Source organism: Ornithorhynchus anatinus, chromosome 9 (assembly GCF_004115215.2).
Source record: "Ornithorhynchus anatinus isolate Pmale09 chromosome 9, mOrnAna1.pri.v4, whole genome shotgun sequence".
Classification (NCBI taxonomy): domain Eukaryota; kingdom Metazoa; phylum Chordata; class Mammalia; order Monotremata; family Ornithorhynchidae; genus Ornithorhynchus; species Ornithorhynchus anatinus.
The window spans coordinates 42,403,628-42,654,330 of record NC_041736.1 but is presented as its reverse complement, the minus strand read 5'-3'; the positions used below and the strand labels follow the sequence as shown (position 1 = coordinate 42,654,330).

The window sequence follows — 250,703 nt, the reverse complement described above, 5'->3', positions numbered from 1 at the left end:
ATTCAAGATGAAAGAAAGACTTTTGTCTAGTCCACTTGGACTAGGTGAGTGCTGCTTGGCCCGCCTCCTACTTCCTAGCCATAGTATTGGAGTCTTCCTGCCACTTCCCTTAACATTCTCTTCAGACCACGGTATTTCACCGCTCAAAGGGTTTGAGATTCTTTCCAAGGAGGCCCGTTATTGATAAGGTAGGCAGTGGAAGGAGGCATTAGTGACAAGAGAAGGCTGCCAAACCTAGTCCCTAGCTTAGTCCTTGGCTCCACTGCCTTTCTCCCCGTTCCTGCCCAAATATAAAACGAGCATGGGAGGCAGTGTGGCTTACTGGAAAGAGCATGGGTTTGGGAGTCAGAGGTTGTGGGTTCTAATCCTGACTCCACCACTTGTCAGCTGTGTGGCTTCAGGCAAGTCAACTTAATTCCTCTGTGTCTCAGTTACCTCATCTGTAAAATGAGGATTAAGACAGTGAGTCCCACGTGGGACAACCTGATTACCTTGTTTCTACTCCAATGTTTAGAACAGTGCTTGGCACACAGTAAGAGCTGAACAAATACCATCAGTATTATTAGAGGGGCTGTCCAGGACATAGAGGGTCCAGGAAGCAGGCAAACTGGGAAGCAGACTCAATCAAGCTAGAGAGCCAACATTTTGAAATAAAGTATGTGACTTGTAAAGGTAACCGGCACTCATCCCAGGTACGGAGCATAGCAACCTTGGTTTAAGCCTCTAAGAGAAGCTGCCCTCTCCCTATCCCTCCTCCTTGAACCCCCTTGCTGCTCTGCGTCTGGTCCCTGGCACCACTACCTTCCAGGTCCTCCCTCCAGGCTGGCCTCCCTGCATCCCCCCCAGTGGACTTACCTGCCTCCTGCTGGACCAGGACAGTCTTGCTTCTTTTATCTTCTTTTGAGAAGCAACATGACATAGAAGATAGAGCACGAGCCTGGGAGTCAGAAGGTCATAGGTTCTAATCCTGGCTCAGCCACTTGTCTGCTCTGTGACCTGGGGCAAGTCTCTTCTCTGTGCCTCCATTACCTCATCTGGATAATGGGGGTCGAGACTGGGACAGGGATTGTGTCCAACCCAATTTGCTTATATCCACCCCAGCAGTTTGTACAGTGCCAGGCACATAGTAAGCATTTAATATAATAATAATAATAATAATTTACCTTTATAAGAAAGCAGCAACACAGAGCCAAGTTGAAAGTCTGTCCCAAAGCATCATTGGTGAAGAATCTGATGTGGAGCCTGGGATCTTGAAAATGTGCTTGGCCTGCATTAGGGCATTAGTCTTGAGCCTACTAACAAACTGTGAATTCTTCAAAGAGAAAATGCATTTCAATGTGCCGGAAAAGAATTATGGACCGGTGGGGGTTGAACTGGTAGCTGCTTAAAATGAAAACTGATTCAGCTTAGCAAGGGAACATGTGTATTCTTAAGATTATTTACTTAAATGAAAGCTAGTGTTGATGACTAGCACCAAAGTACAAATTTATCTTGCCAATATATCATTCTTTACTTCTGATATACATTTAATAATTTAGCCAAACTGCCATCCACTACCCCTCTTCCACAATGCAGGTACTACATCAATATTTTAAAAAGCAATGAATATGCAGTTCACATTTGGGTAGGCCTAGTAATTAAAGCACCATTTCATTTCTAAATTTTTAAGTGAAAATATTAGTGTGATATATACACCACCAAAATGAACTTCAGAGTCAAAAAAAAATATGGGGCTATTACTTTGGCACTGATGAATGCCTCACTTGCAATGAAGTGATTCTGTTTTGGTCAATACCGAATATGCATCAATCTTACAGGCTAGCAATGTTCTTGGCTTCAATCAAGGCAAAGGTTTTCCATCATTCTGTCCTAAGCTTTTGAATTATAAATATTTTGCAGCAGAGCAATTGAGCAGGATACTCATTCCTCTTCAAGGAAGAAAATGAAAGGTTCTTGAAATTATACCCCCAAATGAATTCACAATAAGATTTGAAAGTAATCTTTAAAAGCAAGGAGAAGGGTAATTCTATTAAACATTCTTTTTGTTGTACATAATTATGAAACAATGGTAGTTAACAGATGATCGTGTCAATTGCCTCTGACAAAAATGAGAATTTTTTGACCACAGTAATAATCTATTAAGGCACATTCACTCCTGCTTGTTAGCCATACTGGTTCTTCTAGATAAGAAGCTTCAAAGAAAAAACAAAAAACCCCAACTGATAGTGAAGATTTGATTAAGGACTGGACTATAGAAACAGATTCTTAAATTCACGATGAAGAGAGCATTATTAAGAGTCAGGAGAAATGGTTCTGAGTAATTATCTTTTAATATGCAATACTATGTTTTCTTTATGTTAGTGGCAGGTAGGAATTTGTACAAAGGCTGAACCAAGATCAATTAGAATAAAAGCATGCTTTAGTATAGATGGTCTTGCTTTAAACTGAACAGATAACTATTTTATGCCTCTTTTAAAACATTCGCCTTCTCCATCCTAAGTCAACTTAAGAATCAAGCGAGCCTTGAAATGTTATTAAATTGGGATTTTAAAAAAACCCAACCTCAGCAAACTTGCAGATGGTGTACTTGCTTAATAAGTATGTGATCAATACTGAGGAGCTAGCGCTATCACTTCTTTTTGAAGGAAACATACACCAAAACTGTGGCTATATCCTTGAAGGTCCAACACTTTTACTGCAGTAAAATGAGCTAAATGCTTAAATTAATATCTGCTGTTAACTAGGAATTGGACAATTAATGGCATTTTAAGTATTAATTTTGTGAAGTGTAAATGTGGCCATTTGGTTTTAACAATACTTACTTTTCACCTGTCCTAATCCTGAAGCATCTACAGGTAGGAGGCTAGTGTCAAATGACCAAGCTAAGAGTATATTTTAACACTGGGGCAGAAATGTTTATCAGGTTTCCACTGAATCAACTACAGCTTATTCAAACAATACAATATCAAAACTTCACCACTTGCTCCCAAACCCAAAGGTGCTAGAGATCGGGAAGACTTTCTTACTGCAAGCCTGGGTCAGGTGAAGAACTTGCAGCCCCCTTCTTCTCAATCGTGGTCTCCACAATTAGCGCGGTTTCTTCGTAAGTCTGGATTTGGTCCGCTGAAAATGTTTCAATGGACTCAACCACTTCCACTTTTTCATAAGTCACAGAGCCGGGCAAGTTCTTTTCCAACTGGCTGCTTCTTTTGTCTGTGTGCTTCTTATCTCGTTCCTTGCTGGCTCCTGCCTTTAGATGTGGAACTGGGGCCTGTCCAGAAGGCCCTGGTGGGGGAATTTGATTAGTCATCCCCATACCTTTAGAAGGGTCCCCGGTTTTTTCTTCTGTCTTTTTTCCATCTTTGATTTCTCTTCCACTCTCTTTATCTTCTAAAACTTGCCTGTCTTTAGCAGCAGCCTCTTTGCCAGCCGGTTCTCCTTTCCCATTTGAGCACGTGGGTTCTGGCACTCCAGGCTGGGCCTCCACTCCCTTGCCGTTGGATATCTGGTCACCATCGATGGAAACCACAATCCCACCTTTAGCAGGGATGGATGAGCCACAAAAGCTGGGGTCTATATAATTGGCATCCCCCGTAACAAGGACATAACTTCCTTTGTTGTAGAGATCTGCTTGGGGTTCAGATATTTCAGGGCTTTTCACCCTTTCTCTCACCATGTTACACAGTTTATCGCAAGCTTTGCTTATTTGAGCACCATCAGGAATGTCCTGGCGATTTGCTTCTTGTTCCGGAATTCCTAATTCTTCAAGTTCCAGGTCTGGCTTGGAAGTGCTCTCTTTTTGAATTCCTGGTTGCTCCCCATCCAAGCCTTCCAGGATGTGGGGGAATACTTTGTCCCCTGAAGTTTTATCCATTTTGTCTTTAGCTGTGATCTCCTTTATTCTTGAAACTTTCTTTTGTCTTGGTTTTGCTGTGGCGATGTCCTGGATAGCCCGAGTGATATCTAAAACAAAAGCCAAAAAATTGAATGTAGGTGACTGGAAAAGAAAGTGAAGCAACTCACTTTTAAATGCATACTGAACTAATCCCCCAGGTCCAGGACAACTATGTAGATTTCTTCTGTGGGGAATTTATTTGTTCAGTACTTCTGTTGGAATTAGCAAAGGGCTGCCTTTAGGTAACAACTAACAACAACATCCCAGAGTGACCATTTCCTCTACTGAAGTTCTGAGGGTAGACGCATACTGCGTCTTCCTTACCCAGATGGAATGAAAGGCCATGTAACAATTCTGTAAAAATCAAAGCTCAAATCATTGACAATCAATTCTCTAATGTTCAGTCTTCAACAGTCCTATCATCAATACCGATCCCTTACTCCAGCCATAACGAGGAGCCCAATTTCTAATTGTTGCAATTGCCAACATGCTGACTCTGACTTCTAGGACATCAATGATTGAAATGTGTTTCACGACCGGACTTCAAGTGTTTGGTGGTAGCAAAATATGGTGCCGATGCCCATGGGCAACAGCAGTGCTTCTTCAGGATCAAAAAATATTGAGAAAGGGGATCTGAGGGGACATTACCTTTCCCGCTAGGGGGTGGACTGGATGAGGCTCTATAACTCTGCATGAAGAGTGTGACAGGTGTCCCAACTATAGCCGAATTCAACCTAGAGGAGAAAGTGAGAAAGGGTCCCATTTCCATCCCCATTTCTTAATTGAAAAGAATAACTCAGTTTTCCCAGGCAGCTAAGAGGGAGGCCACTTGGCTGTAGCAACTCAGGGTGGTGTCAGAAGTGGAGGGAGCTACAGGGACAGCAGGTGGCAAGTCCCCTCTGTCCGGCCCTTCCTTGGCCACCAGTGTTCTCTAGCTCAGGCCTGGATCATGGGACCTGGCTTTCTTCTTTCACTCACAGAGAAGATGAGTCTCGCCACCCTGGCCCCTTTGCCACACTGGTTAAAGTTTATTCTATGAGCTAAAGTTTTCTATAATAGGCATATATGTGTTTCCAAGGGCAGCAAAATATAGAGATTTTAATAATAGTATTAATATTTGATCAGCACTTTCCCTATGCCAAGTAATAATACTAATGTTGGTATTTGTTACTGTTATAGCATTGGGCTAGATAAAAAGTAATCAGGTTGGACACAGTCCATATCTCACATAGGGCTCTCAGTCTTGCTGGGAGAGAGAACAGGTATTGAATCCCCCATTTAACAGAAGAGGAAACTGAGGCACAGAAAAGTGAAGTGACTTGTCCACGGTCACACAGCAGATATGTTGTCTCGTGCTCTCCCAAGCACTTAATACAGTGAGTGATTGACTGAAGTAAAAGAACTGCAGTTAGAAACCAGGTCTCCTAACTTCCAGGCCTGTGATCTTGCCACTAGAGCCCACCTGGTTTTTGACCTTCTTGCTGTAGTTCAAGTTTGGGGTTTATTTAAATTCTTGCCTTTAATCTATCTAATACTAGAAAGGAGTCACGTATTCTGTTGCCACAGAAATGTAGTGATTGGGAGATGCATAGCTCTTTCTTCAGGGCTACACTTCTAGCAAGGAATATTTTAGGCTCCACGGTTTGGTCTTTTCCACTGCAGACTTGCTAGTTTCTTTTGAGCGCAAACTGTGGAGCCTAAAATATTCCTTGCTAGAAGTGTAGCCCTGAAGAAAGAGCTGTACATCCACAGTAGGACTACACCCAGAGGATCATCAACCCTCTCTAAAGAGGGTCGCCGTCACAACGTTTACATAATCCTGTAAAACACTGTCAATCGGTGAAGTTTACCCAAGATTACATTCTGTCTACAGACCGGAATCAGCCACTGGTGGAGCTGCAGATTCTAAAATAACAAGCGCCCATTCCCCTCCAACAATTACAAGCACTTTCTCTCCACTGGCCATACCTGTGATCTTCATTCTCAATGATGTGCCTGTAGCGTTCCAGTTCGTTTTCTAGAGACTGCTGGTACGATGCCAGTTGGCGGCAGTCACTGGAACACTTTTCCAAGGTTCTTTCGGCATCTTCGATCCCTTTCCTCAGAGTTTCGATCTGCTCGTTGTAAAGCTGGATCTCATCATCATAGTTCTCATGGGTGTTTCTAATAGCTTGTTCCAGCACTGTAGTCTGTTGGATAAAGACACATTCCAGAGAAAAGCCATCACATGAGTGAACCACAGAGCTCATTCCACCTCCTAGAAAATCTGTTCATGGTTACTGCATTCTTTTCTCCCATGGCACCATTTGGAATCTCTCAGCCACGGATAAAGATTAAAATAAGAAGCAGTCTGCAGCACACTACATTAGATAGCTAAAGAAAATAGACAAATGAGAAACACATACAAAAAAGTCTAAATACCACTAACCCACTTAAATGGAGAAAGGAGAAAAGCACTTTCCATCTTTTCCTCAAGGATACTTACCAGAAAATGATTTTTTTGGTTTTCAATCATCTCTCAGTTTCTGAGTGCTAAAGTGACACGTTTATGTGTGTATGTGTGTGTAGGGATACAAATGGGTGTGTACACACGGACCCAAACTTTAGCATGATCCACTAGCTGATTTACAAGTAACTAGGAATAATAGTTAAGCCAAGCAAATAGTGCAAGTGAAGTCAAAATGGTTTTCTATCACTGTTACCTCCCTGGGAGAGGGCAAACTGATCAAAAATAAAATCTTCATTGACTTGTAAATTTTGCCTATTTACAATTTAAAATGATACACACTTTTTCCATGCTCTATGGAGTCCTCACTAAATGCTATAACAACAGGATTCATCCCCCTACCCCTGTCAAGAAGAGCTCCCTGGGTAGTCTAAAAGGAGAGACACCCTGAGGATGAGGCCAGCAGTGGCCTGTGAGTCACGTTTGAGTGGAGGTTAAAGAGAACAAACATTTGGCATCTCTCAAGTGCCCACTCAGCTCCGTCAGGAGAAGAAATCCCCACCCACCCTCTGTGGCTTAAAAGGCAAGGAATTTGCTTCTCCATTTACATAGGTTTGCTGCACAGCCCTGGAGCATCTTGAGAGATGGAAGCAACAGCCTCCACCAATGACAAGAGGCAGCATGTCAGAACCTGGAAAGACAAGATCTGTGTTTAGTGAGGGAGAAGAAAAGGGATAAAGAAAAAGCCCAACTGGGGAAGAGAGAAAGAGAGAGGGAGAGAGAGAACAGATGCTACGTTTTTTTTTTTATGATTTTGGTCTGTGGAAAAAGAGGAAAAATCAAGGGCATCTGTAAGCAGTGGAAGGCAGAATAAGAACGAAGCTGGAAAGATGAAAAAATACCTCATTTGATGCCATGGAACATAAAGTTACCACATGGCTACATACCTCGGCCTGTAGCTTGGATTTCTGTGTTTGTAACTGAGCCAGAATACTTTTATACTCCTCTAGGTGACTCTGCAGGATAGGAATTCTCCTTTCAGCAATCAGCTTCTCCTGAAGCAAAAGAAGAACACATTAACTTGATATTCAAAACTTGTCTACAGAATTGAAAAAGTGAGATTCAGTGGTTTCAAAAATGGAAAAGAAAAAAACCTACCGAAATCAGGTTTATTCTATTAAGTCTTTATTCCCTAATGAACGAAATAAATGAAAATCTGAACTGTGGGATAGTGCCTGGGTGAGAGAAGAGATGCCTCTCTGCTATTGTCGACCTGTCCTTTGAAACTGGAAGAAAAGCTTCTCCCTGATGAGATTTAAAAATAAATTCTGGGTAGGACCTGAACTGGTACAGTCCTAAAGTAAGAAATGTGTCAGATTTCTTCCAAAACACTTCAAGGGAGAGAACCAGAGGACAGGAAAGGAAACCAAGGCTCATTAGGAGCTGGGGTTTGGCGTGATGGTTACTGGATGGCAACACTCTGAAAGGTGAAGAAAGCGACTCATTTCACAGCTGCCACAACCTGATTTCAAAACATTCTCATATTGGCACTTTGTTAGCAAAACTAGGTGCTGGCATTGGAAGGTTTGGCTCAAATGATTAGAAAATCATGGAAGGTAAAAACTGACGGTTTGAGCTTTGAGCTCACATAAAACCCTAAAACCTACATGGTATTTCCTGGACCATTCCTTGGAGGGAGGAGGGACAAAGTGACAGAACAAACAGAGTTTGGAAAGAGGAGCACTGCCTCGAGCACGGAGGTCTCATCTTGGCACTGAGTGGTGCCATGCAGCCTGGAACCATTGCCCTCTGAGAACTGAAGCAACCTGGGGGGGGGTGGCTATTTCCCCAACTGTGCTTCCCTGGGGATCCCTGCTCAAAATTGGACTAGATTTCTTACCTCACTGATCCCAAAGGAGAGAGTGGAAACACAAGGGGTGGTCTGAATGATCTGCTGTAAGACACTGACATAGGTCTGAATTTCCAAGAGATTCTGTAGGGGAATAAAGCCATTTTCATTAATTATTATTATGGTACTTAAGTGCTTACTATGTGCCAAGCACTGTGCAAAGCCTTGGGGTAGATACAAGATAATCCGGTTGGATGCAGTCCCTATCCCACATGGTCCTCAGAGGACAGGTAGTCCCTATTTTACAGATGAAGAAACTGAGGCACAGAGAAGTGAAGTGACTTGCCCAAGGTCACACAGCAAATGGCAGAGCCAGAATCAGAACTCGGGTCCTCTGGTTTTTGCTAAATGCTTATTATTTGCCAACCACTGTACTGAGCGCTGGGGTAAATACAAGATAATCAGGCCCTCATGGACTCAGGTCTATATAGGAGGGAGGATAGGTATTGAATCCACATTTTGCATATGAAGGAATTAAGGCATAGAGAAGTTAAGTGACTTGCCCAAGGTCACATAGCAGTAAATAGCAGAACTGGGATGAGAGTCTAGGTCTTCTGATTCCCAGGCCCAGGCTCTTTCCACTAGGCCAGCTGGAGTGCTTTCAGTCAGACAATATATACCCCAAACAAAGTAAAAGAGTAGGCCCTCAGACATTGGTTTACCAATTTGCTTCCTGTGATTTTAAGGCTAGTCAGGGTCAGCCCAAAGCTCTGGGGTTCGAGCTGGAACCAAACCGTTGGATCCTCTGAACTGGAAGCTCGATGTGAGCAGTAGATGGGTCTACTGTGTTATACTGTATTCTCCATAACGCTTAGTACAGTGCTCTTTACACAGTAAGCATTCAATAAATACTACTCATTGATCCTCAGTGGGACCTATATTCATCATGAACAGCAGAGCTCATGGGTTTGGTTGGGGCCCAGAAAATCTATCAATCAGGGGTCCTTACCGAGCTCCTACCGAGTGCAAAAAGGCACTGCCCTAAAGCATTCCCCATCCTTAAGAAGATAACAATTTAAGAGAAACCCCCAAACAAACCAATTTGGGGCCCAGATTCTGCCAGGGCATCCTCGACCACATCATGATTTGAAACTCCCACCGGTAGGGCCCAGAACCAACCCAGACTCTCTAAGGATCATATGTTCTGGCATAGCCCAGACTAACAAGGTTCATCGACCATGAGCCCGCACCCCCAGAAGTAGGATGGCTACTGATGGCCTTCATGGCTATTGGACAGATGGGTAAGGACCCTATCAAAATGACATCATAGGCATCATTTCTCTGATGCATCCCAATCTTTCCCCACCAGAAACAGATCCAACTCTGACCTCAGCCCCTTGACTATCCTTCCCCCCAAACACACACGCAGCATGGGAAATAGCAGTTCAATGGCAATCCATGGCTTATTTCGAGTTCCTGTTTGGTATCAAACTAAGGGACGGAGTCCGACCCAATTTGCTTGTATCCACCCCAGCGCTTAGTACAGTGCCTGGCACATAGCAAGCGCTTAACAAATCCAATAATTATGATTAATCATCCCCTGCCCTGGCAGGAGCCCACAGGCCCATAGCCTCCATTAGCCACCACACACCCACCACACTATCCCAATTGAACAAGGACCCTGAAGCACTGATTGACTCAACAGCGCAAAGGGATTTCTCTCTCTTAACCTATGTGATTTGTAACAATTCTAAATAGGACTGAACAAAAAGGAATGTGATCAGTCATCCCCAAATTAGAGGAGACCATCACACAATGCCTTCTCTAGTCCTCCAAACTGAACAGAGTCCTGTTTTCGGTCCTGGCCACCACTGGTGAGGTGGAGGAAGCATCTCAGCAGTAAGTGAGACGAGAAGCAGCCTCTAACGGTGGCTGCACCCAATGGTTGCTTCTCTTCTTACCTTCCCCTTCCCCTATTGTTCTCCACAACAATGACAGAGAGAGAGAGATCACGTGTGTGTGTGTGTTTGCGCGTGCGCACACGGGCGCACACTGTAGGTAGGCTCATGCCTGTGTGACCAAGCATGTTTGTGTCTAGGGGAGGAGTAGTTTTTTTTCCTTTCTTCACTTCCCTCTTCTCTCTTTGCTTCTCTCTCCCCCTTCCGCCTTTTCTCTCCTCTGCCAATCCATATATAATAATGTTGGTATTTGTTAAATGCTTATTATGTGCCGAGCACTGTTCTAAGCACTGGGGTAGACACAAGGGAATCGGGTTGTCCCACGTGGGGCTCACAGTCTTAATCCCCATTTTACAGATGAGGTAACTGAGGCACCGAGAAGTTAAGTGACTTGCCCACAGTCACACAGCTGACAAGTGGTGGATCCAGGATTCGAACTCATGACCTCTGACTCCAAAGCCCGTGCTCTTTCCACTGAGCCACGCTGCTTATATTTGGATTATTCATCCCACCCCACCTGGATGTCCACCCTCTTCCTGATCCCACTTTGAATATAATGAATTGGTTACCTTCCTGTACCTGTCCTTGGTTGCATTAATATCATCCTGCAGAAACTGAGATTCGATCTGAAGCTCCAGGTTTTGTAGCAAGGCCCCATCTGCTTCCTGAAATGCAAAGAAAGAGAAATCATTTTGCACTGATTCTAGAGCTCTGGAGATGGAGGGACCCTTCAAGATAACCAAGGTTCCAACCTGGCAAAAATCAATCTGATGTTAGAAATCTAGGATTCTAATGCAATATGCTGTTTATTTTCCCATTTCAAGAAATGAATATATGTAATGTGGAAGACAGCAAAGAATGAGTATCACTGTGTAGCTGTTTTAACATGTCCATTTCTGTAGATATGGGGTAAAACTGCAAGGTAAAGGAAAATGTTGGTTACCATTCTATTTTTGATCATCACTCAAAACCTTAGGAGTTTGTTAATTTCCTGGGAAAGAGACTACAGAATCACAAAAAGTTAGGGTTGCTAAGTACTTTGAGAAGTGATATAGTCCATCCCCGTTTCCTACTCCCTTCCTGATATCTGGGAACATATCTTATTTGTAAAGGACTCCACAGAAGGTGATTCCCGAAACAGTTCAGTGTTTAATCACTTTCATTCTCGGAAGTTCTCCATGTCCATTTTAAATTTCCCAAACTGCAGCTGAAGCTAATTTTTCAATAAATATGGTGGCTTTTTCCAACCACCTTACCAAAGCCTGAGATCGGTTCCCTTCATTTTGTCATTGCCTTTTGTATTTTTCTTTGGTCTTCCTTATGTGTCTGTCACCAACCACTCCCGTCTCTCCTCATTCTTAGATTGGGAGCGAGAGCCCGTGTCCGCCTCATTCATATATTTCTTTCCCAGAGTTTAGTATAATGCCTTATAGTAAATGCTTGGTAAATACAATTACTAGTACTACTTATTCTATCACGTCTTATAGACCTGGCCATTGCACTGCTTCCAGATTCCACCTCCATCCAAGTCCCTTACCACATTCCCTTGTTCACTCCTTCCTCTGTTTGAAAAAGACCCTGAGGCAAAAGTGGAATTATAACTAAGCTTACTAGGCCCAGGCCTAGACTGGCCTATAGTGCTTAGGTAGTCTGAGAGACTGTCAACAGCCCCAGTCTGAACTGAGCTCTGCAAACTCTCTACTACAATCCTTTCCTATTCTTACACATGGGGAGAATAGGACACATTTTGGGGTACCACTCTGCCACCAGTAAAGCCTCTGGAAGAATTTATTCAAGTCCCATTTTTTGCTAGGTGATGCTAGGTGATGCTGGGGGAGAGCCTTGTCCTCCACTCCTCTTCTTCCTCAGAGGCTGGAATGGGTACTTTCTGGTCATTTCTACAGGTTTCTGGTAGAGCCATCATGATACATTAAAACCACACTAGAAGCCTCCAGAAAATATGTGGAGTGATGCCAATGGGCCTTTTTGTGGCATGGCCTGAATGGCAACGATGAGACCAGTTGTTGCCAACACATCAGGAGGCAACAGGGGAGGGTCCTGCCGGCAAAGCCCAGGGGTCACGGACACAGCCTGGGGGGAATGTTGGCAGGGAGACAGGCTCACACTGGAACGGCCTGGGCCGGGGGAGAAAAGAAATCTGGATGACAGTTGGGTTTAGTTACATCTGAATGTGTCTGTTGTCTCGATTCCCATCCCTCTTCTCCCCACACTCCCTCATCTTCCTCAGTCTATCTCCTTTTCCCTCCTCTCTCCCCTGCTCCTTTCCTCTGACCCCACATGGCTATTTGTGTTTTTCTCACTCTGTATCTGTTCAGTTCTGGTGAACATCCCCCAAAGCACCACCCCCAAAAAGCCCTCCACCAAGAACAGACAACCATCTAGTCACCTAACTTGGGGTGATATGTTGGGCCAGGGAAGCGCTCCAGTTTTTAAATTTCATTTTTCTCACTAGCTTAGAGACTGCTATTTTTTTTATCCCATTCCTGGGCAGCACAACAAAGCCTGAAGCAACAGTAAAGAACAGTAAAGTCCTTCCAGGATAGAGCTTCATCTTGAGCTCAAGATTTGAATGTTGTTCGATTCGGGATTGACACTGGAATCGGGCCATGTGGAGTAACTAAGTGTCAAGCGTTCACTTTAGCTCCTTGTGCCATTTGGAAATGTTGGAAAAAGTAAAACTAAGAGAAACACTTGTTCTCTGTTGTATGAGACCTATAAAAATAAACCTGAAATCTTCATAATGGACAAATTAATGAATTTTACAAAAGGACCTGGATAAATACTCCCCAAATTTCATTTCTAAACCCCCCCAACTCCTACCTCTTCATAACCGACAACCACCTTTGGTAGTGGCCTTGTAATTTAGCCAAGGTCTGAATTATTTTAGACGAAGACTCCAGGCTGTGCCTCTTCATTTTTATGCAAGTTGGCTGCACTCCCTCTGCCAGGAAAACCAGAGTGATGGGAGCAGTTGTGAACAATGACTGCATTCCCTACAGAGGGATATGAAGCAGCAGCAGCAGGAGGCAAGGAAGCCCTGCGGCTCCTCTGCAACTTGGCTGGCTAGTCTTTATGCTGCTTTATGCCGCCTGGGGTTTTGCGGGGCACTGTAAACTCCTTGATGGTAGGGATCATATCTACCATCTCTTTGTTTGTCATTCTTCCAGGTGCTTAGTACAGTGCTCTGAGCAGAATAAGCACTCAGTAAAGACTGTAGATGGGTTGACTGATTGAGGTGGGACTAAGGCCTCCCCACCCATAGTCACCTCTTCCTTCACTGGGAGCAGGAAATCAACTTTGGATGGCCATGTGAGGACAAGATTGACTCCAGCCAATAGGGGACATAAAGAATTGGTTTTATAAATCCCAATCTAATTTATGTGCTTGTCCTAACAAAGATATGGAGGGGGAAGAGAGATAGAAACACAGAAATTAGGATGAGGGACAGAGGTTAAAGGAGGAAGACAAACAATAATCTGTATCTCAAAGTGGCACCTTATCCACTGTAAAGAAATCAGACAATTCAGCCTTTTAGTCCAGTGCTACTCTCCAATAGGTATCAGTGGGTGTGGGTGCAATAAACATACCTTATTAAGGCGTTCAAGGGTTTCTTTTAATAAGAGCTGATAGTCACATTCATTTTGATACCTGCAAAAATGATTTAAAAAAAACAGTTATGGTTTTAAATCACTGAGCAATGCTCATACACTGTGTATTCAGAAGTCTCAATCTTATGGGAATCAAATCTCTCAAAATTTCAATAACAAAGCTTTCTTAATGTCTGCATTCTCCACTAGTTTTTTCCAAATAAAACCAAAAAATGCCTGACAACACTGTCCTCTTCCAGAAGAATCAAAGGCTTGGACCCATTATTTCATCGGGTCACATGAAGCTCCTACTTTCATTTCTGTTCTCCCTGACTCTTTTCTCTATACCTCTTTCCTCTACTCTTTCACCTCTCTCTCCTGGCCCCCTCTCCACCCCTCTCTTTCCTCTGGTCCTTCCTGAGGGAGGGGTGCTGCTTTCTTCACAGACCACTCTCCTCCGTACTGAGCCCAGACATTCCTTTCACAAGTGAGGAAATAGGGGGACTCAATTTCTCATTTTCCTTAAGAAAGGAGGCCTCTTAGGTCATTTTCCTTTTGGTCAGGGCCGCCCCATCAAAGAGCACAGGGAAGGATGGCTCAGGGCATATGTTCCCTTTGGGGCAGTCCATGCCGGTACATGGGCAGAGCCAAGCTGCAGTCAGGACAGTGTGACTATACCACCACACACATTCACAGATAGCAAATCCTTGCAGTGAAATTCCAAAGGTTTACAACATCTTCATTACCATGATCTATGACACGGTCCAGATAGCTGAAGGAATCCTTAAGTGGATTCCCACTTCTTTTTACATACCACAGCTCTGCCTTGTAAGAAGATAGGAAAGATGTGTAGGTGTTTCTCTAGCCTTTGTGACAGCATGCGCATCTCACTTTCAAGTTGGGAACCTCCTCATTTTTAACTAGCCTCTGACTTCGACTAACCAGAAACTTCCCAGGTCCGCACTGGGGCTCAAGACAGAAATCCCGCTTGCTGTGGGTGGCCTTCCTAACCTGTCGGGAGCAGTGCTTTTCTTCACTGTGCCTTTCCAAAGTGGAACTCAGTTCTTTAACCTGCCCTGGCTCTGGCCTTTTCAAACTGAGACCTCGTGGCACACCCGACCCATGTTTGGTGGAACTGCCAAAGGGGCCTCACCATCCTCCCCTCAGCTCCCACTGGGACAACCGGCACAAGTTTATAGCCCCCGGTTCCCCTTCAACTATCTGCTCCCTCTGCCATGGTTCCCCACGGGGATTCTCTCCTGACAAACATATGGTAACAACCGGACATCTCTGGGAGCCGCAGGCTTAACAGCGGAGCCCCCCACCCCCACGGGCCAACCGCCATGCTTACTTGTTGCGGAACTCATCCAGTGAGCACTGGGCATCCTTGCCCTCGCGTTCCAGCTTGGTGCGGTCATGGGCCAGCTCCTTCACCCGCTGGTGATTCAACTCTATCTGCTCAGCAAAGGCCTCTTCCAGCCCCGCCAGGTCATCCAGGCGCCGGAAGGTCTCCAGCTGCTTGCGGAAGATGGCGTTGCGCTGCTCCAGCCCCCGGGCCCAGTTTATGTAGTTGGCAAACTGTTCATTGAGTTCCTGCAGGTTCTCCAGGCCCTGAGCCTGGGTCAGGCCACTCAGCTCAGCCGGGGGCTGTGGCTCATCAAAGATGTCCGAGCGCTCATACTTCTCCTTTCGGGTCTCATGCAGGTAGCTGCTCCTGTACATGGTGCGGACTGCCGGCCGGTGAGGCTTCCGACGGCCTCCTCCCCGAGCTTCCTCCCTGGCCCCTCCGAGAGGGGTTGGTCTCCTTCGGTCAAATTTTGGCTGGAAGTTCGGCTCCCCTCTCCCCAGTCACTCGCTGATGACGTTGGGGCTCTTGCTGATCTGTTCTAGGGCATCGAGAGCCGGCCTGGGGCAGCCCACTAAATAAAATCCACAAGCCCCCACGTCACTCTTCTCTGCCTTTCCAGAGCTGGCTCAGCAGTTTGGAGATCTGGCTCGGTTCCTCCCTCTACCATTGTCTCCCATGGGAATGATAAAAGACAGAGAGGGGCCTGGATCTTGCCTGGCTGGACAGAAAGGGCTCAGTTCAAAGCTTTGATCAATAGGTTTTCATTTTGTGTTTGTTTAGGGTGCAAACTCTTTTGTTGCGAGACAAGCCATGTGGGAAACAAGACAGCCATGCTTTCCTTTTGAATGGTTTAATTGTTCTAGAATTGGGACTGAATACAGTGGCAGTGTGGAAAGCATGAGGTCTCTCAGTAACTCCTACCAGGGAAGAACCTCACTCTTCTTCATTCTTTTCTGCCCCTACATAAGGGGCAAATTTCTCAGGGCCTCTCCTCAATGTTTGGAGTCGGAAGGCCAAGGAATCAATCCACACTACAATGGATGGCACTGTGGCCACCTCCAAGGGAAAGACTCTCTTCTTGCACTGCCTTGCAAAGTCCTTGTATAACCGATCTTTTTAAAAATCATTTTTATGTTTAGTCCTGGGAGAACTTTTTTTTTATCATTCTCTAACACTGACGATGACAAAGGAAACTGATCTAACCATGATGTGCACCCAACTAACATCCTTTACCCAAAATCAGACAACATGTTATGTGGGAGAATTGAGGTTTCAGAAGGGGGGTTCAACCGTATACATCTCTGTACTTCCAACAGTTTTCCAGAGACTGAGAATATGCTGGAAGTCAGGAAATTCTCAAATCTCCTACTCCAATCCAGCCCACACATTTCGGTCCTCTAACACCAGCCTACTCACTGTATCAATCTCATCTTTTTAACTGCTGAGCCCTGCTCTCGTCCTACCTCTGGCCTGGAACTCTCTCCACCTTAATATACCGACAAATCACCATTTGCCCCACCTTCAAAGCCTTATTAAAATCATACCTCCTTCAAGAGGCCTTCCATGACTAAACCCTGACTTTCCCTGTTTGCCCTTTCTTTGGTCTCATCTAAGCACTTGGGTCTGTAACCTTTAAGCACTGATTTTCAACCCACACCACTTATGTACATATTCACCTGCAGTGTATTTTAACGTCTGTATCCCCCTGTAAACCATAATCTCCAGGAGGGCAGGAATCCTATCTACCAACTCCATTGTATTTTACTCTCTCAAGTGCTCAGTTCAGTGCTCTTCACAGTGCTCAATAAATACCATTGACTGATTGAGACCTTGCCATTGACCTCCTATGCGACTTTGTTCAAATCACCTCTTTGCTTCATATGTAAGACAGAATTAAAAATACTTACGTTCTGCTAGCTTTATGGAGATAGTTGACTCATCTTAAACGAATACTCCTAGATACTGTTCTTAAATCTACTGATAGAGAATAGTGAAGATGGTCTCTCAATAATATGTCTCCCCTTCCCAACTCTCTCAGATTTAGAAATTAATTTCTTCATATGTGTGGTAATAAAACATTGCATTTCCCATGTATATTGTGAACCCCATCTTTAGCCACAATAACCCATGTTGAAAGATCCATCTTTTTCGCATGAGATCATTTAATACAGCTTTCTCTTTCAAGTGGCAGGATAGTGAGTTGGATAAAAGGGGAAAAGTCTATCGTAGTTCATAGTCTTTTCAAAATGTTATCGCTAATTGTTGTTTTTATTTTTTAAAAAAGTACTTGGGTCTAGATGCCAAATACATAATGTTTTCAGAATGGCAATATCAGAGTTTTGAAAAAAAATTAAAAAAACTGATCATGAATGATGTCCACATCCCCCACTAGATTGCAAGCTCCTGTTGGCAGGGATCATTATAGACTTTCGAGCTCAATAAACACTATCAATTGACCGGTTGAAAACCAAATCAGATTTAGAAGAGACATTACTTTTCTTTAAAAGCCCTGCTTCGGTCTTGTCCAAACTCCGTGGGTTAGTCTAAATCTTCACTATTTCCCTATTTTAGCCCATTTAAATATTTGTTCCCCGAAATCAACAGCACTTTGGCTTAAAAATCAGCTTAAAATTAGCGAATTAAAGTCAGCTCATTAATTTTTTTTCCTGTTTCAGAAAGTCTATTCTTCGGTTCAACTAAGAAGCATCCTCTTTATTTTAGGTAACATAAAATCCATCAAAATCTAGTTTTCCGTAAACATGTGTAATGGCCAGACTATTGGGAATTATCCTTTTGGGATTTCATTCTCGCAATAGACAGCGTGCGGTGCCTTCAACAATGCCCAGCGCTGCCACCCGAGGGCAGTGGAGCTTTTAGAATAAACATGCAGCCAAAAGGCGCTTGGAAACCGGAGAATAAAGGTTGGCGACCAACGAAATCCTGAAATCCAACTGAAATGTCTGCCCTTCAGAGGGAACTAACAGCTGATGGGCCAGCCACCCAGAGAAGCACCATGGCTCACTGGAAAGAGCCCAGGCTTGGGAGTCAGAGGTTACCGGTTCGAATCCCAGCTCTGCCACTTGTCAGCTGGGTGACTGTGGGCAAGTCACTGCACTTCTCTAGGCCTCAGTTCCCTCCTCTGGAAAATGGGGCTGAAGACTGGGAAACTCACGTGGGACAGCCTGATTACCTGTATCTCCCCCAGTGCTTAGAACAGTGCTCTGCACATAGTAAGCGCTCAACGAATACCAACATTATTATTATTACTCTGCATCCAGTAAACACTCAACGGTTTGATCGCCATCCATAGAGTGCAAGGACAGTAAAGGTAAAGGAGGAGGGAAAGTTCACCTTTCCCCTATTCTTCTATTCTACGCTTTCTCTTGCGACTCTGGTCACAAGCTCTGCCTCCCTGAGCAAAATAGGGCTGTGTCAGAAGAGTAGAACAGTAGTAGCACTGCTCAAACAGTAGTACGCTGACCCACGTCCCATTCCAAAATGGAGGATGCCCACTGCCATGCATGGGGTGGGCCCGGTCTCCCCTGGGCAAGAGACACAGACCATTAGCCCACTTCCTTGTTAGCTGCCACAAAGGATATCTCTGCAGGCTTCCGACAGGGCACTCTCCTCCCACACTGAGGGAAGGAATTGGCTCGATATATTTTACATGCTGTTTAACTGGCCAACTATTATTTCTAGGTCACACAAAGTGAGCCCTTCCCCAGACAACTGGGATTGGATTGGCCGGTGTGCTGGTGCTGTTCCATCATTTTCCCCAAACGTTAATGAACTCACTGTATCCAGAGTAGCACCAGAGAAGCACCCATCATTTACTGGCCTAGCAAACCCCGCCATAAAGGCTGCATTTGAGATGTCTCCTCCAAAGCTATAATTTCTCAAAAATTGAGAGCTTGGATTCAGGCTAGTCATTTATGCTCTGTACTTATATATTGAAGACATCGTCTTTAGGAAAACTAAGTTCTGTCAGTCTGACATGAGATCAGAATTGCTCTCTCTGCTGAAATGCATTTATTTGCAGTCACAAGTTGTTGGGCTTCTCATCAGACCACAACTGGCCTGTTGTCATGCCCACTTTCTGGAAATGGCAACAGGGGATTCGAAAATAGGTCTCCTGGGGGCCGCCCAAGGTGAAGGGACATTGTGCGTGAATGTGTGGATAACTGTTCTATCATTCTGAAGAGAATGTATATAAAAGGTTTGTTGTTGTTTTGTTATTTTTTAATGGTATTTGTTAAGTGCTTACTGTGTGTCAGGCTGGGTAGATACAAGCTAATCAGGCTGGACACAGTCCATATCCCACATAGGGTTCAGTCTTAATCCCCACTTGACAGATGAGGTCATCGTGGCACAAAGAGGTTAAGCGACTTTCCTAAATTTACACTGCAGACAAGAGGCTGAGCCGGGATTAGAACCCAGTTCCCCTGACTCGCAGGCCTATGCTCTTTCCACTAAACCATGCTACTTCCAAGTGTCTAAACATGGCCAAAACAACAATCTCCTCTTCACTGAACACATGCAAAAAGAGTAGTAGGACACCCATCTTCTCTAGCTCTTTACGTACTCCAGGCAGCACTGGATCCTTCATCCATAATAGGCAGCTGGACAAAACCCTGGGACTTGATAATCCTTTTATCCTCCCATCCCCAGGACAGATCCCGGAACAACCCAAATCCCCAGGGCTTTCCCAGGCTGAACCTCAACCATTACCCCAAATGTTTTCTGGTCAAGAGCCAAAACAAGAGCAGATGGAACTTCCTAACTGCCCCCACGCTGATCTAACCGTAGGGTTCAGTGCCCAGATATGCCAACTGGCCCCTCTGCCTAGCTCCATTTTTCCAGTACCCACACCACGCTATGTGATGCTCAGATGGGCACCCGATGGGGTTTCAACGCTTCCACTCTTTCCCCTTTCTGTAATTCATTTTATGTTTTAGTTATTATTTTAATCTCCATCTCACCTGTGGACTGAGAGCTCCTTGTGGGCAGGGATCATGTCTACCAACTGTACTGTATATGTACTTCTCCAAGCACTTAGAACAGTGCTCTGCACAGAGTAAGCATTCAAATACCACTGACTGACTGATTGGGGGAGCAAATCTAAGAGAAGGGAAAGTGGAGCCATGACTTACTGGCTCGCAACCATCAGCCAAAGCAGGTAGAGCTGGGCCTGGGCAATTTCAGTATAGCAGAATCACCCCACCATAACTGGCTGACCAATCTTTTACTCTCAGGCAGGGAGAAGGTGCCTTCAACACGAGGAAACGCCCCCTTTAACAAACAGGGTAGACTGATCGAGATTTAGATATATATATATATGCTTCCTTTTTGAAGAAGATCACTTATGGAAAGAACGTATAATAATAATAAAGGTATTTATTAAGCACTTACTATATGTCAAGCACTGTTCTAAGCACTGGGGTAATCAGGTTGTGCCACGTGGGGCTCACAGTCTTAATCCCCATTTTACAGATGAGGTAACTGAGGCACAGAGAGGTTAAGTGACTTGCCCAAAGTGATACAGCTCATAAGTGGCAGAGCCTGTTTGTGTGTTTGTGTGCGTGGCTGAAAAGACCACTGTGTGAGCCACACACCCTACCACATTATTTTCACTCAAAAGCAGCAGTGTGGATAGAGCATGGGCCTGGGAGTCAGAAGGACCTGGATTCTAATCCCAGTTCTACCACTTGGCTGCTGTGTGACCTTGGGCTTTACTTCTGTGCCTAAGTTATCTCATCTGTCAAATGGGAACAATGAACCCCAAGTGGGACATGGACTGTGTCCAAACTAATTAGCTTGTATCTAGGGAAACAGTGTGGTTCAGTGGAAAGAGCCCGGGTTTGGGAGTCAGAGGTCATGGGTTCGAATCCCGGCCCTGCCACTTGTCAGCTGTGTGACTGTGGGCAAGTCATTTTAACTTCTCTGTACCTCGGTTACCTCAAGTGTAAAATTGGGATGAAGACTGTGAGCCTCAGGTGGGACAACCTGATTACTCTGTATCTACCCCAGCTCTTAGAACAGTGCTTGGCACATAGTAAGCGCTTAACAAATACCACATTATTATTATTATTACCTCAACACTTAGGATGATGCCTGGGCACAGAGTAGGTGCTTAGTATTCCAATTATCATTGCTGGTGGAAAGGACACAGGCCTGGTAGTCAAGAGACCTGGATTTGAGCCGCAGCTCTGCCACTGGCCTACCTTGTGACCTTCGGCATGCCGTAACCTCTCTGGGCATCATTTTCCTCAAGTGTAAAATGGGGACTATGTTCAATCTCATCACCATCATCATTATTGGTTTTTATTGAGCACTTACTGTGTGCAAAGCACTGTACTAAGCGCTTGGGAGAGTACAACAGAGTTGGTATATACGTTCCCAGCCAGCAATGCGCTTACAGTCTAGAGATCTCATAACACTGCATCTACCCCCACGCTTAATAAATGCCATTAATCATTTTAAAGAAGAATGAGCATGCTGAAGAATTCCTTCCCTTCCATTAAGGAATTCAAATCTCTCAGTCAAGTGTGCCTTGGGATTTTCAAAAGGGCCATATCAAGAGGTAGGAAAGAGCTAGGCCACAAGAATATTTGAAATAAATTTCCACAGAACTCATTTTCAATATTCACATATCAACTTACAAGGTGTAGTCTTTCCAAGATCATTTTCCAATTTTCCTCTTCTCTACTCGTCATTCACCCATTCGCATCGACACTAAACTGAGCCAGAGGCAGAACGTGTTGGTGGGGAGCGATAAAGGCAACCAGAAATTTCTGCTACCCTATCAATGGCCCTGGGCCATCGTTCAGAAACCACCAGCCTGATGCTATCCTGTCAGCAGCTCCTCTCTGAGGTCCCTCTCACTGCACAGGGCAGTAAAGATGATAAAAGGAGATAATCCAATTAAAAACAAAAGCAATGCCATTACTCAATTCAACCACATTGTCTTTTGGATCTAAAGACACATATGCTCACTCATATGTGAGCTCTGCCACTTGTCTGCTGCGCGACCTCAGGCAAGTCACTTTGCTTCTCTGTTCCTCAGTTACCTCATTTGTAAAAAAAAAAAATGGGGGGGATTAAGAATGTGAGCCCCATGTGGGACATGGACTGTGTCCAACTTTACATCTCCCCTATATGTGCCTAGCACATAGTAAGCACTTAAATACCATAAAAATAATGTAGCCAAATAAAAATATGACTAGAGTTCTTACACAGAGCACCTCCGTCATTTGCCCACTGCGGATGCCTGTAGCTGCTGGTGACAGGGCCTGGTACAGGCCACGGAGAGTAGCACGAACACACTACCATGTTTCTGTTGCATCTGAAACCTTCTCATACATTAAGGCGAGATCTGCGGGTGTTACGCTTGTCCAGATGGTCACATGGCAGGCTTGGGCATGTCCCATACATCTCCCCTGTGGATCTGAAAGGCACGTTTGGGAGGGGTTCAGCCGCAGCAGCAGCACCACAAATTGCAGCTAATGGGAGTGATTCACTGCCGGCAGAGAATAAGGGAGGGGAAGAGAGAGAATCTGCTCTCTTCTCTGCAGGCCACATGGTGTTTGGTGCCCTCAGAAGCTCCGGTGCAAAAACTGACTTTAAAAAAACACCAATTCCAAGGAAAGGAAATTGCGAATGCACCCTTGATTGTAATGGTTCTGGCCAAGTCCTCTCCTAAAGTCAAAAGGTTCACAGCTGCTCTGTTCTATCTTGCAAAACAAGTCTTTAAGTGTATCCTTTAGGGGCTGCACCGCCAACACTGGTTTTCAGTTTTAAGGACTTTTTTTTCTCCTTCAACAAAACACAGCACTTCAACCCGCACAGAAGGTTAGTCAGAACGTGAGACTAGTCTGTAAGTCAGGAATCGACATCTTTCACCTAGCCATTACAAGCAGTCAATGTTCCTTGTTTGGAGCAGTGGTTCTAAAAGCAGAGAGGGTCTGTTTTTATCATGCAGTTAGCTATTATCTGCAGAAGGTCTGCTGATTCAGCCAAGAACAGCAAGAACAGTAGTCTGCTGTGTGAAATGGATGAAAGTGTCTGAGGAGCCAGAAAAGAAGAAAACACAGCTGAGATTCTTGACACCAAAGGGACAAAGACAGGCCAGAAGCCCCCTCACACTAGCAAGGAAGGACACACTAAAAAGGAGTCCTCCACCAACTCCTCTTCCTTCCCTCAATATTTCCCACATAAACCCTAAGGTTTTAACTGATTTTAATCCAGGTTCTTCCTGCAACACTGTAGGAATTTTTTTGAAATGAAAAACAAAAATAACTCAGAACAAATAATTTATTAAAAAGAAAGACTTCTCATACCAAAAGAGTATGTTTAAGTCTTTCAGTTTATCTCTTTGGTCCTCATAGTTGAAATGAAACTATATTTTTAAGAAAACAAGGCTGTCTGAAGTTAGAGAAGAGATGAGATTGCATTACCCTCTTGATTTTCCTAAATTCTCATATTCTGTGGAATAGCCGCACTCCTCTTTAGAACAGCACATCCCCTTAGGGTGGCCACTGGAGGACACCAGACACCTCTATGCCAACCCCAAAGCAACAGATGTACATAGTTACATACACGGCATGAGTTATATAAATAATGGTATTTATTGAGCGCTTATTGTGAGCAGAGCAGTGGACTAGCAAGCAAATTGAACTGGATACAGCCCCTGTCCTACATGAAGCTTACAGTCTCAATCTCCATTTTACAAACGAAGTAACGGAGGCATAGAGAAGTGAAGTGACTTGCCCCAATTACATAGTACAGCGCTCTGCATACAGTAAACGCTCAAATAAATAGGATCGATCGATACAGCACAACAGAGTCAGTAGACATGTTCCCTGCCCACAGTAAACATTATGGCTCTATAACAACACAGGAAAAAGTTTTCTGTGGAAATTTGCCTAGTCTAGAGAATGTCCAACCAGTGGGAATGGGGGAGAATCCCCTGGGCCCCAACTCTGCTCCAAAATCACCGTGCTCCCTCTCAGCTCCCTGTAAAGACGGCCGCCCCTTCTGAGCTCCAGAAAATAAAAATACTAACAGCATCCTAGACCATAGCCCTAAGGGACACGGGATGTACAGTCTGAAAGCCGGACTAGTAGCCACCCTTGATTTTGCCGGCCCCTAATTCCTTTTCAGCCACCACGTAGGAACTCCACTTGGAGACATGATATGAGAGGTGTGTTTAGACAATTAAGCCTAGGGAGAAAAATGCATTTTGTTTTCATGGTCTAACTTAATATTATGAGGAAAAGCTTCAAAACAGAAATCTGTCAATCTTGAGGAGTCAGTCTTCAGCCTCAACGATTGGTTATGGTTGCGGGCTTAAAAAAAACACAAAATCTGTTCACTTTAATTGGCATAAGAGACTCAGATCAAATAAAAGCCCCAAACCAAACTGATAAAAGATCTCTACCCAAAGGAATTTTTTGCTTTATTATTAGTATTAATAATGATAATAATAGTTGTGGTATTTAAGCACTTATGTGCCAGGCACTGTATTAAGCTCTGGGGTAGATACAAGCAAATTGGGTTGGACAAAGTCCCTGCCCCACATGAAGCTCACAGTCTCAATCCCCACTTTACATATGAGGTAACTGAGGCATAGAGAAGTGAAGTGACTTGCCCCAGGCCTCACAGCAAATGGTGGAGCCAGGGTTAGAACCGATGACCCTCTGACTCCCAGGCCCGTGTGCTCTATCCACTACACCATGTTGCTCCGCTATGGAAGAATGTCGCTCACTGTGTCCTGGAGGTTAGCTACCTAGAGAGCTCAAGAAGAAAAAAGATCCTCAAATATATGAAAGAGATTTTTCCTTCCCTCTTGATCTTAAAATCAACATGGCCTTCAGAAGACTGCTCCACTTGACTGTGTGTTGCAAGAGAAGGACACAAAGTTCCACACCCAGCTAGGGTAGCCAGCCTTCCGAGCCGTTTCAATCAACGGTATTTGTTGAATGCTTACTGTGTGCAGAGCACTCTACTAAGCGCTTGGGAGAGTACAACACGATGGAGTTGGTCGACACATTCCCTGCCTGCAAGGAGCTAATCAGCATCACCTTTGTATGAAGTGCAGCGTGGCTCAGTGGAAAGAGCCCAGGCTTGGGAGTCAGAGGTCGTGGGTTCTAATCCCAGCTCCTCCACTTGTCAGCTGTGTGACTTTGGGCAAGTGACTTTGACTTCTCTATGCCTCAGTTACCTCATCTGTAAAATGGGGCTGAAGACTGTGAGCCCCACGTGGGACAACCTGATTACCTTGTATCCCCCTCAGGCGCTTAGAACAGTGCTAGGTACATAGTAAGCGCTTAACAAAGTAAAAGAAAAATGCACTCAACAACCAATGGCAGCCAAGATATCCCCCAGCACAGTCTCAGGACAGTCGGTTCACCAGCATCCAAGCCAAGTTCAAGACAGTGCCACTCTCCTGGGTGGGGCATGGGAGAAGCCTGGAGGTCAGCAGGACAACCAAACAACTGCGGCACAGGACACACACAATCCACAAATGCAAAATTTTCTGTTTTCCAAACACATCAAAGCACGATCCCAAACAGTGCAACATAGCACGCTGCATCAATCATCATTCTGATTTTCTTATGCTTTTTTTAATGGTATTTGTTAAACACCATGCGTCAAACACTGTTCTGAGTACTGGGGTAGATGCAAGTGAATGAGGTTGGACACAGTCCCTGTTCTGTATCTTTATATAGTCAATCTTTCCTCTTGTAACAGTCACCCACCTCCCACCATCCTTACAGGAACAAAGTCTTGTTCACCCTTTATTGTATTCTTTCCCAGTGCTTAGTACAGTGCCCTGCATTCATTCATTCAATTGTATTTGAGCATTACTGTGTGCAGAGCACTGTACTAAGCGCTTGGAATGTACAATTCGTCAACAGATAGAGACAATCCCTGCCCAATAACAGACTGTACTCAGTAGCTACTCATTTAACACAACTGAATGAAACCAGTGACTTTTTTAATAGTATTTGTTAAGTGTTTACTATGGGCTAGGTACTGTACTAAGCACCAGGGTAGATTCATTCAATCGTATTTATTGAGCATTTACTGTGTGCAGAGCACTGTACTAAGCGCTTGCAAAGTACAATTCGGCAACAGAGACAATCCCTACCCATCAACAGGCTCACAGTCTAGAACAGAGGTTAATCAGGTTGAACACAGTCCCTGTCCCACATAGGGCTCACCATTTTAATCCTTATTTTATAGATGAGGTAATTGAGGCACGGAGAAGTTAGTTGACTTGCCTAAGGTCACCCAGCAGACAAGTGCAGAGCCAGGATTAGAACCGAGGTCTGTGTACTTTCCACTACGCCATGCTGCTTCCCTGACTACCAGCCTGCCGGCTAGAAATCAGAAGACACGATGTTCTCCCAGGGTAAAGACTTGGTCAAAACAGGGATGTAAGGAGGCAGAGTCAAAAACAGAAACAGGCCTGGCATAGGGCAAGACTGCTAGTGAAATCAGGATCTGCCCTTCCTTGTAAACAAGGATGGAAAAAGTGTTGATTCTGCATGGGTCTTTCTTTTCATGGGGGGAGGACTTCACATTCTGTAAGGTCATCTTCAAATATAAAGGCCAGCTAAATATAAAATAATTAAAATGGAGACAAAATGTAATCCATTATTAGAGCTTAGTCTCCTAGTCCTTGAACAATACCGTGTGCTTCACTGAGAGACTCTTGTAGAATGGAGAGTCCTGAAACAATGTGCGTCACTTCAGAAGCCTCCATGAGTCACAAAATAGCCCTGCAAATTTGCTAACTGTACCTTTTAATAACATTTTTCCCCAGAGTTTACACGATAAAGAGGGGAACGGTGAAACCAGCTTCTTAGAGAACCTCTTAGAAGTTCACAGAAACACACTTTGAACCTTTGAGAAAATGTTTCTGCCAGCTCCAAAGTATATATTCAAAGTATTTCTTGCAACACAGCATAGCTGCATGTGGCACCATCCAAGAGTATCTCAAAGATCTTTATGGTGAGTCAGCTTTGAGTTGGAGGAAAAGAAGGCTTTTAAAGCTTGATTTTAAAGAAGGAAGTGACTCACTAGTTCAGAGGGTGGGAGAGAGAGTTTTCCACATGAAAAGGCTAATATAAATGAACAGTGACTCCTTCTACCTCCAGCTATGGAAACTCACGGGGAGAGGATCAAATGCCATTTGTAATGTCCTGAGTTTGCTAGCAAAAACAGGAACAATAAGGATTACTGCCAGTTACCCAGCCTTTGTGCACTTTTGAATTACCTGGCTCCTATCAACCTGATTAGAAGAGTTTTACAGCACTCCCACTAAATGATTAAAATTCAGGTGTTTTACATTTTAACCTCACTTAGTCTGTTGCTGCTCCAAATCACACCTGAAACCTTCCTATATATTCCTCTTCTGTGATTAACAGTTACAAAGGCCAATTTTGCTAGCTAAAATCTCAACTGGGGCTCTGGGGTGGTAGCTCCTTTTTAGGTGTAGTGTAAGTAATCCAAGCAATCCATGCTTTCGCCTGCAGAAATATGGATACTCATTTTCTTGTAGCCAAGGGTGTGGCTTGCTACCTCAGCCTGCTTAAAATCTCCCCATTAATCTGTTCTTAGCACTGTACTAAGCACTTGGGAGAGTACGATATACCAGAAATGGTGGACACATTCCCAGCCCACAGTGAGCTCACGCTCTCAGAAAACATTCAGAACCCCCCCTTCGGTATCCGCACACTACCGGAGTCCCACCTGTTGGCAGGTTTTCAGGTATCATCCAGAACCCCTCCTCTTATTCTTGGGTTGGGAGATAGGTGCCTCTCCAGATCAAAGGTGAACCTCAACCAAAACAAACTGGCAAACCAACAGCTGACTGACAATCTACTGTCAGGAGCGGCCGGCTCAAGATGTTCCATAACCCAGCACGTTCACTTTCCTTCTCTAATGTCAATCTACTCACTAGACTTTGATCTCGTCTATCTGGCCACTGATGCTCTGCCATGTCCTCCCTCCCCTTTCATATCCAGCAGACCATCATTCCCTCCACCTTAAAAAGCTTATTAAAAATCACATCTCCAAAAGATCTTCCCCAACTAAGTCCTCATTTCCTCTACTCCCTTCTCCTTGTCCTTGGGTTTGTACCCTTTATTCACCCCACTCTCAGCCCCACTGCACTTACTGTACATATTCATAATTTATTATATCTCCTTTCTAGTTCTATTTCTCCTAATTGACCAGTTATCTCCCCCACTGGATTGAAAGCTCCTGGAAGGAAGGGATCTTGTCTTCCAATTCTACTGGACTCTCCCAAGCCCTTAGTAAAGTAGGGACCCAACAAATACTAATCATTGGAAAGAAGTGGAAAGCCTGAGAACTCGAGTGGGAAAGAGGAGCTCATTTAAACTGGCAGAAAAATCGACAAACTACCAATGTAGAACACATACCATTTCATCAGGAAGTGATTTCTTTTGCAGTCAGAAGCCTTCCCCGCCCCAGCGTACGCTATGATGCAAATGCTAATGAGCAGCAAAATGATCCAGAGAAAAGCAGGGGGAGGAAAGAGGGACAAAGGGACTCAGTAACCACCACCGATTAGATTAGAACTGGCCCCTGTGTTGGCTATAGTTAGGAGAGAAAAACCACATGGGGGGCTACCTGAAGTTAGACTCCTTAGCACAGAGCCTACCCCCTGGGCTTATGTCACAGCCGTTTTCTTTCTGGGGAGAAGAGCCAAGCAACATTTTCTCCCTAGCGACAGAAAAAGCAGGCAGAAAGCACACCTATGGAAAAAGCCGCTCACGCTTTTGGCGTGGTTTTAAAAACACAAACAACATTTTCTATTAGAGGAAAAATCAGAGGAAAAATACCAGAAGAGTCATGTGAGCCTGTGAGTTGGCTTTTCTGTCTCTCACGTTTCCCTCCAATAGAGGAGTCTTAGATGAGATGGAGGGGAGAGGGAGGGGAAGTGGGGGGGGGGGGGGGGAGAGGAAAAATAGAGAAAGGAAAGAAGACAAAGGGGGAATGATGGAAGGGAAAGGGGAAAGAGGGGTGAAATAGTAGAACAGAAGAGGAGGTTATAAAGGGATAAGGGAGAAGCTGCTCCCTTCACACCTCCTCCCCCTCCACACCGGGCACTTGGGCCCTGGCCCGAGGGTCAGGAGGCTGCTGTCACTTGCTAATGCCCCTGCCACCAGCCAAGTGAGAAGACTATAGGCTGCAGAAGGTGTCCACGGTGAACAGCGAGAGGGTAACCAACAAGTCAGGGGACGAGTGACCGCAGCTACTTGGCTATTCAACTTGGCCCTGCAGGCTGGGGGCTGGTTTTTAGGGCAAGGTCAGCAGAAACATCCATCTGTGGGGGAGACGCCCACTCCTTGAGGAGAGAGACTAATTCAGCTATGGGGGTATTTAGAAACGTCTATACACCTTCACCTGCACTCAAGTATAGATGTAAATACAGTGGCATTTATTAAGCACTTACTATGTGCCGACCACTGTACTAAGCGCCGGGGTAGACAGAGTATAAGCAGACTGGACACAGTTCCACTCCCATGTGGGGACTGTATGTACAGCATCTGGAGCACGAGAACAAAGTTGGCTTTGTCAAACACAATCACCTCTTGTCAGATGTTCTTTGCTACTGCTTGCATTAGCTGTGTTTGTCTTAATCTATTTGCTCGATGTGATCTTAATATCCTTCCACCCCCTACCAAGTTCTCTGTCTTAATTTTTCACCGTATTGAGTCAGGGGTGGATGTCTATGTACAAAGTTGAAGGAAACCCATTACTCCAATGTGAATTTAGACCAGTCATTTTCTGGCTGTCTCATTTGATCACATACCAATTTATTAGGCTTTGGGGGAGTAGGTGGGAGGGAGACTCTGTTGAAGATCACTGCAGGGTGGTAGTGGACCCCCTTGCAAAGCTCCAAGGAAGCTCAAAGTTCAACTAAAGGAAGCAGCTCTACTAGTAAGGATGCCTAAGCCAGATGGAAACAGTGTGGTCTAGTGGATAGAGCACAGTCCTGGAAATCACAAGGACCTGGGCTCTAATTCTGGCTCTGCCACTTGTCAGCTGTGTGACTGTGGGCAAGTCACTTCACCTCTCTGTGCCTCAGTTACCTCATCTGTAAGAGGGGGATTGTTAGCCTTAAGTGAGACAGGGACTGTATCCAACCCGATTAACCTGTATCTACCCTAGCACTTAGTAGAGTGCTGGTACATAATAGGCACTTAAAAAATACCATAAAAAAAGATGATCCATGATCAGAGGGGACAGCCAATGTCTAGAGTAGCCTTCATCTCTCAGCCACCACAGGTGACCAGTACAGCCCCTTGCAGGAGGAATTTCAGACTTATCGAGCTGGGGTCTCATTGTTGGGTAGGGATTGTCTCTATCTGTTGCTGAATTGTACCTTCCAAGTGCTCCTTGACTCTATTTATTGCCATTGTTCTTGTCTGTCCATCTCCCCCGATTAGATTGTAAGCCCGTCAAACGGCAGGGACTGTATCTGTTGCCAACTTGTTCATCCCAAGTGCTTAGTACAGTGCTCTGCACATAGTAAGCGCTCAATAAATACTATTGAATGAATGAAAAGTGCTTAGTACAGTGCTCTGCACACAATAAGTGCTCAATAAATATGATTGAAGAGATGAAGAGATGTTCTAGTCACAGGAGGAACACATAAAATATACATATGTGAGGACTGGGTGTGACTGACTGCCACTCTGGTCATTGTCTTTCAGTACTCTGGCTTGGAGTCTGTCCCAGGTGGCAAATGGAGGAAAGGGTCTCCTGCCACTACTTCAATTTCCTTCCATTCCCTTCTGAATCTCCTTCTGTCCTTATCTTTTTACTGCCTTTCTCAAATTCTCTCTGACATCTTAGAAGGAATCCACTTAACGGGTGAGCCAAACACCTATACCCACCTTGGGGGGAAAAAATAGGGGTGCTACGACAGTGTTGTATTTTGTAAAATCTACTAAAAAAAAAAAAGCCCTTTGCAAGGTTACAAAAGAAAGTACAATTTCTACTCCTCAGGAATTTATATTCTACTGGGGGAGATAGGACAAGAGCACACTCAAATAAGAACACATTAACGAATGATACGAATAAGTACTGCGTACTCATTCATTTTTGCAAAAGATACATTTCTGCCCAAACCCTCTCCAGGGGTTGGATACATGGGCGATGTTCCACTTACACTCCACAGACTTTTTGATCCACTCTGTCTCGTCTCTGCTCATGGGTGTGTACTCCATAAGCACTCTGATACCCATTCCAGCCCCTTGGCACTTATTTACACATCCTTTTACTCTACTGTTTTCCTTATCTATAATGTACATCCCATCTCCCTCTAGACTGAAAGCTCCTTGTGGGCAGGATCATGTCTATCAACTCAATTGTATTGTACTTCCTCAAGGGCTTAGTACACAGTAAGTGCTCAAATAGCACTGATTGATTACAATTATGTTTCCACCCACTTCACTCCAATCAGACGCACATTCTCCACGGGCCCCAATGAGAGGATCTCCTTGTAGTCAGTAGAGCCCAGGTAACCTCTGTCATCTTTCTAGAATTCGGGCCCGTTGTTGGGTAGGGATTGTCTCTGTTGCCGAATTGTACTTTCCAAGTGCTTAGTACAGTGCTCTGCACACAGTAAGTGCTCAATACGATTGAATCTTCCATGACCTCTCACTGCCTTAGAGATCAGCACTTAGAACAGTGCTTTGCACATAGAAAGTGCTTAAATACCATTATTATATCACTGACTCTTTTCATTCATTCAATAGTATTTATTGAGCACTTACTATGTGCAGAGCACCGTACTAAGCGCTTGGAATGTACAAATCGGTAACAAGAGACAGTCCCTGCCCTTTGACAGGCTTACAGTCTCTTTTCTAGACTGTAAACTCCTCGTGGGCAGGGAACACATCTACCAACCCTGTTGTACTCTCCCAAGTGCTTAGTACAGTGCTCTGCACACAGTAACTGCTCAATAAATCCCACTGATTGGCACTTCAAACTCGATATATTTCAAACAGAACTTCTCATCTTCCCACCTGTCAAAATCACCACAATCCTCCCTAACCCTGAAGTCCACAATTCTAGTGATATACCCAACTTTTTCCTCACTTTTAGTGCTCCTATGCAATCAAACATTTAATCCTGCTGATTCTTTTTTACCTGATAAATTCCCCAACACCCCATCAGGCCAACAGCTTTGCAATTACATATTCACAGGTGCATCCCATGTAACAGGCACTCCACAGTATACACCCTGGTACATTTATGTACTAATTGCTAACATACTCCAATAACTAAGTCCTGCCCCAAGTTATATCCAATCATTTCTGGTAAATCATTTTTCTCTCTGCCTCCACCTCCCCCCACCTACTCTCACCACTCCGTTCCCACTCTCTCCTGGTCTGAACAATTTTCCTTAACCCTTCCAAATGGGAACTTGGCTCTCCCCCATTGCTGCTTTTTCCCATTGCAGTATTTTATTTCTTTTAAGCGAATGACTGAAGGAGGCCCCTGTTCAAGCTATGCACTGCCTGAGGGAGGAGAGCAGGAAAATGTTACCAGGGTCTAGGCTGAGACCCTCCCAGTGGATGGACATCTGGCTCCCAGCTCCTCCTCTTTGTCCTAGGTGACAGGGAGCCAGATTGGTCTGACCCAGTTCCCTCTCTCTCTCACTGTTCTCGGTCCAGCTCCAGCCTTCTACCCCCTAGTTGAGGGCACCTGGGTTCCTCAGAGATCTTCGTATCCCCTCTCCCCCAACTCCCCAAAAGCTCCAGTCTCTGGCATGGCAAGGCCAAAGTCCCTAAGCCTCCCGCCCCCTCCCAACTGCTCCCTCCTTATGGAGCCTCTCCACAGGCTGCTGTGAGTGGTTCTTGGCTTGTGGATTTCACAGATGGACACACTAGTGGGTATCCCTAGCAAAGGGATCAGCTGTTTGAATCCCTGGCAGAGCCCATCTCTGCCCTCAGCCAAAGAGGTGGTGGTGGGGTGAATGCCTAAACTTGGAGAAGAGAGGTGGAGTCAGAGTTCAGGCGAGGAGACATCGGAACGGCCCCAGCCATACTCCAATAACATTTTCTTACTCCCTTTTTGCTGCAGTGTATTTGGCTTGAGCAGGATGCTGCATGGGTCATAAGTTGGAAAAAAAATAATGACATTGGAAGGGAAAGCAAGAAAACTGGGAAGTCTGGATAGGCAGGGGCCATATCTGATGTACAAGGTTAGAGGGGAAGAAAGCCTCTAAGAACCGTGGAGGAGAAGAGGTTGCATTGCAACTTTTACTTACCACTAGTGAAAGCCATCATGTTGGGGTTCTGAACTGTTAGTCTACAGGAAAAATGTACCTCATGATATAGCAGTCCACTGAAGCAGCATGGCTCAGTGGAAAGAGCACAGGCTTGGGAGTCAGAGGTCGTGGGTTCTAATCCCAGCTCTGCCACATCAGCTGTGTGACTTTGGGCAAGTCACTTAACTTCTCTGTGCCTCAATTATCTCATCTGTTAAAATGGGGATTAAGACTGTGAGCCCCAAGTGGGACAACTTAATTACCTTGCATCTACCCAGCGCTTAGAACAATGCTTGGCACATAGTAAGGGCTTAAATACCAAAATAAGACTGTAGAGGGACATTTTCAGGGAACATAAACAGGTTGTATCACCAAGTATGCTTTTATGCCCTTCCTCTGTACATAAATGGGCTGTGAATATATTCACATATATTCATGTGTGTATATATGTATATATATCCATATATTCAATTATTTCATACTGATACATTCAGCTTAATACCCATTTTGTCCTTGTTCTTCTTCTTGTTCCTAATACTTATAAGGAATTTCAGTCTTCCTGTCTCCCCCATTACACTATAAAATTCTTGGAGGGCTGAGAATGTGTTTTTTGGCTTCTGTTATGCTCCACCAAGGGTATTTTCTGTGCTCTGCTCTCAGTGAATACAATTGATCAAAAACATACAAAAGAGCTAAAAAATATTAGGTACAGTAATGATTCCTGGTCCTTCCCAACTGTATGAAACAGTGACTATGATTAAACCCGTGGTATGAATCAGAGTGAAACTCAAATAAGCTGGGCCTCAGAGCTCCCTTGGGAGATGGGATGGTGGATTTTTTTGCAGTCTGGCTACTTTCCTATGTGGTTAAAGAACGACCTGTGCAAGGAGAGTTCTTTACTAACCAATTTTTTTTTCTACTGGGCCTTCACCCTCCTATAGTAGCAGATTGAAAACTAAAAAGCAGCAAGGCAGTGGAGAAGGAGCGAAAGGAACGTAATGTCCTCCCCTCGCCAAAACAGGATTTATAGGCATGGTGAGCTTCTTTTGGATCATCTGCCATAAAACGAAATACTGTTTGACTCTTATATGTTGCCATAGATGATACGCCAAAGAAGCGCAATGTTTTTAATAACTGGGCCAGGTTCTGCACATTTATAGTCTAACTTAACTCTAATTCTAATAAAGTCAAACCTCAATTGCAAATATCAAATTCATCTCTTTCCTTCACCCTCCACAAATACACTCCAGAAAAGTCCACAAGCTCTTCGTCAACTCTGGGACAGGGTATTTCTGATGCAACCCCGAGAAGCGGAGCACTCGTAATCCACAGAAAACTTTGACTCAAACCATTTCCCAGGCACACCCCTCTGAATGGACATTACTCCTTCTCCTGACTCGTTCAAAGATAAATCACTTCTTGTTTTGAAAACCTGAAATCAGTGTGACTCACATTCCGGCGTGCCCTGCCGCTCGCCGCTTCTGGAAACGGGGTGGGGGGAGGAAAAAAAAGCGCAGAGCTTTGCTCAACACGAGATGCAAATAGGGTGAACTGGACCAATCAGGAACGGATGGCAGTAGTCGCACCAAAGTAGGTAAAAATGAGGGTTTCTCTCTCTCCTCCCCCATTCCTCCTTCACCCCTCCTCCAGCTGCTCCTCGTCTCCCTGCCTTGGGCGTGCTCCGTCCATTCGCGCTGCTCCTTCCCCGTTATTCCTCCTTCTTTCCCATCTCCTCTCTTCCATCCCCGTCTCCCTCTTTGTTCCCTGTCCTGGCTCCCCCGTGGCCTGGCTGACAGGGCCCACCTGGGCCAGGTAACTATTTCCATATAAGGAAAACAGCCACGGGCTTTGGGGTCACGTATCCACACCTCCCGCCTCGTGTCTCCTCCTCCCCGGCCCCCTCCTGATTGACAGGCAGGTGGCTGAGCCCCCCCCAGACCCCCTCCTGATTGACAGGCAGGTGGCTGACCCGTCCCTCCCCCCCAGTCCCCCTCCTGATTGACAGGCAGGTGGCTGATCCTCCCCCCCCCCCCCACCGGCCACCCCTGATTGAAATAATAATAATGGTGGTATTTGTTAAGTGCTTAGTATGTGCAAAGCACTGTTCTAAGCGCTGGGTGGATACTAGGTCATCAGGTTGTCCCACATGGGGCTCACAGTTTTACTCTCCATTTTACAGATGAGGTAACTGAGGCACAGAGAAGTTAAGTGACTACTGTTTTGACTTTTAAAATCCACAGGAAACCTTTATAATCCACAGATTATAAAAGCCCCTGATTGGCAGGCAGGTGGCCGAGCCCTCCCCGCCAACACACCGGCTGCCCCTGATTGACAGGCAGGTGACCTAGCCCCCCCCACCACACACACTGGTTGCCCCGATTGACAGGCAGGTGACCTAACCCCCCCCCCACTGGCGGCCCCTGATTGACAGGCAAATGGTCAAGCCCACAGACACACACACACTGGCCGCTCCTGATTGACAGCAGGTGGCCTTGGCCGAGCCCCCCACACACACACACCCCGGCCACCTCTGATTGACAGCAGGTGGCCAAACCCCCCCCCCACACCTGCCCCCTCTGATTGACAGCAGGTGGCCGAGCCCCCTCCGCTCCACCACACACACACACCCCAGCCGCCTCTGATTGACAGCAGGGGGCTGAGCCCACCCTCCCACACACACACACACACACACACACACACACACCAGCCCCCTCTGATTGACAGCAGGTGGCCGAGCCCCCTCTCCCCCACCCCACACACCTGTCACCTCTGATTGACAGCAGGGGGCTGAGCCCACCCTCCCCCCCCAACACACACACCAGCCCCCTCTGATTGACAGCAGGTGGCCAAGCCCCCTCTCCCCCACCCCACACACACCTGTCGCCTCTGATTGACAGCAGGTGAGGAGCCCCCCCCCCCCACCGGTCCCCCTGATTGACAGGCAGGTGACCTAGCCTCCCCCCACCTTCTGCCCCTGATTGACAGGCGGATGGCCGAGCCCCCATCACACACTGCGACCGCCCCTGATGGAGAGGCAGGTGGCTGAGCCCCCCCAGACACACACACCCCGGCCGCCCCCGATTGACGGGCAGGTGAGCGAGCCCCCCGCCCCCTCCTCGTTCTCCTCCCCTTCCTCTCCCCAAGCAGGTGAGGGGAGCGAGGGGCCCGGCCCGCTAAGGCGGGGCGTTGCTAAGACGGGGTCCTCCCATAGCAACGGCGCCCCCGTCCCCCGTCCCTCCCCCCCCCCCGCGCGCCCGGGGCGCGTGACGTGCGCAGCGCTTCCGCTGGGCTCGCGCCGCCGCCTCGCTCCCCGCGCGCGCGCCCGCTCGCTCCCCCCCCGCGCGCCTGCCCGCCTGCCCGCGCGCCCGCTCGCTCCCCGCTCGCTCCGCTGACGAGAGGCCGCAGAGCCGCAGTCGCCGCAAAATGGTGAGTGGCCCCGGCCCCGCGGGGAAGGGCTCGCTCCCCTCCTCCTCCTCCTCATCCTCCCCGTCCTCCCCATCCCCCCGATCCCCCCGCCGACCGTGAGGAAGGCTGGAGACGAGGCCCCCCTCTCCCCCGCGTCCGGCCTCACCAGGCAAAGCTTCCATCTCTCCCCGCCTGCGGGGACCTGCCCCATCCCCAGAGGGACCTACCCCATCCTCAGAGGAGCCTGCCCCATCCCCAGGGGGACCTGCCCCATCCCCATAAGGGCCTACCCCATCCCCAGGGGAAACTGCCTCATCCGCAGGGGGGCCTGCCCCATCCCCAGGGGAATCTGCCCCATCTCCAGGGGGAACTGCCCCATCCCCAGGGGGGTCTGCCCCATCCCCAGGGGAAACTGCCCCATCCGCAGGGGGGCCTGCCCCATCCGCAGGGGGACCTGCCCCATCCCCAGGGGAATCTGCCCCATCCCCAGGGGGAACTGCCCCATCCCCAGGGGGAACTGCCCCATCCCCAGGGGAGCCTGCCCCATCCCCAGGGGGAACTGCCCCATCCCCCGAGGAACCTGCCCCATCCCCCGCGGGACCTTTTCCCATCCCCAGAAGAACCTGCCCCATCCGCAGGGGGACCTGCCCCAGCCCCAGAGGAATCTGCCCCTTCCCCCCAGCCCCGCTGTCTTCCTTCAGGACCGTCTTCCCTCCCCTAAACCCCTTTTTTGGGACGGAGGAAAATCTCCCTCCACCCTGGCATCGGGTCCATTGCCTGAAGGTGCGGCTCCTCGGCCTTCCCCATCATCCTCCTCTCGTCCCTCGCTGCCACTGGGGGGAAAAAAAATCGATTTATCGTCCAAAAAAAAAAAATCCTGGAGGGGAGGGGGGTTAGGAGGCAGCCGTTTCCAAGGGGCCTGGGACGAGGAAACCATCGCCTGCGGGCCTTTTGTTGTTGATTTTTTTTTTAATCCTTTCCTCAATTAATTTTGGGTCATCATCCACCCCAAGAGCTCCATATCTGGGAGGAGAAGGGGGTGATCCCGAACGAATATGACCCCTGGTTGCTTCAAAACAGGGCAGCTTTGCGGGCTTTGTTCGTCCTCTCTGCAAATCGGCTTCCCGCAGCAGCCCTCGGGCGAATATTGGCAGCCTCTAGCCTGACCCCTCCCTGCTGCATCTCTCTATTTAGGGTCGGAAATTTTTGTCTGCCGGTGGGTATTTAATGCCGAGCTGGAAGTCGGTAGGGCAGGTGATGCCAACCCTCCTAAATCCAGCCGCTTTTTAAAAATACTGCAAGTCATCCGCGCCACAAAAGCCCTGTAGGTTCTTACCGATGTAGACTGCAAAGACTACAGTTTTTAACCCCCATTATCGAGGCTTAGGGGGTAATAATAATAATAATTTGGTATTTGTTAAGCGCTTACTATGTGCCAAGCGCTGTTCTAAGCGCTGGGTAGATACAAGGTAATTAGGTTGTCCCACGTGGGGCTCGCAGTCTTAATTCCCCATTTTACAGATGAGGAAACTGAGGCACAGAGAAGTGAAGTGACTGGCCCGAGGTCATTCAGCTAAGTGGCAGAGCTGGAATTAGAACCCACGACCTCTGACTTCCAAACCCGTGCTCTTTCCACTGAACCAATAATAATAGTACTTGTTAAGCACTTACTATGTGCTGAGCACTGTTCTAAGCGCTGGGGTAGATATAGGGTCATCAGATTATCCCACGTGGAGCTTACACTTTTTAATCCCCGTTTTTACAGATGAAGTCACTGAGGCCCAGAGAAGTGAAGTGACTTGCCCAAGGTCACGCAGCAGACAAGTGGCAGAGCTGGGATTAGAACCCACAACCTCTGACTCCCAAGCCCGGGCTCTTTCCACTGAGCTGCTTCTCTGTCCTGAAGGTCAGGTAGAAGAAATGTCTCCATTTCACCAAAGGCCACCCAACCTTAAGAACCATGACCATTTTTGGTCAATGATTTGCAAGCAAAGGCTTACCAGGCTTTGAGAGAGGACTGGCCTGTGTAACTGCGTTTTTAGAATGATTTTCGTACGTCTCCATGCTAGAGTCTCAACCGTTAGACAAAGAGCCTAAGAATTTTTTAAAAATTCAGTTTTGGGGGTCAAGTTATTTAAAGTCAGCCCTTCTCAAGTGACAGTTCTATGCTCATGTTGAAAGAGTTTTAGCTAGCCGCCTTCCTTGTGAAGGAATGTATATATACGTAAAATATTTGAAACCGAGCTTTGCCTTCGATTTTGTGGCTTCGTCCTGGTTTGTGATACTGAAGAGCTTCTAAAGATTTGAGGATTATAGAGCCCTGTTGTTGGACTCTCGACAGGCTCAGAATTTCAGACAAAATGAAAGGTGCCTTGAATGCTGGACATCTAAGCTATTGTCTGAACTGTTTGTTAACTGTGTCATTTGGTGGTGCTAAAATAGGATCATGCAGTTTGACTCTCTTATTGGCAGTACTCCTGGATTATGATTTGTAATCCTATGCTTATCCATTTTTGATTGGAAAAGTGATCTGTTAAGTTAACTTAAGCATTTCGCATCTGAAGAAATGAAATATAATGAGGTAGTTTCTCCCATTGCCTATTCAAGAAATTGCCGTTTCAGGGAACTAAATTGAATCCTTGTGGCCTAAAAGTCAAATCAGCTTCCACTCCAGGGAGGACTAAAGACAGTGGGAGACTAGATCATTTTATTGCTTTGAATAACAGCACTTTTTGGGCAAAATTGAAATTTCTAAACCTTGAGTTGAATCAAATACTCTTTCTTGTAATGGACTATCAAACCTTGAGCTTAGAGTTATTTTTCTAGATGTTTTATTTCATAGTGCTACACTCCAGAAAATAACACATTTCCCTGAACCAGGATCCTTGAGACCCATTTCTTGAACTACTTCTTGCTCTTTGCTACTATTCTGGAAAGTTCAGGTCCTGATATAGGAGCTAGAAGTTAAACTCAGTTCTGACTATATGCATATTTTTCATATATGTTTGGGATAGATTATGACAGCAGAATTGGAAAACGTTGGCCTCAGACTCCCAGAGTCAGATGTAGGATGAATGCTACACTTCAAGTTTTCCTTAAACATGAGGATCTACAAGAACACAACTACCATATTATAGATCTGGGTGGACAGCCTTATTTGGACCTAACATTCTTTCCGTAATGGTGCAAAAATCAAATCTTGTGTTTTCAGCAGTAAACTGTGTTATCCCTGGGCATTTAAGGGAGTGCTCTTTGGTTTTGGATTTTAACTACACTCTTGCTGCTAAACTTTTTCAGTTCTTACGCCTCTTCCAGGCAGTAGAATGCATGGCTTCATCAATTGCTACCTTTAGCATATATGGGAAAGACTAAACATTTGCACAGTAGTTATTGGTTCTGTTTCACTGCACAAGGAAGCTAACTTCAATTTTCACTTCTTATACAAGTTTGTGCTCCCCTCTGTGAATGGCAACCAGCTTGTAAATGTTAGAGATTCCTTTTGAAATGGTAGCTAGACAAAATAGCTTCCCCCTCTAGATTGTAAACTGGTTGTGGGCAGGGACTGTGTTTATTGTTAAATTATACTCTCCAAAAGCACTTAGTACAGAACTTTGCACCCAGTAAATGAAAAGCAGCATGGAGTCGTGGATAGAGTGCAGGCCTGGGAGTCAGGTGGTCATGGGTTCCAGTACCAGCTCCACACCTTGTCTGCTGTGTGACCTTGGGCAAGTCACTGTACTTCTCTGTGCCTCAGTTACCTCATCTGTCAAATAGGGATTAAGACTTTGAGCCTCACATGGGACAGGAACTGTGTCCAACTTGATTTGTTGTATCCACCCCAGCACTTAGTACAGTGTCTGGCACCTACTAAGCACTTAACATACACCACCATCATCAATAAATACAGTTGAATTAATGAAAATGAAATAAAACATATCAGTGCCCTAATTGCACAAAAATTCTATTTTCAAATAGCATCAAATCCAAAGTGAAGCTAATATGCCCTGGAAGTAGAGCGTAAGCCCAGTATTAAGTTTGTGAAGTGACTATGGTGTATACAGTGCTTGTTCTATGCTTGACTCTAAGGCACAAAGTTGGACTAAGAGGCCCAGGTTTAAGATATCAGCACTCATCTGAGGAGTAGCTGTAGAAATACTCTAGCAGATTAAAGGAGCATTGTCTATTATCAAGCCTAAGGCAAGGTTATAACAAGTATTGCACTCTAATCCACCATTGACAGTTTAAATGGAAGTATTATAATGTTTGGTGCCCTACAGGGGTGACGTGAAGATTAATAAGTGAAATACTTGGATAATTTGACAAGGCAAGAAGCTACTTAGAATAAACATATATAATGGCAAGTTTAACTTTAAAAATCTTGTATCGTAAAATCTTTCTTCCCTCCCCGTGTTACATTTCTCATATGTCATATGAACTGTTACTGCAAAATGGACTGTAGACTGCACTTCTTACGCGCAAGAATCTCGTCTACCAATTCTTGTATTTGCTGCACACTGCGAATGTTCAAATACCATTGATTGAATGGTGGGTGCTAAATTGAGCTTGATCAGCTTATATAATATAGTTTTTCCTTGGGAAAGAAGTATCTGTGCATATGGAAACAAGGTTTTTGTACATAAAAATGCATGGTGTTTATTTTTTCCAGTTAGTTGGGATTGGGGGTAGGGATGGTGAAAATTAACTTTCGGGCATAATTTTTTTCAAATGACTTAGTTTAAGGAACACTTAAACCTCTGTTCCTTACTAAGAATGAACACAATTAAATTGTATTTCAATTCATTCCTGACTTTAAAGTTTGGGGGTAGCTGAGCTTAATTGTTACTGACTTTTAGAAATTAATAGGTTCTTTCATGCCTGCGGAACTAAGGGAAGAAAGGCCGTACTCCAATAAAACTCTTTGGTGAAAGTTGGCTCACGTAGTGCGTGATGATTAGGAGGTTATGTAAATATAGAGTAATGAGTACAAATGACATGATACATCACCGAAACAACCTGATTCTCACTATAAATATGTGTGACCAGCTTTGTTCCCTCGCAGCGAGATGTCTCAAGTACATGTCATGTTGTCCCATCCATCCTCATGCTTTGTGGAGACTTCTAAAAGTTTCCACTTTGATATTGAATTTGTGAGATTTACCGAATCATTTGCAATGCATGAAAAAATAAAATTTCACCTGAAATGTCATAATTTTTTGCAGGGAAAAAGGTCTTGTCTTTAGAGAATACTTATGTGGAAAAAATTTTTAAAAAAATCAATTTTAGAAATGTAATTTCAACTCTTGCCATATTTTCAGGGCCCTGGATAAATTAAAGTAGAAAAATAAGTTTAATAGGCAGTGTATTGGATGATTTAGCAGAAGAGCTCTTTAACTACGCTCCAACTGATTGAAGTCTTCTTAGATGGAAAGTTTATATATCAACTTGATTACAAATCTTAGTGAAAAAATTTATGACTAAATTGGATAGCCCCAAAGCAGGTTGGGGATGATTTATATTTTACACTGACCTTTTTTTTTTAAAGGGAGCAGGAGCCCTCTGTTGCCCTTCCGAGTAAAGTGATAGAACAATCACAGATAAGAAAAATTCTTTCATTACCAATTGAGAGCTCACCTCCTCCTGGAGGCCTTCCCAGACTGAGCCCCCCTTTCTCTCTGCTCCTCCTCCCCTTTCCTTCCCCCCACCCCCCCACCCTCTGCTCTTTCCCCTTCCCCTCTCCTCAGCACTGTGCATATTTGTATATATTATTCATTACCCTATTTATTTTGTTAATGAGGTGTATATCTCCATGATTCTGTTTATCTTGATGTTTTGTTTTGTTCTGTTTTGCATTGCTTTGCTGTCTGTCTTCCCCATTTAGACTGGGAGCCCATTATTGGGCAGGGATTGTCTCTCTCTGTTGCCGAATTGTACTTTCCAAGTGCTTAGTACAGTGCTCTGCACATAGTAAGCGCTCAATAAATACTGTTGAATGAATGAATTATATTTTCTCTCCTAGGAAATGGTAATGCTGCATTTAAAGTAATTCCTTTTTTTTTTTTCCATTTTGACCAGGGTCATTTTCTCCATCCCAGATTTTAAAACTTTCCTGCTGAAATGGTTTAGAAAGATTTATACCAAAAGTCATAAAGATCTTAGTGTTTTCTTGCCAAATTTGTCCTGACGCATCCAACATATCTTTAGAATGAAGCATTACACTCAGAAACTGGGTGCTGTGAAGATTCCTCAAATTTTATCTGTTTGTTTTTTTTAAAGATTATTGTGATTGGTTAGAGCATATGCCACTTTCCCATTTAGGGAAAGTGGAAAGTCATGCTATAAAAGTGAGAAAGATTTGGCTGTGTTCAGTTCAGAGTCTAATAATGTGTATTTTAGAGTGCTTAAAAAACTGGTAGACCTTATCACAAAGGCACTAATCATTGTTTTCCATGAGGCTTCAAATATAGGGTAATGTCCTGTAGATTGACAAGGGGGTGAGCATTTGGAACCAGTTTACTTAAATCAGTAAACTGGTCAGTCAGTTAAGTCAGTTACCTTCACTTTAATACCTGGGAAAAAATGCTAGACTAATCAGTTTGCAACCACTAAAAGAGTGTGTGATACTTAGGAAGCCACCAAAGAGGCTTTCTAAAGAGCCAGTAGTGCCAAACCAATTAAATTTCCTTTAATGATATTGGCAGACCTTTTTGTTAGGAGGGAAGCGATACCTTGACTTCATTCAGTAAGACTGTCTTGAGTGACATTTCCCGTGATGATCTGGGAAAATAAGGTCTGGACTCTTTTTTTTTTTTTTCCTCTCTCATTTTGAACGCATATGCACCCTTCACCCTCTTTTGCCACGAGCTTGTAGGAACAACAGGTGATGCTTACAGACTGCCTTTCAGACTGCTCCTCATGTCTTTAGTGTGCTTTCCAGTCCAGTTTCAGGTGAGCCCTTCACATAGGTAACTTGGATATTTCCTGAAATCCTTAGGCCCTCTTCCTACTTATCCACTCTTCTCCCACTACATTCCCACTCTCATGCTTTGTTTTTCCCAAGCCCTGCTATTCAATGTGCCTCCCTCTTATCTCTCCACTGCTGATCTCTTGCCCACACCCTTCCCCTGCCCCAAATACCCTCCCGCTTTAAAGCCCCCCTGAAAAATCACATCTCCAGGAGAGCTTTCTTGATTAATTTCAACTCTCCTCCGTTTGGTCCACCTCCCCCGACAACTTCCACTTCAGCACTGCTCTGCCACATGAGCACTTGTGAGCGCACAATCTTATGTACATAATTTGCATACCATATTAGAAACTAAAGTACATGCAGGTGTATCCCTTTTTTTCTCTCAGTTAATTTAGTTTCTGTCTCCCGTTAGGATTCTCGAGGTGTTTATATTCTATTTTGTGACTCTATGGTACACTCCCAAGCACTTAGTAGAGTGCTCTGCACACAGACATTCAATAAATCCTATTGATTGATAGGATTTTCTAGAGGGAAAGCCATTTTTAGGTAAGGTGGTAATCATTAATCTGATGTCATTTGCTGGAGCAGAACCAATCTCAAGGAGGACCTGGGCTATGTACTTCGGAGCCTTGGAGGAGGAAGAGGAGAAGGGATGATAACTGCTCTAGGAAGGAAAAGGAGTCCTGGGTGTTAACCATACCAGCTGAATTTCAACGGCGGGGGAGGGGTAGGGGGTCCTGTGAACACCATGACCACAAGGGATCTATCTGCTAAAGACCTCATGGGTTTATTAGGTTAAGAACGAGTACCAGATAGGGATAGTGTGCTAATTCCTGGATGGGAGTTAAGATACTGTAGCTGCTGAAACCTGGATTCCAAGCAATTCATAGCCAAAGATGGTACGTTTGTGGTGACCCTGCCAGTTTGAAGAGATTCACTCTCACAGGAAGGATCTGGGCATTTGGGATTCTCTCTCAATTGTGGATACAGGATTGGTTAGCTGAACCCCATGTGTTTCCCTTGCTTTCGAGGGGGTCTGTCGTGAAGAACTGTGGGATGGGTGTGGCAATTTGCTCTTGTAGCTTAAATTTCTAAAGCAATACACTGAAAATGTTTAGATGTTTTGTAACTGAACCCAAGCACATAAAAGTTTGGTCCTAGCCTTACTGTTAGATTTGATTAGATTTATACATGCAAGTATCTGCAACCCAGTGAGAATACCCTAAAAACTTTTAAGTTAAAAGGAGTAGATATCAGGCACAATTCATGAAGAACTGTGAGATGGGTGCAGCAATTTGCTGAAGCATTATTGGTCACCCTAGTTGGTGGCTGTGTCTCTACCATAGCCATTATAATAATAATAATGTTGGTATTTGTTAAGCACTTACTATGTGCAGAGCACTGTTCTAAGTGCTGGGGGAGATACAGGGTAATCAGGTTGTCCCACTTGAGGCTCACAGTTAATCCCCATTTTACAGATGAGATAACTGAGGCACAGAGAAGTTAAGTGACTTGCCCATAGTCACACAGCTGATGAGTGGCAGAGCCAGGATTCGAACCCATGACCTCTGGCTTCCAAGCTCAGGCTCTTTCCACTGAGCCACGCTGCTTCCCTAACCAGCCATAGGTACTAGGACACTGGCATGGCAGTCTGGGCAGCCTCTGGCACCTCAGCCCCCAAATGAAAAAGGACAAGATTTTTTGCATGTGTGTGCTTGGAAGGAGGCCCAAACCTGGCAGTATTCAGTATTACTTGGACATACCAGGGATTTCCACCAGTGCACCATTTGGGAGTAGCCTAAATTCTTCGGTTAAAAGGGTTCCCAGGGAAGAAGCCTTGCCTAGTGGAAGGACCAAGGGTCTGGGAGTCAGAGGACCTGAGTTCTAATCCCAGATCTGCCACTTGTCTGCTTTGTGACATTGGTCAAGTCACTACATCTCTGTGCCTGTTTCCTCAACTGTAAAATGGAGTCTCAATACCTGTTCTCTCCCTGCTACTTTAGACTCTGAAACCTGTGTGGGTTAGGGACTGTGTCTGACCTGATTAATTTGTGTCTACTCAGGCACTTAGAACAGTGCTTGACATATAGGAGTCACTTAATGAATTCCATAATTAGTAATAATATTATGTGCTAGTCACTGTACAAAGGCTTGGGGTAACTACAAGTAAACTGGGTTGGACACTGTCCCCATCCCACATGGGGCTCACGGTCTTAATCTCCATTTTACAGATGAGAAAACTGAGGCACAGAGGAGTGAAGGGACTTGCCCAAAGTCATACAGCAGCTGTCTTGGGGATTGCATTCAAATGGCGGCTAATAGCGACTTGGTGTCCTAGGGTTGTGCAGGATGAGTTCTGGGTTGGGTATTCTTTAATATGCTATTCTTAACCTGTTGGAAAGAATTTAGAGTATGCTGACTGTAGCTGATGTTGAACTGTCAGAGTTGCTAATCTTGTAAAACAAAAAGGAAATTCATGTTTCTAGATAAAGTAGAGAAATGACCCACCCAAAAAGCAGGTTAACTTTATTAGGGACAGGTATGAGACCAAAGAAAAATAAAACAAGAAGTATGGAAAAACTGTTTAGGCCAGATTATAGCAGAACATGATTTAGGGCTATAGTGGATGGATGACAAGATGGAGGTCTATTGTTGAAACCAACAGGACAGAGTTACCTTACTGTGTACTGCCTTGCATCCGGAGTGTTTTACTTGAAGGGACTTCTTGTCCGCTATTTGCAGTTCACAATCTAAGTACCACAAAATAGAAGCAGTGTGGCTTAGTGATTAGAGCTCAGGCCTGAGAGTCAAAGGACCTGTCATTTAGTCGTGGCTCTGCCACTTGTCTGCTATATGACCTTGGGCAAGTCACTTCTCTGTGCCTGTTACCTAATGTGTAAAATGGGGATTAAGAATGTGAGCCCTATGTGGGATATGGACTATGTCCAACCTGATTATCTTGTATCTACCCCAGCAGTTAGTACAGTGCCTGGCCCTAGTAAGTGATTAAAATGCCATTTAAAAAAAAAACAAAAACCTTGAATGGCGAGGAGGGCAGAGATCCCACCCCTGTCAGGGAGCTGGGATTACTTAACTCTTTAAGCATTAGTGTAAAGTAAAAACTAAGTAGTTGATTAGCCCTTTTGCACAAAAATATTCTGGCCCAATTTACATTCTGATTGTAATATCTTTTCATGAATGAATGCCGATCAGAATATTATAAGCTTAATAGGTATAGATTCTTAAAATCTTGAGTTGGTATCTTGGTTTTCTTACAGGGTGTTTCTGCAGTTATTTCAGTGAGACCTTTCCTTCTTGGGGTTTAGTTTTTGTTTTGGGCTTTTTTTTTCCCAAGACTATCTAAATTGGAATCAGAATAAATTCTTAGTTATTAATGCTGCCAGTGTGGTAAATATTTAGTATCTTGTGTTTATCAGTTCTAATTGTTTATATGACTAAAAGAAAATGTCTTGGGTGTTTTGTTTTGGGTTTTTTTTTGGAATGGCAGATATGAAGTTATACCTTATATGGTTTCATATGCAGTGTATTTTATGATAATTCTTTAAATTTTGTGTTTCATTCATTCATTCAATAGTATTTATTGAGCGCTTACTATGTGCAGAGCACTGTACTAAGCACTTGGAATGTACAAATTGGCAACAGATGGAGATGGTCCCTGCCCATTGATGGGCTTACAGTCTAATCGGGGGAGACAGACAAAAACAATAGCAATAAATAGAATCACGGGGATGAACATCTCATTAAAACAATAGCAATAAATAGAATCAAGGTGATGTACATCTCATTAAAATAAATAGGGTAATGAAAATATATACAATTGAGCAAATGAGCACAGTGCTGAGGGGAAGGGAGAGGGGGAGGAGCAGAGGGAAAGGGGGGGAAAAGAGGGCTTAGCAGAGGGTAGGTGAAGGGGGGGCAGAGGGGGAGCAGAGGGAAAAGGGGAAGCTCAGGCTGGGAAGGCCTCTTGGAGGAGGTGAGCTCTAATGTTTGGCTAGTCAAAGGCTATTCTACCAGATTTACTAATAGTTTTGGATTAGGAGCCTCTGGAAATTGCTTCATGTTCAGTTAGCAGAGTGATGATCATACCTTCAAGTTATCTAGCACTTTCTAGGAAAGATAGCCAGACTGCGTGACAATCCATGTGTGGCTCTTTGGCTGTCCTACTGAAACTTGGACTACCCTAAAACTGACTACATCTTCATGCATATTGTGCCCCACCCAGTAACAGGCAAAGGGATTACAAGACTGGGGACTGAGGATGAGGGGACCTGCTTAATGTCCTTGATCCCTCTGTAGTGAGTTTTGGGAAGTTGGCATTGTTCCTTCTGATTTCAGAGGTTAGTGTCGCTTCTAGGGGCTCAAACAGCCCGCAAGAAGTGATTCCTCAAGCCTCTAGACTTAAGAAATTCATATGTAACAATACTTCACACTTAGTAGATAGTAAATACCACAGATTGAAATGCCCATTCAGAGGCTAGGTGTCTTCCTGTTACTCTGTGACCTAACACACTGCAGAGCACTGCTTTTAAACTTGGAAGACTTCAGTCAAGTTAATAGACTGTCCCTGCCTGCAAGTAGCTTACTTTCTAGGAGAATGGCCGGCAAGATAGTTGAAATAGGATCTGGGGTCTAATTAATATGGGCTCTGCTACTTGTCTGCTATGTGACTGTGGGCAAGCCACTTAACTGCTCTGTGCCTCACTTACCTTATCTGTAAAATGGGGATTTTGTAGCTACCCCAGCACTTACTACAGTGCCTAGCACTTAGTAAGCACTCAACAGGTACTATTACAAAAAAAACAACATAAGATTACATTAGGTAAAAAGGTGGCACTGGTACAAACCCAAAGAGCCTAAAATAAAATCCATTTATGAAATACATATTTGAACTTCTAGAATATCTTGGATATGACAGTCGCACACATTCTAAAACTGTCAGTTAAAAAACATAGAGTGTTAACCCCCACCCCAAAGCTTGATCTGCTCACCATAGTTTGCTTCCAAGTGATCGTAGAAAGGAACCCTTAAAACTCAGTTGTGGTTCCCACTTAGTCCCCTTCAATAACTAGTGCCCACCATTAATGTGGAAGAATTGTAACTCTGGGTGGGTGCCCTCTGCCTTTCTCTGGATGGGGAGATTCTCTGCTCAACTTCCAGTAAAGCAAGTTTTCTAAATTGGTGGGATGGCTACCTGGTGGTTAGGTTGGTTAGAAAAACTTAATTTATTTGCTTGCTTATAGAAATATTTCAAAGGTGTGGTTAGTGAGGCAGGTACCATAAATGCATTGCCAGAGGAGGCAACCATCCTATTGCTTCCAGTACTGTAGAAAGCAGAGGGGTGGACCACCTTGAAGTTGGTCCTCTGCTTTGTGGTTGGGATGGTAGAGAGAAATGGAAATGGTTTCTTCGGGGCCCTCGGAGGGGAGGGAGGATGAAGCTTTTCAATCAGTTCTGGAATAAAAAGGAACTGGCCCTTTTGTGTGGGAGAACAGTTGCAAAAGTCATTTGGGATAGCCCAGTCAAACTGGTAGAAAGAGGCAAATGTGATCTCTATTTTACAGACTGGGGAGAGGGAGCCTCTTTGAAGTCAAATACTTTCACAAGTCTGACACAGCTTGGGGCTGGAACCAAGATATCCACTTGTTGCTAGCACTCTGTCTACTAGGTTTTCTTTGCAGTAAGATAAGCATCTCTCAAGCATCCTGCATTTGGGATTTGGGCTTGTATTATTTTGGCCTAGAATCTAATGAAGAATGAACTAAAAACCATGTTGCTTTATTCTCCAGACACTCTTCCATTGGCAGGGTTGAAGAAGGGCAGAGAAGGGAGTTGTGAAGCTTCTGTGTATTATTTCTAATTACCCTATGTACCAAATAGTGCCCAAACTGCAGCTTTTCTTCACTTGCTCTGCAGCCTTCCAGGAAAAGCCAGGTAGCCTATGTTTTATTATTATTTTGCCACCACATTCATTCATTCAATAGTATTGAGCGCTTACTATGTGCAGAGCACTGTACTAAGCGCTTGGAATGTACAAATCGGTAACAGAGACAGTCCCTACCTTTTGACGGGCTTACAGTCTAATCGGGGGAGACGGACAGACAAGAACAATAGCAATAAATAGAATCAAGGGGCTGAAATAAATAGAATCAAGGGGATGAAATAAGTGGCAGTGGGCTACTGGACCACAGTGACATACTGCTCCAGTCCTTGTGGTGATAGTGACCCCTGGGTGGCTCACCCTGCCTTTCCCCGCATCCAGAGGAGAGGAGGAGAATGAAGGAGAGGGAAAGAAATGGAAGCACAAGGTATAAAAGGAGCATGCCCTTTACCACCGCCCCTCTGGTCTTCACAGTTACCCTCATCCCTGCCGTGAAGCCTCACTAGAAGAAACCGGGTGCCAGCTTGCCTGGTGCCCAGGTTCCCACTGGACAGTGAGAACCCTTTGGGATTGCACAAGCTGATGACCTATATTCCCGCCCCTTCACATCAGCAGTGCTCTACTCTTCTGAATTCATTTATTGCCTCTCACTTTGTGTTTCTCACTCCTCCACCCCGAACTGTCAATTCAGTGCTTCTCCACACCTCAGAACCCTCCATTAGCTCCCATGCTCCTTCCATATTTTTATAATGGTATTCATAAAGCGCTTATTATGTGCCAGTCATTGTACTAAACGCTGGGGTTGATGGGAGTTAATCAGATTGGATACAGTCCATGTCCCACATGGGGCTTACAGTCTTAATCCCCATTTCATTCATTCATTCAGCTGTATTTATTGAGTGCTTACTGTGTGCAGAACACTGTACTAAGTGCTTGGAAAGTACTATTCAGCAATAGAGACAATCGCTGCCCACACTGGGCTTACAGTCTAAAAGTGGGGAGACAGACATCAAAACAAGTAAACAGGCATTAATATAAATAAACAGAATTATAGATATGTACATCTATACACAAATCTGTGGGGCAGGGAGAGGGGGGTAAAGCAAAGGGAGCGACTCTGGTGATGTGGAGGGAGGAAATGGGAGACTTAATTTGGGAAGGCCTCTTGGAGGAGGTGAGCTTTCTGTAGGGCCCATTGGGGGGAAGCATGATTGGCGGATTTGAGGAGAGAGGGTGTTCCAGGCCAGAAGTAGGATGTGGGCCAGGGGTCGACAGCGGGACAGGCAAGAACAAGGTACAGAGAGAAGGTTAGCACCAGAGGAACGGAGTATGTGGGCTGGGACATAGAAGGAGAGAAGGGAGATGAGGTAAGATGGGGCAAGTTGATGGAGAACTTTGAAGCCAATAGGAGTTTTTGTGTGATACGGAGGTTGATAGGCAACGGCAGGAGATTTTTGAGGAGGGGGGTGACATGCCCAGCACGCTTCTGTAGAAGATAATCCAGGGAGCAGAGGGAAGTGTGGACTGAAGTGGGGAGAGACAGGAGGCTGGGAAGTCAGAAAGGAGACTGATGAAGTAATCAAGTCGGGATAGGATGAATGATTGTACTAATGTGGTAGCGGTTTGGATGGAGAGGAAAGGCAGATCTTAGCGATGTTGTGAAGGTGAGACTGGCAGGCTTTGATGACGGATTGGATATGTAGAGTGAATGAGAGAGCAGAGTCAAGGATGACGAGGTAACTGAGGCATAGAGAAGCTAAGTGATTTGCCCAAGGTCCTGCAGTGCTTAGAACAGTGGTTGGCACATAGTAAGCGCTTAACAAATACCATCATCATCATACAGCAGACAAATGGTGGTAGAGTGGAATTAGAATCCTGATCCTCTGATTCCAAGGACACACTGCTTCCCATATCAAACAAAAACTCTTCACATTCAGCTTCAAGGCTCTCAGCCAACTTTCCCCATCTACCCTTACCTACTTTTTTCACCTACTACTCCCCAGCTCATTCTCTTCTCTCAAGCTAACTTCTAATTGTACCTCACTCTTCCTTCTTTTGCCTTTTCTTCACACATTCACATGTGAATGCTCTCCTCTCCAACACTACTGTACATTGCACCGGGAGCGCACTCAACTGTTAATACTCTTTCAGCATTTCTCTTATCACCGAAGCACTTGAGTAATCACACATCCCTGTTGTGCTTCTATGTATATCTCACATTCTCTTGCTTTCTCCTATTTGTGATTTACTCTAGTAAGTGTCTCCCTTACTAGTTTATAAGCTTTTAGAGGGCAAGGATCATTTCCACTAATTCTGTTGTACTCTTCCAAGCAGTCAGTATGGTGATCTGCACCCAGTGAGCTCGCAAATACTTGGATTGCCGAGCACTGTGGTTCGTGGGCCGGGACCTGCTGATCACAGCTGTGACTGCTGCTGCCACTAAGACAGCCTGGTTCCTTTGCCTCAGTTCCTTTCTGGCATTGTCAACGCCTGCATAGTCCCACGGGGCATGTACCACCAAGCATCAGCCCCCAGATCAGATGGAGGAAGGTTGCCACTCTCTCCCAACTGTCCTTTGAGCATCTTGGTGTGGGGGTGAGAGGAAACCAACCCCCGTGAGGGCCAGGAATGAGGTTGCAGCCCGTTTGTCATCCTCCTCTTGCTTCTACCTCCGATTGTTTTCCTGCTCTTTGGCTGCCAAATTCTTGGGGTCAGCTTCATGGGGTAGCGATTCTACCCCATGGAGTGGGACTTTATGATTAAGCCCAACCTCAGCACCTAGGTATATTCAGATGTTTATTTAGCTCATCCTAATATTTGTGCTAACAAATGCCATGTCCTTGTTCTTCCTCCTGCTGCATTATTAGTATAGTCTACCTCTCTCCCCCATTTGTTGCAAGCCCCCAGAAGGGAGTACTTTCCGTGTTTAGTAACACAACGGGCACTTATACAGTCGTTGATGAATCGAAGGACCAAAGGGGGAGGAATGTGGCTGGGTTGGGGGGGAAGGAATAAGAAAATTCCTCACTTGTTGCTTTTACAAGTACAAACAGCCTTTCCTTTCTGTGCAGCATTGGCCCAATACTTCTTTTTAAGATGTATCTCAAATTTACTGAACAAAAAAAACCTTGTAGTTAAGTTAGGTGGCACACTATGAAGGTTTGGTTTCGCAGAAACTATTTTTAAATGGAAGTGGAGTTCTAGTACGAGACTATTCTCCAGTGGTCACTGTACAGAACATTGAGAAACCTAAGTTGTGGATAACATATCTTTTTAAGGTAATCAGAAAGCTCTTGCTCTAATAGCAGTCTATTTTTGCTCTCAAGATTTTCCTTACAACCGGCAGCAAACTTTCATAAATTCTTTATTAAGAACCACACATTTCCCTTTAAATTTGTACTTTTAAAAATGTTTTTAAATGGGAAGAAATTTGCTAATAATTTAGTCAGAAACTGGATTAGCCCAGACTTCTTGAATGAAGTCAATTTTATTTAGCTTGGAAAGTTGAAAAAAAATTTTTGCAAGCATGAAGTTAACAATGAGAAAATGACCGTACATGTTTTTGAATTGACTGAACTGTTTCAATGTGAACTTTGACTTTATGGGATATTATGAGTTATCATATGACAGATTTTAAAAGTATTACTAATAAAGTGTGTATGTTTCTATGTGCGGGGAGAAATAGGGAGAAAGCTGTTGGGTTTGAAAATGACACTATGAATGGTGACCTTTTACAATGAATACAGGTGTGAGTTAAAAAAACACTGGCAAACAATCAACAGTCTCATCCACGTTACACAAATATAGATTGTCCTTTGTTGTGCCCATTGCTTTTGTAGCTCTTGGCATAGTTTTTTATTTTTCCACTTTGTACTGCAATCATCTCAAAGCCTCGACTTTAGGAGAGACACCCTCTCCCGAGTGCCAATCTGTCAGTCCCTTTGTCTTTCAGTTGTCCCTGTTGCACCACATGGGTTGCGAAGTAATTCCAAGAGCTTCCTTTGTTTAATTCTGTTTAGGAACCGATAGTATTGTCTTTGTCACTTTATTTATAATGTCCTTAACTTCTAGCAAAGTGTTCCACTCTCTGTGTTCCAGCAATGCAGTAGTACCCTGGTATTCATGGATTTTTGGTTTGCAGTTTTGTTTCTCTGCAGTTGGACCCATATTCACCATTTCCCTGGCCCTAAAAACTCATTTTGCCTCAGGGGTTATCGTCACAGCCCTGACTCTTCAGAAACTGGCTGGCCTCCAGTATTTGATCTCTCCTCCCCGCCTTGCTTGGAAAGTCCAGACAGCCATGAACTGCTGAATAAACTTTCTCCATTTGGGTGGGGATGGCTTTTGTGGTTTCACCTCATTCTTGGGGGTTTCTCTAGCCAATCCCCCAAGGATACTACTGAAGGACTATTGTATATAGATAATAGTGATTTAGGCAGTCTATGGCCTTACAAGGAAATTGATTCCTGGAAATGCCTTATGGTGAGACATGTCAGGATCAATTTCCTTGTAAAGGACAGTATTATAAATGGGGTTATTTTCTTGAAGCAAGGTTGGATACCCTTGTTTTTACCAAAATTACCCAAAGCCATGTACTCCACAGTAGTCTAAACGTTCAGTCACAATACTGAAAACCCAAAGATAGCATGCAATAAATATTGATGAAGTCCAGGATTCATAAGCCCTGCCCAGCATTATGTCCAGTCACTGAAGATAAGTCAGTTTCCTCCCCACCCCTTCTTTACCCTGCAGCTTCTCAATCAGTGGTTGGCAAGCCAGGATCCCTGCTTTGGCCTGGACAAAAGTGGCAGAATTGTTAAGACTGACAAACTCCCCCTTATATCCCACCCTGATTCAGTGTTGCCTTTGACCAAAGCAGAGAAACCCTCAATTAACTGTCCTGTCTTACCCACACGCTCCTCCTCTCCCCCACCCCCATCCCTCGGCTTTCCCTGTCCCTTCATTAAATCTGGCCAGGCCATCCCTTCTGTCTTAAATTTTGTGTGTAGCCTTTAGCCTCCTAGTGTTCTTGCCTCCCCTCTTCTCCACAGCTTCCAGTTAATGACTTGAAAGGGCAGCAGGGATAAAGGGGAATAAATATCCCTTTTCCCCAGTCTGTCTGCTCTTCCTTACCACCTCTTTCCCCCAGTACATGCTCCACGTTCCCACCTTTCAGGCTCTCCTCCACAACTGCAGATACCTCCATGGTGATAAGAGGCAGAGATAACTGCTGGGAAGGCCAGAGAAGCCAGAGGGAATGTAGCAGGTTAATCCGAACTGGCTTCCTGCTCCTTGAGGCAAGGAGACAGAGCCAAGGTAGGCATATGGCCCCCAGAGTCTCAGCCAGGTAAATTTTTCTGTCCCCCCTCCTGTTGATGGCAGCAACAGCACAGGGCTTGAGTGGGGCCTGAGCATGGCCCTAGTTTACAAAACACAACCCTGAATGGGATGAAGGGGGCTAAGGATGCAGGGTTAGGGAATGCCATGTTTTGGGGAGCATGGGGTTCAAGAAATAATGGAAGCGGGGGAGTGTAGGCTTTGCTTATTGTGTCCCAGCTACTTCTAGACAGATCCTAATTAATTGCACGTAAGTCTGTGAGAAAAGTTACGTCACTGTGTAGCTGTTCACTACACACCCATATTTTTGAGGCAGGCTTTAGGGACATATCCTGGAAAATGTCTGATGAGTCAGAGCTTCCACAGTAGGGAATTATTGGAAGTAATTGTCAGTTCTCCCTCCTGAATCCATCTGGCATTCAGGTAACCCCTCTCTCCCTCCCTGTGTCAGTCAAAATTATTTCCCTGGGTCATAAGGAAGCAAGGGTTGTAAAGTTGAAGCCAGTAGTATAAATGTGGAAACTTCGTAAGGGTCTTTCATCTTAACTTAAAACATCAAGATGAGAACTGCCTGTAATGATATGGTTTATCTTATTGGTATCACCCATTTAAATCGTAAAAATCACAAGAATGATGGGAGGCTCTTACCCCTGAAAGGGCATATGGACTGTATCATTTTCCCCTCCCATTGCTCTTCCATGTTCCAGTTTTGTTTTTCCTTTTATGTATTCCCTTTAGCCAGCAGGAGAGATTTCCAGTAGGGCTGTAGAAAATGAGACTGTGGAGCTGAAAGCAGCCACATTAAACAGGTCAGGAACACCAGAGAGCTTCCCTCTTGTCCCTTACCTCGTTCCTCAAATCCTTTTCTTCTTCTAATCACACACTTATTCCTCCTAAACTATTTGCCTATTATAGGACTGCATAATGTTGACAGACTATCTAGAATTAAGAAACACCAAGCAAGTATGATGGGAAAACACCCTTGAGGATGAATGACTTTCTGATATAGTTCCTGGATCAGAGGAAAACCACTGCTCATTTAGTTGTATTTATTGAGCACTTAACTGTGCAAAGCACTGTACTAAGCACTTGGGAGAGTACAATACAACAATAAACAGTCACATTCCCTGCCCACGACAAGCTTCAAGACTTCTTACTAGGTGTGCAGCTACATTGGACTCTGGTGTCCACCACAGTCCTGGGCAAAGATAAATGGTACATAAAAACAAAAGTCAATAGAAGAAAGAAAAACAAAAGGAAACACAGAATCAACATCTAGACAAGTACTGAAGGATTACAGTGATGAAGTAGTTGAGATGATTGGAGTCAGGTGAAATCTTAGAATGTGGAGAAATGGAGTCTTGAAAGAATGTGAAAGGATGGCATACTAGTTGGAAGGAATGGCAGAAGGGGTTCAAGAAGGAAAGTAGTGTGTAGAAAGGCAGGGATGCCTGGCTAGAGTGGAGAGCCAAGGGGTAGGGAACATGTGTTCCAACTTGTATCATGCCCTCCCAACTACTTAGTACAGTGCTCTGCATACAGTAAGCATTCAGTAAGTATCATTGATTGAGAGCCCAGCCCAAGTTAGGCCAAAGTAGCCAATCCAGGCAATTGGAGGAGTTTCTTAGCCCAGAGTCAGGTGGCCTAGTGGAAAGAGCAGGGAGGTAGAAGAGATGGGTTCTCATGCCAGCTCTACCACTCTGTTATATTGTACTCTCCCAACCACTTTGTACAGTGCTCTCTGAACACAGTAAGTGCTCATGGAGTTTTCTCCTTTTTTCTCCTCGTTCAATTAGATATATTGAGTATTTACTGTGGGAAGAGTACAGTACATCAGAGAAGCAGTGTGGCCTAATGGATAGAGAACAGAAGGAACTGGGTTCTAAACCCGACTCTGACACTTGTGTGCTGTGTGATCTCAGGCAGATAACTAAACTTCTCTTTGCCTCAATTCCCTCTGTGGGGATTAAGATTGTGAGCCCCAGGTGGGACATGGACCCTGTCCAAAATGATTAACTTGTATATACCACAGTGCTTAGTATGGTACCTGGCACATAGTAAGTGCTTGACAAATGCCATTTTTTAAAAAAAGTTGGTAGACACATTTCCCTCCCCCACAAGGAGCTTACCATTTAAAATGGGGAAACAAACATTAAAAATAAATTGCCAGTGTGCACCTAAGGACTATGGAACTGAGAGTGGAGTTAGTAACAGGTGTCTAAAGGGTATGCAGAAGGGAGAGGGAGTAGGGGAAATGGCTTAGGCAAGGAAGGCCTCTTGGAGGAAATGTGATTTTAGGTGGGTTGAATGACGGTCTGTCACATATGAAGGGGGAGGGAGTTCTAGGCCAGAGGAAGGACATGGTCAAGGGATCAGTGACAAGATAGATGAGAACAAAGCACAGTAAGTTGCCATTAGAGGAGCAAAGTGAGCTTGCTGGGTTGTAATAGGAATTCAGGGAGGTAAGATAGGAGGGGACCAGGTGATGGAGTGCTTTAAAGGCAATAGAAAGGAGTTTCTGTTTGATGTGGTGCTGAATGGGCAACCATCTAGGTTCTTAAGGAGTGGATTTCGTAGAAAAATGATCCGGCCAGCACAGTGAAGTAAGGTCTGGAATGGGTTGAATCAGGAGGCAAGGACCTTAGTTAGGAGTCTGATGCAGTAGTCAAGGCAGGATATGGTAAGTGCTTGGATCACCAAGGTAGCAGTCTAGATAGAGGAAAGCGTGTTTAAACTTCCGTGTTGGCCCAGAAAGACCTGATGGCTGTTACTTGGACCAGACTGGTCCAAGGGTGGTTTTTCAACTGACTGTTCCTGGTCTTTCAACTGACTTAATGTGACCATGGACATGTCTGGTCCCATCCTTTTCTGTCCCTTACATAACCTTTGAAGAAATTATGGACCTTGATTATACAATGTTTGCAAATTATACAGTGTTGTCTTAGAGCAGCTTGTCTGGGGAAGGCAGTTCTTGAAAACAAGATTTGTTTTCTCATAGTTTTGGTTTTTTTTGGTCTCGGAGCCACTGGCTTGTAAAATTTTAACTTGTGAGTTATGTGGTCTTGGTTATCTTCTGTATCTGGAACACTTCCCCTGCTTCTGGCTCCCACCATTGCTAAAAAGAATGACACAAGCTCATCCTATAGTTAGGATGTGGTGGGCCCTCTACTTTTGGAGAACTACTTATCAAAGTGAAGAGCTTGGTTTGGCTACCATTTAAAGGAATGGGTAAAATTTTTAAACTATGGGCAGGAAAACATGAAACTGTTTGGGAGAGGTGAATTATAATGTGGGGAAAAAAATGAGTGGTTCGATTGATGCCATCCACTTAAGCATAGAAATGGAGTGAGTGTTCCAGGTTTATATTCTGAAGCTCACATTTACTAAATTTCCTCCAAGCACTCTTATTACATAATCAAATTAACAGTTTCTGCTGGCTTTAGGTTATGAATGCTCTTATCACCTAAACTTTCTTGATTTTACTTTTGATGTCTCAGTACAGCTAATTTTCAGCCTGAAATACTTGATGAAATATAATGGTCACATTATTAAGCGGTCACATCAAAGATAAGGAACTTACAGGTCATAAATTCTTCAAAACCACTTCCTCAACCCGGAATAGCAAACAACCTGGCTAAAGGCTTTTCTGGGCAATATGATGCCAAGTCTAACTTTTGAATCTTTGCAATAAGCCAAGAAACTTATTTCTCTCCTGTGATCTTTGTTTCTGTCTTAAAGATGCAGTAATGAAAGTAATTTTTTGATGCGCCATACATTTACAGAAAACATCATCCTGTAAAAGTGAATATTGATTACTCTTCATCTTAAGATGTAAATGAAGTAAGCTTGAATTTTTCATTTGTAGTAAGGCAGTAATATTAGCTCTGTGGACTTTGGGGGCTGGTTTTTTTTCTAAGATCACCTCAATCGAGCAGGAGCCCTTTTTCAAATGGGCAACTGACTTCTCATATTTAATCTTAATTCTCTGGTAGGCTTTGTAATTGGCAGGTGTCATACCCGGTGTTGTCTACACTATTAAAGCTCTGCGGGCACCTCTTGCAAGGTGTCATGTTAGAGCTTTTACTACTTAATAATTTTGGTGCTTCTGTGTTTCAGGTAAAGAGACAGTGTCCCATCATTTAAAGCACTCGTTGGTCTTATCCAGATCTTGTTTCTGATCACTGAGGTACCACTCAGGATATGTTATCATAGCAACTCCAAATGTGTGGAAGTGTACATTTCAAAGGGATGTCTCAGTGCTGGACAGAATGGTAAAAGGTTTCAATAGGGAGGGCCCTGTGGGAGCACTGTAGCATGGAAGCCAAATCCCTAGCCATCCATCCATCGGTTGTATTTACTGAGGACCTACTGTGTTCACAGGATCAAACCGTGGCACTTTGGAGAGAGTAAAAAACATAAGTGCGGCTCTCCACGAGCTTAGATTCTAACTTGGGAGGTATATACAAAATAAGGTAGGAGATGCAGAGACTGGAAACACCTGTGTGGAAAAAGGAGTGCTTAAATAATAGAGTAGGTATGATATGAGTAAAAATTGTCCTGGTGGTTGGGAGTGTATCAGTGCTAAGATGGTGGTCGTTGTGGGTGCAGAATGACCTGGGGAGAAAAAATGTGAATTGGGGCAAGGCTCTTTGAAGAGGTGGAATTTGAGAAGGGCTGTGAATGTGGGCAGAGCTGTGTTCTGGTAGATTTGGAGGGAGTTTCAGGCAGAGAGATGGGAGTGAGCAAGGGGTCAGAGGCAAGAGAGTAGTGATTGGGACAGGAGGGGAAGATGAGCTTGGGAGGAGCAAAGAGTGCAAGCTGTAGTGTTGTGGAGAAGACACACCTGAAAGGAGTACCTTAAATCCAATCAATCAGTCAGAGGTACTCATTGAGTGCCTGCTGTGTTGCAGAGTACTGTACTGAACACTTGAGAAAGTACAAGAGAATAGAGTTGGAGGATATGATTATTGTCCTTAAGCTTACACTCTAGTGAGTTTAAAATCAGTGGTCTAGAGTTTTTGCTTGTTGCAAAGAAAAATGGGTTACCATGGCAGATTTCTGAGGAACAGAGAGATGTGTGCAGAATGACTTTCTGGAGAAATGATCCTGCAGCAATATGAAGTATGAGGAGGGAGAGTCAGGGAGGCCTGCGAAGAGGCTGTTACAGTATACTAGCCTGCATAAAACAAGTGCCTAGACCAGGGTGTGGCCATTTGGATGAAGAGGAATGTAGGGGAGTGCCAGTTGTCTCTAAATAAAACAAGTGCCTAGGCCAGGATGGTGGCCATTTGGATGAAGAGGAATGTAGGGGAGTGCTGGTTGTCTCAGCCTCGGGTCTTCCACTACCACCAAACAGCCACTGTTCTAAGGAATTGCCCTGCCCCTGTACCACTTGCAGTCCTCAAACCAGTCCTAAGTGAGAGCCTGGGTGTGTCCGAGGTATGTCTGAGCTTGCCCAAACCCCATTGGGTCCTGGAGAACCTAGCTTAACGTGGCTTGTGATCTGCAAGCTTTCCCAAGTCTGTATAGGGCCCTAGGAGAGGCCTAGTGTAGAGTGGTATGAATGGAGAAAGCCTACCTATAAAAATCCGGGTTAGCGTGCTGGTCTGAGGGGATTTAAGTTTTGGAGATTCCTCGTAACTTTGCTATCTCTTACCAGTTGTTTGGCTTATCCATAGCCATGTAAACCTCTAAAACTCTATTTGTCTAGGGTCGAGTGACTTCATAATAAACTTCATAAAAGACGCTTTTATTCAAGCTATTAAATATGTAGAGTTATTCCACTGGCAGCAGGGAAATAGATAAGGCAAAGCACATAACAGTGGTCACTGTGGTATTTAAGGGTTTACTGTGTGTCACACACTATAATAAATGCTGGGTAGATACAAGATAATCAGACTGGACACAATCCCTGTCTCAAGTGGGGCTCAATCTAATTAGGAGGGAGAACAGGTATTTCATCCGCATTTCTCAGATGAGGTAACAAGGCACAGAGAAGTTAAATGACTTGCCCAAGACTTAGCAGGCCAGGGCCAGACCTGGGACTAGAACCCAGGTCCCAGGTCGCATAATAATAATTATGATATTTGTTAAGCGCTATGTGCCAAGCACTGTTCTAAACACTGGGTTAGATACAGGGTAATCAGGTTGTCTCATGTGGGGCTCACACTTTTTTTAATCCCCAGTTTACAGATGAGGTAACTGAGGCACAGAGAAGTTAATGACTTGCCCAAGGTCACACATCACACAGCAGACAAGTGGCAGAGCGGGGTTAGAACCCACGTCCTGTGACTCCCAAGCCCCTGCTCTTTCCACTAAGCCATGCTGCTGCTCTCCTTACTCCTCCCAATTCCACATCATCATGGATGGAGATACTATCCATTGATACTATCATCTGCAAAGACTAGTCTATAATATATTGGAAGAGTTACTGGGGAATTTGGCTCTCATACATTTTAATTTCATGTAAACGTTTTGATACTTATGGCTTGCCATGCATAGGAAAAGCTGGGAGAAGAAACAGTTCCATCCATGGTATTTTACAGTAATTATCTTTAAAAGAAAAAAGTTTGAGCAGGAAAAACCCAAAATAGATAAGGTTTTTGTAGGCAAATCACTTTGTTCTATTTAGTGCTTTTATTTCTGGTCAGTTCTACAATATGCCCTGTGGCCTCTTCTCCCAGAGGTGAATTTGGTAGTATGTGTAATTCCAATGACTCTTATAGGCATTAGTACATTTTTCAACATGCCTTAGACTCCAGCAATTAGCCATACTGAAATTGTGACAGCTACAGAATCTTCTGTATGTTAATGATAAATCTTACTCTCCAGCCAGATAAACAAATATGAAATACTTGAAAGCTACTTGAAATGTTTAAAAAAAAATCTGCCTTGGTATTATCTGACCCAGGCTAACTGGAAGGTTCAACTAAGGGATCTGCATTCCAGCCATTCTGGCTTCAGAGGCTGGAGATTAATTGCTCTTTGAAAGGAATTTACAAGCAGAGATGTAACTTAAATAGGGGAGTTGGAATCATTAACTCAACATGTCTCTATGTTCTGGTTAATTATTTCATGTAGCCTTACTTTCCTCCTTGAAATTTGCAATCTCACATGCTGTAATAAAAACCATCTGAATCTTTACCTTAGGTTAGCTTAGAAAAGGTTTATTTTGACAATTTAATTGAGATTTAGGCATGAATACCAATCAGGGATAAGTTATGGTGTGAGGAAGAATTTTTTTTGTCTATCCTAATGAGGTTAGTGGAGCTTCCTGTTTTCCATTTTTCCAGGAAACCCACCATATTTGCCTTCAGAAGCAGAAATGCTTTCTTTTCCAAAAGAATCAAACACTTAATAGTGTTCTGCCCTCAAACACCATCTTAACAGAGTAGGGTTTACTAGTGCTCTGCACATAGTAAGCGCTTAACAAATACCAACATTATTATTAAAAACTACTGTGTTCAGAGCACTGTATTAAGTTCTCGGGTAGCAGATGGGGAGAACCTAAGTAGGATTAGACATGACCCCTTTGCAGGATAGGGACTGTGACCAATCTGTTGCTCCAAATTTCAGCAAAATACTTAATGTAGTAAACAGTTAACAAATAGTATTTTAAAAACAAACGTGTGAATGGTATACGGTGGGGGTAGATTTTTGCTGCTTTCAGTGATAATCAAAAACTTCTCTCCCTCAGCAAGGAGGATTTGGGAATCCTCTATAAAGAGATAGTAGTTGATTCCGTGTAAGCAGAGGAGTTCTCAAAGAGAGTGAGTGTAAAATGAGAAGGGAAGGGGACCCAGAATTGAACCTGAGGGACACCCATAGATAGGGATGGAAGGCAGAGGATTAGTTGGTGAGAGACTGACAAGTGGCCAGAGTGGTAAGAGGAGAACCAGGAGCAAAGTGTGGTGAAACTGAGATTAGATGGTGTGAGCAGGAGGCAATGGTCCAGTGCCAAAAGGCAGCCGAGAGGTCAAGGGCAGAGATAAAGTCCAGTAGGTCAGATCCAGAGCTTGAAATTCCTGAGGTTCTACTCACTCATATGCCCTAGAATGGCTTCTCAAACCCACAGCTTCTGGTAGAACAACCAGGGGCATCCATGATGAAACCGGGATGCGTGCCCTTTCTGTCATTTCACGTTCTGTATCCACTGCCCATCTTAACTGTGCACTGGAATCTTGAATTTGGCCAGCAGTTTTCCTTCTCAGCGGACACATTTTCATGGTATAACGAATGTACTCTGTAGCCATAAGATGGCATTTTAGTGCTCTGCCTTGTTGAACAGCAGAAAGCATTGATACCTACTTCTTTTACAGATGGCCACTTTAAGCCCTTGTTAAGCCAGGCAGTGTTTCTTATTAGTAATAGAATTGCTTAATAGAATTATTATTACTATATACTGTTCTAAGCACTGGGGTAGATACAAGATAATCAGGTCAGGTCCAGGTCCCAGCGGGGGACACAGAGTTTAAGTAATATCACATGAATCAGTGGTACTTGAGTGCTTACTTTTTGCAGAATGCTGTTGCTTTTCCTTCTGAGGGGAGTAGGTGAGTTGTTTTCCTAGACTATGCACTTGAGGTAAAAAGCACTAAAATGGAAATACTTGTTCCTAGAGATAATGCTGCCTTGAATGGAATAATGATGTTTCTTATGTACTTAAGCCCATTTGTTTAAAATAAGAAGAAATGCTTAACGTATTCTTTATTTTAACAGGCTTCAGGAGTGCAAGTTGCTGATGAAGTATGCCGTATTTTCTATGATATGAAGGTTCGGAAGTGCTCCACACCAGAAGAAATCAAGAAACGAAAGAAGGCAGTTATCTTTTGTCTCAGTGCAGACAAAAAATGCATCATTGTGGAAGAAGGCAAAGAGATCCTAGTAGGAGATGTTGGAGTAACCATTACTGATCCTTTCAAGCATTTTGTCGGGATGCTCCCTGAAAAGGATTGTCGTTATGCTTTGTATGATGCAAGCTTTGAAACTAAGGAATCCAGAAAAGAAGAGTTGATGTTTTTCTTGTGGTAAGCATCTCTGTAAATGTCATATTTACTTGTATAATTGCTCCACTTTTGCAACACAAACAGTGGAGAAAGGAATTAAGTGTAGCAATTAGAAGAGCAGGAGAGAGGAGGAGAAGAGAAAGGTAAGAGGGACCTCATTACCACAAATGTACTCAGTGATATACGATAACACCTCTTGAGTGACTTTAGCTCATTTTAATCCTACTCCTCCTATCCCAGAGTGCAAAATACAATCTTGTATTTCCTCCTCTAATTTGGGGGATAGAAGATAGCGCATCTGCATAAAGACTTTTCCAACATCTCTCTGTGGCCATCCAAACTTAAGTGACCCTTTCCTGAGTTTAACCAAGAGCAGTGGAGGAGGAGGTGGTGACACATCCTCATCAGTGCAGTGAAGAGCGACAGGCGCAGAGACTGGCTACTTTAGAGGCTAATCTAACAAATAGTCCCATCCCCAATTGGGGTTGCTCAGGTCTCTGCAGAATTTCTCAGCCCTCCAGAGGATGGCATCCCCTTCTTTCACATTTTGGTCTACCCCCAAGTGTTGCCAAATGAAAGAACTGACACAGCTCCCCTGCTCTATTTGGATTTTTATAGCTCAAATCACCCCCTGGTACCTTTTCCTACTAGCACTGTAGAATATTGAACCCAAAGTGAAGTCAGCAGGATATTTGCCTCATCCAGATGCACTTAGATTCTTTCAGAAGTGGCAGTGTTAGAAGCTTTCATGATCTAGGGTAGCTGCTTGAAACTAATTTGACTGATTCCATTTTATTTAGGGCCCCGGAACTCGCACCTCTCAAAAGTAAAATGATCTATGCAAGCTCCAAGGATGCAATCAAAAAGAAATTTCAAGGTAAAGTATGTGAGGGTTCCAGCTGGGTGATGGAGCTAGAGCCCCAATCTTCATCAGAGGTGGAGGCACCCTTTCTATAAAGAGGGGAGATTGGGAAACTGATGTGGCCTTTCTTGCTCTTCAAGAGGGAGCAGGGGTCCTGGAAAGCCAAGGAGAGTGAAGTAGCTCTACACATGTGGCTTCAGCCAGGTGCAACTGGTGTTAAGCACTTGTTGCAAAAACAGGTTTCAGAGCACATTTAAAGTTTGGTTTTGTGAGGTCCATTTGATTCCACTGGAGCTCTCATATAGAAGGTGGGGGAGTTTTATTTCACCTATGAATTATAAACTCCTTGTACATGTGAGTGGCATGAGTGACTGGCTTTCCAGGTGGATAGATTGTCCACCTTTTTCACTCATTCCCTCATCCTTCTGTTGGCCAGGCCCTAAGGCCACTTTTTGCAGTAAAACGGTGAAGGCACAGCAGCCCTGTGTAATTCACTACCACCTTTCTCAAGCTCTGATAGCACAGATCTTTCCACTCTTGCCCTAACTCTAACCTTGTTAAAAAAAAAATCAGCTTAAAAGCAAGGGATCAATTTATTTTAAACACAGCAGTCATACCCTCAGCTTTGCTGTTAATAACGGTTCTATCATTGTGTTACTGAATCTGATTATTGTGCCTTGAGACTCAAGGTCTGGTCCCCACGACCTCCTTTCCCTGTCGCCCCATCCCCCTCCATCCCTCCAGGCACCAGCAAATGGCACTCTTCCCTTCCTCACCCTTGTTAGCCTGGATCCCTTTCAAAATTCCAAGACTCACTTTGTTCTAGTCCTGAAATTTCTAGTTCTCCCAGGCCAGCTTCCCATCTGAATTCATCTCAAATGATCAGACTCAAGGAAATTTTTTTCTAACATCTTAGACCCTATCTTGCTAAAATATTGTTCAACTCCAGTTGGCACTCAAGGGCCAGAGAACTATAAACTTTGCCACCAACAGGGGAAAAGCAGCAAAATTTGACAAGAACCGACTGGGCCATATCAGTTAAGGTTAAACTACTAATTAAATTCAATCAGCACTCAAAGCCATACTGCACTAACTATATAGAAAAGCTACCGTTAGAACCAGATTCTTATTATCTTTGAGTGAACTGCCTCATTTTGCCCAATTCATTTGATATGTGCTTTTATAAACTGACTGGATCAATTCAACACTGAAGCAACATTCACAACTAAGAGAAGCAGCGTGTGGCTTAGCTGAAAGATCAAGGGCTTGGGAGTTGGCCACTTGTCTGCCGTGTGACCGTGTGACAAGCCATTTCTCTGTGCCTCAGTTACCTCATCTGTAAAATGGAGATTAAGACTGTGAGCCCCAAGTAGGACAACCTGCTTACCTTGTATCTACCCCAGCGCTTGGCACATAGTAAGCTCTTAACAAATACCATAATAACTAATTCCTGTTGTAAATCTATTATGGGGATGAATGAGTCAGCAGACTAAATGCAATTTCCCTTCTGCAATTCTTCTTCCTAGGGATAAAACATGAATGTCAAGCAAATGGGCCAGAAGACCTCAACCGGGCTTGTATTGCTGAGAAGCTAGGTGGTTCCTTAATCGTAGCTTTTGAAGGAAGTCCTGTGTAGACTACCATTCAGTGCCACAAGTTGAAAAGCTTCCATGTTTAATATATCTTCTTGCTAAATATGTAAAGCAAATATATTTAGGCCAGGGTATCACTGAGGGGGAGCTGTCTTGTCATCTTCTAGAATAAACTAGATATTAGTTATATGAACCTGTACAAATGACCCTAAATAAACCTAAAGTCTAAAGTTTTCATGGTGTGAATTAAATTTTTAATGGCCAGCTGACTGTCTGTCTAACAGGCAAGTTAGTATTAAGATTACTCTTGAGCTCAGGGTTTTTAATGCTTTAATAAAGATAAAAAGTGGCCATAAAAGTGGAATGGAAAATGATCATATCCTCAGTAACACCCCGAGTTACTTTGCCTCTGTCACCTGCAAGTTGGTCATGATTTGATCGTAATTTGGATCCTAACATTTTTTTCTTTCTTGAGCTAAAGTGAAACTGGGTTCAACAGTGACCATCTATTAATATTAAAAGCATTTCTCCTCATAAGTTGTAGTACTAATTCTAAACCAACACTAATTCACTAGATACAATAGTAGGTAAGACCGTCTTCACTTTAATCTTAACAGCTACTGTGTGATAGACTACCTTGAAATTGTACACGTGTAGGGACTACTAATCCTTTGAAGCACATAGTCAAGACACAGGAAGCTACTCTTTGGATCAAGGGTAAGTTCTTCCATTCACTGGCTGCAAGACATTGTTCTGATGGAATGCTCTCATGCCAGAAATCACGGTGCATTTAGCAATGATGGTGCATTATCTTTATGCTTCTCAATTCAGTAGGCAAATTATAACTGTCATAAGTCATTAGTAAAAACTTAAAGCCTTTATGAACATGGACAAGCCAAGAGGCCTGTTACCTTTTTAATGGTGCACTCATCAGGACATTGCTGCAACTTGTTCTGTAAGTCATGGAAGACCCAGAGGGGGAGGCTCTTTCCTATAGCAGTATGTTGATTGTCTCTGAAGGGGTAGCAGGTATAGAACATAATATTCACTAACTATTATATAAAAGTTTCAAATGACTGTCGTAACACCATGGACATAACACTTTTGAACTATAGAGATGCACAAGTAATCGAACCTAGAGGTAGCAGTATTGGCTCTATTTAATAAAGGAAGCGTTTTTAACTAGTCTCCGGTGTAATTCTTTGTGTGTCTTTTTCCCTAACCAACTTGGTCCCAGATATGAACAGCACAAAGTGGGTGGGTTAACGCCAATGGGATTTGGGAGTAGGGCTGGTAGCTGTTAGCCAGACCTCTGGCTTGAAGGTATACCTTGATTAAAATAGCCTTCAGTAACCATGTACTCCTAGCAAGAGAATAATAGGTCCAAGATAAAACTGTCAGAATTTAAGAGCTTTTGTACATGTATTAACTCCACTAAGGTGGGCGGAGGGAAGGAGGTGGTGACAACACACCCACAAAGTCTAATCCCTACTTAAACAACCTTATTCATAAATTCCTGGCTTTTCTTCTTCCCATTTCCTTGACTCCTCTCCTTACCCAAAACAGCAAGTTCTTAATTCGTTAGGGAGTTGTGCCAGATCTATAACCAATCCACAGGACCAGAGTGATGCAGTCCCGGCTGCATGACAAGTTTTAACTCGAGGAACAACCTAGGGGGAGAATTTTCCCAGAGAGGTGAAACAGCCAGGCCCCTCTTTCCTGGTTTGGGATACAAGCCCGTAGCCTCTATGCACACTAGAATTGGGTTGTCTCCCTTTCCTGCACACAGAGACACAGCTGAATGCATCATCTCCCAACCCTACAACCAAATACTCTCACTTTTAATGTCATCATTGCAAGTAACTATCAGCAATAGAATTAAGCGATCCAGTCAACTGAAATAGAAAAGTTTACACATTGAGTTTTTCAAAGCTGCCCCTATCCTGTGAATAATATGCTCCACCCATCATGTTGCCTTTGGAGACCTTTTTGAAAGAACTTGCTCATGCAGCCATTTCAGAATTTAGGCACCAAGAGGATAATCTTGGTAGCAGGGTGACCTAGTGGAAAGATTGAGGAATCTACCTGTGTTCTAATCCTGCCTGGCTCTGCCACTTGGGCAAGTCGCTCAACTTCTGTGTGCCTGTTTCCTCAACTGTAAAGTGGGGATTAAATACCTGTTCCTCTCCTAGTAAGACAGAGCCCCAGGAGGGACAGGGTCTGCGTCCAATTTGTTAAGGCCCATGTGCTGAGGTAGAGTATATGCAAAAATATACTCTCTACCTGAGCACATAGGCCTTAACAAATACCAAAATTCGTATTAAAGGACATTAGGAAGATGAAGGTTAGATCGGCCTTCGATACACTGGGTGGAGCCTGACACTGATATCCAGGTTGCAGGCCAGGCCCCAAGTCCTGCTGGCCCACTTCGCTGCACCCCCTCCCTTCCCATCCTCTTCCACCAGTCTCCACCAGCTGGCATCCCAGCCAAAATGGGGTGACCTATTGAGAGCCTATTGTCCAGCCATATGAACTACTGCTTTAACACCACATTGTGGATCAAACTAAAGGAAGGAAAAGTAACCTCGCTACCTCTCCCTGAAGATCTCTGAGTGTTTAGGTGAGCACTGGGATCCTTAAAGGAAGAGATAAAATATGTACCTAAACATAAACAGAAAGTTAATTGTGCTTTCTCTTCGGTAATTCTATGCCTTTGACCTCTCCTCCCCCACCCAACCCACTCTCCAGACTTCTATCTCCCCACCACAAAAAAAGGGGGCGGTGGGAGATCCAGTTATAAAATCCTTCAAGGAAATAAAAAATGTTGAAATGGACCAGATCAGAAATCACAATGGTACTTTCAAATCCAGCATCTATTTTGTTATTGATTGGCTAATCTCTAGAAATAAAGAATTTGATGAGTCAGGCCTGTAAACTGCTTTGTTCAGCCAGCTTGCTGCAAACAAATCACAATGTCCTTTAAAAAGATCATAGTGGTACATTATACTGTTGCTAGGAGGCATTCTGGTCAATTTAAAATCACCTCCATGAGGTGAGTCACACAATTCTTTCAAAAGCATGATCTAGAAATCAGCTTTTGGCCTTGGAGATTTCTGGGTACAGATGAGCAGACTGAACTTGAAATAGCCCCAAATCAGAGGGGTTACCAGCTACAGAAGCACATTATTTAGCTGGGGGCCCCAGTGCCCAAGAGCAAGTAGGCTATGGGCTTATATAAACCTTTTCATCAAAATTGAAAATCATTCCTTAGTTCCTAAGAAACCTGCAGTAAGTCTGCCTCCAAAGGCATTAATGGCTGGAAATCAAGGAGCCATTACTGACCAAAACATCGCCCCAAGGCCATTTTTTGATAGAGTTGGGGGTGGTAGAGTCCCATGGCCAGGGGAATGATAATAATTAACAAATACCATAATTATTTGTTAAGTACTTACTATGCGCCAGGCACAGAACTAAGCGCTGGGGTGGATACAATAAAATCGGGCTACATCTGGTTAGGGTTTGGGTTCAGGATATGGTAACAGGGTCAGTAGATGGGATAGGGTAGGAGTAGGTCAAAAATTAAAAAAATAAATGGTGGTATTTGTTAAATGCTTACTATGTGCAAAGCACTGTTCTAAGCACTGGGGGATACAAGGTGATCAGGTTGTCCCAAATGGGGCTCACAGTTTTAATCCCCATTTTACAGATGAGGTAACAGGCACAGAGAAGTTAAGTGACTTGCCCAAAGTCACACAGCTGGCAAGCGGCAGAGCAGGGATTAGAGCCCACGACCTCTGACTCCCAAGCCCGGGCTCTTTCCGGTGAGCCACGCTGCTTCAAAATGTAGGACTTCAAAAATACAGGACTTGGTTGAGAAATGAAGTTAAAACTATTGGTAGGATTAGGTGCCTGGCATTTTTGGCTTTTGGGACTTTGACAGTTCCAACATCTCCCACTCATCAATCCTTGACCCATGACTCTGATGAGGGAGCCACTGCAAAACCAAAAATAGGCTTCAAGCTGCAACGAAGGAGCTACAGGGGGACCTTTAACTCCCTCTGATGGCAGGAAAATATAACACAGGGATCAAAGCCCCAGGAAAATATAACACAGGGATCAAAGCCCCAAACCCAATTATTCACGCACAACAGCCGCCACGAGTCCCAACACCACTTTGCTCCATAACCTTAGTCGGCACGCCTCTGCTCTCCCCCCACACCAGGATCTGTCCTTTTATTTTGGGACCTGACCACCTTATTCAGAACTCTCTTCCCTGCTGAAGGGCCTGCTTGAACCACTTCTGCACCCGTTTGGTCCCTGGGATTTGGGCTGACACTGGACTTTGACACACTTTGACACTTACAGGAAGGGCTGGTCCACCGGACAGCGTTGGATAAAACTCACAGGGGTCCAGCTTGTCTCTCCTGCCGACTGCCTTGTCGCGGAAGTGGTCGTCACCATGAAGCTTTGGTTTGTTATGTCCTGTGGACGCTGCAGTGGATGGGCAGCTTCCATAAGGAGGATATCCCATTTGGAAAGAACAGAAAACACTCCCTGGAAGTAATCTTCCACCTCACATTGGCTCACTAAAGCTCCAGAGGTTACATAGAGGCAGGCCCAGGGGCCTGTTCAGTTTCTAGGAGCCAGGGAGGGCGAGGGGGAGTGAGGAAAGTAAACGCTAGAAGGCCAGTAAGCTGATACATTTCAAGGAAACCCTTCAAATTTATACCTGTGGATTTTCGCAGAAAAACAACCCCGGGGCTAAAGGTGCTGAGGGCATAAAATTAAGTCCCTGCACCTCGTGAAAAACACACCTAAGCACTTATGGTCAGGGCAAGCTTCCAATGGCCTGTGGATCAAACACAAGGGATACCCACGGCTCATGTTTAAAAGGTCACGGCACAGGGGACCAGGATATCACACTGACATGGGACTTTAATCAACGAGAAGAAAGGGTACTGGGTTTCCTGTGCCCCGAGCCCTCTAACCTGCATTCCCATACTGGATCTCCCATTCTTGGCCAATTTAATCTCTGCTAAGTGAAGTGACACCCGACTCCTTATTTTCCTTTCACATTGTGCCTGTCCCGTCCCTTCCCGCCTCACCCCACCCTTAACATCCAGGCCCCTCCCTTACCTCCAGGATGCAACGACCAATGAGGCCAGCGATAAAGACAGCCATTTCATCAGCTTGAGCCCAGGTGCTCAGGGCTCTGAAGACGGCAGGGCAGTCAAGACGCTGGAAAAAAAACCCCATTGGCAACCACACCCCACTCTCCTGGTTAATAAATGTTTGTGGGAAGCAGGGGGGAGGGGGGAGGGGATGGTAGCGTGGGGCTCTAGAATTAAAGAAACCTCACAAGTGGTTGGGCCCTCACAAGTCTGGTGACTGGGAAGCTGAACGGGGCAGGAGAGTGACAGACCTGGTCGTCGGGCCCTAGGCTGGTGAACTCTAGGGAGGTGAAAAGTGGCTTGTGGATTTGAGGGGTTTGCCGTGCTGGGCAGTTTGGTCACTTCTCAAAACTAACATTGGGTCCAAAGCTTCCAAACTGGGAGCCAAAGTGGATGGGGATTGCGGGGGGTAGGGTGCTGCAGAGGAAGCTCACAGATCCAGGGAGAGGACGATCTCCCGAATGCCTGGGGCCTGCTGGACCCCGGATCTGGCTTCTTCCTGGTGAAAACAGGTCACCCAGCACCAGAAGTTTGAGGAGAAAGTACCTGCTCCCCCATGAGCCACCGCTCCAATCACCCATGTGCAGGAGAAGTTTCAGGAGCACAGTTGTCTCACCCCCAGCCCTAGGGACTCAAAGACCAAGGTAGCAAGATCCAGATCTGGCCCAACTGAGGTGTTTCAACATTCCCAAACCCGAAGCAGAAAGTTGGGAAGGGCCCAGGCGGTCCTGAACCCACCTTTATCCCCAATGTCCCCTGTCCCGGGGGGGTCCTCACGTGGCCAAGAGGGGAAACCCCCCAGCTCGATAAACACCGACTGGCGGGCTGGTACGACAGCCATTGCTGGTACTAGAAGGGCCAGGAGCCCCGTCGGGGTGAGACCCGATCTCCACCCCATCAACCCCCATCGGCCCCTGGCCCTTTCCCAGAGTTCCTTTGCATCCCCACTGTTGCTGCATCCAACCGGGGCCCTGGCAGGGCCTATGGAGACAAGACTCTGACCAACGAGTTGGCTACAATGTGGGATTTTAATAGCATCGACACCCGGAAGTTCACACTGATCTCTTGCCGGCAAACAAAACCCCGCCATCACCAGGCATCGACTGACTCCCCCCCCCGCCCCTTCCCGGTGCATGGTTTACCCTCCATTTGAGAGAAAAAAAAACCCCAAAAACAAACAAAAAAGAAAACAGAAAAAACAATTGCACTGATTGATGTTCAGAGTCTTTTTCCCTTTTCACACATTCACGGACTCAGTTCGGACAGACACGTTAATTAAGGCCGTGGGGTCTGCTCACTGACACAGTCAGTCTTACCCCAGGGAACCGTTTTACAAACATTACAAAGATTCCTTTACAAATTTTGCACCTGCAGTATATATTTTGTAAATCTAAGAGGTTTTGGTTGGCTAATGGCTTCTCTCTCTATAGGAAGTTGAGCGTACTTTTTTTTTAGGAATGTGTAAGGCATTTTGGTCAGTTGAACAGTAACTTCTCATTCCCCCGCCGGGCTCAGACAGAAGTCCCCTCCTTTCCGCTGCCTCCGTCCTTCTACAGAGAAAAAAGATGAACCAGATCAGTTGAGGCACCGGCCCTCAGAAAGCAAGGTGGAGGAAGGGAAAACTGAGTTGGAGCGACCTCTTTTCCAAGAAGCAGTATGGCCTAATGGGTAGAGTACGGGCCTGAGAGTCAGAAGGACCTGGTTTATAATCCCGGCTCTGCCGTGGGTCTGCTGTGTGTGACCTTGGGCAAGCCCCTTCACTTCTCTGGACCTCAGTTACTTCATCTGTAAAATGTGGATTAAGTCTGTGAGCCCGATGTGGGACAAGGACTGTATCCACTCCAATTTGCTAACCCCCAATGCTAAGTACAGGGCCAGACACAAAGTAAGCATGTAAAAATTCCACAAATTATAATTATTATTAATAATAATAATAAAAAAGGGGACTTGCAGGGACTAATGGCTCCTGGATCTGCCCCAGCCACTGTTGAGTCATTGGCAGCATCCACAAGAGTGACAGGGCAGACCCTTGGGAAAGAAAGGAGTCTGCTGAGGGAGGTTAAAGGGGAAGCTGAGGGCGAGCTCTCCAGCGACGTCCCCCGCTGATGTTGATGTGGCAATGCTTGACCTTGGGTCCTCCCAGCTCTAAAGCATCAAAGTCACCACCTGGGAAGGAGGTCACCATCCATCTGTCCACCACCCGCCCCATCCCCAGACCAGAGCTGTCGCAGCAAGGTCTCGGTCGAACCACCCGGCACTGCAGCCGCCAGGATAAAACTCTCGCAGAGAAGAGGCTGCCTGGGCCAGGATGAAAACCTAAACTGTAAGATGCAGGGAAACTCTACGTTGATTCGCTCCTGAAATAAATGTCCTCCCTGGGCCCCACGGACATGGGGCCAGGGAGTTCTGCCGCTCCAGACCCAGCCCCCTAGGGCTTCATCTCCTCGTGGCTCAGGGTGGGAGCCCGGGCCTGGGAAAGAGCTCGCTCCTCCCAGGGCCAGACTAGGCCCCAGACTCTGGAATGAAGGCTGCTGCTGTCCAGCTGCGGCTGGAAGCCAAGACAGCGGACTGGGCCTCCCGCCCACTCCCTCTCCCGGCGGTTCCAATCAAGCTCCACCTTCCTGAGGAGCCACGTCTGCAGTTCCCCAGCCAGGTGGTGATTGTTGCAAGGAGAAAACCAAAAAAAAAACATTCTTGGAAGCAGGAGTGGAACACCAGACCACATACCGTTCCCTCCAGCTGCTCCTGCAACTTTTTTACTGCTTCTTTCTCCTTGGTTAGTTGCTCCTGAGTCGCCTTCAAAAGCTCCTGGAGTTTGGTAGCCGCTCGACCCAAGTCCTTTGTTAACTTCTTTTCCTTTTCAAGTCTTTCCTGCAGGCAGCCAATTATAGGTTTACTCAGAATTGATCCAATAGACCCAACTCTGACCGGGTTTCTGGGGTTATAGAGCCTGGATGAGGTCTGGGCCTCTGCCCTCGGTGGAGCTTTGGCTAGAAGGAAATCCAGAGGTGGCCAGTCCAAGCAGAAATACAACAGCCTGGCCTAGGCCGAGGACAAGCCTGACAGTGGGCTGAGGTCAAAGGTTAAAGTGGAAAGGCAAAGGGATAATTAAGACAAGCATGGACGGTCCAGGATGGCAGCGGGGGTTGGAGTCAGACTCTTCCACAGCTCCCATGGGACTGGGCCGGGGGTCCTTGGGGAGGGTGATCACACCTGTCTATTAGACAGGCCTACCAGCCACATGGGTGACCCACCCCGGACCTGGAGAGATAGAATCGCCTTGGCACAGTGCCAGGGTCTCCTCAGATGGGCCTCCCCAGATTTACCTTCAGCTGCACAGCCTCCTCTGTTTCTGAGGACTCCAAATCACGAGAGGATCGAAGAGTCTCCAATTCTGCTTGTAAACTACTTGCTGAATTTTGTGCCTTATTTCAAGAGATTTCGGGAGACGGGGGAGGGAAGGGAGGTGGAGGAGAGAGATGGGAGAGAGGTTCATGTTAGATAGTCAATGGGAGGAAGCCAGACTTGGAGACACGGGGCCCAAGTAGGAAACTGCTCCTGTCCTGCCTCACCTCAGGAAGGAACAAAAGCTTCCACCTGGCTGGTGGGACCTGAACCTCAGAAACAGGCACTGGCTTGGGGGCCTCAGTCCAGTATCAATGGTAAATACTGAGCGCTTATTGTGTGTAGAGCACTAAACAGTTGGGAGACTGCAACACAATAGAGTTGGTAGACACAAGTCCTTGCCCTCAAGAAGCAGGGGGGCACAATCACCTCTCAAGTCCCCACTGGCTTATGCTTGCTTTCAATCAATGGTATTTATTGAGCTCTTACTCTTACCGTACTAAGCATTTGGGAGAGTATAATACAATAAAGGTGAGAGACAGGTTCCCAGCCCACAGGGGATTGTAAAACTCAACTGCAATAGCCCACTCGACTGAGCGACTGCATCATTCACTAGCTCTGCACCACCAACTACCTGAAGATGGGATGACCCCTCCCTGTCCACCAGCACCCCGTGCATGAGGCGGGAAGCCTGACCACTCCTTGGGGTGTGTAAGAAGCTTCTGGCCCCATGATCACGGATGACGGCCGAGCCTGGAGAAATGAGAAGCCTGCAACTTGTTCCCATCCAGCAGTAATGTATTGCATGATCTCTCTTATTTTTGTACTCTTGGCTGAATTAACCCTGCCACCCTTTTACTCTTTGGGTGTCTGTGCCCATGGCCGCCCAGGACCCCAGATTGGCGTAATAACAAATATCATCAAAACCCCCCCCCCCCCCAAAACGAGGGCAAGGTCAGCAGCAGAGGAGAAACAGCATATAGTGAACAGTCAAATTATTAGCTTTCGTTTTGACAAAGGATAGTTTAGGGCTTTCAAGGGCACAGATTCAGGGGGTTGGGCAAGTTCAGCTCTTGAGGTCTGGCAGGCGTCCCCATTCTTTCCCCGGTCACCTGCAGCACAGACTACCTTGAATTCACTCCAAAGAGCAATGAGGGACCCTGGGTTTAAAAACAATTCAGAGCCCTCATATAGCTAAAATATTATTCTTACAATCAGACTCCATAAATGTTTCCCAGCTTACAAAACTATCCCCCAGCCCTCCCCTAGCCCCTCTGGCTGAAGGACAGTGCAATGACGGAATTTCGATTTTTTTTTTTTTTTTTTTTTTAACTTACTTAAAACAAACTATTCTCTTTCAGGCCTGGAGCCCACAGGCTAACATGGGTCTAGAAGGCTGAACACCGCAGACTTACCTCCTCAAACTCAGCAGTTAGCTTCTGCCGCTGGCTTTGCTCGTTTTCCAACAGAGCTTTGCTCTTTTCCAACTGTGTCTTCAGCTGCACAGAAACCAACACAATCACACATAGTGTTCCAATGGTCAAATTGGAACAGGAAACGTTGACCACTGAGACTTCTGGCCTTTGGCATCTCAGGCAGCCCAGAACTCCAGAGCCACAGGACTTCCTGGACTCTATCCACCACTTGAGGCTCCCTCCCCTCCAAGCCTTCGCCCTGCCCTCATCTGGGCCCTCAGCCTGTGCTTTAGGAGTCTTCTAAAGCCTTCCAATTCTCTGAAATCAGGCTGCAGATTTCCCGGAGGCCCAGAAATGTGTCATTACATTTTACTGTCCTATGTCATCAGTCCCCACACGGAAGAGAGGTGGGAGGGGGAGGGACAAGGCCACCTCCATGGTCTTATTCCCACTTCCCACTGCTGAGAAAGTCATTTTATGGAAGAGCAAAATGCTCATCAGCTATCCACTGAACACAAAACCTGCTAAAGCAGCTTCACAGATAGCCACTCACCCCGAGACGGGTAAAGGTTCTTACTAGGCTATTTCACTTATTGCCTGGATTTTTACTGGGGGGGGGGGGGGCAAGGGCAAATGAAGAGCACCAGGAGGTAAGCTTGTTGGGGGAAATAATTCTGTGGACTGGTCAACCTTGGGTCCTTATGTGCACGGTTATTTCAGAGCTTCTGGTGACACCCCCTCCCCCCATCCAAAGAATGGCCGGCTCAGAATAAAGACAGAGTGTTTATGCAGTTGTGAGCAGTGGAGACAAAACAAACAAATGACAGTGTTAGTGATGGACGACAGACGACTAGACAGAGAGCCTCACCGCCCTAACCTCGAGAGGTTCCTGCTCAGTTGGGTCAGCCTGAGACCCAACCACTTCACCATCCTGTACATGGTTCTTCATTTCACTCAACTGCTGCCTGACCTGAAATAGGGATGAGCAAGTTTCCCTCAATACACACAGCCACCAAGGTACACAAGGCTTTTGGAAAAAAGACCTGAAATGGGGATGAGCAAGTTTCCCTCAATACACACAGCCACCAAGGTAGAAGATTTTTTGAAAATGTTTTTTAAAAATCAGCTACTGGAGAAACAGCGTGACCTCCTGGATAGAGCACGTGCCGGGAATCAGAAGGACCTGGATCTAATCTCAGCTTCGCCACTTATCTGCTGTGTGACCTTGGGCAAGTCATGCAACTTCTCTGGGCCTCAGTGACCTCATCTGTAAAATGGGAATTAGGACAGCGGAACATGGACTAATTAGCTTATATCTATCTCAGCGCTTACTATAATACCTGGCATACAGGTATGCCACTTAAATACCATAAAAAATTGGCTATGGAGAGCTTAATGGGGAAAAAGCTCGACTTGTCTTTGAGGTAAGGCTACTGGGATCTTTAAATGCAAGTCACTTACGGCTGAGAAGGACTGAATTCTAAGACTGGCCGTGGCTCCCACAGGCCCCTTGGGGAGTATGACTACTTGGCAGAGTCCAGAGCCGAGCCTGGCTTGTCCCTCAAGCTCCAAGCCAGAGCGAGCTTGGAGAGATCTGCCTTGTTTCAGCCTGCTTGGGCCTAGACCGCAATCCCCTGGCAGATCTGACGATGGAGCTGGGTCTCCAAATGGGGTCTCTCAGATTACAGGACTCAGTATCGTACAAAGACTTGCTGTGCATGCCTGCCTGCCTTCTTTTAAAACGGTACATTGTAGGCCCTTATTACATATGTTCCAGCACTGTACTAAGCACTAGGTAGACTCAGGCTAATCAGGTGGCATATAGTCCATGTCCCATCTGGGGCTCACGGTCTTAGTCCCCATTTTTAGATGAGGTTCCTGAGGCACAGAGAAATTAAGTGCAAGAGGTCACACAGCAGGCAAGTGGTGGAGCCAGAATTAGAACCTAGGTCCTCTGACTCCCAGGCCTGTGTTCCTTCCACTAGGCCATGCTGTTGTTTCTCCTTCTCCCTTGCCCCCGGAAAGCCTGCTTCCTCCCACCAGAGTTAGACCCAGTCAGGAGCGTGACTGGGTACAGCCCCTCCATCCCTCCTGATGTTGCTTTAAGCTGTTCCACACTTCTGGTCTAAGTAGGGATTTTTTTGGTTTACCCCAGACCTAGAGGAAAAAAAAATCCTTTCTTTCTAGGATTTGACACTCCCTGTTTTTGGCTTGATCTTTTTCCAAGTCAGTCTGCTGATGCAGTGACAAACCTATTGGGTGACTCTGCTTGTTTCATCAGCAAGATGGCAGGGTGGCTATAAAGAATCGGTTGCAACTCGATTCTTAAAATAGCAAAGTTAAACTAAGGCCTGTGGTTTCTGTTTCAGCAGCAACATCTCCATCAACCATAGAGTTTTTGTTGAAAATTCATCAAGAAATTCTCCATGAAACAAAAGATAGACAGCCCCCAAATCCCAACACCTAAACCCCTGCAAGTGGTCTTATTTTAGTTGGTCCTGCTGAAAATTCATATCGTCTTTGATCACTCACCATCGCCCCTGTTCTCCACCCAAGTCATAATTCAATCCCTATTCCAAGCTTGGCTACTCTGTTTAAAAAGCAAAGATGTCTGACTATTGATGCAATATTTGGTTTGAATCAGCTTCGTGCTCAAAACCATGTGTTATTCAGCCTAAGCAGATAACCACTAAACCAGATGGGTCAAAACACATTTAGCAATATTTCATTTCCCGGGTTTCCCCCAAGTGGAGGGGTTCTGAGAATGCCCACGTGGCAAACAAAAACCAAGAAACCCCAGCCGAGAATGACCCCAGAGGAGGCAGGGGAAAGGCAAGGCCTTTTTTTCCCCACAAACCTTTTCCACAACTTTTCTGTGGTGATGGCCTAGCAGAAGATATAAACAGGCTGTAAATACAAGGTTAACATATATATGTTTCTCTCTAAAAAATAAATTTATCAAATAGAGGAATGTAGTTACCAATGCAAGTTCCTTGCTCTGTTTCTGTGCTTCTGTTTTTGTTGCACTCAGCTCCTCTTGGGACTCTACTAAAAGTTGTTTCAACTTCATTTTTAATAGAGGGAAAAGATGGAAAGGGAAAGAGAGAGAGAGTGGGGGGGGAGGGGAGAAGAGTAAGAAAAAAAGTTAGCTTGATCAAAGATTTAAACTACAGTAAATGCAAAACTGTCAAAACTAAAAATATTTCAGTGGTGGGTAAAAACAGTCATACTTAAAGGCATTCCCTACATATCGAGTTTCTTTTTCAAGACATCCAAACCTAATCTTCATATCTTTTCCAAAGGCCAGAAAAATGTGTTAAAATGGTTTCCTTGCATAACAAGGAATTTAACTGCTCAAGAGTTGTTAGATCTGAATTAGAAGTTTTGCTTTAGAAGTCTCTGCCTTTGCTCCTATCAGTTCAAGATTACTAGAAAAGCTGTGTAGCTTTAAATTTATCCATTCTGAAATTTTAGCCACAAATATATATACATATATACACACACACACACACAATTCTGAATGGTTGGCCACTGCACAGTCAAGTACTCTGTGAATTCATAAAGCAACCACCTTGTACTCCTCTAAATCTGTCAGAACCGAGTAAGTGGCCAGGGACTGTCACAACACTTGGATGCATGGATGCTCCAAAATATTACTAATCATTCTGGGAGGCTGAGAAGGGGGGCAAGCAATTCAGGAGGTGAAAAAAATCACCATAGGGCAGACAAGCCAGATGGCCAACGTAATCTATTCAAAAAGGATGTGGGCCTGGGCATCAGAACACCTGGATTCAAGTCTCCAGTTCTGCCACATGGCTGCTCTGTGACCCTGGGCAAGTCATTTAACCTCTCTGGGCCTCTGCAAGTCGGGGACAAAACCCTTAGCGAGAATGTTGTGAGGACACAATGAGACAAATGATGAGAGCGTGCTTTGGAAAAATAAAAGTGCAGTAACAGTACAGCAATTGAAATTTGTACTGCTCCCACCCAGATCAGATTCAGTACCTGTGGTAAGTGAAAACCCAGGCAAGATCTATGTGGCCACTAAGGCTTGAGGAAAGGGACAAGTTGGGGAACCAGCAGAGCCTACTTACTAATGCCATCTCTTTTGTGTAGTTCTGACATTCTGCACTGGCTGTTGCCAAATGACTTTCCAACTGGGCCTCCAGAAGGGATGTATATTCTTTTACCTAATGCACACACATACATATTACCTGCCATAAATGAACTGTCTAAAATGCAGGATATTTATGAATCAAAGTAAACAGCCCAGAAATGGCAACAACAGGACTCGAGGATATTACTACTATCACTAGGCGATTCATGTAAATTATAGGCAGTGTCTTTAAGCAGTTATTTTCTGAATACCTGATCTGCATTCTGGAGGTCTCCTTTTAATTTATCCACAGTTTCTTCAAGACGTTTCACTTTGGTGTAGGACTACAAGGAATTGGAAAAAAAAAATGATAAATGCTTTGGTCTGTTCTGACCAACAGAAATTAAATTGCATTTTACTTGGAATACAGTGAACTCTGGGGGATTAACCACACTTAAATTGCCCAGGTTTTCTTTCACCACCTTTCTCAGTGTTGACCCAAGGCTAGGGGCAGATTTGCAGTATATCCCAAGATGTTAGGGGGTAGAGGGGAAGAGAAGCAGCAAGAAAGAAAGAAAAAAAAACCCACCTGACTATTCGTCAGTTCTTCCCATGTCAGACAGCCTCATTTATCTATGTTTAGACTTGGTGAGGTACTCATTGAGAGAGTGAGAGACAGACAACTGCCGAGATGTTAGAGGGGGAACGGAACCAACACAAAGAAGGAGAATGCTGGGGAGCAGAAGACGCAAGGTAAGAAAAAACTGCCAAAAGAGGGTCAAAGGAAAGAGACGGCTACCATTCAGGAGAAACTGTTTTAAGTCTGCAGAAGAAAGAAAGGATTGAAGCACATGCTGACTTGAGAGTACAAGGCGGAGGAGGTTTACTTGTTATCTGTCCCCACCCCTGCAATTTTCAGTACCCATTTTCTCTAGACTGAAAACCTGAGGGATAAAAGGATGGACTACAGGTGTTACAGTGCTCTAGTCATTCCTTTCCCATAGCCTACCCAGGGAAAGCAGCCCCCTCCCAGAGGAAAAAATACAGGTGACATAGTCAAAACAGAAGGTTAGAAAACTGGGGTGAAAAGGACCTCAATCTGAAACAAATGGGAAATGTAAGTCACAGAGGGAACCTCAGAAAAATATGAAACCTCCCCAGACCTGGACCGTGGAGAACAACCTTGCTTCCCTGTGGTGATAACTGTCCCTATTTTAAAAGTTTGACTAACCTAGAATTACTCCGAAGTTCTGTCAAACAAATGAATATTAATTTAAAGAGTTTGGGGTTTCCTTGCTATTTTGAAATAAATGCCATTAAGTACTGATCATTGAAGGTACACTGTGGTTTGGGTTTTTTTTAATAAATTCAGGAACAAAGGTGTTCCTATTCCAGAATTCTTCCCCACTGCCATCCAGCAGAAAAACTCAGTTCTTGGATTGGACCTATTTTGTTCTAAAGAACTTTAGGGAGCTCAACAATAACAATAAGCCAGAAATTTTACAGGAAAAACATTGACATTCCACCTGCTTCAGCATGATCTTCCCACCACGGGTCCCTGATGTTACCCTAGTCTACTTCTGCGGGCCACAAACGGGGTGTTTTACAGTATATCTCTTTGGCAATCAAAATAAATGAGAGTTCACCAAGACTTTACACAAAACAGATCTTACTAAAGAGGACTGATGACAGAGTCTGCTGCCTCAAAAGTAGTCTCTACCTGGACTCAAATCTAGTGTTGGCTTTCTGTTAGGATGCACAAACAAAATCCACACAATTACTTATAAAGCTTGGCATAGAACTAGGATGATTTATGATTCCCAACCTAACCTACTTCTTTGGATTTAAGGAGCAATTGAATTGCAAAGTGCTTTATTATTCTGGTTAAGGTCATCATCTGGAAAGGCCTAAAAACGATGCTGATTTTGACTAGCCAAGGTGTGAGCAACTCAAACTGATTAGAAAGGGCTTTTGCCCAAGAGACCTATAAGAATCTGGCCCTCAATCCTGCACAGAGTTAGGGGTCACGAGGTATCAGCCAAGACGACAACTAAAACATTTACCTTTTGCAGTTCTTCTTCAGAAACGGATAATTTTGTTTTCCATATACGCTCTTCTTCCTCAACACTCTTCTGCAGATCTTTCAACATGCCTTCCTATTGAGTCAAAGAGTTCGTTTCCTTGTTAGAATTATGCCCACCCAGTTCAATCATTTCAGTGCAAGTGCCCCAGAGGTGCTGTTTCAGGTGATTAGTGGCTGACTGCTCTCTCCATAGATCACTACTGCCACTGCCTGCTCCATCCCAAGAAGCCACAAGAGCACTAAGCTTGAAGTGAAAGAGAGGGGTAACAGAGTGACCTAGTGGTAAAAGCACAGGCCTGGGAGTCAGAGGACGAATGTTCTAATCCCAGCTCTGCCACTTGCCTTCTGCTGCGCCTTGGGCAAGTCACTTCACTTCTCGATTCCTCAGTTTCCTCATTTGTAAAATGGGGATTCAATACCTGTTCTCCCTCCTCCTTAGGATGTCAGTCCCACTGAGGCAGGGACTGCGCCCAACTTGATTAACTTGTAAATAGACTTGTAAACTGATTTAACTTGATTAATGTTAATATTAAGCACCTAATACTATTTTTAAAAATGACTGACCTAAAGCAAACTCTGGCTCTAATTCTCCATCAAAAAATTTCTGTTCTTACAAACCCAAAACTTGGTTCTGCCATACAGTCTAGAAGGCCCCAAACATTTTTTTGCCTATGGTTCCTACTTTAGAGTTCTTCCCCTAACCCTGCCCTTCTCTTTGATTCCTCAACTAACGTTTCACGATACTTCCCGGCCAATACAGATACGTTTTAGGGAAGCAATGTGGCCTAATGGAACGAGCACAGGCCTGTGAGTCGGAGACCCTGGGTTTTAATCCCGGCTCTTGTCTGCTGTGTCATCTTGGCAAGTCTCCTTCTTCTCTGCAGAATGAGGATTCAAGACCTGTTCTTCCGCCTACTGACACCGTGAGTCCCATGTGGGACCCGATCATTTTGTATCTATCCCTGTGGTTAGTAGAGTGTTTGGCCCAAAGTAAGCGCTGAACAAACACCACAATTATTTCATTCTCCCTTGAGCCTTCTTTCCCACATAAATTAAAAGGGTTCCCTGTTCTTCCCCCTGGGAATACAATCACTTGTTTTTCCTCCTCCTGATGCCCCCAGTTCCTAGTCCTGAAGGCCCCTGCCTCACAGACAGCACTGTGGGCTCCCGGCATTCTCTGAGCCTCTGTTTCAGGAGGTAACACCATTGGGAGTCCTCAGCTAGCGTTCCCACTGTCACACACAGGGGCGGGTTTAAACCCACCGTTTCTGCGAGGATGGTTCTGTACTGGTCACATTCTGATTGTAAAGTGCTTTGAGCTTCCTCTGCTTCTCTTAACTTGGGGGCTAAGTCCTGTAAAGGTGAAAAGAGGAAAGATTTCTCTTTACCACTGAATATTTACCAACTGCTACCACCAAAGGAATGGCTCCCGCTACCCTCCTCCATCAAAAAGCCACCCGAACCCTTTAGGCTTGTCTCTCGTCTCACATCACCCTTACAAGAAAAATTTCAGGGAAGAAACCAGGATCCTCAAGACACCAACTCACCAAAGACTCTGATTCAGCTGCCTGCTGCTTCAGAATTTCACAGCTCTTTTCCTTGAACTCTTGCAGCCATCCACCGTAACCCTGAAATGCCCCCGAAAAAGAAATGAGTCAAAACCAGACAGAGGGCACCCAGTAGATTCAAATCATTTCCGTCTCAGGTCTGCCGAGTGTGGCCTTCGTTTTTACCTGTTGTGCCGCTACAGTGACCTGGGGAAAGAGAGACTGCAGCAGCTCTTTCGTTTGTGTCTGCATGAAGCGGAGTTGTTTCTCTGTTTCTTCCTGAAAGGAGAGGCGGTAAGTGCATGGTGAGTTATTGACGATGATGTAGCTTGGGCACATTTACAGGGGATTTACTGTTCAAACTTAATTTTGAAAGGAAAGTACATCTCAACTCTTCAATGGGAAGGAAGGATATCTGTGAGCTGCTTGTGGGCAGGACTCGTGTCTATTGTATTGTACTTTCCCTAGTGTTTACTGCAATGCAAAAATCTCCAGATGGGTTCCAATTGTCCCCACACCTCCCCTCCCCTCCGCGGGACCCAGCAGCATGCATTCAATCATATTTATTGAGCACTTACTATACTCAGAGCTCTGTACTAAGCGCTTGGGAGAGTACAATATAACAGACACATTTAATGCCCACAACAAGCTACAGTCTAGAGGGACTGTAAGCAGCAGCAAGCCTTGGTGTGCATGGACGTCCATTACCCTGGGAATTAATCTAGTCACGGGCAACGAAGTGGCTCAGTGAGATCAACAATAGCAACACTAATCGCAGCTCTGCTTCTGGCAGGGGGGCAAGTCTTAACCACTGAGGACAAGTCTGTCCTCAAATGAACTACAGGGAATCTATTCACAAGGCTGCCATATGGGTTATTAAAAAAAGGTTACAATACATGTAATCCATAATGCCTTATATTTAAATAATGCTTTCATGCAAACATGCAGCATATAACATACGTTTTTCCATGTAATTAAAGGGCAGTTACGTATATACGGTAGATACATGTGGTTAAAGGGCAGTTAGGTAAATCAATCAAGGGTATTACTGAGCACTTACTATGCAGAGCATTGTACTAAGTGCTTGGAAGAGTAATAATAATAATGTTGGTATTTAAGTGCTTACTATGTGCAGAGCACTGTTCTAAGCACTGAGGTAGATACAGGGTCATCAGGTTGTCCCACGTAAGGCTCACAGTCTTAATCCCCATTTTACAGATGAGGTAACTGAGGTACAGAGAAGTTAAGTGACTTGCCCACAGTCACACAGCTGACAAGTGGCAGAGCCGGGATTCGAACGCATGACCTCTGACTCCCAAGCCTGTGCTCGACGCTTTCCCTGCCTATAATGAGCTTACAGTCTAGAGGGGGAACAGATATTAATATGAATAAATAATTTATAAAATACAATTTAAATACAAGCACATAAGTGCTGCGGGGTTGGAGTGAATCAAATGTCCAATGGTCACAGATCCAAGTGCAAGATAACTGTGGAAGATACATGCAGCTCACAAGACATCTGGCCTGATGTAAAGAACACAGGACAGAGAATCAGGAGACCTGTAGTCAAGCCCCTGCTCTGCCCCTAGTGTGCTGTGTGATGCTGGGCAAAGCCCTTGCTGGGTCTCAGCTTTCTCATCAATAAAATGGAGATAGGGAAAGCACATAGCTTACCCCAGATTCTGAGTTCTCTATGTGCAATGAGCTGTGTCCATTATGATTATTTTATATCTTCCACAGTACTGAGCCCTTGTAAGCGTTTAATAAATACTAATATATAGAGTCAGTTCTGCCATTTAGTGTGTTGGCATTCTATCCGAAATGTACAATGAGGAAAACACAGAATTAGGGAACACTCTTCTGACAACATTCCTGCCTGGACACATTGTGTTGCAAACTCAAAATAAAATGTAGTACAATCTAGGCCTGAGTAGGATCACATGCATTTTCCGTAAAGCAAGTGTCTTTGAATAATTCAGATATTTATTGAGCAGTTACGAAGTGCCAAGCTCTGTGCTGAGCACTGAGTAGATACAAGATCATCAGAGTGGACACAAGTCCTGTCCCAAACCCCATGATTAAAAAGAACTGACTGTAAATGCTTAAACACAAATACACAAGAAACTAGGATTAAGTTGTGTGTATGCGATTAAGAGTGTTTGAACATTTATGTAGCTGATAAGAACAGCATTCTTCCATTTTTAGTAAATTTCTGAAACTCCTCCATATAATCTGAGCACTGACTTATTTTCCATGGCAAATATTTTAACATTTAGAAACAAATGCATAACGGCATTTGTTCTGACATCTTCAAAAGACTAACAGTTCATATCTGATTTATTAAAGCTGCTTTTTAGCTTTGTGGTCAAGTGGGCTTTTCCATTAGTAAGGGTAAAAAACTAATTCACAGAGTTGGAAAGAGAATAACTCATAGAAGGGGCTAATGCTATTTCTTCCAATACCTTTCTATTAATGTGGTGGCTTTTTTAAAATGCGTTTTTGATGGGTATTTCTTAAGTGTTTACTACAGTGCCAGGCACTTTCTACGTGCTGGGGTAGATATACGCTAATCAGGTTGGATACGGTCCTGTCCCACATGGGCCTACCAGTCTTGGCCTCCGTTTTATAGGTCACACAGCAGACAAATGGTGGAGCCAGAATTAGAACCCAGGTTCTTCTGACTCCCAGGCCCGTGCTCTATCCATCAGATCACACTGCTTCTCCTTTTGTTTCACTGAGTGTCAGACCTAACTGAACTCACTCTCAGCAGTGTTGCAGACCATATTCAAATCATACTATACCACAAAGCAAGATGATATATTGGCTGTTAGAGATTCTGTATTGGATTTTGTTGAGAGGTTGACTGAATTTTTAACATTAGCAGAGTTTCTGTATTGGTTTCTCAAGAGCCCACTGAAGCTTAAACTCTTAATGTTTACAAAGTGGAAAAAAATCTCATTCAAGAGAAGAAAATATAGTACTCGCAGAGACTTTGTTTCTTGAAGGATGTGGTATACAAAGGCAAAGCTTACTGAAAATTCTAAGCACCATTTTGGAAGAGAGTTGGAATTTGGGGTGGGTTTTTACTAAATGGGCAAACATTGTCAGTATTTTGTTATTAGAAGTCAGAGAGGAAGTGGGACCTTGGCTTTGGTTGAAGAACTCAGCTTCTCCTCGCAAGCTTTTTCAGTTGAAGATACAGCTTCCATGGCTGTCCAGTTTTTCTTCCGGAGGTCCTGAAAGGAGAAAGATAGAAAGAAGAATGAAAACAAAATTTAATGTACTTCAATGACACAGACAAATTATAATGATGTCATGACACTTTTTCCCCTGAGGATGACTGGAAAGCTACATATTTATTCTTCTTAATATGACAGCAGGTACCTTTATCTTGCCACAAAAGAACCTAACCAATTTTCTAGTAGTACCTCAATGCCATCATTTCACTAGATTTCCCTTTGTCACTGTCTGGAAATTTTTAATCTCCATGAACTCTTCGGTACTGACTTAATGTGGTGCTCCACACTCAGCTACAAGTGGGCAAAGTATGAAAAATCCTTTTTAAAGAAGCTCCACTCTAGAGCCCATCTCCATCTTGACCTCTTGCTCAAGTCTTGCCTCTGGCCTGGAACGCCCTCCCTCTTCATATCCGACAATTACACTCCCCACCTTCAAAGCCTTATTGAAGGCACATCTCCTCCAAGAGACCTTCCCTGACTAAGCCCTCTTTTCCTTTTCTTCCACTCCCTTCTGCATCACCCTGACTTGAACCTGTTATTCATCCCCCCACCCCCTAGTCCCATAGCACTTATACATATATTTGCAATTTTATTTGTTTATATTAATGCCTGTCTCCCCCTCTAGACTGCAAGCTTGTTGTGGACAGGAAATTTGTCTGTGTTGTGCTGTATTCTCACACACGCTCAGTACAGTGCTCTGCACACAGTAAGCGCTCAATAAATACAACTGATTAACTGACTGAATGACTGTCTCCAGGGGTCCTGATACATTCTGGGCATGAATTAATCCTGCCAACCTCCAATGTCCCAGATTCCACTTAGCAGCAGGGGCTACCACTGATACACTCACATTGTTTTTTGTCTTTTCCTGTTCAATGGCCTCCTTTAGCTTCGTGGCTTCCTTTTCCAAGGTAGACAACTGGGCCTCTCTCTCCTGCAGCCTGAAAGAGAAAGCCCCACATTCACTACCAAGTAGCCACCACATAATCCCGCTGGGATCTGCTTGAAGTAGTTGCCATCTCAATGGAAAAAATATATCAGTGACCATCTCTTTGGCTCAGGATGCCTCTTGAGGACCTTCTGGCCCCTTCCTCTCTCATCCTATCCAAACCTCTCCCTTCGCAAGTGAGCACCATGTCAGTTAACACCTAGGTCAAAGCACAGGTAAATCTGACGGCTGGGAGCAGCAGGGGCTGAACTAGGACAATGCCAAGGCTTTGAGTCATATCTTCCATTTTTCCTGAAATCTGGCTAGCTCACAGCCATATATCTCTCAGGCTCAGGGACTGTGCTAAGCTTCATGGTGGCTTCAGGACCTGGCTAATATTGTCCCCAGTTCCCAAACAGTGCTAGGACAGTTTATCCTCCTCCTCCTAGCTGACTGCCTCGCTGATCTTCACAAACATACATCACAGAATTCTTTTCTTTTTTTTTTTTTTATATAAGTTGAAAATTCCACAAAATGTTTTAACACAATTCACAAAGTTTCACCCACACTTAGTAACTTCCACCCTTCCTACAGGTCCTCATTTCTATAAACAGTGCAACTCTGAGTAGCCATAGGAACACAGATTCTCAAGAAAGTCCGGGAACTGAAAGGCAAAGTAGAAAGGAAGTAGAGAGGAGTAGAGAGGAAAGATTGTATTTCCGGCCCCTTGCTTGATTCACTGTAGATACTGGCAAGAGCTGATTTGTTCATTTCTCCCAAGTCTCTGATGATACAATGTTCAAAGTCATACTTCAGCGGAGAAGAGCGGGAGATGTTGAAGCATTTTTTTCAAATTATCTGTATAGTCAATATTTCAAGCTCTTGCTCTATTGAAAGGTAGTCCCTATCCCAGACACCAGTAGGACTAACCAAAAATTTTGACTTTACAGAAGCAAACCAACATCCCATTTTCCATCCTGGAAGACAGCAATGGATGGCAGGGGCTCTGAAACCCTTCCATGTCCTCCCACAAAGCTTCAGCTGCTTTTTAAAGAGCATGCTTAACACAGATACACACACACACACACACACAGTTTTGCCTCAGAAGGAAGCACACAACTCAAACAGGGGTGACTCATCTAGTAGCAATGGCCAAAATAAGAGAACGGTGTTGAAACAACATATTGAATACATCTGTATCCAGAGGTGCAGGAAATATGCAGTGTCCTAAATGGACTTATATGGATGAGAGGGCTTTGTTCTCTGAGCAAAGTAAACACTTCTGTGACTGTTAGCTCTGATACACTCATCCCCAGTGATAACAAACCATTCGCCCTCTGAGACTACATTTGTTTGGGGGGGGCCTATCAGGAAGTCATTGCTGGCTCTTAGCAACACAAAAACAAATAGTAAGGGACTAAAGGACTCTTTGGACTCTTTTTAAAAATATTTTTGAGTGCTACTATTGAAAGAATGTAGTATTGGTCTGTTGGCTTGTTGACACCACAACAAAACAAAGTTTCAGAGAGGAATCCTACTGCATAAAAACAAGTCCTAAATCTTTTCAGATTACTACACTTTTGACTAGTGAAAGGAAATCAAGATCATGGCTGTCCAGTCTCGTGTGGGATTCGGGAATCAAAGATTAGCTAAAGTAGGAGTTACAATGAACCCTCTCATCAAGCTTTCCAACCTTATTACTAATTATTAATCATATTTATTGAGTGCTAACTGTGTGCAAAGCACGGTACTAATCTTTCATGTTACAATCCAGACTTGCAAGGTACAAAATATCTGCCAGCTAATTAACTTTTTTTTAAAACCAGCTCATCCTCCATCCCCACAAAAGTGGATGATAAAATGAGATAGACAATCATCTCTCCCAGGTAAAACTGTTACTGCCCTTGAAACACTGAAGAGTGGGGAAGGTAACTCTGATTTATTCTCACTACAACAGTTTCCTTCAGCCAACAGCAGTTTCCAAAGACATACTCTTCCCAAGATTCTCAGTTCTCATTTGAAACATTTCTTAATGTCAATGCTCTTGGTGCTATCAGACAGAGCTGGATCTGCTACAATCTCAGAGTTGGCGAAGGTTCAACTTGAACAAGACGGTCATTCAACTTTGCTGATCTTACCTTGCTTGCAGCTGGTTCAGCTCTGCTTGGAAAGAGGCCTAAAATTAGAAAGAAAACGTGCATTTATTATCTATCATGAAATCTATTCTTTCCATTTTCTTCTAACCTTGGCTGTGTGGAACAGCCCAACAGAAGGGGTGGAAATGATTAGCTTTGTCATTTCAGTTTGGCCCCAAACTAGGTGGAAGTCAAAGGAACTAGAATTTACAAAGCACTTCTCGCTTGGTGAGATCAGAGCAAAAGCAGGAGACGTTCACTTATTTCACAATTCCTTCTGAAGGAAGGAAGCTTAATCAAGAAAAAAAGCCTGAAGCAGGCTGACCTGCTCATCTTTGGCTGCTTTAGCCTGGCCAGCTTCCAGGAGGGCCTCAATGGATTTAATTCTTTCTGTAAGCTGTGCGTTTTCAGAACTGGCTTCAGAGAGCTTTCCTTTGAGATGGCTTAGCTCTTCAGACTTGCTTTTCACCTCTTTTTCTGAGGACTGCAATTTACTGTGTAACTCTGTAGTGGGAAGAGAAGGCAAAAAGAACTGGTTAAAAATGAGGAGATTACATGCTGAAGAATACCCTTCTGTCCTGCTTTGCATTCATGCTGCTACAGCACATGGGTCTTGTAGCATTTCTCACCCCACAGGATTTAATTAGTTCTTAAAGCCGGAGCTAGTAGCCAAATCCTGGAACATCAATCTGACTCAAAGTCTTACTTCTGGAAAACTCATCTAGTTTGGTTCTTAAGGAAGGGAAAAGCACCCAGACCCCCAGGGATGGAGATTTCACTCGTAAGATTTCCTAGAAACCAACTCCCCTGTGGGTTCAAGGTCACTTTAGGAGAGGGCTCAGGAGGTGGAATGCTCGGATGGCCTCTTTACTCCACTTTTCCCACCAGCAGCTGACTCACTCCCTACGGCAAAGTTTGATAGTTATCCCAGAATCAGCGAAATTATAACAAGATGGACTTTGTGGGCCCCACATACACGAGAAGAAGCCAAAACCAAAGCATGAAGACTAAATCCTTCCACTGTTAACGCCTGTTCAGAGCAGCCTCTCCACTGCCTCATTAAATACTCAACTCAATTTTTTTTAATGGTAGTTAAGCTTCTACTATGTGTCCAGCACTGTTCTAAGCACTGAGGTAGATGAGTTAAACAGGGATTGTCCCACATGGGGCGCTCAGTCTAAGTAGGAGGGAGAACAGGGATTGAATCTCCAATGTTGCAGTTGAGGAAATAGACAGAGAAGTGACTTACGGTCACACAGCAAGTCCAGGGCTCAATCGATCAATCCATCAATGGTATTTACTGAGTTTTACTGTGTGAATAGCACCGCATTAAGCGCTTGGGAGAATATAAGAGAGTTGGTAGACGTGATCCCTGCACAAGGAATTTACTCCTTGCCCTGTTAGGAATTTGCCTCTTACTACCTTTCCAACCCTTCTTTTGTTTCCGGGGCTAAATGCTCATGTCCTCCCAACACCAGCAGGTGTCTGTCTTAGTGTCTGCTTCAGCCCTGACATGTGCCCTAGGGGACCATTTTTAATGGTGTTTGTTCAGCGCTTACTATGTGCCAGGCACTGATCAAAGCACTGGAGTAGAGACAAAGTAATCAGACTGGATACAGTCCACATCCCACGAGGTTCAGACTTAATCCCCATTTTATAGATGAAGTAACAGGTTCTGGAGAAGTTGAGTGACTTGCCCAAGGTCACACAGCAGACAAGTGGCAGAGCTAGGACTAGAACTCCGGTCTGACTCCCAGGCCTGTGCTCTATCCACTAAACCAGCCACTTCTAATTCACATTGCAACAGGTTCCTTGGTGCCTGACTATTGCACCTGTGAGCCTCCTCCAACACAATGGGCAGGAAAGCTCATTCACATCCTCTTTGTAGGGGCAAAATTCCCTCCCACCCCCATCTCCTTGCTACTCACACTCAAAACAAAGGTTTTCAGGTTTTTAAACCACAGGCAACACCATCTTAGTACCCTGATCTTTGGTATGTTTTTGACACACAAATTATAGTCACAACAGCTTCGGCAACTTAGAAACAAATAAAACAAAAAAAGATTGCGTGAACGCAGCAAGTCAGGACTTCCAATTCAGGTGACCCAAGGAAACTAGGACCCAGGGCAGCAGGCATAGATCGGAGGGGTGGGGACCCAGATGGGAGAGGGCAAGGTGACTGACCCACCCTGGCAGCTGTCCCTATGACTTCCGCCATTTTACCTACTTCCAGCCTGATTTCCAACACAAACAAATTCCAGAAAGCAGGAGTCCCAGCCTCCAGCTTAACCCTCTGCCTGGGTCTCCCCCGGCCTGCAGATGGCCAATGGCCACCTTAGGGCTGGATGAAGAGCCTTGCCAGATCAAAGGGAGGCAAGATCTGGCTTGGTTTCCTCTTCACACCCATGTTATCTGGTGTGTACAGACATACGAAAATGTTTCCTAACCAGCAATGTTCTTCTGCTCTCCTCTGGCTTTCTCTGCCTCTGCCAGCAGATTTCTGCAGCTGGTTTGGGATTTGCGCAGCTCCATGCTCACTTCCTCCAGCCTCTTCTGCAGGGTACCCTCAGTTTCCTTTTGAGAAACCTGCATAAAAGGGAAAGGAGAGAGCTGAATTCCCAAACCTGCCTACCTGATATTTTACCTCACCAACAGGACCATGTGGTCACTACTCATTCACTGGTCAGCTTTGGAATCATCTCAGAAATCATTATGCATGTGCACGACTATTTAAGTCTCATCCGGGCAAGCGGAACAGAGGCTTTGAGCTAAGATGAAAAGATGAAAAAGGTTTACAAAAATTAAACTGCAATATTCAGGGAGTTGAGGGACAGATGCTAAGTTAAGGGCTGAGGGAATAAGTGAGGAGTCAACCTGAGGTAAACCTCATCGGAATGCTGCATTTACCCTCATTTACCTTATGCAGCTTAAAGCACACTGGCAACCTTGCTGAAGAAAATTAGTTGAAGAAATTATCCTAACATTTTGTGGTAGGAAAAGATGATCTTCCCTAACACAAAAAGCAATCAAGAATGAGCATTCCCTTTGCCTGGAAGGGACAAGAAATTCTGAGTAGATGGACCCAGTGCGCAAACTGGAATCCGGATCTTTGACAAAGCAATGTTATAGTGTGTGTTCTCTGACACATAGCAGCCTAAGAACAGGGGTGAGGAGCCACATTAATGACCTGGAGCTGGTTGATTTGCTTCTCATAGGCTACAGCTTTTATCTCCAGATTCTTTTTCAGCTGCTCTTCCTGTTGCATGGCTTGGGTTTTGTCAGTCAGTTCCTTCATGAGCTTACCGCACTCTTGCCGCAGCTTTGCCAACTCAGCGTTCTGTCTGAAAAATAGTTGCACAGCATGAGTTTAGCACAGATTTAGCATGCTTAGAAGCAGCACAGCCTAGTGGAAACAGCCCAGGCTAAGAGTCAGAGGACCTGAGTTCTAATCCTGGCTCCGCCACTTGTCTGCTGTGTGACTTTGGGCCAGTCACTTAACTTCTCTGTGCCTTAGTTTCCTCAATTGTAAAATAGGGTTTCAATACCTGTTCTCCCTCCTATTTGAGGTGTTAGCCCCATATGGGGCAGGGATTGTGTCCAACATAATTAACTTGCAATTAACTTAAGCACTTAAAACAGTGCTTGACATGTAGTAAATGCTTAAATATCATTGTTATTATTATTTATGATATAACATCCCAAACCCAATGATCTCAACCTCCATGGAATGCTGGACCCCAAATATGAAATTCCAGTCAGACTGGAGGACTTCCTACCAAAATATCAAAAAAAAAGTCAGATGCCAGCTGGTGATGGAAGTGGAAATACACAACTAGTCCACTTGCCACAAGTCAGCTCCTCTAGCCATGCATGATGCCCATGATACTACTGTTGGATTCACCAGCACCCTTGTCTCTCATTTTTATATTTTCATCTTTCCTTACATGTTTGTCTCCAACTACCTCCTCTCCCTTACTCTTAAGCCCTTTGAAGGCCAGGGCCCCATTAATTTTTTCCCAGAATTTAGCACACAGTAGGCACCTAAAGACTACAAGATTACTATAGCTAGACTTCCTAGATTTTTATTTTTCTCTAGGATATCTACTTTGTCTGAAAGTGAAAGATCTGTCCTAAGAGTCAACAAGTTAAAGGTCTCCTTTTAGTATTTCTGAATAAGAGTATATGAACCTGGAAATATACTTGGATGGGATGAATGGATTAAAGAAAAAAGTGAAATGTAAAAATATTTCCAATAATCCATCCTGGAAGGACCTAGACAGATAGACTAGAAACTCGGCCACAGACATTGTCTTTTCTTCCCAAATAGAAAAGCTGCTGCATTTGCAGATCAATTTCCCTGGTTCTATAGAGGATTTTGAATGTTGGAGCGGCAGGTGCCAGGGTCCCTCTTTCTACACAGGTTATCTTGGGAAATCCTACAATACCAAAAATTCAGCAGCTGTCCAGGGCACCGAAAGTATGGGAAACATCTTCCTGATTTGGGGCCTTCCTTCTGGCTGCCACTATGGCCCAACCACCTGGTACCTTTTTTTTTTAAAAAAAAAAAAGCAATTTACTGCTTGTTCCCTTCTAGCATTCCTTTTTCAGACTGCAGCGCAACCACAGCATACACTTTCTGCATGTCTGTACTAAAGCTGCTGTCACTTTCTACAGCTGACCAACCCCTCTCCACTTCACCTCTGCCACCTCTCTCCCACTCACCTGGCCTATACCCATGGAAATCTATAAAGACACAAAAGATAGCCTACTTCCTGGAATGCAAAGGTTTGGGCTGGTCCTGCAGAGAGGCAGAGAGCTGAGCCTCATGGCCTCTTTGAGGTCTCTCGCAAAAAATTAGGTTTTATGGTTTGAGGGCAGCCTTGGTAGCCTCTGTTCTGCAGAACAGCACCTGGTCCTGAGTGGGGCATTCAGCAATCGATTGAAGAATAAATTCCTCCCTGAAACTGTAGGGTAAAGTGCCTCTTCCTTACTTTTGGTTCTGATTCATTACATTTCGCTGGGAGGCTCATCTCAGCAAGTGAGATGAGCTAAAGGGTTCCTCAACCTAAGGTCTTGCTCCACTTGCAAAGAAGCATGTATGCGCATATATGTGTTCATGGGACAGAACAGAACTGCTTCAAAGCCGTGACCAATGAAAAAGGAAGTAGCAAAACCACAGGCCCAGAGCAGAACTCCAGCTTGGAAGAATTTTCTTCTCACATCTATTGTATTCCACAGTAACAAAGTACACAAAGCAAGAAATGGCCTTTCATTTATTTTAAATCTGCTGAGATGACCTTAGAGATGCCAAAGAAAATAAACTTGCAGATGCTACAGGGAAGCTATCTGCCAAGCCATGAGACGCATCCCCTGATAGGTGGTATTTTCAGACGGTCGGTTCCGTGCCACTTCTTGGAAGGGGAGAGGGGCAAAGAGTCACTACCACTTGCGGACAACTCAGCACACTGGCTAACTAAGAGTGAATAGTTCAGTAACTACAGAAACTCAGCTGCTTGGATGACTATCTCCATCCTTGACATCTGCAGCAGCTTTGGCCAATGACTGGGTCGAGGTTGACGGGTTTAACTAGAAGCCACCCTGTGAGCTCAAGATGCTCCAGAAAGGACTGGAGAGGGAGGTGACAAGGAAAGGAAACACCAGACACACAGAGTTCTCCCACTCCCTTCTGCATCGCCCTGACTTACTCCCTTTACTCATCCCCTCTCCCAGTCCCACAGCATTATGCATATATCTGTTATTTATTTCTTTCTATTAATGTCTGCCTCTCCCTCTAGACTGTAAGCTTGCCGTGGGCAGGGAATGTATCTGTTTATTGTTGTACTGTACTCTCCCAAGTGCTTAATACAGTGCTCTGCACACATTAAGTGTCCAATAAATACTACTGACTGACCAACTCCTTCCCAACAGTGCTTCGGGAGCTGGCCCAGACCAGAAGCCCACCCAGAAAAGCTGGCAAATCATGGAGTCTCCAGAGTTATCCTGGGCTTGGGGAGAAAGCCTCCCAAGCTCAGCCATGTTACAGCAAGCTGCAGTGGCTGGCCAGTTTCCTCTTCCTCTCTCTCCACCTCCTTCTCTACTGTCCTCCCCGTTGATGATGGTTTTCTAATCCACAATAGCACAATGAGGAAGTCGGGCAGTCGCTGGGGGCCACCTCATCAATCAATCCTATATTTTCCTCTGCTGTGTCAGTGCACAGCTTGTAGGAAATTATAGCACTCTGCCAGCAAGCTATGTTTTCATATAAGTCGTAAGCAATTGACTTCTCATGAGTACATATTAAAGCAGCATCATCCAAAGCAGCAAGGCATGAGAGACAGCTTGCACCGCAGCAAAGTCTTGAGGAAAGAACTTCAAACTAGGAGTCAGTTTCTGGTCCTCGTTCTGCCACTGAAATGCCTTGGGCTAATCAATCAATCACTGGTATTACTGAGCATTTACTGTGGACAGGGCACTGTAGTAAGCGCTTGGGAGAGTACAACAGACTTGGAAGACACGAAGCCTGCCCTCAGGGAGCTCAGTCTAACTTGAGTTGAGAAGCAGTGTTGCCTAGTAGAAAGAGCACAGGCCTGGGAGTCGGAGAACCTGGGTTCTAATCCTGGCTCTGCCACTTGCCTGCTGTGTGACCATGGCCAAGTCACATAACTTCTCTGGGTCCATTTCCTCACCTGTAAAACAGGGGGTCAATCCCTGTTCTCCCCCTTAGATGGGGAGGCCCATAATAAGCATTTAACAAATACCAGTTATTATTATTACTCCCAACTATAAAACGTGGGGATAACATCAGCCACTACCAACCTCAACAGGTGAGCATACCTGAATGAAAAGCATTTTCCCAAGTCTTGTCAAGAAGCCAGTATGTAGATCAAGGTGCTGGAGGCACCTAGAACCATGTGAGCACCTAACCATGAGAAACCACAGCACAGTAAAAGCAAAGCCTAAAGGTCTGGGCAGAGGGTAAGTCCCAGAGATCAGATTTCCGAAAGACCGCAGATCACAGCTAGAGAACCGCATAAGATCTTTGTAACGTCCTTTTGGAAACAATACTTCTTGCCATAGATCTTAGGGAGCTTAGAAGTCTAAGTACAAAGGTTCGAGACCTGGGGACCGTGATGAAGATAGATTGGGCAGATTAACCCCAATATAATCACACAGATGGAAGCAGCCAATGCCTCCATTCTTCACAGTCCTTAAGCAATCAGCTCCTCCTCCCAAGACATGGTCTCATTTTTTTTTTTAATGGTATTTGTTAAGCACTTACTATGTGCCAGGCACTGGACCGTACTGTCAGATTGGACACAGTCCCTGTAATATCACCACAGTGAACTAGTTCATATTATTCAGTATCAAATTTCCCTTTCTTCAACTTACTTGCTCTCCATCTGGCTAGTTGCTTGGTTCAAAGCATCCCTTAGAATGGAGTTCTCTTGCTGTAAACGAGCCAGCTGAGTATTGGGTCCATTTTCCAGCTGTTCTTGAAGGCTGCGGATCTGCAAGAGGAAATTGGAGAAAGTTCAGACTTTGGGATCAATCAATGAATCAAAGATATTTACTGAGCACTTACTGTGAGCAGAACACTGAACTAAGCACTTGGGAGAGTACAATACAACAAAGTGGGAAGACACATTCACTGCCCTCAATGACCTTATGGTCTAGAGGGGGATACACATATTAATATAAATAAATTACAGATATGGACATTAGTGCTGTGGGGCTGAGGGTAGGGAAAATACCAAGTGCCCAAAGGGTACAGATCCAGCTGCATAGACGAGGCAGCAGGGGATGAGAATGAGATGAGAAAGGGATGGGAACAGAATAACCCTGGTATTTTTCCTTTCACACAAAAAGAGCTTTTTCCTGGAGGAAAGAAAAATGAGCTTTACCAGGCCAAAGGAGAAAACTTCAGAATGCCAAAAAAGTGTCCCAGGTGGGTGAGTCACAATGCAAACTTGGAGTGATGTTTCCTACATATTCACACTCTTTTATTGGTGTATTCCTGAGTTTTAAAAATCCTAAACCAAACCCTCTGTAAGAGATAGGCTAGAGATGAAAAAATGTTCCACTTTACTTCTTTTGAAGTGAGCCTGAATTGTCTCTGATGAGACAAAATAAAAGCTACAACCAAAATCTTTAATGACCCAAGAGGAAGACACACTTTCTCCCTTCCTCCTGACCCTGTGCTGCTTTCCAGAAGATAAACGCAGGAGAAGCCACTAGTAGTTGTTAGTTAAAACCTGCAACAGGTGCAGGATGAGAGGCTCTTTCCCAGGGGCCCAAACAAGAGGACTCAACCCTACCTCCCACCACTCTCACTTAGCAAAATCTCAGCCTAACCTCAAAACCATTTTTAGTCTCTTTCCACTTGCACAGCCTCCCTCTAGATTCTAGGGTTAAGTCGAACTGCCCTTGGTCAGCCAAGCAATTCCCCATCTACTGTTAGGGGCAACTCTGAGGAACACAACAAAGCCCCCAAAACACCGCTGTCACATCCAACCATGTGTTTTCTCTCCCAGCCGGGCTAAGGTTCAGGCTCTGCTCCCCAGAGCAGGGCGCTTCTGCCTGCAGCAGGATGCTGAGGTAGTCTCCTACCTTTCCTTGCAGCTGCTGGACTTCTTTCATGTGGCCCTGGTAGCTGGCCTGCATGCGGGCTTGCACCGCGGTGAACTCTTGCTCGTGGGCCAAGAGCTGCTTTTTCAACTTGGCCTCTCCAGCCGCTGCTTTTGACTTTTCAGCTGCGAGCTCCTGGAAGGAACGGAACAAAGTGGGTGCTGGTTTGGTCACCGGTTGGAAACAGAAGAGGCTTATCAGACTAATGCCTGTGCCCTGGCCATGCAGGAGTATCTTCCAACCAATGAGATAACATAGGTCATCAATCAGGGGCTGACAGCAGACTGGAGACCAAAAGGCATATCATTCATTCATTCAGTAATATTTACTGAGTACTTACTATGTGCAAATCATTGTATTAAGTGCTTGGGAGATACATTATACCAATTAACAGACACTTTCCAGGCCCACAGTGAGCTTACGCAATGTTTGTTAAATTCCAACCTAACAAAGCTAGCTCCAGTCAAAAACTGCAATAATACTGTTTGCCGATTCTAAAGACAAACAGAAAGAAAGCCTTCTTTCCTGCTACTTGAGAGGCTGCTACATTCTGTGCCTCAACACCACTAAAGAAAGAAAAACCCCACATATCACACATGCTACACTGTACTAGTGTTTCTTAGTCCTCCATTCTGATGACTGCAGTGGGCTTTAAGTAACCATATTGCATTTAAAATAGTCCTGGCTCCAACCAGCAGCATTACATTTATCTGGGTCCTTCAAACTGCCATTTCAACAATGAAATCTTCGCTGAAGAGTGAAGAGCAAGAAAGTGTGCTGAGTGGGAGGGAAAATATCAGTTCCCTCTCTCTTCTTATGCCCCTGGTGGCAAGGGATTTGGATATGGCAGTAGGAACATTTGCTTCTCCTCTTCTAAAGACTGATCCAGCAATATGAACTCCAAAGAATAAATGACAGTGCCTGTCATCTGAACTCCTGAGTTTCCCTCCTGCTCAGTGGAAACCTGACGGAGCAACACCTCCGATTTCCCAGAAGAAAATCCGGTAGTTTCTAGATCAGGGACTGGCAAAAAGGTCAGAGGAAAACAGAGGCGAGGGATAAGTTTGTGCAGAGCTGGAGTGACCACTGGATGCCACTGTTGTTCCTCTCTGGGGGAATTAAGGACACCATGGGTCACAGAACTGAAGAGGTCTAAGGAGCTGAAAAGGATGCGGGTTGACACCTCTGAGGGACGCATTAAAAACTGTCCCTGCAAAACAAGGATCTTCTAAACTTCATCTGCAGGTGGTGGGAAAGAGCCAGGCAGCAACTTAACTCCTGGACCCTTGAAGGGTTTTTGCGGGGAGGGAGCGAAGGGGCCAAGCAAAGCGTGCCCAAGACAATGGAAGCTGCGGATCCATCGGGGCAGGAGTCCCTTGGGGAAGAGTCACCATCTTCTCTTCCTATTCTAGTGTCAGAAGACAAGGTCACTGACCAGATTTCTTTCAGCAGATGCTCCTGGACTCCCTGGAGTCACAGGTTAACAAAAGCTTCAGGTCACAGCGTAATTCACCAAATGTCAAGGACTTGTAAACAACCTTCAGCCCTCGACAGCTCAGAGGCTGGAGGCTGCCTTTGGGAAAGACCCCGGCAGGCCCTTGCCAAAGACTCCATTTCTGAAGCTTCTACGGAGTGGGATCTGGGGTTAGAGGGAGAGCAAACAATATCCCCCCAAAATGGGTGCCTAAAACTGTCAGAGAAAGAGGGAGACGAGGAGAATCTGGATTCCTACTGTATGATGTACAGCCATAGTGGGGGTGACAGATTGGGTGGGGAGAAAAACCAGGAGATGGGTAAAAAACAGTGGGGTAAAAATCACCAAGACAGTCCAGAAATCCACACGAATTAACTCAGGTAAATAAAAATCCAAATAATTAAACAGGGTCCAGACCCAGTATTAGAAACAAGATATTTTCAGTGGGGGAAAAAGTGCAAGTCATTCCTCTTCTTGAGTTAAGCATGCAAGTAGCAAAGACAGCACCTTCAGTCAGGGGCTTCTTCCTCCCAAGAGAAGCCCTGGACAATAATAATTTCACAATTCTTCCAGGAGGCCCTCTAATCACCTTGTCGCTCGAAACTACAGTTCTAACCAGAACACCTTCTCGGTGTGGTTTCCTCCTCCCTGGAGTCCCATCCCAGGAAATTGATTCCTCAGTGTTTATAAGTGCTTACGCTAGTGATTCCCACTAGAGTCAGATTCCCATCTAGGAGCGGGCTGGGAAGTCGCTGGGTGGAGCCAAGCCAAAAGGCAATTTCAATTCACCACGTGGATTAATGATGGTAAAATGTAGGCAAACAAATCACACAATTGTGAAAGGCTAGGTAACAACCAAAATGGGTTAAGTCCTTCCACGAGGTAAGTCACCCTGGGGTGGCTCCTTCCAGACTTCAGGTTGGCCGTGGAGAAGGCCAAGAAGTCTCAGAGAGGAATGGGGTTGAAATTGTTACTCCATTGTCTGGAGCAAAATAGAGGGAGAAAGGAGCTGCCACCTTCAGAAGTGGCTGGCTCTGGCAGGTTCTCCTTTCCAAAAAGGGAGAAAGGTGATGGCTCCCGCTGCCCATTGCGGAAGGAAGGCCCTCGGGACTTGGCTTCTCGGGCAGCAGGCCTGACAGGTCCACAGCACCTGCTAAACACACCCCGATCACCAAAACACTCCCAATTCCACCAAGCCAGGAAGTCACATCAGCATCCTTTGGTCTGAAGCAATCCGGAGTCTGACTTTTTTTTCCCCTCTTTTCCTCTGGGTGTTTTCAGGGCAGGGAAAAGCCAACTTCACCTTGATCCATTTGCTTACTCCTTTTAAATTGTTCTGAGATATAGGGCTCTAGAGTTTTTCCCTTTCTCCCTGCCAATGAGATTTTGCTGCAAGGGGATATTTAATTTTCTTAAACTATTACTATAGGGTTATCACCAGCAGTGCCAATCCTCAGACCCAAGCACAGTTTACTCTGTTGGGGAGAACTGACTGGAGAAATGCCTCTTGCACTCTCTGCACAGAAACCAAACATTTTCTAATCCTGGGGTGTGCCTCAGGTGACCTAACTAAATACCTAAAGAGCATTATTAGCTTCTTATAAAACCAGGGGGGATCTTGTTACTCAACTCCTTTTGTACTCTCTTTGGCCTAAAATTAACAACATCCATGTCCTGCGGTGAAGCAGAATGATATTTTGGCACATCCACTTCGGGAAGTCAACTTTTACCCTCCTGGGAAGCTGATGTTCTTCCTGCTGAAGAAGGTACAGTTATGGGGGTCCAACACTGTCAGGACCCTGGGTTTGCTGCATACTTAGAACAGCCCTTACATATCAAGGGTACTTGGGAAATGGTTACTGGTTGGCTGACAAGAGTCCTCACACTGATTCTAGCATGGAATTTTTCATTGATTTGAGTGGCTGAGCGTGGATTAAGACTCATTAGCCACACTTTTACAGATTAAGGTGTGGGCATCACACTGACTACCAAGGGCTGGGGAAACAGCTGGGATGGACATGCTCTACTTAAAGCCAGTAGCCTTGGAACTCTGGTTCTCTCTTCTGATTTCCACTTAGGGAAAGATTTTCTGAGGATCAGACTGAAGCTCTCAAGACCAAGAATTGGAGGCTGTTAACCTTCCAGTAGAGCATGGTCTGGACACACCAGAGATTGGGATCCAGTCACACAGTGAAGCAGCATGGTGTAGAGAAGCAGCGTGGCGTAGGGGGATAGAGCACGGACCTAGGAGTCAGAAGGTAATGGGTTCTAATCCCAGCTCTGCCACTTGCCTGCTATGTGACCTTGGGCAAGTCACTTCACTTCTCTGTGCCTCACTTCCCTCACCTGGAAAATGGGGATGAAGACCGTGAGCCCTACATAGGACAGGGACTGTGTCCAACCCAACTAGCTTGTAACTACCCCAGCATTTAGAACAGTGTCTGGCAGACAGTAAGCATTTAAATACCAAAAGTATTACAACTATTACAGGTCTCATTGCCAACACAATGGCACCCAGAATAGGCGATATGGCAGGTCTGCTTGCCACAAGGCAGGTAATTCTCCATCTTTTACCCCAATTTCTTGACTACAGATCCTGATATAACACCCTCTTATCCCCCAGTTTTGCAATGGAGTCTCAGTGCAGCTTCTTAAGACTACTACTCGTAGAGTAACAATCAGTGGCATTTATTGAACGCTTACTGTGTGCAGAAACCACACACACTTAACTGCTCATTTAACTCAATTTGAAATATCGGATAGGTAGGGAAAATCTACTACCCTAATTTGGTTTGTTCAAAGTCCTTCTCGAACAAAAGATTAAGCTGGAGGTTTTGGAATTGTTATAGAAAATGGATATTTACCATTTCCAGAAGTCACCAACCAAAGAGCTCATTACCTTCCCCTCTCCGCAAATTTCCCCTAAGTTTCCAGGGCTGCGATCATATTAAGTGATGATGGAACGTAAGCTTCATTTCAAATTCCTCTGAGATGAAGTGATGGGGAGGGGCAAGTATGAAGCAGCTCTGAAGACAGACCTTTTGTCTCAGTTCCGACACAGACCCAGACAATTACCCTAGAACACATTGTGAATGAGGAAGTATTTCCACATGTGAAGGCAATAAGCAGAGCAGCTTCATACGATAGTGAGATTACTGAGGGAGGTATGCATAGGCCCATCAAGTTTAGTGAGAACTGGAAAAGTCTGAGTCTTGCAATACCAATCTTTGACTTATTGAGCTAATGAAGGGTATTCTTAAGAAGAAAAAATCCAGAAAATCAGAAAACCCCATTTTAATGGCTAGGTTCAACCTCCCTTCTTCTAACCCAGCTAAAACCTCATATTCCAGTTCTTCAATAGCGACAAAATGGACTGAACTGAAATGACTCTCCTTTTTTCATTCACTGGCTCAGACAGTAACAAACAGGGTCATAGGCAAGAGGTGGGCCACAAGAAGAGGAGCAAAGAAAAATCCATGGGGCCTAGGTAACCCATAAACTGGGGTGCTGAGTAGTCCACAAATGATGATTTAGTTCATTAAATCAGGCTACTTCAAGCCACAACTTTGCAAAGGAACAAAAAAAATGTTTAGCCCCGCTTCTAAGTTAATAAGCTAAGCCACTTCGAGTGAACGCGGGATACCTAAGTGAAAGAGGAAAAAATCATCCCTGGGGCGAATGTTCTGTAACACAAGGCTTCAGCAACAGCCCCAGTTAAACCAATGGAGTATCCAATAAGGGCTTTGTGTGCAGGGCCTAGAAAAACAGCATGGCCTAATGGACTGAACCCGGGCCTAGGAGTCAGAAGGACCTGGGTTTTAATCCCTACTCTGCCATTTGCTTTCTATGTGAACTTGGGCAAGTTACTGGATGTTTTTTGTAACTCAGTTCACTCATCTGTAAAATGAGAATTAAGACCATGAGCCCCATGTGGGCCAGGGACTGTGTCCAACCTGATTACCTTACCTTAGCACTTAGTATAGTGACTAGGGTAAGTGCTTAACAAGTACCATTGGAAAAAAAAAAGGACTAATGGTGGTAAGTTATTTGGAGAGAGGAGACAGGTATTGTGGCTGAGGGGAGTAAGCTACAGGTGCAGATGGTAACCACTGCCCTTCCAAAGTTACCTGTCAGAGTTCTCAGTGGATGAGAAGAAGTCTGAGATTCTATGGGGCACTTACCTTGTTCAGCTCCCTCAGCCTATTTTTGACCACTGCAGCATCTTCCTGTTCAGTGGCGAGCAGCTTCTCCTTCTCTTCCAGCTGGCGTTTCAGAATCATCACAGGATCACCTTTCTGTGAAGCCTAGGCACAAAAATACAGCCAACACTTTGGTTACCTGGATGGGCCCCATCTCACCACAAAGGCTTGCAGACCATTGGTGAACTCTTTCTCAAACTATCAATTAAAGTCAGCTTCAGGTTGTACTTCTACCCTCCGGTTAAGGTTCCAGATAAAGGGAAGAGGGGCTAGCAATCAGCAATTTCTATTAAGCCGCTGCCAGGGGTCAGAAAGCTGCAGAGTTTGGAAGCCTCCTCCAAGGGACTGTCCTGTCAAGCCCCTAAGCAGCCAGAAGGAAACACCTCCCCAAAATATAATACCTTGGCCATAAATATTATTATTCAGGATTGATGCCACAGTGCATGCATCTTAAGGGATTCAGAAAAGACAGACCTTGAGAGTATTTTTTTTTTAATTTGAGGAACTTGTAGTACTTACTGCAAAGACACTCGGAAAAGTTTTAAGCATTCAAGGACAAAAAAAAGTGCAAAGAAAGTGAAAACTCGGGATGATAGGAATTTCTAAAATTACGAACAATGCCTGATAGTCCACAAGCTGTGTCCTGGCATAAAAGCACATGCACACAGGCCCACAAAAACCACCTGTAATCTCACTAAGCCTTGACCTCTAGGGCTGGCAGAAGAGCTTTTCATAAGTCTGGTTTAAGTCCATAGATCCTGAGACCTTGGGATTCAGCACAAAATTCAACCTGCCTAGGCTGTCATTCCCTTGGGCCTTTGCTTGGAGAGTGACCAAATGAACCTGGAAGTGGCCTGAAAGACGTTTGCGGGAGGTGCTCAGCTTTGGGGCCCACAGAATAACTGGACACACAAGGTAATGCAAGTGAGTTCTAGAATACACTTCTGGTTTGGTCAATCCGAAGTTCTAGTTTGACAAGTGTTCCTACCACCACACCACAGCTGGCACCGCTGGCAAGGGCTGGTACCAGGCTAGGCCAGGTCCAGGCAGGAGTCCAGCAGCGAACATCTCCAACAGCAAACAGTGCCCAAGAGCTCCCATTTCTACAAGGATCTTCCCTTCCCACTGCCCCCAACCCAGGGAAAGACCATTTGTGTCGTCCGATGTTCCCCAGGTGGATAATTGTTTTTTCACAAAACTGAAAACACAAAGTTTGAAAAATGCTAACTCGATTTTTCCCCATATTAAAAAGAAAACCTAAAATAAACCCAATCAGTGTTAGGCTGTGCTGCATTGCACTACAACCAGTCAACCTTGGGTGGGAAGTGGAATGCACCACAACATTTGCATGGTGATGAAGACCAGTTTGTGGTCAGGTAAAGAAGTCATATTTTCCTTCCCAATCCCTCAAAAAAAAAACCCCAAAACCACAAAGGGAGATCTTTTTAAAAAATACAAAAAGAAGGTTTGATCAAATTACAAGCATTCTCATCCTAGCTTAACTGTGTCAGCTAGGAAGACAGTGATTTACATTTGGGAACGCATCCACACGTGTATAGCTGCTTCTTGCTGCAAGGTCTGCCAGGATCGCGGCTACAAAACAATTCTCATTTGTTTTCACTTACTGGGAAAGGGAATTTTGAGGGGAAAGAAAAAAAAAACTAGCTGCCATCGAGACATCCAAACAGGCAGAACATGTCCTACCGTATGCCAGGTGTCTTGAACGATGCCCGCTTTCTCCGACAAGATTTCAAGGAGCTGTTGGGCCTCCCCGTCATTGAAAGCCGTACTGCCAATGCTGGACACCAGGGCCTTGAAGGGGAGATAGAGAGGTCCTTCTCCATCCACAAATGCTATGGGAGGAAGAAGAGAGAACATGGGCATACGGAAACCGAGAACTGTCCTGGACCCTGACAAGATGGAGCTTCAAATCAAAACTGAGAGAATGAAGCAACAAAGTCAATTCCCCCACACCTGAGCCTGAGAAGGGAGGAGCTCCGGGCCTATTCTGGGTGACTCACTCCTCATAACACAACTGAGCTAATAAAGACATTAAATCCTCACCAAATGTTGTTCACCTCATTTGGCCTCTCTTTTTTACTAAACTATCTTTGACAAAAGCCTGAGATGGTGATGATGGTCTTTATAATAGCATTTGTTATGCATTTACTACTCGACAACAACTGAGATAAATACTAGGGGGCAGAAAAACAGGTACTGAATCCTCACTTTACAGGGGAAGAAACTGAGGCCCAGAGAAGTGACTTGCCTAAAATCACAAAGCAGGCAAGGGGCAGAGCCAGGATCAGAACCCGATTAGAACCCAAGTCCTCTGACTCCCAGGCCTGAGCTGTTTCACTAAATCATGCTACTTTCCATTAATCCCAAACTGCCCTCTCTGCAGTCACAGTGCTAAAATTCTCAAGCAAAAATATTCTCCAAAAAATTAAGACTTCCACTAGTCCCCCTGCCCCCACTTTCTAGCAATATTTCTAATAAAGTCCTCCCCGACATCCTCCCGCCAAACCGTTCAGAAATTACTAGGTGAAAAAAGTAATCTCAAGAAAACATATGTGAATTTCTCTAAGGGGTTCTAGTCAACTACACCTGGACATGGACTATTTTGCACTAGTGACCTGCATCCTTTTCTCAAATAAGAGGATACTATAGATGAACAACCACCCGTCAGCAGAACAAGTTTCTACATCTGCAGACTCCTGCAGAGAAATATTTCATATTACGACCCTTCGTTTAGTTTACTCTGGCTCTGAATTGCTTTAAAATTAACAATAGTTTGATGGAGTAGCAATAATAGTTATGTGCTAACTGCGTGCATTTACTAAGCAATGTACTAAGCGCTGGGAGAGGCTGCGTAGATGGAAATTAGATATGGTCCCTGAACCAAGGGGCTCGAGTCTAGTAATAAAAAGGGGGGGAAAGGGATTGGTGACAGACACAGAGGGAGAGATGAAATAAAAACACCATCATTAAATCATATGTCATTCAAACATATTTATTGAGCACTTTTGTGCAGAGCACTGTATCACCATCATCAGAGGTATTTATTGAGCACTTACTACATGCACTAAACCTTAGGAGAGACTACAGTAAACATAAAGAGAAAAAAAATGTGCAGGGTACTATGCCTAGAGAAGAAATATAGGCTCAGAATCCAGTTAATGTTACAGTATATAGAAAGTAAAGGAATATCATATTTTTCCAGAGGTTCCAGAACCCAACCTAATTTACAACAATGAAGTCATTGGGAAAGCATACCCCATGATACAGCAGCCACTCATGACCCGGCAAGACTTTCAAAGAACTAACCCCACCTTCTCATGGGATAGCCCTCTGTACTAATAATATCAGAAGGGTGGAGAGGTCTGCGTATGAAGATGGACTAAAATGATTAGGGCTCCTCAGTGTGAAAGGACAGATACTGAAAGAAGGAACAATTGAAATCTATAAAATCATGAATAGTGTAGTCAGGCAATCACACAGTTGTTAGTCATCAAATCCTCCCACATCACTCAACATGTGATAGCTTTAAATAAACACCCCCCAAAAGGAAACCCTTCTTCATCAAATGGGAAATACAAGGAATTAATTACAAAAGGAAATTGTGCAGGGTGAAAATATCAGAAGGTTCAAAAGAGTTTTGGAAAAATTCAAGAACAAAAGATACATTTGCTAAAGGGTGAGTAAGGGATATAAAGGGGAAAAAAGGAGGTTAGGTAATACATCCCTTTTTAAGATGAGTGTCAAGAAAAATGTCAATCACACTGTACTTCCAAGCAACCTGTTGCCTCTTTCAGACACACAACAGAGGTTTAGATGGACCACTGATCTGATCCAATTCAAGAATGGCATTGCTTACATTCTTAACGACCTTTTCAAACTGGAAGTGGCTTCACGCAGTCAGAAGTGGGAATTCAACATTCTCGGAAAGCCCAATCTCCAAGACACTTTGTGAAGGTCAAAGATCCCCCACCCCAACCCAAATAGAAAGATTTCTGATAGCACTGATCCTTCAACATTCTCCTTTCCTTGTGCAATCTTGCCACTTATCTTCTCAGGACTCTCATTCTCATGATGAGCACTTTCTAGTTTCCTGGACTATGTACAGTCTAAACACTGCCCACACCCACAAACTAGGAACAATTCTCCAAAGACATTCTCTCAGGAGATTTGAAGACCACCATTTTACTAATTTAATTCTGGGTGTTACTTTTAAGGAGATACAGTAGGATCAAACATGTCTACTAACTCTGTTATAGTGTACTCTCGCAAGTGCTTAGTTGAGAAGTAGCATGGCATAGTACATTGAACACGGGCCTGGGAATCAGAAGGTCATGGGCTCTAATCCTGGCTCCACCACTTGTCTGCTGTGTGACCTTGGGCAAGTCACAACTTTTCTGTGCCTCAGTTACCTTATCTGTAAAAAGGGGACTGCAACTGTGAGCCCCAGGCGGGATAGGAACTGTGTCCAACCCCATTTGCTTGTATCCACCCCAGCACTTAGTACAGTGTCTGGCAGATAGTAAACATTTGAAAAATACCATAATTACTAATTATTATTATGACAGTGCTCTGCACACAGTAAGTGCTCAGTAAATACCAATGCTTGATCTTCTTTGAAGCAAGCGAGGTGGTACACTTCTCTGTCCCTTAGATCCGATGACATTCTATTTGGCCTTTTTTCTGCTTTGAGAGCAGTTCCCTTTGGTCAGAAGCAAAAATCAGGTAAGTCACAGAATTCAACTCCGATTTTCACTCCTAACACATACACACAGCCAACTGTCTGTTAGTCGGCAGAGGGAATGAGAGAAAGGAGGGAAATAGAGTCCTTGATGAAAGAACTGTAAATAAACAAAAAAAACATCGAATGATAAACTAGCCGCGCAGTAACCGAAGACAGAGGCTTAGAATAAGAGCACAGATGGAATGAGCAGATGGTACTTTACATCTTTTTCCAGGCACAAAGTACCTAGGTGAGCAGGCAGGGTCTTCCCTGCTTAAAATGAAGATTGCAAAAATCGCAGAAAACCTCTGGAACTGAAAACACCAGCACAGCCGCTGAGAGCTGGAGGCTGTCGTGATTGCCTGAGCACACAAGTACTTACTACAAGTTACAATTGCAGGTCTGGAGATTTATCTATTAGAATGAAACATTATCGATCAATCATTCAATGGTTTTTATTGAGGTCTTACTGTGTGCAGATCACTGTACTAAACAAACACTTGGGAAAATACAAGAGTTGGTAGACACAATCCTTACCCACAAAGAGCTTACAGTCTACAGGGGGAGACAAACATTAAAATAGAATAAAAGACAAAAGTTCTATTAATATCAATTCCCCAAATACCCAAAGTAGCTCACATAGGCTACATAGGGGAAGCAGAATGGCCTAATGGATAGAGCATGTGCCTGAGTCTCAGAAGGATGTGGATTCTAAACCAGCTCTGTCACTCATCTGCTGAGTGACCTTGGGCGAATCACTAAACTTCTCTAATACAGTGGGGAATAAGACTGAATGCCCCATGTAGGACAGGGACTGTGTCCCACCTGATAGGCCTGAGTCTACCCCGGCACATAGTACAGTGCCTGGCACATAATAAATGCTTAACAGATATCACAAAAAAAGAAATTGGCCACAGTGAACATTAGGTCAGTATTTTAGGGGAATACACACTAATAGCTATGGGCTGTGGTAGTCGCAGCAGTGTTTTCTGAGCATCCTCTTCGTGTGGTGCAACACAGTGAGCATTTAAATGATACAGAAATAAAGAAAGGACCCAGTTCCTGCCCACAAGGAGCTTCCACTCTAAAAGTACTTACAATTCAAGTGGTCACTAAGCTCTGGGCCCAACATTCCTCATGCCCCACACCTTTAGGTCAAGGTTCCAAGGGCATAAGAAAAAGTGCATCCATTATGCTCCTCCGTTGGCCTGGGTGTTGGAGAGGCCATTGCTGCCCACCGCCTGGTTTTCAGTTAACATATTTCCTTAACCACCTCAATTGGAAAGAATCACACTGTGCCCACATGATTTAACATTCTGCAACATTTTACATCTGATTTAACATTCGGTTGAAAAGAACCAGGTTTACAATATGATAATCAGTGATCATAAATCAGCAATAACCAATATAGCTTCATCTCTGTTCCTATGATATACCTCTTTCCAGGTGACATTAATATTTGGAAGCCTGTTTTTCCTAGTCAATGAACCAGTTAACCATTCAGTTTTCTATGTGGGTGTCTCTCTCACTCACATGGTTCAGTTCTGATATTTTGTTCTTGTCTCTGCTCCCTCCTCCTTCACATCTGACAGACTCATCCCATCTTCAAAGCCCTACTGAAATCACATCTCCTCCAGCAAGCCTTCTCTGACTGAACTTCTAGTTGGGAGATAAGGATGAGGAAACAGAATGCTGTTAGCACCTAAATCTTTTCATTTCAGTCCAAATGGACCCCAGCTGATTCCAGAAAATTTCAGATTCAGCCAGCCTGGCCTGACACTTTTAAAAACTTAGGCTGAGAAAGACATTGGGGTTTTGCAAGCCAATAGGTTCCCTTTAAGTCATTTCCAGAGGTGCCTGTAGGGTTCTGGTTGCTACAGCAAATGAAACAGTTTAAGAGACAGGAGAACTCCTGGCCTGGCGGAAGGATTTGTAATCTCTTCCTCTATCCTCCTTCAAGAAAAGGATCAGGACAATGGAGGCAAAAAGGAGCTGCATCCCTCCTATCCCTCCCTCACATTTCCCGTTGTCTGGTTCCTTAGAATGCCTGGAAGGTGTTTACGTCCCAAAATGCACTCAGTGGGATCACCACTTTGAGGCAAGCAAACTTCATCAGTCTTCCACGACCCAGCCTGCAGTCAGAGCCAGATAAGCCAGACTGACCTAAAAGCTGTGCAGGGCTCAGTGACAAAGGATTCTTCCCAAGGCATTGATGCAAAGTCTAAAGCCAGTTGGGTCAGGCCAGATTAACTTTCTTTCACATATTATGAACCTGCTCTTCTTTAGGTAATTTCTGACATTCTTTAGCATCTCCTATATATAAGGGCCATTTGTGGGGTTTTTAATGGTATTTGTGCCAGGCACTAGACTAAGTATTGGGTAGATACAAACTACTGGGTAGATACAAACTACTGGGTAGATACAAACTAATCAGGTTGGATACAGTCCATGTCCCACATGGGGCTCACAGTCTTAATCCCCATTTTACAGTTGAGGCAACTGAGGCACAGAGAAGTTAAGTGACTTGCCGATGGTCACACAGCAGACAAGTGGCAGTGCCGAGATTAGAACCCAGGTCCTCTGGCTCCCAGAACCAGGCTCTTTCTACTAGGCCAAGCTGCTTCTCTGGGACAAGCAACTTTTCTATGGGAGCGTGGGGGTGGGAAAGGGACAGGAATTTTAGAGGAAGTAAATGTGGAGCAGGTTTCAAGGAGTTAAAACAGAAAGCCACCATTTTGTAAACTCTCAGATCTTCAGAGACCTGGGATGAATGAGGCTTCATATCCAGTTAAAAAAACAAACAAACCGTAGGGGCAATTTCTGCCTTCGTGGCGGCACCTAGATCTACTATGTGTTTTTTTACATTTCCCCATTGACTGTTCTGGTGAGTTCCTTCTACATAAAATGTCCAAGGAGTTCTGGCCCCAAGAAGAGCACTGAGGGTGTGGTGGAGGCAGTTGGCAGGTCCACGCTGAATTTTCAGGCAGAGCTATTGGTACAGTGCAGCCATAAACAGTCAGTTCTACCATGATGGGTATTTTCACTAGGCATTCTGGTCCAAATGTGACGAGAGAACCAGGGAACTTTCTTCCGACAATGCACGTCTGGCTGGATAAAACACAAAATGGTGAGGAAGAGTTCTAAAATGTGTGTCTTCCAAAATATGGGCTTCTTCAAGAACACCATCCCCACGCTATTGGAAAAATCGGCAAGGTCTTCGGCATCACAGCCCCCAAGTCACCGGCAACAGCTGTCAGGAGAGCAATTTAAGCACCCACACAGTGGGAGGGACTCAGACCCAAAGTGGTGGAATAAACATTATTTATTTATATTAATGTCTGTCTCCTCCACTGCCCATAAGCTCAATTATGGGCAGGGAATACCATTGATGATGATGATGATGATGTTGATGATGATGATGATGATTGATGATGGTGAAGAGTAGATGTCCTAGTTGTAGGACAATCCCAAGATTTCAGGTTTTGTCCTGCCATTCACTTTAGGTTCTTCGGGACATCTGAGTGTCCTACAAAAAGTAAAGCGTGCCAGGATGAAATCTTTTCATTCACTTCCCTGTTCTCCTCTTCTTGTCTTTTTCTACGCAACCTCTCTTCCTGGCATTTTTCCTGGACCCCCACCCTCTTTTTGAGTTCTGCAGCTTTTTGTTTTTAGGGACCCCCACTTTCCCCCCTACAAAGGTGGCCAGAATTCTAGCTCATTTTGGTGCTATGCACCAGGAAGGGGCTGGCCAGGACCAAGCTGGAGCCAGTAGGCTAACGAGTGCCAGGGAACTGCTGGTGCCTGGGGATTGGAAATTTTTTTCCCCCCCAAACTGGGTAGCCAAGCGATGGCTACTGCCCCTGGCAAAACATCAAACATATTTGTCAGCCAAAAGCACAACCTTCACTCCACATGGATTTCAGAAACTCTAGAATGTACTTTTTAAAAAAATGTTGTCTATAAAGCTTGTTTAGGGGTACTACAGAGGACTGAATTACTTGGACGAAATTCTAGCTGAGACATTAAAACAGATTTCCAGATTTAACAGAAAATGTAAACTGGGAGGCCAATTATTGCCTTGTTAAAATTGCTTAGTTCTAGAGGAGGGAAGGAGCTGGGTAAAGCAAAGAGACACGGTTACTGGGAAAAGACTGCTAATGAGGGATCAAAAATAGATTTTCAAAAACATTTCCTGCACATACAAAAAACACACATAGCTTTCCTTAAGTAGATGCCAAGAAAAAGTTCTGCTTTAACTAGTTGAGAAAAAAAAATAGACCAGTGATGGTTTCACAAGGTGCTGGCAATACACAAGAAAATGTATCAATTTAGGCACTTCTTGTCCTGCCATCTCTTGAATCTGTTCCTGCTAGAAATTTTCAGGTCAAATCAAGAATTTCTGTCTTTTCCACACCAAGTCTTGTAATCCTCTCATTTTAAATTATTAATGGATTTCAAAGTAACCAACCATGATCAGAAAGACAAAGTGGAGATGATTTTTTTTAAAAATGGTATTTGTCAGGCACTTACCATGCGCCAGGCACTGTACTAAGCACTGGGGCACTGTACTAAGTGCCAGATATTACTATTCTGGCTGAACACCTATGGGTAGAACTGAAAAAAACAGAGCAGCCTGGCCTAGTGATAGAGTATGGGACTGGGAATCAGAATGACTTAGGTTCTAAATCCCAGCTCTGCCACTTGTCTACTGTGCGATGTTGGACAAGTCAAGGTTCTCTGGGCCTCATAAATACCCTCATCTATAAAACGGAGATTAAGACTATGAGCCCTGTATGGGACAGGGACTGTGTCCAACCTGATTACCTTAAATCTACCCCAGTGCTGAGTAGAGTGCCTGGCAATTAGTAATGCATAACAAATGCCAATACAAACAAAAACTGAAGAGACAAATTATGACAGTAAGTTCCTAGAGGACAGGGACTGCGTCTACCAACTCTGTGGTAGTGTACTCTCCTAAGCAGTTAGTATAGTGCTCCACACTCAGTCTTGATAAGTACCACTGATTGATTGAAAGTGCAGCTTCACAATGTGGCATGGTCTGCAAGAGTGCCTTGAAGCTTAGTCACCACCAACGGGATAATCATAGTTATCATAAAGTAGCCTGGCTCACCAGGTAATGCGAGAGAATAAACTTTCTAATTCTAACCCAAAGGCCCCAGTCACTGAGGTTTATTATGGTGGTTATGTCATATATACCTATCTTCAGGAATTGCCCTGAAACCACCTATTTCACAAAAGTCAAGGGGCTGTGAATTCTAATATGCTGTCAAAATGTTGGGTGTCACTGGGCAAATTCCAATCCTCTCGGTTCAGTATGTCCAATCTACCAAATAGGACCTGACACAGTGACTTCACTCCAGGGAATGAAATGAGGAATAAGCAAGACAAGAGACTGCCTGACTCTTTTCTAATCTAAAATGCTACATCATAATAGGAATTCAGCCAGCTGAGTCCCATAAAACACTCTAGGAAATTTTTGTGTTTCATCATCTCACCTTATTCTTCCTAGATGACATTTCTCCTCTACCATTCCTCTGACTTTATACTCTCTTCATCTTCCCTACGCCTGGCGTTCCTTACCTTCTGCGCCCTGTGCCACCCAACCTTCCCCATGGGGTCCATGTGGAGATGGGAGATCAAAGGCAGGCACGCCAGCCAAGTTAGTGTCTGTGACTGGGCTATTTTTTTCCAAATTCTCCTTTAGAAATTCCATCCTTTAAAAATTATCAGTAACGTATCATATTTTAGGAAAGGAAACTGGTGAATAAAACACTCTAATTCTTTTCCAGATACACCAGGGCTACCAACCAGGGAGGGGAAACAGTGATCCAAAAATGGGGTGGGGAAGAGGTAGAAAAAGAAAGGAGTGAGGGAGAACAGAGTAGCAGGGGAGAGAAGATGAGGTGTGTGCATGTGTGTATACATACATACATATACACGCGCTCAGCAGTTGGTCTTTTTCTCGAATAGAGACAACAGCAGCAGCAGGAAAACAATCAGGTGTGAGCAGAATCCTCCTCCAAATTTTATTTAATGGTATTTCTTAAGTACTTACTATGTGCCAGGCACTGAACCAAGCACTGGGGTAGATACAAGATATGTCTGCCAGATGCCCTGGCTCTGAATTTCAGGCTACTTTACCTCACTGCTTTCCTACTACCACTCAGCCTGGACACCTCACTCCTCTAATGCCAACCTACTCACTGTACCTGAGTCTCATCTATCTCGTTCTGACCTCTCTCCCACATTCTGCCTCTGGCTTGGAAAACCCTCCCACTTCATACCTGAAAGATGATCACCTTCAAAGCCTTATTTAAGGCACACCTCCCCCAAGAGGCCTCCCCTAAGTCCTTATTTACTCTTCTCCCATTCCCTTCTGTGGAAATGTGTCTACCAAACTCTGAGGCACTGTACTCTCCCAGGTGATTAATACAGTGCTCTGCACACAGTAAGTGTTCAACAAATACAATTGACAGCAGAAGCCCACGCTGCTGCTGGTGCTGCTCCTTCTTGAGGTTTTGAGCACATGCAACAGGCAGCATGAGAGCGGTTCCTAAAATCCTGGAAATTCAGAGCAGCAGCATCAGCTCCTTAGGCAACCAGCAGGAACCAAGAGCCAAGCTGCAACTTCCTTCTACTGCCTGAGGCAGTTAGTTGACTGAAGGCACTCCCTCTGGACTGTAAGCTCTTTGTGGGAGGGGAACCAGGGAACTTCCAACTCTGTTATACTTTCCCGAGTGCTTAGTACAGTGCTGGGCACACAACAAGCGCTCAATAAATAGGATTGATTGATTCCCCAAGCACCCTGCAAGTTCGGGGACATGAAGATCTGAGGTCACCTGAAGAAAATGAATGCACACTTCCGGTATGGGTGGCGGTAGGCTGTGAGCCCGTTATTGGGCAGGGATTGTCTCTGTTGTTGAACTGTACATTCCAAGCGCTTAGTACAGTGCTCTGCACATAGTAAGAGCTCAATAAATACTACTGAATGAATGGCAGTGGTGCTGGTGGACTCCCTGGGGATGCTGATGCCCAAGGTCCTTTGCGGTACTATGGATTTTCAAATCTAAAGATGCCCTGCAGTTCATTAAAGTGAGAGTTTAACACAGAGCTTCAGGATCACCAAGCAAGCATTTCACTAAGTAAGGGAGCAAGCCCAAGTCAGCAAGCAGCCCTTTCTACAGTAAAGGATAGAGAAGGCATGGGGAGAAGGCTACAGCTACATTTGCATAACCAATGGAACAGTTATGTGGAAGTTAAGTTAAAGCTCCTGCACATACCATCTTGAAATCCTTTGATCTTTCAAAGTTAATGCATCAGTAGGGAGTTTTAAAATCTGGAGACCAGATGCTAGCTCCCAAACTGACTTTTTGTAGTATCGGAAAGGCAGAGATAAAGAGAAAACCTACAAATCCTCCTAACATATTCAGTCCCTCACACTCCCTTCCAAAATCTCAAAATCTTCTTTCCAATCTCAAGTATAGGGTGAGGACATATTCATTTTAGTAACAAGTATGGATTTTGCCTATTAACACATCTGATTGATGTGCCATTCGACATAAAATACACAGAGAAAAGTCCTGCAGTGAATCTTCATGAAGAGAGCCCAAGGCTCAGGTCCCCATCAGCCACTCTCCCTACTCTCTCCAAGCTTCAATTGCCCATTAATATAATGGGGAAAGCAAGTGGATAGAGCAAGGGCTTAGGAATCAGAGGGCCTTAATTCCAGCACTGCTGAGGGACCTTAGGCAAGCCACTTAACTTCTCTGTATCTCAGTAACCGCATCTGTAAAATGGGGATAAAATACTTGTCCTCCCTTCTTCAGACATTGATTCCCATGTGGGACAGGGACTGTGTCCTATCTGCTTATATTGAATCTACCCGAGCATTCACTACAATGCTTTACAAATACTAGTTATTACTATTAACATTAATAGCAACTGCTCCCCCTCTCCTCAGAGAGAAATGAAGTACAGGTTAAAGGTGTTGAGAGCTCTTTTAAACCTCTCAGCATAAAACAGCTATAAACACATTAATCTCATATTTGTGGTTAAGACAATTTTGTGGAAAACTACATACAAGACTTTCAAGCTTGGAACCAGGAACAATTTATGGAGCAAGGACAATATCGACTATGCTTATTCCACCATCTGTAAAGAACAGTTTGTGTAGCCTATAGAAGATTGTATTAAATGTGTGTATCCACATACATGTGAGTACATTGCATTTTGCTCCAAAACCAAGAGGATGTTTTCAGCTCAAAAACTCAAAAGGCTTAACATTAAAAGAGCAATCTACATAATTACACTAAATCAATTCCATCATCATCAATGGTATTTTTTGGGTGCTTACAATGTGCAGATCACTCTACTCTGCACTTGGGAGAGTGGTATAACAGAATTGCCAAAAAGTTTCAGCACAAACCCCATCTGACCAAACGCCATTTGGGCTTGAGTGGTCTCTCAGCATTCAATCCTCACCCCCTTCCTGACTTTGCCTAGGCTTTGCCTACTTGGGCAAAGGATTTATTGGCACACTTGGGGGAAGCACGTCAGATCAAAAGCAAAACCGGGCCCAAATCACTGGTAACCGCCCAGTCCACGGGGGCAGCTCAGTGACCTCGGTGACCAGCGACCAGCCAGACGCCAGCTGGTCCCTTTGTACAGATACATTGTCCACGTACGGCTACAGCAGACACCACAATTCTCCACCTTTCACCACTCAAAATGCCAGATAGGGGCTGGTTGGGGAGACAGTGGAGGCTACTTAGGTTTAGAGAAAGGACAAAATCTGTATCCCTGCCTGGAGCTGACTTTCTCTGTCCCTCTGTTTTTGTCAATCTTATTGAGTACTTACTGTGTGCAGAGCACTGTACTAAGCACTGGGAGCACTGTACAAGCGCTGTATGTGAACGGAACAGTGTTCCTCTCTAGACACCTTCTCAAATCAAGCCTCCACCCACCTCCTACTTTGAGAAGTGAATAAAAGACAACCAAGGAATGCAGAAAGGGCAAAAGTGAAGAGATGGGAGCCCAACAGGGTGATTTACAGAGATAAATTACAGACTCCTAGATGTGTGATAAAAAGGAAACAGAGAAAGACCTTGTTTTTCCCCCCATTTCCAGAGCACTCCATTTTAAGTTGGAGATGAGGGAGGGAATCAACTTGATTTCACAGACATATGATACAAATAGCAAACAAATCCAGACAGCTTCAAAAACTCGAAAAGCTGGGGCAGAGGCCTATCGTAGAGAGAGGCAATAAATAACTATGGCAGTGGATTCCACAAGCCCCACAGACTGTAGGTGTCAGAGGCTTTGCTGATAGCATCTACCTTGACGTCTGGCAGATGGATCTCCAGGCCACTTAGAATAAAATTAATATCATTGTCCCGTCCTGATTATGTTCCCCTTGCCTAAGGACAGAGAAATTTCAGCATTAGGGGCTAGAAAAGCACATATATATTGGTCCCTGTGATTTGCAATGACAGCTGCAAACTCTGACAAAGAGAGAATGTCTGACACAGAAGAGTTTGTCTCTACTCTTAGGACACAGTATTAGAGCAATACTTACACTGCATTTACGTCCTTTTGGCATGACAAAGCTGTGAATGAGGTTACCTGCTTTGTATCTGCCTGAGTCACAAATGGGTGCATTCTCAAGCCAGGAGACATAACACTAAGCAAAGATCTCTTCTTCACACGCTGTGATCATTTCCCTACATTTGTATTGTAAAAGCAAGAGCTCCTTGAGGATAGGGAAGGGATGTTTTGCTTCTGTTGTACTTTCCCAAGCACTCAGGTCTCTGCTTTGTGCTCAATAGATGCCACTGATGAACAATAGTTTTGCTTTAACTAGGAAGTAGAGATCTTTTTTCCTGAATTCAAGATCTTAATGCATCTCAAACATTTTTTTAGAAACGAGCACAGCAAATCAGACTAGCATGAATCTAGCATGAATCTAGCATGAATCTAGCATGAAGCTGGATCTAAATCCCTTTTTCAGATAACCCTAGTTCTTATCACAATTTTAAACGCCAGGCTTTTGGTTGAAGCACTAAAAGCAGGATTTCCTGCATCATTTCTTATCAGGATATGGCTTACATTTACACCAACTATGGGCAGATCTGAAATATCTAAACAGGATTTTTAAAATCAGAATTTAATTCCTTTAGTGTTATAATTATTAATGCATTTCCAGTATGAAAAATCACCAAGACATATGTTGGTTCCAAGTTCTACTTGGTTTAAAGCCAGTAACCCAGGAAAAAAAAAATCCAAAAGTTCTATCTTTCTGGCAAAGGAGGTGAGTCAAGAAAGAAAGAAAAAAGGAGAGTTTGCTGAGGATTCAGCTACTTGGCAGTGCAGAGCATTCACGACATCTGATCTACCAATATTTTGAAATTCATTGATGTCAAAAAGGGATGCAATATATCAAAATTAGAAAAGAGGCAAGAAGTCGGTAAATATGCAGAATGTTGCAGTAACCTGTACATAGAGGCAAAACAGCGGCGAGGGTGAAAGGAAGTAGACCCAGATCGGTAAAAAGTCTAAAGTGACTGGCCCTGGGTCAAACATTTCATATATCTTAAGAGAAGTTTCTTTCAATCCAAACAGAAAAATCTCTATGTTCAAAGTCTTCTTTAAATTACAATTTTGAAAAAAAAACCAACAATGATTTGGAGGGTTAGGGGAATGGAGAAGAAAGGGAAAAAAAGGCCTCCCACCCCAACAGGAGTGAAGGGAAGGCAGAAGCAGAGATCCCCAACACCAGCACTTCCACATCCTGGGGCTTCAAGGGTGATGGAGGACCACCAGATTCCTGGAGGGGCAAGTTCTCTTCCCCCAACCAGATGTCCCATGGGATTGGAACCTGCCTCCCCAACTTTTGGAACAGAAAGAGTTGTAGCAGTTTTCCACGCAAGACATTGCTGAAGCAGTGAGCTACCCCAAAATTGTCCTTCCAAATAGTTTGAATTACATAGTAATAATGATAAATTACTGTATTTGTTTAGCGCTTACTATTTGTCAAGCACTGTACTAAGCACTGGGGTGGATTCAAGATGATCAGGTCCCACATGGGACTCAGAGTCTAAGGAGGGAGAATGGGTTTTTTTCAGAGGAAGGAACTGAGGCACAGAAGTTGTGTGATTTGCGAAGGTTACACAGCAGACAAGGAGCTGGGAGTAGAACCTAGATCCTCTGCTTCCCAGGTCCATGGTCTTTCCCCTAGGCCCCACTGCTTCCCAAGGCCTACATGTTTCAGGGCTGACAACTGGTATTTGTTGAGTTTTACGATAATATTAACATGATAAGCATTTACTATGTGCCCAACACTGCAACTAAAAGCTGGGATGCCAATAATCAGATTGTACACAGTCCCTGTTCCATGTAGGGGATCACAGTCTAAGGGGGAGGGAGGACAGGAATTTAGTCCCCATTTTACCCTTGAGGAAACAGAGGCACAGAGAATTTAGGTGACTTGCCCAAGGTCACGCAGCAGGCAAGTGGCGGAGCTGACTCCTACTCCTGTGTTCTTTCCACTATGCCACTCTGTTTTCCTGAAGATTGATACTTTGTATTGTTCAACTGAAACTTGGGTTTCCTTTCTGACTGGATTATAACCTTATTATTCTTTGTATCTGACCCCTTCTGAGCTAAGAGCTATGTTTCAATTGATTTTCTATTATTTACACTAGCAGCTAGAAATACTTTGCAGAATATATGTAGTAAGATAAATATTCTAATAAAAGTAAGTTTATATAATGCTTCATATGAATCTAGGTACTTTGGGAGATGCAGGAATACTTTGAACAGACCTCTATGAGGACATCAGTTAAAAAAAAAAAAACCCTAGCCTTTTTCTCCCTACATTGATTTGAGAAATATTTAAAAGCAGATGGACATATACCTTCCCTTTACACATATTTAAAATGAAAAATCCCAGGAGACTGAGGATTTTAGGAAATGAAGGTGGCTGTGTGTTGATGAGGCAAGCACTTGGCTGGGACTGAAACAACCCTCTAAATGCACAAATATGACCTGTGTGGTCTACAGAGGGGATCAGTTTATAAGCCAGAGAAATCAGACAGAATTACCTGGTTCACTCTTCTTCTTGGAAACAGATTTCTTCTTGGCTGGCACCTCCTGCTTCAGGTCAGCATGGTTGATGGCCACCTCCACCTGCTTGTTTGAGGCCGAGCCAATTGTCAGGGTGCTCATCCGGGTCCCCACGGGGGGGACAGCAACTACGGGCACTTCTTTGGGAGCCACCTCCAGGAGGGAGGCCTTGGAGGAGAGAACGTGGATTGAACCCAGCGCAGGACATGGAGCTGGCTCCACCTTGGCTACCTTCTTCTCCTTTTTTCGTTTGTCCTTGGGTGACGAGGCAAGCTGCTCTTGGGTGGCAACAGGCCCAGGGGGTGCTGCTGCTGCCCCCATAAAATGATCAACAGGGACAGGCTCCACTGCTACGGGTGACTGTGCCTGCTGGGGCTGTTTCTGCTTCTTGGGCTGCTGCTGTTGCTGCTGTTGAGGCTGCTTCTGCTGCTGCTGTTGAGGCTGCTGCTGCTGAGGCTGCTTCTGCTTCTGCTGCTGCTGCTGAGGCTGCTTCTGCTGCTGCTGTTGCTGAGGCTGCTTCTGCTGCTGCTGAGGCTGCTTCTGCTGCTGTTGCTGAGGCTGCTTCTGCTGCTGCTGTTGCTGAGGCTGCTTCTGCTGCTGCTGTTGCTGAGGCTGCTTCTGCTGCTGCTGTTGCTGAGGCTGCTTCTGCTGCTGCTGTTGCTGAGGCTGCTTCTGCTGCTGCTGTTGCTGAGGCTGCTTCTGCTGCTGCTGTTGCTGAGGCTGCTTCTGCTTCTGCTGCTGCTGAGGCTGCTTCTGCTGCTGCTGTTGCTGAGGCTGCTTCTGCTGCTGAGGCTGCTTCTGCTGCTGCTGTTGCTGAGGCTGCTTCTGCTGCTGCTGTTGCTGAGGCTGCTTCGGCTGCTGCTGCTGCTGCTGTTGCTTCTGCTGCTGCTGCTGTTGCTTCTGCTGCTGCTGCTGAGGCTGCTGAGGCTGCTGAGGCTGCTTCTGCTGCTGCTGCTGCTGCTGCTGAGGCTGCTTCTGCTGCTTCTGCTGCTGCTGCTGAGGCTGCTTCTGCTGCTGCTGCTGAGGCTGCTTCTGCTGCTGCTGCTGAGGCTGCTTCTGCTGCTGCTGCTGAGGCTGCTTCTGCTGCTGTTGTTGCGGCTGCTTCTGCTGCTGCTGCTGCTGAGGCTGCTTCTGCTGCTGCTGAGGCTGCTTCTGTTGTTGTTGCTGCTGCTGAGGCTGCTTCTGCTGCTGCTGCTGCTGAGGCTGCTTCTGCTGCTGCTGCTGCTGAGGCTGCTTCTGCTGCTGCTGCTGCTGAGGCTGCTTCTGCTGCTGAGGCTGCTGCTGAGGCTGCTTCTGCTGCTGCTGTTTCTGCTGCTGCTGCTGAGGCTGCTTCTGTTGCTGCTGCTGCTGCTGCGGCTGCTTCTGTTGCTGCTGCTGCTGCTGCGGCTGCTTCTGTTGCTGCTGCTGCTGAGGCTGCTTCTGTTGCTGCTGCTGCTGAGGCTGCTGCTGCGACTGCTGCTGCGACTGCTGCTTCATCTGCTGTTGTTGCTTCTGCTGCTGAGACTGCTTTTGCTGCTGCTGAGGCTGCTGTTGCGGCTGCTTAGGTTGTTTCTGCTGCTGCTGTTGCTGAGGCTGCTTCTGCTGCTGAGGCTGCTTCTGCTGCTGCTGTTGCTGAGGCTGCTTCTGCTGCTGCTGTTGCTGAGGCTGCTTCTGCTGCTGCTTCTGCTGCTGCTGAGGCTGCTTCTGCTGCTGCTGCTGCTGAGGCTGCTGAGGCTGCTGCTGCTGCTGCTGAGGCTGCTTCTGCTTCTGTTGCTGCTGAGGCTGCTTCTGCTGCTGCTGCTGCTGCTTCTGCTGCTGCTGCTGCTGCTGAGGCTGCTTCTGCTGCTGCTGCTGCTGAGGCTGCTTCTGCTGCTGCTGAGGCTGCTTCTGAGGCTGCTTCTGCTGCTGCTGAGGCTGAGGCTGCTTCTGCTGCTGCTGAGGCTGCTTCTGCTGCTGCTGAGGCTGCTTCTGCTGCTGCTGAGGCTGAGGCTGCTTCTGCTGCTGCTGCTGCTGCTGAGGCTGCTTCTGCTGCTGCTGCTGAGGCTGCTTCTGCTGCTGAGGCTGCTTCTGCTGCTGCTGCTGCTGAGGCTGCTTCTGCTGCTGCTGCTGCTGAGGCTGCTTCTGCTGCGGCTGCTGCTGAGGCTGCTTCTGCTGCGGCTGCTGCTGAGGCTGCTTCTGTTGCGGCGGCTGCTGAGGCTGATTCTGCTGCTTCTGCTGCTTCTGCTGCTGTTGAGGCTGCTGCTGCTTTGACTGCTGTTGCATTTGCTTCTGCGGCTGCAGCTCGGGCTCTAGATCCTTTGGGAAATTGTTAATGACAGGGAGAGGTTCCTGTTCAGGTATTTTCCCATTTGGCTTCTCTTCCTTTTTCTTGGCTTTTCCCTTCTTCTCAACAGGCTTCTCTTTCTTCTTCTTGTCTACTTTGTAAGGGTGGGTCTTCTCCATTTCCTTGCGCTGACTGGCCAACGCTTCCTCATATGACATCTCCTTCATGGAGAAAGTGGACACCAAGAAGATTCCGATGGCTGAAATGACCATGAATCCACCGAAGACCACAGCTCCCAGTGTCTGAGGGTCATATATATCCATCTTGGCTTGGTTTTCTTTTACCTGCAACACACAAATACAAAAAACTAAATTTAGTTATTACTAGCATTTACATTTGTTCCTTCCCTCAGAGTATGGGATTCGATTAGCTCTTCAAAGGCTACTAAAAACCCTCCAAACTAGTACCCATTACCTTGGTCTTATTTATTTGGGCTAGCAACCTAAGCTTCCATCAGCGTGGCAATGACACTGTGCCCAGTGGATGCCTGCAAGGTCAAGCCACTGGACAACAGACTGCTTCTGTGTTTCCAAGGCCAGAGAAATTCGTGAATTCCTCATCATTGCCTTGAGACTCAAGGAGAGCCTAGAGAAACCTCAGAATCACTCCAGGAGATTCCAGGCCTCTATTTTTGCCCACCCTACCCTCAACAGGAGTTGAGATAAACTTGAGGGAGTCTGAGGGCAAGAAGGAAGACTGGGTATAGAAGGTGTCTAAGTCCATCTAGACACCCAAGCCACAGGGACCATTTTGTCACTGCTCCCAAAACCATTCTTTTAAACATCAACTATTCTTCTAAGTTCTCTCATAAGGAGTTTCAACTCTTCAACAAGGAGACCAGAGATCTCAACATGCTACCAGTTCAGGATATTGTGTGTGTGTGTGTGTGTGTGTGTGTGTGTGCACGCGCACACTAACTCTATGGTGTTTTCAGAAGTGGGATAAACCATTATTTTTGGCCTTCCACATGATATTTAAAACCAGAAATTCAGATAGACTAAAGGTTGTCTGTGTTGGAGTCTATAAAAGTGATTGTAAAAAAGTATACCATAAAAACTATTAGAAAATAATGTTACCCTGCCTATAAAAAGTAATCTTCATATGAAAAAATCTCTATAGATTTATTACATCTGTAACACAGATTAAGATAGGAAAGGGGTTTATGTGGATTACACAATCCTGAAAATCCAGGCTTTGAAAAGGATATTTCGGCCTCTCTGGCTAAATGGCTGGAGGAGTTGGATATTGATTTCTCTCTGAACATCCCTGAACTGGGGTTAGTAATACTTAGTCAGACCTTCATTCTCATTTTTCTTTAACCTATGTATTTGTTAAGCCCTTACTTTATGTGGGGCACAGTACTAAGCGCTGAGGTAGATACCAGACAATCAGGTGGAGACGGTCCATGCCCCAAATGGGGCTCACAGTCTTAATCCCCACTTTACAGATGAGAAAACCAAGGTCCAGAGAAGTGAAGCGACTTGCCCATGGTCACATAGAAGACAAGTGATGGAGCCAGGATTACAACACAGGTCCTTTCCAACTCCCAGGCCTGTGCCCTCTTCACTAGGCCACGCTGCTTCTCGACCAATACAATCATATACTGGAACTATGAAAGCCTCGGCAGGCACGAACCAAGTAGCATTAATGCTTTCTAGGTAACCAGAAGTATGTTAAGGCAGGTCCCAGCATGCATTCGAGGAGGAGGCATGCCAAGCCCCTCAGCCTGATACACTGACCTCTAGCAACGGGTGGCTCTCATTTCCCATACTTCCAGAGTTTCAAACAGTCACAGAGCTACATCTAATCCACCAGCCCTGGCAAAGGCTCAGAGAGCAGGGAGCCAGGAACTGAGACAGCAGAGTAGCACAGGTGATGGCAGAAATATCTAGCAAGCAAGAGGTCCAATAAAACAGTACTCACCCCACCACTACTGCCCATTTTCTTTACCTTTCCCTTTTTTGCTCCCTCACCAGAAAACCAGTGCTGGTCAATGCCTGCCAGCCTGCCATATTTTTAGAAAGTCTAGATATGTGTCATCCTTGTTTGCTTACTGTATTCGAGGAGTCTTTATAAAAATAACATAAACAGTCCATTTAAAATGAAAAGCTGCAGTCCTGAGCAATTAAGTGATGAAACACTTAAAGCTGAGAAAGTTTGGTTTGAAATAGCATAGCTGCCTCACCCTTAGCATACCCTGCCAGGGACATCTAAGAAATTTTTGGTGGCCATTGTTTGGAGAACATGACAAGGACCTAGACTCTAAACTCCTGCAGTCATGGAAAGACCACAAGAGCCTGGAGACCTGAGTTTTTGTCCTAGTCCTGCCACTGCTGGCTGGGCAAATCATTTTGTTTCTCTGTCTCAGTTTCCTCAACCTGTAAAATGGGAACAATGATCGCCTCCTTTGATTGAGCATCCGTGTGCGGCAGGGGCTGTGTCTGACCTCTTCGTGGCTCAGTGGAAAGAGCACGGGCTTTGGAGTCAGGGCTCATGAGTTCGAATCCCAGCTCTGCCACTTGTCGGCTGGGTGACTGTGGGCAAGTCACTTAACTTCTCTGTGCCTCAGTTCCCTCATCTGTAAAATGGGGATGAAAACTGTGAGCCCCACGTGGGACAACCTGATTCCCCTATGTCTACCCCAGCGCTTAGAACAGTGCTTGGCACATAGTAAGCGCTTAACAAATACCAACATTATTATTATTATTATTATTCTACCTCTGGTACTGATTGTTTGCTATATAAACTCCTGATCAGTAGGGTACGGAGCATAGAACCTCCATCCTGTCACTCTAGCCAGAAAGATGCTGTAGGTTTACCCAGGAAATTCATAGTATTTGGGAAGGGGTGGGGCAGGATTCCTTAAATTGGCTCCCATACCCAAATGGCTCCTAATGGAATGTGGGTACCTGCCTGTCTCAAGAAACTCCTGCCAAACTCAAGAACAATAAGAAGAGAAACAACCTGATCAAACTGTTCCTTGGGCAGGGGCTGACCAGGGAGGAATCAATCGATCAATGGTTATTTACCGAGCACTGTGTGCAGAACTCTGCACTAGGCACTTGGGAAAGTATAATAAAAAGAGAGAGTTGGTAAACATAATCCCGGCCCATAAGGAGTTGATAATCTAAACAAAGTGTAAAACACAATAGTATTCTCCTATACTATTAATCCATGCTTACTTTTTGGGGGTGATTTTAAGTGAAGATTTGGTATACCTGCAAGCTGGCAGAAATCACACATCCTCAAGCAGCTCTAGATTATCCAATAATAGTATTCTTCAAGGACAGTTTTAAATTGATCATCTCCCATCCGAAAAGCTGAAAAATATTTTGCAGACCTCATCCCATTAATCCACATCACATTCCAGAGGAGTAGATGACAACAGTGAGCATTCTTCTTTACCCCCCCCCCCCACATATAAAGGAAGGGTCAGAGGAAATCACTGAGCTACCCGAAGTAATCTTGGTTGAAAATAGAGTTTGGAAATCTCTAAAAAATTCATTTTACTACCCTATTTGCTGGGCTCTGCAAGGACTATAACTAAACCAGATAGGCATCCTAGGGAGTGAAGCAAATCAATTCTTGATTTTTGTGAGATGTTAAAGTGATAGTCTGTATTGCAATACTTCTCATATTGCGATCGGCAGACCACGAAGACCTGATGGACAATCCGCAAGGACTAGGTTTAAGCCTTAAAAATGAATTTAAATAAATTTAAGTAATAAAAATATATTTATAATGAAATATATAAAATAATAAAAATATAGATAAAAGTATATATAATAAAATAATAATAAAAATAATATTTTTTTTTAAGTCTCAGATTTCCTTTCCCTCATTAGCTGAAGGCACATTTCCCAGTTTGCCACTACACCCGCCCAAACTGGGGAGTCAAATGTGTCACCATAATGCATTCTGCCCAAATTAAGCCTTGGTCATAATGAGAGGAACAAAGCCGATTGGTAGTTAGAACTCTTTCAGAAAGGCCCACAAAAATGAAAGCTTCAAGAATAATTGATACCAATCAATGTCTTTTATTAAGTGCTCAAGGTGTGCGACCACTGTACTCTGAGTGTGGAAGAGTACAATACGGTAGACATAATCCTTGTCCACCAAGATCTTACAGAATCAAGAGGGAAACAGATGTTAAAATAAATTACATACAGGGGAAAATGGTCGAGCATAAGGATATGTATTTAAGACTATACGTCTGTTGTGGGTAGGGAATCTGTTTATTTTATTGTACTATCCCAAGCACTCAGTATAGCACTCAGCCCAGAATAATTGCTCAATACGATTGAATGAAAGTGCTATGGGGCTGAGGTAATTATCAGAGTGCTTAAGGGGTACACAGCCAGGGGCAGAGAAGACAGAGAATAGAACAAAAAGAGTTCATGGAGTGAAAGTGAAACACTGCTGATGTAGCCAACCTCTTGGGAGAATTTGGTCAGAAATGTATCATTTTGCAGACTTACCCTTATCCCTTAATGTGTTTTTATTTGAGGGTGTTCTTGTCCTGTCTCCTTCAGTAGATTATAAACTCCCTGGGAGTAGAGACTGTACTCTTTTTTTTTTTTGTAACCTCACTCAGGACTTTCTTTGGTTCTCTGTGAATTGTCGATTTTCGTAACTATAACTGTCATACCTGTCATATCTTTTTCACAGAATCCCTTCTCTCAGAGGAAGGAATAGGTGTCTGCCTGACCCATTAAGTAGGTCCCTTCTAAAATGTCAGAGAAGATTGGAGTAAGACGCGTACTAAGTGTTTGGGGGGGTGGTAAATGAAAGTGCTTAAGGGTACAGACCCAAGTGCTCTGAGGACTCTGAAGGGCGGGGATATAGGAGAAGTGAGAGTTTAGCCTCTTGGAGGTCAAGGGACTTTCATAGGGCTTTCAAGATAGGAAGAATGGTGGACTGTCAGATATGAGGAAGTTCCAGTCAATCCTTACTGTTTGAACACTTACTGTGTACAGAGCACTGTACTAAGCACTTGGGAGAGTCCAATATAACAGTACCATTCCCTGCTCACAATGTGCTTACAAGCCAGAGGGAGGACATGGGCAAGGAGTCAGTGGCAAATGAAGAAACTGAGGTACAATGGCATTCGAGGAACAAAGGTGAACAGGCCGAGCTGTAGTAGGAAATCAGTGAGGTAAGATAAAAAGGGGCAAGGCAAGTGAGTACTTTAAAGCCAAAAGTAATGTTTCTTGATGTGGAGGTGATAAGCAACCACTGGAAGTTCTTGAGGAGTGGGGAAACATGGGCTGAGTTGGGGTTTTTTTTGTTTGTTTTTTTTTTTTTAGAAAAATGATCTCTTCCAGGAGGCCTTCCTCAGTTAACTTCTTATTCTTTAAACTGTTAGCTCATTATGGTCAAGGAATGTGTCCATGAACTCTGTTGTACTGCACTCTCCCAAGCCTTTAGTACAGTGCTTTGCACACAGTAAACACTCAATAAACACCACTGATGATAAACTCCCCACCTTATATCCCCACCACTGCTCCTTCAGCTCTTCAAAACTACCTAAGCATTTCAATACACACACCCTCATAATATTTAGGTAGATCTTTTTAGCTATTCATTTCTCCTGGCTGTAAATTTATTGTAGCATTTGTCTCTCCTGCTAACATTATAAGCTCCCAGAAGGCAAGGATTAGGTCTAACTCCTTTGTACTCATCCAGGTACTTAGTACAGTGCTATGCATACAGAAGGTAGTCAATAAATACTATTGATGGACTGAATGACCCTAGGAGATTATATACATGCTATAGGACTCAAAGTACTAGCATCTTTGGCTAAAAAGACAATTGTAATACTGCCTTGGATTTCTATAGCACTTTTCCACCCAAGAGCTTTCTCAGAGATTAACTCATTTGTCAGGGAGAGGGTTAGCCTAGTCCCATAATGCCAGGAGACATGAGGAATTAGAATCCTGGCTTCTGATTTCAAGATCAGACTGTGCTATAAAACCATGGCCCTTCCTTTGCATTTCTTTCAAATGGACTCTTTTTTACCTCTGCTTTTTGGCTGATAACCCTGTCTAAGAACCACTTAGGCTTTTGCGGAAAAAAAAAAAAATCCCTCATTTAAATGAACAACACGTACAGTACAAAACTGCACTAAGATTCATTTTACCAGCTTCTCTTTACGTTACTGACAAGCAAAAGAGTTTGACCAGGAAAAGCCAGTGTCACAGTGTGAGATCATTTTCTTCTCTACTAAAGATTCCTCTCTATTAAACGTTCATACCTACATAATAGTCTAATATAAGGGCAAAGTATTGATTGTTGAAAGTATTTTTTACACAGTTTTTGCCCCTAGTCTGTATGGGGTGAACCTCATGCTAAGTGCCTAATTTACTTGTTATTGAGCCCTGAAGACAAAAAAGAGTTACCATGTCATGTGCCATTACTACTGTACTGGAGTCCACCTCATTGAAAGGGAGAATTACACCCCATTCTGCAAAAACACTCTAGAATTACGTGAAGCTGGCAAAACAGCAAGTATGACATCATGATGGTATGCTGCCTTCCAGCCTAATGTAGGTGACATAACATACATCTCCTTCTCACCCTGTATTCTAGAGTCATCAGGGCTGCCCTACCTGCTAATCTTGCCTAAATTCTGGCCAGTGAACTCTCTAAGATATGTCACTCTGTGACAAAAAGTGCTGATGATGGTTTTGGTATCACTGGAAGGGAACAAATGCCTAAACAATCAGATTATTTCATTACAGTACCATGTCAGGGGCATTAAAGGTGTTCATTTGTGATCGAGATTATAAATTATGTTCGACAAGTCAAAAAATCAGGTATCAGCAGCTTCCCTGTTGGCCACCATCTGCCCACAGAAGATGATATGCATCTGCAGGCATAACACTCAAAGTTAACGTTTTAACTTCTTTACCCCAAAATACTAGTTCAAAATGCTGCATTTCCCAAATCAAAATCCATATAAAACCAATTCCTGTACAACATGTTTTTATGACATGTTTTGGAGGGAAAACACTATTAGGGAATTGAGTGTTCTCCCAACAATACATGTGTACCTGGATAGAACACGACCTCAATGGTAGAAGAAACCACTGAGCTTTTGTGTGTGGCATCAATCAAGGTGTACACACTGCAACCTGACTTTTTCTGTACATGAGGTTCATAGGCTTGAAACACCCCCACCCCATATAAGAGAATTAACTATCTGTATGTACGTAAGAGTCTGCAAAATTATAAACTCTATAACCCAACCTCACAAATTACATTTGCCCTACTAACAACTGGGCCAGAGAATTCACACCCCCTGGTTTCATTTATTTTACTCCATGTACTTCATTGAATGTGAAGTGGTTAACACTGCCCAAGCACTTTGGTACATGTTATAAGTATTCCCTGTCCTCAAGGAGCTTGCAGTCCAAAAGGGCAGACAAGATATTCCAACACAAAGTCAACAATATGTACAGACATAATTAACAGAGCTAAAAAATGGCACCAGGACACGGTTGTAATAACTCTGGTTTTTGTTAAAAGCTTACTAGTCAGTCACTTAATCATATTTATTGAGCACTTACTGTACGCAAAGCACTGCACCCAATGCTTGGGAGAGTACAACAGACATGCTCCCTGCCCACCACCAGCAACGTTAAGTACTCCAGTAGATTCAAAAGAAGCAGAGTCCCTGTCTAACATGAGGCTCACAGTCTAAGGGGGAAGGAGAACAGGTACGTCAGTTTCACGGATGAGGAAACCGAAGTACTTAAGTGACTTGTCCAAGGTCACCCAGCTAACAAACAGCAGGTTAGATCCCAGGCCCATGCACTTTCTACTAGGTCACACTGCTTCTCTCAGGTGTCTTTGAGAACCACTGAAATTTTCATTGTCCATATTAGCCAGTTATTTTTCAGGATTCCCACTAGAGCTGTCCACCTCACAGAACACCCTAAATGATTCTTCATTCAGAAACCTGCACTGTTGTTGGGCGCAGTTCCGTCGAAAAGAACTGTAACTAGGACCCAGGGCTCCCAGTTTCTAGATCACTGCCCTTTTCCACTGGACCAACTGCTGGGCTTACGCAGACAGCAGTTAAAAGGTCTATTAGGAGAAGGAAGAAAAGAGTGCAAGCAGGAAAAGAAAGTGGATAAAAGAAACAGCTAGTGGAGAACCCAAAGCCAACGGGTAGAAGTGTTTAAGCAAGAAGGACGGACTTTGAGGTCATCTAATTAACAAATACCACACACAAAAAAATCTCCCTGCCTCCAGGCAATAACTTATACTCCCTCCAAAACAGCTGTTCCTCATCTCTTCTATTTGCTGATTCTGCTCTAGTTCCAAATCCATACATATTGGGAGTAGGCATGGCTTACTAAGCCACTCTATTGTTACATTCACTGTTTTCAGGATACAGCTGTTCTACGTTTGTGGAAATCTGGCTCTAGTAGGTGCAGCTTCACTCTAGAAGGTGAAGGGATGGGAAGGTGGGGAGAGCTTATTTTGAGGGAGAAAGGTGAGTTCCTACTTCCACTGTTCCCCCCCAACCCAATCCAGTGATTCCACTGCTCCAGGAGGGCCCAGGGAAAACGGTGCCTATTGAGGGGAAACGCCAAGGGCAAATCAGTCCTGTGAACACCCATCTTCCTCTGACTCCACGGCCACACAACTAATCAACAACAGAAGAATGGAGGGAGAAAAGGAGAATGGTTCACAGAAGTGAGGCTACATCACAGAAAAGCCTAGTCACAGCCTGTTCCAAGAAATGTAGTTGTGAGAGTAGTTGAATTTGTGCTCCACCACATCACTTAATTTCCAGTCGAAACACCTATTAATATGTGGTCTAATTTGGAGGGGTGGGTGAGGGTTGGGAGGGCCTGTGTTAATTTTAATCCCCGATTTGTGATGTCACTGGCTTTCTTCCTTCATAGCTCAAAAGGCAGGCACCCTGTCTAGTATACGAATCCTTGTGGTAAACAGTCACTTGCAAAACCTGAATTAAGTAGCGAAAAGTCACTTAAGACAACTTTCTGGTTGGTCATTTTAAGTATCAAACAAATCCCCTACTTACCCGGCAGGCGCTGTGATCAGTTTAAGTCCGATTTTTACGTACACGTAAAGAGTCACCAGAGTAAAGCATCCTGCTGTGTTTGCTGAAACCGACCTCCCCGTGACCTAATCTGTATTCCACAACTTAAACCAAATTTGGCTTCCCCTAATGACTGCAGTCCATCCGGATCTGCCTCACTTCAACCGGCTCACTTCAACGGATCACAACTGTTCGGGATTTAGTTAAAAGAGCCTCCCCCGCCCCCAGGCCACTCGGATCCCGGGGGAACTATTTCATCTGATTATGGAATTTCCAAAGATCAGTCCTTAAGTCTAGGAAAGGGGTTTGCCTGGAATACTGGGAAGCGGAGGCAGGAGGGGGGCTGCAGTGTCAGTTTTCCGGAGTGTGGTCGGGGATGGGGGGTGGAGGGGAGGGAAGAGCACGGGGTGGAACTGGCCGACCGCATGGGGGCGCCCTTTTGCCCCGCCCCTAATAATAGTAATAATTAATTATGTTGGTATTTGTTAAGTGCTTACTATGTGCCGAGCACTGTTCTAAGCGCTGGGGTGGATGCAGGGTAATCAGGTTGTCCCATGTGAGGCTCACAGTTAATCCCCATTTTACAGATGAGGTAACTGAGGCACAGAGAAATTAAGTGACTTAACCACAGTCACACAGCTGACAAGTGGCAGAGCCAGGATTCGAACCCATGACCTCTGAATCCCAAGCCCGGGCTCTTTCCACCAAGGCACACTGTTTCTCTAACTTGCCCACACCTCGAGACTCTCTATTGTACTTTCCCGAACGCTTGGCAGTGCTCTGCTTCCCATAAGCGCCCCATAGGCACGGCTGAATGAATTAAAAAAAAAATGGGACAGCAGGCCCTAACTTCTCCCAGGTTGGGGTCAGCGGTGGGGTCGCGCAGAACGGGGAGGCCGGGCTTTTCCAGGCCGGGGGAGGATCTTCCAGGAATCGTTTTTGGTTTCACTTCCTCAGAAGTGCCGTCTGTCCTCTTCCCGACCTGGGGAGGTGGTGGGGGCGGGCCTCGCCGGGGACCCTCCCTCCTCCCACCGGCCTGGGGCTCGGGGCAGGCCAGGAAAGGGACTGGAGGAAGGCTGGGGACACTTTTAAAAAGTTACTTTTCTCTATCCCCAAAGCGACCCGGCAGGGGGAAAGTCAGGACGGATGGACTAATAATGTTGGAATTTGCTAAGCACTTACTACGTGCCAAGCACTGCTCTAAGCACTGGGGTGGATACAAGGTGATGAGGTTGCCCCATGTTGGGCTCACAGTCTTCACCCCCATTTTAATAATAATGGTGGTATTTATTAAGCGCTTACTATGTGCAAAGCACTGCTCTAAGCGCTGGGGGGATACAAGGCAATCAGGTTGTCCCACGTGGGACTCACAGTTTTTAATCCCCATTTTACCGATGAGGTCACTGATGCACAGAGAAGTGAAGTGACTTGCCCAAAGTCACCCAGCTGGCAAGCGGCGGAGGCGGAGCCGGAATTCGAACCCATGTCTTCTGACTCCCAAGCCCGGGCTCTTTCCACTGAGCCATGCTGCTTCTCTTTTACAGATGAGGTCACTGAGGCCCAGAGAAGTGAAGTGACTTGCCCAAAGTCACACAGCTGACAAGCGGCAGGGCCGGGATTAGAACCCACAATCTCTGACTCCCTAGCCCGGGCTCTTTCCACTGAGCCACGCTGCTCCTCTAATGGTTGTGGGGAAATCCCCACCCGTCTGCTGTGTGACCTCGGGCAGATCAGTTAACCTCTCTGTGCTTCGGTTACCTCATCTGGAAAATGGGGGGTTTATACTGTGAGCCCGACGCAGGACATGGACTGTAACCAACCCAACTGTCTTGAATCTACACCGGCGCTCGGTACAGTGGCTGGCACATAGTAACAAATACCACTTGAAAAAAAAAATTAAAAAATCGTTCGACGGTTCTGGCTGCCGATCTCACCCGGAGAGGTCGGGAAAATGGGAAAGAGGCCAACTCCCGACGTCCTCCGGGGCCCCTCTTCCTGCCTGGGCACGAGAAGCCCCATTCATTAGTTCCAAGAAGCAACGTGGCTAAAACAGAGCACAGGCCTTGGAGTGAGAAGGATCTGGTTTCTAATCCCAGCTCTGCCACGTATCTTCTACGTGACCCTAGACAGGTCACTTCACTGCAGGCCTCTGTTACCTCATCAGTAAGCGCTTAGTACAGTGCTCTGCACACAGCAAGCGCTCAGTAAATACTACTGAATGAATGAAATAGGGATTAAGACCGTGAGCCCCTTGCGGGGCAGGGACTGTAACCAATCTGATTGCCCTGTAACCACTCCGGCGCTTAGAATCAATCGTATTTATCGAGCGCTTACTGCGTGCAGAGCACTGTACTGAGCGCTTGAGAAAGTTCAATAGAGCCGTAAAGAGAAGGCCCACGATGAGCTCCGAGTTAGAATACTGCCGGGCACATAGTACGTGTTTAACAAGTACCGTGATGATTATTATTCTTCATTTAAATTCAATAGTATTTATTGAGCGCTTACTATGTGCACAGCACTGTCCTAAGCGCTTGGAATGTACGATCCGGCAACAGATGGAGACGCTCTCACAATGACGAGCTCACAGTCTAAATTAGGCTATTATTATTAGACTAAATTATTATTAGACTCACGGTCCTGCAGGGGGAACCGGATCAAGGCTCGGATCCCCGTTCGTCCTCAGAGGACTGAAGCGCCACGTCGCTACACCCCTCCCGCCCGACTGTGCTCCGCAGGCCCGACTGGGAGACGAAATTCTTGGTCATTTTACGGTCCCATAAAACCAGGTTTCTGGGGGGAAAGATGGGGGAGACGGGGGTCACTGTGGGGTCCCCATCCCCTGGTAACTCGGGGAAGGGCGTGGGACAGGACGGGCCGGGCGGGGAGGCGAAGTGGAGGCCCTCGGCCGCCAGGGGGAGCAGAGGAGCGCGGCGCCGGCCCGCTCCCCCTCCCTCCCCCCCGGGCAGCGTGGCTCAGTGGCAAGAACCCGGGCTGGGGAGTCGGAGGTCCTGGGTTCTAATCCCCCCTCCGCCACTTGTCAGCTGGGTGACCCTGGGCCAGTCACTTCACTTCTCTGGGCCTCAAGGACCCCATCGGGAAAATGGGGGTGAAGACCGGGAGCCCCACGTGGGCCAACCTGATCGCCTTGTATCCCCCCCCACCCCCAGCGCTTAGAACAGTGCTTGGCACAGACTAAGCGCTTAACAAATACCCACGTTATTATTATTCTCTGGGCCTCGGTGACCTCATCTGGAAAATGGGGATGAGGGTTGTGGGCCTTACGTGGCACAACCTGATGACCTTGTATCTCCGCCCCCCCAGCGCTCAGAACAGTGCTTGCCCCCACCCCCCCCCCCCCGGCGCTCAGAACAGTGCTTGGCACATAGTAAGCGCTTAATAAATACCAGCATTATTAATAACCTCTGGGCCTCCGTGACCTCATCTGGAAAATGGGGATGAGGGTTGTGAGCCTTACGTGGCACAACCTGGTGACCTTACATCCCCCACCCCCGGGCGCTCAGAACAGTGCTTGGCACATAGTAAGCGCTTAACAAATACCAACATTTTAATTATTATTCTCTGGGCCTCAGTGACCTCATCTGGAAAATGGGGATGAGGGCTGTGAGCCTTACGTGGCACAACCTGATGACCTCCCCCCCACCGCACGCTTGGCACCTAGTAAGCGCCTAACAAATACCAACATTATTCTTCTTCTCTGGGCCTCACTGACCTCACCTGGAAAATGGGGATGGAGACCGGGAGCCCCACGTGGCCCAACCTGATCACCTTGTATCCCCCCGCAGCGCTTAGCACAGTGCTGGACACCTAGTAGGCGCTTAACAAATACCAACATGATTCTACTCCTCTGGGCCTCAGTGACCTCATCTGGAAAATGGAGAAGGCCGTGAGCCCGACCCGATGACCTTGCAGCGCTCAGCACGGCGCTTGGCACATAGTAGGCGCTTAACCAACATCATTCTGCTTCTGTGGGCCTCAGTGACCTCATCTGGGAAACGGGGATGAGGGTTGAGCCCTTCGAGGGACCACCTGATGACCTCGGATCTGCCCCAGCAGCTGGGGAGAGTGCTTGGCACCTAGTAAGGGCTTCAGAAATACCCACATTATCCGCGGTGGCAGCTCGGCCTCGGCAGGTCCTTTTGCAAAGGCCCCGGGCTCCTTCCCTCCCTAAACCTCCAGGTTTGGCCGAGCAAGATCCTTCCCATTCAAATCCTCCCTGCTCCGCCTCCCCGTCCCTCCCCTTCCCCAGTCTCGCAACGTCATCCTTAAGGCTTCTCACCCGCCCCACCCCCATTTAACCCTTTCTTCCTCCAGCTGTTAACGTGGCTCCACCGGGCGGGCCGCCCCAACTTTCCGCTTCAAGTTCCGAGCAGCCAAGGCCCTCCCCCTCCCCCCCCCCATCTGGGACTGTGCTAGACCACAAAAACTCGCACTTTTCGACGACTACTAGATGGACGACTTCCCCCTTTTTTTTTTAATTGGGGGGGGCCCTCGATTTGGTGTCCCCTGGGGGCACCTCGACTTTTGGGGGGGGGGGGGGGGGTGTGATCTAAGAAACTCGTCTTCGGAAGCAGGGGAAGGAAGTGGCGTCCAAACCGCTGCCAACACTGTTGAAGACGAGGTTTAGAGAAGGGGGAGGGGAAAGGAGGAAGGGAAGCTGGGAGACGTGTCACTTTCAAATCCAACGGGGAGCGGATAATCGGTCTCCGCTGGCAGCCATCTCCCCTCCCCCACGGGGACCCCCCCCCAACAGCTCCCACCCCAAAAAGGGGGACCCCCCCCCCAGGACCTGCCCTTTTTTTTTCCTATCGTGCCGAGGAGGGTGGGGGCAACGGCGACCGAACGCACCGCAGAAGGTGCCCGCCTCCCTCGGGCCAACTCCCCGCGGCCGGTCCTTCCCGTCGGTCGAGCCGATGGGGGAAGGACTGGTCGGTCGAGCCGGTGGGGGAAGGACTGGCCGGCCACGAAGTTTCCTACCTCGACTGGGCGCTAGGCCACCGCCGCCGGGTCCGGGCCACCGGGAGGGGACGGTGTGCTGGACGACGCTCGGGACGACGCTCAGTACGCTCCGCGGACGGCGAGTGTGGAGTCGTGGCACTTTCTCCCTCGGCGCTGGCCGGCCGCCCGCCCCGCCGCCATCGCCCGCCCCCTCCTTCCCGCCCATTGGTCGCTCCCGGCGGCGCCCGACCAATCAGCGCGCGGGAGGCTCGCTCCGGCGAACCCCATTGGTCCGGGAGCGGGGACGCTGGAGGGCGGAGCCAATGGGGGGCGGGCACAGGTTAGGGGAGGAGGGAGGAGGATGGAGGGAGGGGGAGGGAAGCGGCGCTCCGCGAGTCCCCCCACCCTCCCTCTCGTTGCAGCTCCCTGCAAAAAAGCCAGAAAAAAAAAAAGGGAGCTCTCCCACTCTCCCCTCTTTGCATCGGTGCCCTCCCCCAGCCATGTTGCAATTTTAGGGTCCTGCTGCACGCAGCGTTGAGGTCGAAAAGACTTTGCATAATCCAGCTGGGGGGGGGGCGATGCTTTTGAACTAAATAATTCCAGCTAAAAGTTGCAAAGAGGGATTCGGAAGCGTGGGGCCTCGGGGAGGAGGGTTTCGTTGGAGAAGAATGCAACCGAGGGACGGGGGCAGGACAACCATATTGTGTGAGCTCCGCCTAAGAAGGAGTTCCTGCCCTGGGGGAGTTTATCATCCTTTTCGGAAAAGGAATTTTTCTCCAGGGGCTGAGCTTTTGTCTGGGGGGGGCCGTTTCTTTTCCATAGAAATGAATGGCGGGGGTAATAAGCCCATTTTGGGTGCTCAATCACAAACCATAAAAGGAGGAACACAAGAGAGTAAACACCGAGGCTAAGAAGAAATATAGTAAAGGAAAAGTTGTCTCCAAAAAGAAAAAAGTCTCCGCCTGCAACACACCGTTGCTAGATCTCTCGATCTGCCTCGGAAAAACATAAAAGTATTAAGTATTACTTTCCTGCAAGACCCCTGGCTAGATTGAACCCGAAAGGGAACGGATGTAGAACTTTTTTTTTTCCTGGAAAAGAGCACAATGTAAAAGTTTTCACGTGCCACGTTTTGCAACGCCCTTGGCCCTTGGGAGTCTAGTAAAGCGCCTCCCCGCCGCCGTAGAAGGCAACAAGAGAGGCAGGATTTGTTCTGTCGTATTTATTGAACGCGTACTGTGTGCGGAGCACTGTACTAAGCGCTTAATATTAGCCCCCTCCCTCCCGCCCCAAGACTCCTGGCACGGTTTAAATGTGAGTTTTTGAAGAAGTCGGAATGCAAAGTGACAAAGGAGCTGTAAAGTTCTAGCCTTTTGAAACCTGTCCCCACTTAATCGATCACTAGTGTTTACCTAGTGTTTTATTCTACTCAGGGCACTGTACTGAACTCTTAAGAGAGTACAGTAGAGTTACTAGACCTGATTCCTACCCTCAGAGAGCTTAAATCTATTATGATTAATCACAATAATAATGTTGGTGTTGGTTGAGTGCTTACTATGTGCCAGGGACTGGGCACTGGGGTGAATAGAAGCAACTTGGGTTGGACACAGTCCTTGCCCCACATGGGGCTCACGGGCTTAATCCCCATTTTACAGATGAGATAGCGGAGGCCGAGAGACCCCACCCAAAGTCACACAGCAGACTTGTGGCGGAGCAGAGATTAGAACCCAGGTCAGATAGGCCGCTGCTCTATCTACTAGGTTGCTGAGATTGCCCCTTGCAGCAAGGAAAAGTTATTCAAAGGGTGGGGGATGCATTAGAAATGGAGGGATTTTAAAAAGATTATGGTTGAGGGTGCAAAAGGTTAAAGTATTTATTTCTACGGGAATCATCACTCACTATACTAACCCAGCTTGGATGTTGATTGATTTTCAGAAACTCCAGCAGAGGCATCAGCAATTTCTGGCCAATGTGAATTCAGTGACAGGAGGGCCACGGAGGAGACCAACTGGAAGGACCTTCGAGGGTAAAATAAAATGCCTCTCCCCACTCTCCAAGTTCCCCTTTACTAGCTCAGGTCTTCCAGCCATTTGTCTCTGTCACGGCCTCCCTCCCCACTCCCACTGACTTCTACAATTTGAGGAGGCTTTTGGGTCATTTGTTTTAGTTGCACTTTTAATCTCATATTATCATGTTTCATAAGTGTTTGAATTTCCGCTTTGGTTTTCTTTTTGTCAAACAGAAACAATCAAGAGAAGCATGTGAGGAAGTTAAAATGAATGAACCCATTCAGCCAATTCATTTTTATACCTACCACAATCACTTTTTTTTTGAAGAACACTTTTGGAAAGTGTGTTCCAAAATTAACCCGAGCCGACTTCAGTATAACAAAGTTTCCACATGAACAATTGCAAAAGTTAGGGTTCCCTGGGATTTATTAAAATATTAATTTTTGGTCTTTGTGTTACGCATAAATCACTTCCCCTTCCTCCTGAATCCTGTCTATTCCTAATCCCTTTGTCTGACCAATTTTACATATTTCCCAACACTAATCAATTTTACCAGCACTTAAGGAAAATACAATTTCCCATAGAAAATAAAGGGGCATGGGTGCTGAAATTGAGTGAGCAGGTTAGGCTCCTGGGCATTCCATTTTTAATCGTGACAGTTCCTTATTACATCAATGATCAATCACCTGCATTAACTGGGATTAGTCTACAACCCTTATTCCATCTCAGCATGTATTCTATATGAAGAAGGGAGCAGCATAGCCTTTACTCCAGTTTCAGTGTATCTCTCATTCACAATCAATCAACGGTATTTACTTACATAGTGCTTACCATGTGCAGAACACTATACTAAGCGCTCGGGACAGTAAATACAACAGACACATTCCCTGCCTATAGGGAGTTTACAGTTTAGAGGGGGGAGACAGACATTAATATAAAGACAAATACTTTTCTCCATATCCCTTTTTCCTCTCTCTGGACAACTATCCCATCCGGTTAATTCTTAACATACAAGATGTGTTGAGGAACATTTCATCTGCCTCTTCGGCTTCCATTTGCCTGGTTTAGGCCTGTTGCGTTCTCAACTTCATTGAAACACACAGTCCCTCCCTTGCTGAAAGATGGTGTCCAATGGAAGGAAAGGGAAAGGAAGAAAGGGAAAGTTTAATCAGAAGATTAAATGAATCAATCGATCAATCAATGGCATTTATCGAATGCTTCCTGTGTGCAGAGTGCTATACTAAACGCTTGAGAGAGTACAATGCAATAGAGTTGGCAGACCTGCTTCCTTTCCACCAGTAGATTACAGTCTAGAGGAAGAAGCTGGCAATCTAGATAGTCAGGAGATAAAGGAGTTAAAATAATTAACAGAAAAATGGGGGAAAAGAGTACAAGACAGGGTGGCAATAGTTTGAAAATAATAGTGCCGACATAAAATTACCAGAGGAAAAAATTAAATGCCATTAGAAAATACAGAAGTGATGGAGAATTTTTCTAAAACCATCTCAAGAAAACCGCAGAAAGAATCTTTTGTGGAAGGTAGGGAAGGGATGATCTTTTAGCCTAAAGGCCCCTCATTTCAGCTGTCCACAATCCTACCTGAGCCTTCAACTGGCCCTGTATCAATGGACAAAGTTTGACAGAATGTCACATTTAAAACCCAAACAATAATAAGAAATGCGCTTTAGTGCAAAGAAGAATAAAAGTGTGAGGCAGTAGTTCACCTAAGAGCATCATTGATTACATTACTTTCCCAGGAGAACTATGAAAGACTGCTTGATGTCAAAATAATGAGATGCAGATTACTAAGTCCCAAAACAAGATTTAAGAAAGACCACCCAAGCCCCTTCCTATTCAAACTAATCGACTCCCACCCCCAACTCTCAACTCTAATCATAAAACAACACTTATTCCTTGGTTTCCACATTAGGATCCTGTGATAAAAATCATAGCAATGCCGTGCTCGAAGGAGAGAGGTAAAGGAGAAGAGGCAGGCCAAAGAAGCAGGGAGAGATGGAAGAGAGGAAAAAAGGTGGAAAGGGATATTAGTGGCATGAAAGGAGATAAAGATAAAAGAAATGTAGAAAGCGAGAGGTCCTTGACAGAGATCTAGGGGCTGCTCAGAATCTAAACCAATCAAGGTTCTTGAAATGATACACACACACACATGAATGGGGAAGAAACAGAAGGGGAAGAAGTTGACAAGAGAGAGACAGATGAGAGGCAGGCAGAGACAGGGAAGGCAGAGACTGGGGATCAGGAAAGAGGCAAACATGGAGGCAAATACAGAGATAAATTCTGACCACTGGGTTTTTAGTTAGTCACCTTAGAGGATCAGTCCCATTTTCAGATCAGTGGATCCTTGAATGCAATGGTGTTCTTTTTTCACACTACCTTTCTGTTGTCCCTGGAGATGGAGAACAGCTGGGCAGTGCCTTTCTTTTTTGTCTCACACAAATTACCTTTTAATGTCTGGGAAATCTCTTGTGAACTGATAGAACATTTTTGCAGGCATATATGGTCCAAAACCTATTTGGCAAGATTACATTGAACTGATACAGGATTCCACTCTCAAATTTTGGATCTGGGAACAATCCCAAAAATAATATTCAATTTTTTGGGGGGGTGGGGAGGGAAGATGGAGAGGGTGGAAGGAGATCCACCTTTGAGTTGGATATAGCATTTTGCTGTGGTACTCAAAGCCCTAACACCAACAGGAGAACTTAAAAAAAAAATAGGACAAGGACTCTGGAAAGGTGAAATTGATCGATGTGATTTGTAGTCCAAGCTGAGGGGAAACCAAGAAAGGGGGAGAAAAGAGAAAGAACATGGATAGTGAAAGGTGTGTCTAATTTAGAAATGGTACATTCCCAAGTGGTTCTAGTAATTGAATCTTTTTTATTAGCAGGACAATGCTCTCCTTGTACAAGGTTCTCTTGTGCCAGGCAATTGATTCAGTGTGTTAGCTAGCAGGCGGACCACTCGTAGGCTCTGCAGGTTAACTCCAGTTATGTCGCTGGTAACGTAACCTTGGACGAGTCCGTTCATTAGCTCGAGTTGACTCCTCTGTTCCAGAGAGATAACAATAGGAACCTGTCTTACGGGATGGTTGAAAGAAATGCCTAATAAAAATGGCTGCAAAACATAGGGAAAATATCTCAGTGCTAGATAAAGGTTCCATGTGATTAATATTGCTGGTTCGTCAGCTTCCATCACTTAGTGTTCCCCTGGAATCAGTGATTTGGTTTTCCTTTCCATTAGTATGATCCCCGTGCATAAAGACATGTACAGCAGGTGTTCACTAGCTGAACCCATGTTGAATGCTCAGTGGCATTAACAGAGTTAATATTGCTGTAAACCTGCAAACACAATAGACTCTATTCTCCCTAGGCCTCCCTGGCAGGAAGTTAGCTTCTTCGAGAGCAACGTTCTCGCTAAGCTGGGGACAGTTTGGTAGCATACGTACTGGGGAAAATCCGATCCGTTATTAGGCATTCAGGGTCGGGTGGGCCCAGAGGCAAAGAATAAATCTGCCCCCTTTTGGTTTTCTTTTTAGTATAGAATTTGGGGCAAACACATCTAGAGTCCAGGATCATCCCCATAACGTGCCAAAACGATATCACTTTGGTCAAACTTTCATTGCCACCAACAGCATTTACTGGACACCTTGTGTGTACAGAGAGAACTGTACGAGGTGTCTGGGAATAGTAAATACTGTCTTTGTCCTAAAGGAATTTACATTCTGAGAGGATTTCATTGTCCATCTTTCCCCTCCCCACCATGAGGACTGACCCCACCAAGTGTTCCCCAACTCCTCCAAATGACTTCTCTGTGCTCAGATCCAAACAGCAGAAGGTTTGAGTGATTTCCTGGATGGGCTCACTTACAGTTTGACACCCACAGAAAAGCTCACGGAGGTTTCTAACTGTAGTAAGATTTGGGATTGCAGTTAAATTTTATTCCTGGAAAATATCCAATCATTCACAGTTTTCTGTTCCTCAGAATGATGCCATATCATTATTATTACTATATTTGTTGAGTGATTTCTATGTTCCAAGCACTGTACTAAAGGATATGGTAGAGACAAGGTGACCAGGTCCAGCATGGGGCTCACAGTCTAAGAAGGAGGGAGAAAAGGTATTGAATCCCCATTTTGTGGATGAGGGAACCGAGGCAGTGAGGAGTTGTCATTTGCCCGAGGTCACTCAGCAGACACCATTCTAATTCAGTGAAGCCCGTTGTTTGCACTTCATTTGTACAGTTGGCCCCCTAAAACCTGAAGTGAGGCCATAAAACTCATTTGTTTCAAGACAAGTTATTCATTATAACTTTCCACCTGAGGCCCACTGCTGGGAGGAAACCAGAACAAGCGGGAACTCCGCTCTTGAAAGGCTACTCCAGCATGAAAGCTCTTTTTCTATGATGGAGAAACAGCCTGGTGTAGTGGATAGAGCTTGGGTCCGGGAGTCAGACGGTCACAGGTTCTAATCCCGGCTCTGCCACTCATCTGCTTTGTGACCTTGGGCAAATCACTTCACTTCTCTGTACCTCAGTGACCTCATCTGCACAATGAGGTTGGAGATTGTGAACCCCATGTGGAACATGGACTGTGTCCAACCCGATTTACTTGCACCCATCCCAATGCTTAATACAGTAGAAAGTGCCTACCAAATACCATAATTATTATTATTATTATTATTTTTACTACTACGGAAGTGGCCTCAGACCTTCCCGTCAGCAGGGGGCAGTGCCCACATGGCCCTGGTTGGCAGCAGCTGCAGCAAGAAGCTGGAAGGATTAGGGGGGGTTGGAGGTGGGGCCACGTGGCAGCTCCACTCCTTGTCCTCTGCTGGCCCCTAATCCCTATCCAATGTCCTCTCACACAGAGTTCCACTTACATTTTTTAAAAAACTTTCAGCCCTGCTGAAACCTCTCCCGCGGCACAAGGGAAAGGAAAAACAGCGCGTGGCACATTGTAAGCGCTTAACCGGTACCATTTAAAAAAGAGGGAGAGAGAGACAGAGATGCTCAAGAGCTTTTCTAAAATCCTTTGTGCCTTCATAGGCTTGTCACACTTTACACCCGGTATTCCTTACGGAGTTGATTGAATGAGAAATATAAAGTTGCCATGTGTTAAACTCTGCAAACCGTAAATCAGGTCGAACCTTAATGACTATTATCTCAAGTCGTCCAGAAAGAGTTTGCATTGGGAATTTCTTTGTGGGCTTTATCAAATTCTCAGTACAATATAAGAATCAAGTCATCTGTAAGACTGAATTGGATGAATCAGTAATGATTCAAAATAGGGTAGGAACATTAAAGAGGAATCCACCATAACTTTACAGACATTCCTCGAGGACTTTTAAGATGTTTGGTAGTTGGACACAAGGTTCTTTCAGTAGGCATGAGTGATCAGATAAAAGCACCCACAGCATCTGGCTGTCTATACTCTAGCTAAAGCAAGCCAAAAGCGGCAGTCTATCTGGAAGCAAGAGCCCATGCCTATGTAATGACATCATAATGTCAGCTATTGAGTATCTTGTGGCACATCCCTCCCCTGGATACGGATACATATTACTCTTCGGCAAATGGCTCATCGCAAAGACACCGGAAGCCTGACCCCAAAGACACCAATGAAATCGGAGGTGAGTTCCCAACTTTTAGCATGCCTGTGGAACCGGAGGGAAGCCCGCTCTCCAACCGTAGATTCATTCAGTTGGCTCTTAGGCACTGGGCAATGCTTCGGTCAACGTTGAGTCTACTGCTAACAAACTTTGGAAAATCTGAGTTGGGAACAGGCCCCCCAAGTGAGTAAAGATAATCCAATCCTCAGCATACTTTGGAATTTCAAATATGTGTAAGTAGCCCCTATTGTCATCTTCTCCTTGTTATTTCTTCCCGAGGTAAGTGCATGAGTTGGCCCAGTTCCACAAGAAAAGTCTTGGCAGGAATAATCTTCACTAGGATACAAAAGCTTCCCTGGGGTTTACAGGTGCCAGGCTCTTCCAACCCAATTATTTTTGTGAGGCAGAGTTCGAACTGATGATCAATTGCATTTATTTATTGAGCACCTACTTAGTACAGTGCTTGGGAGAGTACAGTATAACACTATAACAGAATTGGTAGACACATTCCCTGACCACAACAACCTTACAGTCTGGAGGAGTTTACAGTCTATGACTCAAATCCTCAGCTTCATCACCTTCTTTCCCTCATGCCTTCAGACTAAGATAGAATTATCTCATGAGATATTCTGGCAATCTTACTCCACATTAAACTTATCTGCCCTTTCGAGGGCTGTCAGGGAGGAAGAGAAGGAGTAAAACAGCACCAATCTTTAAAAGCTCTCCCCAGGGTGTGGCATCCTGGGACTTTGCGTGGCTTGCTGAGTGGAGGCTGTCAGTGTTCAGCTTTTTCACTAATTAGCCCTTTTCCTTTCTAAGACCCTCTAATAACTGTGTTTTTTGTCAAGTGTTTACAATGTGCCAAGCACTGTACTACCAAATCCTGGGGTTCATTGGTCCCATATGGTGCTCACAGCCTAAGTAGGAGGGAGTACAGGTATCAAATCCCCAATTTTGCAGATGAAGGAACTGAGACACAGAAGTTAAGTGACTTGCCCAAGGTCACACCGCAGGCAGGTGGCAGAAGCAGGATTAGAGCCCAGGTCCTTGACCCCCAGGCTTGTGCTCTTTCCACCAAGCCACACACCTGGTCTCTTCCAAATCCAGCATCCAAATTTCAGGGTAGAATGCCATGGTTCTTCAAAGCTTCCAAATAGTAAAGCCCTGGGGAATCATTTTCTTGGCTGCTCGATAAATCTTAGAATATCTCTTGGGCACATTTGACTCACAGGGTCACTATATGCCACAGAAATGTCCTCAATAGCTGGCTTTGCTGCTGATCGCTTGTCCAAACAGAGAGAGAAAATAGTTGTCCTAGAAATGAGTTAACCTAAGAATTGGACCATATGTGCCCTTATGTTCCCTATATCTTCAAAGCTATTAAACAGATCAAGAATCAAATGGATTCCCTGGTGGCAATTCCGCTGGCCGACCTTGGATAAGCTACTTCACCTTTCTAGGCATTCTGCTTTCTCATTTTGAAAACATTGTTATTAATATCTATCTGCCACCACCTTGTAGATGTGTTACGAGACGGATGGACCAAGACCACATTAACAAACCGATTTAATGATTTACACTCCTATGGAATATCAACTGCAGGATTTTTGAACTTCCCAATTGTGTAAAGTACTGAAACAGGTACTGGAGCGGGAGGAATTTACCACAAAGAAATAGTCCCTGCCTTTAAAGAAGCTGGGAAAGCACAAAAACACAAATACTCAATTCCTGAAAGAAGTTCACGCTTTGGGGTATAAAAATTAAAATTCTAAAGAATTAAAATATGCAAATCTAATTTAGAAATGTAGACCGATTACTCAAGAAGGCGAGATGGTAGTCTTTCCCAGGGTCTGCGTGGGAAAGCTTCTTGGAAGAGGTGGGTTTTAGTAAGTCTTTGAAGTGAGGTGGAGTCAGCATTCCAGGTGAGGGGAAAAGGTTAGAGGTTATCTCCTTAGAGATGGATACTGAATCAGCACAGGATGCTAGTCACATTTTTCAAGGCTATCTAGTGGCTTGACATTCTTCCTCTTGAAAAACTGCTCCTGAAAATTCGCCTGGTGCTATGCCACACTAATGCCATACTGTATGCCAAGATCCTCAAATATTCCCCTCAACGACTAGTTAATAATAATTAATAATTGTGGCATTTGTTAAGCACTTACTAAGCACTGGGGTAGATTCAAGATAATCACGTCCCACATGGGGCTCACAATCTAAGTAGCAGGGAGAACAAGTATTGAACACCCATTTTGCAGGTGAAGGAACTGAGGCGCAAAGAAGTTAAGTGACTGGTCCAAGGTCACACAGCAAGTGTGTGGTAGAGCCGGATTAGAGACCCCAGGTCCTCTGTCTCCCAGGCCCATGCTCTTTCCAGCAGGCCACGCTACTTCTCTAGTTGCAGGTTCCTGTTCATGCAGGACAAGAAGAGGAATCCTTGTTTTTTACTCAGTTATCACCTTTTAAAATAAATTTTTCATCTTGTCCTTCACTCTCCCACTAGACTATTCTGACTCCAGCATCCAGACTTTGGAAGGCAAAGGGAACAGGAGCAACCTGCTAAATGTACAATATATAATGGCAAGGCAATGCAGTCATAAAATATTGCCAAGATTAAGCACAACCTCCCCTTAGAATGAACAGTTTCTGGAGCTCATAAAAGAACACCGCGTCCCTGCAGCCTTAGACTAGGGCCATTTTTGAAAGAGGAAAAGGGCCCTTCCATGTAGAGGATTGTGCAGCGGATACAAAAATGCCAAATTCAGACACATAAGGAGGACATTTGGAGTAGGACTGTTGTTAGACACCAGTTGAAAGGAATTTGCAACTGATGCAAATGAGAAGCAGCATGGTTTAGTGGATAGAGCACAGACCTGGGAGTCAGGAGGACCTGGGTTCTAATCCCAGTTTTGCCACTTGTCTGCCCACATGATTGGGAGGAGAGAGGGAAATCTCAGGGAAAGGTGAGCCTCTCACTTCTGGAAGTAAATTCTTCCTCACATTAAGCACAGCATGAGAAATAGCAACACCTAATGGAAAGAGCATGGGCCAGAGAGTAGGAGAACCTGGATTCCAGTCCCACACTCTGCCATGTGTCTGCTGTGTGATCTTGGACAAGTCACAATTTCACTGTGCCTCAGTAACCACATCTGTAAAATGGGGATTAAATCCTACTTCCTCCTATTTAGACTGTGAACCCCCAAGTGCTGGAAAAGAAGGAAAACCAGCCCCCTACAACAGTGCTTATCCACCCCTACACATTTTCAGACAAGAAGCATGGGGCACTGGATCGTCTCCAGGGGCAAGAAAGGCAGTTAGATTAGATGGTTTGTTTGGTCTCCGGCCTGGTCAGAAGGGTCAGGTCCAGGGGTCAAGCAACAAAGCTTCGCCTGGGAAACAGTGATCCACAGGTGACTGGCAGATGACTGGCAAACCCCAGTTTTCTGGGGGTGGTGAGGGAGGCTCTATGGGTTATGGGGAGAGAGAAATCACAACTCTGGAAACCACTGGCCTTGCTTCCCGCTGCTTCCTTTCTCCCAGCAGCGCCGTCTTGTGGTTTGAGCAACAGAAGCCATTAGTTGAAGGTAACATTCATTTCAGAGAAACAAAGGATAAATAGTTCTTCAGACCAGTGGGCAGTCACACTGGGGAGGCGTGAGAGCCCTTAATTGAAAGCATTGAGACAAAGAGGCAGAGATGGAGACAGTATCGAGTGCTGCGAACAATAAGTCCGACAACACTGCAAGGGGCCGTCTTTGTGTGTGCACATTGAAGTTGGGACCAACGGTCCTGTATTGAGCTTTTCAGTTACACACACACCTGTATGTGAATTTCACCATTAGGGCCTTCTTCGAATATGGGGACACATGTATGTTGAGGTAGAATTAAAATTACCCAGTAGCCAAAGTATTCTGAGTACAAGCAGTTGTAGGAATGGAAATCAAGAGCTAGAGTGTAAAGAAAGATTATTGGCTCCTTAAGGGTTGGGATGGTTGCATCAACTCTATTGTGCTCTCCCAGAGTTTAGGACAGTGTTCTGCATAGAATAAGAGCTCAATAAATACTATTGATTAGCTGACTGATTAGGAGGCATATTAAAGGTGGGAAAACACCAAACAGAGGCAACATGGCCTAGAAGAAAGAGCATGGGAATCAGAGGACTTGGTTTCTAATCCTAACTCTGCCATTGGCCTGCTGTGCGACCTTTTTGGCATTTCCCTTAATTTCTCTGTGCCTCATTTTTCTCATCTGTAAAATCAGAATGTAATACCTGTTCTCTGTCCTCCTTAGACTGTGAACCCCAGGTGGGACAGGAACTGTGTCTGATCTGATTGTATTGTATCTACTCCAGTGCTGGATATCATAAACACTTAACAAATACCACACTTATTTCTGCTAGATTGTAAACTCCTCAGATCATGTTTACTTACCCTATCGTACTCACCCGTACACCCATATACTTAGTACAGTGCTCTGTACAGAGTGAGCTCTGATCCATGGATGAGTGGATGAAGGCGATGGAGCCACCCATCAAGAATGACGGACAAGCCTTGGCCTGAGCCTTCCGGGCCGCGAATTTGCGCGGAGGAATGGAAGAGATGAACTGACGAGGAAACAGACTTGGATAATTAAGCAGGTCAAAGACAGCTTCCGTTTCAGGGGAGGGTTGAAGACTGGCATTTGCCCTCTTTCCTCTTGGAAAGACATGTTGCTTGAGCCTTTCCAGAGGCAAAGGAGAGAATCCGGCAGCCCGCTGTGTACACGGTACATACCTGCTGGCTGGCTGGCTGGCTCTCTGGCTCTCATGTTCCCAACTCTGGCTTTACAAGTGCTCTTTCCATGGCACCTCTACATTTGAGATCTTGGCTGGAACCCAAGGCTGAGGGAAGTTGTCGAAAGGTCACTAGCTGCTCATTGCCTGGTACACCTCACTCCAGTGACAACACAAACAAGAAACTCATCCCACACAGACAGATGTGATAAGCCACGTTAAAAAATAATACCTAGGAAAGCAGTTTGGATAATCAGCGTTACTCCCCTTAGGGGAGTTACCCTGAAATGGGCCCCATCTCTGCTAACTTTCATTTCCTTTACTTAATTATTACAGCTTTTGGGAATGTTGGTTCAGAGTATAGTCAAGGGGCTGATTATCCAGCTTGTTATTAGTTGTCCAAGTTCTCTAACTACCTCTACTACTGGCATGTTTCTGCATGTTAGAATGTTACAATGGATTGTCAGAGTTTGATGTGATCCTAAGTGGACAATAATTCTTCATAAAATGAAATTGTCAGAATTAATCAATTAATCGTATTTATTGAGCACTTACAGCATGCAGAGCATTGAGCTAAGTGCTTGGGAGAGTACAATAAAATTAGTACACATGATTAATCAATCAGTGGTATTTATTGAGCATTTACTGGGTGTAGAGCACTGTGCTAAGTTGTGCGGGACACTAGAGTGTGGTATACTAGAGCTGGTAGACATCATCCATGTCCTCAAGGAGTTTACAGTCTAATTAAGGTTTGAGACTAAAACAAATTAGAGATAGGAGGAAGAAGGAAAAATGCACAAGTTAGTGATTAAGTAATAGATTATGTAAGATATGTATAAAAGGATGTTGTGAGTGCTTAGGTGGGGCTAAAAATAACAATGATAATAATTGTGGTATCTGTTCTCACTATGTGCCAAGCAGTCTACTTAGTACTGGGATAGATACAAGATAATCGGGTCAGACAGAATCCCTGACCTAAATGGGGCTCATAATCTAAATAAGAGGGAGAACAGGTACTGAATCCCAATTTTACAGATGAGGAAAGAAGTTAAGTGATTTGCCCAGGTCACCTAGTAGGCAAAAGGCAGAGCCAGTTTAGAATCCAGGTCCTCTGACTCCCAGACCTGTTCTCTTTCCAGCAGGTCACACTGCTTCTCACTAGGCCACGAGGGTCTTGAGTAATCTGGGAGCCAACCAATAATGGGAGGTGGATTTTATATGTCTTGATCCCTGGCTTCACAGTCATTCAGCCAAACAGGAGATACTGGCTAGTGAATTGCTCTTACCACTCTATGGAGAGATGAACTGTGTTTTCACATCAGCAGTTAAATGAGCCATATTGTCATTTACACCATAATTTGTGATTGGATATGGATTTATGACCATCCCAGATAGTGGAGATGTTTTGTGGTTCTGCTAGATGTGAAGAAGGGGAGGGCCTGCCAGAGTCAGTTCCAGAGCAAAGCATGCTAGGAAATACCTTTTTGCCACATCTCCAGAGCAAAATCCCAACTCCCGCTGCTAGGGGTAAGCGGGAAAGGGACTTGTAAAGGGAGTGGGACTCAGGCTCCTATCCCCATCAGACCCCAGCCACCAGAGCTCCCCTGAGAATGGTGACAGCAGCAGGTGGGAGCGGAGGGGAGGTACCAGTATGGGGATCGGTGGAGGTGGAAGTCACTGTTTCTCTGTGTACTCTTCTCTCCCCACAGAGCTACCTCCAGCACTGCCAGTATGAGAACAGGGACAGTGTCTTTAGTTCCCCTAAAAGACCTACCGGTGCTTTGCCACAAAAGATGCCTAATAAATTCAACCGATTAGTTAAAAAAAAACCTGAAGGGGAGGAGATGCTTGAGTAAGGCAGTAATAATAATAATTATGGTAGTTATTAAGCCCTTTCTATTTGCCAAGCACCGTTCTAAGCAGTGGGGTAGATACAAGGTAATCAGGTTGTCACACTTGGGACTCATAGTCTCAAGCCCCATTTTTCAGATGAGGTAACTGAAGCACAGAGAAGTTAAATGACTTGCTGAAGGTCACACAGCATACAAGTGGCAGAGCTGAGATTAGAACCCACGTCCTCTGACTCTCAAGGCCGTGCTTTTTCCACTAAGTCACCCAAGCACACATGAAGTAAGCAAGTCCATAGAGTCTCTTCTATTTGTTCCTTTCTGCCCATGTGTCAAGTGGCTGCCAAGCCACTCTTTGCCTTTCTTAAGAGTCTTGGGCTCTGAGCACAGTAACATCTTAGAATACTATGCTGTACTGTACCTATATTGCCTAAGAGGACAGGAACAGACACATTGCTGGTGAGGTCAGCTGATTTATTCTAACATTGGAGAGGCCAAGAAATACACAGCCTGAGTTTCACTGAAGGTGAACCAGCAAAGAGAATTCAGAGGGAGGTGAGCAGGAGCCAGAAGCCAAAGGGTGGGTGGCTCATGGCCATGTTAGGTCTTAGGTTTGGGGAACTGGGGTCTCCCTCTGAGCCTAGGAGGTGAAAACCAGTCTATGTGGGATCAGGATAATTAGGAGGATAGGAGCATGCAGGTGTCTGCTAGTAGGAGTTCTGGGAGAGATCAGTCAGAGCTCATATAGGTGTCTATGGGATGTCCATAAAATTTACTTTGTATAGGGCCTTGAGGTTGTAATTCAATGACACATATCCCAGGACCCCAAGGTTGGCAGGGTGGCATATTTGAATTTGCTAATGAAGTCAAGAAGCAGAGCACTTTAAGGAATGCCAAGATGTTTAGCCTGATGATTGAAGAGGACTCCACCCTACCTATCTTAGAGTTGCGAAAGAAAGATGATAATTGAGCAACCAAAGAGAGAGAAAGGAATTAAGGAACTCTAAATTTACTTTGAAAAGCTGTGGTAGAATCTGTGGGGATGTTCTTTGCCCACAGCTGAGAAAATCAATCAGAATATTTATTAGGTGCTGTACTAAACCCTTGGGGAGAATACGACAGAGTTAGCAGACAAATTTAGGGACGGAGAGGGTGAGAAGGCATCTAGCCATCAGCCCAGGAGTCTAAGCAACTCAGGAACCTAGTGAACAGACCTAGTGGCAGAGTAGTTCTATACGCATTTATGCCTTATATATTGGAATTTTGTTAAGGGAAGAAGTGAGCTTCACTGGTCCAAGATGGCATGTTATCTGCTTAAAACAACCATAGACAGGGACATTTGAATGGCTGAAGTAATCAGGAGGTTGGGCTGGCCTGTGACATCTCCCCAACTTCTAGCTGTCCAGTGAGAGCTCTGCATCTCTCTCAAACCTTGACATACCCTCTGGTTTATCCAGAGCTCTCACTGTGACACCCCTCTGACAGCAGAGGGAGAAGAAGTGGCGGAGAGTTTTCCATAGCTGCAGTGTGAAAAGTTTGTTGTTTTGTAAGAAGTGACCCTGGGGCCTGCATTCACTGAACTGGAAGAGTGGTTGCTTAATTGGATGCCAGAGCAAGCTGGAGAGCAGCACTGGAGTGGAAGTGGAAAAGCCTGGATTTTATTTTCTAAATCTGCATGAATCCTCTCTACCCAGGTGCTGACTTCAGGGTTGACATGCAATCTTCAGGAATGTCAAGAAGTGCCATGGGTCATGGAAGTAAGTAGAGAAAATCCACTAGATGCATTGGACCTTAGCTGAGAAGTATGGTAGGTTGGAGAGTCCAAATCTGTATTGACCCCACTGGCACCCGTGGGTGCCCAAGTCCCGGAGGCCATGGGGACAATCATCCCATGGCTTTTGAGTTAGAATTGCACACTTGCTCTTTCCAGATCTTACTTGAGACCTGAGTTTCCAATCGGGGCTGAAAACACTCCCAAAATGTTGCTTCCTGGCCTAAAGCTCCTAGAGGGCAGGGATCGTGTCTACCAACTGGCCTGCACTTTCCCAAGAGCTTAATACAGTGCTCTGTACAAAGTAAGTGCTCAATAAATACTATCGATTGGTAGATTGGCATTAGTTCTTTGAGGACTGTCCATCCCCAATCCCCATCCCTCTAAAAATTCCTGCCCCTCTTCCTCTCTGGGCTCAAAATAAAAATTTGAGCCTCTGCAGGCACCTCATTATTATTATTAGACTGTAGAGGGCCAGAGACTAAATCTAATTCTCAAAGTTGTATTTTTCCCCCCAGCACTAAGTATGATGCTTAGCACACTGGAGATGTTTAATAAATACCACTGAATAAATGGAAATATGCATTCCATTTCATGTTGGTCCAGCCTATAGTGGAACAGGGAGAAGACAGCTGCTTTTATAATGAGTGTTAACAGCTCCCTATACCCTGTACCCCACCCTTTCTGAGGTCTGAGCAGGCTCTCTCCCAGAACCACAACCCTAGCCCGGCTTTGATTAATTAAATAGAGAAATAGCAATCTGGGCTCACCCTCCAGTCAGTAAGTGAATTACTCATGTCTTCCCCAAAGCATTTTTGAAATCTATGGGCACCATTCATGTACCACAGTGCATGGCCCCACTGAGGTAGAGCAAGGCCTCAAAACGCCCAGAGTAGCTACTTTCAAGTATGGCTCTTGGCAGGAAACATCTCAGTTTCATGAAACTGCAAGGAGCAAGGTGACGACGCTCACCGATAGAATGCAGAGATTCTGACAAAGCAACTGGTTAGAACTTCTGGTAGATGTTGCCTTCGGAGGAGTCCCTGGCTTATGCTCTGGAGTTGGAGCAGCCACAAATTTGGTTTTGCTTCATGTGATCTTTCCTCTTTTTTGCTGCTCCCTACCTCCAAAAGGAGCCAGGCGGAGTTATAATAAAAACTCGGCTTTTGCAATTCCAGTATGGCTCCTGGGAAAAAGCTCATGAATTTCCATCTCCTTTGTTACAGATGAAGCAGCAGAAGCGTGAGCTAGTAGAAAGGGCATGAACCTGGGAGTCAGGGGACTTGGCAACTAATCTCTGCCACTTGCCTGCTTGCTGCCTGACGTTGGGCAAGTCACTTCTCAGTTCCTCAGTTTCCTCATCTGTAAAATGGGGCTTCAAGACCTGGTCTCCTGGTCTCTGGTCTCCTTCTTACGGAGAACGTAAACCCCATGTGGGGCAGGGATGGTGTCCAACCTGATTATCTTGTACCTATCCCAGCATTAAGTACAGTGGTTGGCACATTCTAAGGACTTAAATACCACAGTTATCATTAGTATTAGTAGATGAAGTGCACTAGGAGGGGCCGGCGAGGGAGACGCAGTCCGGTATTCCCATCTTTAAACCCCGAAGCAATGGGGAGGTACCTCCAATTTGGCAGATTTGAGGCGGAGATACTGACTGCACTGATAGTGTGGCTAGCTAGAGATAGGAAGCTGTGTATGAGCACTTCCTCCTCTGGTCTCCTGGGAAGAGCTTTTCAGCCCCCAAGCATTCATGTGTGCAATGCAGACTCAGAGCCAGCCTTCCTGTGGCCAGAATAGAAAGTCACGATCAAGGGCAGAAAACTCAGCCAGGTGCCTAGGCTTGAGTAAACAAATGTGTCTCTGTGTAGCTGTCTCACTGGGTACCCTTTATTGCCCTTCCTTTTCCCTACACCGCTACCACGCTGATGATGGTATCAGGGCACCACAGCCCTCCTTCACTCTGATCATGCTGTTCTCTGGCTTGACACTCCCTCTCTTTCCACACTCAAAATCTCCCTTTAAATCCCACCTCATCCAACAAGTTTTCCCCAATTAATTTCCCATCACCCTGAGCCATTTCACCTTTTACACTCTCCATAAAAACCATGTATTTATGTGTTCTCATTTATTTTGACCACTCTATTTGCAACTTTTATGTGGTAAATATTTTTGTTTGTCTCTCCCGTTAGAGTGTAAGTGCCTCATGGCATGAAACGTGTCATTTCTCTATTCTGTACTTCCCAAGCACCTACTGCAGTTCACAGCAGCAGTTGATGCTCACTAAATGCTATTACCTACTACTTCTTAAGCATATGAAAATATATGGACCCAATCAGTTTTCTGGACTCAGAGTTTAATCAAGTAAGGAGAGTATCAACTAAGAGAAATAAATTGAGGTATTTTTCCAGAGTCAGAGGGACATGGATGTGTTTACAGTAGGTGAACTGAATGATAGGTTGAGGGTAAACTGTTAGCTCTTTGTAGGGAGGAGATCGTGTTTACCAACTTTATTGTATTATACTTTCTCAAGAGTTTAGTACAGTGCCTGGCACAAAGTAAGCACTCAGTGAATACCACTGAATGACTGATGGCAGACACATGCAAACATACAGCTGTTTTATTGTGGGCAGGGAGTATGTCTACCAACTCTGTTGTATCGTACTCCCCCAAGTGCTTAGTACAGTGCTCTGCGCCCAATAAGCGCTCAATAAATACCACTGATGATGATGATGATGATGAAGACGATGATCACAAGCTCTTCAACTGAGGTCTAAGCCCTTGTACTCCAGGATTTCATTGCTAACAATATGGCCAACGCTTGACTTTGAGAGAAATATTTTCCCAGTAATTATCATCTCAGCTGCATATTATCTATGCCTAGTCTTTAACCATAAACTTGGTACTTTAGGTTAGGCAATGAAAAGGGGGGAAAAAGTGAAAAAGTGAAAAAGGAGGCCTTCTAAGCCTATCAGGAATCACCCACCCAACAGGGAGCCATGTTCAGAATCCTTATCCTGAGCTTTAACCCTGCTTTGCCACTGTTTGTTATATAGCAGGGCAGTGGCCTATCATTTAATCTTCTCTTGGTAAAATGAGAAGGTACAGTCATACACTTGTGAAAGCACTCAGGTAAGGTGGAAATGGATAGCCATAAATAGGAGAAATCCACATTAATATAGGCAGACCCTATGATCACTGGGGATGGGAAGTGTAAACTGTGATAGCCCCAGTCTTGTGTAGCGTCAACAACAGCAGCAGGTCATCTGAATCCAGCACAGTCTAAAATAAAAGACCCCCACCTCCTACGGCATCCATTTCCACTTTATGGAGTTGATAAATAATTTGGTGAGTTTTTCTACTTCAGCCAGAAAATAGTGTAGCTCAGTTCTTTTCCTGCCAGCATATTCCCAGGAATAGTTGATTTCTGAAATCCTATCCTACCTTACCTGTGAGATGTCAACAGGTGGGTATAATTTCTTGATGAAGTTGCTTCTGTAGCCCAGAGCTAGGAGCCTCTAAAACAACCGCTCCATGGTAACTGAGGAAGGCTGGCTCTTTAAAAAAAAACCTCTTTTCTCCACCTTTTCCTCATCTAGATGTTTGCTCTCTTGGGCCTCCCTTGGTTTTAACTATGTCAGGAGCACCTAGTGGTGTTTATTATCTCCCCCTCATTTAACAGAAGTAGTAGAATGCCGTCATTGTTTTATGGTATTTTTAAGCCCTTTCCTAAGTGCTAGGCTCTTTACTAAGTGCTGGGGTAGATTTAAATTAATCAGGGTGGAAGCAGTCCATGACCCGCATGGGGCTTACAGTCTTAACCCCCATTTTACAGATGAGGTAACTGAGGCACAGAGAAGTTAAGTCACACAGCAGCCAAGCAGCAGATCCAGAATTAGAACCCAGGCCTATGCTCTATCCACTAAGCTATGTTGCTTCTCCAAATCCTTGTAAATTCCCACCCAAAAGAGGTCTCAGAGACATTGACAAACCTTATCCCATTATGGGTACCCAGTTGTTCAATTCTCCCTTTGGGGCTTGAGAGGGCCATAAAACCCTCTCCCTTCCCGGACAAGAAGGGAGAAGAGCTGCCTTCACTCCACAATGGTCAGGTTCATGATAGAAGGCCAGGTTCATGGGAGAATGGGAGAATTAAGTGAAAATCACTCTGTGCTTTAACTGGTCATTTGCAAAATTGGAGGCACAGGAAAGCTGGTGGGTGCAGCCCAGAAATGATGGCAGGAGTTTAACTGTTGTGGTATTTAAGTGCTTTCTCTGTGCCAAACACTGTACTAGGTGATAGAGTGGATACAAAATAATCACTTTCGAGACAATCTCCATCCCACATGGGGCTCACAGGCTAAGTAGGAGGAGGTAGAACAAGTATTGAAAGCCCATTTCACAGATGAGGAAACGCAGGCACAGAGAATTTAAGTAACTTACCCAAGGTCACACAGCAGGCAAGTAGAAGAGCCAGGATTGAAACCCAGGTTCTCGGACTCCCAGGCTTGTGTTATTTCACCCCTTCCTCAACCCCACATCACTTATGTATATATGTTCAAATTATATATTATAAATTACTTCTTTATATTAATGCCTGTCTCTGCCTCTAGACCATAAGCTTGTGGACAGGGAACGTGTCTTTTAACTCTGGGGTACTGTACTTTCCCAAGCACTTAGGATGGTGCTTTGCACACAGTAAGCATTCAATAAATACAGTGATTGATTGACCGACTTTCTGCTAAGTCCTTCCTCTGGCCCTTGGAGGGCAGGGAAAAAAGGAGGGAAATGGGTAGTTTCTTAGGGCAGGGCAACTACTTAGCAGATGTGGGTACTTTCTTGGAAGTCAACATGGCAGCTTTCAACAGCCCACTTTGCCCTTCTAAAATAGGAAGAGTTTGGCTTAATAGATGTGAAATGATTATCATGCTTAAAATGCCATCAGGACTTTGTATTTACATAGCACCTATTTTCCAGTGAACTTTAAGCACTTTACTAACATGATCTCACCAGTCCTTGCATTATCCCCTTGGATACGGGCAGTAAAGTGGAAGGAATTATCCTTCTTGCTGGTGGAAATTTAATGGGGGTTGGGAACAGGGTGGAGAGAAATGCCTTCCACGTCACCAGTAAGCAAACAAATTGGTAGTAAAACAGTCAGCTTTCCAGACTGAATCATTTTCATTTCCTACCCACCAGTATCCCAAGGGTTGTACTGGTCAACAGGGTTAGGAGGTATTAGTCCACTGAGTTTCCCCTCAAGGAGTCTGGGTGTCCTAAGGGGTCTGAAAGAGCTCTTCATCCCAGAGGCTCCATGGTCTCTATTTCTAAACAAACTCCCATTTCTGATCCAACCATTCCTTTCCTAACAATGTTGAATTTAATCTAAACAGGATGAAGTGAAGGATTGTGTTTCAGACTATACTAAATACTAAAATCTCTTTTCCACTGCTTTTGAATGAAGAAGGCATCGAGGAAGTAAAGGTTGAGGTCTTCTCCCTGGATAGAAGTGGTGGGGGAGGGCTTAGTCAAATAAGATGTTGATTTTCATTCATTTGATTCACTGTGGGAATCTTATAGGCACTAAAATCTCTCTGGCCCAAACCTCCCTACTGCCACCTATAAAAGCGAGGGAGACTTGTTTTCTTTTTCCACTGATGAAATTTGGGAAGTGAATTATGGTTTCCAATAAACTAGTTGTCTTTATCATAGGGACATGGAGGAGATGTGAGTAGCAATGTGGCCTAGTGGAAAGAGCATGGGGTGGAAAGATCATGGGCTGGGAGTCAGAGGACCTGGGTTCTAATACCGGCTCCATCACCTGCCTACTATGTAACCTTGGGCAAGTCACGTAACTTCCCAGGGCTTCAGTTTTCTTATCCGCAAAATGGGAATTAAATAACTGTTCTACCTCCTCCTTAGACTATGGAGAAGTGGCTCTAACTAACCTGATTGTTTTGTCTTAACCCTATTTACTTAGTACAGGGTTTAGCATATAGTAAAGCTTAACAAATTCCATTATTGTTTCACCCTCGGTGAAGCTGGTCGCTAGGGGTTGTGATGTGTTTGGTAAATCTGAAAATAAACATGGAATCGAGGCATTGATTCCCTCCATGTATTCACTTCGGTGTGTGGTACTCTCACGTCTTTGAATGGGCATATTGATTGCTTTGTAACCCCATGCTTTCTACAGTATGAATACATTAATGTGTGCTGAGTTGTAATTACAGGGCAGATATTATCAGACAAATGGGTATAGATGGATTCTAGTGATGTTTAATCCAATCGTTTTTTCTCAGGTCTGAGTTGCTAATGTGTGTTTCCCCAGCTAGTGTTCCAGAAAGTGGAAATGAGTGGTGTGCTAATTTCCATGTTTGCTTGTGCACTGTCAGCGTAGGAGCTGGAAAGAAGTGGTTTGCAAACTTTTAAAGGGAACAAATTGGGAAAACTGTAGTGAAGAAGCACAGGAATGAGATATGATAGCTACACCTGACATTTAGAGGGAGCCAAGAATAATGTACAGAAAGTAACAGATTCTTCTCAGGTAAAATGGGAATTAAACAACCACCAGCACAATGACACCCAATATAGTTTTTGAGAAATGGCTCGAGGATTGGCTGATGTTAATAGAACAGCAGCAGCACCTCTCCTTTGTCTGCTCTGTCTGTTGCTCCCGCCAACTATTTCACATCCTTAACTCATTTTTGAAAGCCCTGTTACCCCCTCCTCACCTTCCTCTCACTCCCATGACCTTATCAACTACTTCACTGACAAAATCAAAAACATTAGGCATGGCAAGAAAGTTCCTTAATTCTACCACTCAAGTCTAGACAATGCATGTAGTGATAACACTAGTTCTGGCCAAACGGAGTGGTTTGGTTTTTTTTTTTTACTAAATTCCTATTTTGTTACTGATCATCTTAGAGTTGCCATTATCTCCCTAATTTTTCAAAGAGATGACCATAGAAATTACTGCAGACATATATGGGTTGGGAAGAATTGTGAGGGATAAAATGGGAAGTCTTACACTAAACACATGCTTTTCATTTGAGAACTCAAAATTTGTAGTCAGAAACAAGTCCATTTAAACCTGCAAGTTTGGCTGAACCATACAGCTCAGAAAGGTTGGTGTACTGAAATAAAGGGCTTAACTCAACTCAAATTTGCTAGCATGAAACCTCCTCATGATCCTTTGACCTTCTCTTCCTCTACCTCCCCCTTTCCCCACTCTAAACCCCAATTTCCTCACATTCACAATGTTTCAGGAAATGGAAAGCACATCAGAAAAGCAAAGCACCTTTGAATCTCAACCTATGGGGGAAAAGGACATTACTGAAGTGGATGGCATTACTACGACCCTTGGTGAACACTTGGTAGCCAAAGGTTTTGACAAGGTAACACTCTCATTTTCTTTCCTTCTTTCCAGTAGCTTAATTTAACAACAATACTAATAATGATATTTGTTAAGCATTTTCTATGTGCCAAGCACTGTTCTAAGCACTAGGATAGATACAAGATAATCAGATGGCACACACAGTCCTTGTCCCACTCAGGGTTCGCGATCCAAGTTGGAGGGAGAAGAGGCTCAATTAACCATTCGTATGCACTGAGCATTTACTGTGTGTAGATCACTGGACTAAGTGCTTGGAGAGTACATTAAATATATTAAATTATGGATCAGTACATGAGTGCTCCCTTCTCGGGGTTGCACCCGGAGAGTTTCCAGTACCCTACCAGTCTCGACTACGGGAGGGAGAGTCAAGCAGAGGCATACCCATTCCATTCCTAGCCTGGCCAGTGGCTAGAGAGTGGAAGGCAATCTGCTACAGGTCAAAACTCCCCTGTGCTGGGCAGCAGCGGCATGGGAGAGAGTCGAGGACGGAGACTCAAGCTTAATGTGTGGAAGGAGGCAATGGTAAACCACTTCCATATTTTTACCAAGAAACACTACCAGAACGATTGCAGATAGAGGTGGGGCATTCTGGGAGAGATGTGTCCTTGGCACCGCTATGGGTCGGACACGACCCATAAAACAAGACAAGACATGAGTGCTATGGGATAGAATCCCCATTGTCAGATGGGGAAACTGAGCACAGAGAAGTTAAGTGACTTGCCTGAGGACAAACTTAGGCAAATGATAGAGAGGGGATTGGAACGCTAGCCATGGTGTTTCTTTGATATGCCAGATTGGCTCTGGGGGACTAATGGGTCTCTATAGGATGGTCGAGGAGGTTAGCATCAACTCAGTTCAGCTTGGATCAGTAAAGTTCATTTTGTGTTCAGCAGTCCTAAAGTCAACAGAACTGAACCGCCCAGAACAATGTTCCAAAGCCTTACTTTGAGACTCTAGAATCACTTGTCTGACTCTGCTGTCTTGAAGACAAAGGAAGTTAGCTATTCATTAACAAATGTTTGCCCCGATAAAACCACCAGATTGCATTCATCTAAAGTGTCAAAGTGAATGTTTCATTAACATTAATCTTTGGTCAACCCTGACTGTTGTGGGAAGGGAGGGTTGAAAACTCACTGTCTAACTTTTGGAATCAGAAATATTTGGCCTTTCAAGAAAGTCGGATAGAATCAGCCAGTCATTTACTCAGTTTTATTTATAAAGTGCTTACTCGATGCAGAGTACTGTACTAAGCACTTGGGAGAGTACAATATAACAATAAACAGACAATTTCTCTTCCCACAATGAGCTTACAATCTAGAGGTTCTCCCTAACTCCCCCACCACTCTTCCATTTAACTATCATAGGCTGGCTATCTACATCTTAGCTCTGCATTGTTCTATGGAGCCCTGTGACTAGCGCAGACGTGGACCATCTTTCTGTACAGAGGAACCACACAAAATGATGCCCCTTGGCGTAGTGTGATGACATCATATGTCATGCTGCACCCTGAAACTGCAAAAACTTCATAGTAGCAGCTGTTGCGACTTCTGGGGCTTGCTCCATTATATTGCCCTATCCATCCTCACTTTACACTCTGAGCCCCAGGCGAGGAAGGGAAAGGGGAGAGAAAAGGAAAAAAGAAGGGAGAAGGAAGTGTGGAGGGAGGAGAGGGAGAGAGGAGGGAGAGGCATCTGCACCCACATCAACAGCTCTTCCTAACCTGCCCTAAGGCTGCTCGTGGAACTAGTTCCATCAGGTTCTCTTACTCATCTCCACTTTCCAGGCTGAGCCCTCATCTGCAAAGTGGGGGTTAAATACTTATACTCCCTTCCCCTTAGACCACAAACCCATGTGGGACAGGAACCGTGCCCAATCTGCTTCTATTGTACCTACCCCAGAATTTATTACAGGACTTGGCACACAGCACTTAAATACCAGAATTATTACTATGCCTGGATTGGAACTCCAAGTTCTGAAGGAGGAGAAGGAAAGTCTTACTTCTTCTCCCAGGGGGAAGACTCTGGCCTGTCTTTGAGTAGCTGGCTAGGAAAGTGTCTTAAAGCATCTGCACAGAAATAATTAAATCATATCCAGAGCCAAAGAAATTCATCTTTCTAGGAATCAAGGTGCAGCAGTCCTTAGTGATGAACTCATAAACAAGCATTGCTTTCCCTTTCAGTAGGGGAGCCATCTGATTGGGTATGTAGACCGAATTTTAAAAAAAGTGTCAGATTGCAAACTGGCTTCACAGACTGCAAAATGGGTCTCTTCTTCCTGGGACATTCCTGGAAAGTCCTCCTCTCATCTTGCATACCACACATGTTCCTGCTACCCCATTGATTAGTCCAGTTGAGTAAATGAAGGCTCTAATTATGATGGCCAGTCTGATCCCTGCATCTTGGTGCCAAAAACAAACAGAACTTTGAGCTCAAGAGTAGACGCTAGAGATGAATGGGGCAGAGGAAAATCCAAATTCACTGAAGTCACAACACCTAGTCTAGAAAGTGCATTGACCTCGTATTTTTTTTAATACTGCAGCTTTCTCCTAAAACACATTTCCAGCCCTGTACAAACACACTCTTTTGCTTCAAAAACATGTGAGAGAGCATATGATGAGTGATCTGCATTTGACATGCCCGGTTGAAGTGGATTTGGGATTTCACTGTAGCTTTTGCTCAGAAAGAACCCTAAGATGCATATGTAGCACCTATGAGTCTTTGAATACTCACTCTCTCTTGATCACTGGGTTAAGCCGGATCCTTCCTTCAGAACTCAGAGAATGCCAAGAGTGAGCAATGAGCTCCTCACACCACTTGTATCTCTCAACCTTGAGCTATACCCAGTGCTGGAAAAAAACCCAGACCTCACCAGAATAGGGCTCCAATAAGAGAACGTAGCCATGACATAGTAAGTGCTTACCGAGTACCACAGTTAGAGGATGTGGGGTCTAATCTTGACTCTGTTACTTACTTGCCTCTTGTGTGATCTTGGGCAAGCCACTTAACTTCGTTTCAGCCTCGGTTTCTATAAAATGGAGACTGACTACTTTGACTACGAGCCCCTTGTGGTACAGGGATTGTGTCCAACCTGATTATCTTCTACCCCAGTGCTTAGTCCAGAGACTGGCACAAAGTAAGAACGATATACTACAATTATTGTTATTATTATTCCAAACCCATCTTTAGTAACACCACTTATACTAAGGAAGTTATTCAAGTATGACCTGAATCTCTCCCTTTTGGTCAAGGAGAATACATACATTTTCTCACCCTCCCTTCCACCCCTTTCTTTCCTTCCCCTCCTGTTTTAGGCCTACATATTGTTGGGTCAGTTCCTTCTCCTCCACAAGAATGAGAGAACCTTCCAAGACTGGATCATGACCAAGTGTGGAGCCTCCCCTGACGAAGCCCAGCAGTCCTGTCGCTGTTTAAAAAATTGGTGTCATTCTTTCTTGTAAAGACCGGGCCACCCTCCCCACCACTGCCCCGAGCCATTCTTGGCTATTTGCGAGGTCTCTCCTAGACATGGAATTAAACTACTCAACCCAGGACTTTCATGTGACCTAAGGGGTTCAGTTCCTAAAGTGGATCCTCACCTATAAGCCCAAGTCGATCTTAAATTCTGGCAATTGTCCATTATTGAGACAAGTTATTAAGTAGTGGACTGTCCAGGGCTTTGCTTCTCCTAGCCTCTGTTTTAGTTACTTTGTGGCCATGGTAGTGTTTGTTTATCATGTTCTAGTTTCCCTTGAAGCCCAGGAAGGAACCTGGGACTCAGAAGGAACTGGGTTCTAATCCTGGCTCAGCCACTTTTCTGCTCTGTGGCCCTGGGCAAGTCACTTCACTTCTCTGGACCTCTGTTACCTCCTCTGTAAAATGGGGCTTAAGAGTGTGTGCCCCATGTCAGACATGGACTGTGTCCAACCTGATTAGCTTGGAGTTATCCCAGTGCTTAGTACATGCCTAGCACATAGTGTTTCACAAATTCCATTAAAAAAAGGAGCTGTGCCTTCAGAATGTACAGGGTAGACAGGTTGCCCTGTTGCTAGCCCTTTTCCTCCCACCCTAGCATTCTCCCCTCTTTCCAGACCTAGATTTAGGAAGGAGATTAGAGAAGCAGCATGGGCCTAGTGGATAGACCATGGACTTGGGACTCTACTGATTGATTGATAAAAGTGTACACAAATTCTTTTAATTGCACCCAATTCTGTTTCAACTTCTTGGCCAAGGGTGACTATTGTTTCAAGCCACTGCAAGCCATGAATGTTCTCCCCCACTGTGAGAAACTGCAAACCCATCAGGCAGGCTCTTACAGGTATTTCAGTGAGGTGGTCTCCCAAGAGAGAATTGACAAGCAAAACTTTCATGACAACAGAAGACAAGCTTGTCAAATGTCTCAAAACAATAGTGTCCCCTGATCTTACTGTACCAGCAGATTGAGAGGGGCCTCGAAGTCAGAAGGACCTGGGTTCTAATTCCAGCTCCTCCATTTGTCTGCTGTGTGACCTTGGGCAAGTCACTTCACTTCTCTGGGCCTCAGTTACCTCATCTGTAAAATGAGGATTAACAATATGAGCCCCATGTGGGACCTGGACTGTGTCCAACCTGACTGGCTTGGATCCACTCCAACACTTAGAACAGTGCTTGACACACAGTAAGCATTTAAGAAATACCATCATCATCATCAAATAGGAAAATTGATAAAGAAGTTTGTTTTGGTAAAGTAAAGTAGGTAAACTTTGGTAAAGTAGGTTTTGATGATAACAGCGGATTCGGCAACCTTGGAAAACAACAGAAATAACTGTCCTATTAAAATGGGCTTGTCTTATTTCTCCTGAATTATTCGGGGCTTTTATATTTGACTCCATGGAACAGTCATTTTGCAGAGTGTAATGTTTGCTCCATGATGAAAACATAAGTTTCTACTTCACAGCAAGTATCTCCTTCCTGTTTTTGCTGAGGTGATATAAGCTCAGCATGCCAGATTCTGCCCATGAGATGGAAACAGCATGGCCTAGGGGAAAAAGCACAGACCCAGGATTCAGGAGACTTGGTTTCTAATCCCTGCTCTGCCACTTTTCTGCTGAGTGACCTTGGGCAAGTCATTTAACTTTTCAGTGCCTCAGTTTCCTCATCTGTAAATAATGATAAAATACCTGTTCTCCCTTCCCCTTAGCCTGTGAGCCCTAGGTGGGACAGGGACTGCATCCTATCTGTATCTATCCCAGTGCTTAACACATGGTAATGCCAATCAATCAGTATTTATTGAGCACTTATGGCATGCAGAATATTTTACTAAGTGTTTGGGGAAATACAGTACAACAGAGTTGGGATACACAATTCCCTTCCCACAAGAAGCTTACAGTCATTATTATGATGATAAGCTCACAGCATGGCTGAGACCAGAAGCAGATGACAAACCAGTGAGTGCGGATCTGGGAATGGAATTAGTTGGACAGCTTCCGAAGTGCCTTCATCACTAGAGTCATACAAACACTGTTGTCTAAGCTGGTATCACAGCGACCCCGGCTTCAGGAGATGCCTCAGACTGGTTTAGACTAAGGAAAAATAGGCATGGGGATTTCAGCCATGTGAAGAAACTCCATTTTCCCCTTCATGTCACCAAGCTCTGAGCCGAGGTACCTTCTCTCATGTTTTGAATCCAAAGCAAAATGGAGGTGGTTCGAGGGAAGAGAGGAGGGAGAGAAAAATACTTTGATACTTAACTTGGCACAATTATAAGTCTCCCAAGCTAGGTTTTCATTTAGCCCACGCCACAAAGTTTTCGACAGGAGTTTGGATAACTTTCTGTGTTCTGAGGAAACCCAGTTCTCCAAAATGAAGCAGAGGTCTTTTGGTTCAAGCTTTGAAGTAAGAATCCCTACATCTTGAGCCTAGTACAGATTTGAAAGTTAACTACAAAGCCTTTACCCACTACCAAATATCCAAGTCTTACTGGCCTGTTTCCCTACCCAGTCTCACAGGCAGAACATTAGAGAAATCAATATAGTCAGCACCCATTCCTCCTGGGTCTGTCTCATTCATCACACGGGTTGAATTCTTACCTTCATCTGTAAACCTGGGGTCTGTACCCATCACTTCTTGGCTTCGGGCACCAGTTCTCAGGCCGTTCCCTACCTGAGACAGAGGGTATCCAAGCACCAGTGGCCTTTCCCTTTCCCAAACAGGGCTCGGGACAATCCTAGACGGACTTCCTGCTACAGCTCTCCAGATGCCTTAACCTGACATACCCTTCTAATTCAGGCTTCCCAGGGAACTTCTTCAAAAAGGGGCCACACGTTCACCTACCTGGCTGCATTTTCTGGAAAAGGGAGCAGGAGGGAGAGACAGACGCAATGAGATGTATGCCCATCCACTCACCTCACCGACATCCGTGTTTACCCAGGCAGATACACTTTGCCAGAGGCAGCGGGAGGAGGAAAATGAGGAGAAAAAGGGGAACAGCAGCTGCAGTAGCACTGCTCAGCACAGAAACTTGGACAGCCCTTCCCTGGGGGTGGCAGAGGCAGGAACTCAGGGGAGTTGGCTGCTCAGTTGCCGTGCCTACCTGCTACCATTTAATGCTTCCTGTTCCAGTTATTGCTCCTCCCTGAATGTCCTAGAGCTGTAGCTACTGCCAGAGCCAGTCAGGACCAAAACCCCACACACCCACTGAGAGGGATCAGGACCTAGGAATGAAGTATACTGTTGCCCTGGCAGGAACAGGATCCAAGGTCACACCAGGATTACCTAGGCTCATCTCACCAGTTCCCTCCTTAGCTCAGACTTTTCTTTTAATGGTATTAAGCTCTTACTATGTGCCAGGCACTCCACTTAATCCTGGGGTAGATACAAGTTAATCAGGTTGGACACACTCCCTGTCCCAGAGCGGGCTTGTGATCTGAATCCCCATTTTATAGATGAGGTAACTAAGGCACAGATAAGTTAAGTGGCTTGCCTAAGGTCACACAGCAGACAAGCGGCAGAGCTGGGATTAGAATCCAGATCTTTCCGACTCCCAAGCCCATGCTCTAACCACTAGACCATGCTTATTTTCCATCTAGCTCTTGTCAACAGGATTTACTCCTTCCTGGAAGCTTCTCTGGAGCTTTCCAATTACCACCCTAATCATCAGGCCACCTGTGTTCCATCACACGCCCACTGCTTCTAAAATAGTCAGGGTTATAGCAAAAGGACAAGGGGATTTTCCCCCCTCATGGACTGTGCCTGGTGCCACATGTGGGAATTTCTACAATTGTGCTCTAATCACTGTTCTATTGCTCAAGTTTCTGTTCTCCCTGGACAAGGTACAGTGCCTGTTTCTCTGGAGAAGACTGCACCAGATCTTGGTGTAAGGAGAATTTTGAGAGCCCTGTACAGAAGTTTTTTGGCCAAGATTGTGAGCAGCAGCATGGCCTAGTGGATAGAGCATAGGGCTGGGAGTCAGAGGGACCTGTGTTTGAATCTTGGCTTCACCACTTGTCTGCTGTGTGACCCTGGGCAAGTCATTTAACTTCTCTGTGCCTCAGTTACCTCATCTGTGAAATGGGGATTAAGACCATGAGCCCCATGTGGGACATGGGCTGTGTCCAACCTGATTAGTTTGTAACTACCCTAGCTCATAGTACAGTGCCTGGCACTAAGTAAGCACTTCACAAATGCCATGAAAAAAAAATTACTGCATTGCCAAAAACACAACCCCTTTTATAACAATTTACTGCCTAGCCTCCCCTGCCTAGTTCACTGACGGCCAACTTCTGAGTGAGAGGCACTGCCCCAAACACTGGATTGGAAGTTGCTCCTGCAGTCAAACTTAGCTTGCCTTTTTAAAAGAAGATTCCTGTTCTCCAAAGCTGTGGTGTCTTCTGGTAGGAAGGAATGATCCTTTCAGAAAGAGACATCAGTCATATTGTTTCCCCCCAGGCCCTGCCCCACCTCCCTCCAAATAGCTACATCACCTTTATCATTATCATTATATTTTTAAGCGCTTACTGTCTAAAGTACTATTCTAAATGCTGGGATAGATACAAGTTAATCAGGTCAGACCCAGTTCCTTTCCCATATGGGCCTCGCAGTAGGAGGGAGAATAGGTATTGAATCCTCATTTTACAGTTGAAATGGAGGCACAGAGAAGTTAAGTGATTTAGAGAAGCAGCATGGCTCAGTGGAAAGAGCACAGGCTTTGGAGTCAGAGATCATGGGTTCGAATTCCGGTTCGGCCACTTGTCAGCGGTGTGACTTTGGGCAAGTCACTTAACTTCTCGGTGCCTCAGTTACCTCATCTGTAAAATGAGGATTAAGACTGTGAACCCCACGTGGGACAACCTGATTCCCCTGTGTCTACCCCAGCACTTAGAACAGTGCTCGGCACATAGTAAGCGCTTAACAAATACCAATATTATTACCCAAGGTTACACAGCCGGCAAGTGCCAGAGCGGGGATTAGAATCCAGGTGCTCCGACTCCCAGGGCTGTGGTCTTTCCACTAAGTCATGCAGCTTCCCATGGTTCAAACCATCTCACAGCCTCCCCTGCCACTTGAAAGTCAGTGTGAAGGGCCAGCTGACGCACCTACCTGACCTGTTGACTGGGCCTGGCTCCTTAGAAAACCAAGACAGAAACCAGATGAGGTAGCTACAAGCAGAACTAATTTCTCACTCAGAGACCTGAAGGTTTAATTTGTTTTGCATATTCATTTATAGCCACAGCTCGGTCCCAGGGCACCATGATCATCGTATCTGAGTAAGTTGCCTGCCCGAGGCAGTCTCTGGGGACTGGACGCCAGTGAAGCAAACACTGGGTTTCTGTGGTAATAATTCTGGACCTGACCCCTGATTGAATCAGCCCTTGCTGCTGAATACATTAGCAGCCCCTGCTGGGAGGAATCTCCAGGGCTTGCAGATTTAGTGTATTTGGTGTGTGCTGCGGAGTGGAGCGTGGACTCCAGACACATAGGATTAGGTGCCCTTTTCTTAAACCAGTAAAGTAGTGTGGCTGTTTAGTACCCATGTGTTTCTGGGAGAACCCAGCTACTTGGGCACATGGCCTAACCTTGCCAAAAACCTCTGTCATGGAAAGGTTAGTGGGCCTGCTTATTAGTACTTGATCTCTGCAAAAAAAAATGTTGGTATTTGTTAAGCGCTTACTATGTGCAGAGCACTGTTCTAAGCGCTGGGGTAGATACAGGGTAATCAGGTTGTCCCTTGTGAGGCTCACTGTCTTCATCCGCATTTTACAGATGAGGTAACTGAGGCACAGAGAAGTTAAGTGACTTGCCCACAGTCACACAGCTGACAAGTGGCGGAGCCGGGATTCGAATCCTTGACCTCTGACTCCCAGGCCCGTGCTCTTTCCACTGAGCCACGCTGCTTCTCAACCCTCCCTCAGCCCCACAACACTTATGTACACTTACATAATTTATTTATTTATATTTATCTCAGTCTCTCCCTTTCTAGACTATAAATTCCCTGGTTAGAGAATGTGTCTACCACTACTGTTATATTGTACTCTCCCAAGCACTTAGTACAGTGGTCTTCACCCAGTGAGCACTCAATAAATACAACTGATTGATAGATTACAGACCTAAATATATAGGCAATGCAAAATGGAATTGAATAGGAAAAATTCAGGCTAGTCAGCAGGTAAATGGCAGAGCCAGGATTAGAACCCAGAATGCTTGAGTCCCGGGCCTGTGCTCTTTCCATAGGCTGCACTGTTGTTGTCTTAGAGTAGGAATCTATCATGCTGGGTTTACACCACATCAACAAGAAGAGGAAGGAAACACTGCTACAAAGCAGAAACTTGGGCTTTCATCAGGGGGAAAGCATTACTTCTTGCAAAATGATTGACCTATGAATTCAAATAGAAAAGGCCAAAAATAAATCTGGAGAAATAAGAGCTGTCAGTAGATCAGTCAGTGGTACTGAGCGCTTACTGGGTGCAGAGCAATGTTCTAAGCACTTAGGAAAGTACAGTATAGCAGAGTCAGCAGACTTACTCTCGGCCCATAACGAGTTGTGTTGTGAATGAACTATTGTCATCAATCTCTTATGACGTCACCAATTCTTTTGATGAAAGAAAGGCAAGTCTTGCTGGGCAAATTTCATATTAAGCTCATAATGAAATATGATAATTTTATAATTAAACTCAGGGATGGAAGAAATTCAGTACCTAAGGCATCAAAATAACAAATCCCTGACTGGGTAAGGAAAGCTGGGGGAAAGTTCCACAAATATCCAACTCTCTTTTAGGCTGAGAGACTTTTTGAATTTATATACAAGACTAAACTATCCCCTTTAAGGAGTGAGGGAGAAGTTTAGTCTAGTCTTATATTACTCCCCCTGGGCCCCCAGCCTATGACTCTCACCTAGGCCAAGCCTCCAGTCAGTCAGTCAATCATATTTAATGAGCACTTACTGAGTGCTGAGCACTTTACTAAGAGCTTGGGAAAATATAATGTACCAATACAACAGTCTCTTCAAATCCATTTTTACACCTTGATCTGCTTTTGCAATGGGCCAATGCACGATAAGCTGCTAAGTATCACTGCATGCTACCTCTTGGCCAAATACAGTTCACTTGAAACTCCTCCCTCTCTTTCATCTGGGAAATCTTGGGTAAAATTGTATCACTTGAGTAGTCCATTTAGAGAAGAGCTCAAGTCCATAATTTTCTGATACATGTCATTATAGCTTCCATGTGTTTAGTTAAAAATTGCTGCAAAAGTAACTGTTTATTTAGTGGCCTGATATAGCTCTGAGCCCTAGCTGTTTAAAGACATATTTATGGGAGACTATAACTCTTTTGGTGGCTAGTCCAGCTTCTTTAGATAAACAAGAAAAACAGGCAAAAGGCAAACCAAACATTTCCTTTCTCTTTTAAAAGAAAAACAAAAAAACTGGTTTAATGAGCAGCTTAAAGGTTGTCTCTAAAGGTATCAGGTGAGGAAGCTTGATCAATGCCCGTAATAGTTTGTGGTGGTGGCTTTTTTTAAAGTCCTATTCTTTAATTGGTCCCCTCCCTCTCGAGGAACATGTGTCCTCTAAATCTGCTTCAAAATCTTCCTCTGATCTGGGAGAGTTCACATCCTTCCAATTGAATAACCGACTGTAGCCTTTGCCAAAAAACCCACACACAGAAAAAATTCAAAATAAAAAAACTTTAATGTCAGCTTTGAAACAAAGAGTAATATTAGGGAAAAAAACTGTTAGAAGGCTAAGGTTACACTGAAAAAATAATTTGGGTCAAACAAAGAAGCAAGTAGGATCTGTTCACTCTGTTGAGCTCAAGAGTTTAGTTGAATCGTCAGTACTCCTGGCCATGTCAGGTGGGAGAGTCCTGTGAGAAAGATGTTAAATCAATTGGCCCTGTCAGAGTGGAGAGCATGACCAGGAATGTAATTAGGAGAGTCTTCTCTCTAGCATTTGCCATTCTCCATTGTAACCACCTCATAGGTCTCAAAAATAAACACAGAGAGCAGAAACAAAGCTAGATGATGGAATGAGTGCATAATTGTGGGGTATTGTGTGATGTACAGTCCACTAGACTGTAAGCCGGGTGTGGGTCCCGGGATGTTTCTACCAACATTGTAGTACTGTACTTTCCCAAGGACTTAGTACAGTGTTCTGTACACAGTCAAGTGCTCAATAAAAACCAATGATTGATTTTTGTGTGTACCAGGTGGTCAGGTAGTGTGTCTCACTATCATAGACAAGAACTCCGCTCTAGGTGGGTGATTAACAGACAGAATTGAGGTAAGGAAGAGGACCTGGAAGATAAAGGAGTGTGGAAACTGGACAGGGAAAGAACAGTGGAAATGCCAATGTGAGAAGAACTTCAAAGATCTCATTTCTGCAGCTCCTAAGAATAGTGAGAGCAGAAACAAAGTAGGGAGAGGCAAATTGAGGGTGGGAAAATCCAAGAAAACCAACAATCTCTGATGGAATCTTTTGGTTTTAGTTTGTAAAAATTTCCCCCAAAAAAACAGAAACAGAGAGCGCAATGCTTAGACTCCAACTCCGCCATGTAAGGATTGTCCCCTGCATGGAGAAAAAATAAAGAAATCCGCCAAATCCAGGGAGATAATAGGGGCTTTGTTTTACCTTCGAAGGAGGCTTGGATGGAACTAAACTGGATCCCGGGCAGCACTTGGTTTTCCTGTCCTTGCTGAATAGCCAGACTCACACCTGGATTTGGGTTTTAGGGCCAGAGAGCTGAGAGATATTGAATGGGCAAAGCTGGAATCCCAATTAAGGATAACTTCAGGGCTTCAGAATGCTTCAGAGAGAAAGGGCAAAGAGAAACTTCTTCTCCAGGGCATTTTTGAATACCAGCAGGCAGTGTAAGGCAGCAGCAAATGATAAAGGGAAACCTGAAGATCAGATCCCAGGTCACGCCGACATTTGCGGGCCCAGCACTAGAACACGTCGTGATTCAGGGTCTGACCAAACCCCCATTGCTAGAGTGTGAGTCACGGCCACTCCCACTCACCCCTGAGGCCAGGGAGATCCAGGCCTGGCTCCAGAGATGCACTAAACAGAATGTCAGAAACCAATCCCTTTCCCACATCCCCCAACTAGCCTGGAACTCCCTCCTCCTCCATATACACCAGACCACCACTCTTGCCACCTTCAAAGCATTATTAAGGTCACATCTCCAGAGAAGCAGCATGGCTTAATGGATAGAGCATGGGCCTGGAATCCAGAAGGACCTGGGTTCTTAATCCTAGGCCCACCACTTGTATGCTGTGTGACCTCGGGCAAGTCATTTCACTTCTCTGGGCCTCAATTCCCTCATCTGAACAATGGGGGACCTATGTGGGATAGGGACTGTGTCCAACCCCATTATCTTGTGTCTACCTGAGCGCTTAGAACAGTGCCTGACACAGCAAGAGCTTAACAAATACCACAAATACTAAGAGGCCTTCCCCCATTAAGCCTGCTTTCTCCAGCTTGCTCTCCCTATCATCTATGCACCTGGATGTGTGACCTATTTGACATTCACCCAACCCCAACTCCACAACACATATGTTCATAACTTTAAATAATATATTATAAATTACTTTTTCATATTAATGGCTGTCTTCCCCTCTAAACTGTAAGTTTATGGGCAGGGAATGTGTCTGCTAATTCTGATGTTCTCTCCCAAATGCTTAGTACAGTGCTCTGAACGTAGTAAGTACTCAATAAATACCATTGATTGATTTCTGCTCCTAGTTCTTCCACTGATGTGCTGAGTGACTTTATCAGATCATTTCACCTCTAAGCCAGCCTTCCATTCAAACGTCTATCAGCCTGCAAAACTTTACCCACCACTGGTCCCCGTGCAGGGCCTTAACCATCATTCATGTGGGAAGAGCGAATGGCAGGGGCCTTCCAGGACTCTGGGCTTGTAGTTTCAATGTTGATGAAGGATTTTCCCTGCTGCCTTCCTCACATCCTTCAGGCCCTCCACTCTGGTTCTTTTCCATGACTTCTGGAACTACCTCCAGTTTCCCAGCTATCAAATGGTTTGAGGGTCCTCACCTTCCACCAAAGATATCACCACTAGTAATATAATAGAGGAAGAAAGAGAAAAAGTAAGAAAATAAAGAAAAGGCTATAAAGCAACAATGCAGGGTAGATTATAGTAGATTTTCCCTTCTGCTTTTTACTCTGAGTGAAGCCGATGCCACAGTAACACATTTGAACTCACCCTATATATAAACCAACAGGCTTTCTAAAAAGTAAACAAAGCATGGCATCAATCTGTAATTTGCATACCCATCTTAGCAGGGTTAACCTTTGAGGGCTTCTGTAATTCCCAAGGGCCCCAGGCCCTATGTAATAATGTAAATCACTGTTCTCTAAGGGAACCCAAGTCAGCTTTACACACTCCCATATTAAAACTTTCAACTGGCTTTACCCAACCCAGCTCAAGGCCCAAGGCAGCAAGAGCAAAAAACATCCAGAAAAAAAACACCAAATTGGAATGTTGCTTTCTATTACTTGGATTCATGCCAGTGATTTTTCAGGATTATCAACTTAAATCCTAGAATCCAGAATTGCAGGGATCTAGGGAGGTCACTGGCAAAAGTCACCTGGTCAATCAATTAACGGTAGTTACTGAGTGCTGTGTGCACAACACTGTACTAAGTTATTACTCCTCTGGTCCAGGCAGGAATGCAACAAAGTTAACTCAATGATAGTTGTCTGTTTCTTTTGAGGTGCTACCAGGACAGAACCTCCACAATACCCTTAGGTTAGCTGTTTTAGTTTATGGTCCTTTCTAGGAAAAAAATCTTCTTCCTTAAGTCCATCCTCAACTCTCTCCTGCTGCAATTTAAGTCATTTCCTCTTGTCTAGCCCCCTGTGGACCAGAAAGAGCCACTTACTTCATAAAAAGCCTTCATATACTCAAAGACATCCTTCTAAAGCCTTCTCTCCTCTGGTCTAAATGACCCTAAAACATTTCAGCTTTCCTCAGAGGACATATTTTCCAACCCTATAATCATTTTGATCATCCTTTGGTGGGCTCTCTCCAGTTTTTCTATATATTTTTAAAACTCTCTCAAAGTGGACCCAATATATGAAGTGAGGTCTAATGAATGGAGAGAACAGAGGAAGCATAACCTCCTGGTTTTGTTCCTCATCATCCATTTAAGAAATCCTGATAAGGAAACTGCATTGCTGACTCATATTCAGCTCTGAGAAAACTTGGATTCTTTTCTGTTCTGTAGTGCCCATTCAGTTAGTTTTTCTCCATTTTTGTTAATCATTCAATGTTATTTATTGAGTCCTTATGGCATGCAGAGCACTTTACTAAGCACTTGGGAGAGTACAATTCAACAGAGTTTGAAGGCATATTCTCTGCCCACAGTGAGCTTAAAGTCTGGGGAGGATATGGGGGGGTGGGGGAGCTCTTTTAGCCCCTAAACTCACTTCCTGGTTTTTGAGTACATTGAATTTCATCCTTGGTTCATAGGCTTTATCTAATTTACCAAGTTCATTTTGCATTTCAGTTCTGTCTTCCAAAGCACCATTAGCCCCACCCACTTATAGGGTCTTGAAAACTTGATCAGCATCATTTCAATTCCTTCCTTCAGAGGATCAGTCAAGATTTTTAATTGAACTGGCCCCAGGATCAATCCCTGTGAGATATCACTTGATATATCCCTGCAAGATAACAGATCCATTCATAGCTATTCCTTAAGTAAGACCCTAGAATAATAAAGTTGTATTTATAAAGTGCTGACTATTTGCCAAACAGTGGGATAGATACAAGACCACCTGAGTGGAGACAGTCCCTATTCCACATGGTGCTCATAGTTTAAGAGGGTGGGAGGACATGCATTTTATTCCCATATTGCAGATGTAGAAAGTGAGGCATAGAGAAGTTAAGTGATTTGTCCAAATTTGCATAGCAGAAAAGTGGCAGAGCCAGGGCTAGGACCCGGTCTCTTGACTCCCGATCCCAAGCTCTTTTCACTGGGTTATATGAGTATATGTTTAATTCACAGTAAATGTCCAAGCCTCTACTTTCCCAGTTTGCCTATGAGAAAACCACAGGGCATTCAGGAGAGGGGAACAGACTCAAAAGGCTTACTGCAGTCTAGACAGATTCTATCTATTGCTTTCCCTTAGTTCATATGACTTTGGGAGATGAAAGAGTGGTTTGGTAGAAAAGAAACATCTGAAGGATTGCTTCCCAAATTGTTTTAGGCGGGTCAAATGAAGGGAAAGCTAAAAATAGGCCCCAGTGCCAAGCTACCTCCAGTCAAGAGATGGGGGAAGACGGGAATTCCCCTGCAGAGGAGGTGAATGCTGAGTCCGTGCAAAGGAGAATCCCACTGGACCACTGAAGCGTGAGGGCTGAGCTTTCAAGGAGAGTGATAATATTGAGTATTAAATCTTACAGTGTCATTATCAATTATTTACTCCAGTAAGAGTAGCGTAACCTCTTCCCAGCCTCCTATTTTTTGCATGAACCAGCCTGTCAGTGCCCAAGAGAAAGATTAGAAAACCCAGCAGCCCAAAGCTCCCTGTGAAGGCTCAGGGCCGGGTACGGTTACACTGGCTGTTTGCACGCTGATCATTAGAGCGGAGGAACTTTAACAAAATGAAATGATCGTGATCCCAGAAGCCGAAGAAATATGATGTTCTCAGATTGCACTGTCTGGACTGGGGGAAGGCCAGTGAGGCATCTCCATTTCGTGAGGCCAGCTGCAGTGAGGAAATGTAGCAGGCCTGCCATCAGCTGCAGCTCGCACAAAAGCTTTGTGAACATCAGGGCCACATTACATCACTATGTCTTGGTCCCCTTCTCTCTCTGACTCTTGCATCTTAGCTTGGTTCCCTGCTTTTCGGAGCGCACCAAGCCTTCCCAGAAGATGCCGGGAACCAGCAGACAGGGTAGAAGGGCCAGAGTCCGCAGAGGTAACCGTATCACCCTGCCTCTTCCGGGTTATCCGGAACACGCTGGCACCTTCTTCTCAAAGACCAGAGATTTTTAAGCAGGGGCTAATCTGGAGACCTCTTGCAGATTGGTAAAGAACCTATCATACTCCATTAGACTGAAACTCAGGAAAGAGGGAAGAGAAAGAAAAAAAGGGAAAGAAAAAAGACCACAGATGATACTCTGAGTTTTTGTGTGGAGTATTCTGATCTTCCAATTCATTCATTCATTCAGTCGTATTTATCAAGTGTTTACTGTGTGCTAAACACTGTACTAAGCACTTGGGAGAGTACATTATAACAACAAACAGACACATTCCCTGCTCACAGTGAATGTCAGTGAAAGCTCCTAAGAAAGATGATCATTTGCCAGAGATGGAGTCAGAAAATGGATTGGGTAGTGTGTCTGATACTCCCATTGTCAGAAAATGTTGGCCTGAAGTTATGTGTTTTGCTTTTGTTTTTTATGGCATTTGTGAAGCGGTTACTATGGGTCAAACACTGTTCTAAGTGCAGAGGTACGTACTAATTAATTAGGTCGGACCCTGTCCCACATGGGGCTCAAAGTCTAAGTACGGAGAACCAGTAGTCCCATTTTGCAGTTGAGGAAACAGAGGCACAGAAAAATTAAGTAACTCATCTGAGGTCACACAGCAAGCAGTTGGCAGTGCCGGGATTGGAACCCAGGTCTTAATGATTCCCAGGTCCGTGTTCTTTCCACAAGGCCAAACTGCTTCTCAGTGTATCTCTAAAGGAGAAAGCAAAGAAGGCTTTGTGAACACTTATGTTTCTGAAACCCAGAAAATAATCCGAGCGACTTATGCTCTTTGCCAAAAATCCATGTCCAGCTGTGCTTCCCAGGAATTCTGTATACAACACTCAGCCAACAATGTTCTCTCTTTAGACTGTGAGCCTTGTGTGGGACAGGGACTGTGTCCAACTGATTAACTTGTATCTACCCCAGGTTTAGAACAATGCTTGGCACATAGTAAGGATTTAACAAATATACTACTACTAATAATAGTGATAACAGTAAATAGTGCTAATGGCATAATAATAATCAACCTCCAGAAGTAGTCTTGCAGGCTGAAGGTAAAAAGAAAGTAACTCTAAGGAGGAAATGGGTAATGCTAAGAGCCAGTGGACCTTGGGCTATTTTTGCTTCATTTTATCTGCTCAAATTTTCCTGATAAAGATGAACTTTGCTAACTCTAGATTGGAGGGACTCAGGAGTCCTTTGATTGAGGGATTACATTGTTCAGCTGTTTTTGGTCAGAATTTCTAGGAGCCGCTCATTTTCAAATGCATTTCTGAGGCAGTTGCAGCAGACCCATGCAATTAGAAACAAAAATCTTTCCCCATTCCCCCAACCATCTGCTCTATTTCCCTTCACTTTCTCCAGCTGCAGAGGTTGCTTCCACACCAGCCTGGCTTACATGAAAGAAATAATGCTTCCTAACCTAAAAACTTTGTTTCCCTCAATGCTCCTAAGGCAAAAGATTTTTCAGGCCTTGTCAGAGCAACTAAGGTCTAAGGGCCAGAATTATGAATTGTTATTGAGCCTAGTTAACAGGTGAGGTGCAGTACACAGTAGAAACCCACCCCAGCTCCTTCCCTACAAGGGTTATTATTGTCTCAATGAGGAGGAGGCAGCAGGAGGGGGAAATTGGGGTGGAGGGAGGGGGGGAGAAGGAGGAAAGAGGGAGAGAGAGAGAAAGAGAGAAGGGTTGAGAAGCAATGGGCACTGGGTTTCAACTGCTTCTATTTCTTCTCGAATCAGGATATCCTATTTCTTGATTTCTTAAACTCCCACCTCCATCCACTTCATCTCAGAATAGCCGTGAGGCCCAGGGAAGGCTGCATAAAAGAAATGAGTCATGAAATGGGATATGCAGGCTCTGGAGCCTGTTGAGTAGTAGGGGGAGAATGGTTCAGGCCTGAGGTGCAGCACTGAAAGATATAAAAAGGGGACATGATGGGTAAATGGAAGTGAGCTCAGTCTAAAGGGAGCAAGAGGGGCTGAAGGAGATGGGTGAGGAGACAGGATGCGGGAGCAAAGGCTCTGAAGGCCTAAGGTGGGAAGACAAAAACCTGGACTTGCTCAGGAAGCATGAAGAAATCAGTGAAAAGAAGTTGAAGAGCCAGGGTAAGAAGAGAAAAGTAAAATGGGGGACAAAGCTGCTGTCCCTTGGCTGCTTTAGAAAGCCAACAGCAGCAAGCATCTAATTAGACCGTAAGCCCCATGTGGACCAAGAACTGTGACCAACCTGATGGTCTCTTATTTCCCCAGTGCTTAGCACACAGTAAGCACTTAACACATATCATTATAATGACACATTTTAAAATCTGGACAGAGAAGGCCCAAGAGTCATAGCCATAAGCTCAGAGGGCCAGAATCCTTTCAAAGCTATTCTCAGGAAAGACCAAATACCACAGGAGCAGGAGGGCACGATTAGATGTCAGATCCAATCAGGGGATTGAAAGCAAAGAGAGCCAAGAGGCGGTCAGTCACTTCCCATTATGGCTTGGCAGTCAGCTTCAAACCCATCCATCCATCACACAGCAGGGAAGCAGGCACCTCCCCTGAAGAAGCAAAGAGGACTCTGGACCGCTTAGAGTCCCGCCTGGTATCCCTCCCCATTCCTTCTTTGGAACAGAAGAGTTTTCACCGAGAGGGGCAGCTGCCTACTAGGAAGGGCTGCTTGAGTTCACCAAAACACACAGGCCTTTACCCAAACGGGTGCTGGGAAGGAAAAGTTTATTCCAGGAAACCCTTCCTGTCTTTAGAGGCTTGTCTGGCAGGGGAGGGGCTGCAAATCCCACACATTTCAGGGTTTCAAGACTCTAGGGAAAGAAATCAGGCCTGGACAATTGGAGTGTAACTTGTCAGGATATAGCGTAGGCTTGTCACAAAGGTCCCTTTCCCAGACCCCCTGCTTCCTTCTGACTGCCCTCTCAATCTCTCCTTCACGTGAGGCTCCAATCACATCTTCTAGCCAAATGGAGTTAGAGTTTATAAAGGAATTAAAACTGGGGAAACCTTAGGATTATCATCAGTCCTGGATGGACTTCAACCGGACTCTGTATCCCTTCTTTAGAAATGCAGAGTCCGATATATGTACCATAGAAATACTGCAATATTTCTGGTTAGTTTCCATTCAGGAAGTTTCTCTGTTTCAAAGGAAAGAAACTTCCTATTTCAGCTTGAAACCAATCATCTCATGGATAGGACCCTCTACAAAGGTTGAACCTTCCCGCAGAAAGTAAAGTTTTCCAGATGGCTCCAAGAAGCATGCAGTATTATAAAAACAAAACCTCAAAATTTGATGTTTAAGTAGTAGTTCAATTCTGATTCCTTGAGCTACAGTTACTGAGGCAGGATCTACTGAACAGCGAAAGCTTGGCTGTAGGGTTGACAGGTGATCAAAACTGGTTTTCCCACATTTAGGTAAGACAACTTCAGATAAATAAATACAAATGACCAAAAGCCCTACTACAGCCTTGCAGTGATGTTTGAAAACTACTATGCCCAGTAATGTTATTCGATCTGCAAAATTTGCGATGACCATTCACTGTTTAATCTTCCCTACAGTTCTGGGGAATCATCATGGGACCTGCTTGAAAGACAAGGAAATTGAGGCCTGAAGTGAGTGTGGCATTAATCTAAGTAATAGAACCCAAAAGAAAACCCAGAGCTTGTGGTTGAGATGAATTCTTCGTTTGGCCTCTCAAGTCATGCAATCCTGGATTTACGGCTTTAATATATGGCATTCTCTTATAATGCAGGGTTTGTGTGTTATGGGAAAATCATGTCCTAGTAATCACTGATTCAATGAAAATTACAGATACAGGGGTAATGATACCACCATGACCAACATTTTTCAGGATGAATTTCTCTATTGTTCTTTCCAACATTAGTAAACTGCTGACACCCTTGCCTCTCAGCTATTTCATTGTATTAAATTCTGTAAAATTGCGAAAACATGTGGAAATCCAAAGGACTATGTGGTACTGAACCATAAGGCTGAGACAGAGGCTGATAAGCTGAGCAGTATCACTCCTTGACTGGCACCACTCATGTGTGCCCAGCTGTTTCTTCCTACGCTGAATCGACTTGTGCCAACTTGGGGATTGTGTTAAAACAGAACTTTGGGAGAAGTAAGCCAGAACAGTCCAGAAGGGGACACTGGTAGAGGAATAAGTGCTCCAGTTTTAGTGAGAATAATTTCAGTGTGGGTGCTTTTTTTACCCCGTCCCTGAGCCCAGTGGCCTGAACTTCCTGGTGAACTTCCTGGGCCCCCCGACTAGACTATAAACTCCTCCTCTAGAGTGTAAACTCCTCTTCAGACTGTAAGCTCCTCTTCTAGAATGTAAGCTTCTCCTTTAAACTGTAAGCTCTATAGGGGCAAGGAGACATGTCTACCAACTGTGTTGCATTGTACCAAATGCTTAGTATAGTGTTCTACATACAGTAAGCACTCAATAAATGCCACTGACTGTCTGGTTAACTGGAGAAATGCGTGCCCGGGAACCGCCCCACCCCGATGCAGAGTCAGTCCCTACTCAAGGCCAAAGCTCTGGGGTTCAAACTTCAGTGCACCTGGTAGCCGGGTGGCTATCAGCAGCACTCTCTGCCCCCTGCAGTGAGACCTCCTGGCTTCGGGGTGGGGCTGGAGAAAGCCAGCCTGCCCTCCTTCTCCTCCCGCTCCTTCATTCGGCCGGAAGGGGCCTCCCACCATCCTCCCCGGGGTTGCAGGGTGAGCAGAAGCAGCCCCCACCCACCTGCCTGTCACAGTTTTAAATGCTTTGCGTCCACTCCTGCCACGTCCCAGGCAGCACCTGCCGTTTGTATCTTTCATCTATTTGCTTCTGACATTTGTTTTGGGTCTCAGTGAAATAATAAAACTGGCATTTATTAAATGCTTACCATGAACCAAATACTAGACTAAGCCCTGGGTTGGACACAAGATAATCAGATTGGACACAGTCCCTGTCCCACAAGGGGCTTCTAGTCCAAGAAGGAGAAAGAATTGGTATTTTAACCCCATCTTCCAGGGGAGGAAACAGAGGTCCAGGGAGGTTAAGTGACTTGTCTTACATCTCACAGCAGGTAAGCGGGGTAGCCGGGACTAGAACCCAGATCTCCTGATTCCCAGTCCCGTGCTCCTCCCATTAGGCCATGGTTACGCTCGCTCTCTATGGGAACAGGGAGAGCTGGCCCTGGCCGCCTGGCAGGAAGTTCCAAAAAGACAAACATCCAGACACTGCTGAGCTTATCTACTCAATCCACTGCCATTTCCTGAGCTGCCATTCGAAGCATTTTTTTCTCTTCTCCTGGCAACCACCACCGGCCTTGTAAAGAACATAATTGAAATAACCGAAGGGAAATGATTTCATCCTTTCTCCAGAAAGGCAGCGTGAACCAATGGCTCAGGGGAAGCCAGAGGGGCACTACTGATGTGAGATGTGTGAGCTGCATCTGTGAGTTGCATCTGCTGACTCATTTCAGCCCAGGTACAAGTGGAAAAGTTAACCTGTGAAGGGTCCTGGGGCCTGGAGGATCTGGGGGGCTACAAATAACAATAATAATGATGGCATTTGTTAAGCGCTTACTGTGTGCCAAGCACTACTCTAAGCACTGGGGGAGGGGGGTACAAGGTAATCAGGATGTCCCACGTGGGGGTCACAGTCTTAATCCCCATTTTACAGATGAGGTAACTGAGGCACAGAGAAGTTGTGACTTGCCCAAGGTCACACAGCTGATAAGTGGAGGAGGCGGGATTAGAAGCCATGACCTCTGCCTTCCAAGCCCATGCCCTTTCCACTGAGCCACGCTGAAGGCCCAGGTGATGCAGGTCAGAGGAAAGTCCTTACAATTTAGGATGACCAGAAGTGTCGACAGAACAATCTAAGGGTCACGTCTCTAAGGCTCAAACATGAAGCCCCTAGGAATTCTCAGGACAATTGGCAAAAATCAATGAATCAATGGTATTTATTGAGTGTGTTCTGTTTGCACAGCACTGATTTAAGGGCTTGGGAGAGTACAACACCGTGGAGTTAGTAATGTCCCCTACCCACAAGAAATATGCAGTTTAGAGTGGGAGGTACACAATGAAATGAATTACAGATATGTATGTAAGTGCTGAGGGTCTGAGGGTGCGGTGAGTATCAGGTGCTCAAAGGGTACAGATCCAACTGCATAGGTGATGCAGAAGGGAAATGGAATAGAAAAGGAAATGAGGGCTTGATTGGGGAAGCCTTCCTGGGGGAGATGTGATTTTAATAAGGATGTGAAGGTGGGAGGAGTGGTGGTCTGCCATATATGAAGGAGGAGGGCATTCCAGGCCAGAGGGAGGATCTGGACAAGGAGTTGGTGAGACAGACAAGATGGAGGTACACACTGAGTAGATTGGCATTAGAGGAGTGAAGGTCAGATCCAGACTCACTGAAATAATAGGGGACCCAGTCGAAGTTCTCTGGCTCTAATAATAATAGTTAGGGTATTTATTAAGCCCTTTCTATGTGTCAAACATTGTACTAAACGCTGGAGTAGATACAAGACAATCAGGATGGACATAGTCCCCACATAGTCCCCACAGTCCAAGGAGGAGGGAGAACAAGCATCCCCATTTTACAGATGAAGAAACTGAGGCACAGAGAGGTTAAGTGACTTGCCCACAGGTAAGTGGCAGAGTCAGGACTAGATAGCTTAGTTTGTAAACCATCAAATTTTAATCTGAGGATCCAGGTTTCATGTCCCTGTTTGGGTGAATCCTGATTTTCCCCTTCTAGACTGTAAAGTCATTATGGGCGGGGAAGTGTCTGCTAATTCTGCTGTATTGAGCACTCCCAAATGTTTAGTACAGTGCTCCACACATAGTAAGTGCTCAATAAATACCACTGAATGATTGATAAAATCCAGGGAACCCTTTCCACTAGGTCACAAGGGAAATCCAGGCCTGGGCTATGTTTTTCCTCAAATAAAATCTGCCTAACAGCAAGGTGACAAACACCTGGCTCTAAAGGACTTCACTTGAAAATGACCTGTGGTTCATAGTGGAAGACAGTCTAACTCTGAATCACTAGTATTGTGCTGCAATTTAAGAATCTGTCACCATTCCAGAATACAAGAATGAAGCCTGTCCCCACGGAAGATGGGTGGGAGGAGGCTGAGAAAATGTGGACTTCCTGTGGTAATACATAAGAGCATACGGATTGTGTTGATCCTAAGCCCCTAAGCATCCAGAAAAGTCCCTGTTAACACCTGGGGAAGCCCCATTGATTAGAACCTGGGTTGTAATTCTGGCTCTTCCACTTTTCTGCTGTCACCTTGGGCAAATCACTCAACTTCTCTGCACCTCAGTTACCAGGTGCAGTGAAGTTTGAACCCTTCGTTTTGGAGACTGTCCCTGTCCCGCATTTTACAGGGGTCCAGTTCTGAAAAAGCAGAAGTTAACTCGATGGCTTAGCGTGGCAGGCAATGGTAGTGCTGGCTGGGAGGGCCTGCCCTGGAAATCCTTCAGTCGGGGTTCGCTGGAGGGCTCCGGGAGCACATTTGGTCTGAAAGGTGAATCACGCCAGACAGGAGCGAGGTGCCTTATACCCCTGGAGAGCCAGGCTGCAGCCTCTTGGGATGCAGGCTGGGCAGGAGCCAGGCACCAGGGGTAGCCACAGTTGCCCCGCCCTGCACCTTTCAGCACTTCTACTGACACTGTCCCAATCTAAACAAGCAGCTGATTTCTGAGGCTGGTGGACTTCTCAACGATTGAGCACTCAGCCCAGGACTTGCATTCTGAAATCTGCAGCCCTCTTCCTATCTCTGGACTCCTGGACCTTATTTTGGATTTCTAAAGCCACATCTGGGGCCAGAGGACTCTGGGCCCAATTGATGGAAGTGTGTTTGTGTGATACAAGCATAAAACACACACACACACACCCCGTCCTTTGTGTTTGTAGATGACACAGTTAATGAGATTTTATCCCTGAGTGGTGATGGCCAGAAAAACAATTTTCTTCTCCTTATTATTAATAGTAATAATAATAATAATTGTGGTATTCATTAAGCACTTACTTTGTGCCAATACAAGACAATCAGGTCAGAAACAGTCCCTGCCCCACATGGGTTCACAATCTAAGGGGGGATGGAAGAGCAGGTATTAAATCACCATTTTACAGGTGAGGAAAGAAGTTTAGAGATTTTCCTAAAGTCACACAGCAGGCAAATGGCAGAGTCAGAAGTAGAACCCATATCCTCTGATTCCCAGACCCATGCTCTTTCCACTAGACCACACTTTAAGGGGGGAACAATATCTTTATAAATAGGGCAACGGCCTGTTCAGCAGCCGAGACTAATACGGACACCCCACTCCCCACTACTTACATAGGACTTGTGGAGAAGTGGTGTCCTGCTATCCAAGAATGGTAGATGTGTTGCTCCTTTCCTTACCTATAATTTATTTAAATGTCCATCTCCCCCTCTACATTCGTGAGTTCCGTAAGGGCAGGTATCTTGTTTACGACTCTAGTGTATTGGGCTCTCCCCAACCACTTAGTACAGTGCTCTACACACGGTAAGTAAATACCATTGACTGATTCATTAACTGACTGAACCTTCCACATTCTCTCCCGGTGTCCTCTCAGCCAACGACACGTATTGTGAAACGTGGTAACGGGTGCATTCTCTGCTGGTGGAATAGAAAAAGTTCACCAGCTCACTAAAGCAGGAGATTTTGCTGTGACCTCATCTGCAATGTAAGCCATCACTGACAGTAGCTCACCCACACTGCCTCTAATCCTGCCTCTAATCCTTGCTAGACTATTAGAATCAATCAACCAATGGTATTTATTGAGCCTTTAATTAGGTGCAGAACACTGTACTAAATGCTTGGGAAAGTGCAATACGACAGAGTTGGTAGGCATGATCTCTGCCCACAGAAGGAGAATTGGAGAGGAGAAATTAAAAAACAAAGTAATGGGGGACGGACTGCAATTTGATTCTTTGTTCAGTGTCAGGAAGACCCCATGGATTGAAGAGAAGCTTGGAAATCAGTAATCCTGGGTTCTCTAAGCAATTTGCTTAGCCACTCAGGGCCTCAGTTTCTTCACCTGAAAAATGGGGACAGATAAGGTGCCAGAAAAGGCAGGGTGACAGGAAGGAATCGTCAGAGGGCAAGGAGATCCATACAGAGGCATTCCCACAGGCTCCGTAGCCATTTTTAGCACCTCATGACCCCCCCAGCCAGACAAAGCCACAACATATCTAGTTCTCTCTCCCCTAATCCAGCCCCGCACAGGCCATCTTCCCCTGCCCTCACTGATTTAATTAGTAGCTCTGTTGCCCTGTTCATAGCCCTCACCCCTTATGATTGCTGGTTTTCTTATGTGGTGGGGCTAGAGGGACTATCTAGAGCCCCTCTCTGGCGCCCAGTAGCATAGTGCCCAGCTTTATCTATCCTCCACCCTTTTCAGCATCTCTTATGAGCACACTGAATAATACCAGTTCTGCCACTTCCCTGCTGTGTGACCTTGGGCAAGTCACTTCACTTCTCTGTGTCTCAGTTCCCTCATCTGTAAAATGAGGATTGAGATTGTGAGCCCCACATGGGACAGGGACTGTGTCCAACTCAATTTGCTTTTATCTACCCCAGCGCTTAAGTGTAGCACCGGGCAAATATTAAGCACATAACAAATACCATTATTATTATTATTAAAACCCAACTCCAAATTCTAGCAGACGCTCTGGATGTTCAGTTTGTCACCAGGCTGCTTCCATGTGAAAGAGGAAGCAGAGGAGGTGGAGAGGGGGTGGAGATAGGTCTGGGGGTCAGGGTGGGGTCTCCCAAGTCCTAGGGAAAGAGGAAGACAGAGTGATTGCTTCCCTTAGAAGCTCCAATCACTTAGTACAGTGCTCTGCACATAGTGAGTGCTCAATAGATACGATTGACTGACTGACAAATAAGAAGCAGCATGGCCTAGTGGATAGAGCATGGGCCTGGGAGTCAGAAGAACCTGAATTCTAATTCCAGCTCTGCTAAGGTCAGTTGGGTGACCTTGAGCAAGTCATTTAAATTCTCTGTGCCTCAAATACCTCATGTAAAACAGAGATTAATACTGCGAGTCCCATGTGGGAGATGGACTCTGTCCAACCTGATTATCTATTGTTTATCCCAGCATTTAGTATAGTTCCTGTCACATAGTAACCATTTAACAAATCCATAAGAAAAAATGTAGAGTCCCAGGGAGAGAGGGAGATTTGGAAATTAATAATAATAAGATTAATAATTTAAAAAATATTATATTTATTATGCACTTACTATGTGTCAAGGACTGTTATTAGCCCTAAGCTAGATGCAAGTTAATTGGGTCAAACAGGTCCAGGGTACACACTAGCATTGCCCAGGTGGTCTAATGTCCCCCAGGTCATGGGGCCTTCTTTCTCCCTCTTCCAAAGCAGTATCTGGGGATCAGTGTAATATTGTAAAACATCAAAGTGAGCAGGGGGGTGGTCAGCCCACTCAACTGTAAAAATGTCAAGAGGTCAGTTCACCCTTCATGCAACTGGGCAAATGCCTGAATTTCTTCTGGGGCAAGTCCAGTCATCTGAGGCCCTTTCTGGAGGGTCCAGAGTTTCCCTCTCTGCCCGAGACCCTTTACTCACGTGCTCAGTTTTCCACGTTCTACACACAGTAAACACTCGGTAAATACCAGTGAATGATTGAAACCTTATCGAGTCTAAATCTTCCTAGGGCCAGAGTTCATCCTGTTCTTGGGATGACCCGGGGTTCCTTCTGCCTGGGTGAAGAATGGATTGGCAGGACTTCTGAGTCAGTCCCACAGCTGTGCTGGGGGCCACCAACCTGCTCCTCCTTCTGAGCCAGGAGCACAGATAGGAGAGAGGAAGCATAGGCAAGAGCTGCCAAGAGCAGACATCATCACTGATGGCAGCACCCTGGCCCCTGTCACTCCGGGAAGCAGGGTGGCCTAGTGGAAAGAGCATGAGCCTGGGAGCCAGAAGTCCTGGGTTCTAATCCTGGATCCACCACTTGCCTGCTGTGTGTCCTTGGGCAAGTCACTTCGTGGCTCAGTGGAAAGAGCTCGGGCTTGGGAGTCAGAGGTCATGGGTTCGAATCCCGGCTCTGCCACTTGGCTGTGTGACTGTGGGCAAGTCACTTCATTTCTCTGTGCCTCAGTTCCCTCATCTGTAAAATGGGGATTAAGACTGTGAGCCTCACATGGGACAACCTGATTACCCTGTATCTTCCCCAGCGCTTAGAACCGTGGTCTGCACCTAGTAAGTGCTTAACAAATACCAACATTACTAGAGAAGCAGCGTGGCTCAGTGGAAAGAGCACGGGCTTGGGAGTCAGAGGTCACGGGTTCTAATCCCGGCTCTGCCGCTAGTCAGCTCTGTGACCTTGGGCAAGTCACTTAACTTCTCTGCGCCTCAGTTACCTAATCTGTCAAGTGGGGATTAAAACTGTGAGCCCCACGTGGGACAACCTGATCACCTTGTATCCCCCAGTGCTTAGAACAGTGCTTTGCACTAAGTAAGCACTTAACAAATACCATAAAAAAAAAACTTCTCTGTGCCTCAGTTTCCTCAGTTGCAAAATAAGGATTCAATACCTGATCTCCCTCCTATTTAGACTGTGAGCCCATGTGGGACAGGGACTGTGTCTGACCTGATTAACTTGTATCTACCACAGTGCTTGGAACAGTGCTTGACACAGAGTAAGTGCTTAACAGATACCATTAAAAAAAATCAGAGGACTTGGGTTCTAATCTCAGCTCTGCCACTGCCCTGCTGTGTGACCTTGGGCAAATCACTTCATTTCTTGGTGCTTCAATTTCTTCTTCTCTAAAATAGGGATTCAATACCTATTCTCTCCCCCACACCTTTTTTAATATGGTATTTTTAAGTGCTTACTTTGTGCTAGGCAATGTGCTAAGTGCTAGGGTAAAAAAAAGCTAAAAGTTTTCGACACTGTCACTGTCCCTGTCCCGCGGAAGCCTCACAATCTTAATCCCCATTTAACAGATGAGGTAACTGAGACCCTAAGAAGTTAAATGTAAAATGGGAATTAAGACTGTGAGCCCCATGTGAGGCAACCTCATCACCTTGCATCTCCCCGCCCCGCCCCCCCGCCAGTGCTTAGAACAGTGCTTTGTACATAGTAAGTACTTAACAAATACCATTATTATTATTATTATTATTATTACTCACCCAAGGTCACACAGAAGACATGTGGTGGATGTAGGATTAGAACCCACGTCCTTGTGACTCCCAGGCCCATGCTCTATCCACTAGGACATGCTGCTTCCTAAGACTGTGAGTCCCATGAGGGAGAAGAACTGTGTCTGATGTAATTATCTTGTATCTACCCCAGTGTTTGTCACATACCACAATTCTTCTATTTGCTCCTTCTCACCTTTGAGGGGGACTGTACTGGGGAGGACACTACAAAAGGAGTATACTGTGTAAGGATTGAGTAGTCTTGAAGAAGGATGCTTCCACCTTGACTGCCCCGCATCTCTAAGCTTGGAGCTGCTTTTGGGTCAGCTGCTCTTCTAGAAGAGGATGTGGTGATAATAATAATCACTGTGTTCTGTGTTAAGCACTTATTATATGCCAAGCACTGTACTAAGTGTTGGGATAGATATAAACAGGTTGGACACAATTCATGCCCTACCCAGGGCTAACAGTATAAGAAAGAGGGATAACATGTAATTGAATCCCCATTTTACAGATGAGGAAACTGAGGTAGGGAAGTTAGTAATAATATTAAAAATAATAGTGGTATGTGTTAAATGCTTACTATGTACCAGGCACCGTACTAAGCGCTAGAGTGGATACAAGCAAATCGGATTGGATACAGTCACTTTTTTCATGTGGGGCTCACAGTGTCAATCTCCATTTTACAGATGAGGTAACTGAGGCACAGAGAATTGAAGCGACTTGCCCAAGGTCACGCAGCAGAGAAGTGGTAGAGCTGGGATTAGAATCCATGACCTTCTGACTCCCAGACCTGTGCTCTATCCATGATGCCATGACTTCTCTGTTAAGCAATACCCAGAGCTTCTGAATAATAACTGTGGTATTTGTTAAACATTTACTATGTGCCAAGCATTGGGATAGATACAAGATAGTCAGGTCAGGCACGGCCCTTGTTCTAGATGGGGCTCATAGTCTAAGTAGGATGGAGAACAGGTATCGAATCCCTGTTTTACAGGTGAGGAAACAACCCCAGAGAAGTTAGGTGACTTGCCAAGGTCACACAGCAGGCAAATGGCAGCAGAACCCAGGTGTTCTGATTCCCAGGCTCCGTGCCCTTTCCACCAGGCCATGCTATTCTCTAAGTCTAATGCGGAGTTTAATATATGCATTTAGATAAACATCAGTGTGGACTCCCTGACAAAGTCCAACCCACACCTCCCTGTAAAGGGGATTGGAAAAGTCACCAGAAGGAGGGGCTGCCTGCTACAATTATTACAACCTAAGCACCTCTCATAGTGATCAGGTTCAGCAGGAATCCTGAAGATAGCTGTGAATGAGGGCAGCAATCAGTCGATGAAATTTATTGAGCCCTTACTGTGTTTGCAGAGCACTGTATTAAGCACTTCAGATCAATCAATCAAGTGTATTTATTGAGTGCTTACTGTGTGCAGTAATGGCGTAATGGATAGAGCATGGGCCTGTAGGTCAGAAGGTCATGGATCCTAATCCCGGCTCTGCCACTTGTGTGCTGGGTGACCTTGGCAAGTCATTTGACTTTTCTGTGCCACAGTTCCCTCACCTGTAAAACAGGGATTGAGACTATGAGCCATACATAGGACAGGGACTGTGTCCAACCCAATTTACTTGTATCCAACTCAGGGCTTAGTACAGTTCCTGGCACATAATAGGACCTTAAATACATAATAATAGTAGTTATTATTATTATTATTAACTAAGCTTGGGAGAGTAAAGTGAGTAGACATGACCCCTGCCCACAAAAAGCTTACAGTCTAGTGATTGCAATAATAATAGTAATGATGGTATTTGTTAAGCACTTACTATGTGCCAAGCACTGTTCTAAATGCTGGGGTAGATACAAGGTAATCAGGTTGTCCCACATGGGGCTCACAGTCTTAATCCACATTTTACAGATCAGGTAATTTCGGCACAGAAAAGTTAAGTGACTTGTCCAAAGTCACACAGCTGACAAGTGGCAGAGCCAGGATTAGAACCCATGACCCCTGACTCCCAAGCCTGTGCTATTTTCACTAAGCCAAAGACCGCAGGGGCTACTGGGCAAATAACCTGGATACCACCTGCTGGTCTAAGAAGCTACAGCACAGCACGGGCATTGATACAGTCACTTTGGCTGTAAATGGGTTTTTTTACATAAAATTCTTACATGAACTTAAGGTCTGTTCATTGGTGTAGTATATTTTCCCAAGCGCTTAGTACAGTGCTCTGCACACAGTAAGCACTAAATAAATATGAATGAATGAATGTACAGCACCCGTCCCGTTCTACTTGCTTATTGCTCTCTCTGCTCCAGCAGGAACATGACTGGCAGGACCAAGAGATGCGCAGCAGAACTCACTAGCACTAGAATAGTTTTCTCTGAGCAGGGTCGAGGTGCCAAACTGGGGCTGAGGTCCATCCAGATCCCCACAACTGGGGACTATTCTTCTGCTTTAATTATTATTTTAAACTTCAACCTCTTCTCTTTCACGGCCCCCAACTCGGCACCTCCCTCCTTCCACCGATAAATTTGGATACACAAATATACACCTGGACACTTGGGAGAGCACAATATTACAGAGTTGGTAGACATATTCTAGAGCAGGCTAACCAAATTTTCCCCTGTGACTTGGCAGCTGTGGGGTCATATGTCAAGGTGGGTGGAAGTGACCCGTTAGCAGAATGGAAGTCAGGCTCTTGGGACCCAGTTGCTGGGGCCCTGGGTCAAAGGGTGATAACTGGGGGTGGGGAGACAGTGGGGGCAGTAAAGTCAGAGGTAGCATCTTGAAGTGAGATGGTGGGAGTGGGGCTGCAGTGGGAGTGGAGTAATGTTCTTTGGATGGACTTCTGCAGCATGCTGCGCATGACATCATTATGTTACTCCCTCTCAATGTATTACGATGCTGGGTCATGGAGCAGAAAGGGGAGCCATATTTGTCCACACCTCGGGGCAAGTAGGTATCGGGAAGCAGCCCCGTTGGAGATCTATCCTAATGTTTACAGATGGACCATCCAACATCTAGCTTGCCCTCTAGTATCCCTAGCATGGCCTAGTGGATAGAGCACAGGCCTGCGAGTCAGAACTAATCCCAGTTCTGCCTTTTGTCTGCTGTGTGGCCTTGTGTGTCACTTCACTTCTCTGTGCCTCAGTTACCTCATCTGTAAAATGGGGAATGAGGCTGTGAGCCCCAGGTGGGAACTGGACTGTTTCCAACCTGATTAGTTTGTAGCTACCGCAGCGCCTAGTACAATGCCTGGCACATAGTAAGTGATTAATGAATGCCATTTAAAAAAAATGATCCAAAACTCTCTTACACCTGCTGGTGTTTTCAACCCACCAGTTGCCTCAAGGAACAAATTCTATCTAGGTGCTGCTCACTCTGTGAAGCGTTTCCACCTGTTTGTTTCTAACCTACTGTCCCCAACCGTCATGTTGATGTGTGGGGCTCGGGGACAACATCCCACCCGCTGTGGCCACTGATAAAGAAGACAATGATTCATCTTCCACAACAGCTAGAGCTACAGCGGCATCCATTCTCCTATAGTTGAAGCCAAAGGAAATTTCAATTTCCACCTGATGGCAACTAAATGCACACCAGAGGCTCTGCCGTTTCCATGGGGTCACCAGAAGATCCTTAAGAAGCATTGGGATTGCATTTATTTAATCATTTATTTGAGCCTCATTGAAGCACAAAATAACTGAAAATCCCAGAGCCCCGATCAGAGCTCTTTAGAAACCAATAGGCGGCTTGTCCTCAACAAGAGAAGGCCTCTGGGAGAGGGAAGGATTGCTTCAGTGTCAATTCAGGAAAACACTCATTATGCTCCATTTCTTTACATAGCAGAAGAGTGCTGCAGAATTGCCATAACTCTGCCTGACAAGCACGGAAAGCTGCTAGGTTTGCTGGTCTCTTCTCTGCCTTTTATCATCCTAAGGATGTATTTGCGTTCTCTCCCGTATTTCCTTAACCTCACTATCTCATGGCCCCTTTCTGCCTTCTCTCCTGCATACTCAAGCCCAGTCGTGCTAACCTAACTGGGAAGACACCATCTTTCAGAGGAATTGTAAAAGCCTAAAACTTCCATTACCCACCACGGTATTCCAGCTTTTCTGGAATGTTGTTAAAAACCAAAGTCTTCTGTAATGGAATCTTTAGTCTGGAAGCACTAATAATAGCTTAGAAGATTCCATCCCCCTCTGCCTTTACCACCACCGCAATGTACAGTGCAACAACTTTTTCTTTTTAAGAACCAAATTGTTATGTCTGAATCCAGCTGATTTTTCTACCGGCACACATAGTCTTTCACCACAGTGACCCATAAGTCTGGTGGGGGGCAGCCAACAAAATAACCCAGAATATCTTTAGGCTTGGGGTCATAGATAGAACTTTGCTTTAGATTTCCACAGAAATTCTCTTGTTTTTAGGGTCTTTTAGCATAACGGATGTTCACCTCCCCTTTCTCAGCTAATTGTGTCAGATGCTGGGTAAGGTAATGTGATCTAATGGCAAGTACATGAATTCCAGTCGGGAAACACAGATCTTCTCCCTGGTTCTTCCAAGGATTTACTGCAAGAAGATACTAGCCGTGTCTCTCTGTCTTCTGGCCTGCTGAGAGATTGTGAGAGCTTACTCCTTGGCAAGATGTTTGAGAAATAATGAGAGAACAGCTACAACATTGCGCCTCCGAGAAAGGAACCACAAAGACATTATAAATCCTCGAGGGCAGGGATTGTGTCTACTTTCATTCTTGTACTCTCCAAAATGCTTAGTATAGTCTTCTGCAGACTGTAAGTCCTCAATAAATACCACTGATTGATTCATTGATTAAAGAGTGAACAGATAGCCTCAACATTAACAGAATTTTGGGATAATGACCTTATTTGGGAAATTGGCATGGCTTTGGGGAAAAATGAGTTCCAGGTCATGTTTGCACAGTCTAGAAAACTCGCTTTGGCTGCAAAACATCTATAGTGCTGGTTGTGTGGCATCACAGATTCAGGATGTGGGACATGTCGGTTGTACATATTAGCATATGTTTTCTTGATATGGGACCTTGCTCTATGCTCCCATGTTATAGTCTCTTTTCACTATTGCTCTGCATCATCCCTCGATTTCAGAAGATTTACATCTAGTCCTCTTGAAGTTAGCATTTCTGCCCAACCCAGGATCTGTGATGATTCAGTGTTCATCATAAAGATCAGTGTGAGAGAAGTGATCGTGGGGAATAGAATTAGGAGCATGATAAATCAGTCAATCAGCAAGTATTTTTGGATGGGAAATGCAATAGGAATTTATGGTCTGAATTAAAGAATAATTATGTTCCAGTCCCTTAGGGGTTGTCACTGTAAATACGCTCAGAAAAATGTAAGCATACGAAATCAATGGAGTAAATTCCAAAACTAAGATAAGGGAGAGGAGTGTATCATGGATTGTGCTGGTGGCTGGAGACTAGCCAAGGCAATCTGGGAAACTGTGGTATTTAAGTGCGTACTGTGTGCCAGGCACCGTACTAAACCCTGGGGTGGATACAAGCAAATTGATTGAACACAATCCCTTTCCCACATGGGGCTCATAGTCTCAATCCTCATTTTACAGATGAAGTAACTGAGGCACAGAGAAGTGAAATAACTTGTCCAAAGGCACACAACAGACAAGTGGCAGAGCCAGGATTAGAACCCACAACCGTCTGACTCCCAGACCCGGGCTTTAGCCACACTGCGCCATGCTGCTTCTCAAGTTTCTGGAAAGTTTCTGGAAGAGATGTTCCTTCAGGTGTTTGGTTTTTTTTAAAGTGAATTTGTTAAGTTTTTACCATATGCCAGGCACTGTACTAAGCGCTAAGGTAGATACAAGCTAATCAGGTTGATCATAGTCCATTTCCCAAATAGGGCTCACAGTCAATCTCCATTTTAAAGATGAGGTAACTGAGGCACAGAGCAGTTAAATAACTTGCCCAAGAACACTCAGCAGTTGCAGTGGATTTCAACCATTTATACTTAGAGAAATTATTTCTGAAAATATTTCATGTACTTTTTAATAAATGGTATTTCTTAAGTGCTTACGTCAAACAGTGTTCTAAGCACTGGGGAAGACACAAGTTCATCAGGTTGGACACAGCAAGCAATTGGTAGTGCCTGAATTAGAACCCTGGTCCTCTGATATCCAGGCCCATGCTCTTTCCAGTATGCCATGCTGCTTGCCTACATAGGCACCATTGGATCTAATTAACAAAAATTTGGTTTATTTTCAAATAATAATATTTATCGGGGGCTGGAATGAGGCTTTTAGTGACCTCTATATAGGTCTCCAGTCATAAGGGAATGCCAAAGGATATGAGGGCACCAATTCTATTTTTCCATATTTTTCCTATGGAGTGGTTGGGGATCTTTATGAGGGGCAGTTTCGGGGTGATTTCTCCTATTCAGAACCAAACCCTACTTTTATTTCAGTTCCTATATCATTAATCGTAACATGATATTTTCTAAGGAAACTATGGTAAAATTCAATTATCAGGAGTCCTACCTGAAAGAGGTCACCAAATTATAAGAAAACCCAGATCAGGCCAAGAACTTGAGTTTCTCATCATCTGTTCACTTCAGGTTGCTCACAGATACACCAGAGCATCCTGGACACTCTTTTGCCCACCCAAAAGTGACAATCAATCAATCATATTGAGTTCTTACTGTGTGCAGAGTACTAAGCACTTGGGAAAGTACAGTATAACAGAGTTGGTAGACACATTCGTTCCCTGACCACAAGGAGCTTATGGTCTAGAGGGAACAGATGTGCATTTTGAACATTAAAATCATGAAGACTCATAAGTAGGCTCACGGGGAAAATTCTCTGAACTTAGAGTATGTTGTAGTATGGATTTCAGACCCCATTCCCCTTGCTTCAAAGTCCTTGCCTTCCCCTCCACTGGAAAAATAGGCCCACTTCCAAGTCACTGAACTCAGTAGCAGGGGTTGAGAAAAAGGGACGTTGGGTGCTGAAAATAAAAGATGTCTGTGCCGTCACAGTACCAGACAGGAGGTAGACCAGCTGAAAACCAATACAAAGCCGGGTAAATGGCCACACAATTTCATGTTGCTGAATCTCTTCACTTACCAAGGAGGCTAATGCAAAAGGTACTGTAGTCCAGGTGAGTTCACTGGGGAGATTTTCTGGGTTCTTTTTTTTTATAAAAAGATTAGCATAACCAATACCCCATAAATGAAGCTCAAATATTTCCAAATTTTAAGGTCTAAATGAGATTCCAAGTTCCCAGGTCATCCCCAACCAAATCCTCATCAATTTGCCAACCACATACTGAATGAATTACCCTTCCACTTATCTATGTACCCAATTCTATTTTCTCTTCCTTCTGAAAATTATTTTGTGTCTGTCTCCCCCTTAGACTTTAAGTTACTTAGGAGCAGAGATTGTATCTCTTAATTCTAGTGCACCTTCCCAAACAGTTTAGTGTTGTGTACACTGAAGATAAATACCTTTGATTGATTGATATTTACTAACTACTTCATAATGCTCTGTACACTTGGGAGGCCTCCCTGCCCTCAGTGAACTTAAAATATCCATGTGTTAGATAGCAAGATCACAGACCTGGCAAAAAGCCAGTCCTCCCCACCCCCACAAATTGTTTGGAATGTGCTGGGAGGAGACTGGCTCCCCTACCAATAGTGGGAAAGCTCCATCTTCCCCCTCCCCGCCCTAGGGAGGGGTGCAGGGAGTGGATCCAAGTTCTCCTCAGGGTAGAGTGAAGGAAGTTATCCTGTTTGTTAGCTGTGATGGGTGCCTCCTTTGAACATTCACCAGAGCTTCATGTGGTAATGTATTTCCCTCGCCTTAAGCTATTCCTGGGGTAAGGCTGAAGGTCAGATGAACTGATTTAGAGATTGTCTTATACCAAACCCTGTTTCTGGCCATCTCCTCAAAGGAGACGCATGATCGAGACATGTTACTCTGACTTCCGATGGCCAGCTCATCAACTTGACTCTGGCAGTCTTGAACCTTTTTGCCTGGTAAATAATACAAACCTCGACTTCAGTATTTTCAGTTGTGATTTTTTCCAATTTCTGAAACTAATTAAATCCCCATTCACATCATGAATTGTTTGAGAATCTGGCTCAGTCATGGTCATTGGGCTCTCCATAGTCTTTGCAAGTGGATTCTGCTGGGAGTTGTTAATATCATAACTGCCTTCAACAGTCTAAATACAGGAGGGCTGTTATCAGCCCTAGTTTGATGTTATATAGCTAAGCAGCCCTGAGTTGGGGTCTGATATAAAATGTAATGTAAAAAAAAAAGACAAATGAATCCTCAAGGCAAAGCCTCAAAGACTAACCCCTAATTTTCTGTTTTGGATCCCTGGGCCATCAAAGGCCAGGACTACCCACTTTTTTCCCAGTTGGGAGATTTTTCTCCCCAATTTTCAGAAGGTAGATTGCTCCCAGATCTCCAGAGATGGAAATGAGAAGAGGGATACCATTCCAGGAACTTCACTGGTAACCAAAACATCCAGACAGGCCATAAATGATTCAACTTACCTCCCTCTCCCCTAATTCAGCCCATGCCAACCCTACTGGCCCAGAGAACTTTGGGATGCAAAAAGGCCAGCAAACCAAGGCTAACACTGACCCTCAGATCTCCCCTGCAATCATCACAATGGTTTCTGAACTACAGGTCACCAACATCCTCCTCAGGAATATTCACTGGCTCCCAACCTTCACCAGATAGTGTTTGTTAGTCTCTACTCTGATCCTTTTGGAAAAAACATGGTAATTGAATCACCACAAGGATTCAGGATCTATCAGCCTCTAGAGAGCAGAAATATGACTGCATTACTTGCCTAGGATCCACAAATATTGGAATAACTAATAATTATGGCATTTGTTAAGCTTATTAAACTTATTCAGTACTATGTGATGACATGAATCATGGGGAATAAGGTGTATGGAGAATGAAATCGAATAACTAGTCCACAGAGAGCAATACTGGAATCGTGTAGAAAGTGCTAAGCAATGAAATTTAAGAAAAGTCAGGAAGACCATTCTTGATTTCCCAAAAACCTAACAAATTCAGCTCAAATCCAAATAAGCCTGAAGAAGGGAATAGTAATTTGTTTTACAGTATTTGTTAAGCACTTGCTGTGTGTCGAGTACTGTTCTAAGTGTTGGGGTAGATAAAGTCAATCAGGTCAGACAAAGACCCTCTCCCACATGGGGCTCACACTCTTTGTAGGAGGGAGAACAGGAGCACAGAGAAGTTAAGTGGCTTTCCCAAGGTCACATAGCAGGCACACGTGTGAGGATGCAGCTTGTCCTAGTAGAAAGGGCATGGGCCTGAGAGTCACTGGGTCTGGGTTCTAATCATTCATTCATATTGATTGAGCGCTATGTGCAAAGTACTGTACTAAGCACTTGGAATGTACAATTTGGCAAGAGATAGAGACAATCCCTGCCCAACAACGGGCTCACAGTCTAAACGGGGGAGACAGACAACAAAACAAAACAGAACAAAACAAAACAAGCACCCAGCTTGGCCATTTGCCTGCTATGTGACCTTGGGCAAAAACTTAACTTCTCTGCGCCTCAGTTCCTTCATCAGCAAAATGAGGATTCAATAACTGTTCTACCTCCTACTTAGATTGCAGGTGCCATGAGGGACCTGATTATCTTGAATTTATCCCAGTGTTTAATACAGTGCTTGCCAAATAATAAGCGCTTGACAAATACCACAATTATTATTAAGTGGTAGAGCCAGGATTAAAACCCACTAGCCTATGTTGCTCTGCTTCCTGGGCATGGAATCCAAGAATGCCACCCAAGTGGGTTTCTGTACCTGATTTCCAAGCAGAAAGGCCAGATGACTGGTTTGGGGCTTAGCCTAGAACTCCTTTCCAGAACTGTTGACTTGAGCAAGGTAAGTATTGACTTAAAATGTTTCAATGGATACATTTTCAAGTCTTCTGAATTTGATCTCTCCTTGATACGTCTGATTTTATGATATCAGTGGATTCTTTGGCTCTTAGATCCAAATCCTGCTGAATCAATGAGGAATTCTGGGCAATGAGGGTGAAATCTGATGACGGGAAGATCAAAGATGCCATTGGAATTATCCTCTTTTCTTCTTGGAGATCTCCCTAATAGCATTCTGAGTTCCTCAGAATGAATTGCTTGCTCTTACAGGAAAAATATGCCAAAATGGCTATATTTCAAATTGCCCATAAATATGTATCTTCTTCTTCAATGAATGCCAGGACTATACTACTTAAAGAACCTGTTCCTGGAATCTTTCAAGTATATGAGCTGTTTTGAGAGTAGAAATTTCAGCTTGGATTGGGATGGCAGGGTCTGGATGATGGCAATCCATGCTTAGTTAAGGTCCACTCCAGAGATTCCATTTCTCCATACCACTGTTTACCTCATGCTCCCACAATTTCCTTTTGAGAGGAAAAAAATGATTTCAAGTAGGTCTCCAGAAACATTCCCCTCTCCCTTATGGCTGGCCAAAAAGAGATTCAAAAAGATGGAAATAAAAGATTTGTGCTTGCTGCCGCCTGGCTCTCAATTTTCCTAGCATTGGGAGCACATATGGGAACAGCTTTGGGGTTCTGACAGTCAGCAAGCCCTAAATTGTGAGCTTTTCGGAAACATTTTTGAGTAACCTGAGATTCTGAACCAAATTATAAACAGGGATTGGTTTATCCTACTAACAGCTGCCCTTCTCTCAGGCCCTCCCCCAGAAAAACCCCCTTACATTTCCAACCACTTTGACTCTACCCTACCCACCACTGAGGAGAAATGTCTTCAAATACATTTTTTAGGTTGGCAATGCTCAAACCAGAGTCGCAAATCACAGTGTTGGGTTCTCCCGTCGACTGAGGTTTTGGTTTGGGCTCCTGCAGCCAACTGAAACAGTGGAATTCCTAAGGGAGGTGGGAGAATGAATGTGAGTGCAGATGCACACGTGTACAAAGACCAGCTCCCTTCTCATTCCAAAACCTGCTATCCGACAACAGCACTATCCATTATTTTTTACAGTGTTATTTTTTCAGAGTGGGGATTTGTCAAAACTGCCATTTCCATGTTCATCTCCTACCCTTGGAGCCCTGCACGTGGGCCATTTATAAATTTTAAAGGAAGAAACTTATCACTGCTCTTCAATTGCTTATTTTCTGTGGTGACAGAGACATATTTCACCCTGCTCTTCTTTTTCTGAGTTCTCAGCACTCCCTGCCCAGGGGACTCCAGTGGCTCCGCAGCCTTCGGGTAAGGGCTGGAACAACGGAAGAGTGGGGAAAGGTTTGGAATTGGGAAGGTGACCTGCACTCAGGGACATCCTAGAAGGAGCAGTCAATCTCTAGTATCTTCTCCTCTTTCACAGCTCCTGATTTTAAGGTCAGGTGGACAGTTTCAGGAGCCCAAAGCAAGTATTGGGTCTCGGGGCAGATAGTTAAATAATAATTATTATTATATTTGCTAAGCACTTATTATATGCCAGGAACTAAGCACTGGGGTGGATACAAGCAAGTCCCTGTCCCATGTGGGGATCACTGTCTTAATCCCCATTGTACAAATGAGGGAACTGAGGCACAGAGAAGTGAAATGACTTGCCCAAGACCACATGGCAGACAAGTGGCAGAGGCAGGATTAGAACCCATGACCTTCTGACTCCCAGGCCTGTGTGCTCTCCACTATGCTATGCTGTTCCTCTAAAGTTATTCCAATTCAAACCTTCTTAGGGCGTCCCTGATATTAAGTGGAATAGCCAAAGTCATGCTATCCCACAATGCCAGGTGGTATTTCAGAAGGATGAGAATCCAGTTAGGAAAAGCAGCATGTCATAGTGGATAGAGCATGGGTTTAGGAGTCAAGGTTCTAATCCTGCCTCTGCCACGTGTCTGCCACGTGGTCTTGGGCAAGTCACTTCACTTCTCTGGGCCCCAGTTATCTCATCTGTAAAATGAGGATTGAGACTGTGAGCCCCACGTGGGACAGGGACTGTGTTCAACCTGATTTACTTGTATCCACCCCAATATTTAGTACAGTGCCTGGAACATTGCAAACACTTAAATACCATAATTATTATTATTATTATTACTTGTATATTCTGTCCAATGGAAAGAACACTACTCCACCTTTCTTCTCCCTTTCCCTTAACTTTTCCCCAGCCCCAGGCAATTATTGCCATTCCTGTCACTTTTCAGTCAGATTCTTGGGGGACTTGTAAATTTTTATATGCTTGAATCTAACCCAAACCAACCCTTAATCCTTCTTTTACGAAACACGCTTTCTCCTTCCGGTCCACTAGGTCCTGTTAGACCCTTTCAGTTAACCTCTTCTTCCCTGGAGAACGAGGCTGATTCAAATTTGTTTTAGGTGAAGAGAGCGAAGGTGGTTAAGACCCTGACAATTTGTTCCAGCCCAACCCAGCACGGGCTGGGAATGGAAAAATGTCAAGATACGGAAATTGTCCCCAGGCTCCTCCTCCTCCTCCTTTTCCTTCTCCTTCTCCTTGGAAGCTAAGTTTGAGGCCAGAGGGGCAAAGAGCTCTGCCAGGTCCTAAATCCTGAAGGTTCAGACCAAGCCTTCCTTTTAATCACCCCATGAGACCAAACAGCCCAGTCATAGCCTATAGTCTGATCTTTACACATGTTATTAGATATCAGCTTTTTGCCAAAACATCTTCCCTCCCTATTACAGATTATGGTGGGGAAAAAATGAATCTAATCAGCATACAATATGCTGGGAGAATGAGAACAGACAGCTGCCTTTCAACGAGGTATTTTCAGGGAGAAAGAAAGCTCTGAGATGCAGCCTAATAATAATAATGATGCTGTTATTTGTTAAGCCCTTACTATGTGTCAAGCACTGTTCTAAGCGCTGGGGTAGATACAACCTAATCAGTTTGGACCCAATCCCCGTCCCACATGGGGCTCGAGCCTAGAGGAAGCTGGAACTCTAGGGATGGCCAGAACTAACTCTTCCAAGGAGAGCATTTCATTAGGGAGCAAGGAGGCTGTCAGCCCTTTGCCCACATCCTCCCTCTGGCCTGGAACTCCCTCCCTATCTGACAGACCACCACTCTCCCCACCTTCAGAGCCGCACGTAGTAATCAGGCTCTTCCTTCTCCCTCCCTTCCCCTCTGTGCCTCCCATCCCTGTCTCTGTCACTAACAATAAAGAATTCTTCCCGAGCCTCCTATCAATTAAAGCCCGGTCCTCCCAGATGGCAGAAATTACAGCCCACAAAACAGTCATTTAAATCCCTGATGAAAGACTAGGTGCTCATCACTGTTTCTGGTCTAAGTTTTTCTACCATCTATTTTCACAAGACCCAAAATAACTATTGCCGACCAGGAGCTGAAAGCAGCAAATTGAACAGCTGGCAGCTCACCCCCCAGCTTTCCTGCAGCCCCCAGGCTGGGATGGTTTACCCAAACTCTTAGAAGGGCCTACACGGGGAGAGAGTCCACTCTGGGGAAGAGATAAACCCCATCCCAAGGATTCTAGGGAAATGTGTAAATCAGGATTCTGACCTTGGATTCTGGTTAATTGTTTAACCAGCCTGGCTATTCAAGTTGGCCTGGGAACTCTCAGATACTCCCAGGCCTGTGGAAAATAGATCTGAACACTTGAAGTGGGAAGAACGTGTCAAACAGTACGTGCGAAGCAGCATAGCCTAGTTGTACGAGTACAGGCGTGGGAGTCAGAGTAAGTGGGTTCTAATCCCAGCTTGGCCACTTGTCTGCTTTGTGACCTTGGGTAAGTCACTTTACTTCTCTGAGCCTCAGTTACCTCATCTATAAAATGGGGATTAAGACAATGAGCCCGATGTGGGACATGGAGCGGGTCCAAACTAATTATCTTGTATCTCCCCAGCATTTAATACAGTGTTTAGCACATAACAAGTGCTAAATCAATCACTCAAACACCATAAAAAAACACTAACTGACCACAACTTGGCTAATGTTCTTGGCTAAGGTCCATTTTATTACAATGTTTAGAGATCAGAGAAATTATCAATCAATCAATGGTCTTAGTTGAGTGCTGTGTGCAGAGCATTATAATAAGTACTCATGAGAGAATAATACAACAGAGTTGGCAGACATATTCCCTGCCCACAGGGGCTTACAATCTAGAGGGAGAAAAAGGCATAAAAATAAATTACATATAGTTATATAAATATTGTGGGGTTGTCAGTGGGGTGACTCTCAAATGCTTATCAGATCCAAGTGCACAGGCAACCCAGAAGGGTGAGGGAGTAGGGGAAATGAAAATGATTTAGAAGTAGGGCTTTTCGAATGAGGACAGTTCATAATGAATCCCCCAAATTCCCCAGCACACAAAACTGGCTCCTGACAGTAAGCAAGGAAGTGGTCACTTCATGATGTGGCAGTGTGTCTCCTGAAATGGCTGCCACTTGGGACTTTAAAGATGGCAGTCATATTAGACGTTTTGTCATAGTGGCAGCTGCACTTGCGCAGAGTCCCCACGACTCTGTTTCCCCTTCTCTCATGCACGGTTGTCGTCTTAAAGGAATCCTCTGCTTCCCCATTTTCCCCTAACAACGGCTGAACCCCTGAAATAAAGAAATTTCCTCAAAAGACCTGGATTATGTTTTCAATTTATGGTTATTCATTTGTTACTGCACAAACAGCAAGGAGCTGTGGGGTGGCAGGAAGCAGATTGGGGCAGCCAGAGCTGTGAGTGCTCAACTCTCCCCAACCCAGGGAAGGACTAATTTATTTCTCTGTGTATATTCTTGGAACACCAATTGGCACTCCTGTTTTATTCGATTTATCAAACTGCAGATTGAGCTATTTGCCAGCAGAATGGGTTGGCCTGTTATAACAATAGTAATAATAATAATAATCGGTATTTGTTAAGTGCATACTATGTGCCAAGCACTGTACTAAGTGGTGGGATAGATACAAGGTATTCAGATTGGACCCATTCCCTGTTCCACGTAGGGCTAACAGTTTAAGTAGGAGAAAGTAGAATTTAATCCCCATTTTACAGATGAGGAAACTGAGGCCCAGAAAAGTGAAGTGACTTGCCCAAGTTCGCACAGCAGGCAAGTGTCAGAACTGTGATTAGAAGTCAGGAGCTCCAACTCCCAGACCCTGGGTCTTTCCACTGGGCCACTTTGCTTCCTAATCTGTTATCTCAGGTCTGTTCCAACATACCTAGTAAAAGGGAAGCAGCGTGGCTTGGTGGAAAGAGCACGGGCTTGGGAGTCAGAGGTCATGGGTTCGAATCCTGGTTCTGCCACTTGTCAGCTGTGTGACCGTGGGCAAGTCACTTCACTTCAGTGTGCCTCAGTTACCTCATCTGTAAAATGGGGATGAAGACTGTGAGCCTCACGTGGGACCATCTGAGGACCCTGTATCTACCCCAGTACTTAGAACAGTGCTCTGCACAAAGTAAACGCTTAAAAAATACCAACATTATTATTAACAACTGTGTAACAGATTCTTGGATCTTATAAATATAATATTGGATCTGTCACCATTTGAGACACTGTCTCCAAGCCCTCTGATTATTCAGCAATGGCTCCAAGCAGTGATTGGCTGGGGAGATGGGCGCACAGTGTTTTTCCAACACAGACCCTTCCTGCTACAGGCTCAGTTCCCTCAAGAAGTTGGGGGTAGGGAGTCAGCTCACAGGCTACGTTGCCCTTCCTGCCTGCCCTTCATGGAGTTGTCACCTCCACAGCCTCTCTCAGAGATACATATCCACACACACGCACAGGGACTTACAGACAGCTTTGGACCAGAATAAGCCAGAGCGGCAGAGGAGAAAGTAAGAGAATAATAGTGTTTATTGCAGCCACTGCGGCTGCCATGGCTACTGCCACAAGCCGGCCAAAATTCCTGGCCTGGATCCCCTGGGAACTGGTAGAAGCGGCATATCAGCCGGCTGGAAGGAGAGGCATCAGCAGTGATTTCAGTGAGCTCACCTTAGAGCAAAGTCTCAGCAGCAGGAGAAGGTAAACAAGAACGAAACAGGCACTGTTTACTGGCTACCATCCCATTTCCACCAGCTCATTCCAAATCTGCACCAGGAATGCCAGCTAGCTGGCAGCAGCAGAGGTTATGGTAGCCGGGGATACAGCTGAGGCTATTTCATTTTACCTTCTGTTGTGTTACTGCTCCTGTCCCCTGCAAGTTTGAGTATTTGAGTAATGAGTATTCTTAAGTAGTGGCCTCCTGCCTACTTCTGTCTCTTCTGCCTCTCTACCTATAGCATCCCCTCTGTACTTCTCTCTCACTTATGTGAAGCACTGGTTAGATTATGAATTAGCACCCAAATCACTAACACACCATTGAGGGCCCACTCCTGAATCACAAGTTCAGCAAAATCATCACTCTCACTGATGTGAGCCACAGCACCCAATATAGTTCAGCCTCCAATTACTTTCTCATCCTCCGCCATACATCATCTGCACCTAGCATTAAACATGTTCCCCCTCATTATGTACTTAGGTTTATTTTACTGCCAATCAGTCTCTCCTGAATTACTACAACAAACCCAAACAACAAGCCCTGTTTCAGCTGGGTCAGGCCTAGTCTTCTCTCCCTCCACCATTTTGACTAGCTGTGGGGTGGGAACCCGGAAATCTTTCTGAGTCTAGGGCTGAATCTGCAATGGAATCGTTTGTGGTTGAGCTGCTGGATTACATTCTATATTGTCAAGCTTTAATGATGTGAAAGGAGCCTGAACAACCAGTACATACAGGTTATAACCTAACGTGTTGATAGGGTGGACCCTCTGCAGTCTCAGAGGACTATAAAATGAAATCGCTCCTTCTACTTCTTTTCATGAGCTGTCTTCTTTACTGCAACTTTCAAGTACTGTGTTTGTCTATTTTATTGTTTTGTCTTGAGAGCTTGGCTTATTATAGGGGAATTTTCTCGAAGTCTTTTTAGGGTCAAATAATGTCAAAACATGTGAGAATTTATACTACGAGTGCCTTCATTTCCATCACTGAGGTGATTGGCACATATTAAGTGCTTAACAAATACCATTATTAGTGACTTTCTCCACAGGTAAACTGTTTTCTTCAGCTTTTCCTTAGTTGCATGGGGTTTATTACACTGAAAAATAGGCAGCCTGAAGCAGGGCCTTTCCCTTAGACAGAGCTTTGTTGAGTTTCACGGGAGGGGCCCAGGCGCCACCCTGGCCCTGCCCCTGGATTTTGGGGCATTCCATGGTTTTTGCCAGTCTAGCAGCTGATCCCTCCAGAATGTAAGGCCTTGCTCTGGCAGGTTTTTATTATAATCTTGGAAATGAGGCACTGAGAGGAGCTGCCAGCTTCCATTTTTAAGGGGCCTCTAGGCTACCTCTCTGACCTCGCCTTCTCACATTCTTCTTCAGCCACCCACTCTCTAACAGTAGGAGTCCCTCCAGGCTCATTTCTGAATCCCCTTCTATTTAGTCTCCACCTACAGCCACTCCCTTGGAGAATGTATTTGCTCCCAGTACTTCAACTACCACCTCTACTCGGATGATTCTCAAATTGACCTCTCCAGATCTGACCCCTCTCCTTATTTGCAGTCTCACATTTCCTCCTGCCCTCGAGACACGTCTACCTGGATGTCCCACTGACACCTTAAACTTAACGTGTCCGAAACACAACTCATCTTCCCACCCAAAACAAACCCTGTGTGCCTGCTGTCTTTCCCATCACTGTAAATAACACCTCTAGTCTGCAAACTTCTTGAGGAGAGGAAATGTGTTTAACTCTATTGTAATGTACTCTCCAAAGTACTTTATACAGTGCTCTGCACACAGTAAATGCTCAAAAAATATCATTGATTGATAACACCACTATCCTCCTTGTCTCCCAAGCTCGTAACCTTGGCATTGTCCTCTGTTCAGCTAATTCAACCCAAATATTCAGTCTGTCACTAAATCCTGTCTGTTCTACCTTCACAACATTGCCAAAATCCTTTCCTCTCCACTCTAATTGCTAATATGTTGATCACAGCATTTATCACATCCTGCTCTGATTACTGCATCAGCTTTCTTGCTGACCTCCTGGCCCCCCGTCTCTCTCCATTACAGGCCTTACTAATTCTGCTGTCCTGATCGATTTTCTAAAAAACAAACAAGCAAACATTCAGGCCCCATCTCCCCACTCTTCAGAATCTCCAGTGGTTGTCCATCCATCTTCACCTCAAACAAAAACCCCTTACCGTCAGCTTTAAAGTACGCAATCAGCTTGCTATTTCCTATTTTACCACGTTGATTTCTTACAACTCAGGCAGCATGCTTCGCTCCTCTAATGCCAGCCTATTCACTGTACCTTGATTTCATCTCTCTCTCCATCGACCCCTTGCCCACACACTCCCTCTCCCTTCATATAACAACAGATAACTACTCTCCCCATCTTCAAAAGCTTATTAAAATCACATCTCCTCCGAGAGGCCTTTCCTGATTAAGCCCTCATTTCCCTAACTCTTTCTCCCTTCTGCATTATCTATGCACTTGGATCTGTACCCTTTACACACTCGATAGTCACTCTACCCTCAGCCTCACAGCACTTATGCACATATCCATAATTTATTTATACTAATGTCTGTCTCCCCCTCTAGACTGTGAACTCATGGTGGGAAGCAAATGTGTTCACCAACTCTGTTGTATTACTCTCTCCTAAGCACTCAGTACAGTGCTCTAAACTCAGAAAGTGCTCAATTAATATCACTGATCGATAGTAGTAGTAATAATATATAGCAAGCACTTACTGGGTGCAAACCTTTATACTGATTACTGAGGAAGAATACACAGATGAGAATTAGACAAGGCTCATAAACTAAGAATAATGCAGCCAGAGGGGCTAATGACAGAAACAATAGGAACACAAAAACAATATGAGATAAGAATGACGATAAGGTCTCTAAGAGGCCTTCCCCTAATAAATCCTCTTTTCCTCAGCTCCCACTTACTCTCTTCTGTGTTGTCTATGCACTTTGACCTTTGGACATTTGATCTTTAAATTAGAGATTATAAATGATTTATATTAATATCTGTCTCCCCCTTTAGACTATATGCTCGTTGTGGGCAGGGAATATGTCTGCCAACTCTCGTAGTGTATTCTCCAAGCGCTTAGTTAGTTCAGTGCTCTGTATATAGTAAGTGTTCAATAAATACCCGTGACTGACTAATATAAGAGCAGAAGGGCAGTGGGGGTGGAGGAGCAAAGTAACAGATTCCTCAAAGGTCAGTCCACTAGTTCCAGAAGACACAGGTCAGCCACAGCTGCAACCACAGCCTTCCTAGATTCCAGAGATTAAGGAGGCACTCAGACGGTTGGATTTCCCCCTCCCTTCCCGTGCTGAGACAGAAGCTGAGGTGGATTCCCGAGATTCTGAGGGGTGGAGGTCTGGGCAGCCTCTCTCCCACGAGGAAGAAGTTGGGGGGTGGGTGGGCTCAGGTTTTGCTCTGCTACTCTTGTCCTTGCCTTTTACATCTCAATAATCTGATCTTTGCTGACCATGAACTCTCATCCCAATAAACTGCTCATTGCATCAGCCATGCCAAGCTCCACTTATCACTCCTCAAGTTCTGTGTAATGTTTAACTGCATAATGAAGCTGAGGTTTAGAAAGGGCTCAAAGCTTAAATTTGATCATGAAGTGGGAATTACATCCATCCATGCCTTCACAAAGCCATGGACAGTAAAACTTAATTTTGGTTTCTAGATCATAAAAGCAGAACTAGAGTGACCAATGATGGCACTCTAAAAAAACACACTGATGCACTGACATCACACACATATCATCGGTCCACATCCCTTGATTATGTTATATGATTGCCATTTTGCACAAACTCACGTGGCTTGGCTCAATTCAACTTGAACCTAGAACATTTCTCCCAATCACTTCAGGACTTTTGAGTTCCCTTTCAGGATCACATAAACTTGAGACATAGTATTTGAGCCACGGAATTTGGTAGCAAGAACTGCAGCATAATCAATGGTATTTTTTGAGCATTTACTGTGTGCAGGACGCTACACTAAGCACTTGGAAAAGTACAACACTATGACAGACACCTTCCCTGCATATTCACGAGCCATAAAGGAGGTTTGGTGTAGATTAATAGATAGAAAAGCAACCGGTAGCAAATCCATACTGGACAGTAGCCAGACCAGCTGAAAACTGGACAAATGGCCAGGCTAGGCAGAATTATCACAAGCTAATTGAGCATCTTGAAATAGATTTCCCCACTGTAAGTAAAGTTTTCAATTCAACAAGGAAGTGAAACGGGAAAAAAATATTACATTTGTTCATTGAATGCTGCCCCCCAAAAAAAGATTAAAGCCTGAAGGATAAATCTTATACACCTCCTAAAAATCCCTATTCAGTCGATTAATCATATTTATTAAGCACTTGTGTTCAGGGCACTGTACTAAGCACTTGGGAGAGTACAACACTACAACAGACATATTCCTTGCCCACGAATGATAGCTGTGATTAATCGTCAGTGGAGTTCTTGCTCAGGTTTTGCTGTCCCAATCCAGGGCCAGCTGCTACTTCAGCACTTCCACATCACCTAAGCACTTGGATTCTCATACAGCCCTTACCAGTAATTTTATTTCAGTGCCAGGCTTCCCCTCTAGATGGTAAACTCTTTGAGGGTAGGATTCACGTCTGTTAGCTCTAGTGTACTCTCCCAAGAGCTTAATATAAGCGCTCTAAAAGTTCTCAAAGAATGGTATTGATGAATAGCCTTGTTCAGTCACTCCATCTCAAAAACATCTGGTCTGTACTTGCCTGTAGTAATTTGCTACATCCTCTCCATTCTTCCTCTCTTTGGGGGTGTAAATCTTTTCCATCAAATTCTGTGTAGGTGTGTAGGAATAACACTAATGATCATTATTATACTTGCCTGGATTTGAGATGATGTCTTTTGGTAAAAGAAAGTCGTTCCCAGATTTCATACAATAAGGCATTCCTTCCGTCTCACTCATTAATGCAACAAAATACATTGCAAAAACTTCAAGAGTTGTCAGAAAGTTCTTGTTTCAGGTTTCTGCAACAAGTCAGGACCTGGTAGCTTGCACTCATTAGTTACTTTAATTTTATTTTTTAATGGTATTTGTTAAGCACTTACTAGGTTTCAGGCACTAAATGCTGAGATAGATACAAGCTCATCGGGTTGGACACAGTCCACGCCCCATGTGGGGCTCACAGTATTAATCTGCATTTTACGGATGAGGTAACTGAGGCACAGAGAAGTTAAGTGACTTGCCCAAGGTCACACAGCTGACAAGTGGTGGAGCTGGGATTAGATTTCAGATCCTTCAGACTGCCACGCCCATGCTCTAGCCACTAGGACACACTGCTTCCCAATTGCTTCACTAACCTCCCTATCAGATAGTCAAATAGTTGGTATTTCATAATTCTATCCACTCCAAATTTAAGCATGCTCCACAACCTGTTCCAGTTCATTCTCACTATAATCAATACAATAACAGTGACAGTGGTATTTAAGCCCTTACAGTGTGCCAAGAACTGATCTAAGCACTGGCTAGATACAAGATAATCAGATCAGACACAGACCCTCTCCCACGTGGGACTCACAGTCTAAATAGGAGGGAGAACAGGTGTCCAATCCCCATTTTACAGATGAGGAAACTGAGACACAAAGCAGTTTAATGACTTGTCCAAACTCACGTAGCAAGCAAGTGGTGGAGCCAGGATTAGAACCAGGTCCGTGCTCCTTCTACTAGGCCATGCTACCTCCTATTCTAGTTTTGGGAGGCTGAATAAAGTTTATTTTGGGAACACCTTTCTTTTCCCCCCTCTCCTGACCTTTTCATATCTCCATAATCTTTTTGAGAAAGCAATTAGTTTGTGCATTAACTTTTGACAATTTATTTTCACAAATGATTTAGTGCACGGGATTAATCATCTGAGAATCCTTTTTGTTTGGTACACTTGATTGATTGTTATTTTGGACAGGCTCTTACTGAGGTTTTTGTTTTTGTTAACTTTCCTAGGTTGCTACACTAAAAGAGTACTTGGAAAGTACTTTGTGTTGATGACAATACCTACGCAAGTTCAGATTTTACCCTTTTTACTCGTTCCTTGCTGTACTGCAAAATTCATTTTAAACCCATTGTTCCTATTGCAGTAATAGTTCTTAGAACTAGTGTGTAGTAAATTCTACAATGTACAAATTTGGGATCCAATTTTTTTTTAGCTCTTAGGCTAATGCCTAACATGAAGGAAACATTGAAATGTCTGAAACAATTATCCTCGTGATTTTCATTCATTCAGTCAGTCAATCGAATTTATTGAGTGCTTATTGTGTGTAGAGCACAGTACTAAGTGCTTGGGAGAGTATAATACAACAATAAACAGACACATTCCCTGCTTGCAGCGAGCTTACAGTCTAGAGGGAGCTTTCAGTCTAGAGCTATGGATCGTCCTTCTCTTGGCATTTTTCCACCATCTTCTGACTTATCAATAGGAACTTCTCAATCTGTTTTATTTATTTTTTTACTGATTCCTAATTGTTCTGAGCATTCATATTTGATTTTAATTTCAATACTAAGTTTCTCCTCAGAAGGCTCCATTTTAGCACTGCTATATTTTGTTGCCTTGCTGTCAACTCAGATATTTAGTTATAGATTGTTGATACACTAGTCTCTGTTCCTAATTGTGTGGCTATAAAATAACACCACTTTTTTTTCCACCTGTACCTTTTTATTCATTTCCCCTGTCTATTTAAAACTATGTCCAGGCAATCTGGCTGTGGTGGTTTCAGATTTCCTTCAGCCAATACCCTTGAGCAGTTATAACTCACTAGTCTTGGATGCTGCTTATATATCTAATGGTTCCAGGCCATTGGGTACCACTATTTGCTGCAGACTGGCTCTTGGCATGACTTCTATCAGTCTTCACTGCTGTCTTAAACTCTAAATCTTTTTTCCTAGACATAGCAATTAGAATCTCCATGATGAACTGCCTGCACATTTGAGGGTTAACAGAATGTTATTAGCGGGCTTAGCCACTGCGGGCCTTAAACAGATAAAGAGGTAGAGTCTATTGTGAAAATGGATTTAGTAACCCAAAGGAAGAAAAAGAGAAGTACAGCTCCACCAAGTAGCAAATAATTTCCCAAAAACTTTAAATCCCCTGAGTTCTGATCAAGAGAAAGAAGTTGGTGCTGAACATAAGAAATTACAGAATTCCAGTTAGAAATTGCTCCATTAACCACTATTCTTCCCACCTTCAAAGCTTTATTAAGGTCACATCTCCTCCAAGAGGGCTTCCCCGATTAATCCCTCTTTTCCCCAGCTCCCTCTCCATTCTGCAGCTTCTCTGCACTTGGATCTGTGACCTTTTGGCGTTTGATATTCACCCCACCCTCAACCCCTCAGCATCTGTATATATCTAAAGTTACATATTATAAATTATTCATTTATATGTTAATTTCTGTCTGCCTCTCTGGACTGTTAGCACGCTGTGGTCAGGGAATGTGTCGGCTAACTCAATTGTACTGTACTCTAACAGGCACTTGGTATGGTGGTCTGCACACAGTAAGCGCTCAATAAATACCATTGATGATGATTAGCCTATGACCTAGTCCACGATCATGGCACTCAAGCACTGAGCTAGACCCAAGATGGTCTCAGATTCCAAGGGCTTCTGATCCCGAGGGCTACCGGAATTTGTAGTTTCAGCAGCCCGGGGCACAGCTGCACCACAGTGGAGCTTCCACATGTGTGCAGCAGCCCCATCCACAGAGAAGCCTGGGCCATTTCCAGCATAAAGACATCCTAACTGCCCTAGAGCCCCTTCTTGGCCTAACCCGAGCTTGACTGGGTTTGACTTTCTGCTGGCCTACCTGGGCCCCAGAGTCCACGGACCTGGAAGTCAGTTCATTACTCACAGGGGAGATGGTGGGGGCTCCTCACCTCTTCTACCTGCTTTCTGTTTACCACCAACAAATTACCAACTCAGTGGAGCGAGACTAGGGCCATGTCTCCAAGAGGCAGTTTAAAAATATCTCACCTGATCTGCGTGTGTTGTCAAGGCCCGATTCATATCAACTGTTATCTTGCCTCACTGGAAAAACTAACACTTTTTGTCGCAATTCATCTCGGGGACAATACATTACTTGTTATCTTTTCCTTGACACTGGGTCCTGGTGCATGCCCCATGTACACCTCCTGATTGGTCGAGGAATCCGCTCCACTGACAGCGGGGATTGCTCTGAGGTTCTTTCCAGGAGGTCACAGAAGTTGAGCTGCGGGCAAGAAGTCAGTCCAGCTCATGGCAGGACCTCTAGGCATGCTCAGAGGTGGGATCTGTGGTCCAAGGCTCCCCAGGCATTAGCCCGCTCTGCCAAGCACGATCCCCACTAACATTAACCTGGCAGATTCAGGCAAATAAGTGAATTTTCAACAGGAACACTGTCTTCAGAAAACATACCTCTCCTGGGTGTAGAGAACCTGAAGGAAGATGCTTTGTTCTGCTTTCTATACTGCTGGGGCTGAATAGGTAACACTGTTATGGAAACATTCAATATGATTTAATGATCATGGTGGTGATTATGGTATTTGTTAAGCACTATGTGTCAAGCACTGTTCTAAGAGTTGGGATAGATGCAAGATAATCATGTTGGCTCATAGTCTTAATCCCAGAGGGGCTCACAGTCTTAATCCCCATTTTACAGATGAGGTAACTGAGGCACAGAGAAGTGAAGTGACTTGTCCCAGGGCACATAGAAGACAAATGGTGGAGCAGTCAGGATTAGAACCCAGGTCCTTCTGAATCCCATCCCTATCCATGCTCTGTTCTGCTTCAGCCCTGGATTGGGAGATTGGGCTGTTGTTACTCTGCAGAGGGGCAGAGGGGAGCATGCAGTCCGAGCTCTCCATTCACAGAGCCAGGATGCATCATGTGATGTTCTTGTGCTGTGTGGGCTGGTGCTTCGCATTGCTTAAAGATGTGTGTGAATGTATGTGTGGCAGGCAGGGGCAGGCCAAGCGTGAGACGCAGTTGGGTGTTACCCCCAGTCCTGCCACTACAGAACCTCCACTGCTCTGCTCCCCAGATGCATCCTTCAGTGCAGTATAAAAGCTGCACTGGGGAGGGGGGGAGGAGAGCTCCTGGGCAATTCTCTCCTAGAGACAGGGCCTGCTCCAAATGGAGACTAACAGAGGAGATGGAGGAAGGGGGCAGAGTCCCCTCTCTGGCTCCCAAGGGTCCCAGAGTCTTGGGCAGGAGAATCAGCATACTGTAATAATGCTGTAACTGTAATAGCTAGGCTGCCTATCAACCGCCTTCCTGGACAGACACTGATTCATTTGGGAAATATGGCAATTCACAGGGGTTCCAGGCAAATCGTCAATTGGTTGGTGACCCAGCAACTGGCGATGAAAAGATGTGCTTTTTGCCCTCTTTATTGTTTTGGGTGAAACCCATATGTTCTTTGAAAAGGAAAGAAAGCAAGCATATTTTTTGAGGTTTCATTTCCTCAGAATGCATGAAAGAAACTCCTAAGGAAGTAAATTAAGGCTAGACCCAGGCCTCAGTAATGCCTTCAAAGAGCTGAAAAATGAGATCCTTTATGTTTTTATTGAACTAAGTAAGCAAACCTGCAAATGGAAATGAAAATTTGGGTGTCCGCATCAAATCAACTGTCTTTATAATATCGGGCAGAGAGCTGAGAATCGTGGCAGTAGAAAATTCCTGAATGTTACAAACAGAAGAGAAATAGAACCAAATAGATTGAGAGGTGCAAGTCAACAACTTTACCGAAAGCTCAAAATCCTTCCTAGCTTTTATCAGATCATGTTCTACATTTGGAAAGCATCCCCCATTTTTGCTTCTTCAAACTCATATGGAGCATTTCCAGATGGCAGAGACCATTCCATCAGAAGATGGAAGAGCCACTTGCAGAACAGTGTGGGAGCCGGGAGAGGGCTGGTGGGAGAGAGAAGGAAGCAGGAGGAGAGAACCGAAAGAGCTGGAAGACAGAGAGGGTGTGGGCTGGTCAATACCACCACTGAGAGCAAGTAGGTGGAAGAGAGCGATCAGGTAGGTGCGTTCGAGAGGAATGGAGCCAGAAAGCTGCATAGCCTTGGCAACTTGAGGCAAGGTAACCTAGATCCAACAGGTAACATATAGTTACCGCTCCACCCCTGCTTCTGTTTTCTGGCGTGGTGCAGGGGTTTGTAAATGGGTGGAGCAGCCTCTGGGTAGGAGCATGACAAGAAGACTTGGAGCTGCTTTACTGAGGCAGAGAGCACTCCTCTGACCTACAATAACCATAACGATTGTGGTATTTAAACGTTTATTATGTGCCAAGTACTGGACCAAATACTGGGATAGGTGCAATGGAATCAGCTCCAACACAGATACAGTGGGAGAGAAACAGCTCACTGTGGGCGGGAATGTGACCATTTATTGTTGTAATGTACTCTCCCAAGCACTTAGTACAGTACTCAGTACTCTGCACACAGTAAGTGCTTAATAAATATGATTGAAACAGTGCAATCAGATTAGTCTAAAAGGGAGGGAGAACAGGATTGAAACCCCATTTTACAGAAAAGGAAACCGAAACACAGAGAAGTTGATTTGCCTGCGGTGGATGTGGCAGACAAGTGACCAAACACTGGGCACCCACAGGCTAATTTATCTCTTGGCTTTCAGAGAATGTGTAATGTCAGTGTCTGTCTCCCTCTCTAGTCTGTGAGCTCACTAAGGGCAGGGAACAGGTTTACCAACTTTGTTATATTGTACTCTTCCAAGTCCAGTGCTCTGGACACATTAAGCACTCAAGTACGATTGATTGATCATGGAACAGTCTTCTGAAAGAGTTGGGTCTGCTAGGAAACACAGAGGCCACAGTTTGGGAAATGTTTGATTAAAGCTTCCGAGTGATTATAGCACTTCCCATCCCAGGCCCCTCACCCTGATGTGACACACGTGGGGGTAATAAAGTAATGGATCATTTTTGCTCAGGACACAACCACCTGGTTATTCCACAGGGGCTCAAGGGACACTTTCAAATGCTGCGAGAGAGCACCCCCACTCCCAAGGCCCAGTCTGCTTTTCAAGGATCAGGACCACCCTGCCTCAAGGGCCCCATTGCAGGCCACACCAACCCTCGGGGTGTCTTCACTGCTCCGGCCTGGGCCACTCTTCATCAGTTGAAAATGAGACCCAGAGTCCTCGGAGGCCTCCGATGGCTTAGCTGAAGGCTTTGGAAATGCCAGGGCCACCACTGCCCACCCGTGGACCCCGTGGCTAGGCCCTGGAAGTACTCCAGCCGCCCAGTAATCCCCAATACCTGCAATGAGGTCAAAGGGAAGAACCAGGATGGTCTGTCCTGTTTGGAGACGATACAGGGCATGAAGGATATTGAGGCAGCATGTTACAGAGGAAAGAGCGCAGCAGTGTGGACTAATGGATACAGCATGGCCCGGGGAATCAGAAGGACCTAGATTATAATCCCAGTTCTACCACTTGCCTGCTGTATGACCTTGGGCAAATCACTTAATTTATCTGTACCACAGTTGCTCTTCTGTAAAGTGGGAGCTAAATACCTGCTTTCCCTCCCCAAGACTGTGAACCCCAAGAGAGGCAGGGACTGTGATTGATGTGATTATCTTATATCTACCCAGCACTGTACTAAGCACTTAACATACACTGCACAGAAAGTGCTTAACATACTATACAGAAAGCACTTAACATTATACTATTATTATTATTACCAGGGCTCATGGCACAACTAGCTCAGTGAGTGGCCTGCATGGAAGAATGATCTTAAAGCTCGGGGTTGACTTTTAGCCCTAGAATTAGCAGGTTTGGGGAGTCCCTTGGGGTGGGGTCCTCTGTCCTTAACATCAGCATCAAATTCTTTGGATATGACTTCACTTTTTCCATTCCCCACAAGGTCTGGGTGGCTTCCTGATTGTAAACTTATTATACGCAGGGAATGTGTCTGCTAACTCTGTTGTACTGTACTCTCCCAAGTGCTTAGTACAGTGCTCTGCATCTAGTAAGGGCTCAATAAATACCAATGATTGATTGATTAGTGTCACTCTGTGCTCCTTCCAGGTGACTTTGGACACAGCCCTTTCCTTTCTGCCCCTCTCCAGGGTATCAGCTCCTCACATCAGGCATGAGAATAACATCTGTACCTGGGCACTCCACAAGGTAGGTGGTAGTGAGGTGCCCATCCAGTACTATTTTGAGTGGGCCTGGTGAGAAAAGGGTCAGGGAGAAACGTGCTGCCCATTAGCAAAGTAGGGAAGAGGTTCAAATTCTGAATTTAAAAAAAAAATCTTAGGAGGACTAACTTAAATATTGCCTGGTAAACCATGATGGAAATAGAGCTTGTTGTGGGTAGGAAACCTGTCTAATAACAATAATAATGGTACTTGTTAAATACTTAGTATGTGCCAAGCACTGTTCTAAGCACTGGGGTAGATATGAGTCAGGTTGGACACAGTCTCTGTCCCACATAGGGCTCACACTCTTAATCCCCATTTTACAGATGAAGTAACTGAGGCCCAGAGAAGTGAAGTGACTTGCCCAAGGTCACACAGCAGACACGTGGCAGAGCCGAGATTAGAACCCATGACCTTCTGACTCCAAGACCTGTGGTCTATCCACTAAGCCACACTGCTTCTCCTGTCATATTGTATTCTAATTCTCCTGTTATATTGTACTCTCCCAAACGCTCAGTACAGTGCTCTACACAGAGTAAGCAATCAATAAATACAATTGATTATGAAGTCTGTTAGTCGATACCTTTCAATGATTATGTAGTGTGGGGGCTGGGAGGCGGGTTCTAAGGGAGGGGAGGACGGGAGGGGGCCCTCAAACCTGCATTCCCCCTCATTTCCACCACTGGGTATAAATTACTCTGAGTTCCCAGAACAACAGCTGTGGCCTAGGCACAGTGTGGCCCTAACATCGTTTCTCAGTTTGACTGGGAGTTGTGGTCTCATTTCTTAGTTTTGCCACACCCTCTGTGGAAACATCTTGGTGGGGCTGGAATTATGAATGAAATGATATATTCTGGACCTATTTAGCTGAATTGTTTAGGGGTAGAAACGACTACCTGACCACTGTAGTCCTTTGTACAGTATGATCTCCTGGATCCAATAAGCTCTCTCCACTCATTTTTTTGCGATGGGAAGCAAAAGATTGCACCCACCCCCACCGTCCCCTAAACATGGCCAACTGAGTTCCATACCTTCCAGCACTGAGTACAGTGCTCAGTGCTTAGTACAATGCTTGGCACATATTAAATGCTGAACAAGTACCATAATAATTATTATTGCTGCTGATGAGGCTACAGAGATTATCCTTTCCCTGGCACCAGACCGCCCATGCTACCTTGTTGGCTGATTCCCAATGCCGCTTTTGGCTAGAGCACGGACCTGGGAGTCAGAAGGATCTGGGTTCTAATCCCGGATCTGCCACATGTCTGCTGTGTGACCTTGGGCAACTTAACTTCTCTGGGTCTCAGTTACCTCATCTGCAAAATGGAGATTAAGAGTGTGAGCCTAAGATTAAGACTGTGTGGGCCACAGTCACTGGTCCATATAGGGCTTTAAAGTTAACATCTGAGAGAGTAAACATGTGGATTATTTTAAAGATGAGGCAACAGAAGCACAGGCATGTTAAGTGACATGCCCCAGCTCACACAACAAACCAGTGGCAGAGTCAGGATTAGAACCCAGGTCCTTTGACTCCCAGGCCTGTGTTCTTTCCATTAGGCGATGTTGTTTCTAATTGATGGATTATATCACCTTTGACAAGGCAGCTGATTGAAGGGTGTGGGGGGAGAAGTAGCACAGTTACTAAAAGTTAGTGACACCAGGGTGCTCTCTGTACCCCACTTGTCAGCTGTGTGACTTTGGGCAAGTCACTTAACTTCTCGGTGCCTCAGTTACCTCATCTGTAAAATGGGGATTAAGACTGTGAGCCCCACGTGGGACAACCTGATTCCCCTGTGTCTACCCCAGCGCTTAGAACAGTGCTCTGCACATAGTAAGCGCTTAACAAATACCAACATTATTATTATTATTAGATTACATATTATAAATTATTTATTTATATCAATGTCTGTCTCCCCTTCTAAACTTTATTCTCATTGTGAAAAGAGAGCATGCCTGCCAACTCTGTTGAATTGTACTCTCCCAAGAGCTTAATGTGTACTCTGCACATAGTAAGGGCTCAATAAATACCATTAATGATGATGATGATGACACTCCTCCCCCCCTTGCTTTGCCTCTGTGGATTTCAGGACAAGGCTCTGCATGAAGCTGCGACAGAGACCCTGAGACCAGCCCATTTAGCATCTGGTTGCAGCTGCAGGCTGGTTTCAAATCCCACTTCCCCTGGGGACAGAGAGGGTTCATTGTCAAACTAATATTATTATTCTAAACGGTTTCAATAGTTCAGTGGTCTGGGTTTTGTTGGGTTTTTTTTCATCTGACCTCTTGAAGGTTCTGGAAGAACCTTGTAGTTTCCCCTTAGTGTTACTTCTTGCTTATAAAGCTTCAGTAAATCCAATATCCAAACCAATAAATCTGCCCATCACAAAACATAACTGACGGAAGATTCTGGAGTTTTCTCAAACTGTGTCAGCCTTCCCTCCACCATTTGTATTTTGAATCACTTGTCAGGAAAACAGAGCAGAAAGGGAGGAGGCAGTAACGGTTGGTGTCTTCTACAAGCATCCATTGGATTTTAATTTGTGGTAGTTGTGGTTTCAATATTTTGCTGGGGCCCTCACAGTGGAACAGTGGAAATGTGAACCTCTCCAGGGCCAGCAACCGTGTCTCGTTAATCCCTAATTAAAGACTTCCCCAGAGTTTAGCAGGGAGGGAAATAGCGCTGGGGAGGCGAGAGTTAGGCTAAGTTTCCTAGAGAGAGGATGGGGTTTTACTAAGGTTTGAAGATGGGTAGAGCAGTTGGTTTGCCAGAAGTGGAGGTCAAAGGAGTTGTGACTTGGCCTTTTCAACCACGTTCACAAGCACCTCACTTTCAAATAACAATGAAAAAATCAAGGGCAGAGTCTACGAACCACTTAAGATATTAATGCACAAACCCCAAAATCAAAAGTACTAGTTCCGAGATGCATCTAATATAACTTTGGTAGAAAGTTTTTGTGAAGGAAAAGGCTGAATAGTACTTGATTGTTTAGTATTATCTACCTCAGGGCTTAGCCCATGACTTGGCACATAGTCAGCACTTGAGAAATACCAGAAGTATGCTGATGATGCTACCAGCAGGGTGTTTCCTGTAGGACTACACAGGAACAGGGTGCCAGTTTTTCCAATAATGGGAGAGGTGAATGACTCCTAGTAAAGTCTAAAGTAATGACATCAAAGGAAGGGTCCAAACCCCTAGGCTAAGAGAAGTGGATAAAGGAAGTATATTTTAGAAGGTTTCCTTGACCCTGCCAAACAACTATTTAGAGCTCCAGCACCAGACTGGTATATTATTGACAGGCCTTGGCCTTCCAATTTTACTCATTCCCACTCCAGGCCCTACAGCCAGACGAAGACCAGAAAGTCAGCAGTAACAGGATGTTTGGAGGGAGAAATAATGTGAGCACGGATAAGTAAGGGCTGACAGTTGAGGTTGGGACACATCCTACAGGACGTAGGCCTCTCTGCTCTATTCGGGAAAAAGTTTATCAGGTAGAGAACTGGGCTGTATCTCTGGGGGGTCAGAGGGTGGAGAACAAGGAAGTGGGAAAGCCAGGCTGCCTCCGAAATGTGGAGTTTGGTTCTGCGTAGGTGTGTTTTTCCTAGACCTTGAACATTTCAATTCAGCCTTGCTTATTTTGGCATTTCAAAACCAAGTCCTGGATTTATTACCTGTGAGCTCAGCCCATCCACTCAGCGTCCGTGTGACCTGAGCATTTCTAGAGCTTAACGGGGCCTTCACTTCTGGAGGCAAAGACTTCTTAAAGCCAGGTGCCCTCAGTCTTAGCTCTGCTCTGGGATCCAGCCTCGGGCTGAATCATGCAAATCCTCATCTGCTTCTGACACTGGGGCACAGGAAAGATGGTGGACAAGCAGTGGATAAACACAAATATTTGCCAAATCGATCCTCAGGGGTGGCCTTGAATACTCAGCAGTGCTAGATCCCAGAGAAGCCCTGTCCTTCTCTGCATCCAGGCCTGCCTTAGTGCAGGGTACATGCCCAGCAGAGCCCCACACCTACAGCCTAGCTGCCCGGGCCCTGGACTCTCTCAGGGCACCCGCCCCAGCTAGTTCCTCTCTGCCTGGGTCGGGCTCCACAAATGATGTAAATGAGTCTAAGAGGTGCCGCCACATCTGATGGGCGCAGCTGTCCCTGGGTTTGATTCCTCGGCACAGGTGTTCTCTTTTTCTCTTCCCTATTCCTGTCCTGAGCACCTGACCTGTCCCTTCCTCTTTCTGAAGGACCATAGCTGATAGTCTCATTGAAAGAGACTGATGAGGAAGAGGTGGGCTGCCTGGTCTTGCCACATTAGCTTCTGTCCTCAAGCTAAGGGGTGCCAACTCTAGAAACGGAGGAAGTAGTTCGTTGGCTATTGGAAATTACCTAAGTGCCCCATAGTGAGGAGACATCTTGTGTGTATGTGTCTCTCTCTCAAGAAAATTCTTTGTTCATTTATTTTCATTTATTGATTTAAAAATGAGCACAAATTATCCTAAATCAAGGACTTCCTGGCAGGGGCATTGATGGGTAGACAAGAAGGATATTGCCCCCAATGTTGCTACTGTTGCCGTGGCCAGACACTCTTGCCCAGCAGGGGGGAAGAGGAGAAACGAGAGTAGAAATTCCAGGACCTGACCCAATACAAGTCTCACAAGTATGGGACTGAAACCAGGGCTCACACTCAACCCTGGGTTGGGACTAGTTGTGAACTGGACTTCCTGGACAAGAAGGGAGTGGGTGGGAATCTTGCACGTCCACTGGTACTCTCCCAGGCGCTTAGTAAAATGCTCTACATGCAGTAAGCACTCAATAAATGCGATTGATTGATCCTTGGGTTATCCCGGAATGCTGGGACTTGTAAATCCAGCAGACACATGCCAAATTATACACAAGCATCAAGAATCATTTATGTATGACTGTGCCACAACCAATTCTTTAATGGAAGCCAGTGAATGTAGTGTTGTTTAGAGGAAAGAGCCCGGGACTGAACATCAGGTGACTTGGATTCTAATCCTGGCTCCACTACCTGTCTCCTGCGTGATCATGGATATGTCACATCTTCTCTGTGCCTCAGTTACCTCATCTGTAAAATGGGAATTAAGGCTGTGAGCCCCTAAGCTCATTGTGGACAGGCAATGTGTCTGCTTATTGTTATATTGTACTTTCCCAAGTGCAGGAGTTAAGTCACTTGCCTAAGGTCACAAACCGTTCCTTCCGATACTACGTCACTGTAGCCTGACAGACAGTTCCCCAACTCCACCCACAGTCTAGAGTTGCAATGAGTCTTTTCCCCCACAGAGGCGGAATTCAAGATTGTGGAAGGAACAGATTCACACCAGGAATCTAAAACTTCATGGCTCTGCTCCCTCTCCAAGGAGAATACTAGAGAACAATTCACCAGTCCCTCTACTCCCCAAGCTCATCACAAGACCAAGATGCTCAAAGTTTGTACACAGAACGAAGGCCCCTGACCCAGGGACCTCTGTATGTCAAGTGTGCAAACTGCCTGAACTGTTTCCGGCAACCCCACACAAAAGCTTAACGCGGGAAGCAAGATAAATACTGCGTCCAGATGGCACGATAGAAATCCGGGCAAGAAGCCTGGAATTACTCAAGATGGACTTTGGGCTGTTTGCCCAAGTTGGACTAATACCCTACCTTCTTATAAACAGGACCAAAGCCCCCCTCCTAAAGGTCAGGGTCACTGCCTGGTGTCTCATCCAAATGTTCGGGCCACCACGGTTCCTCTTCAGTTGCTGGCAGGTGGGGCCCAGTTGTGGAGAGAGGAACCCAGGCCCAAGTCACCTGGGAGGGGGGTGGGGAGTCCGGCTCCAGGTCACTGGGGAAGGGGAGGGACCTGGGTCTCAAGTCACTGGGGAAGGGTAGGGCCTCGGGGCTGGAGACACCAGGAAAGGGGAGTGACCTGAGCCCCAAGTCACCAGTGAAGAGGAGGGAGCCAGGCTCAAGTTAACTGGGGTGGGGAGAAATCAGGGCACAAGCAACCATGAAAGCGGGAGGGGGTGGAATCTGAGCCCAAGTTACTACAGAGGGGAAGGGATCCAGGCCCAAGTCAAGCAAGGATCGCCCACACTGTGTCCTTTCAGTTTTCCTTAGAGGCGGCCCAGCCAAGGCCTAGCCCAGTCTGAGGTTTTTCTAGAGGGAAAAGATGAGATCACAACCCTGGTGTGACTGTTGGAGGGGGCTCCTGCCAAATTATGCCTCGAGTACACCCTGTGGTGGCTGGAAGGGAGGCTATATACGGCAGGACATGATCTGTCATTCAGAGGCTCTGTGGGGGCGGGCGTGGGCAGAGTGAGGAGCTCTCTCAAGGTATCACCTTGCAACAACCATCTTCTGAGCCCTTTCTAGTCCCCATGGCCTCCATCCCCAGTCTCCCTTCACCTGACAGACGGACAGGATGTCAGCCTACAGGAAGTAGTCACCTACTCTTTCTGTATAGCTTGGCTGAGGGTGTGGCTAACCCAGCCATGGACACTCAGGCAAAGAACTGAATTAAAATCACCCCACCACTGCCTCTTCCAACCCCTGCAAACAAGCAGGCTCCTTTCCAACATTCCCCAATCCCACCAAGCGATGGATACTATCTCTGCATCCAGGAGACAGCGCAGAAAGGAAATCACTGGGTTTACAGAGCCACAACTGCCCCCACAGGTACTGTTCTACCAGTATTGTGAGAGGGTATGGGGTGGGGTGGGTGAGGGGGAAGGGATACTTGGCAGTGAGGCCTAGGCTGCAGGTTTGGGGGTAATGGGAGGTATGGTGGGCTCCCTAGGATGTTTATTCCCAGGAAAGGATCCTAGGCATCCTGCAGCCAAAAAGGAGCCCTGGAGAGGTGGATTAAATCCAGGCCCTGTCTCCTGCTACTTAAACTGGGGAGAGGGTCAAGTTGCTGTGCAGCGGGCTCAGCCGGATGCTGGTTCCCACTAAGGAGGGTCCTGGAGCCCAGCAAGGGGCTGCACCCACCCGGACACTCCAGAGCCCAACACAAGCTAGGGGCCAGACCGGCCCCTCCTGAGGACACGGCCCAACGGGAGTCTGGCCCAGCCTGGAAGCTCCGGGTTAGACAGTTCCGGATCTCAAACAGATGGGTTCAGAGAACCAAACTTTTTTTTTTAATTGGTATTTGTTAAGCACTTATTATGTGCCAGGCACTATTCTAAGCACTGGGGTAGATACAAGGTAATCTGGTTGGACCCAGTCCCTGTCCTATATGGGACTCACAGTCTTAATCCCCATTTTACAGCTGAAGTAACTGTGGCATAGAGAATAATAACAATAATGATGGCATTATTATTATCAGTTTGTCCCATGTGGGGCTCAAAGTCTTAATCCCCATTTTACAGATGAGGTAGCAGAGGCACAGAGAGGTTAAGTGACTCGCCCAAAGTCACACAGCTGACAAGCGGCAGAGCCGGGATTAGAACCCATGACCTCTGACTCCCAAGCCCGTGCTCTTTCCACTGAACCACGCTGACTCCCAGGCCCATGCTTTAATCACTAGGCCATGCTGCTTCTCACTGAATTTTTCTGAGAATGGCCCCGTGCCAAACCATGGCCAGCAGCTTTTGGCCCCACTGCCAGCTCCCCCAGAGCCCCGATTGAAGGTTGGGGCTGCTGTGATGGGGGAAGGTCAATGGGGATATTTATTCTGGCAATGGCAGCAGCACCTTAGCCCAGACACACCTGGAAAGTCATGTAATCAGCCACTTCACCTGAAAAACTAAAGGACAGACCTCTAGCCTTGGGCTCATTGCCCTCAATCATATTTTTTGAGGATTTACTGTGTGCAGAGCACTGGATTAAGCACTAGGGAGAGTACAATATAAGAGTATAACAGACGCACTACCTGCCGGTCTTCTAACAAGTCTCTTCAGTTTCACGCCCTTGAACTTGCTTACTCTAGTGTGTTTTCCCAACTGCTTAGTACAGAGCTCTGCACACACTAGGTGCTCAACAAATAACATTGATTTTGTGTGAATGCAGAAGTGGGTGAGTGAATAAAAGTTTGGTAATTGTGGCATGGAGTTCTTGGACTCCTTGGAAAGTCTAATTGTGGTGAGCAAATCTAGGGGGGGACAAGAATCCCCCCCTTTCTCCAGGTTGAACACAGTCTTAATCCCCATTTTACAGATAATGTAACTGAGGCCAGAGAAGTTAAGTGATTTGCCTGAAATCATAGAGCAGACAAGTGATGGAGGCAGAATTAGAACCTAGGTCCTTTTGACACTCAGGCCCATCTTCTACCCAGGAGGCCAGGCTGCTTCGAGAGCCCTCCTGGCCCGGCCCCAGAAGCTGGCCTTTCCCAGTCCAACCCTAGAACTCCTCTTGCCCCTTGCAGACCCCACAGCCAAACTAGAGGCTCCTCTCCCTCCTGGTACTTCCAAGGAGCCCAACGGAGACTGCAGGCCCGAGTCAGGTCAGGAAGTCCTCGAGTCCCTCTTGGGCTCGGAATGCGCCATGCATGTTTCTCGCTCTGGCCAGGCTCTGGGACCTGAATGGGAATGATGGAGACTCTGTGTGCTTTCTTGGGGCCTGGGTGTGATTGACACCTTTCTCCACCCCAACACCAGGCTTTGTTGGCTTTCTGCAGCCTTTTCAGGCTCTAAGCTGAGACTTCTGGGGTTTATGCCTTACCCCCAACTCAAGCAGCATGGCCTTATGGAAAGAGCACAGACCCAGAAACTGGAGGATCTGGATTCTAATCCAAGCTGGGTCACCTGCCTGCTTTGTGACCTTGGGCAAATCACTTAGCTTCGCTGAATCTGTGTCCTCATCTGTAAGACAGAGATGAAATATATATTTCACACACACACACATATATATATATATGTACATGGGATCTCACATGAGCTCCCAGTCTAAGTACTTTGTACTTGGCTTAGCACTTAGTACAGTGCTCTGCATGCAGTAAGCACTAAATAAATATGTTTGAATAAGTAGGAGGGAGAAGAGGTATTGAATCCCCATTTTGTAGTTAAGGGAACTGAGGTCCAGAGAAGCTAAGTGACTTACCCAAGGCCACACAGCAGGCAAGTGGTATAACCGGCATTAGAACCCAGACCCTCTGGCTCCCAGGCCCGTGCTTTGTCCACTACATAGACTGCAAGCCCTATAGGGATCAGGGACTGTGTCCAACTTGATTATCTTGTATCTACCCCAGCTCTTAGTACAGTGCTTTGTACATGGTAAGAACCTAAATAACACTATTATCTCCATGAGGCTCCAGAGCTAGCTAGGGGCACAAGTCCCCTCTCAGGGCCAGAGCAGGGAAGGGCTTCAACTGCCTCAAAGTCACCCTTCCCACCTCAAATAAGGCAACAGCCATCAGAGAGCTCAGAGATTGGAGCTGGGCATCCGCTGAGTGATAAATCTGGCTCTGCCGCCCCAACCCAGCTCCATCCCACACCGCAGGCTACTTCCACAGCCTAAGTTCTCAGAGTTTGTCCCGCTTACTCAGATGCAGTGTCTGACTCTGGTTTGAAAATGATCTGAGTGATTGGGTATGAAAAAACTAAGTATCAAGAATCTTTGTGGGTCAGAATGGTATCCATCTGCTCAGTTGTACACTCCCCAGCACACTCCATTAGGGCTCAACAAATACCTCTGATTGAAGAATCTTTTAAGCCTCAACAAACTACATTCTGGACATTTAATTATTCCTGGACCTAACAGCTGTCCCTATGCTGTGCACCAATCCCCTATGCATTCAGGGTTAGAGTCTTCTCTTTTCCCAATGTTACCTAGGAGTAATATCTGTCCCAAGTATTTCCGTTCTCAGAGAAAAGTAAGAACTTTTTTTGTGCTGTTTTTTTTAAAGCCTCTCACTCAGAGGGAAAAACAATTCTGTTTGTCTGGCAGAAGCCTTGCTCCGGGAACCTCTGCCAGAGCCAATTGCTTGACTCCAGAAAGCAGTACACACTGATTTCTCAGGGACAGAAATTGGATTTTAGAACAACTTACATAATTGGGCTCTAGAAGGAGTTTCCTTGGCATTTTAGGAACCGAAAAGGAGAGGGGGAAAAAAAGCAAGAAAGCTCTGCCCTGCCCCGTCACCTGTCTGAGAAGCCTTCTCCCCACAGGTGGGCAAGAGTCCAGAGCCTTGTTGCCCACAGCTGCTCCACACTATGGACCTACAGGGCATCCTTGATGCCCCTGCATTAATCCCACCTGCCTCTCCTTCAGAACCAACCAGCTTCAGAACCACTGGGAAGGTTTGGGCCCAGTCTCACCACAGATGTTTTTTTCAGGAGGGGGGAGATTTCCAAAGACAAGCCTTTCCTTAACTTACATAGTTTACTGTTCATATTTTGGACAGTTGGCTTTAAACTTGCTGTTACTGCTTGGAGTCTATTCTTCTTGGTTTACAGGACTACCTCCCCAATTCAGTTTTTAGCTCCTTGTGGGGCAGGTATCTCAATTGATCTTTCATGTATTCCCCCCAGTGCTTAGCACAGTATTTTATATACCGTAAGCACTTAATAAATCTTAGTGATAATAACAATAAATTAAAGACAAAAATTGTAAACATTTCAAGTTCAAGTCTGACCTGAGTGCTGAAGGGGCTGGGGTTCCCTGCTTAACTCAAAAACAGCCACAAGCAGATCACAGTTGGGTAGCACAGTGAGATCTTCAGGGAAAGCTATTATGAATTTATTTTTTTGGGACTTTGAGCCATCACGCACAGAAGTTACCTAAGGCAGATTGAACAGAACAGATAGTGGTCTATCATTCTTGAAGCTGGGGGCATATCATGAGCTTAATTTAGCCACCCTAATAAGTTCAAGTGCGGAAGGAGGCAATGGTAAACCGCTTCTGGATTTTTACCAAGAAAACTCTATGGATACACTACCAGAACGATTGCAGATGGAGGTGGGGTATTCTGGGAGAGATAATAACGTGTCCATGGCGTCGCTATGGGTCAGACACAACTTGACAGCAATCAGTTCAAGAGGTTTTCCAAGGGACAAAATGTCTAACCAACCTGCCTTCCACATGGGAGGAGCACAGGAAGCAGAAAACAGTTTATTCAAGAGCTGATTTCCAGGCCCCCATAGTGCTCTCCCTCCTCTTCCTCTCTTCCCCTGCCAGTCCTATTATTGCCTGAGAGAGCACATAGTGGAATGGGGAGGCAGTGGTAATAGTACTTATTAAACATTTACTGTGTGCAGAGCACTGTAGTAAGCACTAAGAAAGGATACACATGTACAAATTATACCACAGTCCCTGTTCCTCGAGGGGCAGGGAGGTGTCATAATCAGTGAAACTCATTAGCTACTGTTTTATTTGTTGGCATCCCCGGGGGGAAAAAAACAACACGTGGTGGGGAATAATTATGAATTGGCTTGCCTGGGTAGCCCAGCTTAGAAAAGTGTGTTCCTGGAGATTTGCAAGGTTCATTTAAATTTAGACTCATCTACTCCCTTACTGCAGATTATGGCCCAAGGTCTAAGGAACCCAAATTCAAGTGGGTTTGAGTTTGAGTTGTGACTGCACTTCTTGCAGCTGGTCCAGCTAAGAGACCCAGGGACAGTCATTCTCAGACTCAGGGAAGGAGATGGGCTTGACTGGATTTTTCCTTTGTCTTTACTCAACAGTAAAACCAGGGAACAACTAAGTGGAAAGACCACAGAACTGCAATTCAGGAGGCACAAGTTCTAATTCCAACTCCCTCACTTGCTTCTCTGTGACCTTGGAAAGTCATTTAATTTTTCTGGGCCTCAGTTTCTTCACCTGTAAAATTGGGAGTCAAAACCGGTCCTCTCTCCCCCTTAGATTACAAGCCTCATGTGGGATGGAGACGGTGTCCAATTTGATCATCTAGTATTCTCACCAGCACTTAGCACTGTGCTTGGCACAAAAGTGCTTAACAGCACCATGGTTATTATTATTATTAGGTTTGGGAGTGCCTCCTCTCCCTGGGTTCATTCCATTTGGAATTGTTTTATTAGAGTGGTGCAGCATTTCTATAGTTGTAGCAGAGAACCCCCTACTCCCCATTATTTATCCTTCCTTAAAACAATTCTAAGAGGTAAATTAGTATTAGTTACTTTGTACAGATGTGGAAACTGAAGCAGAGAGTGCGTAAACAACCCAGTCAGAGAGTCAGTTGGTGGTCCCAGCTTCTGATCCTGACAAAAGAAGCTAGTGCCAGGACACCCAAGTGAAGCAGTTGTACGTGGCTGCTGGGCAGTTGCCAAAGTCAGAGAGATGCAGGGCTGTGAACTCCATCACTAAGCCAAGGGCGTTTACAGATTGCTAAACCCACTATCCCAGTCCCTGTGAGAGGTGGAGTGAAGGTGTCTCGGCCAAACGCGGACAGGAGGAAATCCTTAGGGAATTCAGGACATGGATGCCACCAGTGTCACTGGCTGCAGGGACACCTGCCACTATCTCACAAGGAGGAGGGGCAGTGTGGCCAAGTGGAAAGACCACAGGACTGGGAGTCAGAGGATCTGAGTTTGAATTCTAGTTCAAATTCCACGTATCTGCTGTGTGATTTTAGGCATGTCACAACTTCTCTGTGCCTCAATTAACTCATCTGTAAAATGAAGATTAAGACTGTGAGCCCCAAATGGGCTATGGACTGAGTCCAACCTGGAGAATATAAGTGTTTATATAATGATAATAATAACTGTGGCATTTGTTAAGCACTTACTACCTGCTAGGCACCATACTGAAGGCTGGCGTATATACAAACTAATCAGATTGGACACAGTTCCTGTCCCACCTCGGGTTTACAGTCTTAATCCCCATTTTACAGATGAAGGACCTGAGGCACAGAGAAGTTAAGCGACTTGCCCAAGGTCACACAGAAGAGAAATGACAGAGCAGGGATTAGAACCCAAGTCCTTCCGACTCCCAGAATCATGCTATACGCACTAGGCCATGCTGCTTCCATGCTGCTTCTCGTTATGTCATTAAAAAAACAAACAAAACACAAACTGCATGGCTCCATCCTTTCCTTTCTACCAACTCTTTCCTGGTTCAAGAGTTGATTTTATCAAGATTGGAATACTGTAGCAACCTCCCGGCTGCTCTCCCTGCCTCCGACCTCTTCCTCCTTTAGTCCATATGCTACACTTCTGCTCAGGTTACCTTCCTCAAGTGTTTTTTTGGTTTGTTTGCTTGTTTTTAATGGCATTTGTTATGCACTTACTATGTGCCAGGCACTGTTCTAAGCCCTGGGGTAGATACAAGCAAATCACGTTTGACACAGTCCCTGTACCACATGGGGATCACGGTCTCAATCCCCAATTTACAGATGAGGTAACTGAAGCACAGAGAAGTGAAGTGACTTGCCCAAGGTCACACAGCCAACAGAGCTGGGATGAGAACTCATGACCTTCTGACTCCCAGGACTGTGCTCTATCCACTACGCCATGCTGCTTCTGCATCTCACCCATTTCTCAGGCTGGGCTTTGAAGTTCTAGCTTCCTGCATGATCGTTTAAATCCCATATTTCAATGGGTTTCGTGGTCCAGATGTTCAGACCAGTTCTAATTACCGAGGGCAAAGTCAATCTCTGTCGCCGTCTTCCTCTCTCTGAGCGGGGCCAGCCACGAAGCCTGCTGGCCCCCAACCCAGTGTGACACACACACTCTCTCTGTGAAAAACCTCTAGATTCGTTCATCCTGCTCCAATCCAAGGGGAATGTCATGCCAACGTCAAGTCTGATGTGAGCCCCCACCTCACCCCAGAAGAGCACAGTGGGGCCTCTGAACTCCCTCTTCTCCCCCACTACCCCACCAGCAAACACAGGCTCCCACTGTGTGAGTCAATTCACCCCTGCGCAATGGAAACCTGATATGCAGAGCCCGTTCACCAGACTTCCCTGGGCTCCCCCCAGCTCACAGGGGATTGCATCACCACAAAGGAGGCCTGTGTTGGAGGCAGGCACGGCGTGCACTGTGCTTACAGAAATCATAAGCCTCCTTTAAGCTGCTTAGCACAAAGACCTGTCTGTGCTGCCCCGGTTCCCGGGCCCGCCTTCTCCCTCTCTCCACCAAGCGCTGTGAAATAAGTCATCACAGAGACTCACAGTACTGCCAGATCAAGCCTACCCACGGCTCGGGATCAGGCGGTGGGAAGGGAGAGGGGAGATTTTAAAACATAGGCGCAGTCGGTAGCCGGCCTCTGCAACGGGAGGCCATCAGAGAGCCCCGGCAGTCTAGAAGCAGCCCCCTACCTATCTTGGCCAAGGAACTGTTGCCAAGAGTTACTCGGAATGAATGGTAACCTCTTCCGGGGGCCTTCTTGACACGTCCCCGGAGTGTTTTCCATTCATTTGGAATAGGCACGTATTACCTCTTTTAGACCGTCTTGCCCTGCTCAGGCTTTGAAATGGATTCCCGGGGAAACTTCTTTGCTTAGAAATACTTAGGGCTGGGAGGGCACCCAGTAGGTGCCACACAGAGAGGTCAGGAGGGGAAACTGTTAGGCTAGGAAAGCTCAGAGGATGGAGGAGTTGTTCAGAGGTCCAGTTTCTCCCCAGTTCCCAGCCTCCCTCTGTCCCTCAGCCAGGCTAAGACCCAGAAGCCAAGAGTTTGGGACGATTTTTAATTAAAGACACGGGTGAGAGTTGGAAAGAACAGCCCACAACTCCGCACTGGGAAAACAGTATGTTCCGGCCTGAGTTTTTTTCAAAGCGGATGCTTTTTTTCCTCCGCTCCAAAGCTGAGCCCTGCTCCGCCACGGCTCAGGAGAGAGCCTGACTCGTCCTACTGGGGCTCTGGGCCAGGGGCTCCATGGCTAGGCTACCTCTCACAGGTCTGGGGGCTCTCACAGCTGTTGTGAGGGGGCATCAGGGCCCAGGTACAGTGTGCCAGGCAGTCTGAAACCCATCGGTAACCCCCTCTGCTTCCCAGCGAGCCTGGTGTCTAACAGGGAGAGACAAGGGGATGTGGGGGCCACAGGGAAAGCCAGCTCTTAATCCCTCTGTATTGAGTCCTTTCTGTGTCAGAGGTCGTGGGTTCTAATCCCAGCTCTGCCGCGAGTCAGCTGTGTGACTTTGGGCAAGTCACTTAACCTCTCTGTGCCTCAGTTACTTCATCTGTAAAATGGGGATTAAGACTGTGAGCCCCATGTGGGACAAGGTGATCTGATTACCTTGTATCTACCCCAGTGCTTAGAACAGTGCTTGGCACATAGTAAGCGCTTAAATGCCATCTTATTATTACTAAGCAAGCAGTAAGGCCTAGTAGAAAGAGCACAGGTTTGGTAGTCAGAGGACCTGGGTTCTAATATTGGCTCTGTACCCATTGTGTGATGTTGGGCAACTTCTCTGTGCCTCAGTTCCCTCATCTGTAAAATGGGATTTCAATATCTGTTCTCCTTCCTACTTAGATTGTGACCCCCACAGTGGGACCTATCTTGTATCTACCCCAGCACTTAACACAGTGCTTGGCGCAGAATAAGTGCTTAACACATACCACAGTTATTACTAAGCATTGTAACAAAGTATTACTAAGCATCAGTACAATATAGTAGAATTGATAGACATGATCCCTGCCCTCAAGGAGTTGACAGACCAGCCCGGGGAACTTTGGGGCTCCCAGCATCCTCACCGGGCTGCAGCTTCAACTAAAACAGACATCGTGGTCCCCCCCTCTCCCTTCCCAGCCCTATCTCCCCAACACCCACTCATCGCCACCATTTTACATGCCTCACCCACTCCCCCCATCTCACCCACGGCACCCGCTTGTCATTCCAGGAAAATACAGTTTTTACTTTCATCCCTGGTTAACAATAAAGCAAAGCAGCACACTCTTTACCCCCTAAACCCACGCTGAAGCCCACTAGATCTCTGCCCCCAGGAGGACTTGGTTTTTAAGGTAAAACAGTTAACTTTTCAACAGGAAAGGATAAAGGAAAAAAATATGTTTTTCTTTTTCCCTCCCCAAACCTGTTCTGTCCTTTATGCTCAAAAATCAGGAACACTGTTGAACATGAAGGTCAGTATGCTTTTTGGGTCCCCAAATGAGGATGGGAACCCCATTATGTGCAGAAAATTCTGGGTCAGATTTAACAATTTTAAAAATTCTTTGAAAGTGATAATACAGAAGATGTTAGAGTTTCCCTAACCATTGGTGCTCTCTGCACGGTACGATAGAATTGGGTTGATAGAAAAATATAATTTTGCTCCAAGTCTGCATGGGGTTAGCCTAATGAGGTTCAGAGTTAGCATTAGTGGGACGTTGCCCCACGGAGGCAAAATTAATCTTTTTGTTCCACCAGCCCCACCTCTTGAGTCCAACCCAGGAGCCCTGGAGACCGTACGGCCACCTGATTGATAGATTGCACTCAAAGCGTTCCCAAAACCCAGGGCTCCAACCCTACTGCCACTCCCAGGAAAGTTTTCACTCCAGGAAAGTTTTTCCGAGTTTTCACTCCAGGAAAGTTTTTCCGAGTCCAAGCAGGTGAGGATAACCACCCAGAGTTACCCTCACCTCAGGAAGCAGCCATCAATCACGCCTACACCCAAGCCAATCAGGGGATGTCCTGGAAGCTAAAACCTCCCCATAGAAATGCTCTACTTATACAACCTGAGCCTCACTTGCTCCAGACCTACCAGATTGAATTGAAACAAATTAGTCTTACAACTTGATGTATAAAGTTTCCCTAAATAACTAATAGAAAAGCTCATGGGTATATATTAAATCATGTCTCTGTGGCCTTAATAGAAGGAGCCCTGGCCTGGCAGTCAGGAGGCCTGGGTTCTAATTCCAGGTCTGCCACTTATCTGGTGTGTGACCTTGGGCAAGTCACTTCACTTCTCTCCTTGAGCCTCAGTTTCTTTATCTGCAAAGAGGCCTAAGTACTTGTTCTCCCTCCCCTTTAGACTGAAGCCTTATAGGGACATGGACTGTGTCCAACCTAATTATCTTGAATCCACTCCAGAGCTTAGTACAGTGTCTGGTACATAGAAAGCACTTAAAAAGGAAGGGAAGGAAGGGCTCTTTGCAATGAGATCTAGGACTGTAAAAAGCTGCCCAATTGTGTGTCGAAAGAGCATGGGCTTTGGAGTCAGAGGTCATGAGTTCGAATCCCAGCTCTGCCACTTGTCAGCTGTGTGACTGTGGGCGAGTCACTTAACTTCTCTGGGCCTCAGTTACCTCATCTGTAAAATGAGGATTAAGACTGTGAGCCCCACGTGGGACAACCTGATTCCCCCGTGTCTCCCCCAGCGCTTAGAACAGTGCTCTGCACATAGTAAGCGCTTAACAAATACCAACATTATTTAAATGTCAATAGGCACCATTCAATTAAGATAAATGTATTAATCCCTTCTATCTTGCATAATTTCCAGTGTGGGGAGTCATGGGCTCACCTGCACTCTTACTGACAGGACTCTTGTGTTTCCCAACATCTGACTCCACTAGGGCTAGAGGATCCTGGGTAAAAGCAAATACCATGTTGAGGGAACAGAGCTGAGCAGGGACATTGTATTTAAGACAATAGAAAGGCCATGACATCTCTAATTCTGTTCAAACGCAGGGACTCACCTCTGCTGGTGTGGCCCCCCTGCCCTGCATCCCCCTTTCTAGGAAACTTGAGAGACAAGTCTTTGTGAGCGGTTCCATTAGGACTTGTTAGAAAACTGTCCAGACTCCATGACGGGGCAGGTGGGAACTAGGAGCAGTTTGTAAACAGTTTCCAGTTTGGATGAGGAGGAGCTTTCTGAGGGAATCTAAGCCATCATCAATCACTGAGTTGCACTCCTAGGGTAAAGACCCTGGCAAGAGGATATGTAGCATTTAATTAATGATGACATTAAGCTTTTCCTTTCCATTAGGGTCCCCGGCGACCCTCCCCCAGTCACCCAGCATTACCTGAACAAGATTTGACACTGATTCTCTAATTCCCCAAGACATAACCTATGCTCTGGATTCTCATTTGATTTTGTTTATTATTAAACAACAGCCAAAAGGTGGGAAGAGTTTGCTGCTATTTCAAATGTTTCCACTAGAAGTCCTGCAAAATTTAGAGGGTCAGTGCAACCAAGACAAAGTGAGAACAGCTCAATATCCAGAGACCGGAGAGCTGAAGTTGGCTTTTCCCATTTTTAGGTTGTCACAGCTAGGGAAACCCAAAATAGTTATGGGAGGAAGGCAAAGCTTTGCTTGGGGAGAGCTCAGTCAATGGTTTTGAGTGTTTACTATGTGCAGAGCACTGTACTAAGCTCTTGGGAGAGAGATGAACCACCAAAGTGGCTATTAAAACTTTAAATCAAAGTACTTACTGAACACCTACAGTAGTACAGAGCCCTGCAATAACTACTTGGGAACCGACACAGCGTGGCTCAGTGTAAAGAGCCTGGGCTTCGGAGTCAGAGGTCATGAGTTCGACTCCCGGCTCTGCCACTTGTGAGCTGTGTGACTGTGGGCAAGTCACTTAACTTCTCTGTGCCTCAGTTACCTCATCTGTAAAGTGGGGATGAAGACTGTGAGCCTCACGTGGGACCACCTGAGGACCCTGTATCTACCCCAGTACTTAGAACAGTGCTCTGCACATAGTAAGCGCTTAACAAATACCAACATTATTATTATTAAGTATGAAAGGTAATCCCTGTTATTGAGATTTTCACAGTCTAGTGGGAGAGCCAAGTAAACATAAATTGTTGAGTACTCAATTTTTCAAAGAATGTGAGGCTGCCTACAAAGAACAACAAAAGTAGATAAATAATGCAATAACTGATAAAAAGAGAAGTAGATAATTAAAGAGCTAGACTACCTCATGAAGAAGGTGACCTTTTTGAAAGCTTTTAAAAGAGGAAAAGTGGAGTCTCCTCAGTCAGTCACGTACATCTTGCTCAAAGTAATGAGATGCTTGAGGAACTTGTATTTTTCTAAGCGATTTTCTTCTTCTTTATCCGCAAGCAGGTTAACCAAGGCGCAGACAATTTTTCATTAGAAATGAGTTACTTTGGCTCATATCATGGGAAGAGTCAAAACCAGAATTTACCTGCCTTTTGAAGAAACCAGTTATCCAGGGTTGGAATCACTCTTTGTGGGTTAAGCTGACAAGCTGTCAGTAAGAGCCATGGCCTAGTGGACGGAGCACAGGCCTGGATGTCAGAAATGAGGATTGAGCCTCTGAGCCCCACGTAGAACAGGGACTGTGTCCAAACTGATTATCTTGTTTCTACCCCAGCATTTAGTACAGTTCCTGGCACATAGTAAGTGCTTAACAGTTACTATAAAAAAAGGTGGTTTGGTCTTTGAATCCCTTCTCTGCATTATTCAAGAAGGAAGGAGAGAGAGAGAGAAAGAGAGAAAGAAGGGGGGAGAGAGAGGGAGAGAAAGAAAGAGAGAGCACACAGAGGTAAGGATCAGATAGAAGATGAGTCTGAAAGTGTAAAAAGCTAGAGAGCATGGGGAAACTGGAGCAGAAGGTAAAGCCAAAACCATTTTTCTTCCTCTCCTCTCCCCAGGGTTGTGTTTTATAGACAGAAAATACAAGATGAAATTATGTCTCCATCAGGATTTAGTCTGCCCTGGACTATCTCAAAAACATGAGGGAGAACCTGGGAAAGGTTCTTGGCATCAGTCCACTCATATCTGCTGGAGTGTCCCAAATCCTCTTCCTTACAGTTCACAATCCTCTGAAAGCTACTCTCATCTTGGCCCAAGGTACATTTGCGTGGGCCCTTAAGGAGCACCGAGGCCTAGTGGAAAAAGCCCAGGCTTGGGAGTCAAAGGACCTGGGTTCTAATCCTGGCTTTCCCAGTTGTCTACTGTATGACTTTGGGCAAATTACCAAACCTTTCTGGGCCTCCACTTCCTCATCTGAAAATGGGGATTTATTGCCTATTCTCCTTCCTATTTAGGCTGTGATCCCCATGTGTGATGGGGACTGTGTGTCTGACCGGATTAATTTCTATCTACCCCAGTGCTTAAAAGAGTATTTGGCACACAGTATAAAATATACAGCATAGCCCCTGTCCATGTGGGGTTTACAGTATGAGGAAGATAGAACAAGTATTTTATCCCCATTTTACATTTGAGGAAATGGAGTCGCAGGGAGGTTAAGGTCCACAACAGGGAAACAGTGGTGCCGAGATCAGAACCCAATTCCTCTGGCTCCCAGACCCATGCTCTTTCCACTAGGCGACATACCTGAAAATAAGTATACTATTTCCAAAGATCTTAAAAGCGTGTGTTCATATGATCTCCTCATCCTCCCAAATGTCCCATGAGAGGATAAAATAATCCCCATTTTACATCTGGAGAAACTAGAGTTTCCCTAATTTCAATTGATTGATCAGTAGCACTCATTGAGTACCTACTGTGTGTCCAGTACCATACTAGCGCTTGGAAGATTACAGAGGACATGATCCTTGTTCCTAAGGGGCTTGCAATCTAATAGGGAAGAGAGACACTAAAAGAAATGACAGGTAGAGTTTGGCAGAGTCAGAGACAGTCCTGGAGCTGGTACACCTAGTCTAGTCCTGGCCCGAAGCCAGTTAGGGAGGGGCCATGGCAGCGGCAGCCTTGAACTCTGTCCTTGCTCTTTACATAACCTTATGCAGGGGGAGGGAGGGGCCCGTGGGTGGCCCACATCACCCTGCACTTGGTGCCTGGCACTGGCCCCAACTTCAAAGTTCTCGCCTGCCCCATCACCCTCGTGTTCTACGTGCAGTTGACTGTAACCGAGGGGCTGTTCACGATGGCCCTGTGCCTCCCTACCATCTTCCTGGTCTGCTGCTTCTTCCTGGGCATGGATCTGAGCTCCGGTCTCCTCCACTTGATCGTTGTGGACACCAAGGGGCTCATGACTCCCCGGGACATCAGATAAAACTCTTTGTTGTTCTTTTAAATGGTATTTGTTAAGCGCTTCCTATGTGCCAGGCACTGTACTAAGCCCTGGGGACACAGTCCATGTCTCACTTAGGGCTCACAGTCTTAATCCCTATTTAACAGATGAGGTAACACAGAGAAGTGACTTGCCCAAGGTCACACAGACAAGCAGCAGAGCTGGGATTAGAACCTTGGTCCTTCTGAATCCCAGGCCCAAGCTCTATCCATTAGGCCACATTGCTGCACTTTTTCCTCTGTACCGAACTGCTCTGCCATCTTTCATGCCCTGTAATTCCTCTGCTCAGGACAGACCATCCTGATACCTCCTCCAGGCCCAGTCTTGAAGGGAGTGACTCAGTCTTTGCGCAGAAAAGGATTGAGTCATTCATCAGATTCCTGCTGGCTCCCAGGGCCCCTCCCCAGACTCTGGACTGACCGGTACAGGGCTACTCAGGTGTGAAAGGGTTTTTCTGGGTATCTGTGCCAACTTTCAGGGTCTTAATTGGTGAGGGTTTTTCCTCTTTTTCTTCATCAAAGGGAAAATTGTTTTCTCCAGATACACACACGCAAACACATTCTCCTTTGGAACAGTCCACCTGTTTCACCAATTCTTCATAAAATAATAATAATAACAATCCTACTATTCATTAAATGTGCTAAGCACTAGGTTTAATACCAGTTAATTAGAGCTGACAGTCCCTGTCACACAAAAGGGGATCAGTCTAACAGGGAGTCCAGTTGCTTCACTCAGTTTTACAGATGAAGAAACGGAGGCACAAAGCAGTTAAGTGATTTGCCCAAGGTCCTACAACAGGAAAGTGGCAGAGTTGGGACTAGAACCCAGGTTTTCTAATTCCTGAACTGTGCTCATTTAATTCTGCCCCTCTGCCCTCTTCTCCCAGCCAGTCCCCCAGCCTCCAGACTACAGCATAGCCTCTGTCCCACCTCATCTTCAGGAGGAAAGCCATTCAGGGGGCTAGCCGGAAATAGGAGGCAACAAGGGTTAATCAGAAACACTCATGGACCTGAAGTGCCATCCCTCCTCACATCCGGCAAACTAGCTCACTTTCCCCCTTCAATACCCTCCTGAAAGCTCACCACCTCCAGGAGGCCTTCCCAGACTGAGTCTCCCTTTTCCTCTACTCCTCCTCTGCCCTTTGTCAGCTGTGTGATTGTGGGCAAGTTACTTCACTTCTCTGTGCCTCAGTTCCCTCATCTGTAAAATGAGGATGAAGACTGTGAGCCTCACGTGGGACAACCTCATTCCCCTGTATCTATCCCAGCACTTAGAGCAGTGCTCTGCACGTAGTAAGCGCTTAACAAATACCATTATTATTATTATCACACCTATTCCCTCCCTCTCTCCCCACAACACTTGGGGATACATGTACATATTTATTATTGTATTTATTTTGATGTGTATGTATATATATATATCTACAATTCTATGTATTTATTTATTTTGATGCTCTTGATGCCTGTCTACTTGTTTTGTTATGTTGTCTGTCTCCCCCCTTCTAGACTGTGATCTAGACTGTGATCCCATTGTTGGGTAGGGATTGTCTCTATCCGTTGCCGAATTGTGCTTTCCAAGCACTTAGTTCAGTGCTTTGCACACAGTAAGTGGTCAGTAAATATGATTAAATGAAAACAAATGAAATGACCCCAGCACTTAGCATGCGCTCGATGCTGAGGCAATTGCTATTGATTGTAAGGTGATGTGCATGTGCTCAAGAAACTATGGTTTTTTGGCATGCTTCCTAAAGAAACAGGTTTTCCAACTTGTCAATTTCTGGGTGGGACGGATGCTAAAGTGCTCTGAAAAGCAATTTGGTTCAACCAGGGAGGGACAGTTCAACTCTTGAAAAAAAAAATAATAATCTCCCTCCCATATATTTTCTTAGCCTGAAATCTGGCTCTCCTCCTGGAGACTGTTCGCCTTTATTGAGCACAACGGAGCTGTTGTTTTGCCTTTCCAATTAACAACTGTATAGGAACTCCATTCTGGGGTGTCCCTACCGAACCCTGATGGTCATACGACTTTCTCCTCTGGGCACTAAACTCAGAGAAACCTATCCAGTAGAGGAGAGAGACAGAGGATCGGGGTTCTAATTCCAGTTCTACTACGTCTTAATCCCCATTTTACAGATAAGGGAACAGAAGCACAGAGAAGTTGAATAACTTGCCCAAGGTCACAATAGACTTGTGGTGGAACTTGAATTAGAACCCAGGTCCTCTGACTCCCTCCTCTACTGGATTGGTTTCTCAGAGTTTAGTGCCCAGAGGAGAAAGCCATATGACCATCAGGGTTCATGTGGGACTCAAACTGTGTCCAACGTGATCAACCTCATATCTACCCCAGCGCTTAGTGGAGAGCCTGCCACATAGTTAGGCTTAACAAAAAAAACTAAAAAAAAGAATACTAGAAGGTAAATTACGTAAATATTCAGCCCAAGCAGGTCTTTAGCCTTTGTTTAAATTATCAGAGACCAGAATTAAGTGCACACTAATTAAGCAGGGAGCCAGCAATAAAAATTGATTAAACACACAGCTCAGATGAACAACCATTTTCAGTTCCTCCTCCTTTCCTGATATGGGAGGATCCTCAACTCATTTTTAACTGACCAGTTTTTCTGTTTGTTTCTCTAGCAGGGATTTAGGATGATCTGGGCGGGACTTCCACCTCCACTATGATCCTTCACCCCGTAGGGATTCCACCAGGCCTTCTTGGCCTCAAATCTCCTTTTGAACTTCTCCCTTTGAACTCTTGGGACTGCCAAGCCATTCTGAGGTTTTTCCGCTAGGGCTTTAGCGGTCAAGGAAGGAAAATTAAGCAGCATGGCATAGTAGACAGAGCAGGCAACTTGGAATCAGAAGGTCATGGTTTCTAATCCTGCTCTGCCACTCTGCTGTGTGACCTTAGGCACGTCACTTCACTTCTCTGGTCCTCAGTTCTCTTATCTGTCCAATAGGGATTGAGCCCCATGTGGGACAGGGACTGTGTCAAACCTGATTTGTTTGTTTCCACCCCAGCACTTAATACAGTGCCTGGCACATAGTAAGGGCTTAGCAAATACCATATTATCAGCACTTAGTACAGTGTCTGGCACATAGTTAAGTGCTTAACAAATACTATCATAATAATACAAGCACTTAGTAAGGACAGTGCTCTGCATATGTGCTCAATAAATACCACTGATAATGAAATAACCCAAGGATATCTACCCATCTAGCATTATGCCTTGCACTTCTATCACCTCTCCCTCTTTAGGATTCCAAAGAGGTGGGACGAGGATGATATTTAAGCATGGAACACTGAGGAGGAAAACTACAATCTGACTTCTGTCTGCCAGATCTCTCTTTCTGCCAGTTGTTGAAGCAATGCCAGCCCATCAGTACACCAACAGGTCAACGTAGATGAAGCCAAAAATTGTTTACTTTTACTGGACATACCATTGGCCTGATCCAATGATGACATTTCTTTGGTCTAAGGAAATAAGATGGTCTTAGTGATATTGTCTTTACTAAATCTTTGTCCACCTCTTGCACTAGGGTCAATTTCATCAGCTTTTTGGAATAATAAAGGGACCGTGAGCATGCCAATTCAAACGTTGTATTTGAAACCATCTAACTAGTATACCAACCCATCATTCTTTTCTGGAGATATGTTTTTGCATAAATATACATTTTGCCTGACTTGACAGACCATTCCAGGAACAGACATGTAGATTGCAGACATACTGGTAATGACAACCACAGCTAGGCCATGCTGACATGAAGCAATGGCAAATGGTGCAAGAGTAAACATGTTGTTCTGATCCAGAGTCGGAAGCAGAAAAGCAAAGAGCACCAGATCCTGCTAGCAGTAGGGTTAGGGGCAGAAGAAGAGATTATTCAAGGTCATATATTTGGCAGAACCTACCAGACTGACACCCGGCCTTCCAACGTATCACTATGGACAATAAATAATTACCTCCTACTCATAATATCATGTTATATTGTGTCACATATCAAATGTATTTTAACTCATTCTATTATAAATATTGTAGCATATTGCATATAAAATATGATTTCTGTTTTTAGAGTAATCAGTCTCCAAGGACTTCAGTCTCCAAGGACTTCAGAATGCTTTATTGATTTCTAGGGAGCCTGAGGCAGATGTTAGAAATGAAGGGCCGAGCTCAAGGTCAGAATACTTCAAATAATTTGAAGCTCTAGTCTTTAAAGGCAGCCACTCTTGGGTCATTGTTGAACATGTAAAAGGAATTAGCAGGGCTTAATGGAAAGCACATAGGTCTGGAAATCAGAGTCTGGGGTTCTAATCTTGGCTCTGTCACTTGGCTGATGTGTGACCTTGGGCAAAACCCCATTTTCCTCATCTGAGAAAACTGGGATCAAATATCTGTTCTCCCTTACCCCATAGATTGTGAGCCTCATGCTGGACAGGGACAGCATCCAATCTGCTTATATTATACCACCTCAATACTTGGCATGTAGTAAAAATTTAAATACCATTATTTTTATTATTATATGGGTGACACAGCAGAGGAGTACAGTATGCTGAGTAGCCTCTTGCCTTTATAGAAGAGCTTTTCCTAAGTGTCTCACAAACCTGACTTACCCACAACTAATGGTTCTTAAGCAGCACCTCCTTGGACTCTGAACCCCAATTTGTGCCTGTCAACAGGTGACCCTCATTTCCAGAGACCGAAGCTGACTCACAAAAGGAGACGAAGCTGGTTTCCTCAAGCCCCTGTGTCTGATTCAGGAAGAGCAGTCACCCCTCCTGATACTGAAGCATCAGACTACACTTAGCCTCCCACGGGCCAAAGAGACTCCCACCCTGGAATGTGTGTCCCCCAGACCATCTGAGCAATGGAAGTCTCCCTGAAAGTCCTCAATACCCAGGAGTCCCTGGGTGGTCCCACAGAGCATAGGCCCCTCTGACAGATGTTCCAACTCTATAGGCAAACACCATGCTGTAGGGAGCTCAGAGAAGAAACAAATATTTACAGAAAAGGAGTGGTACAGACACAGAGCCAGGGCAGCTTCAGCCCTCTGCACACGGCTGCCAGAGCCACCCCTATCAACAAGAGAAAAAAGCAAAAGCCTGGCAGATGAAGGCCACTGACCTGGAGTACTTTAACAAACCACTTCTTCTGGTGATGTCTCCTTTAGAGCATAGCGCTGCGGCCCAGACTGTGAGGAAAGAAAGGGTGGGGAGAGCCTCTCCTTGATTATGTGGGTCTGAGCAACTCTTCTGGCAGGTGGAAGCTATTTCACTGGTCCACCTGGGCCTCTGAACAGCACTCAATCAATCAGTGGTGCTTATTAAGCACTATAGCACTTAGAACAATGCTTAACAAATACCCTCGTCATTATTATTAACTAAGCACTTGGGAGAGTATAACAGAATTATCAGTCATGTCCTCTACCCATAACAAGCTTAAGGTCTAGAGCAGTTCCAGGGCTCATCGCCACAGCATTAATCAACACCCACTGTGGGCAGAGCACAGGTAATAACTGCAGGCTCTGTTTAGCACTGTGTGCCAAGCACTGTACTAAGTGCTGGGATAGATGCAATTGAATCAGATTAGACACAGGCCCTGTCCCACAGTTCTAAGCCTTTGGGAACCACATAATAATCAAAATCACAGCCTCTGCTCTTGAGGAGCTTAGCCCAGAGATGGGGGAGTTCAACTGAAACTTTTTTGCCCACTGGCAAGAGGATTCTGTGGGTAAAGCAATAGTTAGTATGTGTGTAATTTATGAGATTGCATGCTCATGAGAGCTCACAAGTTTGTCTCTGAACTTGAATCTGTCCTCAGATGTGAAAATAGCACAGCCAGTGGGTAGATTTTATTCATGAGTACAGGTGTGGCCAGAAAACTTTATGTGTGACTAGCCCATCTTCTGCCACACCACACAAAGGTAGAGGCCACTACACACTGTTGCATTTGCTGCTTGTGGTGTCTGGAGCTGTCAGGACTTGCCCTTCATATCAGGTTCTTCCTGATCCATCTGCCCTGGAACAGCCACTCAGTTGCTGTTTGCTGCCCTCCTTGACCATTGTGTGGGAAAGGTAATATTAAAGATATTTAAGCATTTACTACACACTAAGCACTGAACTAGCCCTGGGGGAGATACAAAGTAAGTAAATCAGACACAGTCCCTTTACTACATAAGGCTCACAGTTTAAGAGAGATGGAGAACAGTCATCTTACCCCAATTTTACAGATGAGGAAAGTGAAGTTCTAAGTAAATGACTTGCCACATGGCCTAGTGGATAGAACAAAGACCTGGGAGCCAGAGGATCAGGGTTCTAATTCCTGCTCCACCATATCCTTCTCTGTGACCTTGGGCAACTTACTTAGCTTCTCTGGGCCTCAGTTCTCTCTCATCTGCAAAAGGGGATTCAATCCCTGTTCTTGCTTCACTTAGACTGTGAGCCCAGTGTGGGATCTGATTTTCTTATGTCTACTCCTGTGCTTAATACAGTGCCCAGCACATTCTAAATGCTTAAATACCACAATTATTATTCTTTTCTAATGCCATAAGCAAGCAAGTGGTATAGCCAGCATTAGAGCCCAGGTCTTCTGGCTCCCAATCCTGGGATCTTTCCACTAGGCCATATTGCTGCCCAGTGAAATATCAAACATCCTTTAATGAAGAAATCAGAACGAAAGATAAAAGCCTAAAGACCCCCCCACTTCACAGCTGATGCTCTTCTCCCCCCATTCCCATGTTTCCAAATGTTACCTGCATCACTTTGGTCCCTATATCCTGAACAGAATAGCAAGTAGACTAAGGGTCATTACAGAAATGATGAGGGCCAGCTGCTCTCTGCATCCAGGTTGGGAAGGACAGAATAATGGGCTTATATAGGAAAAGAAGAACTACAGGGTCAAAGGGAAGAGCTGCCTAAGTGGTATTAAACTCTGGAAAGGCTTACCTAGAAAGATGATATACTCTGGAAGCTTTAAGATAAAATCTGCTTGAGAGGGCTAGAGGCAGTGAGACGGACAGGTAGCCTCTGGGGGTATGGGTCCCTTCCACCCCCCTATTTCTAAGTTTTTCAACCAGTTCGCTGGAGCCTGTCAGTTTTAGAGTATTGAGTCCAATTATCCCTCCTCCTCACCTAATATGACCTAGTGAAGAAGATAGACCTGAGAAGCCTGGCACCTGGGTTCTAATCCTGGGAGGAAGGTGAGGAGCAAAGGGAGTAATGCCTGTTGGAGCCATAATTCTAATTTCCCTCAGAGGCCAACAACACTCAACCACGCTGTTTGAAATCCACTTGTCCTGTGAGGGGTTGGGAAGTCCCTCATTCACCCCTTCTCCCTGTCCTGTGAGACAGCGAGAGCTCAGCAGCCTGCCATTCTAGCTTCTGATAAGAGTTGGTCAACAGGGTGATGGTGGGACCCAGGGCAAATTGCCTAAAATCATTTTACCCCTGGGCCTCAGTCTCACTCACTTTGGGGGAGGCCAGGATTCCTTCCAAAAATGAGATTCCACATTGGTCTTTGTACCTTCCATGTGCCTGCATGACTCTAGTAAAGTCCTAAAATGACAAACTCAGGCACTCAATCGATGGTATAAACTGACCGTTCATTGTGTGTGGAGGATTGTACTAAACCCTTGGGAGAGTACAATACAGCTTATAGACATGATTCCTGCCTTCAAGGATCTTAATCTCGTGAGGGGAGACATATTACAACAAAATAGAGATAGGAGAAATGGCAGAGTATAAGAATGTGAGGTTGGGTTGTCAGCTCTCAACCCCTTACCCCTTATTCCCACTGGCAACAATGTGACCAGCCACTCTAAGCACAAGAGGGCCTAGTGGAAGGAGCAGAGGTCTGGGAGTCAGGGGACTTGAGTTCTAATCCTACTCAGCTACTTGTCCGCTGTGTGACCTTGGGCAAGTCGGGCAAGTCATCTATCTGTGCCTGTTACCTCATCTGTTAAATGGGGATTAACTCCTCCTCCCTCCTACCTAGACTGTGAGGCCCATTTGGGACAGGGACTGATTATCCTTTATCTACCCCAGCACTTAAAAAAAGTGCTGCTCTGCCTTCTGATTGGCTCATATGGACTCCTCGGGGTAAGAAATTTTACATTTGTGGCTCAGTGTCCTCTCCTGTCATATGGTCCTAGAAATACAGACCAAACCAAGAATGGTGATGTTATGAAAACCACTGCTGAGTGGCTCTTTGCAGTCACTGGGGAGTCTTTGGATTTTTTATTTTTTTTTAAATATCTGTTAAGGACTTACTCTGTGCCAGGCACTGTACTAAGCGATGGAGTGGACACAAGCTAATCAGGTTGGACACAGTCCATGTTCCACATGGGGCTCATAGTCTTAATTTCCATATTACAAATGAGGTATCTGAGGCACAGTGAAGTTAAGTGACTTGCCCAAGGTCACATAGTACAACAATTTTATATGATCCCCAAACAGGCTTGTTTTAAACAATGCTAGTTATATCCCAAAATAAACCCATGACCATTTCTCAAATAAAAGTGTGTTTTTGTTACCTCTCGTGTTAACAGTCTTCACTAAGAGCTATACTGGCCACTTCATGATTTCCTTGTATAAAACCCCATCTATTTAACAGCCCCAAACCAGTGATCCAGCTGACAGCAAGAGAAGCAAGCCAATTAACCAAGCAACCAGTTCCCTGATCTGAAGCTTTCTTGGCCATCTGGAAAAAAGAGCTCCAAATTCAATACAACTGGAGGTGCCTGTCCTAGGGAAGCAGTTTGGCCTAGCAGAACCATGCTAGGAGTCAGAAGGACCTGGGTTCTAATCCCATATCTGTCATTGTCTGTTATGTGACCTTGGGTGAGTCACTCAACTTCTCTGTGCTTAAGTGACCTCATGTGTAAAATGGAGATTAAGACTGTGAGGCCAATGTGTGACAGGGACTGTGCCCAACCTTATTATTTTGTACCTATTCCAGTGTTTAGTAAAGTGCCTGGCACATAGTAAGCACCTAAAATTCATTATTAAAAAAAATTCCCTTTCTCTAATTTGGTTTAGACAACTGGCTTAAGTACTAGTAGCTCTGAGGAAATGCATTTGGATCCCACAAAACCCATCTGGTTCTATGATGGGCAAATCAGTTGGTACTTGCTTTCTCAGACCCTGAGTCCTTGGATAAATGGCCTCTTCCTGTCAGTGGATCTCAGGCTCTTGCCAGGCTAAGGACAACTGGCCTAGCCCCTGAGCAACAGCCCAGCCAGCGCAGTTATTATTTTGCTGTTGGTGTCTTGGGCCAAAGCACTGAGGCTTCCCAGAGTCATCCTTACAGTAGATCCACATAAAATCCAGCCTTAAGATTGGAATTTGGCAATGCTTTATTTGACTTTGTCTCCTTCAATGTCAATGAGCCAAATTAAAAAGACATTAGCAGGGCATGGTTCAAATCCAAAGTGGTTATCTGAGGCCCACTCCTGAGCCTGAAAACTAAATGAAATTGCACTGGGAAGCACAATGTGGAAACTAAAGGAAAGACCAAGGCCCTGCTGTGGTACTGGAAATGTCCGGAGCCATCACTCCATTAACCAATTAATACTATTTATTGAGCTTCTCAATGTACGCAGAGCTTTGTACTAAGTACTTGAGAGTCAAGGAACTGACAGTCCAGTGGGAGAGGCAGACTGGTCTCAAGTCTTCCATCCTAGTCCAGTTTTCTGCACACCACCATCCCTATCCTGGAAACAGAGGGTTACGGAGAAAGATGGACGTTTGAGGTGAATAGAAACAGACTGCCTGTTGGGCTTTTCTAAAAGAGTTCATTCTTTATGCTGCCTTCCGTAAATTCCCTTTTAGGGACTCCTACTGCTCACTAAAAGCTTGGCACTTTTAGTTATTCAGGTTTCTTTCTAGTACCTGCTTTCAAAAGTGAGTCTGGGATTACCTGGTTGGTTTAACTTTCACAACCTGTTCTCCCTTCTGCATGAGACTGTGGAGCAGGATGAGTTCCCCCCTCCACCTTGCTTCCTTTCAGGTTACTAGAGGAACAGAGAGGCTGGCTCCTCAGTGGACAGTGATTCTCGGGGTCCCAGGGCGCTTTCAGGTGATGAACCCTGCTGTCAAAGCTCCACTTTTGGAATGCCACCTTGTGCCTGCAGGACCCAGCCAGGTCTACCCTGGCTGGATGTGCTTTACGTCGGCACCTCCCAAACAGCCACCTTCTCTGGGTTATAAAAGTCCAAAGCACGCAGTCGTATTTATTGAGCGCGTGTGTCCAGAACACTGTACTAAGCATGCAAAGCTCTATAGATAACACTGCTTCTGACTCACACCTTCCTCTGCTGGGATAAGCCATACATCCTTTTCAGTTAGGAATCAGGCAAAAGCAGGGAGTTAGGCAATGCTTGGATCCAGATCCCTGGCATTTCTGAGCGGGAGGGTCTCCTGCCGCTCGGTGTTCAGGTCATACCAGGACAAGACCCAGGCACACACAAACACTAAGTACCAGGTACCAGGGGGCAAGAGCTCAGAGAACTGCAAATCAGAGGCTGCTGAACCATAAATTCCCCAGCAGCAGGGATCACGCCTTTGACTTCTCTCTCACATGGGGTCCAAATACCCAATTCAGAATTTGAAATTAATAGACCATCACTACTGATCAAACTATTTCTGGGGAGGCCTCAGGTCTGCCAGAGTTGACTACCTTAATCATCTTGAGCCAGCTCAGCCGGGACTGGGCCCAATTCCAACCCGAGGGGATGGGCAGCGTCAGACTGTAGCCAGGTCTTGCTGCAGGAAGGGAGGCCGACAGAGGGTGGTCATACAGGGCCCTGGGCCTTAGCCTAAGGTCTGGAAGTGGTTCAGTTCTCTCCCAAGTTAGCACAGCTCAGCAATCTAACCCTCTCCTCCAGGACAAATAGCCCAACCCCAGACCCCTCATCTACCCCACCTTTCTGGCCACATGAGACTTTTCACAACTCATTACAGGCAAGGAATGTTTCTGCTTATTCTGTTGTGGACACTCCACATCCCTTAGTACACTTCAAGTGCTTAGTACAGCTCTCTGCACATAATAAGCACCTCAATAAATACCATTGATTGATTGACCCCAGGCTCCTAACTACAGTTCTGCTTGCATCTGCTGGGTGATGCTTGTTGCAATCAATCAATGGTATTTATTGAGACTTTACTGGGCGTAGAGCACCGTATGGAGTGCTTGGGAAAGTATAACAGAGTTGGCAGACATCATCCTTATCCACAAGGAACTCACAGTCAACAGGTACAGAGAAGAGAGAGCAACCATTGGAGGTTTTTGAGAAATGGGGAGACATGGGCAAAACCACGTCTCAGGAAAATGATCTGGGCAATGAGGGAAATGTGGACTGGAAAAGGGAAGAGACTGGAGGCAGGAAGATCTCCGAAGAGATTGATAGGGGCAGCAATTTCATTTCCCTCCATCTCTCATATAAGTGTATTAACAGACCGAACAAATATGGTCTAAAGAGTTGCAGAAAAAAAAAACCAGACTTTAGAAAAACATTGTGTGCAAACACATACTTCTTGGTACAAAGACTGTTGTGATTTACAGTAGGCCAGTTTCCAATGTTTCCTCAGCCAGGGCAGACTAAGGATTTCCTGTCCTCCATGGCAACGGTCTTGCACTCCCGGAGCTCCAAGATGATGCCAACAATCA

At 45.1% G+C, this 250,703-nt stretch overlaps 4 protein-coding genes, 1 long non-coding RNA gene and 1 other non-coding gene across 8 annotated transcripts; 4 read left to right on the top strand and 2 right to left on the bottom strand.

Moving 5' to 3' along the window:
* Window positions 1-2,924: 2,924 nt before the first annotated feature.
* BFSP1 (beaded filament structural protein 1) lies at window positions 2,925-18,139 on the bottom strand. Its single transcript, XM_001515374.6, has 8 exons — window positions 15,108-18,139; window positions 13,757-13,817; window positions 10,718-10,813; window positions 8,242-8,334; window positions 7,289-7,396; window positions 5,864-6,084; window positions 4,544-4,629; window positions 2,925-3,963 (listed from the first exon to the last, which is right to left on the bottom strand). Exons 1-8 carry the CDS (start codon window positions 15,476-15,478, stop codon window positions 3,023-3,025), a joined length of 1,977 nt encoding a protein of 658 aa, XP_001515424.2. The 5' UTR covers window positions 15,479-18,139; the 3' UTR covers window positions 2,925-3,022.
* An 18,624-nt stretch (window positions 18,140-36,763) lies between these two features.
* Window positions 36,764-67,666, top strand: DSTN (destrin, actin depolymerizing factor). Its single transcript, XM_029072313.1, has 4 exons — window positions 36,764-36,843; window positions 63,741-64,048; window positions 64,828-64,904; window positions 66,416-67,666. The coding sequence occupies exons 1-4, from the start codon at window positions 36,841-36,843 to the stop codon at window positions 66,523-66,525; spliced, it is 498 nt and encodes a 165-aa protein (XP_028928146.1). The 5' UTR covers window positions 36,764-36,840; the 3' UTR covers window positions 66,526-67,666.
* Window positions 67,667-72,661: 4,995 nt separating this feature from the next.
* Window positions 72,662-138,132, bottom strand: RRBP1 (ribosome binding protein 1). Its single transcript, XM_029072405.2, has 25 exons — window positions 137,991-138,132; window positions 123,879-124,206; window positions 121,599-121,979; window positions 106,443-106,591; window positions 104,721-104,843; window positions 99,048-99,200; window positions 97,830-97,948; window positions 93,628-93,781; window positions 92,888-93,026; window positions 90,766-90,944; window positions 90,444-90,481; window positions 88,228-88,318; window positions 87,282-87,374; window positions 84,325-84,417; window positions 84,139-84,219; window positions 83,855-83,944; window positions 82,572-82,664; window positions 80,781-80,852; window positions 80,507-80,602; window positions 79,393-79,476; window positions 77,290-77,382; window positions 76,413-76,496; window positions 74,979-75,077; window positions 74,380-74,523; window positions 72,662-73,202 (listed from the first exon to the last, which is right to left on the bottom strand). The coding sequence occupies exons 2-25, from the start codon at window positions 124,183-124,185 to the stop codon at window positions 73,164-73,166; spliced, it is 2,994 nt and encodes a 997-aa protein (XP_028928238.1). The 5' UTR covers window positions 124,186-124,206; window positions 137,991-138,132; the 3' UTR covers window positions 72,662-73,163.
* Window positions 138,133-139,889: 1,757 nt separating this feature from the next.
* On the top strand, window positions 139,890-140,405 carry LOC120638592. Its single transcript, XR_005660320.1, has 2 exons — window positions 139,890-139,977; window positions 140,194-140,405. It is a non-coding gene; the product is annotated as an uncharacterized LOC120638592 (long non-coding RNA).
* Window positions 140,406-145,499: 5,094 nt separating this feature from the next.
* On the top strand, window positions 145,500-181,578 carry BANF2 (BANF family member 2). 3 transcript variants are annotated; one of them, XM_029071633.2, is made up of 4 exons: window positions 145,500-145,605; window positions 153,894-153,956; window positions 161,239-161,367; window positions 181,387-181,578. In XM_029071633.2, the coding sequence occupies exons 1-4, from the start codon at window positions 145,549-145,551 to the stop codon at window positions 181,414-181,416; spliced, it is 279 nt and encodes a 92-aa protein (XP_028927466.1). In that variant the 5' UTR covers window positions 145,500-145,548; the 3' UTR covers window positions 181,417-181,578. The 3 variants fall into 3 exon arrangements, with proteins under 3 accessions (XP_028927466.1, XP_028927465.1, XP_039769125.1); XM_029071632.2 differs by lacking the exon at window positions 181,387-181,578 and adding an exon at window positions 164,677-164,917; XM_039913191.1 differs by lacking the exons at window positions 153,894-153,956; window positions 181,387-181,578 and adding an exon at window positions 164,677-164,917.
* On the top strand, window positions 161,667-161,804 carry LOC114814494. Its single transcript, XR_003762286.1, has one exon. It is a non-coding gene; the product is annotated as a small nucleolar RNA SNORA7 (small nucleolar RNA).
* Window positions 181,579-250,703: the final 69,125 nt, after the last annotated feature.

Coding starts and splice junctions, on each gene's coding strand:
- BFSP1 (XM_001515374.6), bottom strand. CDS start 15,478: ATGTACAGGAGCAGCTACCTGCATGAGACCCGAAAGGAGAAGTATGAG. Junction 10,814..13,756: donor CCCTTGAACGCCTTAATAAG/GTATGTTTATTG, acceptor TTTGCATTTCAG/GAAGCAGATGGGGCCTTGCT. Junction 3,964..4,543: donor TCCACCCCCTAGCGGGAAAG/GTAATGTCCCCT, acceptor CTTTTGTTTTAG/ATATCACTCGGGCTATCCAG.
- DSTN (XM_029072313.1), top strand. Junction 64,049..64,827: donor GAGTTGATGTTTTTCTTGTG/GTAAGCATCTCT, acceptor CATTTTATTTAG/GGCCCCGGAACTCGCACCTC. Junction 64,905..66,415: donor AATCAAAAAGAAATTTCAAG/GTAAAGTATGTG, acceptor TCTTCTTCCTAG/GGATAAAACATGAATGTCAA.
- RRBP1 (XM_029072405.2), bottom strand. CDS start 124,185: ATGGATATATATGACCCTCAGACACTGGGAGCTGTGGTCTTCGGTGGA. Junction 90,945..92,887: donor AGAGCAGAAGAACATTGCTG/GTTAGGAAACAT, acceptor TTCCCACTACAG/AGTTACACAGTAAATTGCAG. Junction 88,319..90,443: donor CTGAACCAGCTGCAAGCAAG/GTAAGATCAGCA, acceptor TTTCTCTTTCAG/GCTGCAGGAGAGAGAGGCCC.
- BANF2 (XM_029071632.2), top strand. CDS start 145,549: ATGGCTCATCGCAAAGACACCGGAAGCCTGACCCCAAAGACACCAATG. Junction 145,606..153,893: donor AGACACCAATGAAATCGGAG/GTGAGTTCCCAA, acceptor CTCTCTACCCAG/GTGCTGACTTCAGGGTTGAC. Junction 161,368..164,676: donor TAGCCAAAGGTTTTGACAAG/GTAACACTCTCA, acceptor CTCCTGTTTTAG/GCCTACATATTGTTGGGTCA.